Source organism: Stigmatopora argus, chromosome 9 (assembly GCF_051989625.1).
Source record: "Stigmatopora argus isolate UIUO_Sarg chromosome 9, RoL_Sarg_1.0, whole genome shotgun sequence".
Taxonomy (NCBI): Eukaryota; Metazoa; Chordata; class Actinopteri; order Syngnathiformes; family Syngnathidae; genus Stigmatopora; species Stigmatopora argus.
Window position 1 is genome coordinate 6339118 of NC_135395.1, and position 221896 is coordinate 6561013.

General features: G+C 39.9%; 2 protein-coding genes and 1 long non-coding RNA gene across 7 annotated transcripts; 1 reads left to right on the forward strand and 2 right to left on the reverse strand.

Annotated features, from left to right (window-relative positions):
• Window positions 1-26868: 26868 nt before the first annotated feature.
• zic6 (zic family member 6) lies at window positions 26869-137321 on the forward strand. 4 transcript variants are annotated; one of them, XM_077609068.1, is made up of 6 exons: window positions 26870-27214; window positions 46398-46467; window positions 47476-47569; window positions 68029-68155; window positions 90864-91687; window positions 93670-95432. In XM_077609068.1, exons 5-6 carry the CDS (start codon window positions 91078-91080, stop codon window positions 94230-94232), a joined length of 1173 nt encoding a protein of 390 aa, XP_077465194.1. In that variant the 5' UTR covers window positions 26870-27214; window positions 46398-46467; window positions 47476-47569; window positions 68029-68155; window positions 90864-91077; the 3' UTR covers window positions 94233-95432. The 4 variants fall into 4 exon arrangements, 3 of the variants coding, with proteins under 3 accessions (XP_077465194.1, XP_077465195.1, XP_077465193.1); XR_013303177.1 differs by lacking the exons at window positions 47476-47569; window positions 90864-91687; window positions 93670-95432 and adding an exon at window positions 131455-137321 and having other exon boundaries at window positions 26869-27214; XM_077609069.1 differs by lacking the exons at window positions 46398-46467; window positions 47476-47569.
• Window positions 80619-84391, reverse strand: zic3 (zic family member 3 heterotaxy 1 (odd-paired homolog, Drosophila)). Its single transcript, XM_077609579.1, has 3 exons — window positions 83088-84391; window positions 82410-82573; window positions 80619-82253 (listed from the first exon to the last, which is right to left on the reverse strand). Exons 1-3 carry the CDS (start codon window positions 84085-84087, stop codon window positions 82071-82073), a joined length of 1347 nt encoding a protein of 448 aa, XP_077465705.1. The 5' UTR covers window positions 84088-84391; the 3' UTR covers window positions 80619-82070.
• Window positions 129841-167028, reverse strand: LOC144082161 (uncharacterized). Of its 2 annotated transcripts, none has more exons than XR_013303179.1 (4): window positions 166724-167028; window positions 157442-157501; window positions 130241-130381; window positions 129841-130156 (listed from the first exon to the last, which is right to left on the reverse strand). It is a non-coding gene; the product is annotated as an uncharacterized LOC144082161 (long non-coding RNA). The 2 variants fall into 2 exon arrangements; XR_013303178.1 differs by lacking the exons at window positions 129841-130156; window positions 130241-130381 and adding exons at window positions 137369-141486; window positions 150050-150145.
• Window positions 167029-221896: the final 54868 nt, after the last annotated feature.

Genomic DNA, 221896 nt, shown 5'->3' on the forward strand with positions numbered 1-221896 from the left:
TTTGAATAATCCAAATACAAAATTGAAAGTCAGTCACAGGAGGAGGTTAGTCCTACAGAACACAATTCCACTGAAGCTTTAGCATACAAGTCCAAAATCACCATAATACGGCGCAAAATTTTTTGTTTTATTGTGATGACAATTTTTGTCATATCACCCAGGCCTGTGTTCAAGGGTATTAAGACACGCTCAACAGTTTGGGGAATCGGATCTATACTCTACCACTGATCTGTGTCGCCACCTTACATTAATGGGATCCATGATGCTTCCGTGTCAGGCACTATCTACTTTTTTCACTCTCCCACTTGTCCCGTGTCATGGTGATTCTGCCTCAGGTTTAAACTTGTACGGTGAAATCTCTTTGCGAGCTACTTCTTCTTCTTGCTAACTTTCAATGTCGTATCACTGTCGCACGATAAGGACAAGCTGCTGTTTTCCATTGAGTCATACGCCCCCTCCCAGAATCCTTAACTCCGATTATGTCATCGGTTTCAACTATGCAGAGGTAAACGGTTACATAATTTTTTTTATTGTGCAATTTCAATTCATCTGTCTGAGTCCAGATAAAAAAATTATACTCATTGAGAAGGGGGTTAAAACTTGTTGTGGTAGTGGGACTTTATAGGGATTTTAATTTGTGTACAGATTTTCAACCAAACATCTACAAAACGGTGTGAAATTGTCAAGGTTTTTCACAGCTTTGGACACAACCATCTGCGTGACTTAACACAGAGTTTATTGGTGAATTGTGGAGCCCAAAGCATTCACCATCAAAGGCAGATTAGACTGCAGAACCAGCCCCCTCCCAATCTGATTTCATTCATTATGCCCACAGAGAGAGAAACTGCATGTGTCCTCGCTCGCCTAATGTGAAATTGCTCATTCCTTTATTTCAGATGGGAAAGTGGAAGATGAATGGATTTGCTTTAATATAGCAGACATGGGATACCACATACAGAGCGAGAGAGTGTGTAAAGGGGGGTCTTAGACTTCTTTGCTTTTTGCTCACACTGTGGAAAGACCCTAACAGGTGTGCTTTTGTATGCGTTATATATCTATGAGAGTATTTGTATGCTTGCAGATGTGAATTAACACAGATATGAATGAACATGTTAAACCGTCACTCCCGAGTCGAAGCCAATGACCACATCACTTGTGCCTGCTGTGGTTTTTAGGGCAGGCCGAGGTTTAAGGCTGACTAACTGAAAGTGAGAGCTCATAATCAAAACTGTACGCACTTGGGCGCTCACATTTATCCGAGTGGCACCAGATTGAGCAGGAAAATGCATCAAATTCACTGCCGGTGCGGTAAGTCAAGTTTGCATTGACTTGCTTGGTTTAATTGTGGCATGTTTTGTTTGCATATATGTGTGTTTGATAGTTTGGTGGTAGGCGTGGTGGGTGGGGGCGTTGCCTAAGGAAAAGGTGAAAGGTCAGCCATATGCGTTATTTTTGCTTTTTTACAGTAAATATTTCTTTTTTTTAGTTTTACCTTTGGTATTTTTGGACGATTGGAATTTATGTAAACTGTATGTTGCCAGCTGTTTTTTTGTTTTAAATATAATGAAACTCATTCATTCATTCATTTATTTTCTGAACCGCTTAACCTCAGAAGGGTCATATGGGGTGCTGGAGCCTATTCCAGCCAACTACGGGCACCAGTCGGGGCCACCCTGAATGCGCTGGGCACAAGGAGATGGGCAGCCATTCATTCTCACACTCATACCTATTGGCAATAAAAAACTATGCATATTTCGAGGATGTGGGAGGAAACCAGATTTTTTAAATATTTTAATTTGTTGTATGTATATCAATATACATATATAAATATTCACCATTCACAGTATTGTAGTATATGTAATTTATTTATTTCAACATATTTATAGCTCTGGTTTCCTTCCACATCCCCAAAACATGCATGCTAGACTGGTTGAACACTCTAAACCAGGGATATAGTTTGGTGGTACCGTATTTTGTTGTTTAATATACCCCCCCGATTCAATATACGGCAGGGGTACTATATTAAATGGCGCACAAACGGGAAGGTACGATCCACTACGCACTCTATATGCCGTGACGGGGTAAGAGAAAGTCTGTTGCTGACAGCGATTCAGAGTCTTTGTCCGACTAGTAACTACTACTTACTGCTAAATAAAGTCTGACTGGGAATTTTAATGAACTTAAGTATCTCTAATTATGCCCCCATGAACACCATACAAATCTTGCCAAAAAAGCTGAGTTGCCATTTAATATACCCGGGTATATTAAACGGCAGGGGTATATTAAATGGCGCACAAACGAGAGGCTCAAAAAAGCAAAAATCATTTAACATACCCGGGTATATTAAACGGCAAAATACATCGTGGGTGACATTGCCAGCCCTCGCTACCTCAGCAGAGCCGGGAACATTGTCAGGGACCAATACCACCCTGGTCACAACCTGTTCCAGCTGCTGCCCTCTGGCAGACGCTACAGGTCTCACAAAGCATGGACAAATAGACTTAAGGACAGTTTTTCCCCACAGCCATCAGAACCCTGAACTTGCGTTAGCACGACACACAATCCCTTCTGTGCAATAACTTTGGGGGGGTTCAATAACAATGTGCAATATCTTAGATTGTGCAATATTTTAGAATTTACCTAGCCGGGATGTGACTTTTTATACTTTCATATTACTATTTATGTTTTTTTTACTGGGAAAACGCACTTTGTGGAATAGCACCACCAATTTCGTTATACGCAGCTGTGTATGATGACAATAAAGGCTTTTGATTTGATGCATATTTTGGGGATGTGGGAGGAAACAGGATGTTTATTTTTATTTTTTGTATATATATTTTAGCTTGTTGTATGTATGTATGTGTATTTACATATACAACTATTCACCATTCACAGTATTGTAATATGTGTAATTTATTTATAGTTATTGCCGCATCGTGGTGTAGAGGTTCGCTCGCCTGACTTCAATGGGGGCAGGTGTGGGCACGATTCCTGCTCGTGGCGGTATGATTGTGATCACAAATGGTTGTCTCTCTGTGTGCCCAACGACTGACTGGCGACCAGTCTAGTCTGCCTTGCGACCGAAGTCAGCTGGGATAGGCTCTGGCAAACCCCCGCAACCCTTGCAAGGATGGGTGGTACGGAAGATGAATGAATGAATGATATTTCTAGCTCTGGTTTCACATCCCAAAAACATGAATGCTGGGCTGATTGAACACTATAAATAAGGGGTAGGGAACCTATGGCTCGGGAGCCACATGTGGCTCTTTTGATGGGTGCATATGGCTCTCCGGTGAGCTAAAAGATGGAAACCGCTGGTGAAAGAGCTGAGTCCCTGATGCACCAATAAAAGCGTCATGTCGGGACTGCGCCCTTGACACTGCCTCTAGCGTCGCTTTAATCATTTTTTTTCCATTAGACTCGTCTGCATCCATTCTATAATTGATACTCATTGATTAGCAACAGCGTAACAATGTTGTCAAAATAATTCAGAGAGTTTTGGACTTTAAAAGTGATGAAATGACTAAAGAAGTCACACATTTTCATGTATTTTGACTTTTAAATTCTGGGTATGGCTCTCAATGACTAACATGTGGAAATATTTAACTGTTTATGGCTCTCTCCATCAGGAAGGTTCCTGACCCCTGCTCAAAATTGTCCCGAGGTTTGAGTGTGTGCGTGAATGGTTGTCTCTCTCCTTGTGCCCTGCGATTGGCTGGCCACCAATTCCAGGTATACCCCGCCTGGTGCCCATATTTGGCTAGTTGGGGACCCTTGTGGTATGGAAAATGAATGAACGAAGATATTTATATGTTATATATTTAATATTAAACTACCATTTCAAAGCTGCCTCATGATGTAGAGGTTCACTCACTTGACTTTGGCGCGGGCAGGCGTGGGCTCGATTCCTGCTGGTGGTGGTATGATTGTGAAATGCGTATGGTCGTTTGTCTCTCTGTGTGCCCTACGGCTGACTGGCGACCAGTCTAGGGTGTAGTCTGCCTTTCGCCCGAAGTAAGCTGGGTTAGGCTTTCGAGGATGCGCTTTATAGAAGATGAATGAATGAATGAACTTCTATTTCAATAAGTTTTTTTGGGGGGGGGTTATGTGTTTTATGTTGACATAATCATTAAGAAGTTTACCAAAAATATTAAAACAATATTTAACACATTGTTCGAATAAATTGTTTTGTTTGTAGATTTGCATGAATGGAATTTTAGGTTAATTTTGTTTTAATTTTTTTATTTCATGAAATGTAAAAAAAAACTGCATTAGTCAATGCACGTGAAAAATGTTCATTCAACTGGTGCCAGCCTCCCCTCGTTCGTGTATGCAGCTCATGAGTTAATATATGGAAGTTTAATCAATTTTAAAATCAATGAATTGATTGCTAATACTTAGCCACTAGATGTCAGACTGTGCCTTGGCTTCTTAGCTGTACCCCTCCCCTCCTCAGCGTGTACCTGGGGCGGGGGGCCTGTGCAAGGCTTCCACACGCTATGACAGCTTCCCAGGAAGCTCCACTGACATTTGCCTCACTTAATGACACAAGCTAATTAATCATTAGCTGTCCCCGAGGTATTGCAGTTAGAGGGGCTTTGTCGTGCCCGCGCCCAGCAGGGGGGCACCCGGCCTGCGCATGTTGTGTATGCATAACTGCCTCGTTTCCACGCCACAACATCTTAATTCTCCGCCGTTTAGCTGCTTTGACTGAAGCTCCTTCTTCCTCTTTCAGCCCTTCATCGCGGATAAAATGTAATCTGCTCACAGATAGCGCCGCCAACTTAAGTTCCATGTCAGCTTTCTTGTGTAATACCACGCCGACTGTCGGTACACTCGAAACGCGCAGGGGAACGCTCTGTCTGACATTGAGGCCAGTTGGGGGGCCTCCAGTTGACACACTCCATTTTCAGGTTTGGGATGTTAATGGCCTGAAATTTTATTGTTTCAAGTCTTTTTCATACAAATGTATGTTTACCATAACAATGATATTTTAAGGGTAAAAATGCATGACAATAAACTAGCTCTGGCAATGGTAATTTTTCTGAAATTTGTAGCATTTTCACATTGCATTCACTTTGGTAACTGTGTTATCTGACTTGTCCTAGGGGTGTATCGATAAATCTCTTGGTGAAGCAACAATTTTAATCAAATTTAGTGCAAAATCGAATAACATAATTACTTTCGAATAGTTTTCATTCCAGTTTTAACTGATTTGGCAACCAAATTGTCAAAAATATCGTTTGCGTTTGCAGTCAGTAAAATGGAATTGAATTGATTAAGCGTGGAATTTCTGGATGATCAACCTTTTTCCATTGTTTGCCAAAGCCTTCAACTTTTATCCTTCGTGTGACTTAATTAATAGGTTTTCCAGTGACAGTTGCAAGATTTTTAATGTTGTGTTCTTTAGGGTATATTCATTCATTTTCTGAACCGCTTCACAAGGGTCACGGGGGTGCTGAAGCCTATCCCAGCCAACTACGGGCATCAGGCAGGGGACACCCAATCGCAGGGCACAAGGAGACAGACAACCATTCACGCTCACGCTCACAGTCATATCTAGCTGCAATTTCGAGTGTTCAACTAGCCTACCCAGCATTTTTGGGGATGAGGGAGGAAACTGGAGTACCCTCAGAAAAACCACACAAGCCCAGGGAGAACATGCAAACTCCACACGTGACCCCAGTACTGGGAGGCTGACACACTAACAACTCGTCCGCCTTTCTTCAGGCTGGAGTTTTCCAAAAAAACTGTTAATATGTTGAATTAACAGATGCCTATTTTGTGAGTTCTCTATTTCACTATTGCAGGGAGTGCAGAATTATTGGGCAACTTGTATGTTTGAGGATTATTTTTTTAATTGAACAGCTACCATGTTCTTAATGAACCCAAAAGCTGAATATTTTAGGGAGTTAAACTGGCCTTTTTTGTTGTTGTCATAGCTATTTTCTATTATCTGTGTGCAGATGACTATTACTGTGCAATGTGTATTATTATTTGGCAACTTAACAAAGACAAATATATAGCCATTTCCATTTCGATTGTAATTATTTTCACCAATATAACAACACAATTATACATTTCTGACATTTAAAAACGAATCAGTGATCAATATAGCCATCTTTCTTTGCCAGGACATTCAAAAGACTGGCATTCATGGATTCTGTTAGTGTTTTGATCTTTTAACGATCAACATTGCGTGCAGCAGCAACCACAGTCTCCCAGACACTATTCAGAGGGGTGTACTGTTTTCCCTCCTTCTATCACATTGGATGAGGGACCACAGGCGTTCAGATCTAATGAACATCTAACTCACTCTCATTTCATCACCCCATAAAACCTTAGAAAAATCTGTCTTGACATATTTCTTGGCCCAGTTTTGACATTTCAGCTTATGTGTTCAGTGGTGTTTTTTATTTTTTTAGCCTATCTTACCTTGACCATGTCTCTGAGTGTTACATACCTTGTGCTTTTGGGCACTCCAGTGTTGCAGTTCTGAAATATGGCAAAATGGGTGGCAAGTGACGTCTTAGCAGCTGCACACATGACTTTTCTCAGTTCATGGGCAGTTATTTTGCACTTTGGTTTTTCAACACGCTTCTAGCGGCCCTGTTGCCTGTTTTAAATGAAAGGCTTGATTGTTCGATGATCACGCTTCAGAAGCTTGGCAATTGTAAGAGTGCCGCATCCCTCTGCAAAATATCTCGCCATTATTTTTTTTTACTTTTTGGAGCATGTCTAGTCCCTATTCTGACCCATTTTGTCAAAAGAAAGGAAGTTGCCAAATAATTATGCACACCTGATACCCCTTCTCATTACAGCGATGCAGATAGCCTGATATGCGTAATTGGTTGTGGGCTTTCGAGCCTATACAGCTTGGAATAAGAAAACGTGCATAAAGAGGATGTGGTGGTCAAAATACTCATTTGCCTAATAATTCTTCACTCCTTGTATGATGGTGGTGGGCCTTCAGCTTATCCCAACAGGGGATACGCATGATGTTTATTGTTGATTTCCGATTAATTAAAATTGCCCCCTCGAAGTGCAATTTATATATTTCAGTGCAACTTCTATTTGATTTCTTTTCTCTTTATTTTGCATTTTTGACTGATTTGGTTTATACTAAGTTGCAACTTATAGTCATTTACATATATTGATGAAAGGCACTTGAAATAAATCTGGGCAAACGTAATCTCGGCAAAAAAACATATCGCCCTTTAAAGAATGGATTTTTTCAGGAAAGTGGTTAGCACGTCGGCCTCACAGCTCTGGGGTCCCGGGTTCAAATCCAGATAACGTCCACCTGTGTGGGGTTTGCATGTTCTCCTTGGGCCTGCGTGGGTGTCCTCCGGGTACTCTGGTCTCCTCCCACATTCTAAAACATGCATGGTAGGATGATTGGACACTCTAAATTGCCCCTGGGTATGGGTGTGAGTGTGAATGGTTGTCCGTCTGCTTGTTCCCTGCGATCAGCTGGGCACCGATTCAGGGTGTCCCCCACCTCTGGCCCGAAGTCAGCTGGGATAGGCTCCAGCACCGCCCGTGACCCTAGCTAGGATAGAGCGGTTCAGTGATGAGATGAGAGACTTTCATCATGAAGACAACATGATAAAATAGAATCCATAAAAGGATTTGTCCACTAAGAAACGCTCATTATTTCGATGTAATAGTTTGATGTTGTTTGTTGCGGCAGCGCCTGAATACAGTTAGTTGAATATTTGAAATCTGCGGAAGTGCGTTCATGACCTAAGCTAACAAGGCTGCGGAGGTCGTGAGTAATGATCTCTCATGGGGCGCAACCTTCTCCGGCTTCACTTTGACTTCAGGTGGGTGGAAAAAAAACCTTTGTGAAATCCGCAAAGGAAAGGCCCGCTCGTCATGTACTGCGGGCATGAGTGCTGGGTAGTTGTGTCTGTGTGTGTGTGGATGAGAATGGGGGGTGGTTCTGATGAGTAGCACAGCAGGGGGGCTTTGAAAACTCTTCAAGGTTTTGGGATGAGGTTCAAGGTGCCCTTGAGATCTTGTGACCTTTGACACCCATACCCTTGCCCTACTCTTTGTGGTGTGATATGAAATCTCATTCCAGTTCACATACAGTTTGAGCCGGAAGTGGCCGACTAGGGGGTCCATACGTCCAACAGGGTTGTTCTTCCTGACGGGTACTTTGTCACTCATTCATACTCATCTCATTTTCTGAAGCGCTTCATCCTTACTAGAGTCGTGGGGGTTGCTGGAGCCTATCCCAGCTGACATGCAAACTCCACACAGGTGGACGTGACCTGGATGTGAACCCAGGACCCTAGAGGTGTGAGGGCAATGCGCTAACCACTCGTGCAATCGGGCCGCCCCTCATTCATACATAATTAAATGCTTTCATTTTTTCAACAAGGGGGCTGCAAAACCAGAGGTTTGTGAGTTGTGTGATGAAGTACGTGCACGACTACACTTTGCTCACTTTCATATCCGCAATTCACACTTCATTCATAGACCCCCTGGAGCAAATGAACAAACGTGCATTCGCCCCTCCCAGTCAAAAATGGATTGGACGTCTAGTGCCGTCAATGGCGGCAAGTAAGTTAACTTTTTGGGCCGAAAATGAACTTGTCTGGCCCACATGAGATCTAGATGGTATTAATGTCACTCGCGAACAAAACTGTGTTTGTCACCCTTGGTCTATGTGTTTTCTATCAAAATCAACACAAAGCCTTCACTAAGAGTGTTATTCAGATAACTTCTGCTGTGCTTTTAATTATTTTCTTTTATTCAACTATGATGAGTAACCTATGTTTGATTCATCCAAAATAATATCTATAATCTAAGACAGGTTTTTGAATTATTCCATGTCTCACATAGCTCACATAGGCCTAATTATTGATATGCAAAGAGTCATTTTCGAGGCTTTGGTGGCCCTGCTGTGAAAGGTATAATTTTATATCGCTTGGACACACAGAAGATTTTTTCTTTCAACTTTAATCATGGCTCTGGTTTCTCTTGGACATGACCGGCCATTAGAAGTGGAGAACAAATAGAGACAATACTGAGACAATTGAGATTTGAGACAGTGATCAAAATTAAATATGCAACAACACAACTCTGGAAGCGACTCACACAATCATATTGTGAATATTTTGTGTTTTTTAGCTTTTATTTTACACAAAACAAAGTAATTTCTTGGATAACGCTCCCATTTCAATAAACCTATTAATTAAAACACACTTTTGGCTTTAAAAAATACATACAGAGTTTACTAATTTGGGGTCTCCCCTGCTTACTGCCCATAATTGGCTAGAGTAGGCTCCAGCACCCCCCACGCTAGTTGCGAGGATAAGCGGTATGGAAAATGAATGAAAAAGGAACATTTTAACTGACATACTATAAAGAGGGACAGCAAAAATACACAAATCAAAGCATTAGTAGGATATTTGATGTCATAAGTAGCAAAATAAACTAGTGTACTATTGTTAGTTTCATTTGGTTTAATTTTTGTTTTAATAAAAACTGCAACAACAAAGTACAGAAACCACAAATAAACACATATAGTGCGTAAATAGTTCTGTATTTAAACATTTTATTGTAAATACATATTTTTCCACATATGCCATGAGTACAGAGAATACCAATGTGGATTAAGCTACTCTATCATTTTTTGGAGTATTTGTGCCTTAATTTTGGTGCCATCCCATTATAGGAAAATCACAGTTGCATATATATTACAACGTGCAATGAAAAATATTGTTGTTTCTGTAGAAAAAAAAATGAAAAAAAATATTTCAAAGAGCTTTCATCACCATCAAGATGCTCCTGCATAACTGGCCCTGTCTTGTACATGTGATCTTCTATCTACGGGGTTGCTCATAATCAAACCAACGCTTTGAGATGCAACCGTAAACCAAATTTGCCCCAATCTCTGTCCCGTGGCATGTCGGGGCACGCCCCGCCAGCGGGGACCCCATCTGTGGGCCCCAAAGTGCCAGCCCCGCCCCTTCAACTTCTTCCGCCCTTCTTTGAGGCAAACACGGGCCCACGCTGGGAATAGGAGTCGGCTGAGCAAATGTACCTGACAGAGGAAGCGCTTGCGCCTGGAGAACATATTTAACAATGCACACTCAACACCTGTCCCATCTCGGCGGGGGGTGCCGGGAACAGGCGAGGCCGAGTCGGGTCAATGACAAGAGATGAGAGGATAGCGGCGAAGCCGCTTCAACATTTATTCCGTATCCTATTATTGTACTGAATTTTCCACTGATTAGACCTCACTTGTAAGACATGTAATGATGTTTTTCCACTCTACTTTATGACTTTTCCGTGGACTAGTTTAACAAATATTATGCACAAGAAGTTAAACCAAATGTTGATTGTTGGGCAAAACTTAGTATGCTAGTACTACTATATAATTGTACTAATCAGAACTGAATGCTTCACAAGTTGTCCTGCTGATTTACAGAAATGCCACGCAGCAGTAGAAAAATATCATCATGGCCCCCTAAACTTAATCAATAATCAGTGATTTCCCGGTCTAATACTCAGGGACTCAAAATGTCTATTTTGTGAGTATCGGACAGTATCCAATTTTGTCACGAGATCTGACCTGGTAGTCCTATTTTCAGTACCATGGTGCTTTTTGGCTCCTCTAATTCTAACTCTAATCTAATATTATCTAAACCACTTGGCAAACATGTCTGCTGAGTGGGACTGCTTTTGTTTAATAATATATAATAGCCTTGTCTTTTTAAAGAATCAAAATATTATATTTGCAAACATCTGTTTCTATTCTAAAAAACATTGATATAGTTACACAGTCCAACTTTTCTCAGCTCAGATTTTGATTGCAATGCACTTTTCCTGCTAAAAGGTAAAACTCAATCTGTAAATGAGTAAATTTAACAAGATTCATATAAGAGCTGATTACTTGACTAAAACACTGGACGGCAAAAACAAAAACATTATGTTACGGAATATCAGTTTTCTTCTATCACATCATGTTTTTTGAGGTAACCATATGTCGCAATGGGCGGCCTGGTGGTGCGAGTGATTAGCACATCAGCCTCACAGCTCTATGGTCCTGGGTTCAAATTCAGGTCACGTTCACATGTGTGGAGTTTTCATGTTCTCCCCGGGCCTGTGTGGGTTTCCTCTGGGTACTCCGGTTTCCTCCCACATTCCAAAAAAATGCATGGTAGGCTGATTGGACACTCTAAATTGCCCCTAAACTGTCCATCTCCTTGTGCCCTGATTCAGGGTGTCCCCCGCCTCTGTCCCGGAGACAGCTGGCATTGGCTCCAGCACCCCCTGCAACCCTAATGAGGATAAAGCGGTTCAGAAAATAAGATGAGATATGTCGCAATTTCCTCTGATTCTATGCACCACACCGAGTCACAGTCTCTACCGTTTTGCAGTACCTTTCACATAAAGCATTTGCTTCCTTTACCATCCATCCAAAGAGGAAGACTTGTTCTGCAACCATTGCAGCAAATATGGGATGGCCATTTTTTTGTTAATCTTGGCTGCCTACTTGACATGCACAATAGTGCTTGTAAGCATATCTTGTTCTGCTGTTCAGCAAGAGGAGTACACTCGCCGCAGACAAAAGTTGTTAAGTGACATTTAAACACTTTCTCTCAAATAAAAGCGGGTTAGAGGGACCTTGCTAAATTAACAACACTATTGACTAGAATGCTAGTTATGAAGCATTACATTTATTGTTGCATCACAAATAGAGCATCATGAAGTAATAACTTCCAATTGTTTATAAATAACAGACGTCATGGTTGCAACTGTATTTCAAAGTAGATCTGGATTGGAATGGAAGTAACTGGAATACAAATGCAGATATCTCCATTTGTAGACATGAGAGAAAAAAATCTGACACACCTGAGAAATTATTGTTTTTCTCTGGCGTAATACTTTATTGTTGACCAGTGTAATCAGTTTTGGCACCCCTAATGTACACAATATGTTACTTTGACTTCAAAGCACTTTCTTATGGATTGTACGTGATGGCCATTTAGTTTGACAATACAAGGCGATGTTGTTTGTTTATGAAAGGAAACTTTCCCGTCCTCCTTCCTCGGCCTGGTCCCTATCGCGGTGTCCAAGGGTGGAGCACTCTCTCGGAATCACGCAATTACATCTGGCACAACTCCGCATGAAGTAACGCTTTTAGAGCCTTTGTGCATCCCGCCTTTGAAGATGGGCCGCCTTCTTTCTTCAAGTTTCCCCTTTTGTCCGCCCTCTGTTGTACAAGCCTCACAGTCTCATACCCCCGCCCCTCGCCATCCCTCACTCAAGACACAAGACAGAATGCGATGTGTCGTCTCCTCGTCCGCACAAAGCCCCAGCGCATTGGACACACCTTGGCGAGCACAAAGGCTTGACAATCTTGAGTGGGCTTGGACACGCAGAGACCGTGCTGCCGAGCCCGATAAAGACGCTTCAAAAGTCAGGCTAGCGGACGGTGCCGGCCCTTTCTTCTCGTTCTGTGCGTAAACAGCATAGATTAACATTTGGACAAACATTTGATTGCTATGACCTGAAATACCCACTGCTAATGTGGTAAACTCAATGTATTTTTACTTTTAGAAAGACCTACTCCCTTTTAACACGTTTAAAGCCCCTGTTAAGTGAATGGATGTCTGGTAAATTTGACACAGCAAATTTGATCGATCCAAAAAATGGCCGTGAATATAAAACAAAGCTTCTCAATCAGGTAAAATCAAATTATACTTTCTGTTGTCGAAGGCAATAGACAAACTCTCAACCTTTCAATTATGCCATTCCTTTTCAAAAGCATGAATTCACATTTCAAGTATTATCATCAGTATTATCATTTATTTTCAGTAATAAACACTGAAATTCTTTGGTATAAGGGCCACAGAAAAAAAAGGGGGCCAACCTTCTCACTTCAAAGTTACATTCAGAAAAAAACTGCCTATTTTACATGTTGTTCCAATGTGGGAGGGAGCCAACCTGGGGGAAAACATGCAAACTCCACGCAGGAAATGAACCCTTGGTCTCCTAACAGTGAGGCAGACATGCTAACCACTCGTCCACCATGCCTCTTTGTAATAATAGACGTCCAAATCATGTTGACTGGGAGGTTGGACAGCTATTCCCTATCAATACTACTATCTGTAATCTTTTACTAGCATGATACATCGTTTAAAAATGTTGATTCCAATTATGCAAATTCTTGGCCACCCTTGATTTAGCGGTTGAAAAAATCAGTCATCATAAAACATGACTCTTCATTGGAAGCGCCCTCCCGCTAACTCACTTTCTCTCGCTGCTGCTCATTGAAACAGATGGCGTTTTATGCTGGGCACATTCAGGACTATTCAGCATCAGGCTGAACGGTCCCTCTCCATCTGCGCTCTGTCCAATCAGAACCTAATGAACACATTGAGAGCAGTTGGGAGCAGTCTGTTCCAAATTACTTGCATTTGCAGCCGGAGCTACAGGTAACTTTGCCCTCATTTTTCCCCCCGTCAAACTTTACACCTTCTAGCCCACCCACCTCATCTGCGGTGGAGAGTCAGGCTTCCAATCTCATTTAAATTATGGTTGATATTCAGGGGCACCATCAGCATTCTGACACAGCTTGAAAACTATATTATACAGCTGATGTTCATTTACTGTCCAATTTTGAATATACATGTACTCATGACATTGAAGTGCCCCCAGATAGTTTTTGTCGAAAAAAAGTTTAAAAAGTTAAAGAGCTTATTAAACAATATAAACAGTCAAATAAGTACAAAAGGAGTGGTAATGGTTCAATGGTAATTCCTAACTAGAACATACACACTACTAGTGTGCCCTTCAATTGACTGTTTACGGAGTTGTTTGCCTTTTGTCCAATGGCTTCTGGGATTGGCTCCAGCACCCCACGACCCTGACAAGGTTAAACAGTGTTGAAAATGAATGAATGAATAGATGGGGTGTTGCCTGCACGTGGGAGGCACTCAGACTTGAGTAGAGTAGCCAAAATATGTACTTAAGTAAGAGTAGCATTACTTCAAAGTAATATGTTGTGACAACATCTCATTGGTGAAATTGGCAGAGCCACTGTGGGCATCTATGGTAAAAATAAAGTAAAATCTAATACGAAGAGTGAAAGAAGAAAAAAAATAATGAGTGTAGTAAAGTAAGAATAACGTGGCTTCACAATTCTAATTATTCTTTCATTCATTTTCTGAACCGCTTTATCCTCACTCGGGTCGCGGGGGTGCTAGAGCCTATCCCAGCTGACTTCGCACCAGAGGTGGTGGACACCCTGAATCGATGGCCGGTCGGTCACAGGGCACGAGAAGACAGACAACCATTTACACTCGCACTCATACCAAGGGGCAATTTAAAGTGTCCAATTTGCTTACCATGCATGATTTTTAGATTGTTGGAGGAAACCGGAGAACCCGGAGTAAACCAACGCAGGTCCGGGAGAACATGCAAACTCCACACATTTGAACCCAGGACACAATTCTAATTCGGTGAAAGTAAAATGTATGGTATGTTAAAACTACTCTTAGAAGTACATTTTTCTCAAAACGTTAAACAAGTCAATGTAAGGGGTACAAATGCAACACCTAACAACCCACCTCTGCTGGCAGTTGACACATGAAGTGTGCTAAAACCAAAGCACCTCTGACATAGTGATACAGGCTCTCCTGGGACAAAAGCGCGCAAACCTTGTTCCAACCAAAAGCTCAGTCTGCGCCCCCCCTGTGTGGATGTCCGTCACGGGATTCGACAGGAGCGCTGCCCCTTCCCACTGAGCCATCCCCCGGTCAATCTGCACCTCAATTGGGCTGGTACCAGTGGGTGAGGCCTGCTCCTTCTGCCGCATGTCAAAAACAAAACAAAAAAAGAGTCAGGAGACACAGAGGAAGTGCAAATATCCTCTAATGGTTTTGATCCAGATGGATGCGCCCATGACAAAAGGCCGCCATGCCTGCGGTTCGCCTGGTTTTGTCAGTGAAAACGCGGTGGCCACCACAATAAAACTGCAAAATTATGCATGCGGCCCGAGCTCCATTGACATGTTAAGGAGTGCCTATTCTAATGAAGTTAGCTCATTCCAAAGCAAAGCGCGTGTCTTTTTAAAGACAATGCACAGCGGTTGAAGAGGTAATGGATTCACTAGGTAACCATTTCTCTGCCCATTTGCTTAACATTGGCCCTCTGTGAATGCAGCTTGATTGGATCGCCCGGAGGGGGTGTCTTGTAGGTTTTGTATTGTATCGCCAAAGATTGATGAGTGAAATGACAGGGCTTCTCAATTTGTGTGGTCAACCAAAGTTCTCTTTCGGGGCGAGTGTTGGTGTCCAGAGGGGTCAAATGCATGTTTGGCTTTGCCAGAGGGGGCCTGCTCTACTTTGTGCCTCTGTGTGTGTGCTGTGTTTGGCCAGTAATGTAAAACCAGGAAGCCTTTGAAAAGCAAGAAAAAGGTCTACATGTCAAAGTTATGGAGTTGACTCACGTTGTGAGATGAAGTTACTTTTTTTGAGCACAGAGTGGAGTGTAACCTGAAAATATGGCCTGATTCAATCATAATTTTCATTGTAATAGCAATAATCGTGTGTATGAGTCTGATTTTCTTTTTTAGTCGTGTATAGTAGAGTCGGTTGATTTGCTGGTTTTGCTTGAAAATTATATCATTATCTTCAAACACTTTACCATATCATTATCTACAAAAACTGAGATGTCTTGTGTTTGTTTACCCTTTGTAGGTTAAGTGACCTTTGCTAAAAAAGCTAGCGTAACTTGGTTCATGTAGGCCGGACTCATTATTATAATTTCATTTTATTTTTAAGTCATTTTTTATCCCCAAATTTTTGTAAATAAGATGTTAATAAATACACAATGTATTAAAAATATACAATAATAAAAAACAAAAATGTTCATTGCCACCAATAACAACTTCAGATTGGCATGACTAATGTTCATGTTTCAGTGTTGTATTTGTACTAACAGTTGTAGTCGTAGTAGTTCAAACTATGGCACGCACACTTGTATCATTTCATAAAATTGACAATGATAGATGTCAAATTCATTTGGGAGGATGACTGTGGATTCTCATGTTTAAGAGCCATTGCCAGTTTGTCGCTGCTAGATGTCCAATCAAAATGCACTGGACATCTAGTTGCATCAATGGCAGCCAATAAGCTAAAACAAATCTTTTTTCATCAACCTCTCATGGTAAAATAACTCAATGCTTATGCAAACATGATGTTCTTTGTGTGTTTATTTACGCAAGAATAAACATACGAGAGTGGTGAACCTTGCCTGGAGTGGCAGCATTTTACTCATTGGCTGCCATTGACAGCACTAAACGTACCATCTATTTTAACTGGGAGTGCTGGCAACAGTTATTCAAACATAGGTTTTCTCCCACTGTTAAACCTAAATTAGAAGTGTGAACTATTTAAAAAAAAAGTTTGCCATAGTATTTCATTACCATTTTTTTTCATGTGTGCCTAAAGCAATTTGTAAAAATATTTTTCTTAGTGTCTCATTTCTTTTTACTTGCTTTTAACATAGCTGCAAAGAGGTCTGGTAATTACAGTGCCTTACTGTTAACCATGTTACTTTATTTTGGGTAATGTTGCTAATGTGCCACATCAGACAAGTGCTAAGTGAAAGCGTTTTTGTCAAAATGCTTTCAAAGCAGCTCTCTTGCATTAACAAAATTCTTGTGAATGCTCCCACTTTTATTGAGGTGGTCGCTTGTATAATTAAGATACTCTATTTTTCATAAAATGACACATTGAAATAAACGTTTCTGCAAAAAAATGCATATTCACATGGTGGCAAATGGTAATGGATGGTGTTTTGACATGGGTATTAAAAGTAAACAAGCAAAGTGATTTTATTTGCTGGGGGTCACTATGTTTGCACAAAATAAAAATGCTTTGTTGGATGTGCCTTCAGGGAGGTCTGACATGTTGAGGAACGAATTCAAGGCAGGGAGGGGGCTAGACTTTTACCTGCAGCCCACTAGCCCATGTAACAATATGTGATCCACTCACAGTCCCATCATATTAGGGGATTTATTTTACAGCATAGCGCTTTAAAAGAGGCGGGCAATCCCAGTCCAACTGGTTTTTGCAAAGCCACACTGATAATCTCTTAGCCCAGATATTATCCACATTGCAGACAGATGTGGATTCATGCACGCGAGGAGCAAACAATAGCACGTAAGTAGCCGGGCAGGATTAGCTACAATTATGATGATGTTACAACTGTTTGAGGAATATTTTTAGACAAGAATATTATAAATGTATAGGTAAAGAGGGGAAATTTGGCCTGACATTGAATTTTTTTTTGATTTCACCCAAAAATGATTCCCCAAAAAGAGAAAGACAAAAGCCAGCTCACTTGAGTACATAGATTTTGAAATAATTTGATTTATAAAATCAAAGTAGCAGACAGGACTCTTTTTTTTTTTTTAGGAAATATGTACCTAAATTAAACATAACTACTATATGTACCCCAAAATGCCACATGTATTTCATAAGTGGAAAGACAAAAAACATCTTACTTTTGTGCATAGGTTCATAAATAAATGTATTCATAAAATCAAAGTATTGCACAGGACTACTTTTAAGGAAATATGCACCCAATTATACAAAACTACTACATGTACCCCAAAATGCCCTACAAATTGAAGATGCCCATTTTGTAGAACAAAATCAAAATATTGCGATCACAAATAAAGTTGTACTGTTATTACAATTTAAATAAGACATTTTGTTGCAGCAAAAACGTATAATATAGAGTCACATAAACAAAATTTGATTTTCGTGATATTATTCCTCTACAAAATGTTGTGCCTTTTGTCTATTTTTTTGTCTCATTTGTTTACGCTGGATTATTTTGGATGTATTTCCGGTGTTGATCACATGATTACCGCCAACCAATATTATATGACAGTGTGAATTTTACTGCAGGAGAAGAATGACGATAAAAAGATTCTTGATCCTAGTTTTTAACATATTAGTAAGGTTCGGTTTTGCGACGTGAAGTGCATTTTGATATTTTCCAATATGGCAAAAGCATATTGCATTACGCTTTGCAATATATTTGACAATGCATAGCAAACTGTAACCTGATGATTTTACAAATGAATGAAAAACATAAACCAATGTTTGTGGTGTGTATTAATTTCACCCTTCTGCAAGTAGGTACCATAGTGAGCCAAATACTGCTATTTAGCTAGTTTTAACAAAACATATGACTTTATGTCAGTTTTCATTGTATTTGGCATGCCCAATTCAATGAGGTATCTAGTATCCATGTATAACGATTGCATCTCGTTTCCTCAAGAACCAATCATGCACGTGACCTTGACCTGCGATTAAAAATGATGGTTTCAGTGGGAAAAATTGAAGATATAAATGGATTATGAAGTATATTTTTCCATGCAGGGTGTAGGACAAACGTCTCCTACACCCTGCACTAGTTGTAAAGTGTCTTTTCAAAAAAATATTCTCGCAATATATAGGAAACTGAATATTTGCTGCAAAATGCAAATTGTTTGACTTCAAATCACCGGTAATATTGCTCAGCTCTATTACTGTAATTATTGGGCGGACCCTCGTGTGCTAATTTAGTTGTCGTGACCCTAGTTTGAGAAGTGCTGCTGCATAGGCCCGACCCCAGTCATATCTATGGAGATGAGGCAGCACACTGATGACTCTGTATCTATGCAAATACGGGATCAGTCGGCTGGAAAAGTCGCGTGGCTCATGGCGCGTCTTTATCTTATCAGCTGGCACGCCCCAACGCCGCCTGGCCTGTCACACACCTGCCGTGCCGCGCACATGAAAAGAAGGCGCCACTGCCTCCGTCCTTTTACCTCTGCATGCCACGTTTGTGTGTCGGAGGTGCGAAGATATCTTATTTTTTCTCTAAATAGTGAGTTAACATAAGAACTACTCAGTGAAGTTGTCCCGTTTGAGTTTCCTTAAAGTTTTGAATACCCGTAGAATTGAAGTCAACCTAGGAAATGTTGCGAGTAGGATTGACAAGTGAAGAGGATTTGCCTTTTTTTGTTTTGTTTTCTTCTTGTTTTCTATTTTGAATGTGAGTTTCTGAGATTAGAGACATACTTTTGCTTTAGGCGTTGGCTTTCGTGCCATCTTTCGCTCTCTCTGACTTACAACTAAAAATCTGTACTAGATCGAGCGCATGTTGCTGATCAACACTCAGCATTGAAGTTTATTTTCAAAGTAGCCAATATTTTGGATTTGAAAACTGCATGTACCACACAAAGTATATTTTTAGCATGCGCTACAATAATTCAGGAATTTTTGCCCATGTTTTCCCCAAAAATGATTTTTTTTGGAATTCAATCCCAAGCCCTTTTTATACTTAATATATATCCAATGCTAACCGTCATATCACCACAAGTTGTAAAACGTCACAAGCATGTATCTGCAAACCTGCTTTAGGACGGATAAAAATATAGCAATGGCATGTCATTTCAAGCACAATTGCGTCAACAAATATATTGCTTACGCATTTTTTGAATGTCAACTACTTCATAAAAAGATAGGATTTCCAGAGTGTTGGTGTTTATAAATAACATCTTGTAAAAATGCCTTGAGTCTCATAAAGGTCCGAAAATTGCTCTTCGGTACATTCGGTCTTACACGGATCATCTTACTATATTTCTGACTGTAGCCCTTCCCACATCGGAAAGTTTTGCATTTTTTTTATCAAGAAGAGGCCGATCCAGACATTAAATCCTGATTTACTGTAACCCTTTGAGCTCCTCTTCTATCCCGTGCCCCCCTTTATGCTCTTTGTCTCCACTGTACTCCCTGGCATGATTATTTCTTATCATGTATTTATTTGTTTAATCCGCCCGTCCCCCCACCGCACTACTCCTGGTGCATGAGCTGCCTGTCTGGCAAAGAACCCCCCGACCCCCGGCCTCTCGGTGTACCCCGGTCCCTCCACCCCCACCAGCATACTGCCCTGACCAAGCTGCGGCGGTGCCACAATGATACCGAGGCCTCGGAGAAACATCCGCACTACCCCCCACTTGCATGTGGCCACAACTACGCACACTATAAATAATGGATGCATTAGCATGCATGAATATCTTTTTTTTAGGGAGGGGTTCATGTGCTTTTGTATGTGTGTGTATACGCCTTAATTCATTATTAATCCCCTCCAAGGCAAAATGGGCTGTGGCTCTTATAGAGCCAGTGGGCCTCAGCTAAAATCTGCTCCCAAAATTTGGTGCAAGATCACCCCCCTAAAACACCAGCCCCACCTCTTTATCAGCTCTTAAGCACTTGCAATCTACTCTTTGATATACATCTAGAAGGGAGGTAATCTGCCTTTTTGGGGGGTTGGGGGTTGATGCCTTTTTCATCAGACAGATGACCATTGCCCCCAAAAATTAGGACCGCCTGATAATTGAAATATGATGTCGAACTACTATATATATATATATATATATATATATATATATATATATATATATATATATATATATATATATATATATGTATATATATGAATATATATGAATATATGTGAATATATATATATATATATATATATATATATATATATATATATATATATATATATATATATATATATATTCACTTTGTGGTTCATTGTATGATTTGCCTGATATTACCATGTGGAAGGTAACTAAAAATTGGTGAACAGGGCTTAAGAGTGATTTCATAAATGATATATCAGTTGTCTAGTTGTTAGCACGTCTGCCTGACAGTTCTGAGATCAACAGTTTAATCCCTGGTGGGTTTTGACTGTGTGGACTTTGCATGTTCTCTCTGTGCCTATGTAACGTGTCTCCCACGTCCAAAAAACATGCATGGGAGGATGGTTAAACACTTGAAATTGTGCCTAGGTGTAAGTGCATTGAAGCTTTCCTCACATTGTGCCCTGTGATTGGGTGAAAACCAATTCTCATATGAACTGCTTATAGTTGGCCGGGTTAGGCTCCAGCACTCCTGCGACCCTTGAAGGATTTAAATTAAAAAAAAAAACATCAATAAATAAATAGAAATACAGAAATACACTCTGCATTTGGCCCCAATAACTCTAACTATATATTTTAAAATTTCATAATTTTTGAATATGTAACATGCATTTCATTTTAATTTTTAATTGTTATTTTTACAGGTATTTTTTTTAAATTGTTAATCGCACTTTTGGTCTTAATAAATAATTATTATAATTAAAATTATTAATAATTTTAACATCTTTTTGTTTTGTTTTTGAAGAATATCTAGATCTTTTTGATGGTTTAAGACCCAATAAATTCTTGAAAATATAGCAACATAATCTGGCACTGAACCACATAGCGGTTGAACATAACTATAGCTATTGCATTCAAAGTTACAATTTATTTTTATAATTATTATTATTAATATCTTTTAAATATATTTATTTTGCATATATGTAGTATGTATTCATTCATTTATTTTGGGGTGCTAGAGCCTATCCCCGCCAACTATGGGCACGAGGCATGGGATACCCTGAACCAGTGGCCAGCCAATTTCAGGGCTATTTATTTACTTTTGTTTTTATTTTTTATTTTCTTATTTAGAAACAAAATCATCTTAGTCTATTTTTCATGCCAGCTGTGGCCTGTGACCAAAGGTGTACATGTCTGATTCCGCTGCTGTGCGCCTGTGCTTTTGATGTATGAACAAATGCCTGCACGCCAATTTAGTACACTAACACATGTGGGCGTCTTATTACCAAGGACAAGTTTATTTGGGGTTCATTTTCCTCTCTGAAAAAAACTCATCACGCTGTGAGGATGCGAGATTTAATGGCTCGAGTTAGAAGTTGCAAAGCATGTGCATGTTTGTGTGTTTGACATAGATAAATTTCCATGCGTGTCATTGTGATTCACAGTATGCGTTTGTGAAGATTACGAAAGAAGGTGTGCTTACTTATACGCGGTATGTGTGGCTTTCCTCCTGCCAGAGACATTCAAGCATTCATTAATTTATTAAAATGAATAGCAAGCATGCAAAGACATATTCTATTCGTGGAGTAGTACAGTATGGAGGAAGCTAACGTTAGCACATGAACACATGCACATAAACACAAATCTAAACAACTTTTTCATTCATTCATTCATTTTCTGAAGCGCTTTATCCTCATTAGGTTCGCGGGGGGTGCTATCACAGATGACTTCGGGCCAGTGGCGGGGGACACACTATAACGGTGACCAGCTGATCGCAGGGCATGAGGAGATGGACAACCATTCTCTCACACCCCTACATAGGGGCTATTTAGAGTGTCCAATCATGCATGTTTTTGGGATGTGGGAGAAAACCCACACAGGCCAGGGAAGAACATGCAAACAACACACAGGTGGAAGGACCTGGGTTTGAACCAAGGACCCCATAGCTGTGAGGCTGGCGTGCTAACCACTCAAGCCGCCAGGCTGGCATCTAAAGAACTTCAAATTATGAATTCAAAACAAATTAGCATTAAATAGAACTCCAAAGGAATAAAAGTCTCTCCATCTCGTCCTTCAGTACCAAGAGGCCAAACCAAGAAGTAGTCGCTTTTAAATTAAATTATATTAGATTAAACTTTATTCATTCCATACTCGGAAATTCAATATGTTGCAATGGCAAGAAGGTGAGAGCACAGGCACAGGAAAATACATTGTAAACTTAAATAAAATATATAATAAATAAATGAGTAAATAAATAAATAAATAGATAGCAAAACTGAGATAAAAAACTAATATTGTCAATATACATATATTTATATATACATATACAGTAAACATTGCAGTGCATAATGACAGAGGTGAAATGGACACAATGGTAGTTTTATTACTTCCTTATGCTTCAATAACGTAGCGATGCTAATAGGTGGTAATTACGGCCGGCCATATTGCCTTGCAATATTAGTCAACTCCACACCACTTTCTTATCTTCTGTTTTTTGATGAATATCAGGGCCCACTTATTCATGTCATTCGCACCAATAATTTTAAATAAAAAAACTCTGTGACGACAAACGACGGTCAAAAGAGGGTTGTTGTTGTGGGAGGCTCCGAGTGGATGTCAAGCAGGCTGCAATGTTACGGGGACAATTTCAAAATAAAATCACGGATACAGGAAATGTATTTATGTTTTAGGGGATTTTGTAACTTGGATCTTCTTTTTGGATGTTAGGACCGTCATTTGCATATCAAAGGTTTTCGCAACCTCAAAATTTTGTACATAAAGGCATTCGGAAGTAAAGGTGCGACTGTGTTACAGTTTATAGGTAGTTTTCATCACAGCCGCTAGATGTCGGAGTTAAGTAGCACCTGCCAAACTCAGAAAAAATATTCAATTTCTTTGCCTGACTCAATGTCTACATTTATTTCCTAGCAAACAACAGCTATGTTTATAAAACAAGTAGATAATAGAAACTCAGCTTTAATTGCTTCGTTTAATGCAATGTTCTACACTTGTTGATTTCCAGTTTGTTTCAATCTTTTTTTCAATAACCCTTATTTTAATGGCATGTTTTGACAAAAACAATATTGATCTTTGCTCATTGATAACCAGAATATTTTGCAGTGTAAAGTATTGCAAATATTTCACAACAGAATGTTGACAATATTATTACATTTTAAACAATTTACAATTTGGTTTAGCTTTAGATTTTTTTTAATGCCCATGAATTAAAAAAAAAACTTTTATCAGTGCCTTTTCACACCAATTCCTTGTATAAGTGTACAGTCAATATGTAGTGTATAGTGCTATTATGCATCATTGATTTTAGATTTATCAGCACTTAAGCATCAAGTACATTTTAGATTTATGGTATTCATGTATGACAATGACTATTGAAGGAAGTTAAGATGATACAGTCTCTTTTGAATGAATCAATGAATTGCTAATTGGTTAATACACAATGACATTATTTACTGTTACATTACTTTGAGTTTAAGATTTTATTTTTAAATGTCAATTGGTACTAAAACCTTCGCTCTTAGAACATTAGGACAATAAATATTATGTAACTACAGTATTACTGTTTTTGACTCACACCATACCACAAATAGACAAGAGACACTCCTACATTAAAATACACACAACCACACATACACTAGGCCTCAAGCTCTCTGCGTCCACTAGGTCGCAGTGCTCGCCTCACAGCCTCTTCTTTCAGGCTCTTAGTGCTACTCACTATTCTGGCCAATGGGAGTCTCCAAAGTAGAGCCAGAACCAATAGGAAACTACTACTACACATCACTACACTACATGCTCAGTGTTTCATCCTTTTGCACACACACTATTCAGTATTTTATGCATGCCTTAGTCACACACTTGCATATTACAATTATGTTTAACATTCATTTCTAGTCATTCATATTATTGTAGGCCTTTAGTAAAGATTTCACCACAACAAGGAGATAGCCCGGCTACCGTGAGCTCTAATCTGTTAAATAAATTAATTTAATGCGACAAAATATAAAAAACTTTTTTTTTAAATGCAAAGAAAATAACTAATCTGTGAATGAGACAGCTTTGATATACGAAATGAAGACAGAATATAAGGTGAATACAGACAAACCAACAAAAATTATTGCAAATTGTTAACCTAAATACTTAAGTTACTGTCATTGACTGCGACGGATGTCGCCAGTTGCAGCCCTTGGGTTGAAAAACATTGGGAAGTAGCAAAAAGCCGATTTTAGTAGTGCAAATTTAAAAATGTGTTGTGTATTTATGTGCATATCTACATCTAAGTGTAAACACATATTTAGACACACACATATTGTATAAATTTCCTCTTTGGGAAATCAATAAAGTATTTTCTTATCTTATATACATCTATTTACCATATGGACATATACTGTATAGACACAGTGGAAAAGTACACCAACAGAAAAAAAACCATGGTGTAATCAATGTAGAACTCTTCTACAGCCAATATAATACACTTTAGATTAAGGAGAATTTTTTATTTCAAAAGTGTTTCAAATTACCCACTTATGTTAAGAAAAATCGTATTCCGTTCTCTTTTTTATCTGACTCATATCAATTCCAAATCAAATCTGACCCCGAAAGCAACATCAGAAAAAAAAGTACAAGAGTTTCCTCAGTTGAAGCCGCTCCCCAAAGTCTTTGACGCTGCTGTCCATCATATTCAGCAGGAGTCTAACCTGCCACAGGGAGCTCCCAATTTTCTGGAATGTTCTCCATCTCAGTGTTTTGGTCTCGTGGTCTTCAGTCAATTGTCGCGCCAGCGGCTGGAACCACACTGTGCTGGTGAACTTCTCACAACCCCTCAAATTCCTTCTCTTTCTCAGAAAATTGAAATATTGTGCACGATCGACATGCTGATGGTCATCTATCACCAAGGCCCAAGCGGGATGCAAGAGGAGATCAGAGATGCTCTGCTGAGTGAGGGTTCAAAGGTAAAAGAGCAGAGGCCAGTGGCAAGGAACGCTTTCCAGACACTTGATCAGGTACACCGCATCTCATATCTGACATTTTGCATTCTCTTCAGCATGGCTTGTCTAGTATTGACGTCTTATCTAATGCAACTTTGGGTACATAAAATTCTTGAACAACACTGCTCTGATTCCCTTTAAATGGGCTATATTTGCATGTGGCATGGAAACATTGAAGACTTGGCAGTGAGTGATCCATGCGTCATTTAATTTGACGCACTTTGTTGTCTTATTTGTAAAAGAAATGCATCTAATATCCATGCATATGTTTCAAAATAGACATGATTTTGATGGCTTATCTTTGGGTAGAAATGATCAGGAAACACCCTTGCTTTGCTAGATCGCCCAGGTTAGCGCAGAGTTGTTCAAGAAAAATAATTTGTAATGATATTATGATATGTCAAGCAGCGGCCTGGCGGCCAAGTGGTTAGCATGTCAGCCTCATAGTTCTGGGGTTGAGGGTTGGATCCCTGGTCAGGTCCTCGCTGTGTGGAGTTTGCATGTTTTTCTCGGGTTTTCTCCGGGTAATCCGGTTTGCTCCCACATCCCCAAAACATGCAAGAAAGACTAGTTGAACACTCTAAATTGCTTTACGTAAATAGTTGTTTGTCTCCTTGTGTCCTACGATTGGCTGGTCACCGATTCAGACTGTCTCTCTTCTGGTGCGTGTAGTTAGCTGGGATAGGCTACAGCACCCCCCACGACCCTTGTGAGCAATGTTCCGTCTAAGCTGCGCGCGTGCGCAATTGCGCACTAGTCTCGTCTTCTCTGCGCACAGCAAATCATATGGAGCGCACAAAATAAAATCACTTTTTTTTTTTGCTGTGAGGCCGACACGCGAACCACTCATCCGCTGGGCCGCCCCATTCATAGATATTAATCATTACATTTTATTATTACTAAATAATTTGTGTGGTAGACATGCACCTGCTTATGTCAGGTGTGATACTGGTGTGTGCCCATAGCGAGCAATGATGATGTTGCTCACACCGGTACTCAGTGTGTCTTTCTGCCCAGACAAACAACAAATTAGAGGGAACATTGCTTGTGAGGCGAAGCAGTTCAGAAAATGAATGAATGCTATGTCAAATTACTGGATGTTGAAGCTAAATAAATCTTTCAACTTTATATCTTAATGCCATTATTGTTTAAAGTAAAATATTGGGCAGTGTTTAGTTAAAAACATACAAATATTGTCGTCTTTTGGGACTAGAATGGATTGAAGCTGTTTTAATTTATTTCACTGAGGAATGATGATTTTGGAATGCTTGCGTGTACTCCCGGTGATTGTCAACTTCCTGTGTCCAAAGTGATTTCCGGGCTTTGCGCAAGCGAATATCCACAACCAGGGATTGAAATTCGCAGGCGCGCCGGGGTTGAATAGGGGCGGTGAGAGTGGGATGATGTAAATGCGAAGGCTATATAAAATCTATAGCGCACAGTTGGAATGCGCCGGCATGGACGCAATTATCCTCTTCTTTCATTTTCCTTTTTTTCCCCCATGTATTTTATTCTCCACGTGCTCTGCTCGCTCCGCCATGAACTTGTGACCTCCGCCTCAACCGGATCCCCGGGCATCGTTCTCACAGGAAGTGACATCAACGGGACTAAAAAGTAAAAAAATAAATAAAAAATACATGTCGCAGGACGGAGTACGTGGGATGTCCAGCGCTGGATTGTCGTTGCCATTGTTTTGTGGCGGCTGAAGGACGTCGCTGACTGGACCAGTCAGACGGACACGTGCGCCTGAGGCTGAGTGAGTCGCTGACTGGATGCTTTTTTGGTCTCCTTCATTCATCCAACTTCCCACACGGCATGGCACATCTCTATTGCCGTGACGAGAACTCGCTCAATGTTGCCGTTCGCTGATTACAAGGAATTCTTGTTTGGACTGGGACTCGGATACTGAGGGATAATATCGGATAAGTGGTGCACGCTTTCCATTTGAACAATCTCTTACGTCTTGTCCTCAGAGGGTCCGAGTTGCATGAAAGTCCCATGTGCGCCTGGCCACGCGTGTGGATGGCGTGGTTTTATTCGCCTCATGTGTGCGTGCGCCTCCTCCTCCTCACCAGGGAGGAAGAGTCAGTCCGACCCTGACGTGCACCCAGACAGAAAGTGCTGCAGTCACGTGATGTCTGCTCTCTCACGTTAGGCTGTCTGCAGCCTGCTAAGCACGCAGCACTATCACTTTGCCAACTACATGGAATGTAGGAGAACAAAAATTGACAAAATTATGCAAATTTGTAGTTAGATTTGAAAAGGTTTGTGGATTTCAAGAACGTTTCCATGGAGTATTTGGGAAAGTATAACAATCCACATTTTGTTTGGTGGTAGAATGGCAACCATGTGATAATACTTCACACGTTTAAATGTACAAAGTAAAGTAATTCCTGTTCCCTTAGTGTGTTACGGGTTGGCTTTTTCACTTTTGTTAGTGTCTTTTTTTAAGTGTTTGGATGTAAAGCTGCTCGATGTAAAATTCTCTAAAGATGAATAATGAAAACAGGAAGAAGTTTGGTTCTTTCAATTTTTTGCTCAATATCTAATCCAGGCGGCCCGGCGGCTGAGTGGATAGCGTGCTGACCTCACAGTGGGGGACCTGGGTTCAAATCCAGGTCGGTCCACCTGTGTAATTTGCATGTTCTCCTCGGGCCTGTGTGGTTTTTCTCTGGGTACTCTGGTTTCCACCCACATTCCAAAGAGTGGTTAGCATGTCAGCCTCACAGCTCTGGGGTCCTGGGTTCAAACCCAGATCCTTCCACCTGTGCGTTGTTTGCATGTTCTCCCCGGGCCTGTGTGGGTTTTCTCCAAGTACTGCGGTTTCCTCCCACATCCCAAAAACATGCATGATTGGACACTCTAAATTCCCCCTCGGTATGGGTGTGAGTGCACATAGTTGTCCATCTGCTTGTGCCACTGATACAGGGTATCCCCCGCCTCTGGCCCAAAATCAGCTGGGATAGGCTCCAGCACCCCGTGCGACCCTAGTGAGGATAAACCGGTTCAGAAAATGAATGAATGAATAAATATTTCCTAATCGATTTTAGTCCTGTTTTTTTGGGCCCACATAAAGCAACAGGTCTAGCTTTATTCGAAAGGCAACTGTACCTTAAACTGGTCGCCAGGGTACTCGGTCGTTTGGTCGCGGGTCTTTTGGTCGCTGTTTTTTGGGTCGCCAGTCTTTTGGTCGGCGGTCTTTTGGTCACCGGTCTTTTGGTCGCCGTTCTTTTGGTCGCCCGGAAGGTTATTGATAATTACCATTTAAATCGTTGCTCAAATTCCCAAAATACGAACTGTGAATTATTATTTAGTCATACTTAATGCCCTATTAATTATTAGGCTAAAGAAAAGCTCCACATTTCCCGTACTTTTATTTTGTTTTGTTGGAGAACTTGTTAAGACCCTGACTGACGTAGCTTCTTAACGGGACAACGCATGTACATAAAAACTCTTATACACTCACACGTCCACTCAGTGAAACTGCTCAGGGCCATTGTTGGCTTTTATTGATGCGTAGACCGTGTTGTTTTACCTTGTTTTGTTGCCGGTCTTTTGGTCGCCGGTCTTTTGGTCGCCGGTCTTTTGGTCGCCGGTCTTTTGGTCGCCCGGACCCAAACAACGGGCGACCAAAAGACCGGCGACCAAAAGACCGGCGACCAAAAGACCGCACACGGGTCGCCAGTGAGTCGTAGGGAAACATAGTGAGACAGACAGTCATTTGAATCACAATCACACCACCGATCCCACGCAGCTTGCACCCAAGTAAATCGAAAAAACCTCTGGTGCCTTTCGGTGGCTTTATCTAATATGCATTCATTCATTTTCCATACTGCTCACACTCTCAAGGGTCCAGGGTCTCTATCCCAGCCAACTTTGGGTAGTAGGCAGGGGACACCTTGAGTTGGTTGCAAAAATATGCGCAATTAATTCTTTTCTTAAACAGTTAAATGCATGAACATCCCAACTAAGAACTAAGGCATCTAAGTTATCCTTTTTAGGAATAAAACAGTGGAATAAAAGTTCAACAGAATAATTCAGAAACTTTCAGTGGGTTAGAGACCCACCATGTTGAGTAACATCACCGAATTACCAGTCATTTTGAACAGTATTTTAACAGTTATTTGAACCAAGGAGGTCTTTCTCGGTCGATAGCACCGAAACATTAACATTCATTCCCAGTTCATTGGATTGGATCCTGTATTGTTTTTACCTTAGTATCACTTTACGGAAATAGTATTTACTCATACCATTCTGTTTTATTCAGTTTTAGTGCAAACTCTGGTCTAGTATCAGATGTCTTGAATTATAAGAGCCTACATAAAAAGATATTCATCTCTGAATAAATCTCAACTCAAATCGTTAAATGGGCTATTTAGAGTTAATAAAACAGTGGCCCCAAGTTGAACACACAAGCCCAAAATGGAAAGAACTTTGGAGGAATCTCAGCACCTGCTGTTCTGCGGCACTCGGGCCTCACTGGAGAGGTCATATTTAACTGGTCATAATTATTATTTATGGCTTTACAGAAGCGCGGCTTCGACTTTCAAATTGCTACCGTTATATCGCTCATGCACAGCTACTGGTAGTCAGTGCCTGGTAGTCTGTTGTCTTTTTTGACTAGCATTTGGGATGTGACTGATTTAATTAAAGGGGAACTTTTAAAAACACAAGACAAAGCGCCCTGTGACATTACAACACACCTTATTATGCAAGTGTAAAGAGTTAAAATGTACACATTAAGTATTTAAATTTATAAATAAGGAAAATCTTGTTTACCGAGGGAACCACAAAGAACCAATTAAAATACATAGAGAAAAAAAATCACAATCTAGGTATTTTCAACACAAACCTGATAACATGACATCCAAGGTAATAACAAAAACAATGTAAATGTATTACTACTGAATAACAGTATAGCTTAGTTTTGTGTATGTGATGTATGTATATTCTGCTGTCAAATATGCTGTCAAAGGTAACTTGAACTTCACAAGTAGAACTTTTATAAGCCCTTAAAGCTTTAAATCAAGTGCTTATATTTTACAGAATCCTAAATCATCAAAGTATCCCACAGTGCTTTAAAAAACAGTCTACATTAAAATCTTTATTATAGTTTTAATTAATATTTACTTATTGAAATAATAATGAAAGAGGGATCCTATGAATAAAACCATAAAATGAATGAGTAATTGGTATGGAAAATAATTTTTACTACGATAAAAAGATGAATGATTTAACCCTGAGTTAAACCTCCCCTCTGACAGCTATAACCTTTACAGAAGTAGTATATTTAAAGGTATACAAAACAATACTGTGATAATTTTCAACTTTGAGATTTGAGATCACATTCGCTGGATTAATACTTTTCGTAGTATAATATTTATTTAGACAATTTTATTGACAGTATAAATCATCAAAAGTACCACAGGGCTTCAAAGACACACAGATGACATTAAAATAGTCACCATGATGATGACAATCATTATTTTCATTTAACAAATCACAGGAAATGATTTCTACCAAAAGAAAAATCTAAACAAGGAGTTATAATATTAATGGAAATAAATAATCATAAAATGATTAAAGATGATACCCCCTGACCTAAACTCCTATTGTTTTAACTCTGTGAGTTCTAACATTATTGAAATGTAAAATTTAGACATAATTCCATTGGTAGACATTTTGCTGATTGTGAATGGGATCCACATCCGCAGTATGAAATAATGCATCAAGCACACAAGCCCAAATGTTCTTCTTTAGGTGTGCCACGCGTGTGTGTTGTCAGGTCACACGATTACGTGTGCACTCACACTCCTGTCAGGCGTCTGCCCGTCCGTACCGATGTCTTCATTATCCGAGGCTCGCGTGTAGACTTAATCTCTGTGGGCCAACGACTTACAGATACTCGTTCATGTCGGAGGTGAGCAACCCACGCGCGAGCCGAGCCTTAAGAGGCCAGTTTGAGAGCAATTTGTCAGACCGGACCAACGAAGTGAGGCCGTATATTCTCTGTGGTGACAGAATGCGGACGGGGGGTCTATTGGCACTCGACAGGTGCAAAGGGGACTGGGCGTCAGGGAATGGAAACCAGAGATGAGACCGTGCCACGTCATCTCCACATTCTATAGAATCACATGCTTGCCTTCTGCCTGTCCGTATGTTTGTGGGGGTTAGAGGATCAGCGCGTTTGAAACGGCACTGCACCCACTGGTCATCTGTCATTTCGTGTCTAGCGCCGCACAGACAAAGAGCGTATTTTTTCTTTTTTTTTCTTTTTTTGGTGTGTCCACTACTATTATACAGCACCCCCGTGAGGTGCTTTGATCAGTGACCTGGTAAAGCAGTACTGAAAAAATGCCGCTGTGATGGGTTTTGACATATTGGATGCTAAAAGTTGTCACGTTGATTCTTCTGTGCAATTACACGGAGAAATAATCCAGCCGCCATTGTAGTTTCCATTGTGGGAGGAGAATCAGCCACCGTGTGATGTTTTTCTTCTCTCGTTCTGTACTTCCTGGCGGTTCTGCTTGAACTCAATAATCCTGGTTACAGCCATTACAAATCCTGCTGTCTTGACGTGGGACCCCAGACAGGAGACAGGATCTGAAACGGGCTTTCATTTAGCCTTCCTCTGGGCTTTATGGGCAGGTGTTTAACATTACAGGCAGGGTATTTATTGGCCTTCCTTAAAGGCAACTTTTTGTGTTTTGCTTACCTTCCAATTAGGCCAAACACAATGCACGCACAACGGATGGTAAGTGCGTAAGAGCGTGCTCGTAAAAATGACAATGTGTTGCAGGTATGACGAAGTCTTGGATGCTCTGATTCCTTAAATGGAACTCACACCCACGACCATCTGTATGGCTGAGCAATGGCAGAGCGAGGTCTTTAGTAGAAGGATGTGACGTAGTAAAGACTACCACATGCTGGTATATTGGAAACAAAATTAGCTAGTAAGTTAGTTTAGCAGTCAAATGGGAAATTGGATGCAGAGAAAATGGCAAGTGGAATGACTTGAGTCCTGAGTTTGTTTTCCTCCTGTACTAAACGATTCCTTGTGGTTTATTCAACAACTATAAATCTATCAATGAAGAAATTACCAAAAAATAGTCACGTAGTTAAAATGAATATACTTTTCTCGCTACATTATGAACAGATTTGTTGGCTATCAGAATCTGCTCATTAATAGAAACCCAGAGCTGCCAACCTCCGTCGACCCCATTTAAAGAGTACCCTTGTCCCATTTCCGGACTTTATCCGGAGAGAATGCAATTCACACAAAATTGATTTGCGCTGATGTCGCACAAGACGAATCATTCGTCAGAACTTGTAACTCGGATGATTCACAATGCACTCTTGTAACCTAATTTTTCCGGTTTACAGTGCAGTTGAATCAAGATGGCGGAAGCCATAGCGATGGTGTGAATTTCGAGGCATTTAAACGGGAAATTTGGTACTTTTCTGAAATGGTTGCTTCGAAAAAAATTATGTGACATTTTTTTTATTTCGGGAGTTTAGGGAGGTTGTCCGGAGTCCCTGAGTTTGTGTTGCATTTCCATGTAAACTCCTGAAATTCCGGCAGCGTTGGAAACCGTTTTGACCTTTTTTTTTCTTTCAATCCCCATCATTCTGAAGGATTTCCGACTTTGCAACTACTAATTCTACTAACACTGACAACTTATGATGACAAATTGTTTTGAAAGACAGTTTGCATACTGCCTTGTAGTTAAGTGTTGGTCATGGAGAAAATGTTACAGGAAAGAAAATTGCTTGGAAAGGAGATGGAACACTGACCAAAATTCACACCCAATTGGTAATTTTAATAAAAAATAAAATAAATCACAACCGTACATTTTCTACTTGCACAAATGTAAAAAAATGGCTTCCTAAATTGTGTTGATGTAGGTTTGTTTCCTGGCAACCAGAAAGTCTTCCTAAATGCAACACATTTTTGTAATGTGTTTCAGTGAACGTCAGTGTTTAGTCAATCCCTTTTTATTTCCTACCATAGTTATTGAGGGGTCTTTCACATTTCCAATACAGGTTAAGATATAAAAAAAGAGTACGTGTGTACACCAGTTTACATTATATACACAAATGCAGCAAAAGAGGAGCTCTAGGAAACCTTGACCCTCTGGCTACAGTTTTTAGAAGAGCCTACTTTGCCATTCCAAATGCAATTTTCTTGCAGTTTCCCAGGCCGAATGCACTGAACATGTTTCATTTGTAAAATTATCCTCCCCCAAGATAGACGCGGCTTCTTCCAAGTTTGCCACCCGATTGCTGGCGGTTACAGCACGTAGCAAGTGCAACTGAAAAGAAGGCATGACGGAAAGTGATGAGGTTTGGTCTGTCCCGAGATCCGCCGACTGACTGATTGACGGTTTCCACACTGGTGCTTGTGTCAGGGTGGCAAGAGGTGAAGGTGTTTGTATATTTAACTTTTCTAATCCTGGATTTAGAAGGATCCACTCAAGTCCAACAATGCAGAACTGATGTGTGGGTCAGCGCGGCTCGAGCTGCTCCCCAGCCTAAATCTTCCCGGGTCAGGCTCAGACATATATCAGGAAACTACGATGCATCTTGCTTGTGTTCCTCTCATGTTTTACCATCTCGGAAAATCGCGCCAACGAGAAGATGATTCACGATATTGACCACGGTAGCCCGATTAAGATGCATTGCGTTGCCGTTGTGGCAGTTAAACACAATCGTTGTTATGTGGAGGCCATTAATTCCTCCCTCTTAATCATCCCCTTCCACTTTTATAACCTCTACAAGTCTTGGTGTGTGGCTGGGGGAGTGTAGAACCACATGTGGGCAAAAGACAAGGAAATAACCCACTGCCAGGACCGCCTCTTAAATAAACGAACCGGTGGTAACAATGCACATGATCCATCCACATGCTGTACTATTTAGCAAAATACACGCTGCACTTATTTTTACTGCTACTTTTAAAATAATAGTCTGAAGTTGCTGTTTTTTGGACCACAATACAGATTTTATGATGGTATTTGATGGTTCACAACATCATTTAAATGCAGCTTGGGTGGCTGCAGCTAGTTTTTTTTGTAATGCGAGCACATGAACAACACATGCAACTATAACGAGAAAATGTATTATGCAATGAAATGTTTTTTTCTACTTAATCATGTTGGGTAAGATGCTAAGTCAACATCAAGCATTGTTTTTTGACTGGGATCTTAGAATAATTAGGACAAAGGAATTCGTTAATTTCAAAGTGCAATGCAATGTAGAATTGAATTTAATTTTATATATATATATATATATATATATATATATATATATATATATATATATATATATATATATATGTGTGTGTGTGTGTATTGCTCAGAATTCATGTATCAAAGATGATATCTTTGGTCAAATCTTGCAAAAGCAGGATAAAAATGTTGACAATATTTGAGTACTTTTGTTTTGAATTCAGTTTTATTTCTATGACCACTTTTTCATTGCGAAAATTCTGTTTCGTGAATTTAGGCAGCTTGTGTTATTTTATAAAATATTAACAATTCATTCCAAATTGTGGCAAGCATAGCTTTAAGAAATTTTGTTATGACAGTTTGTGACCACATAATTAGTATACTAGTCAACTTTCAGGAAAAAAAGATTAGCAAGCCTTGAAAGTGAAAGACATGTAAATCCCCTTGTGTTTGTTGTACTCTGTCATTCTTTAAGTATAACTATTCATTTTATCAGCTATAGTCTGTAACACATTTTTCAATCTCCTCAAATGAGCTCTAAGAAGTTGGAAGACCCGTGAGAAACATTGGTCGCAGTAGCAAAGATGCAAAATGATGACTAAGTGGTTGTCATACTTTAATATTTGATTCAAATAAGCATATGATTGTGCTACTTTCAGCCATCTCGCACCCAAGGGTGAACCAAACTTTTGATTTGATTTGATCTGTGGTTGTGCTAAATTTTGGAAAACCATGAGCTGCCACCACTGGTGCATTGGGCTGGTCATGCAAGAGCAGTTTGAGAGTTTTAAACGGAGACACCTGGGAGTCCAGACGCCAAATTGTCACTAGAGTAGGTGACACTCTGTCACACTGGGCTTAATGGCATCATTTACGCAGGTCACAGAGGAGCTGTTGGTGTGATGCGAGGGACAGGCTCCCACTGCTTGTTTACTCTGTGCTCTATGCCCCCCAACCCCTGTCAACAGCTACAATAATTATCACCTCACAGGAATTTGGAACCCTCGTGTTAAATTCTCTTTGACAAGTCCACTGGAGGAGGTCAAGGAGGTGGGCACCATCTCTGGAGGGGGCGTGCTATCAGTGGGTGCAGGGTGCAGTGCCATGTTTCTGAGTGTGCGTGATGTCCAAGGGGCAAGACCACCACTACCACCACCACCCTGCCTTCACTCATGCAACCTTGGGACCCCTAATGCGGCAAACATGATTTGCATGCTGTTTACAATGGAAATTGGTTTTGGAAGGGCTGAATTTCACTTTGGAGTGCACCAAAGGGGGTCTTTTTTGTTTTTATTGGAAGGGGGGTTAATCTTCTTTAGGGGACCCATATGACTCATTGGATGCCATTGACGGCAGTAGATGTCCAATCCATTTTGACTGGGATAGGGTTTATGGATTGAACATTTACCAAGTAAAAACAAAAGTTGGCAGATCTTAGTCAACCCATTTCACTTGCATAATTCAAGTTACTATATTTAAGTAAGTAAGTAAGACGGATTGGTATTAACATTGTCAGGAATTAGTGACATTCCAGATAAAAGCAACATCAAAGCTTTTTTTTTTTACCATATTAGATTATTTTATTATTTATTAACTTTTTTTAACGAGTCCCACCCCAAACATGTCGACATTTGGGTCATGTTGGCCAAAATGTGTTGTGCATGCATGTGGATGCCAAATCATTATGAGATTCCGTTTTTTTTTGTAAATTACAAAAAAATAATACTAATTTGTCCTATAAATAGTTAATAATTGGAAAACAAAACCTAAAAATGTGACATTAAAAGGACTAAAATTGGGGTATCAATAGATATTGTACTCTGTATGAGAGCATTTGTTTATATATTCAAGAAAATGTGACATTAAAAGGACTAAAATTGGGGTATCAATAGATATTGTACTCTGTATGAGAGCATGTGTTTATATATTCAAACCTATATGTAAAAAGAGTGAAACATAAAAGTTGTACAGATAAAGACTTTCTGTAGTTAAATAATGAGATAAACATGTTTAAACCACAGCCTTAGGGCAAACATGTTCAAATTAATTTTCAAATGTGACAAGAAAATGCCCTTTTCAACAGATATAGTCAAAAGTGAAGAAAAAAAATCCTGTTTTGGAACCATTATCCAAATTACTAAATCATGTCCTATGCTCAAACCCCCCACAAAGTTGCAAATTGATCCCCTAGTTGGCGCATAATCCTGTTAATAACAAAACAAACAAATGGTGATTAAAGACTAACCTGTGAGTTTTGGTGGCCCCAGCAAATGAGCCCCGGGTGGCGTTTTTTCAACTTTGAACACCTCAGCATTTGTGATTTTAATATGTTTGTTTATCTCAACCTGTTTTTTAGTGCACATGCGTAACTCACTGTTTTACAAGAGAGGTGAGAGCGCCGTAAAATAGAAGGTGGCTTTTAAGGTGCGGGTGACTAGGCTTGTAAGCGGAAAAATAGAGTAAAGAAGGAGAAAAGGTCGACTTTAGAAAGACATCAAGAGCTCAGGTAACAAAAGAACTGCTACGGTGAAATGCAAATATTTTGTGAAAACTTTTAGGCAACCAATTCAACTATTTTACTGAACTACAACAATAGTAATTTGTCAGACAAACAAGTACGGAACCAAATACAAAATAAATAAGAAAAAAACACAATAAAGAGTCTCAAAAGAAGGATATGGATAGTTTTAAGGTCTACAAACATTTCATTACATAACTATCAAAATAGTTGTGGACTTGTTTGCTAATCCATTTGTTGTTGATTAGTCGTGGCAACCTTAGTCTCAATGCCATTGACGGCGGTAGGCGCCCATACCATTTTGACTGGGCTGGCAAACTTTCCCAGTCAAAATGGATTAGACATCTCGTACCGTCAATGGCAGCCAATAGGTCCAATATTTATGTTTGCTATTTTTCCCATGACAAAGATGAGTCTGACACCCCTGTTTTGAAGGAAGACCATTTAATTGTCTTGCCTATCATGATAAGTCACTGGCATATAATGCTGGACAAAAATAACTTATCTATAGTAAATCAGTTTTTGACCAAATCTGCGAAACTAAAATATTCCACGGAAAACTAATGCGCCATGGCATACTGTTTGTGATTCGTTGACCTATATAATGTTTGTCTGAGGATCGTTGTTGTGAAATAGCATAATCCACGCTGCCGCAGTGACAGTAAATGGATTGCATATGGAAAAACCATTTTCTGGATGCGATTGATGTCTTAAGATTATGCATTTTTATGTTCCCCTTTACAGTCGCGATACCACAATCAGTGGCGCGTCAGCTTTTCATGATGTCTTGCGTTGGTGTGGATTTCAGGGCGATGATTTCGTGGCGTTGTAGGTCTCGTTCAGCTATAGGGTAACTTCAAAGCGAGTGAGGAAAATGGGTGTTGACCTGAAACGTCTCGCTCATTTTAACCTTTGCCAGCCAGCGAACCGGCAACTGCGCTCCGCCCTGAGTAGTCTGCTCTAAACGTTGTGGTTCTAATCTTGACCTTTAGGGCAGCCACCCTTAAAATGAAGGGGGGTGGGGGGACGTTTTGGCTGGCTTTACACGATGTGACAAACCAAACTATCCCCACTGTCATCAAATCACCACTTGTGACTGGAAATGTGGTCCACGATGAAGTGGTTTCTATACGCGGATCGCTCTTTGGTTAAAGGATTTTAAAGCGGGTAACAAAATTAAAGAATACAATGATCTGATCCTCAGACTCAAGGTCAGGAGGACACATCCTTCCCGCCACATCATTTTGCGAAAAGTAAATCATTTGCATTGACCTTATTTTCTAGCTAAAATAAAATGGAATTCCTGTAGTCACAGCCTTGCGTCGGAGTGGTTAGTGCATCGGCCTAACAGTTCTGAAATCGAGGATTCAATCCTAGGTTCAGACCTTAGTGTGGAGTTTGCATCTTCTCCTTGTACTTGCATGGGTTCTCTCCAGATACTCCGGTTCCCTTTCCTAAAAACATGTATGGTAGGCTTGTTGGAACATTCTAAATTGCCACTAGGTATGAGTGTGAGTGTGAATGGTTGTTTGTCCCCTCATGCCCTGCAATTGGCTGGCCACCAATTCAGGGTGTCCCCTGCCTGGTGCCCAAAGTCAGCTGGTATAGGCTCCAGCACCCTTCTGATGATAAGCTGTTCAGGAGACGAGTTTTTCAAGCATTATGGGAAAAAGTCCACTGAATATGTATCCAGTGTAAACACGACATATATTTGCATGCAACTTGTAATTAAATACAGTAATCCCTCAAATATTGCGATTAATGAAGACCAGACATGGCAGCGATAAACGAAAAACCACGAAGTAGGATCGCCCCCATTATTACTACCAAAATACATGTTTTCGTGCCTATACAGAAATACAAGTATACACAAGTACAACGTGTGTGGTCGTTTGGTCGCCGGTCTTTTGGTCGCCGTCTTTTGGTCGCCGGTCTTTTGGTCGCCCGTTGTTTGGGTCCGGGTGACCAAAAGACCGGCAACAAAAGAAGGTAGAACAACACGGTCTACGCATCAATAAAAGCCAACAATGGCCCTGAGCAGTTTCACTGAGCGGACGTGTGAGTGTATAAGAGTTTGTATGTACATGAGTTGTCCCCTTAGGAAGGGACGTCAGTCAGGGTCTTAACAAGTTCTCCAACAAAACACAATAAAAGTACGGGAAATTTGGAGCTTTTCTTTAGCCTAATAATTAATAGGGCATTAAGTATGACTAAATACTAATTTGCAGTTTGTATTTAGGGAATGTGAGCAACGATTTAAATGGTAATTGTCAATAACCTTCTGGTCGACCAAAAGATCGTCGATCAAAAGACCGGCGACCAAAAGACCGGCGACCAAAAGACCGACGACCAAAAGACCGGCGACCAAACGACCGAGTACCCAAGTACAATGATCAAAAAGTGTCTATTTGTTAAATATTGCAGCTATAGGCATATAAAGAGACTGTAATGTATTAATATCTAAATATAATGTAAATATATTTATAAAATGTTAGTTTCAGTGTGGATTTTCACATCTTTATGAACTTTTCTTCTGGAAAAAAAATCTGCAATGCAGTGAAGCCGCTAAAGTTGAAGCCGCAAAGTGAAGAAGGATCACAGTATGAATGTTTTATTGGTCTACCTCTAGTGTTGACATTCCATAAACATTTGTGCATGTCCACTCAAAATCTCACAGGGCAAATTGAGATCAACTGAATTTTCACCCCACGTTCTAACAAATCTCACGTAACACTGACAAACTCTGACCGTAACCCTAAAAAAACCTAATCCCAGCATAATTTTTGTTTTCTGGTAAAGCGGTTGGCAATGTTGTTCAGTGACTTGTGATAAGGAAATCCTTGAGAACGAGGTGATTTCCACTTCTTTTGATGTGGATTTGTATGCAAATAAGGCAGGTTTTATGTATGCATTGCAAAGAAGCTGCGAGCCCTTGTTTGTTCACTTGCTTTCATGGTGGCGCCTTCATCCTCCAGATGCCACTTTGTCGTCCGCGTTAGCTACCTTCAGAGGATAATCGCAGCCCTTACTGTGTTTAGCCTGCATGTACATTGCTGCTAACGCTCCAATGCGCTCCGGTGTAACTTTCTTGTCAAGTTAGTCGGTGTCTCTTCGGCCTTTCGCAGACCTGCGCTTCCCTTGGCGGCTCTGGCAGTCAGGCACTTGTTCGCACGCGCTCTTGCACGAGCGAACAAATGCACAAACGGGACTTAAACTTGGAGTGGCTCACGCACAACCCTCGCTCACTGAGTTGGTAGTAGTAGAAGAAGAAAGAGCAGGATAGGGATGAGAGTCGACTGACTGCCCTGACAAGCACTTAATCCCCAAGACGTTTTTAAACGCTGTCATGTCTGTGACCCGATCTTGGAGGTCAAGCCCTCTTAAGCCCACTTTCCACCAAGGCACTGCACTTTGGTAATTACTTTTCACGCAGATCTATTGTCAATTTTTGTTAAGGGTGGAACACAAGCCCCATTCTGTACTGCAATTTACTTAGATTTCATCCAGTGGTTTGCAAACTTAAGTCACTGGACTTCCAAGCCATAGGTGAAGTTTGTTGATTGTTCCTTTTGAGTTTGTTTTCCTTGTTGCTTTGTTATTCATGTAGCTGGCACATTCACTGACTAAAACACAAGACAGTTATTATTAAGTAACTGTAGTACTTTTTGAATATCCAAGGATGTATCTGTTACATTGTTTTGAACCACATTTTTGGCGCTTCTGGCCTGACCGTTTATTTCCTACTGTGGTGATTTTGGTGGAAAATATATGAAACTTCATTATAAAGTAGTGCTTGAAGCTCAAATTAGTTTCAATTTCCACTTTAACTATTTATATAAGGTTGAAATGAAACTCATGAAAATAATATTTTGTAGCTCCATTTGGTGAAGGTGATAATAATAATGATAAAAACCTGACATTTGGCTGTACTTCAAATTGTGTTTCAAAAAGGAGTTTATAAGATGCCCACTGTAAAAATAAAAAAAACCTGCTGAAATTACAGGAAGATATTGGCAACATTGTTTGGCAGAATTACACTGTTAAAAAAACATAAAATTGTAATGCGTTCAACCACAACAAACTACAATGGAAATATCTATATTTCACTATATGTAAGTTTATATTTATACACTATGTAACTGTTACTTTATATCAAACAACTGTAAACAGTACTCATGTGTAATGTGTCACCATTGTGATGGTGGTGACATCACAGTTCTCTCTTTCCTGTACCTCTTTCCTGAGTTTGAACCCACTGTGTCTGCAGCCGTCAGGTGTGCTGATTACCGAATCTTCTCCTGTTTTCCTTATTTTCTACATGCACAGCACATCATTCAACTGGTCTGCAGTAGCTCAGTAGTTAGCATGTTTGACTACCAAAATAAGGATGAATCCCATCTAGAGAAGGGAGACAACAAGAAAAGGTCTGACAGGATGTCACCACAATCCAGACTGGTTACAAATCTATGGTAACCCTAACCCTAACCCCAGTACAGAATGTAACAATATCTAGTTTTTACTACCATGATTTTCAGTCTAAAAAATGTATTTCACAGGATTCCTCCTTTTTTTGTTAAACGCAGCTCCAGCCTTTTCCCCCCAGTGCAAATATATTCTTATCCTTTATAGCTCCAAATTCTTTTATTTCAATATCGGTGAATGTACTAGAATCTGATTTCATTTTGGGTATTGCCAATATTTTAGTTTTGAATTAATGGCTGTGTAAATTACTGATTTTTGACAAAACATGGAAAGAAAAAAATTGATTCAGTGGCTGTACAAATACATTATAGTTGAATGTTAACACTATATTTGTCCGGCAACCAGTTCAGGGTGTACCCCACCTCCCTGTTTGGCACCCCACTGACCATTACGTAGATGAAGCGGTTCAGAAGTGGCAAACATGGCTATGGCACACATCGTTTCTCATCTCATCTCATTTTCTGAACCACTTTATCCTCATTAGGGTTGCGGGGGTCCTGCAGCCTATCCTAGCTGACTCCGGGCCAGAGACAGGGGACACCCTTAATCGGTGGCCAGCCAATCGCAGGGCACAAGGAGATGGACAACCATGCACACTCACACCTATATCCATACCTAGGGGCAATTTAGAGTGTCCAATCAGCCTACCATGCATGTTTTTGGAATGTGGGAAGAAATCGGAGTACCCAGAGGAAACCCACGCAGGCCCGAGGAGAACATGCAAACTCCACACAGATGAACATGATCTGGATTTGAACCCAGGGTCCCAGAGTTGTGAGGTCGATGCGCTAACCACTCGCACCACCGGGCCGCTCCCTACACATTGTTTCTGTATTTCCTATAGTTATTGAGATACAGTAGTAGCTGTAATATTGATTTTGTATTTATAGACAACTCAAGTCTAGTTAGGGGTTAAAAACAAAATATTAAAATTAGATCTGGGAAATTGTGGGTCTGCAATCTTTTAATTTTTGTTTAACTCATTGGCTGCCATTAAGAGCCACAGATGTCTAATTCATTGGAACTTTGTATTCAGAGAGGAAACCAGCATCCTTTTTTTTAAAGAGCCAAATTGGAAGACAATTGCCTTGCCTGCATGGATCACCGTTTGAATGATTTAGTGCTGCACTAGTTTCTTGCTTCTGCTGCTCTGGTTGTGAGCACGCGTGTGTGTGTGCATGTATGTGTGCTGTATTATTGCCACTGCTTTGGCTAAATAAAGAAGTCCAGACTGTCTTTTGTTTGCTGGTGCTTATGTTAGGCTGCAAACAGTGAGTTGTGTCTGTGTGAGGTGTTGCTCCGATAAAGTCCAAAGTAAATCATCTGGACCACATTGTCCTGGCGTGAATGTACGCCCAACAGAGGTCTCGGAATCATCCGTGCAGTTATTCACGAATAGTCATAATTGAAAATGGGAAAAAAATGGGAGTGCCTACTTGATTTTCCAGAGGTTGCCACATCCTAGATCTTCAATGTGACATGCTCGTCAAAGTGATCAGAGAAGGGCATGTGCGCGAGGGCAGATTGAAGTGCGTGCAGGAAGTCATTTGACTTCAGTTCATTCATCCAGCACCTGCACTCACTACTTAGACTGCATCTGTCACAAAATAGGCAATCATTTTCTGGGAGATTGTGCATTTTGAGCAAAGTGAGAGGCAGTTAAGTCAGGGTAGAAACATGTTAAAGGCAGGGAAGCGGTGCCATGTTTTACATTACTTCAACAATATGCTATTTGGGTTGTGGAATTGTACTGTAGAAACTGTTCTTTAAAAGATGAGAGTTGGGGGATCCTGTGTCTTTCTTAACCCTTAAAGGCACTCCTTTCACTCATTGATGACTTGACTTCCAATCCAATACAAGCGAATGGTCGCTGCCTGCCTTCCCAGGCAAAATGGATTGGCGACAATGGCATGCAGTGAGTTACTAATAGGAAATATTATTATTAGCATTTATTTATTGTATTTAATTGATTAATTTATTTTAACATATATATGTAATGCAATGTAGTTCTCTTTGCTTAAATAATTTTGTAAATTATAAGAAATCAAAGAATCAATTATTCCTGGTTACAGATATTTAAAAGACTTAACAGGAAACTCTGAAGCTTAGTATTTCTTTGTAAAACCAGAATTCTGGGTATAGCAACTGCATAAGCGCAGGTGGAACTAATGTCGAGGCCAGTTAGTGGCAGATGATCTGAGAATACGAGTGAAGAAGCGTGGCCTGGGGGCAAAGGGGGGTTCATGGGCCCTGATGGTACAAAGCCCCCATTCCCTGCTCTTCCATGTGGAAAATGTCAGAAGAGCCCAAGGAGGACTTGAGGCAAAGCAAGAATGAAGAGAAGGAGGAGGTGGAGGGAGACTACAATTAGTGGAATCTTCTAATCACCGGGGCAACACTCATTTAAATGACATGTGAAATGTGAATTTGTCCAACAAGTGGATATGACAAAAGAGCGGTGGTCCAAGGTCTGCTCGTGGAAGCGGCAGCTGAGGGTTGAGGCCAAAGCCTTTGTTCGAAGTTTCACTGTTGTAGGGCTGCAAGGTTGCTCTGGAGGAGATTATAACCCATTATGTCTTTGACCTCTTCCAGATCGGTAACATCATGGCATGAAGACACTCCATGTCCTTGTTCCTCTTTGGGCGTGTTTACACAACAATAAATTGACTAAAAGTGGAACGTTTGTTTTCGGTGTCTTCTGCCTGAACTGAAACGGTACCTTGTAAATACACGGACGTGTTCCCAAAAAGGTAGCATTGTCTCACCGGGCATCCAGACTGCTGCGATAAAAGGAGAATTACAAGTATTAGTAGAAGAAAAAATAGTTGGGTAAAAAAAAAAACTGCCAGATTGAAGGGCTTCCTCCTTTGAAGAAATCTTATCTGCACCCAGGAAAATGGACAAGCCTTTTATAACTCGCAGCTAATTTCACCAGGATATTAGAACACAAGAATGTGGAATTGTTTATTTTATAACCCATAAAAAGCAGCACATGCCATCAAAAATCTCTGCAACAGCAACAGACACTAAACTTGAAGGGAAGTCGTTTGAATTCACTTCACATAGTTGATATGTTTTCTTCTTTATTGCCACCATACTTAGATTATATTTGGTAGAAACCAGTAGCTGCATTAACATAGGTAGTGCAAATTTTGTGGCTCAGGTTTGCTACACCCTGGCTTAGATCACGGAAAAGAATGTTACCAAAAAAACATGGTACAAGCGATCAACTGACACAGCAACAGAATCATTTAAAGCGGTGGTCCCCAACCACCGGTCCGAGGACTGGTACCGGTCCGCGAGCTACCTAGTCCCGGTTCGTCAGAGTAAAAAAATATTAACGTTTTCAATCTCACCCTCCTACTTGACATGAGAAAAGTTGTTATAATGATAATAATAAATAATTGCTATTATGCTTGGGACTTATTTTTTTGGCGTCGTGGGTGTGGTTTGTGCACTGACCCCACCCTCACACAATTTTGTCTTAAATTGTTGCCCTCCCCGTTAGCTGGTCCGTGAGAAAATAGAAAGAGCTTTACCTTTCATACAAAATTGGGACACTTTGACCAATTTTAAAAGGTTTAGTTGGCAGTGGTGTGAGGACCGTGGAAGAAATTAGAGAATTTACATATAAAGCACACCTCTACTTTATCAAGTTACGAAAAAAGTTCTGGAATCAATTAATTTGTAAGTAGAGGTAGGACTGTGGTATATATTTACTGGCTTTCCATTTAAAATGTTAACCAAATGATTCAAAGATTTAAAAAAGTAATTTTTATGTTTTTCCTTTATAAGAAAAAAAAGTTCAAAGAAACATTTTTCCATTTTTTGTACCTATTTTGTTTTTAAATTTAAAAGATTGAGGGCGCCCCTGCGGCTTGAGTGGCTAGCACGTCAGCCTCCCAGCTCTGGGGTCCTGGGTTCAAATCCAGGTTAGTCAACCTGTGTGGAGTTTGCATGTTCTCCCTGGGCCTGCGTGGGTTTTCGCCGGCTACTCCAGTTTCATCCCACATTCAAAAAAAAAAACATGCATGGTAGGCTGATTGGACACTCTAAATTGCCCCTAGTTATGAGTGTGAGAGTGAATGGTTGTCCGTCTCCTCGTGCCTTGCGATCAGCTGGCTCACCGGTTTAGGGTGTTCCCCGCCTCTGGCCCAAAGTCATCTGGGATAGGGTCCAGCACCCCCCGCGACACTAGTGAGGATGAAGCGGTTCAGAAAATGAATGAATGATTGAATGAATAAATACAAAATACAAGAGGATATCTGCTTTTAAAAGGATCCAAACGAGGATTTGGACAGATTTTACTGTCTATTAAAGATAAACAATAAAAGTCTGGGAAATTTTGAGCTTTTCTTTAGCCTAATAATTAATAGGGCATTAAGTATGACTAAATAGTAATTTGCAGTTTGTATTTAGGGAATTTGAGCAACGATTTCAATGGTAACTATCAATAACCTTCCGGGCGACCAAAAGACCGGTGACCAATCGACCGTGTAGCCAATTCTCTAATCGATTAATTGTGGCAGCGTAGCTAGTAGCCATAATGGCTCTCCGAATAAAATGGTAAATACAATGTAGTCCACAACGAAAATTAGTTAGACACCCCTGATTCAAACAGAGGCTCTGGAAACGTTGAAATTGTTTGTTACTCAATCGTAAGTGCTGTGTGGCTTACATTGTTTTGTTCAAACTGGTTTTTCTTCTCCTTCCAGCCCAAATGACCTCCATTTTGTGATTGGAGTGGCACCATCGCCAGAAAGCTCTCAAAATCATACAGCTTTGGTGAGTCCTGTCTACTTAAAGCATGTGTAGTGTAGCCTAACTATACTGCGGATTTATTCTTTTTAGTGCGTTTTTTTATTGTTTATTTGGAAGTGTGGCATCCGGTGGACGAGTGGTTACCGCGTCGGCCTCACAATTCTGGGATCGAGGGCTTTATCCCAGGTCAGTCCTCAGAGGGGTGGAGTTTGCTTATTCTCCCTGAGCTTGCATAGGTTTTCCTATACATCCCAAAAATATGCAGGGTACCCTGGTTGAACACTGTAAATTGCCCCTAGGTATGAATGTGAGCATGATTGGTTGTCCAACAATTTGGGGTTTCCACCACTTCATGCCCATATATGCAGCATCCCCCAGGGCCTTTTTGAGGATAAGTGGTTTGGAAAACGAATGAATGAATTTGGAAGTCTGTCTCTCATCTCATCTCATTTTCTGAACCGCTTTATCCTCATTAGGGTCATGGGGGGTGCTGGAGCCTATCCCAGCTGTCTCCTGGCCAGAGGCGAGGACACCCTGAATCGGTGGCCAGCTGATTGCAGGGCACAAGGAGACGGACAACCATGCACACTCACACCCATACCTAGGGGCAACTTTGAGTGTACAATCAGCCTACCATGCATGTTTTTGGAATGTGGGAGGAAACCAGAGTACCCGAAGGAAACCCACTTAGGCCTGGGGAGAACATGCAAACTCCACACAGGTGGACCGACCTCTATTTGAACCCAGGACTTTGGAAGTCTGTATTTAATACAATTTAACTCATTGCTGCAATTGATGGTAACAGGCATCTAATCCATTTGAATTGGGAGGGAGTGTGCATCTATTCTATAGTGTCGTGAATAGCTGTGAATAACTTATTTTGTCTGGCATATAAAAACAATCAGCCACCTGATGGCGTTCACAGAGGTTCACTCGCCTAAATTCGGTGCTGACAGGTGCGGGCTCGAATCCCGTTGGTGGCGGTATGATTCTGAATGCGTAAGGTTGTTGGTCTCTCGGTGTGCTCCACAGCTGACTGGCTACCAGTCTTGGGTGTAGTCTGCCTTTCGCTCGAAGTCAGCTGGGTTAGGCTGCGGCACCCCTGCAACCTTTATGAAGATGCACGGTAAGGAAGATGAATGAATTAATATAACAACATCTCTAAATTGCCCCTGAGTATGAATGCTTTCGTGAATGGTTCTCTGTCTTCTTGTGCCCTGCGATTGGCTGGCTACCAAATCCGGTGTCCCCTGGTGCCTGTAGTTGGCTGGCATAGGCTGCAGCATCCCTTGCAACCCTTGTGAGCATTAGCGGTACAGAAAATGAATTGATGAATGAAAAAAAAATCATCACAAACTCAATTTATGGTCTCAGTATCACAGGTATTAACTGACAACACCATGCTAAATATTACAGATATTAACTGCTAAATATAGGTTTGCTCGACTTTGCTGTACATTCACAGTGATTTTGCCACACTTTCCATGAATGAAACAAGCACAACTCAATCAGTCAAAATAAATGCCGAGGCGTGGCACGTTTCCCAAATACGGTCGTGTTTTTTTCTTTTTTTGAGTGGTTTTGATGTGTCAGCATAGGAGCAGATGGTTTCATTGTCGGAGGTGACTTTGTAGAAGTGGCAGAGAGTCAGAGGAGACTTTCAAGTGATTCTGCCAGTGTAATCCCCTTCTTTTTATCTCTGGCTGATCTGGGCCAAATCTCTGCGTGATAGTGGTTCTGTTACTTTGGCTGCTGCTACTCTCACTCCAGTGTGTGGCTTCTTGTACTGTCTTAGTACAAAGTTGTGTTGTCTTTCAAATTTTATAATGAAGCCAGTTCAGCCATGATACATCTCGGTCACATTTATATACAGCCAATATTTGAGTTAAGGTCAATTTTCTAATTCTCAAGACCGCCCCAGGGGAGGTCTCAGATCTAATGCGTTGTTATGGGAATATTTTCAGGTGTCGGAACATATTTACATCAAAAGTATTTGCTTCGTGTAAATGCGTTCATTTTTTATAATACTTGTTATTTGTAGGTCCTGTAAGTGGTAGTATTTTAAGATAAACTCAGAATTTTCCATCCACATTTATTTATTTTATTTTTCAACTGCTGGCTTTGTGAAAAATATTTTCAAATGTGAAATCTCAATATTGGCGCTATAACGTTTGAGCAACAGAAAGAGCCCTACTTAACTTTTGACAGTGTAAATTCCAGACCACATCAAACAGCTTTAGCGACTGAAGAGACATCATGCCTGTTCTCACATGTTTCCACCAAGCCACCAACTGTTCATGTCAGCTATGTAAATAGTGTTACATCATAACAGCGGCAGTGCCAATGAATTCTACGAGGAACGTGAGATGGTAAACAAAGAACAACAATGGAGGACATTGAGCATGTTGAATTGTTTTTTTTCCCTCAGGCAAAGTTTGTGTGGGCTCTCCTGTTTGTAGAGTACAGTAAACTGAAAGAGTCCTGGCGATGATCATTAGCCGGGTGACGCGACTTGATTGAACATTTTATCATACTATTTTGAGCCAACACCACCTTGCTCTTCATTTTTAGTTCTGACATGATACTTGGATAAGTTCCAAGAATCGCCACTGGATTGTTTTGTGCGTCCTGTTAAGGGGGGTCCTAACGTTTGATTGGCCCTGCCGATACGCGAGATGGCGATTGGTTATCTGGAAGAAGACTAACATGCGGGTGCGTGTGTTTGCCATGTAGACCGACTTCCCCTTAGGGCTGGCCTGCCGCCTCACACATCAGCTGTGTTTCAGATTGCAGCCAATGTGACCGCGTGTACTGATAATATATGGGTGCGCGAGGTCGGCCTTGTATGGCGGCGTTTATCCGCTGTGAACAAATGTGCATGGTCTCCACTCACCATTGTCATCACGGAATGGATTTTCCTCTCCCAGACTAATAAAGAATAAGTAACGGCAGATTTGAGTCCAGCATCCCGGGTCAATGTAGTAGGCTGGCCCACTGTTAGATGATTAAGATTGTGTTCTAATAAGTAGGCTTTAATGGGAAAATGGGCATATTAAGCTTTAAAACTGTGATTCATTTGAGTTATGATGCGAGACTGAGAGTGAATAGTCATATTTCAATGCCATTGACGGCGATAGACTTCCAATAGAGAGAAAGATGGCCAGCAGTGAATGATTATCGCCAACACTCCCGTTTCAAATTGATTGGATGTCTATCGCTGTCAGCAGCAGCCAATGTGTTAAATTAGAATTAATGAGGAAGTTGTTATTGGAATATTATTATTTATTCATTCATTCATTTTCTGAACCACTTATCCCCACAGAGGGGTGCTGGAGCCTATCCCAGCTAACAACTGGCAGGAGGCTGAATACACCCAAACAGGTTGCTAGCCAATTGCAGGGCACGTATAGGCAAACAAGCATTCGTGCAGACACTTGCACCAATTGAGAATTTGGAGTAGTGATGATAAAGTTTACAATCTGTGTAAATACACAAAATACATGTAAATAAACACATATTACCTCAATCTTTTCATATTTTTAAGGGGGGTCAACCCTACTTGTTTTTTTTCCACTTTTCTCAGCGGGTTGTGATCCCCATAAAAACGAGGCATGACTGATGTTTATAAATTTATTACCACAATATTTTGCATTAATATTGTATTGCAAATAATTTCAAAGCAGGAGTCTTACATCATTACTGCATTAATCTTTCCTTTTAGGTTGTTTTTTTTTACTATAACTACCCACGGAAAAAACATTTTTCAAGCTGCGGAATCAAGAATTGCTACATGCAAAATGCTGATGATTCTTCGTGGAATCAACACTGTTTTTGATGCTTGTTCCTGGGGGGACTAATAAACATGCTTTGTAAACCTAAAATTGGATCATAGCTACTTTGTAAATTCTTAAATCTGTGTTGTAAGTGACACCTCATTGTGTAGAGGTTCCCTCGCCTGACTTCGGTGCAGGCAGGCGCGGGCTCGATCGCGGGCAGGATGATTGTGAGTCCGGATGGTCGTTTGACTCTCTGTGTGCCCTATGGCTGACTGGCGACCAGTCCAGGGTGTAGTCTGCCCTCGCCCGAAGTCAGTTAGGATAGGCTTCGGCAATCCCCACAACCTTTACGAGGATGCGTGGTATAGAGAATGAATGAATGTATTATAAGAAAATCCAATTTCTAGATGATTTACAAAATATTCATTTGCTTTCATTGAGGACTACACACAGAAATCTGATAATATTAACTGGCAAAAGAAGAACATTTACATTAGTACTACAGAAAAAGCTTTTTACAAACCCTCCAAATTCCCCGTAAAGCTTACCAATAAATAAAATCTATGATGCATAAAATTAATTTAGAGTTACAGACACTTTGGTTTATAAGTGCTGTGCACACAAACCCACAAAAAATGTTTATTTTGTCTTATCGTTGACCGAGTGGTCAGTGGTCCGGCCTCACAGTCCCAGGTGGGTTTCGACCTTTCTGTGTGGAGTTTGCAAGCTCTCCCCCGGGCTTGCGTGGGTTTTCTCCAGATACTCCGGTTTCCTCCCACTTTCCAAAGATATGCATGCTAAGCTGATTGGATGCTCCAAATTGTCCCTAGGTATGAGTGTGAGTGTGAATGGTTGTTTGTCTCCTTGTGCCCTGCGATTAGCTGGCCGCCTCTGGCCTGAAGTCAGCTGGGATAGGCTCCAGCACCCCCCACGACCCTTGTGAGGATAAAGCGGTTCCGAAAATGAGATGAGATGAGATGAGTTAGTAATATTCTTCTCCTCCAAAAGCCATGAGCAGATTCACAAACATATTTACGCAAATAAAAAACACTACCACCCTCAGTTTGTAGATATGTTCACCCTGTACAATGGCACACAGCTCTTACTTACCCCAACCATGTCAGACAGCTTTCTGCTCCTCACCTGTCAAAAAACATCACCGAGCAGTACGTCTCAATCTTCTTCTTAACTTAGCTGAGCTTGGGAACCTTCGGGCTCAGCAGTTCGGCTTCCCTCTTCACCAAACTCACGTTGCTTTCAAAGCAGGTCAGCGCTTACCTGGCACGGTGGTCTTAGTGATTCTTTATGTCTGTGTAAGCGCCTCACAGATGGCCACAGGAGGAGAGATCGCCTGAGGTTCCAGCAGCTTTACTGACTGTCGGGCGAGCCGGTCTGCGTGCATCTGTACTGGCTTAGCAACGTTCGACGATGATGCACTGATGAGGTGCTTGGACTTTCATGTGTCACCATCCCCATTCGCTTCAGAAAATTATTATTTTGCTTAATGATAGGTGTGATATAATAAGAAGAGGGAACAAGGGCAACGGAATGTTCGCATCCTTGGGAACACAGTTGTCACAGTCTTTGGTTAATGTCAGGGTTTTTGTGGCCTGTAAAGGGCTCCTCGATTGCGATGCAGCTGCTATTTTATTTAGGGTTTGTGTATAGTCTTTATTTGCATCTCAGTGTATATCAATTTTCCCAATTGAACTGTAAAGTATACAATATGATTGCTAACGTGTAGAAGTACAAATAATTGACCAATTAAGGTAAACTCATTAATTTTACATAAACATCTGAACATCACAAGTTTGTCCAGAAATGAAAAGCGAAAGCCTTTGAACTGGGCAAAGTCATTAAACAGGCCTTTCTTTAAATTGAGGCTTATTCCAATAAATTGGCTGAGTGTTTGAATTTCAAAATCCAAGCTGTATGACATTTATATTCCAGGCTTTTGTCGGCTTTGTCTTTTAACTTATTGAGAAAAGCATGCTAAAACTCTAGACTCGCGGATTTTGCTTACTTAGTCACCTGCGTACAATCTTCATTGTGTCGGAGAGTTGACGGGTTTATCTTGCTTACAGACTGTTGGCTATATCTGTAGGCGTTGATAGTTCAGCAAGCCGTTTATTTCAAATCTTTGCACCTCTCTTAACAGGAAGCCGTGTACTCTCAATTGGATTACTGCTAATTAAATACTCCACAGTCAACAGACAGAGGTGTTGAACTCCCTTTCCCCCTGTCTTTGTCCTCACCACTCCTTATCTGGGACATTAGGGGTTAAAGCTTAATTTTTTTTTTTAATCTTTCGCCGCGGACAGAACAATGATGTGTTACTGAGATACAAATGCTGGGTTTGAGTTTTAAATGCAACAACTGTCTGTTTTGGACCAAATCCGCAATGTTGTCAAGCAACTTTGAGTCAACACATCTGTTCCTAAGCAACATTAAAGAGGTTTTAGCTCTAAAAGTGTTGGTATGCAGTGATTAGTGCAAGGTCTCTGTTTCAAAATTTCCAGATGCCCTACTCAGCTTTCAGAAACCGTTGACTCAGGCGTCTGTCGCCATGGTTCTCAGCCATTTTACATTTGGGCTTGTTTTAAAAATCTTCGATTTTTTTTTTGCCTTCTGCATCAACCAAATGTTGCCCAACTGTGTCCTTCAAACTGACTGTGCTAAATAACCACTTGAATACAATTAAATTGCTCTGCAACAGGATGGTCTGTCTGTTTGTCTGGATGCCTCTGAGGCCGAGAGCAAGCTGACACCTTTGGCAGGTGGTTGCATTAATGTGAGAAAATGCTGAAATGCATCACAATCTTAAGTCAATCATTTGCTTTGTAAAATCGGAGTTCATCTTCCACCTGGGCAGTACACTGATGTTCATCGCATCAGCGAGATCAGCGGTTCATCTTCTTTGGAGGGTGTTGGCTATATCTGTCGGCTTTAATAGTACCATAAGCTCTTTATTTCGAACCTTTGCACCTCTCTTAACAGGAAGCCGTGTGCCTCAATTGGATTACAGCTAATTAAATACTCCAAAGAGTCAACAGACAGTGGTGTCACACTCCCCTTTGCCCCTGCCTTTGTATTCTTACCACTCCTCCATTGGGACACCCAAACCGAGTGAACTTCTCTCCTGGCAGATGCTTCATTGGCCAGTTTGTCTGTTTTGCAAAATAACGCGTGAGAGCTGCGGGAGAATTAATGGGGACCAAAAGGAACCAGTTAGGGACGTGTGATACCTGCCTGGGTGGGATTCAAGGCAGATGACCTGGAAAGTTAGGGGCAATTAAAACAAATGCAAAAATCATACAAGCTAAAATACCCGTCTCGGTTAGTAATTGTCAGTCATTTTATTTTGGTACAATAATCAAGGGGCTGCCTTCAAAATGGATTTTAACTTTTTTTTAAAATCGCTGCGCCCATTTGTATACTACTAATAATACACAAAACATTGATCATTATCTTTTAGGTGGGTCGTTGTGTAGAAAACATTGTTTTTATGCTTTAGGTGAAATGTAACGGATGTTGTTAAATACCCATTTTCATGTACTTTGTGACATAATACCGTATTAAATCGAAGCTATTTGAATCTAATGAAATTGGGGCTCCTTTTGTAATATCACTAAATATAGTTTCAAAAAACCCAATATCGTTTTGTGATGAAATTGGTGAATAACAAAACTACCAAAACCCTTGCAACATTTAAAAAGACATTACAAAAAGGGTGGTTTTTGTGAAAGTATGTGAGATTATGAAAAACGGGAAAAATGACAGCCAATCGTCCAGTTATTTTTTAGAATTGTTAGTTCAAATTAATACTAAGTTACAAAGAACTGCCAGTTGAAAGAGCAAGAAAGTAGTTTTATATTAAAAAAAGTAAGTCACATTTGGATTTTCTTCAAGATAAAATGGATGAGAAGATGTAACTCATCTATCCATAAAATGTTTGCATTCATTCAAGCTACCACTTTTTATTCTTTGATCATAGAACACCCATTTTTAGACTCCTATCTTTAATACTGAATAAAAATATGCTGATTTTGTGCCTTGGTTTGAATTAACAGATAAAGAAAACTGTTACAATTTATGTATTGGCTCATTAGTACACTTGCGGTCAAAATATCTGAGACACTTCACCATACAATAGGACGGCAAAGTGTCTCAGAACTTTTTTTCAGCAGGTATACCTAATAATAAATACTCTTTAAGACCCCATGCTTGTTATTGTCACTTTTGGCGTGGGTTTTCCAGAAAGTGTTCTAACCGCTTAATAGCACACCTCTACCTCCACCACTGATTGACAGTGAGATAAAGTGAGAGGAAAAGCACCTTGAATACGGAAACATCAAGCATGGTGGAAGCTTAAAAAACCGTGCTCGTCTTTGTTAAACCCCTCTAAGGGTTCAAGAGCTGCCGAAAACACTTTCCTCACATGCACAATGCCAGTAGCGCATGTGTGATTTCCTAAAATCCTTCACGCACTCTCCCAGGCGAAAGCCTTTGAAGGACTCGTGAGAGTTGTTGATTTCTTTTTTATTTTCATTGTGTTTTCCGCAAGTGTTGTTTCTGCACGCGTATACACAAGTGTGCAATCAAAGCCGTGTTTCCTCTTTGTTTTGACTACCTTACATTGAGGAGGTGAAAGCGTACGCATTAAGGTAGTGCTATTCCTAATGATAATGTGAATTAATTGGTGCCCATCCTTGTGACGGTGATAGACATCCAATCCATATGAACTGACGGAGTTCAAATGGATTGAATGGCTATCACTAATAATGGCAGCCAATGTGTTGTTTAGTGATTATAATTGCCTCCCTTTTTGGCTGGTATGGTATTCTTCATCACAAACTTGACCCTTTATGAAACAAATAAAAAGCTTCAACATGATCAATTATTGTATAAAAATGTATTACTGCTGTATTTTAAAAATATATATATATTTTAATACATATATACATTAAAAAAGTTAATTAAAGCAAAATGTATTTCTTTTTTTAAGACCAAAACAGGAACGGCCTGGCGGCCGAGTGGTTAGCGTGTTGGCATCAGACTTCTGGGGTCCTGGGTTCAAATCCAGGTTGGTCCACCTGTGTGGAGTTTGCATGTTCTCTCCGGCCCACACTTGACCCTTGTGTGGGTTTTCTCCTGGTACTCCGGTTTCCTCCCACATTTCAAAAGCATGCAGGGTAGGCTGATTGGACACTCTAAATTGCCAATAGGTATGAGTGAGTGTGAATGGTTGTCCATCTCCTAGTACCCTGCGATCGGCTGGCCACTGATTCAGTGTGTCCCCCGCCTCTGGCCCGGTCAGCTGGGATAGGCTCCAGCACCCTCCATGACCCTATTGAGGATAAAGCGGTTCAGAAAATGAATGAATGAATGAATCAAAAGAGATTTGAATTCTGTTATGTGTCCCAATAACACTCTAAAGTTGAATTTTATTTTATTTTATTTTTATAGTATTTGCACCCAATGCCTCCGATTGAAAGTGGTAGACTTCCACTTTATTTAAACTGGGAGAATGCTGTAAATTCTCATAAAATCATTTTCTGCACACCTCTTTTCATGAAAATGATTTGGATCCATAGCAGCGAATGAGTTAAATGAATACACTAAAAGGGTTAAGAAATTTAAATAATTTTTATACATGCAAAGATGGTCATTTGAGTGTACATTATTAGTTTTGAGTGATTTTGTTTCAAGGTTTAGGTTACATAACATGACATAATTTAAGTGAGTTTTGTAAATGAATACAGCCTGGTTTGCTAGGAAAGGGTTATTTCCGCATTTAGAAAATGAAGTAGATATCATTGCTGTAGATTTCAGTACAGTGTTTTTATATTATATTATATATTATATTTTCAAACTAAAGTCAGCGCCAATTAGGATTCTTGTCCTGCAAAGATTGCAGAAGTAAAGAAATAAGAGGTGGCAGCGACCCTGTTAATAATACTTGAAGGATGCTCACAGGTTGATGCCTTGCTTGCCATCTTGTGGTTTTTATGACTTAAATATGTTATAACAGCTGCACATTTCACTCAGCGGTGACAGTCAAAGTGCTTAAAAAAAGAAATCTCATCACACGCCTTTGAGAGGCTCTCAAAGAACATGTGACACTTTTCAAAAAAGTGTTTTTTGTGTTAACAAAATGGAAATCTTGATTTTTGCTTAACTAATTATAGCTTGCAGCGGGTTGCTACGCAACTTAATGACGGCTGACAGCGGGGAGTAAAGAATTTAACCTTTGGCTGGATAGAGCCAGGAGGTGACGTTAGATTTTCGTTTTCTTATCATTTTGCTCATTATGATTTGATATGTGGAATTTTAAGATATGTAAGTAGATCTGTGTTACAAAATAAAAGCTTTTTGAAGCTTTATTTGATAACAACACAAGACGGCATGGTAAACACTTTTCCGGTGTCTGAATTTCATTTTCCTATAAACGCAAAAATGTACTGGGTTGCCGCCAAGTTTTAAAGTATCTGTGAAAAGCCTCGTCTTAATCCATTTTATTTGCTCTGCTACCTCCAGCCATTTGTCCAGCTTACCCCCCTTCCAAAAAAAACCCCACTTAGCTTCACCCAGCTATCGTAGGGATTTAGTTTGGTAGACCAGAGGTGCAAGAAGAGAGAAGCAGTTACAAACAAAAAAAAAGCCATCTGGTCGAGGATGTGAGTAGAAAAGTGGGGGTGTTTTAGGTTGGGGGGGGGGTTCTCGGTTGAGGCAATCAAAATGACGGACAGGGGTGAGCTGTGTTTTGTGGGGCTCCCACGTACATGCAAAGTAGTCCAACCTGTGAGCTTTCGCGGCTCCCACTGGGTCTCAGGTAAACACTGAGAAGTGGAGGTATGCAAAAGAAGCCCCTCCCCCTTTCCCATCCCCACCATCTCGGTGTGTTTTCTCTGTTTATTTACGTTAACGGCGGCCTATCGGGTGAGAAAACCTGTTGTGCCTCTACAAAGTTTGTTTCTGCTGATCAGAGAAATAGAGGTTAGTAGGTGAAGCAAACAGAATCCATTTTTCATGAAATGACCCCCACTCCTCACCCCCCACCCCCCACACACACCCAAAAAGAAGAAAAATCCCTTCTTTGATTCGACACAGGCGTCAGTTGTAAAGATACTGTGAAATGGGCGCACAATTGTTTTTCTTTGCGCTGAGCAAATATTATAATCCTATTCTCTTATGCTTTTCCATCTCGCCCTCTCCCAAATGTTGGCCCCAATGGCGGCCCCCTTCCCCGAGTGAAAACCCCCTTAGTGTGTGCGTAGGCTTCATTTTTTACTCTCCCTTTGGGGCTCTGTTGTCAGCGTGCAGGCCTTAGGAAGTCTTTATTTCTGCCAGGCTGGGCCTCTTGCGTTCCTCCACCCTCTCCTCCCACCGTTCTCATGGAAGCCCCCGCCCACCCCAGCCCCACCTGCTGGGATCCTGATCCCGGGCAGGGGCAGAGCTTCGGCAGGGGGACAATTACCGCTGCTACCCCCCGCCGCCCCCCTTCTCCGGCTTTGATCATCTGACCACATGGAAGCATAACAGCTGACCACATGTTTCAACAGACAAGACCAAGAAGAAGAAGAGAGAAAGGAGGAAGAAAGAAACGAAGAAAAGACGCCCCCTCCCTCGCACACCGCCGCCACCTTTTTTCATTAGAGATGAGCCCAAAGTTCTATGGCACTCTGGATGGAGGCTTTTCATCCGCTTAGTACTGAAGTTTCCTTTTGATGGCGACCATTTATTTGGATCAAGCGTTCCTAACGCCTGTAAAGTTGGGCATCAATTTGCCAACACTTTTTTTTTGGGTAGTGCCACAGAGAAAAGCAGTTTGAGGTTTTTTTTTTTTTTTTTTTAAAGTGAGTGAGTGCTAAGTCTGCTGGAGCCGGCGGCCAAATTGTCCCGCGGCCAGCTGGGCTCTGCCGCTGCCGTCGTGTTCTGGATTGGCACTGTCTGGCATTTTCTAAACCTTGGGCCCCTACTGCTTTATTCACACGGCTCCCCTTCGCAAAGTCACAGTCTTTTCATGTCAACCTCGCCTGATGTTCCCCAGGCAAACTGGCCCGGTCGCTGTGTCGGATCGCGTCCCAGTTGCAAACGAGAAACAACACAGGCACATTAAAAGTGGCTCTGTATCATGGACTTTTTTATTTCCAAAACTTGCGTCTCTTTGCCGAGGTTACATGTCCTATGTTTTGGGTATCGTTTAGCCGGATCTGTTCCAGGAGCTTGTGATGGAAGCTGACAAAGCCCGGGGGGGGAGGAGGGAATTTGCTTTGGTCGTCTTGTCAGGGATGGCCTCTTGGAGTGTCCCAATTGTGGAGGAGATCACTTTACAACATTAAGGAGCGGCTCTAAAGAACCTCTTCAAGCGCCACTTTGCAGGAACGGGGCTTGTTTTGACTGCGCTGCCACCTCGCATTGTCGCCGTCACGGGACCTCTTGCCGCATACAGCACCGGCAAATGCTTGTGCGCATGCGTTATGACAGTACGTTTAACTGGATGGCAAATATTGTGCTTTCAGAGTGTTACACTTGTGCACTGACAACTCTGGTAGCATTAGCTCGCTTTTTAGCGGCGTAACGATACATTGATGGGGATCGATATCCTTTTTTTCCCGATAGATTTTTGATAGGCTCCCCCAAGAATTGATGTATTGTTTTAAAAGGTGTTACCATTTAACCCTATGTGGCCAAATTTAACATATTTGGTGCATGAATTTTGAGCAATATGATATTTTTTCCCCTGATAAAAACTAAAGTTATGTTTGAATTTTTTTGTAGTCTTTTTGATCCTAGGGACCATTGAAGTCTCAGTTTAAATATTTTTATTTTGCTGTCTATTATTTAGTGGTTTGGGCTTTTTAAAGGGTTAATCAACCAAAAAGGTTGCTGGTGACACTTTCCACTGCAAAAGTGTCTATGGAAAAGAAAATATTTGTTTTGTAAACATATAGCAAATCATTACGGAACTGTTGCACTGAAATATTCTCATAGACTGTCATTAAGTTAGCCTGTTTTTGGCCGATTGTAATAGAATTAGCTTGGTTTTCCTGTTAGTAGTTTCATTTTAGATTGTATTGTGAGATAATCCTCATTGTAAGCCTTGTATAACAAATGATATGGTGAACTACCTAGGAGTTCCTGCTTCTAATTGATATATTGATTGGTTAAGAAACTGTCCAATCAAAGTGATCAATCCACAACATCTTTTAGATAGGCTGTTTTGCTAAAAATATAATTTTCATTCAAATGTCTGAAATGTTTCCGCAACAACATGATAAATGTTTGTTTGTATTTTTCATTGCAATTAGCGAAAATGTATCTGGCTGTATTAAATAGGAACATTGTAGTTTATTACATTTTTCAAAGGCCCATGAATGAAAACAAATTGTGCCAGACTGTGATGGCGGCAATTACCTTATCATCAAAACAATACAATATCAGAACAATTTTGTGATTCACATTGCTAGTAATTTCTCGTGGAAATGATGCATTTTCATCCAAAAATAAAGACATCAAAAATTGAGGGTGCATTTTATACAAGTTCAAAGTTAGGAAAATGTGTCTTTATGTATTACCATTTAACAGTATCTTGCTGTTTTTGACAGTTTTTTTAATTCCAATTTGAGATTCTCCAAAGTACCAGTACTATCTCCTGTTATGAATTGATATATAGTATATCATGTTATTGCTCTCACCATTCTATAAACATTGGTTAACAAACTTTAAAAGACTTGATCTAGAACGGTTTGGTTTTGGTGGTCTACAAACTAACCCTAATCCCCATTCAAATTTGGAGTCCTGCTATTTGAAAGGGATTGGACATCTATGGCCGTCATTGGCAAGCATAAGATTTCAATTATTAACATAACCTTGATTTTTTTTTTTACCATCTGTTGTACTCCCCAAATTACAACTTTTTCAAAAAGGTAAAAAGTCACGTCATGGTCACATCACTGGGTTAATTCCACAATTTTTAAACAATTACTACTTTTTTAAACTGCTGTATGCATAACTTAAACCTGATTAACGACCTGTAACACATCACTCGTTTTGATGTATTAATTTGCCTTTCCACAGCAGTTATTTTTATCTTATTAAAACACTATGTAGGACAGGTGCAGTTTATAGGATTACACAAAATAGAAGACAAATATATGTTCACCATTTGAGTCACTCTGTGGTGCGAGATGTTTAATATTAGTCAATTAAAACAAACAGGGTAATCATCTATTTAGAATGGCATTAGATATGAAGAATGCCAATATTTTACAATGCAAAAATAGCCGTTTTTCTTTCTTTTTGATTTTGTCTTGTAATTTAACCAACTCACACAATGCTGGCTTGTGCAGTCATTTATTAAACTCACTTAAATTTAAATGAACATGAAATAGCATCCCCACCTGCCCCTGCCCTTATTAAACCATGTTAAACAAAACTAATCACTGCGATTACCAACACAGCATTGTGGTTTGATCTATGTAGTTTCATTTGTTTATTATATTTTATGATCTGTTGATAAGACACACTTTGGAAGCCATAACACCTTAATGTTTGTACTTAAACAGAGCTGTATAATGTAGTTGAGTTGGGCAGACTAAAGTGGATGTTAGGGGAGGTCAGTCTGTTTGAGTACAAGTTCACATTTGCCACTTAAAGTCAAGTTACAGCATTTAATCGACATTTACACAATTCCTTTTACAACCTTTGCTCCATTTGTGATCCATCTATTTTTACATCATAATCTTTTTTTTTATCCAGCAGTTAAAGGCAATAAACGAACAGCGCAATGTCAGCGTCGGGTGTTTTCGGGCCCTCTATGCGGCACTGAAAGGCCTCGCTACGTAATAGTGTCAGGATGCATTTTAAAGTGCCGTTATTCAGCGCTTTACGAGGCCGTGTAAAGCGTCGACAAGGCCCGATAATGAAAAGCATGAATGGAAACTTGCAGTTGCCTCTGGCCCTGTGTGTCCGTGTGTGTGCCTGTACAAATGTGTGTTTGCGTGTGAGCATGGACGTGTAGTGAAGGGGAAGAAAGGAAGCGAGCACGAAAGAAACACAGCTGCTTCACAGTTAACCCGACAATGACCAAAACATAACAGGAGATGACTGCATTTCAAGCAGTAAAAAGTACAAACAAGTTTTTGTTTTACAATAAATTTAAGACTAATCCCTCACTAGAAAAAAATGTAGTCGTTGGCTGCCATTGACGACAATTCGCTAAAACTTTCTGTACTGTTTATTAAACGTAACCATGTTTGGTCGCTAGGATTGGATGTTTTTCTTCTAGTATTACATCAAGGTGCTTGAACTCTATTTAGTTCTTGAACAACCTAAAACATACATACAAAATGCAAAAAAATGTTATTTTGCAGTACTTTAAAGGAGCAGTTAAAAAATGACTAGTGTTGTCTCCCTCAAAACAATTATTGGTCTGAAAACCTGTTACGGGATTACATTTTGGGGGTCTTGGTCTTCTTTCGGTTGGGATTTTCATCAACTTCAACTCATGCAATTTTAAGGGAATCACTTACAAGAGTCACGGGGGTGCTGGAGCCCAGCTAGATACGGACATGAATTTAAAAAATAGATATATTTTTTTCATTCTTAATATATTTGTATGCTCTTAGTCTCGTTTTGATCTCTGGTTGTCTCAGATTCGACATCCAAAAGTCTTGGCCCTCTTTTGGTCTCGATGAGTTCCGATCTCAGGTAAGGCTGCCACCTTTAATCCACAACTAATCTACTACTATCACATTGATTGGCCACTATTTTGATCATCGTCTAATTTATTATAGACTTTTTTCCTAACATAAAAATATCCTAAATCCTCTTTTTGAGGCTCATAAATTATTGGCTGTCATTAATGGCTATAAACGTACAATCTATTTGAAATGGGAAAGGCTGACAGTGTCTAATTGGTGTGCGCTATAACAAATGAGTAGCTATCTACTGTAGTTTCTTCTGATTATCTTCATTTTGGGGTGAAAGTAATTTTCAACTCTGTAGTTTATAGATTTTAGTCACGTTTTTCATAGACACGTGAGTACGAATGTAACAATGGAATGTGACAATGTAGGACTTCAGAATTTCGGCTTGTACCATCTATCCCCAGCTTTCCCATGTAGGTGAAGAAATTATGGCATCAAAGAGGTATCTGGGGGAAAATAACTTACTGTTGCGCTCGAATTTAAAGATTATTTGACTCTTTGAAGAAGTCACAGCACAAAAATATCCATAGAATCTTATAACTTGGCTGCTTGAGGCAGATATAGTGACGACATCAACAAGTTGGCTTGGTTCAGTACAAACTAATTCTGCACCCCAAAAGTGTTCTTAATATTCATACTGTACTAGAGCACAGTCCTTTTGGTGTATATTTATTTCATTCGCCTGACTACACATGGAAGCCTTACCAACTGACCAGTCTGAAGCTTAAGAAAACTTTCCTCCCTTGAAAGAACACAACTGAGTAAACAGACTCGGTAATGGCATATTACGACCCGTCTTCTGAAAAGTGTCTGTTTTCTGACATCTTCCTTCTTCTGGCGGCGTGTAAATCAGTCTTCCCGTGCGGGTAGGCAGTTGCTGGGTCCCGCGCCAATGAGTGTGTGAATTACACCCGTGCATAAAGCTGTCCTTGTGTCCCGCTGGCCAAGTGCTTCAGGGAAGCTGGAAATGATCGTAAATTAACCAGCACTTGGCTGAGCAAATCATACAAAATCTGGAAGGGTGGGCGGGGGAATTGGGGAACCATTTGGGAGCAGTGACCACCGAGCCGGCAGAGGCGGTCCCATAGAGCGGCTAGCGTTGCAACGTTCCCAATCCGGGCGCGAGACGATATAACGTAATTCTGAGCGTGGTTGGGCTTGACCGTTCCAACCTAGCTGATGCCTTGCACCAGAAATAAATTATTCACTCGCTTGTCAAATCAATAATGACCTGGTCTTTAGTGGCCTACTCTCTGCATGGCCTACTTATTGGTTTTGGGGGAGTGGGTGGGTGGGTGGATGCTGCTTTGTAGTATATGGGGGCGAACACCATTTTTGACAAAAGCTGGTTACGTGCAGGGAAGATATTTTAGCAGTTTGCATCCATTGAGGTGGACACTCGGCCCCCTCGCTGCGATAAATTGGCTGTGATTTGTTGCCATTTTGAGAATTGTTTCTGGGAAAATTGGAACTTTGAATGGACCCCCCAATTCCCCACAGCAGCCACACACATCCCCCATCACACACATATGAGTGCATTATTAATATGACGGTTTTGTTCAAATGGAATGTGGTGGGGGTGGGCGATGTTGCCATGGCTTTAAAAAGGGGGCATGGGCATGTTTGGATGGCACGCCCAACACCCCCATGCCTACTGACTTTAAACCCCCCTGCCCACACGACTCTGCCTCCGTTCACGTGTCACTCACTGTCTCCCGCTCTGTAATTTTCCGTCTGCTGTAACATTCGCGGAGCACGTCCCCACCCGGGGGGAACTTTTAAACTAAATAAAGAATTAATTAATTAGCCCCCCTCACACACATACACGCACACCACAATCTCCCTTTGTTGTGATCCCGTCAATCTTCTGGTGCGCTGAGAGATGGCGATAGGGCGGAAATAGGAGTGAGCAAATCAATGTGATAAAAATTAAAAAGCATTGAATGTGTGTCTCTTCCTGAAACACTTTTTACTTCTCCACCATTGATCAGGTCTAATTGGACATTCTTTCCTGAATATCAAGCATGTGTGCATATGTGTGACATTTCCTAATGGTCGGGTGCATACATGATAACCACTTAGCTTCAAGACAGAACGCTATGAAAGGCCGTCACTCGGAACCTAGACAGCTATAATGGGCTCATGATTGTGTGCGTACGTGTTATGTACATGTGTGCATTCATGAAAGGGGTGATGATAGGGACTCCTCCCCAAAGTATGGAGGGGAAGGGGGGGTTATGTACCCCTTAATTCAAAGCTGTGGCCTTGTTGGATTGCTCGTGCATCCCATGTTTCTGCTGGTATGATGTTTACATCGGAATAGCTGGAGCAGAACGACTTCTTTGTCCTCTTTGGACACTTGACATCGCCCTCCTCAACCCCCCAAGCCCCCCTCGACGATTCCCACCCCGCCACATGCGGGGTTACTAGCCCGGAACGCCCTTGTGATCATTAGCATTGTGTACACTCAATCACATTTAGGCACTCGTTGAAAAAGTTGTCCTAGAACAGACAGTGGAATCGGAGCTGGTTAATTTCTTCCAAACAGAAAGTTAGGGTTTTATTATTATTAATTTTACATAAAAAGAATATTTTAGATATATTTTGTTTTTAATTCAGGTCTTTGTCAGTATTGTGTTTCATGATTTTATGTACACTGAATCTACAAAATGCAAGAATGGAATAGAATACAATAGTTCTTTATTCATCCCCCATGGGGGAAATTCACTTGCCACATGCAGCATAGACGAAAGAGAGACAAATATAGCAATGTAAAAATAGCAGTCTATATAATGGCAGAATGTAGGCAGAGTGGTAGAGAGCGATATATGAGCATTCATACATTCTTTTTCCATTCCGCTTATCCACAAAAGGATCAGGGGGTGCTGGAGCCTTTCCCAGCTGACCATGGGCAGTAGGTGAGGGACACCCTCAATTGATTGTCAGCCATTCACAAAGCACAAGGAGACAGGCAACCATTCACGCTCACACTCATAAGTAGGGGCAATTTAGAGTGTTCAACCAGCTTGCCATGCATGTTTTTGGGATGTGGGAAGAAACCCACACAGGCACAGGAAAAACATGCACACACACAAAGGTTGGAACCCACTGGGAATTGAACCCTCGACAACAGAACTTTAAGGTGGACGTTCTAACCACTCTAACGTGCCCCAGATACTATATATAATTACAGAATAGATTATATAAGATAGCGGCTTGAGTGGTTAGCACGTCGTCTTCACAGCTCTGGGGTCATGGGTTCAAATCCAGGTCGGTCCACCTGTGCGGAGTTTGCATGTTTTCCCTGGGCCTGTGTGGGTTTTCTCTAGGTACTCCAGTTTCCTTCCACATTCTAAAAAACATGCTTGGTAGGCTGATTAGACACTCTAAATTGCCCCTAGGTATGAGTGTGAGAGTGAATGGTTGTCCGCCTTCTCGTGCCCTGCGATCGGCTGGCCACCGATTCAGGGTGTCTCCTGCCTCTGGCCCGAAGTCAGCTGCTATAGGCTCCAGCACCCCTGCCACCCTAGTAAGGATAAAGCGGTTCAGAAAATGAATGTATGAATAAAGAAAGATATTACAAGATTTCCATTTCAACTCCAATTGAGTACAATTGGGAGGACCGACTATAAAGACACTGACAATACATTTTGATTGGGTGTCACACCGTGGTGAGGTTTGTCTTGTTGTGACATCATTTCCTGCTTTGTCTTGAAAGTCATAGCCTTATTATCTTAGAGCACTTGTTTTTCCTCATGTCATCCCTAATCAGCATTTTTTTCCACCTGTGTACCATTACCTTTTGTGTATATAGATAGTCAGTGTCTCCGTTGCCTTCTGGAAGTGTTATCATCAGCATTCTTCCACAGCAGAAGACTTCTTGTTCAAGAAGTTCAGTTTGTAAAAAAGTAAGAGAACATTGGTAAGCCAACTGAATTTCTTTGCTATTTTGGCTTTTTGGCATTGTTTTTGTGGTTTTTTGAGAAGGAGTGAATTTTAGTATTTTTCCATCTGCCTCCTTTGAAAGACTGTATTTAAAAATGCCTTGTTTGTGGCAGCCTGATGACAGAGTGGTTAACACAGTTCTGGGTTGAGGGTTCAATCCCAGGTGGGTCCTCACTATGTGGAGTTTGCATATTCTTCCCTAGCCTGCGTGGGTGTTCTTTGAGTACTCAGATTTCCCCCCACATCCCAAAAATGTGCAGGATAAGTTTGTTAAACGCTCCAAATTGCACCTAGGTTTGAATGTGAGAGTGAATGGTTGTCTTTCTCCTTGTGTCCTGCGAATGACTGGCCACCGATTCAAGGTGTCCCCTGCCTGGTAACCATAGTTAGCAGGGATAGACTCCAGGACTCCTGGGACCCTTGTGAGGATAATCGGTTCGAAAAATGAATGAATGAAAGAATGCAGTGTTTGTTTATCCCTCTTGAGTGAAGGCCTGGAAATTGAAGTCATTTTGATTGACTCATGAAAGTTCTGCATCTGAGTCCTTTCCTTCCAACCCATGTAATTTTTGCTCAAAGCTTTGAGAAACATCCAAAATAACAAGCATTGCGGAACAGATACCTTTCTCAAAGTGATAATCAAATAACCTAATATGAGCTCATTTCTATGTGACTATAAATCAGATGTCCAGATTTCGATAAAACAAACAATGGCGGGTCAGACCACACAAAATTTTTACTTTTTCCTTCTTGATACCATGTGAATTTATCAGGTTAAATCCTCAAATTTTAACACAAAAGCATGATGCAAAGACATCCGGAAGAGACCATATTTACTTCTGTAAACACTACAACACGTGATGGTGTGTCACAAGTCTCGCTGTTTACAAGAAATGTCACTTTGTGGCTGCATCCTGCTCAAACAGTGAGTCACAGGTTTTTGAAATATGAGCTCCTACACCAAAACTCGGAATTAACAACAACAATATTCCAAATTATACAACACGCCCTCAGGTGTGTGTAGCCTTAGATATTCCTTGGTGTTTGCAGAGTGGCGATAGCAAAACGGCTGCATGTTTTATTTGTGTATTTACTTTTTCTTGTTCGTCAGCTTCATTTACAGTGGAAGGTTTTGTTTTTAGTATTTGTTCTTTTTTTTTACTCTGCCAGAAGGCACGGGGAAACATTGTATACATGAATCCAAATGAGGATGCCTTGGTTTTAGTTAGTCTGGTTATTTTTTTATGCCTTATATCATACAATAGGCATGTATACTGCATACTGCTGTTATCAATTGAACCCTCTTGTATATTTAGGTTGTCCCCTTCTCTAAACTGTACTATTATTTTACATTTTTGCACGATTTAGATTCATCAATGTTATGTCTTAACACTATTGCAGCCATCAAAAGCACTTGTCGCTTCCCCTTTTCCCTTAAGTCTAAAGCACTACATCGTGTCAACATTAGGGGCCCGCAGCCCCCCCGAAATTAATGGGGAATTAATGATTCCGTTATCCCCCTGCTGTGCGAGGGTGTTTTTGGGGATTCTTTTTTTTTAAATCGCCCAACCTCTAGAAACTGATTGGAGCAGAAAAAATACGCCCAGTCCCCCTTCTGCCAGGCTTCACAATGGAGGCGCTGATTTTTTTGATAGGGGCCTACACCATCAGGGGGCCAGCTGGAATTAGAAGTGGATTAATAATTTTAAACAAGGCTAAACCGGCTTGGACTGTCTGTCTGTCTGCTCTTTCCAATGCTTAGCCAATAGTCCGTCTGCTGCTTGGACACATCAAAACAATCTAAAAAACACTATATGTTCCTAATGAAGCGCTCGGATTTTAGTTTACAGGCTTGCCAGAGCATGAAAACATACTTATGGAGGGTGATTTCACAAGGTTCTATGACTGAGAACAAGCCGGGATTATTGCTGACATTTCTTTTTACATCTCCGCGATAACACGGGCTTTACAAATTACCGACTTTCCATTGAGTGTTCTACTAACCCCATAGTTGGCAGGCTTTTAAAAAGTAATTTAATATGTTTGGTCAAGGTCAGACACTCTTTTGGAATCCTGTGTCAAAACCTGTTAAAATAATATATTTCTGAAGTGCAAAAAACTTTGTCCGACTTTGTCTAATGTCGTGTTTGCAGGACCTTGACCTCCTGCGATTGGAGCGAAAATTTCGTCTGGGATGTCAAACTTGGACTTTCCTGTCGCAGAATGTTGGCCCGGTTCAGAGTAAAGCTAAGATTTTGGTGCCAGTGGGAGTGTTAACTGGTGAGTTTCTGGGATTTTCAGGGGGCGGGTGAGGGAGGGGATGATCTAAAAGCAGACGTATTATCACTCGAATTTGGGTTCAAAACCAGACTTCGGTAATCTCCATGTAATTTAAATGTTTGTGTACATGTGTGTGCTGCAATGAATTTTGTCCAAACCGAGCAAGATGCTCCACACATGAAAGCCAATGGTGCCTTTTCCCCCTGTCTACAAAATACACCTGTACAGCAGAATAGTCAGTGCTACATTCATAAAACTGACAATAACAGAAATGCATCATTTTCCCCTCGTAATACAGTCATTAGAAAAATGTCCTGTGAACATAGCAAGGGACATTAGCCCCCTTCTGAGCTATTATCCCAGCTGTCTGGTGTTGCAATTTTACACTCCTCTGATTCTGACAAGCAGAAGAGAATGTGCGTGCCCCAGATTTCACCTTATTGAGGAAAAACGGAAAAATCAACCCAAAGACAAGCTAATTCCAAGACTGGGATCACCGGAGCGCTCAGACTGCTCTTTCAAAAGCAAACAGTTAAAGGAGAACTGTGTGAAGTTGCTCGGCAGGTCAACTTTCGTTTTGTTCCCATGAGATGAACTTTGATGTTGTTCTGCGTCGGAACCAATTGACGGTGTTGCGTCTTATATGATATTTTGCATCAGCTTTCTTCATGGTGAATGTATGAAGAACGTCATGTTTTATGCAGCTGACAGACAAGGCTGCGCCAATGCATAATTTAAGCCCGGCAAGAGTGAAAACAAAGTGCCTGCATGGGAGCATTTCACTGTATTAAACTGTTATTAGCCTCGCCACTTATTGCTCTTATGTAATATAGGATCTATTGATGGAAATAAATTCACCAATAGTTTTTTTTTCAGGGAATAAAGGTGACATTTTAGTAAATTACCCACACATGGGGATTTACAGGTTAATGGTAGTTAGAAAAAGATGATTGTTTTAAAACCGATTAAACAGTTTTGTTTTTAAATAATTGTATAAAATTATAAAAAACATGGAATATTTTTCATTAGTTGGTTTGGCGTGTGACTTGAGAAAACTGGGAAGAGTTATTGTTTTTCAAAGTAAAAGCTGACGCTGTCAAATGTGTTATTTTGACGGGATCAGTCTATTGTCATTGTAGAATGAATAAATTGGAGAATGTGAAGGAACTGATTTACTTTGTAGTTAACAAGGTCTCAAAATGATTCATCTAATTTCAAAATAGTTTGATTTCAATTAGCATGGTTTTCATTAGTGATTACTTGTCAATTTATCAATTATTGTCACACCAATAGTTTACATTTTAAAAATCTGAATGTTTGACTTTGTGTGGAAAGGGACACTTTGAAAATCATTGCTCGTTTTTAATGACTAGGATTGACTTTTGTTTTTCTAACAGAAGGATGTCTTATTAAGGCTCTTCTTGTAACTTAATGACTTTTTTCATTATTTTTATCAAGTAAGACCCATAGTCACTTTTATACAGTTTTTTTGTATGCATAATTTGACTCTGGGAAAAATGATGACTGTTTTTATTCTCGCCAAAATTTAATATTTTCCTTGTGACATTTTTCCCCTCTTAATTGTATTCTCTCTGTTTTAGAACTTTTCTTGTACATTAATTAGCACCTCATACTTGTAATCGTTATTTCTCAATTTATTTGAACGCCCCGAGACTCCTTTTTATTTCACCCACCTGAAGGGATAAGCCGAAAGTCCACCACCACACAATGCTTTTCAAGAAGTTTTATGCGAAACATACTTTTTTTCCAGTTTTTAAAATGTCAGGTCACTGCAGAACCAATCAGGTCTTCGCATTTTTTAAGGTAGCTCATTAATTGAATTTAGACCCCAAAATAATGATTTGACAAGGCATGAGGGGCTATTTCCTCATTTAACGTGACCCACTATTGTTTATTGGAGTAATAAGTAAGATTTTCCATCAAAGGGAGGTTTTAGGTTTCTCTGCGTGTCCCCCCGGTGAGGCCCATCAAGAGGAAAGAGGTGTCACGGGTCATCATAGCAGGGGACGGATCGAGTGTCTGGGCAGATGCAGATGAAAATATTTGACTTTGATACGTTTTAGCAAAGCAGCTTAGTTACAGCCGCCTCTGGAAAATGTGCAATGTATTAAGCGTGGACCTGCCAATCACACTCGTGTGCACTTTAACACCAGCCGCCATTGATTTATTTTTCTTATTACCAAATAAGCCTATCTGGGGCCGTCGAATCGGGAGCGACATTGTCGTTTGTGTTGTTCTCGTCCCCAAAATGCTTTAAAAGGCAATTATTGTGGCGATTGTCCCATTCTGGCATTGAAAAGCTGTCAGTGTGAAAGGCCCGCGATTGGTTTGGTGGACACCCCTGGCCCCATACATTATCCTGGCATGAGGTCGCCCTGCACCTGGCTTTTCCATCCCCCTCTCCTTTGCATCCAGCCCTCCTACCTGTCCTCTCCAACAATACCTCTCTGTCATTGATTAAAAAACAATAACAAGTTGAAATCGACTGTCCATCCCTTATAATGCAACAATTTTTTCATGGCTTTTTGGAGGGTAAGGATCTGTGTTCGTAAATATAAATTCCAGGCGATAAACTGGCTTTGTTTGAAGCCGTCACCCGGCAACTGGCTTGCCGCGATGGCTTCTTTTCCAGGCAAAACGCACATCATTACAGTCCAAATCACCTCTGATCATGCAGCTTTTAACAGACAACATATAGAAAAACGATTCCCCTATTGTTGCTGTGCTTGCATGGCTTTTGATTAGACCTCATGCGCCAATCTTTTATCCCCTTGCCCCCAAGTGCCAATATTTGCACGCAGGTTAACACACATGCTTTCAAGACAGGCAGCTATAGCTTGGTTGTGTATTGTATTTCCCCCCACTCTTTCTCTTAAAATATCAAGGGATACATTTGTGTTTTATAATTGTGGCACCGTGACATTAGGGTTTCAATCTTTGGCTGACATTGATGGTGGTAGACACCCACTTTTAATGTAAAGTGAAAATTGATAATGCATATCTATTGCGTGCCCGGCCGTTTCGTCGAAAGACGTTTGGTCCCCGGACGTTTGGTCGACCAGACGTTTGGTCGCCCGGACGTTTGGTAGAACGGACGTTTGGTCGCCGGGTTCGCTCGCTGTCAAATTATGACAGGGAGTTTACTGTTGATATTTTGATTAGATATTTAGATATCAAACTCTCTCTCTCTCATGATTATAATTTTGAGAGCTGGTTTCAACAGTAACAACCCGGCGACCAAACGTCTGTTCGACCAAACGTCCGGTCGACCAAACGTCCGGTCGACCAAATGTCCGGTCGACCAAACGTCCGGTCGACCAAATGTCCGGTCGACCAAACGTCCGGTCGACCAAACGTCCGGTCGACCAAACGTCCGGTCGACCAAACGTCCGGTCGACCAAACGTCCGGTCGACCAAACGTCCGGTCGACCAAACGTCCGGTCGACCAAACGTCCGGTCGACCAAACGTCCGGTCGACCAAACGTCCGGTCGACCAAACGTCCGGTCGACCAAACGTCCGGTCGACCAAACGTCCGGTCGACCAAACGTCCGGTCGACCAAACGTCCGGTCGACCAAACGTCCGGTCGACCAAACGTCCGGTCGACCAAACGACCAGGGACCAAAAGTCTTTCGACGAAAAGTCAGAGTACCCTCTACTGCCGTCAATGGCAGAGAATGGTCAAAATGTGAGCAAAATGTCGTCAAAATACGTTTTACCCTCTTGCGTGTTTCCTTTTGTGAATATATATTTATTCAATAAAAGTACTTTGACATTAATTTAAAAAAAATACCTCAGTAAAAATAAAAATCTGTGTTTGGCTTGCAACCAATTCAGGGTGTTCCTCTACCTTCTGCCCATAGTTTGCTGGGTAGGCTGCAGCACACCCCTTATGAGGTGTTTCAGAAAATGAATGAAAAAGTACTGGTGTAAAAATAATGCTAAAAGTAAGAATTAAAAGTTGTTCATTTGAAGTATACTTAAAGTAAAAGTTACTTGGTTGTGTGTCTGTTTAGAGCACATGTGTCAAAGTGGCGGCCCGGGGGCCAAATCTGGCCCGCCGCATCATTTTATGTGGCCCGGGAAAGTAAATCATGAGTGCCGACTTTCTGTTTCAGGATCAAATTAAAATGAAGAATATAGATGTATATTAAATTTCCTGATTTCCCCCCTTTTAAATCATTAATTGCAATTTTTTCTGTGTTTTTAGTTTTGTAAAATCTAAAAATATATTTAAAAAAGCTAAAATAAACATTGTTTTAGATCTATAAAAACAGAATATTCAGGGCTTTTAATCCAGTTTTTTAAATCCATTTTTAAAAAAATATATATAAATATTATATCTTTAATGGTCCGGCCCACATGAAATCAAGTTGACGTCAATGCGGCCCGCGAACCAACCCGAGTCTGACACCCCTGGTTTAGAGGGTTGGCTGGGGTAAAACAACACTTTGAACAGTTCTACAAAATTGGAAATAAATAAAGCAACAAGAAAGCACATTCGAGACAGTACCCATTTTTTTGCACAAATTGATTGTCTAGTGTGATGTAAATTACTATGTTTGGTATGCTAATTAGCAGGGTAATGTTCTTTGGTAGCTGCCACAGCATTTCTTGTGTTATGTTAGTATTGTAACATACATTGACTTTGTTAAACAGTAATGATTGGTGGTCTCCTCAATGTTAAGTCATATTGGAAATATAGCTTCTCATCATCGGCTTCCTTCAGCCCATGGCCGTTTTTGCTTTTTACACACCTGAAACATTTCCGTACATCTTCGTATATTTAGACGTAGGCGGAGTGATACTGTTTCATGTCCTTCAAACCTGGTTTGAAGCTTGGGTGTTAATGCAAATACTTTCAAGTGGTAAGCGGCTACAACTGTTGCCGAAGTCTGCTATGATTGGCTATCGTGGCTTGTGCAGGTTTGAAGCATTGGAAGCTGGGATTTTGTATGACGAAGCCCATCTAATATGGGGGTAATGTAAAATGTCTTTTTTGACATGATATGGTGTCAACCAAACCATAGTGTTAGGTGCTTTGGTCGTTGTTCAGGTGGATGTTCTGTACTAACCCAGCTGTCGTCGGATAAAAGGAATACTACACCCTAGATTCGTCGCCAGTCAATGTAGGGCACACAGAGAGACAAATGACCATTGGCACTCCCAATCATACCGCCACCAGTGGGAATTTAGCCCGCGCCTGCCCACACCGAAGTGAGGCGAGTGGGCCGCTACACCACATTGCTCAAGAGGTTATCACATATATTCATCTACAATAAATAGAGCAAATGTAATTTGTTTTGTCCACTCCTGATTCTAAGTAACACCTTTACAATGAGAGGTTAATGAATATGTAGCACGCAGTTGATTCTTTGGGTCGGAATGAGGCTCTTACAGTGTTAACTAGTGATAATTTGAACACTATTTACACAAGAACTACTTTAATTCCCTTGATCACTGAATCGTTGGCCATTTAAAAGTAAACAAAGACTAGTCAATTAACTATATTGTATCTCTCTTTTCCTCCCTTGCTCCATTTTTGTCTTTTCTTCTCTCTCTCTCGGACACACTTACTAAATCTTGACTCTTTCATTCTCTCCTCGATCATTTCCCCTTTCTCTTTTTCTCCAGAGTGCCTCTTCCGCAGACATTCAGTTTTATCTGGACTGCTTTAAGTGTCTTTTTCACACATAAAGGCTGACCTGAACACAATTTTTGTTTCAATCTCTCATTTTTCTGCTCTCGTTCATTCCCTCTTTAATTTTACTCTTCTCCATCTCTCTCTCCCTCTTTATGACACACACACATCCCACGGCCAGTTTATTTGCCATCTATTGCTCTCTCTCACGGACACAATCAAAGACACATATACACACAGGCAGCAGTTTCATTCTCTTTCTCTCTTTCTCTCTCTCTCTCTCTCTCTCTCTCTCTCTCTCTCTCTCTCTCTCTCTCTCTCTCGCGCTCTCTCTCGCGCTCTCTCTCGCGCTCTCTCTCGCGCTCTCTCTCGCGCTCTCTCTCTCTCTTTCTCACTGTCACTTTGAGAATATGTCAACACAAGTGAAGACGAACTACAATCAGAGAACATCTGCTTGGTTGTCTTCCCCCCCTTAACACAGCATCCACTCTGGGGGCCCATTAGCGTGGGTGCGTGGGTTTAGAAATTCATCAGGTTTGTTCAAACATTCCCTCCCTTGCCAGATGTTGAAGAATTAACGCGCTGCCTCGAGATATGAGCTTATCTATCAGCTGATGACATCATTTCCATAGTTGCGCTTGAAGTCGGAAGAGGACGAATGCTCTTCATTGGTTTTTTTTCTTACAGGTGACAAAAGTAGGTTACTCAAAATTTCACAATGAATGGAATTGTCTTGAAAATGTTGGCAAAATCTCCGACAATCAAAATCTCAAATGTAAGTTTTTCAGTGCAATAGTGATTTATTTTCAATTTGTGGTAATAGTTGAGCAGTACTTTGTTCTTTTTTTTACTCATTTTGGTTTATGTACTGGTTCAATTATTCAAGCTGATGTGAAATTTGGCTTCAGCTTTACTGACGTCATTTGTTAAAATTAGGACACTTTCACTCACTTTCCTCAAAGTACTCATACCTGCAGGCTATGTGCTGTATAAGTGATAGTATAAAATGAGATTCCTCTTAATAGGAGGTGCAATAGAGGAATAATTGACCTTGCAAGACAAAGCCATTGTGCTAATAGCTTTACATGACAAAAAAGAAAGCCACATTGTGGATTGCATGTATTTTGCTTAGTGCATATTCAACACCCTGCTGGAGGTGAAATAAGCAAAGCTAATTGGCTGAGCGCACTGTTAACTCTTCCTGTGCCATTAGGTCTGTTTCCATTATAATTGTTCCTCCACCTATAAATGGTTTTAGCTAAGTATGGTTGTGACATAGGTGCTGTTTTTCTAGAAAGCGTCTGGAATCTTCCCAGGAGATTTTTACTGAAGACTGGGCACCTAAAACCAGTGGCGTATAGAGGGGAGGCAATCGTGTGACTGGGAAGCTCATACCCAGTTCTCATGTATTATATTTTAATATTAAAATATATAAAAAATAAACAAGAAAACTATTGGTTTTTGCTTTTTTTATTTTTATGTGTGTCTATTACCAGTTTTTCACAGAAAAATATAGTTTTTTTCAGATTAGTAGGGTTAATGGGAACACAGTTATTAAGGCTAGAGATTTCCAATCCATTTGAACTGGGAGTTTTGGTAGGATGTGATAAGGTTTAACTGCTACTGACAGCAAAAATATCCAGTCACTTTTCAACTAGGAAGGTTTGGCAGCAAGTCATCTTTTTATTTTTGTGTGATTTTTTTATTTTTATTTTTTCAATCTAAAATAATTTCTTGTTACTCAGTTAAAGCTTTAATGTGCAAATGTTCTATTTGTTGAAGGCTCATGTTCATTCCAAGTTATCTCATGTTCATCAATCATATATTATATTTCATACATGGATCTTGAAGTATTGCAGCTGGGCGGCTGAATGTTTAACACGTTGGCCTCACAGCTCTGAGGTGCTGGGTTCAAATCCAGGCCAGGCCACCTTGGTTTGCGTGTTCTCCCTGGACCTGTGTGGGTTTTTTTCTGGGGAGTCCGGTTTCCTCCCACATTCCAAAAACATGCATGGTAGGCTGATTGGACACTCCAAATTGGTAAGGGTGTGAGTGTGAAGGGTTGTCTGTCTCCTTGTACCCTGTGATTGGCTGGCCACCGATTCAGGGAGTCCCCCGCCTCTGGCCCGGAGTCAGCTGGGATAGGCTCCAGCCCCCCTACGACCCTTGTGAGGATAAATTAGTTCAGAAATTGAGTGAAAACATATTACATTACGATTAGTATAGGCGACTTGGAGGAGGAGTGGTTAGGAGCTTCACACTTATGGGGAAGATGGTTTGATTTCAGGTCGGTCTTCACTGTGTGGTGTTTATGCTTTCTCCCCGGGCATGCTTAGGTTTTCTCTGGGTACTCTGGTTTCCTCCCATATTCCAAAAGCATGCAGGGTAGGCTGGTTGAACTTTCTGAATTGCCCCTGGTATGAGCGTGAATGGTTGTACGTCTGTCTCCCTGTGCTCTGCGTTGGACGGGCCACCGATTTGGGGTCTCACCTGCCGGGTGCTCATAGTTGGCTGGGATAGGCTCCAGCACCCTCAGCAACCCTTGTTCGAAAAGAGCTTTGTAAAATGAATGAATGAATGAAATTCTGGTCTGTTATTGCTCACTGAACATTTTGTAAAATGCACTACTTTGTCATGTATGTGTGTAAAAAGGCTGCTGAGTGTGAAGGAATCAACTTGACCAGAGGTGGCCAACACGCAACTCTCGAGCCGCATGTGGCTCCCAGCCAAAATGAATACGGCTCTTTGCTTTTCATCATATTTTCTATATACTGTGACTCTATGCTTCGTTTCAAGTTTCTCTTATTTTTATTCTCTCTAAAACACACACACTTTCATCATGGCCCATTAAAAACAAATAATAAGGGGAAGAAAGTGTTATGGTAAATAATATAGTTTTACTTGTGCCTTTTTCTGTGTGTATCTCTGTTTTGGCAGGTCACTGCGTGATGTGCTCGTTGACTCTCACAGTTTAAAATTGTTGCTCTTTGTGTCTAACTTGCTTGTCACCCCTGAACAAGACCATGATTTTAATTGTATAATTTCAACATTATTACTGAGTTACTGAATTGACACTAGAAGAGATAGAAATGGTCCTCCTGATGATTGTTCCTTGTGTCCTGCAATTGGCTGGCCACGGACTCGGGGTATCTCCAGATTGATGCCCATACTTAACTCGGATAGGCTGCAGCACCCCCCACGAAGCTTGTGAGGATAAGCGGTTTGGAAAATGAATGAATGATAGGATTAATAGAGAACTTTTCATGAGTGGGCGAAGAATTTAACTTTTTTGTTTAGATTAGCAACATTAAGCCACAATACAAAACTAACTAAATAAACTATAATATATTATATTCATTTTCTACTATAATTTGTATATTTTACTGTATCATTTTTACAATTACAACCTTGTATACCTTTTATGCTGTAAATAAGATGTAAGCAGGCTTGATGGTGGCATCATCATGTCACATCCTTTCTCATTGGCCCTCGTCTTCAATCTGGATTTGGAGGTGCTTTCTGCATAGAAGGATAGGAAATCAATCAATAAACTTTATTTGTGAAGCACATTTACATGATTTACGAGGGAAGCCAAAGTGCTTTATATTCAAAACAGGAAAATAAGCTAAAAGATGTAGGAAAACACACAAAAGTAATAATGAAAAGTTTCTGCTTAAATGTGGGTCCAGGCAATTGAAGTGAGAATGTGCTACTGGCTAGGTTCAAACTCCAGTTGAAAAAGTGGGAGAACAAGAAAAAGAGAACTATGAAGAAAACAGTTATACATAGCATAGGCATAGGTATATAAAATATAATTCTTTTTATGGTAGGATTTTTTGTTATTTAGACAATGAAAATTGTATGGTTTTACAATGTTTTAATGGTAGAATTCTGGCAGCCTCAGTTGACAGTATATTACCATAAATCCAACATTTTTTTCTGCATTTATCTTTTCACAACAGTGAAGTACATTTTGTCACAATGCACCCACCTAAGACCAGACAAGATGTTCAATCCATTTCAATGGCAGGGTTGTTGCCATCCACTTATAGTTAAAATAGATTGGACGTCTATTGCCGTCAATGGCAGCCAACATGAATTCACCTATTTTAAAGCCCACTTATTTATTTATTATCTTGTTAATCCATTACAAGTTTTAATACCATCTTGCAAAACTTAAAACCCTTACGGAATTGGCTGATTAATTATTTATATCAACCGATTTACATAACAATGTTGATAGGTAGGCGCCCATTCCTGGTGGTGAGCCACACAAGCGTTTTTGGCTACACGTCAGGCAGTCACAGACCAGTTGATTAGCTTTTAAAGTGCCCTTGAGCTCATCGCGCATATGTCATGTCATGCAATCACAACAAATACTCCCCCCAGAATCGGATGCAGGCATTCTTATATATTTTTGAATTGAATTGAATTAAATATTTTTATTGTCATTATACAAGTATAATGAGATTTAAAGCTTCACCACGGAGTTCACAAATAACAATAACAACAAATAGACATAAATAATCAATAAATATTCATTCATTCATTTTCTGAACCACTTTATCGACACTAGAGTCGTGGGGGGTGCACGAGGAGACGGACAACCATTCACACTTACACTCATGCCCAGGAGCAATATAGAGTGTCCAATCAGCCTACCACCTCATGTTTTTTGGAATGTGGGAGGAAACCGGAATACCCGGAGAAAACGCACACAGGACCAGGAGAACATGCAAATGCCACACAGGTGGACTCACTTGAATTCGAACTATGAACTCCAGAGCTGTGAGGCCGACGCGCTAAATCATAACAATAAATAATAAAAAATAATCAATGAATAAGTAATAAATAATAAATAAATATGTAGTCAACAAAACAACACTCAAACAATCAGTTGATTACTCAATAATAATAATAATAATAATAATAATAATAATTATAACAATAAATAATAAATAAGTAGTCCGCATAATAAATAAGTAATAAATACGTTGTCAGCATAATAAATAAGTAATAAATAAGTAGTCAGCATAATAAATAAGTAGTAGTAAACATAATAAATAAGTCGTAATCGACATGAATAAGTAGTCAATATGAATAAGTGGTCACATAATATGGAGTCTTTGTACTCATTGATTTAATCGTAGTTTGTATGATTTTTTTTATGTATGGGGCGGGGTGTTGCAGCCTCGATTGCGTGACAAAGGGCGATGCGGACCTGCTTGGGTCGGGTTATCCTCTTATAGATCGGACTCCTCTTCCACTTAGCCAGCGAATACTCTTCATTGGGCGGAAGGTGGGTGGCATATGGAGGGAAGCGGGGCAGTGACTAATCAATCCGATATCAAACTTCAGCCCAAGCCGCTGAAACAGTCTGCACTCGCTCGCTTTCTCCCCCGGATGGTGATGAGGAGGTGGTGCCATCATCCGGGTACTTACTGTAGCGCCCCCCCTGATCCCCCCGTCAAAATATACATTAAAACAAAAATGATGTATAGCCGTCTTTTGCCTTTGAAATGAACGCGCGTTAGTGGCATTTGGTTTTCTGACCCTTCGACGGGGGTCTCTGTTTATTAGGAAGTTGAATTGTGCTTTTTGACGAGCTGAGGAGGGAATGTGGGGTAAAAGAACACATATCAAAGGAATAATCGCGCTTGCGCAAAAGTGGGAGAAAAATGGGAGTCTGACTCAAAGACAAGCTGAGGATACTGCTCGCCATATTTAAGGGAGGTGGTCTGAATATCATCTTACAACTTTGCGTTTTTGTTTTTGTCTGTCATTCACGGCGATAGGCGCGATCGCTGTCAACCCTCCCAGTCAAAGTGGATTGGACGGCCATCGCCGTCAATGGTATAGAAACATAACGTCAAAGGTGGCCACTGAGTTAAAATGCGCACAGATGATGTGTCACGTCGCAAGGCAAGATACTAAAATGGCGCCTCTCTAGGTGTCAAGTTCAAGTGACTCCTTGCAGTCTGAGGCATGCACATAACATCCAGAGCATAATAATAACAATAATAAATATTCACCTGGACGACGCTTTTGGTGAATGTTTTGCTTTTAATTCCACCCACCCCCTCCCCCAAAAATACAAAAAAAATCACATTTGCTGTGTGAAAAGAAAGCAAAAATACACAATAAGCCCAATTATGCCTGGTGTTTTTTTTATACAGGCGATAAGGCATGAACGTGGGCTTAACATTTGCCTCAATGTGGCACAGTGACACAAAATTTTTTTTTCCTCCTCCTCGGAATATGACCCATATCTCCCAGAAAGTGTTACAACATCACATTCTCGCTGGGTTTTTTGTTTTTTTTGTTTTATACAGACGATATTTTCACATTTTTGCTCTGCAGATGAGGGACGGGCATAAGAAAAAGTAGTTTGTCTTTAAATTAAAGTATATAAAATAGCATATAAAACATATACTCCTTAAATTATTTAATTAAATAAACGTTTTTTCCTTATCTCACTATCATGAGATACCGTTTTTTTGTACATTTTATTTTTAAAGTTGGTGCTGGTGGTCTGATATTGTTCTCACAATATACTTTGTGTCTGCATAATATTGGATTCTTGAGAATAGGTTACAATGCAATGCTGTAACTCTTTTTAAACCCCTCCAAAATAAAAGTTCCACATAGATCGAAAATTTCTTTCACTATTTTTTACAACACACACGAAAAACTCAAGTTAGTCCCACATAAAAAACAAGCATCATTAAACTGCTCTAAATGCAAACACCACAACAGAGAACAGGCTTATTTGCCACACAGTTACGTCGAAAACAATGCAGGCTCATAGACAAAAACTTTTTTTTTATTTTTCTTGTGACAGTTCCATTGTTGCCGATGCACACATTTAAAAACATACTTGCACAAAGACATTGTTGGAACTATGGTTTAAAAAAAATCATAATTGTTGCTCTAATTTGAGTGCATGACTCCCAATTTTAAATTTCTGTCACCTTGATTTGGAAATACACACTCCTTTTTTGTAACAAAGAGTGCAATAGGCTGAGTTCTTTTTTAATGCTACAGATTTGACATCTATATGTCTGATTCTATAAAAGTAAAATATACAAAACCAATGTTAAAAATTTGCCCTCTCACATAAAGATATCCACAGAACCGTTTTATAGCTTCTCAACCCTCCTCCAAGGTCACACATGTACATGTCAATGGTCTCATAAAGAAAATATGGGGAATAGCTTGCATCATATTTAAACAAATCCATCATATCCATATATAGAATATTTATTTTTCGATGCAAATAAGACACGTATAGGCCTACCGGTTAAAAAAAGAAAGCAAAGGAAAAGACAAAAGGATACAATCACTATGTTGGAGCTTGTTGTTTTGTTGTTGTTTTAAGTGAAGAAGAGCCCAAACTGTACACTTGTTGTTAGAAAAAACATTTCCATAAATATTTTTAACGTTTCAGAACTTATACCCATAATTAAATTACAAATTGATAAATATGGCATCATGGATATGTATTTACAACGGCATATTAACAAAAGGCAACGTTATTATTATATTCAACGGCAACAATCGTAACCTAATACCACATGATTTCTTTTTTTTCTCCACCCAAAAAACGGACGTTGACAACAGATTCGACCCCATCAAACAAGGAAATACATTCACGAGTATAATATTTATTTCTGTTTTTCTTTTTTTTGTAATCTTTTAAACTGTGTTCAAGTTCATGACAAAAAAGACTTTGGCACGTTTTCTTAAGACTGAAGTTCCAACAATCAATTGAAGGGGCGAAATAACACCCTTTAATATTATAAAACAGTGAAATAACCCTCCCTTTTTATTCTTTTTATTTTTAAATAACATTTTGAGAAAATACATGAAATGAAAAATAAATCATTTTTCTCCTGTAGTTTTTTTTCCAACTCAAAAGGGAAAATAACAATGAAATAATGTGTGTTCTGCTTTTTCTTCTTCCTTTTTTTCATTTGAATTCCTCCAAACTGTGGAATAAAAAGTCCAATTTGGGTAAATCCTGAGTTCGGACGCTTTCTTGCTTGTCCCATTTTGTGGGAGTGTGTTAGAGTGAAAGTGTTTGTATGTGTGTGTGTGCGTGTATGTGTGCGCGTGTATGTGTGCGCGTGTATGCGTGTGTGTGTGTGTGTGTGTGTGTGTGTGTTGGGAAAAAGTCTCATTTGTTGTTGTTGTTTTTATATCCATATCCTCGCGCTCCCTCCACGTCAGGCTTTCTTTCATCTGCTTGTCGTCCTCAAACGTACCATTCGTTAAAGTTAGGCGCCAGCCCTTCGCTGTGTCCCGACGTGTTTTGCACCCCCGACGGGGGCGTTTTTGTCGGGTCCTCACTGGAGGCCGAGCCCAGAACCGGGGGTGTGGACGACTCATATCCAGAACTTGCAGCCGGGGACGATTCGGACCCTTGCGACTCATGAACCTGCCATAAAGAAGATTAGATTTAAAATAAAAATAAACAAAACATGAAAATGATTGTTTTGAATGAACAAAAAGGCAGACGAGGAGGGAGGGGCTATTTAACAAGTGTTAAATCGTAGCTAATGTGTTTAAGGCGTCTAATGAAGACGTTAATTACCTTCATGTGTTTCCTGAGAGAGCTGGGGTGCGTGTAGGACTTGTCGCACACTTTGCAGATGTACGGCTTGTCCGACGTGTGCACGTGCATGTGCTTCTTCCGGTCGCTGCTGTTGGCAAAGCGTCTGTCGCAGCCGTCGAATTCACACTTGAACGGCTTCTCACCTGGAGGCAGGGGGACGGGCAAAATCATCACAAAACGCACAAGAAATGTGAAAACGTGCAGATCAGAAAACACAGTGACCTGCGTTTTGTTTTCACCCGTGCAAGTCCACGCTAAACGCCACGTTCGTCAGCTTTTATTTATTCATCGCGACTACTCTCACTTTAGTAAACACTGAAGCAACAGATTACGAGTGGAGCACCGTACACACACTTATGCAGACACGCTGTGGGAACGTCATCAGAACGTCCCTCATATATATGTTTATATATACAAACTCACACACACACACACACACACACTTTGTTACATATACAAAAACAATATTTAAAAAATTATATATATATATACACACATATATATATATATATATATATATATATATATATATATATATATATATATATATATATATATATATATATATATATATATATATATATATAAATATATACCAATTTATTTATATATATTTATATATATGTATTGATATATAGTATAGGTATGGGGACTTACCCGTGTGCGTTCTTTTGTGGATTTTTAAATTTTCTGAGCGGGCGAATATTTTCCCGCAGCCCGGAAAGGGACACGGGAAGGGCTTCTCGCCCGTGTGCACCCGGATGTGGTTGACGAGTTTGTACTTGGCCTTAAAGGACTTTCCCTCCCGGGGGCAGTCCTCCCAGAAGCAGATGTGGTTACTCTGCTCGGGTCCGCCGACGTGCTCCATGGATACGTGCGTGACCATTTCGTGCATGGTGCTGAACGTCCTGTCGCACGTCTTTTTGGGTCTGTTCATCTGGTGCTCGTCTATCCACTTACACGACAGTTCTTGCTTGATGGGCTGCCGCATGTAGCGGAAGAAGGCCCCCGGGCCGTGGTGGCTGGGCACGTTCATGCCCATGTTCATGTTGATGGGGTGGTTGTAGTTGTGCAGCTGCGCCGCCGCCGCCGCCGCCCCGTACGGGTCCGTGCGCGGACTGGCCACCGGCCGGTACGGGTCGCCCCGCCCGAAAAGGTCCCCGCGCAAACCCAGGTGCATTTGGCTGTTGACGACGTGGCCCCCGGGCGACGGGTGGCTGACGCCCTGCTCGTGGAGTCCGGGGAAGAGCAGATGTCCCGGGTTCTCGGCGATGCCCGGCGGCCCGTGCAGGCTCCCCGCCGAGGCGGCGAAGAGCCCGTGCTGCGCGCTCGGACCGCCGGACTCGGCCACGCTCCGGTTCCGGAAGAGAAAGTCCCGCGTGGAATTGAACGCCCCCCCGCCGTACGAGCCCACCTGGCCGCCGTGCGCGTGTCCCAGGGCGGCCGCATAGCCGCCGGCTTGTGGGGTGAAGGCGGACGTCTGACCGGAGGCGATGTCGTGGCCCACGGGGCTGATTTTGAACGCCGCCGAGTGCGACGACTCGCTGAACGGGTTGAGTCCCAGGCTCGCGTCCCTGTTGCCGATGTCGGGGTGCCTTGGCGCCCCGAAGCCGCCCACTCCTAGCGACGCGAACTGTGGACCGCTATCGAGAAGCATAGTCAGAGCGTGGGAGGGGGGGGGCAAAAAAAAACTTAGGAGAAAAGAAATTTAAAATCCAGTTTAGCGGAGCGCGCACGCTGCAGCCGCTGCGCCGTGATTTGCCGCACCGCCGGTCGGGAATAAAAAAACCAAAGCCCCGAAACGAGCCCCCCGAAAACGGGGACGAATCCTCTGCGAGACTTAGGAGGAAACTCCCGTCGAGCACGCTCCGTGAGAACCAGGCTCAAACTTCCCCCCCTTTCCACGCGGATGATGTCCTTGGACTGATAAAGTCAATCACTCACTCCCAGAACATAAATGAACTCGGGAGGCAGAGCTACACTAGCCAATCGCGGGTCGACTCCCCGACTCACACGTGACCCGCAACCAGGCCGCTAATTGGCCGGATTTCCAGTGATTGGCACCGATGTCGATTGAAGATGGCAGCTCGTCTCGCCCGCCGCCTTCTCATTGGCTCTCGTCGGGATTAGTTTGCAGGTAAATACGAGCCGGTGGAGCTCCGAGCGCCAGTGGGTGCACCGGCAGCCAGCGCGGGACCCCACCGGCTCCCTCCCCCTAACTCACACTCTGTGTACGAATGTTGCGTAACAGGGGGTCCAAACAAATGAATGGAGAGTGAATATCTGTCTGTCTGTCTGCATGCCTGCTTGTTTGTCTGTCTGTCTGTCTGTCTTTTTGTCAGTCAGTCTGTCTTTCTGTCTGTCCACCCGCCTGCCCACCCCCCTGCCCGCGCGTCCGTCCGTCCGTCTGTCTATCTGTCTCTCTGTCTCTCTGTCTCTCTGTCTCTCTGTCTCTCTGTCTCTCTGTCTCTCTGTCTCTCTGTCTCTCTGTCTCTCTGTCTCTCTGTCTCTCTGTCTCTCTGTCTCTCTGTCTCTCTGTCTCTCTGTCTCTCTGTCTCTCTGTCTCTCTGTCTCTCTGTCTCTCTGTCTCTCTGTCTCTCTGTCTCTCTGTCTCTCTGTCTCTCTGTCTCTCTGTCTCTCTGTCTCTCTGTCTCTCTGTCTCTCTGTCTCTCTGTCTCTCTGTCTCTGTCTCTCTGTCTCTCTGTCTCTCTGTCTCTCTGTCTCTCTGTCTCTCTGTCTCTCTGTCTCTCTGTCTCTCTGTCTCTCTGTCTCTCTGTCTCTCTGTCTCTCTGTCTCTCTGTCTCTCTGTCTCTCTGTCTCTCTGTCTCTCTGTCTCTCTGTCTCTCTGTCTCTCTGTCTCTCTTGTCTCTCTTGTCTCTCTTGTCTCTCTTGTCTCTCTTGTCTCTCTTGTCTCTCTTGTCTATCTGTCTTTCTATCTCTCTTTCTCTCTGTCTGTCTGTCTGTCTTTTTGTCTGTCAGTCTGTCGCTATCTGTCTGTCTGTCTGTCTATCTGCCTGTCTGTCTATCTGCCTATGTATCTGTAGGAATATATCCAGGAAGGGCTTTCTTGAAGCAGCTTTAAATACTTTTTTTTGTTTTGTTTTGGGGGAGGGAGGGGGTTTTCGAGCAAATCTCAATAGGGTGTAAGACTGAGGGGTGGGGAGTGAGGAAGAGGAGGGTGAAGGCTGGCTTGTGGTGGTGGGGGATAAAAGACAGACAGAAAGATGGCAGTAATTGTAATATCCTAAGATTTTTTTGTGCTTAGCCCCCCAAAAGAAGGAAAGGAGGGGGGCCTGCATTGAGCGAGTTTCAGAGGGATACCGCTGACTCTCTGCAGGACACATACAATCTGATCAAGTTCACAGACGCGTTGAGTGCTTCAAGCGGCGCTTTTTAACCGAGAGCCTTTCACATAACCCCCCTTACTCACACTCCATCCACACACACACACCCTCAATCTGTCCAAGGAAGGAGTTGCTCACATTCTTTATTTTTGAAGGGCCTCCCCATAAAAAGTCTCCAAAATCAGCCCCTTCATTTCATTTCCCACCTTCATCACCGTTCGACCATACACCGGCTCCAACTTTTTCCCATTCAGTCCCCTCCACACCCAATCCACTCTCATCACTCGGAGAGGTGAGTTGTCTGACTTTTCTGCATGACAGTGAAGGCAGCATGCGCGATAGATGGGTAGTTCTTTTGCCCCAAGGGGGCGGGGCTGCATGGCTGATTTTGGAAAATATGTGTGCGTGTGCGCGTGTGTGAACATGACCTGTTTACATGCGACAAATTGGCAGTTGGTAGCATTTTACCGTAAAACCTGTCAAGGTTTGTCGATGTGAGATAATTCAATTTCATATTAGCCCACATATTTGAATTCCGGAATGAAAGCATTTCCCTAAAATGTCCTGTAGCACCGAACGCACTAATTACACTATGTGTAATATTATATAACATTGTGTGCCGTGTGTAATTCGATTATTTTGTTATCTCGGGCTGGGATTACCGCACCGGGCAGTTTTTGGGGGGGTACCCCATTGGATCCAATGTAATCTGGTTGTGAGTGAGCATGCGCGCCAAGCTAAACTATGACAATATTGCAGGGGTGCTATAATGTAGTGCACACCTCATGTGAATGGGCAGGCCTATCCATACATGCATGCATGCTGCTGGAGTTCAATGGTAAAGCCACATTTTGTTTTGCATTTCCAATAGACTGGGATGTTGTCACATCACCATTTGATGTTTTGTTGATGCATTTATGATTTTTCTGTATTATTTTTTATTTTTGAGCTGCTTTTTCCTAAGGGTGCAATTTACAAAGGTTAATTAAAAAGTGGAAAGTGTCTCAATGAAGACACTTTATTATTAATGAAAAGTGACTTTATATATTTTGTCTTTGCTGTCCTAATGAAATGTCCAGTGAGTGAATTTGCTTATGCTTTCAAATAGATCTGCTACAAATACATAGAGTAAAGCTGAATGGATGCAATTTTAGGTTACTTCATTGTTGTGAAGCATTTCCACACATTTTTGTTGTTGTAATCCGACTCCAAGGCTGGCTGTGTTCGAATATTTCCAAAATAGAAATTCTCCTCTCATTTGTCTTCTCGCTCTTTGAGAGCAATCTGGATATTTGACAATATCCCAATAAAAATACATTGGCTGACTTTAATTTCCTCATACAGTAATTAGCACGCAACATTTGCATTCTGTCTTTCTTTTCTCCCCCCTGGAGGTTTGAAGTTATTTGGCAAAATGCACCATTCTTTTATCAGCTTGTTGTCCACCATGCACATATCGGGTATATGTCTTTATCCTGTATTTTTAAAAACAAGCTGATAGGGAAAGTTTGCTGTGCATATTACGACTGACTAGCTTACCGTGTGGACTTTTCTTCTTTGAGTCCAGCATATGTACATCATGATATGGTTTGTCACCGCTCTGTCTCAGTGGACACTGCAATACTGGATAAACTCGTGTTAATACACACTTGTGCCATGGTATCATAGGGGTGCAGCTGTCGACATAGACATTATGTGCTGGTTTGTTTGACTATGTTTACCTTCAATGGTGTGTAAATGATAGTAGTGTTGTGAAAAGCGAAATAATCTGAAACTAAAGATTGCGGTCATGATGGAGTTACATTTTGTCATTTTTTACATGTAAACCCTCTTTGTGTATGTACTTTTGGGTACTCTTGTGTTCTCCTTGAAGTTTATGTAATGTGGTGTATGGTTTCTCCAAGTGAAATATATGCAGACTTGGACAATTCAGTAGTATTTAACTTTAAAGTTGAAAACATTAGCTTTCATGATGGAAAAATGTTTGGGTAGATGCAATTTTGGGGGAAATTTGCTAAAATAATTTTTAAATGTTTTACACACAAAATTAAAGCGTAACTATTGCTGTTTTCTGATTTTCATGAGCAGGATTATGCATATTCCATACAAAACACTTTTTATAAAATGTACTGAAATTTAAGAATATATAGTTTGATGGTCTCACAATTTAAAGGTAATGAGTTTTATTATAGTTTTCCCACAGATCACAGCAAAGAAACATCAATTGTGACAACTATTTTCCACTTGTATTAAACCCTTACCCAATGATAAAAGTCAATGCAACTCATGAAACTTTTTGACCACAGTCTGCTAACATTCGTGCCTTAGATATCAAAATGTAAGATCTTTATGCTTTTGCAGCGTAAAATACAGTTGATATTTGTCTTTTTTTAAAATTGGAAAGCAAGTACATTTGTATTTTCAGTTGATAATGTGACAGCAAGTTACCTCAGACATTTATACAACAATCGAGCAAAATTGAAACACACCCACATTTTTGAAAAAGCGCCATCTTGCTTTGGTGATCATTAGGGCCTACTCTACTCTATTCTTTGTTTTTCTTGCACCGCTAAGCATTGTTTTGGTGATACAAAGGATTATAGGGATGTAGGCATCTAATGATTTTGTTTATTTTATAAATTGTCTGTCTACAAGTGGACACTTACACACATACATGCGTTTACACTAATATGAAAACACACCCCCACACGCTCGCCCACACACACTCGTATGATGAGAACCAGTGTGACGCAAATATGCAAGTCAAGACCATATGTGTTAAAAAAACCACAAGTATATATTTTGTATAATTGTATATGCAATGCATGCCGGTCCATTTCACGGTGGCAAACCTGCAACCCGTGGGCCACATACGGCCCGCATGAGTATAAGTATTGGCCCATCACTCATTTTGAAACACATACAAATAAGAAGAAAATGATAAAATCTCCAAACATTATGAACTAAAGTGTTCCTACAATTTAATAATGTGTTCATATCTACATAAACAAACATGAGCCTGAATAAAAATATCCTGAACCATGAATTAGTTTTTACATATTCAAAATAATTAATTCAGGCATGTTTTCATCACATGGTATGAGTTTGCAGTTCAGTCTGAGTATCTCCAATGGCTTTTTGTGCCATGGATGTGACCCCGTTAATGACTGAATCGATGAGAAACATATTTACATTGTACTGGTCACAACGGATTTTGAACGGCCTGTCACACTATTAACAGGAAGTGCCACCATGTACAGACAGCCTCCAAAAAAATAAAAATAAATAAATAAACAAAAAAAACCATGCTGCTTAAAAATCTTTATGCAACTTATTGCAATGGTTGTTAATACATTGAATGTATGTAGCTTTGCCATTGAACTATATTATAGAAATAATAAAATAGAAAGTTATACACAGTTATTTACGTTAGCTTTTTATTATTTTAGTATCTATAAACTGTGTGTATTTATGTTTATATATAAATCCATGGATATGCATGTGTATACACAGGGTAAATGTGATGATAATTAAATTATAACATGAAGTAATTATGGATCTGAGATCACGTTTGGTTTAATTTATTGAGGTAAAGGTGAATAGTAACATTTTTTTCTTCATTTTTTTTGTTAATGCATGTCTAAATGGTGCCCTCGGTTTATTTATTTACCTTCTGTTCTTTTGTGCACAGAGAATGCCCAATTGAAACCTTTGGTTTTTATTACCCTTTAATGACCTTCAACCTCGACTCATTTTCGGAAATTCTCCGGGTCAGAGGTTGACGAACACTGGCGGTGCATTACAATCACTTTTATGTTGGGGGCCCTTGTGAGTCATCTTTTTTTATTGTTGCTTTGTCACTGTCGAGGAACCTCTGCCGGTGACGTCAGCATTGCAATGTAAATGCTCTCGTATATCAAAATGTGAATACTGATACACGTAAATTCAATTTTTCCCCTCTGTGAGGTGAACTTAATTGGAGATTGATGATTAAAATGCACTAAGAAATCTATATTTATGTACCTATTCCTCCATCACTGAAGCTGGAAAGTTAGTTTGTGGCATTTCCTCATTTGCATTTTTACATAACTCAGCTGTGCTGCTGCTGCAAGAAGGAGGGCGCACCTTTCATGACTATTAATTTTAATGATCGTGCAGCACATAGCGCCAACGTGTTGCACTACTACACACAAATGTTTTCCATATCTGACACTCTTGTTCCGCTACTGTTAAAACCAAACAGGAGTGTAGGAAACATAAAACAGATGATTTTCACAACTTTTGAAAACCAGGAAATCCAATTGGGATTTGACAATAATCGTCCTGGGCACACAGAGCGTTATTTTCTTTCCCAAACAGACAAATCATGCTCGGGGCGGCTATTGTCTTGTGTTTTATTTTTTTTGCTGCAGTCATATTCAATCCACTGGACTTGGCCCGCAATAAACGTTTTTCTTCTTGCGCCGTTGCCGGTTTGTCTTGGTGGGCCAAGAAAAGCGCCCCGAGCAATATTTGGGAGTATTGCTGGCACTTTTCAAAGCATTTTCTCTGCTCGATTTGAAAAGGGCGTCGTGCAGGGAGCGACCGCGCTGTGCAGCCCACCCCTCATAAAACAGACCCCAAGCGCCTGTCAATCACGCCGCATTCCAGCCAATCCCAAAGCTCCCATTCAAACAAGCCGCTGTGCCTGCTGTGCTTTTATATTTTGCGCCGCGGCCTGTTTGCGGGGGCACTTTTACTACCACGGTTATTGCCGCAAAATCAAGAGGGCAAAAGGGAAAAGTGCGGGCGGGATGGCACTCGCGGCAACTCTCAGCCCTCCGGTGCGCCTTTCCGCCGCCAAGTTCACGGCCAACAATTTCACATGCAGATGATAAATGGCCAATTGGGATCAGACATTTCCACCGTTCTGTCCCGTCGCCTTTTTTCTTTTTTTCCTCTTCTTTCTTTTTCTTTTTTAAAATTCATTTTGAATTTTTTTTTTCAACGAAAAGCCAAATTTTCCCCAGTTTGCCGTCCGCCACTTTTGCACCTAAAACATGACAAGCCTGCAGGCGAGGTTCAATGCAGGCTTCCCTCTCCCGTGCAGCGTCAACCCGGGGGAGAGGAGCAGTGAACCCAGCGTGGTGCTGCCACCTTTGGCAGGGGAGCACACGGGACTCCCCACTGGCACTTCCTTAAAACTCTGCCCCTCGCGCTCTCTGCGCGACTACCCCGAGACGAGATCCAGTGCGTACGTTGACCACTCGCTCCCCCACTACTTGGAGCAGCCCGGCCCCAGGGGCTTCCTCCTCGGAGGCGGCATGCCACCGGGCACCGAACAGCTGGCGCCGTCACGGGGGAACCACCAGGCGCGTTACCACCGCGACTTCCCCGGCTGCAGGGACGCCCGAACCGGCGCCCTTTTCGCCGGCTACCAGGAGCAGGCCTCCAGCGGCGAGCCCGGCCAGATGATGCTGGGGTTGCCCGGCGACCTCCTCACCCGGGGCCACCCGTACGGGGGAGCACCCACTACCAAGGGAGGCGTCACACCCTTCCTGGGGCTCTACAAACCCTTCGTGCAGCACCGCGGTGGCGGAAGCGACGCGCTCCTCAGGTGCGGGGCCAAAGTGAAGAGCGAGCTGGTGTGCAAGTGGAGTCCCGACGGGCCGCCGTGCTCCAGAGCTTTCGGGACCATGTACGAGCTCGTCAGCCACGTGACTGTCGAGCACGTCGGCTCGGCGGAGCAGCCCGAGTACGTGTGCCGGTGGGAGAGGTGCGCCCGCAACAGCAAGCCCTTCAAAGCCAAATACAAGCTGGTCAATCACGTCAGGGTCCACACTGGGGAGAAACCCTTCCCGTGCCCCTTCCACGGCTGCCAGAAGGTCTTCGCCAGGTCGGAGAACCTCAAAATCCACAAGAGGACGCACACAGGTTCGTTCCTTGACTCAATTTTGAAATGGCAAGTAGTTTGGCAATAGTTTACTATTTAGACAGTTTTCCGGCTCTTGATGATATAGCAAATATCTTTATTCATCCATAACTCATATTTTTAATGCACTCAAGATGTACAATTGAGTGAACATTTTAAAGAGGAAAATGATGAGGAAGCTTTCATTCCGTGGGCGCCCAGATGTAGACGTCCAATCCAATTGGACTGGGAGAGGTCAGCATTGATTATTCACTGCCAGCGCCAGTCAAAATGGTTTGAGCGTCTATCGGGTTAAGAGCAATAAAATATGATCATTCATTTAAAATAATGTGAATATTAATATATAATTATTATCATGACTGGCGTTTTCCCCCAAGCGTGACTCGTTTTATAGGACAAATGCAAGAAATGAGTCAAGCAGTGCAGCGCCCCTACTGTATATATAGGCAGCACTGCCAGGGGGCCGCTCCCACTTCATTCCAGTGAAATTATTAAATAAATCTTGGGACACCGGAGAGCTCGTGACGTGGTGGTTACGCGCCTGGTGCGTACATGCAGGGACCACCTTCCCTATCCAAAAAGACCCCCCCCATCCCCCCAAATGTATCTTCTATCCTCTTTTTAGTCGCTTTGTTTTACTCAAATATTTATGCTGCTTATGTCCCCCTCCTTTTAAATGAAGTACCATGATTTATCAACTCTTTATTACCCCGTAATTCGTTATCATGTCTTAAAAATAATGTGCTTTCAAAGATGAGACTGCTAATCTAATTTCCAAATAGGGCTGAATCAGATACACACCATAGTAATTAAAATGACTTACGTACATAATATTGACGAAAGAATAGCATTTTATTTGAAAGCAAAAATTAAATTTAAGTTTACGTTTAAAATAAATGCACAGATATGCACAATTATAATAGTATACTAATCTTATGCTTATGAAAATGGTTTGGGGCCTGAACCTTAAAATAATCAATTATCATTTCTGGTAATGTTTTATATTGACACAACAAAGCAAGCAATTCATTTCTTACAGAAAATTTTCATGGCATGTTTGCTTTAATATTTGAATTACTATCATGAAGTTGTGGTTCAAAACAAGAAACAACAGTTGTGTAAACTCCTATTTCGTTGATTGGAAATGCGAGGCCAACTTAAAAAAACAAACCAAAAAACTTTACACACATCTATTATTATTTCCCAACTTCAAAATTGATCATTTGAGATTGTTGTAACTGAAAATCCAATACAATGTTACAATTAGCACTAAATAATACAACACGTTTCGTTCTAATCATGGTTTGTATTAATAAAAAAATAGGAACGAAGCTACTCCTGCAAGTGTGAACTAAGCAAAAACATACATTGATACCATGACTTACATTGTAAATTGTTTGCATAATGAAAGCAGGAATTAACGATTCGCCCCATGCTGTGAGTACATCCACCGTCTCATTTTTTATGATTACAATAAAAGTCATTCACTTACTGGGCTCTACGAAACCGAATGTGTATTTATGATTATCTGGCCCATGTGTGCAGTGTCTGCAATGGGGAGGGGGATAAAAGGGGCTGGGGGGCGCTTTTCCTTTACCACGATTCTGCTAAGCAACTGAGGCAAAAGCAGGAAAGCAACTTGACCTACATTTGGCAGCGAAAGTCACTCCATCACTTGTTGAGAACATCTTCTGAGAGTAAAATATCCAAAGTAAAAGAAAAAAGAAAAAAAGAGGAGGGGACGTGAGGAAACCTGCCAAAACATTAAGTACAATACACCTGCACCATCCTATCAGAGCCATCTGCAAAGATAATACCTCCGGATGAAAATTGAAAAAAAAAATACAGCAATCGGAGAAACGGGTAAGAGTAGTAGATTTCCAGCCCATTATCTAATTACGACCTCTGTTAGGGGCTTTCAAAGCTGGCGTGTAAGTGGGCCTAACCTCGCCGCCCTCCACTTTGTCTCCATGTGCACGTGCAGGTGAAAAGCCTTTCAAATGCGAATTCGTGGGTTGTCACCGGAGGTTCGCCAACAGCAGCGACCGCAAGAAGCACTCGCACGTGCACTCCAGCGACAAGCCGTACACGTGCAAAGTAAGAGGCTGCGACAAGTGCTACACGCACCCGAGCTCGCTCCGCAAACACATGAAGCTCCACGGCTCCAAGGAGACCCAGAGCAGCGGTGGCGTGGTGCCCGCGGGAGGTGACGCCCAGCCCGGTGACCGCGGCGCCGAGTCCCCTCCGCTTCTCAGCTCCATCCACGAAGTGGGCTCCTTGATCTCGGTTAGTCCGGACGATTCGAGGTCACGGCTCCCGCCCGGGTTCGACAACAGGTCGCAGCCCCTCCTGGACACGCGATTGCTCCAGAGAGCCTCTTACAGCGGCACCGGAGGCGGCACCGCCGCGAGGGCTCAGGCCGCCCAGTATCACTGCACCCAGGCCGGCCACACTTTCGCGCAGCAAAGCAGGACTTTTGCCTCGGCCCACTTCCAGAAAGGCTACGTCAACGGGTGGTATACTTGTCACAATGGTGTCGACTCGTAATCGGACGAGTGGTTGGCATTTCATTAGGTACACCCGCAGAATATTGCGCAATTATTATAGGACTCCACTATGAAAAAAAAAGAAAAAAAATCAAAGAGACTTGGGAAGACGCAAAATCCTGAGTCGAGTTTATCTTTTTTTCACCCCCCAAAATCCAACATTTTAAGCCACTTCAGGCTGTGATGGCATTAAGCCAAGTAATGTGACTTTAATTGTGTATAAAACACACTATACACATTTATACACGATGATATACTGTATATATCATTTATCTGTGATAAGCAGGAAGCTATTTTCATGCAGATTTAAACAAATAAAAAAATCCTTCTTTGGACATATTTAACCTGTACCCACTGATTAAAATATTCTCCATTCACTTCTAACTGACTTCAATTTTATCCCCACATAAAAAAATCTCTGTTCCACTCAACCCATAAAAATGTCTGACCAATATAATTTAAAGTCATCCGCTCATCACTAAAAATTCACCTGGACATCAATTTTCAGCATTTTCTATTTTTTATGTTTTATAAATGAATGATCAACACATCTAAACAAAAAAAACAATCCTCTTTTCAGCAATGCAATGTAACTCATGATATTGACGGCAATAGACGTCCAATCTATTTCGACTGGGAGGGGCGATCATTGCCGTCAATGGCAGCCAGTGAGTCAAACCCCTTGATGGTGTTTCATTTAACGAATCTCAAAGGTGTCCAACAGACCGCCCATTATTTTTCCCAGCATGCCACTCTGATGAATGCAGGTGTACCTAATGATGTGTCCATTCAGTGTTTCACAGCTCGGAGCAGCACGTGTCCCTTTTTGTGCTCGTCGTGTTACATATTTAGTGATAAGTTGTGAACTGTGTTCTAATAAAGGCCCATTTTTGTTGTTTGTTTGACACACCCACTGCCACAGTGGGTGACAGCATTTTTTTTCTCTCCACCATTGTGCACGTCTATTTGTGGGCTGTGGTTACTTTTCTGATGATCAAAGAACCTAAATCTGCCTTTTTCTGAATGTAAACTCTTCCATCGAAGGGATTTTTTTGAATGTAAATGAGATGTAATCGTCAAAAAGTATTGCTCTATTGTAGGCCCAAAGCTAATAAAAACTGATAGTGCCGGAAATAACACGCATGTTCTTTTATTTGTTCTATGTACATTTCCACGTGTGCAACGTGAGCAGTCATTCAAAGCTGCCTTAATTAACATTCACTTTTACTGTACTGTACAGAAGTGTGTTGTATCATTATGTATGTATTCTATATTTTATTAAAGTCTCTCTATATTCTCTTTGAACAGATTCGCAGTTGTGGTCAAGTTGATGAGTTGATCTGGTTATTTACTTCCCACGGGATGATAAGAAAAATGCAGAATTTCTGACGAATTTCTTGCGAGAGAATGTGGTGTTGGATTGAAGAAATTAGGAGGATGGGATTATCACGAGGCGCCTTTAATGAGCCGTGCGGGAGTGTTGACAAGTGCTGTGCACTGACGTCAGTAGCAGTAGGAGGAGACACGTGCTGGATGTTGGATTATTTATGATTTGTAATTGGTGAAGAAATGCACACTTTTATTGAAAGGGATGGCTGGCAGTGACTGGACAAGTTTCAGATTGGTCATTTGCGTCCAATCCATTTGAACCATGAGAGGTGATCATTCGATTCAATGAGTATTTTTTTTGGCAGTTGCAGTTTATTAGCTGCAGTGATAAATTTCAGCATGTTAGTGGCTACAAGATCATATCCTTTGGGAAATTTGAACATATTTGTGAGAATATGAACATTTAAAGTTGTACTTAATTGAAAAAAAGTATGTATCTAAATGGTGGCTTCTCTATAATCGATCACATATTTTGTATGTTTTCCAAAATGATAAGAACCTTTTGTGCTTTTGTTGGGAAAATTTGAATATCGCCTAGTATTTGCATTTCATAGTTTGATTAAATAAATTGTATATATACACAATAAAACATGCAGTAACACCCTACATTAATTTGTAATTTAACCCCCCTTCTCAGCACATGTATTATTTTCAGAATTCTTCAACAACATCTCTGGAAAAGTCTTCTCTTTGTCCTTTTACATCAAAAGGATCCATGATGTCAGTCATTTTTTAGAAAATATTTGATCTATTTCCAAACAGCTAAAATATAACTTCAACCTCAACACACCTCATTTCGGTTCGCAGTTCATCATTTCACTGGGAAAACAATATTTCGCCTAATTTGGTCCGACAGCGGAATATAAACTCATTTTTGAGTGAGGAATCCAAAATCTAATCGTAACTCACATAAGCTATGCTACACATATTCTTTAAAAAAGAAAAAAATAGTGAACTTTTTTCCTTTTTATGAAAAAAGCCAATGAAATATGAAAGAAACAGGCATAACTACAATGTTTATTAACTCTTCCACTACCAAGGAGAATGATAAATGTCCACCCGTATGGCTATTTTTAACCTTCTGCTGTTAATTTATACTAAATTTATAACTAGTAGATCTCCAATACATATAAAATTGGAGTGTGGCATTGAATGAAGGTTTCTTTATCAAATGGATTAGATGTCTATCACTGTCAATGGGAGACAATGATTAACACTGTTACATTTTTCCAATGATTTGGACACTGTAATCTTATTTGTGCGCAAAGGGTTACAAGCTGTGGAGAAAAATATTGACATATTAAAAAAAGACTTTACAAATTTAGTCTTAATCATAAAAATCTAACTCAAAATAATTTTAAACAATGGTTCCCAACTGTTATCAACCTGAAAATAGCAAAGGTGTGCGTGACACAGGCCTCGTTTTGCCAACAGCCAAATTTTGTATCCGCTTTACGTCAGCATTTTTCCTCATGTGGATGCCGTCCGTGTCATTATATGAACGTCCATCAAAAAGACGTTGGGTCAAAAGTGTCCTCATTTAACATATCTTTGAAGCAGTTGCTTGCAACTGGCCTGACAAAATGTGCAAGCAAGAAATGTTAAGTGTTCCCCCTGCTGTTAACTTCCCATTCATTTCACCATTAAAATGTCTTGACAGCCATAACGTACACACCTCTATTTTATGAATATATGCTGATTCCAAGACACTTTATCTTCCCAAAATGCAGCTTGGGTGTCTAATTTCTGCTTTCTATGAATCCAAATGTATGATATGTGAAACAAGGGAGGTGTTATGGAATTGTTTATGCATCCGATGCTTTGGTGAAGAACTCTGCAGGGATGTTGCATATTGTTGTGACACGACTTGAGTTCTGGGAGCAGTTTCACTTTCTTGGAAATCTGTAATAGGTTAACTGGAAAAAGGAGGTCAACCATCTTTGACTGCATTTTACAAGAATCAGGTTTTAACATGATAAGATTCACGTTTTAACTCGTTGAAAGATGTCCATTTCAACTGAATGGCGCTGGCAGTGAACAATCGATCGCAAGAAAAAGTTCAAATTTGACATGAAAAACTTGTCAAGTCATAATATTGCATTGGGGTGAAATATTATACAAAGGTGTGAAAATCACGTAGGATTTAAAGAAATAGAGTAAAAGTATGACAAAAAAAATGTCCAACTAGAAGTGCAATATGACAAATGAAAATGGTAACTGTACAGGAATAAAGCAAAAATGACAGAGTAAAAAAATAATCAAAATGCACCAACCTGTGCATAACAAAAACATAAAAATTTGATCGAAGATAAAGTTTAAGAACCAAGCAGTTCAAATGTAAGTTAAATACAACTGAATTCTTAGGAAACATGTCTTTGTAATTTAGTACTTTTTTTTCTCAACATTGTTACTTTTATACTGCACCTTTGTGAGGATAAACGGTTCAGAAAATGAATAAATGAATGTTATGTCCTGTACCAGTTAGATTTTTTGAAGTTCAAATCTGACTCACACCTTGTTTGTATAAAGTGACTAAACTAAAGTGACTGCAATGTTAAGGCCCTCATTTGTCCTGTATGTCATCAAAAGGTGAAAATTAAGGACACTTGATACTGCATAAAAAATAATTTCTACATATTTGAATTTTATTTTTTAGTATTTTTCAATGCAATAACTGAAAGTGATTAAGTGAATGTCGTATTGTGAATTTTGATTTCCTTTGAGGTGTCATAAACGAACAGCAAGCTCACATCCTTTGGTCTGATATTCACTGAACTAAAAGACACAATTGAGGGGCGATTTGATGTACTTTATGCACAAAAAGTCCAAAGATAACCCCTACCTCGCCACTTCGCGTTGATACTCTTCAGTCGTCAACCTTGGCAAGCGTGTGAAAAATTTGGCTTCCCCACGCCGAGTCGGTCGCGTGGATTCCCTCCGAGTCAGCGATTCGGGCCACGCCCTCCTCCTCAGCAGGCGCCATCTTTACTCTGCGGGTTCGCCAGTTTGCTTTGGGCCGGCCATCTTTTCACGCTCTGCCTAGCGACAGGCAGCCATTTTGGGCTTGACGTCAATTTCATGTAAATAAAGCCATTTCATCTCGGGCGCTGATGAATCATCTTCCTTGCGACCCGTGACGTGCCCAGCTGTGCCTCGAGAGGGGGGGAGGTGGATTCGTCACAGCAGATCTTTGGATTTTCTGCATCATCATAACGGCGCGTGACATCTTGCGTAATGTACGCTGGGCGGTCTCTCCTGGCAATGGAGGTATGCTCATCGCATTTGATGGTATTGGCCGGGAATGAGTATCATTTTGTCCGACTGTTTGTACCCCCTGAGTGCTGTGGTGACACCTTCTACATCCTCAGGTCAAACAGACCTTCTTCGCCTTTCATCAGCTCGCCCTTTTTTTGTCTTGGATCTTATCCATCTCCATTCATCTGGTGAAGCTTCCTCTACTGGATCTTTCCCGTCTTTATGCATCACAAAGATTCGCCTGTAAAATAATGATCAAGCCATTAATAATCCCTGAAAGGCTGAAACAATGGAATAAAGGAGCGACGTGCGTATATCTAAAGTCGGCTTTTTAGGTAATCTGCTTGGTGTCTAAGCCGCTGTGTGTGTGACAGCTGAACAATTAAGGCGCTTGTGTGAAAAAGTGAATGCCGACGATGTAATTGCAGAATGTGGCCACGCCTCGAGCTCGTGGCGCAAAATATAATGCGGTTATGGTAGATCGAGGATATCAGGCCTTCACTGCTGGGTTACCAGTGATAGGGATAGACGTCCATTTCTTTTAAACTGTGAGGGCTTGTAACGATCATTCATTTAATGGCACCGAAACGTTAAAACTAACAAACTGGCAATGGGACTTTCTTGTACCAATCAAATTTCAAATTTGCTGCCCAAGTGCTTTTCCTTGGTGGGTTTATGCCAGGGGTCGGGAACCTTTTTGACGGAAAGAGCCATAAACAATTCATATTTTCAAATGTTATTCCTTGAGAGCCATACTCAAAATTTAAAAGTAAAAATACACTAAAATGTGTGCCTTTTGTGGTAATGTCACCACTTTTAAAGTACAAAGGTTCTCTGAGATCTTTTGACAACATTGTCGCGCTGTTGCTAATCAATGATAATCAATGGGAGTATGCATGCAGAAGAATCTAATGCAAAGAAAAAACATGTAAAGCCGCACTGGAGGTAGTGTCGGCGCCACAATGATCACGTAACGCTCCTATTGATGCATTCAGGACTGAGCTCTCTCAACAGCGGATCCCATATATGACCTCACCGTTTAGCGAAGAGACATATGTACCTATCAAAAGAGCCACATTTGGCTCCCGAGCCATAGGTTCCCTACCCCTGGTTTAAGCTAAACTCGACTCCTGTTTTTTTCTCTTTTTCAATACTTTCTATTTTTTCGTACTGATATTTTCTATATTGCTCCTTTCATCCATTTGTTGTTGGTCTGACCCGTCTTTGACCTTAATAACAATTTTTGGACGGATGAATGAAAATGAAGTGGCTGGCTACTGATTCAGGATGTCCCCTGACTGGTGCTCATAGTTTGCTGGGATAGGCTCCAGCACCCTTGTGAGGATAAGCGGCTCAGAAAATGAATAAATGAAAAACTGATGTCTCATGTTTTGATGTTTTCTTCTGATGTATAGTATTTATGTTTAGGCCTTGAACTATCAGCGTAAAAATCCCAGGCCACATCTATATGAAGACCTCCAAACCTTGTGAACTCCCATGTTGAGTGTTGTCATTTTCTCACCAATCTGAGCAACCATTGAGAGTTGGACTCTAAGGCATAGAACTCGCCCTCCTCATATCTAATGCATGTTTGTCTTTTTGAAGCATGGCAGTTTGCCTCTGTGGATGCTTCATAAAAAGATTTTCTTTTCCCTTCCTCCTCTCTATCATCACTCTGGTTTTCACCCAGTTTTTGACAGTAGTTGATGAGGCACACTTTCCCAGAAATCTTACTCTGGCCATAATTCAAGAGTCTCACCACCAGCCCCATGAACCTTAATGACTTCCCTTCCCCAGCAAAGGCATCTTGTAAATTTCATGAAGATATTCCGTTTCCCTTATGCGCAAAGAATTATACTGTGATTTGGAAAAGTGAATCATTATAGCATGCGATTGGCTGGCCGCCAATTTAGGGTGTTAAGAATCTTTTTCTTAATTGTCTTGCTTTGATGATTAGAAAAAGAGATCGACTGCTGACATGATATGTCAAAAATTTCCCGCCTTCAACCTCCTAAGCTGCGTCCTCGAGGACACAATTAGACATAATTGATGGAGTATCTTTCACCACTGGAAACCAATTGGGATGGTTTACATTTTACTGGATTTACTGGTTGCGACAAGTAAAAACTACATGAATTTTCTGAAAATGACAATACATACAGACAGATCTATGACTTTACGTTTAAGTTTTAGTTGAATAAATAAAGTTGAACGTGTATACAAATAAAAATCCTACAAAGTGCAAACGAGAGAAATTTGAATATTTTACACACATGATGATTCATGTTGCAAGTAGATGCCGCCATTTCAGATAAGACCTGCTATGGCAGAAGCCCCAAAAAATATTCTGGAATATGGCAGAGTGAAGTAGTGTTAAGTCCTCCAAAATGGGATCAAATTGGCTTACAAGGACGACGCATTATGAGTATGTGTTTCAATGGCTTGAGACAGGCCTTTGCACAGTGTTGTGATGTAACTGGCCTTTAGTAAATACAGGCTTGGAGTGTTCAGACCCTGAAATGACACAGCTTATGTCTCAGCTCCTTGTTTATAGTTAGTGTAAAGTACGCCAATATGACATTTTAGAGAAAAGAAGTCATTGCAGATGTAAGTTTGAAGAAATTTACTTTTTTTGGCAAGGAATTTGTATTTTATCTTTGTTGAAGCAGAAGTTTGAAAGGTTTGACACCATAGGTGGCTGAAGGGGCTCTGACATTGTTTCCTTCTATTTCAGGTTTACTTGCATGACAATTTCCAATAGCAAGGACACGATCGATTACCTTTGAGCTCTACCAATGGATCTTAATCGACGTATTGGGTACCTACGGTCCTGAGCAACAACTCATTGTTTTGAAAATGTCAGTTCCAATTCAATGTGGGGGGCCTAATTATTCTCGTATTACCAGAGACCTTTTAAAGCGTTTGTTCGACAATGTTGTCCGCTTTGATCGTCACGCCTAAAGAGTACCGCGCCGCTGAATGAATACATTGCAGAAAAAGCCTGTTGTCTTTTCTTTCTCAAAACCATCACGTTTCATTAAGCGGCAGTTTAGTCGCACGCCACTTTTTGCGCACTTTATCAAATCTCTGCCGTTTGAGGTTGGACTTGAAAAAAAATGAAGAAAAAAGGAAATTACTGATGCTGATCCAGGAGGTTTCAAAGCGGCACGTAATGGCGAATGTTTAATTTTATCAGTTGCAGTATGCATGGCAAGGCGGCTGTGTAATCAAGCCTGTGAAGCCCACATCAAAAGGAAGGATTCTGTTTGTGATCCTGGCCTCTCTTGAAGTCGCTCCATTTGTCCGGTATGCTCGAATCAGACTCCTTCCACATTTAGGTCTACCTGCTACCTGACGTGATTCTGTGTTATTTTCCATAGACCCCCAAGGGTCCAACTCAACATTGATGGATGTTGAGTGGCGTGGGTGAGGGGGATATCCCCCTTTGGAGCCCCTTCTCCTCCCATGGTACAAAACCTTAGGAATTCCCCTTGGGCCTTTTCAATTACAGTTTGACCAAGCTTTGCACTGTGATGATGTGTTGCTTTAGGGAAGTGACATTAATGAAGAGGACAAATGTGGTGTTGTCCCTAAAGAGCAGGGCGCTGACACAAAGGGACTTTAATGGGGAGAAATTCACGCTCACCTATTTTTATTGATAGCGTAAGCCGTGGTGACTGCTGCGTCTTAAGGATTGCACTCAAGTTAAAGAACTATTGATGCAAATAGTCTGGGCGCTCGCCAAGGGCGAAAAAGAGTAATTAGCGACTGGTGCTGCTTTGAGGAGCCCAGGTAACGGATTGCAGAGTACTTGAGAGGAAGCGCTGGACTGGGTTGTGATCATTGGGGTTTTTTGACCTATTATTGGTGAATGCTAATGGTATGTTTAGTAGAGTGGCATGCTGATGGTGCGTGGGAGAGATGGATGACTTGAGTCATGTGATTTGACAAGTCACAATTAAATGGCACGTTTTACTATTTGGGATCAAATTTAAAAAACACATCACTTATCAAAAATCTTGCAGAGGCTGGAAATGTACATCGCTGTCAATGACATTTAATGAGTTTAAAACGATAGGCATCACCTTGATTATGTGCATCCCAGGGTAAATATTCATGTTTAATAAAGTGAAGACTCGCAATTTAATTTATCTAGTTCCTCTATAACATCGTCTAGGTATCTTGCATGGTATATTTCTTCTCAGGAGAAAGAGTCCAGTGAGGTGGTAACCAAAACACACACACAAAAATAATACCGGATATAGGAAGGGCATTTGCGCCTTGGGGGATGTTTGATTTCGTTTGATGTTTCATGAATTGTATGTGTCTATATAATATATGGAATCATTCATTGCCGTCTTTGTGCAGTAGCTACTTTTGGGAAAAGCGCACTTTGTGGAGAAGCACTATCAATTTCGTCATATGCAGCTGGGTATGATGACAATTAGGCTTTTGTCTAGTCAATGATGATGACAAGCCTATGTCTGATTTTTTATTTTATTTATTTATATATATATATATATATATATATATATATATATATATATATATATATATATATATATATATATCAGTGGCGGGCGGTGCATTTTCTGGTAGCGCCTTCAACGTATCAATCCAACCCTCAAAAACTATTTTATTGCTATAAAACTTCTACTGCAGCTACAGCTGCGACACATAAAAAATAATCAATAAATTAATGCACAAAAATGGGGTAAAATCCACTTCCTAGCAGCATTTCATGATTAAATACAAATACTGGGGCTTTTCAGACATTAAAATCAGGCCAGGGGGTGATTTTCCCGGGAAAAGACAGCGATGAACGTCGATACGTCCATACGTGAAATGACAAAAAATGCACTAAAATACTAAAATTAGGTAAAATCCACTTCCTAGCATCATTTATTGATTCAATACAAATACTGGAGCTTTTGAGACATTACAACCAGGCCAGGGGGGTGATTTTTCCCGGGAAAAGACAGCGATGGACGTCAATGGTGAAAAAATTGAAAAAATTAAAGTGGGGTAAAATCCACTTCCTAGCAGCATTTTGTGATTAAATACAAACACTGGAGCTTTTCAGATATCAGAACTTGGCCCACAATTGAAATATTATTTAGGAATATAGCCAGATTTGTAATTTTACTCACCAAAAATCCTTTTTACACAATATCCATCTTCCTTTCTTTCTTCCTTCTTTCCTATCGCCATCGAAGCTAATGATGAAAGTCGAGCCTGTCCTGTCATATTTCCGGCATAGTCCGTTTTGAAAATGGCATTAAATCAACACAACAATATACTATTTGCTTGTGGAGCTAAGTTAGCGCGCTGAAAGTGCCCCACACACCATTTTCCCGGCTGTAACAGGCTTGCTAGCTTCGGAGTTGACCGCCCTTTCTTAATGATGTCAATTTTTTTCCTGAAAAAGTCCGTCTAGAAAATACCTTTGTGAGCAAACAGAATCTATTTGTTTTTGCTTCTGTCGGCCATAGTGGGTAGAGTTTGCGATCTCGGCTGCCTCGGTACTGCTTTGGCCCACCTACTAGCCAATCATAGTTTGTGAAAGCAATGACATGTCCCAGCCAGCACAATGCTAACGCCTATGAAAAATCATTGTGGGGTTGCCAACTCGAAATCTGATTGGTTAAAAGCAACAGTCTAGTTTAATGCAGCAGAGCCCGCAAGAACTGATTGTGCAGGCTTTGAGGCAGATCTGATCTGGCAACAAATAATGGCTGAAATGTGATTGGTTAAATGCTTCAATATGAAAACACTCATCTGGAAGCAGTGCAACCAGGGGGAAAAGCAATGAAAGGAAGCTAACAGACCATTTGGAATAATAAGTACGTATTGATGGACAAAATATAATATAATTCAGATATTTCTTAGGCCAGCAGAGAAGGCCTTGAAGGCCCTGACGGCCCGCCACTGATATATATATATATTTATATATATATATATCAGTGGCCGTCCGTGCATTTACTAGTGATGCCTTCAGCACAAACAATTTTTAACTATTTTTAATGCACAAAAATGGGGTAAAATCCACTTCCTAGCAGTATTTAATGATTAAATACAAATACTGGAGCTTTTCAGACATTACAACCGGGCCAGGGGGGTGATTTTCCCGGGAAAAGACAGCGATTAACGTCAATGGCGTACCGGCAAACATTGCCCCAAAATGGGGTAAAATCCAGCCGTAAACAGCATTTATTGATTAAATACAAATACTGGAACTTTTTAGACATCAGAACCGGGCCCGGAGTATCCCAGGGAAAAAGACAGCGATGAACGTTGATACGTCCATATACGTCCATACCCGAAACGGCAAAAATGGCACTAAAATGGGGTAAAATCCACTTCCTAGCAGCATTTATTAATTAAATACAAATACTGGAGCTTTTCAGACATTACAACCAGGTCACACATATCTTGGAACAAAGGTTTCTGATAGAGGCTTTTTGTGATCTGAATATTACGCATGTGCAAGCATTTTTAAGTAGAGATACCACTTTATTATAATAAATGATACCAATGATTTGTGTATGAATTAGTTGGAACATTCACTCATTCATTTTCCATACCATCCATGATTACTAAAATAATTACATTAAACATTTATGGTACTTACATATTTGGTGCTCCATTACCTTGTGAGTTACACAAATGTCAAATTTTGACTGTTACAAATTTACTCCTGGTCATTCAATGGTTGAGCACTTGTTTCTTTCTAGTTGCTAGTATAAATCATAATACTTTTTTAATAGGTGTGACTGTATCTTAGCTGAATTCCTGGGACATTTCCTGTAACTATAGATTATTGTGCTTCATTTTCACAAAATTTTCTGAACTGCAATACAAGTTCCACAAATAATGCCAAGTATGTAAGTTACAAAACCCGCAGAGGCAGCAAATTACATGTTTTATGAGTTGTAAGCATTAATTTGAGTTTCAAGTTGGGGAAGACACCAGAGGCCACACGAGACATAATCATTTTTAAAAAATTTATAAAAAAAAGAGTAAAGCACTAATCATGTGATTCACTGAGGCCCAATTTGGAATGAAGCTTCTGTATGACCTCTCATTATATAATGCAGGTGTCTCTAATGCAGTGGCGGTCCGTGAATTTCCTAGCGACGCATTCAGCTGTCGGAATGAATCCTACCCTCAAAAACTATTTTATGGCTATAAAACCTCTACTGCAGCTACAGCTGCGACACATAAAAAATCATCAATAATAACCTCATACAATTGAAATATTATTTAGGAATATAGCCATATTTTACTCACCAAAAATCCTTTAACTGTACACAATATCCATCCTCCTTTCTTTCCTCCTTTTCTATTGCCATCGAAGCTAATGCTGAAAATCAAGCCTGTCCCGTCGTATTTCTGGCATACGTTTTTATTCGATTTAGTGCTGAAAATGTTCGTTCCTGGTTGTGACAGGCTTGCTTGCTTCAGAGTTGTCCGACCTTTCTTAATGATGTCCGGCTTTTCTTGAAAAGTCCGTCTTGAAAATGGATTTGACAGTAAATCTGCAAACAAATTCCTTTTTCTCCTCCTTCAGCCAATGCGGGTTGACAAAACCACTATTAAATCAACACAACAATATATTTGCTTGTACAGCTCGCTCCAGATACAGTTTGGTAGCTCTGGCTAGTCCACTCTATCACTAGCCAATCATAGTTGGTGAAAGCGATGACGTATCCCTACGCCTGCGAGAAGGCAATGATGTATCCCTACGCCTGCGAGAAGGCCTTTGGTGTCGCCAAATCGAATTCTGATTGGTTAAAGCAACAGTTTTATCGGCGCTTGTTTTATGCAGCAGAGCCCGCAGAACTGACTGTGAAGGCCTCAAGGCAGATTTCTGACCCTGCCAGCAAATAGCTGAAATGTGATTGGTTAGATGCTTAAATATGAAAACACACATCTGGAAGCAGCACAACCAGAGGAAAAGCAATGAAAGAAAGCTGACAGACAATTTGGAATTATTAATAAGTATTCATGGACAAAACATAATTAACATCAGTCTGTGATTCAGATATTTTTTAGGCCAGCAGAGAAGGCCTTGCAGGCCCTGACGGTCCACCACTGCTCTAATGTGATAATCATATCTCATTTGATCATATCTCATGACAACCACTGCTGTTCAGTTTTTTTCCCCTGCTGCTAATAACTGCAGTCATTTGCGGGCAGTGAGAAGGTGAATCTGTTTCTGTGGCGCCCTCGAGCACTAGACAGATGTTAAGGGTGGAGTCGCTGTTTACTTGTCTGAGTGTGCGCCAGCTCCAAATGAATCCCAGTGTGTCAGGATTGAAGTCCCAGTGAATCGGGCCCTAGCGGACCAACGAGGTTACGAGGGACTCTTTGATCATTTTCAGCATTCCCAAATAAATGTTGTCTTTGAACATTCCCACTAACTCGTGCTTTTATTCATACGATGAAGCCTATTTAGACAATCAAGGAGTCGGGTGGGCGAATAATGAGGCTTGCCATCTCCTCACTTGTTTCAGTGTGTACACGCACTCCCTTTCAATCAGTTAAAACCAGCTCCGTTAATTAAAGCACTACCCAAATCATTTTCATAAAACTTGCTCAATTCCTTCAGATCTGTTGTCAGCAAGCAGCCCAGTTTCTTCTAGTCCGTCTTCCCTCTCGGAGAAATCCCACTGACCCATATAGTTGATCTCCTTTTTCAATAGCAAAAAAAAATAGATTGCAAGTTAAGAGAGCGGAGGCGCTATTAATAGTCGCGTTTGAGGTGCACATCCTCCTACGCTTTCTCCTCGGTGCTGCTGCTGAATCCCCCGAGTAGGAGCTTGTGATTGGAGGAAGGCCGTGATGATTACCTCACGCCGTTTCATCATCCGTGCAGCTGCTGACTATTTACAGGCGCCCCTTTAGCGCAAGCGTGACAACCTGCGATGCCACCTCAACACGTGCTGCTAACAACAACATTATATATTGATCCTTTGCACCATTTTAACCTTAGCAACTGCATATGGGATTTTTTCACTCCAATTTTTCATTCATTTTCCGTACCATTTATCCTCATGAGGTTCGCTAGGGGTGTTGGAACCTATCCCAGCTAACTATGGGTGCCAGGCAGTGCACACCCTGAATTGCTTGCCACCCAATTGGAGGGAAACAAGAAGACAAACAACCTCACACTCATACCTAGGTGCAATGTTGAGTGTTCAACCAGACTACCATGCATGTTTTTTGGATGTGGGAGAAAACAGGAGTACCTGGAAAAAAGACACACAAGCCAGGGGAGAACATCCAATCTCCACATAGAAAGGTCCGGACCTGGAATCAAACCTTCGATCCCAGAACTGTGAGGTGGAAGCGCCAGCCACTCAAGCACCGAGACGCCTCGAATCCAATTTTTCACGTTACAAAGAATTATTTGGAAAATTAGGTTGTTGTTTGCAATTGACGGTTGATTTTGAGTCGGATTGGGTACCAGTGCGATAAACTATTTGTTCTTAATCCTCTGCAAACCACATTCTACTTTAGGAAATAAAGTTAAACCTTCCAGGGTAATTGTTTATTCATAAAAATGTTTTGAGAAAATACCATTGTTTTTCATTGGTGGTTACATTGTCCAATCCATTTTCACTGAGAGGCCTGGCAGTGATCATCCGTCAAAGTAAATATAAATTATTTTATATTATTTATATCACTGAAGATGGTTATTATTAGAGTAGCATTATAAGCATGTGTGGGATTTTGTGGGAGGGATGCATTTCTATTAATTCCATTAGTGGATTAGAAACAAGTGTATTTGTGTAAAATAAAACCACATGTAAGTCAGTGGTCCACAACCATCTGTGAGCCAGAAAAAAAAAATATTCAGAAAAAAGAATAAACATTTTCAACCTTGCTCTCCTACTTGAAATGAGAAAGTTTTTATAATATTAATAAATAATTGCTGTTATGCTTGGGACTTGTTTTTTTTTGCTGTCATGGACGTCATCGCTGTAGAGATCTTTCACACATTATTTATTTTTAAATACCACTACATGAGTGACCCCAAAAAGTTCACATGACCAAATGATAAAAATTTGCATGCATGACAGTTTTTGGGATTTGAACACCGTAGAGCAGCCGCGATACAGATGAAAAGAACAAAAGAGGCAAGTTTTTCTTTCACCTGTCGCTGGGAAAGAGGCAACAGGAGGCTGATTATCATCATGCAAAGTTCACTTGCTGACATTTAGTCATGCTGTGATCTTTTCCCACATGTTTCTACTGCATTGTGCACAACACAGTGGATTTGATTAGCACACATATACGAATGTGAGGTGAATATTGGCGAGAATAATTTTGCTGTCGTTATTCCAAAGCACACTACCTGCTCTCCCCAGAATGTAATATTAATTGTGCTGAAAAAGGTAAAACCACCATGAAATGAATTCAGAGTTTTGTTACTGAAAGCATTGTATGTTTGAACATAACATGAGTGTATATAGACTTGCTGATATTTTGGTGCATCGGCTTAGGGAAAATAAATAAAAGCAAAGTGGGTGTCACTTTTAAGGAGTCGTGTTTGATTCCACTTTGTTTAGAAGTTGTTTTTCCCCCTCCTTTCGCATCTCGCCTTCGTGAACAAGCAGCCGCGCTTTGTGTTTTGCCTTCCAATCAATGAATCATCCCCAACTGCTTCTGATCTGCTTTTAATCACCTAAAGGCAAACACATTGACTTCATTGTCATGAAATGTCGTTTTAATTGTGCGCTGCTAATCCACAAAGACATGAAACTATGTATTTAATAACGGTTATGTTGGTGATATAGCATCTTGTTTAAACTAAGCACGCATATGAACTGTTTTACAGAGCGAAGCACTGCTTCAGTCGTGCTTTCGGGTTTCTCAGTCACACGTCAAATGACGGTAAGACCAACACAACATGCTTGTGTCAGTGTCAGGACATTCTGAGCTTAAAAGCGTGTTTTGTTTCGCCTTCAGATTCGGCTCAGTTGTTTAGCACAGACTGTGATTTTGCCTCTTTTTGTGTGTGCTACGACATGTTTATGGGCTAATAGGCCTTTGTTAGTGCTTCTCTATTTATTTAATACAATTGTAGTGTGAACAGAAGGAATAATAAACAGGCTGACTAGACATACGATTCATCTTCAGGCCTGATAAACCCCTGTGTAAGGACACAAAAGGGGGACGTTTCCACTGCGGAAAGTAAATTCTTTTGAAGTGGAACTAATCATCTGAGGGATGGTTGTCGTTGTCCTAACAACGCAGCTGAATTGGAATGAGCCTCCTTTTTTGTGGCAGATATGTTTTCTTTTCGGCATTCAGAGCTGATGATGATAGTACTTTCACGCCCTGTCCGCACGCATTGTGCGTCCCGACTCCTTCGCGGATAAGTCTTTACTTGGGGACGCCGAACGCACGGTGGGTGACACTGGGCCAGTGACGTCAGCCTCGCCGCCCCACCGCTCCTAACCCACGCTTCTTTATGCTTTTTAATACTGTCAACATGAAAAGGGCCGGGCAAATCCTCGCTTACAAGACTGTGAAAAGATCAAGACTTTTAAACTTGTCATGTAGTATAATGCACTGATCATGCTTAAGATGGCTCATATGTTGAAAAAAAATGAGTTTATATGTGAGAATAGGATCACAAGATGGTTTAAAGTAGAGTTGGGGCAGTCTAATAACATGCCTTGTATTATGATTGACTTTAGCCTGGCAAAATTAAATAATGAAGGGAAAAACTAATCTCTGGATTAAAAATTGGCAATAAAAATCTTATTGCTATGACAAATTTATTGGAAAATTGTTGAATCATGTTTTTTGTTACAAATTGAAGTGACATTTTCACATTTCAATGTAAGCAGTAACAATAAAGTGCCCGTTCTTGGCAGAAAATTGAAAAATAAAGAAAAACGACCATAAGGAATGCCAAAACTGTTTGTCATCAAAAAAGTTGTCATAAACGTACACTTTAGTAAAAAAAATCTATGAATAATTTTTAAAATGAATTTATATTCGGAAGTGTACACATGGCAAAATAATTGCAAAAATAAATGATTAATCAGTAAAAATAAGCAATCTTTAAACACACTTCCAAACAGTATACAGAACCCATTCCAAAAGAAAAGAAAAAAGAAAATGAACATCAGATCGTACTTAAATTTTTGAAAAAAATAAATACTAACAACTAACAAATCAAAATTAGGAACATAAACACATTAGAAATCAACAGTCAGAAAGCATAACCTAATGCATATAAAACTCAATACCGTATTTTCCGGACTATGAGTTGCACTTTTGTTCGTAGTTTGGCTGAAAAAAACTGTTAATATCTTACAATAACAGGTGCCGATTTTGTCCATTTTTTGTTCCCTATTTTAATAATAATCGAGTGAAGACTGTACTCTTTTTTTTCTTTCCCTTTCATTGTGCATTATTTGGCTAAAGCAAGTTAAACTCATATATGACTTATAACCTGAAAAATATGATGAACCAAAGAATATAAACGCATATCATCAACCTATTTACTCATCAATAAACATATACAAAATTAAATAAAAACAAACAACGAGAATATTACAACAGTATTTGAAATTTAACAAGCAGATACATACGTAAATAACAATACATCTGAAGAAAAAAACTGAACAAATACAAGTAACCAGCAGCTTGAATATCTAAAATAGTATCTAAAAACAAACAAGGAACTCTTACAAAAGTGTAAAAACAAATGGAAAACAAAAACTAAATTTAACATAACTAAATAATTAAAAAGTCAACACACCCCTGCATTTTTCTATTTATTTCTTGTGTAGTGCAAAATGAATGAATTGATTCTAATGTTTTTTATTTTTTTCCTTCCCAACTGGAAACATTCCTAGCATAAATCACGTTAGTAATTATTGTCCAATCCTGACCCACCATGACGGTGCTTTTGTTTTAACCTGAAGGGACACAACTGTGCTGATGCAGCTTGGGGTCTCCCCCTGCGGGCGCCCTCAGGGGATTCGAGGGGGAGGACCCGGAAAGGTAACCTGCCTGCTTGACCTCAGGCCGAGAGAATTCCAATGTTTACAGTTGCTAAATCTTCATTTTCACACCGGGTCAGCAATAAAGGGTCTGCCTTCCTGCTTGTTGCGTTCAATAGCCACTCGGCCGTTTTATTGTCTCCGAGGGGCTGTTGAGGGTTCAGTCGGCAGTCAAGAGGTGACATCTTGCTCTCTTCTTTAAACTAAATCGTCCCACTCTTAAATTGCACAACCATCACAGCAAAGCAGATAATAATGTGTAATGGCTGATACATTATTAAGCAAGTGTATGTATGTCCCATGTATACTGCAGAATTGCTATACATGCCTCTCTGTGCCCCTTCTCAAAGCTCTTGTACTGTGAATTTATTGCAAATTATACAGGATACTTTATATACACTTAGTGTTGGCACTGCATTATTCATGAATTCTATTCTTGATGATTTATTAAATATGATCTTACACTACAGGGAAAGGGAATGAAGGAACAATATATTTCCCCCTTTTTTGATCTATTTAATACAGAGTTCTTTAAGAAAAAAATGTCAAATTGCTGGTGAGGAGACAAAGATATCTACGCCTAGTGGTCAAAATAAAAGGTACACGGTTGAGGTGATAAAAAAGACAGAAATTTCTTTGAAAGGATTAACATTTTGTGGAAAATAATAGTCACCAACCTTTTAAAAACTGAAAACAGTTTCATACACATTTCCTAAAATGACAGGTTAACTCCAATTGCCTTTCAATTAAATCTTGTTTCTAAAAATGAATGATATTTCCCGAAATTTCCCGAATACGGGATGAATAAAGTTATCCAATCCAATTTATCATCTTGAAGATTAGGTTAGAGTACCAAAACCGTCTTCCGAAGCACCAAATGGAGTGAATAAAAACATCATGATGAAATCATAATGAAACTGATTTTCTCACCAATAATATAATAGCTGTGAACTCAGTTGGTAGACTTGATTCAAAACTGAAATCAGTGCTCTATTTCATTTTGTGGGAGGCAGCACTCTCCTTTAGATGCGACATAAGTGGGTGGGACCAAAGACATTTTTCTTTCCCGCCACTCAACACCAAATCAACCAAAAGCCGAGATGTTGACTCACACATTTTTTTTGACTCATCAATGTGTGCAACACACATTTTTTGCTGACGTTACACACAATAGCATGCACACACACAGACACTGACTATTAATGAAGCGAACAGATTAAATGAGGACACAGCGGAGTGGCTGGTGGCAAACTAAGATGTATGCCATTTTTGCTTGTCAAAACTTAGAACGCTTCCAATACTTGAGAGGGTAGAGATGTGGAAGCCTCAGAAGTACACTTTCATTCTAAATAGATTCTGATCTTGTCTCACTGCCATTGACTGCAATCCATGTCAACTTGTTTTGAACTGGGGACTTCAAGCCTCTGCCAGTTTAAAAAGATTGCATGTCTATTGTAGCCAATGAGTAAAATGCTTGACTTAACATTATTCATTCATTCATTTTCCATAAAGCTAGTCCTCACAAGGGCTGCAGGGGTGCTGGAGCCTATCCAAGCCCAGAACATGCTAGATCCACACAGGTTTGAACCCTTGTGAGGCCGACACGCTAACCACTCAACACCGGGCTGGCTTATTATTTTTACTCTATTTCACATGTGTCAAAGTGGCGGCCCGGGGGCCAATTCTGGCCCGCCGCATCATTTTGTGTGGCCCGGGAATGTAAATCATGAGTGCTGACTTTCTGTTTTAGGATCAAATTAAAATGAAGAGTATAAATGTATATTAAATTTCCTGATTTTCCCCCTTTTAAATAAATAGTTGTAATTTTTTAATAATTTTTTTCTGTGTTTTTAGTTCAAAAATCATTTTGTAAAATCAAAAAAATATATAAAAAAGGCTAAAATAAACATTGTTTTAGATCTATAAAAAACTGAATATTCAGGGCTTTTAATCCAGTTCTTTTAATCCATTTATAAAAAGAAAATCTAAATATTATATCTAAAATGGTCTGGCCCACGTGAAATCAAGTTGACATTAAAGCGGCCCGCGAACCAACCCGAGTCTGACACCTGCTCTATTTGTATATGACCACTCAAATTACGGAAGAGAACCTTGATTTGTAATAAATAAATAATAAACTACAAGTGAAGAAGTACCGGAAGTAAAACTTCTTATAGTTTAATTTGATAGCGTGGAACATGAAACTCATAATTAGGAAAATACATTATTCATCTAGGTGAAATGTAAAAATTGTCAACCTGAAAAAGTGTGAAAATTATCACGATAAAACATTAACAATATCATGTCAACAGTTTAAAATTGGTATAAATACGAAATCTTTGCTAAAATATTAACCTTATCATATTCAATCCATCACTGTAAAATTTGAATGTTTAAATGTGAACCTCATAATGTTAAAATATGTTAATTTTTATGTTAAAATATAACATTTAACACATTAAAATGTGAGTCTTGTTATATTACATCAAATTGTTTCCTTTATGTTGCTGTGAAACATGTTCAAATGGCTAAAACATCACATTTTTAATGTTTTAAAGTTTAACTCACCTGACTTCGGTGCGTACAGACGTTGGCTCGATTCCTGCTGGTGGTGATATGATGAGTGCGGATGGTTGTTCTTATCTCTGTGTGCCCTACGACTGATGAGCAACCAGTCTAGGGTGTATTCTGTCTTTTGCCCAAAATCAGCTGGGATAGGCACCAGCAACCTCCGAAACCCTTACGAAGAGTGTGTGGTTGGAAGATGAATGATGAATAATGACATCAAAATGCGCACCTTAGTATGTTAAAATGCAAACCTTATTGCACGATCATACTAACGTAGAAGTGTGCAACTGATCACATTGAAAATTAAATCTCATATGACCTTAAAATATGAATCTTTTCATATTAAAGTATGATTCTTGTTAAAACTTATATTAAAAATCAAATGTGAACTTCATATTTTTGTGAAATATATCCCATTAAATATAAAAATGTAAAACAAGTAAAATTTAGCATGTTAAATTGGCACACAACACAATTTTTACATTTGAAATTTAAATTTAATTTCAAAGTTTTCACATTAAAATGTGAATCATATCATTTGCAAATGTTAAATGTATTGTGACAACATTGGTTATACATACTGCATTAAATTTGCAAAAATATCGCAAATTTAACATTTTAGAGTTACATTTCAAACATACGATAATCAAATGCAACAAAAACGTGAAACTTAAGATATTTAAACCAGAATCTTGTTAAAACAACACCTTGGAATATGAGCCATATCACAATAAAATGTGATCACTATCATGTTAAAATGTGAATAATTTTGAAAATATAAAACATTCATTCATTCACACACCACATATCCTGGTCACTTCAGGGAAATGGCCTCGTGGTGTAGAGGTTTACTCCCCTTGACATTGGTGTGGGCAGTCACGGGCTCAATTCCCGCTGCTGGCGGTATGATTGTGAGTGCGAATGGTCACTTGTCTCTCTGTGTACCCTATGGCTGACTGGTGTAGTCTGCCCTTTGCCTGATTTCAGCTAGGTTAGGGTCCAGCAACCTCTGCGACCCTTTCGAGGATGCGCAGTATGGAAATGAATAAATGGACTTCGGGCAGAAGGCGGACTACACCATAGACTGGTCACCAGTCAATCGTAGGGCACTCATAGAGACAGGCAACCATTCATACTCATAATCACACTGCCACCGAGCAGGATTCAATCCTAGGCTGTCCCACCGAAATCAAGCGAGTGACCCACTATACCATCAGGTGGCTAAAACATTCAAATGTCAATTTTATCACATTAAGACATTTATTTTTTCTTCTTCTTCTTTTTCCCCTCCTGTTGTGAACGCAAAACACTTCCAAAATAACAGAAAAGTCAGCGTGCAGCCAAAGGATGAAATGCCGGTGTCAGAAATGATTTTTGCTTAGACCAGTTGTGTTGTTTGCTGCACTAAATTCTTGGTGGCGAGTGCTTTTTAGTCTTTTTCACGTGCCACGCGTAGTGTCCTCCATTTTCATGATGGCAGACTGGGAGCTGTGGGGCGAGGACTCCTGCGCCATGCCAGTTGGCTCCAGTAGTGAAAACACAAGGCAGGCACAGCACCATTCTAATCTTTGCCGTTCCAGACACAAAGGTCACCCTGAGGCACTTGCACATGGAGTGTTCCAACAGCTCGCCGCCATATTCACCGCCTAATGTATAGAAATGTACACATTGTACACATGCTGTTGGCTGCCAGCATGTCGACATTCTGCCTCTGTGCCATGTGCTTCATTCTAAAAATGACTGCTATTTAAATCAAGCACTCTCCCGAGGGGGCACTAGAATGCCAACAACATTCAAATATCCCAAAATGTCAATGATAAATAAATGATTTCACTCAAAAAATGTTAGGAGATAAACATTGTTTAATTTTTAAATCGGCAATTTGTCGGCCGGCGTTCATTAAAAAAACATTTCAACATGCGGGTAATGTTTACTTGAATATGAGCCACCATTCAGCTGCAGGCTTCCTACTCAAAAGAAATAAATAACACAAGTTAGCTCACTGGTTGCTGTTGACGGCAATAGATGCCTAATCCGCAGAAACTGGGGGAGACTGGCAGTGAATGGTTGCAAATTGATTGAACATCTATTGTTGTTCACGACAGGCAATGAGTAAGGGGAAAGCTTGTGGCTTACGATCTTAAACGCACATGTTTAAATAAGATGGCATTTTTGTATTTTATCGCATATTCTTAACTCATTGCCTGACATTGACCACAATAGATGTCCAATTCACTTAAACTGGGAGGAGCAGATGTGAATGCTTTATTGCTCATTTGTCCTACCCATTAAAATTGATTGTAGGCCTAAAGCTGGCAATGGCAGCCAATGAGTTCATATTTAGGAATAAACCCTCATATCCGAAACTTTCACTACACGGTTTACACCCGAGAGCTTTGTTTTATATTTGCTTTTGTTATGATTGAGAAAAAAGCAAGAAAATAACCTCAAGGCAGATGTTTTCACCATCCTACCGAGATCAGCTGCTACTTGCAATATCTCACGTGGCAGTGTGGTGGTGCCAATTTTCCACAAAGGATAAATACGATAGTCAGTTTATTTACATGAATAGATGATGGTTGACAAGGACCTTTTTAAACATATCTCATGGCTTATAATGAAGGCCATATGTTGTTCAAACATAAAAGAAAAACATGTTTATTATTTTAAACTCCAATTAAAATACAAATAACAATGCAAATAAGGCTTGAATTTGGCAAAATAGAGGAGCGATAATGCACGATTACAGAGAAAAAAAACAGCTTTACACGACCATTTTGCACTGGAGAAATGACTACTGGTTTACAGGCGCTTACAGTGATTATTCCATGATTTAGGCAACGGCAAACAAGCTGACAGGAATAGCAGGACTATTGTCGGAACGTAAGCTAGCGTCAATAATGGCTACTTCTTCTCCCATGTCCCGTACGACGCCACCGACTGAAGATAGCGAGTGTGGCTTGTAATACAGCTTTATTGAATGAATTGCGGCGACCGAAGTGGGCCAAAACGCTGCTTTGTGAGTTGCAGCAAATAGAAGGTGGCATCTTTCATATTGTGGAGCTTTATCCATTTTCACGCAGCTCTCCGCCCTCCTGGTGGTGCTTGGCTTGCGAGACAATCGTCCTGCAAATATCAGGGGGCGCCAAGTCATTATCTTATGCTCAGCAGGTGTAGACATTATTGGAGTGTTGAACTAATGATATGTAATGAGCTCTCCGTGACACATGTCTAGCCACCGTTACTATCATGAGGCCCATTAATAGATAACAGCATCCTAATTAGCTTCACCAGGAAGCCACAAGCGTAGCTTATAAATATATCAAGCTATATTTAAGTTTTTTTTTCTTTCTGTCCTCTTCTCTCACTGTTGCTGCGTGAAGACTGAAAAAGTGCTAATCTCATTTCACGATGCTCCTATTTAGTTTTCTCAAGGTGGTGTATTTTGTAAGCGCTCTGGTTGGACTGTGTTGGAGGCTATTCCAAAAAGATCGGCGACGTTTGACAGGCTAAATTGAGAGCGTGGACACGAATAAGCGGCTGTCTCCAAAATTTATATTGGAAATGGTTTTGATGTTGGTACCCCACCGCAAACACTTTCAGCCTGGCGCCGGTCGCCTAGCAACAGCAAACAAAGACAGGACCCATCTCAAGTTTCCCGTGGAGCGGCCGGTCCAGCACGCCTTTGATCTTGACTGGGAAAATAGCTGAGTGGGCACTACTCGCATTTGTCTTTCATTTAGTCCGGCCCCCCACCAACTCGTACCCAATGCAGCACCCCCAAACCTATCCTACCCTGAAATGGACAAATCTTCATCTGTCCATAGCAAACAACGCCATCACTCTTAAATATTCAACAATAGCCTGGCAAGACTTTGGATGCCTTTTAAAAAGATTGAAGTCTATATCCTCCTTATTTCAGAGGATTTGTACGGGTTTGCTTGACATTTTCTGGCTCTTTGTTTGGCGATCTGTTTGGAACAGCTTGCAATAACTTATGTTTTACCTATGACACATTTTCAAAGCTGGCATCTTAAAAATATACACAGTAATCTAGAAAATGAACCTGCACATGGCATAATTCAGTCAGAAAAAAAGAAAATTAAATCCCCATGTGTAAATTGATGATAACTCCTAATCTTCTTCCTCCCCTCCTCTGATTGCACTTACTATGTTTAATTTTCAATTAAACTGATAAAAATGTATAACAATTTGTTAACTTGAACACACAAGAGGGAGCAGATAAATCATATTCTGGCTTCCCAGAGAGAAAGAGTTCCTTTCGATATGCTTCTGTTTGTCTCAGGTTTTTGGGTGCAATGACTTCAGTTACAATGTTTTCATTAGTAAAAACATATCTATTTTCTTTGCTGTTGTCACACCACTATTCCCCAAGGACCCCATGATTCCATTTTCAAGTAATGTGGTATCTCTACTTATGAAATTAATTTGCTAAACAATTGGTTTTGTAGCTTGGATTTTTCATAAGTAGATAAATATTTGACATTGAATAACCTAATTTGTTCCATGGTTTTTAATAATATCCCTAAACTCTTTAAAAATGATACAAGTATTCATTTTTTTGTGAGTAAGATGTATGAAAATGTATGGAAAATAAAGAAAAAAATAAGATAAAAAGGATTTATTAAGTTGTTGAAATTATTAAGAAATGCAAAAACACGTTCCAATGGGTTGGAATTGCGAGAAAACATAGTTACACACACATGTGAACACACAATTAGACAACTTAAAATTTGTTATGGACACTCAGAAAATCTCAAGAAACAACTCGGTGACAAACGAGGGTCGAAGGGACACAAATCAAGAACTCACTGCTGGCTCCGCCATGGATCCAGAATAATGGGCTTTTGGTGAGACGGTCACGTTCAAATTCTAAAGGTGGCTGATACCCCATTTCCAGCTGGCCCTCGCAACTCCCTACAGTGTGCTATTCTCAGTTGCAGCATCATGGAGATGCATCTCCCTCCAAGCAATGGGAGGCATACAAGGTGTTGCGAGATAGAAAATGGGTAACCAACTCTGCCATGACAAGTGAAAAAATTACATACTGGATACAGAAAGTGAATTTACGTTTTGGGAGATATTTGATTTTGTTTGACGTTTTGTAACTTGGATGTTTTCATATCAAGTTTTTTCAAATCAAGGCTTTTTGTAACCTGAATATTTCACATGTAGAAACATTCGTAAGTAGAGGCACCACTGTATATGAAATAAGAATTATAATGAGTGCAAACCCCTAAACTACCAATAATGTGGAAATTGTGAAACACCCATAAGCAACACACATAAGCTGTCTTTTCACACTTTACACGCTATCATTATTCAAAACCGAGTGAGTGTACACTGCATTTTCCACTTGGCAATGCTATTGCATCACGAGCGTTTTCAGAGTGACGCTGATGTGGCATTTGGCTGGTAATGTGGCTATTGCGTTAAACGTAAGCTGTGCTTAAGGGGAAAAACATTTTAAAGTCATATTTCTGAGTCTTTAATAACAATTTCCAAGTAAACCAAGCCAGAAATAACCCCCTTCCTTTCCCTCTGTGAATGAACACAAGCGAGAAGTGATATCTTAGGGCTATTGAATGTTATCTTGCGCCACTGCTCCTCTTGCCTTACATCCGAAGCAGTTTAGACAGCTAGCTACAGAGATTAAACAAATTGAAGTGTTACACACTGTTTTGGTGTAATTTACTGTAATTGATGTTTCTATTTGCCGCTATAGCCCCGTCGAAGCAACTTCTTCCAGTTTGAGGCACAGTGGGAATTATTGACTCAGACAGTTTGAAAGCTCCCCATTGTTTGGCTAACATGCTCACTGACTTCCTCGAATGCACCTAGCACAGGCGAGGACATCATTTTCCTTCCAGACTTTGACCTAGAGGTCAAACAACAAGATCAACTTATAAGACAAACTGCCCTTTTGGCCCTCGTGATGAGCATATTCCCTCATTGGCTGCCGGTGATGGCGATACAAAAGCAATCCAATTGAACGTGAAGTTTAGGGAGAAAATATTCTGTACAACGGGCAACTTCTGTTTATTTGTTTTTTCTTCTGTTTTTTTAGCCCTTTGCTCAATCATTACAATTATACGTAGTAAAGCTTGAAGTGAAATTTTCTAAAGTTGGTAGTTGTGTGAGGACCGTGTAACGATATTAGAGAATTTACATATAAAGTACTGCTCTACTTACGAAATTTTCAAGTTACGAAAATGTTCTGGAACCAATTAATTTCGTAAGTAGAGGTACAACTGTACATTTAAATGTTTTTTTATTTTTTTTACATTGTTTAAAAAAGGGGCGTGCTGTAAATATTCCTAGTCTTCGATCTTTTTTTGAGGATTATAATTTTTTTCTTTAATTTTGTTGAGTGAATTGGAGTCGACACACACGATTTACATTTGTGAGCGGCACAAAATGATGGGTTTGACACCTGTGCACCAACGTTTGCAATGGAGCAGAACTATGAATTTAAAGCTGCTCCAACAGTAAAGCAGACTCTTTAGCTCAGAGGCAGCCTACTGAGGGTTCTCCTTTTACATCCATCTTCAAGAACACCCTTTTCTCTTCCAAAAAGGGTTCTTCTGGGAAGCACCAGGACTAAAAAAAAGAAGTCTCCTCAAGACATTCCTATTTTCTCCTCCCCCAAACCCGTTGCGCTCCCGCTTTGCATATTTATTCATAGCCTGTTTTTATTTGCAGTCAAATTAACAACAACAACAACACAAAAACGTGCATCTACTCTCCACTTTTAATTCATTGACGAGATTTTAAGAAGACAAGTTCCAGCGCAAAAGTCGACAAGTTCGTAGCTATGCTTTTAATTTTTTTTTTTGCCACAACTCCAAAAACTTTGCAAAACTTAAATGATGAAAACGCTTAGTGGTTGCATTTTGAGTCTGACATAGATTTGTAAAATTCAACCATATAGTTGACATGTAATATACCATTTATTTGATTTGTTATAGCCGGTATTTAAGTAGAAATTCCCATTGAAAATAAAAATATCTTCTTTCAAGCGAGACATGGCCAAAATGTTAATATGCATATCACTTCTTTTAAAATTTTGATTTATTGTTGTTTATTTGCTTGCATTTAATGTTAAAACTATAAAAATGCATTTTCTAGAGCAAATGTGTCAAAGTGGCGGCCCGGGGGCCAAATCTGGCCCGCCGCATCATTTTGTGTGGCCCGGGAAAGTAAATTATGAGTGCCGACTTTCTGTTTTAGGATCAAATTAAAATGAAGAGTATAGATGTATATTAAATTTCCTGATTTTCTCCCTTTTAAATCAATAAATGTAAATTTTTAATCATTTTTTCTGTGTTTTTAGTTCAATTTTTTTTGTAAAATCTAAAAATAGATATAAAAAAGCTACAATAAACATTGTTTTAGATCTATAAAAAACTGAATATTCAGGGCTTTTAATCCAGTTCTTTTAATCCATTTATAAAAAAATATCTAAATATTATATCTAAAATGGTCCGGCCCACGTGAAATCAAGTTGACGTTAAAGCGGTCCGCAAACCAACCCGAGTCTGACACCCTTGTTCTAGAGTATAAGTGCGTGAGCAATCTTTCATGCTAGTCCAGTGGTTCTTAACCTGGGTTCAATCAAACCCTAGGGGTTCGGTGAGTCAGACTCAGTGGTGGAGCCTCTGGAGAGGTCAAGACACATCAACTCATCATATCTATACACGATAGCATGCCCCGCTTGACCATCACTGGCTGCAGATGATCACGTGCCATTGCTTGGCCAATCAGTGCTGCGAGGAATTTATATATCTTGAATTTGAAGAAAAAAACATACCTCATTTCACACTAAAGTAGGGTTCGGTGAATGCGCATATGAAACTGGTGGGGTTCGGTAGCACCAGCAAGTTTAAGAACGACTGTGCTAGTCAGAACGCCTCAGTGAAATTTTGGGTAATTTCCTCTCGATTTCAGGTCACTTCCTGTTGATTTGGGAGCAATCACAGGTTGATTTAGGGTTTTCTCTGTGTCACTTAAATAATACTTAATAAACAAAAATATTTTGTCAATGCAGAGTAACTGGGGAATAATTCTTCTGTAATAAACTCTATTCCAAACCCAATCTTCATTCGATTATTCGGAATAAAAATTAATGCAATAATCGATTAAAAATAGTTTATAAGTACACTCAAAGAACATTAATTCTTTTGTATGATTGGAATCAAACCTCAGGTTTCAAATCACAATCTTTACAAAAATGAAAAACTCCGGAAAATCGTAGTATAAAATGTATCTTGTTTCGAAGAGTGATATATTTGATATTCTTATTCCATTTTAAAAGTGTTTGTTTTAGCTAGTTCCTATTATCTCATCAGGTAAAAACCTATAAACATAGCTACTGTGTCTATGCAATTATTCATATTTCATTACATAATGTGATATATATTAGAACTCTTACATGACATAAATCAGAAAATAACTTCTTAGTGTTGCAGGCAAAGCAGGATCACTTAATCGGACATCAATGAGCATGCTTTAAATATGCATTTAACGCACTCCGCTCCGTGGGCTGTTGCTTCCACCAAACTGAATCAGATAAGACTTGCTTCCCAGGGGCTTCTGTTTGCTGCATGTTCATACACTCCACAAGATTGCAAGGTTGCTTACACTACGCAAAATAAATGAAAGCAACTTTCAACCGGTTGGAATATGTTTGTCACCCTGAGGATATTTTGGGATTTCATTTTTTTTAACGGTCATTTTGTCGCTTCTGCTTGGTGAACTCTTTGACCCATAATAGCTTTTCGTTTGATATTTTGAAATGAAACTCTTCAGCTAATTGGATAAGTGGCAAACAAAATTACACTGTAAAAAGTAAAGCCTCTGATAAGTTATGCTAATGTTAAGATTTTATGTAAAAACAACCTAAATGTTCCCATTTTCTTCAGGAAAATGTTACTTTTGAGTCTTCCTGACTCGTTTAATATGTTAAGAATGATAAAACAAATTGTGTTAAATTATAAAGGCAAAACATATATAAATTGTGTGAACTTGAAATGTCAGGTTGTGTGAACTTAATCCTAGCCTACCTCCCAATGCCTGGCAACAGCTTAGTTAACCAGGCCGTTCAGCTCAATGTTCTATGCATCGCTCTTTCATTGAAGTAAGCCAGGTTTTAATTCCGTCTGTATCAACTTATTACGTATGTAATTAAACTATCCATTCAGACATTCATTCATTTTCCGTACTGCTTATCCCCACAAGGGACGCAGGGGGTGCTGGATCCTTTCCCAGTCGACTATGGGCAGCAGGTGTGGGAGACCCTGAATGGGTTGCTTCCCAAATAAAGTTTTCAGTTTATTTAAAATTTTCAATTAGGTTAACTTAACTTTAAGCCAGTTTATTTTATCATCTTTAGTTCCATTTACTTAACATACTCACAAACCCGCTTTACTAAAAAAGGGATTTTTCAGCTAAAACTTGACTTACTTTTTCCATCAAAACTTGAAATTTCAAAGTGACAGATTCATTTGCAATTCCAACTTCTCTTAATTTGAATTTTTGTTGTTGCTATTTATTTTACAGTGTTGATGTGCTGAGATTTTTTTTTATCAATTGGAGTATCAGATAAAAATACTTTCATCTTACTAGCTATTATAACAAATTGATTCCGCAGAAAATGCCCAAGCATGCAACATATTTTCATTCAATTAGTGATTTTATTCATATAAAAAAATCAAAAGATTTGATCATTTTCCAAAGCAAAAACATGAAGTAATTTTAACATCAAAATGATAAGCCTGCACTTAGGGGGGAACACTGAAATGGTTGAATTTTTACTATCGATGACAAAGAAACTTAAGTTAAACAAGGTCTCCAAATAATTAATCAATGAACATTCCAGTTGTCGATTACTATATTAATTAGTTGTGTGGAATATTACCAACAAAATAATCAAACTTCATATTGTGTAGTACTCAAGGTGAATTTGTAAACACTGGTCAGCTTTAACAAAAAAAATGACTGTGATAAGTACAAGACGCTCCCCTACTTACGAACATTCAACTTACGAACAACGGTACATACGAACATGTCTGCAAATTGCGTTTAAGTCGAAAAATGTTCGTAAGTCCAATTTTGTATTTTTTTCCGAGTAGTGCTTCTTTCGGCCGCTAATACCGACGCCTGGCGCTGTGAGGGCTCAGCTCACCCAGCATCTACCTTCTTCGTTGCAATGCGGAAATGCGTGAACGTATCTCCAGTGCGCAAAGAACCTTTTTCATTTGTATCATTAAATATCTCGTGCATCCATTATTGAATATGGTTGATAAAATGCAAAAGGCTTCTATTGAGGGAGTTGCAAGGAAGAGGAAAGCCATTTCATTTGAAACGAGTGGCAATAATAACGAAGCTTGATGCGCGTGAGAGTGGTGAGCGTTTCACGGGCATACAACTTGAATCGTTCGACCGTCAGTACCATTTATAAACAGAATGATCGAGCAGCAGGACCCAAATATTGAACGTTGCACAATGTTTGCAAATCAATTGAATGATGCCATACAGTGCTACCGCATCATTTATGATGAAAAAAAGAAGAAAACTGTGCAATCGTTTTTAGATCGCTTCTTTCGGCCAGTTTCTAATACATAAATCTCTCTCTCTCTCTATACAGTACTGTACATATTCTCTCCATTTTATTAAATGATTTTTTCAGTACAAACCAATGCGTGTTACTTATACAAGCCTTAAACATACAAATGCACTTATATAAACCTTCAATATACTTATATAGGCCTTAAACATAAATTATAATACAAAATATAGCACTGAATCAACTTACAAACAAATTCAACTTATGAACAATCGCTCGGAACCTAACTCGTTCGTAAGTAGGGGAGCATCTGTACTACCGTATGCATGCATGTACATCTATGTGTATGTATGTATATATGTGCTTATTTATATATGTATGTGTATGTATGTATATATGTGCTTATTTATATGTATGTGTATTTATGTATGTATATGTGCTTATATATGTATGTATATGTATGTATATATGTGCTTATATATGTATGTGTATATATGTATATATGTGCTTATTTATATATGTATGTGTATGTATGTATGTATATATGTGCTGTTGGGTTCATTCTGGGATGTTACTATATGTTCATTTGGAATTAATGGAATAAAGCTGAAAGGAAGTTTTATTAAGGGGATCATGTGCAAATTTATAATATAGGGGGGAATGTTGGAGTAATCATTATTATAAATGTGTTTGCAATGAATATAAAGCCTTATAATATACATGCTTACTATATTAATCAATATATTTGCTTATTAGGAATAGTAATGCTCATCCTAAATGTGTAACTATATTAAACAATATATATATATGTGTTGATCGCTTTCAACGAAGACAAACACTTACGCCAAGGTCGCTCTCCAGGACAGCTGGGTCCAGCGAGAGATACAAGTTCGCAAGGACATAAAACAATACATTAAGTTCTTGCTCCGAGGACTGAGTACTGGAAGATACACCTCAACCCTTTCCCCAGATGCGAGTTCGCAATGAAGATCGGTGAAGGACGCTTAAATTGTTGTTGGCTCAACGGATGGCTATCAATCAACTCGCATATTGTTTTTCCTTTGTGACGCTTGATATGGAATTGTTTTGTTTCTTGCTTACGCAATTGGATCGATTACTCGCATATTGTTTTAATTTGTGACGCTAGGTTGACGCTTGGGTTGCTTGATTATGGAATTGTTTTGTTTCTTGCTTACGCAAATGGAATCGATAACCTTGTAATTGTTTTGATTTGAAGCCTTAAATGGGCAGGACATAATGCCGCTCTTTAGAATAATCTTGGTCGGCCGAGCGGTCCGGATGTATTCTCTTCTTGCAAGAATTAAATGGTGAGATGTGACTACAGATGCCTTTTTTATTGAAAGCTGAATTGGAAAAACCTAAGGATAAACGTACAATTGGATGAACCTAACATGTGCTTATATATATGTGTGTATGTATGTATATATGTGCTTATTTATATATGTATGTGTATGTATGTATATATGTGCTTATATATATATGTATGTGTATGTATGTATATATGTGGTTATATATGTATGTGTATGTATGTATATATGTGCTTATATATATATGTATGTGTATGTATGTATATATGTGGTTATATATGTATGTGTATGTATATATATATATATATATATATATATATATATATATATATATATATATATATTTGTATGTACACGTATATATATATATATATATATATATATTTGTATGTACACATATATATATATATATATATATATATATATATATATATATATATATATATATATATATATATATATTTCAGCAACATGCTTATTTATTTATATATTTATTCATGTATTTATTTATTAACTTACTTATTACCTATCTATTTATGTCTAAAATGCCTTTTCCTATTTCTGCATCCTCACCCTCTTGCTACTGCGACAACGAAATTTCCCGAATACAGGATGAATAAAGTTATCCAATCCAATCCATTCATTTCTTTTCTAAACTGCTTATTCTTATGATATTCGTGAGGGTTCTGGAGCCTAGCTATGGGCAGGATGAGATAAACACCCTGAAGTGGTTGACATCTATGTAAAACTTTGTTCTCTATCCATTCATTCATTTTCTGTCCTGCTTATCCTCACAAGGGTCATGCGGAGTTCTGGAGCCTATCCCAACCAACTATGAGCACTTGAACTCTTTATATAAATAGTCATGCAGGTTACACAACACTAGGATGACGTGCATTCGTGCCGTATAGATTTATCACGACTTAACAAAATGACATTTCTCCAAAGAGGCCCAAAAAAACCAAAACAGTCATGTTATACAGACGGAGAGGGGGCGGGGTGATGGGGTGTCATTTATCAGTGCTTGCTTGCATCAGGGTTCAAAAGTAATCTCGTCTTTGTCTAATTCCACACGTTTTATTTCTGTAACTGAGAAATCTGTTCAGGGGCCCTAACATTTCTTTTCCAACTGTCAGGGTGTCATTTGTCAGGGGGAAAAAAGACGATGTGAAAGTGAATGCCCACCCCCAGTCCGTCTGTATGTTGTGAGGTTATTGCTGTAAACAGGCGAGGTGCGCATGTGCACGCCAAGCAGTCAACTTTTCAGTCAAACAGGCTTTCCGAAGACAGCTTTTACGACGGCACCTTGTTGTTTGTTCGCCTTTTTCAGTCACATCGAGTCAATCATTTGCTGCTTTGAAGCTGTTTTTTCCCCCATGCGAGTTTTCACAAGAATAGCAAAGCACATGCAGAAGCAGAGTCTCTTTTATTTTGCGTACCGCTACCAAAAACTAATGAAAGTTTCAATGATAAAAAAAACTCCTTATATTTCTTGAAAGAGAACTACTAAATCAGTGATTCATCACCTCATATTCACTCCTTTTCACTCCCAAGCTGCTGCACTGCCAATCTGAGGATTTTTATTCATATCATAAAAAATTCAACAGGAGAAAAGTTAGAAAAATGTTCGCAAAAAAATAATTTGGTAATAGAGATGTAACTAATACCTTTGGGAATGACTTCAAACTATTTCTATTTTATACAAGAGATACAGTAATGATGATTTTACAAAACCAAAAGTATTTTTTATTACTCTGAACCACAATGAAAAGAAAATGAATAACTATTAGTTTTACAACTTTGACAGCTCTTTTTATTTCCACACACAATCCATTCTTTTTCGTAAAGTACACACATAACACGGGGAACACAATTTTTGTTGAGTTAGTTTTCACAGTTGTTTGAAATAAGTTTGGGGTGCACAATCTACCATAATTTCCCCATAAAAATATCCCCTCAACACAAATTTAGGTTTAGCAGTTGTTTGGAGTGCACAATTTAAACTCTAGTCAGATTTTATAGCATAAAAGCCTATAAAAAATACCTTCTGCCCTAACTTCAGGGACTTTTCGGATTCCGAATGGATATCCGATTTTTCCCGTGTACTCCATGTTCTTTTTCCTCTTGCTCTTCTTTTTGGTCTCCCCCCAGTGTGTGTGTTGCCAGCAGTCTGGGCGGAGTTGCCGTTAAGTCATTAGCAAGCCCCGGTACTGATAATGAAAGCAGGGAGGTGGTCGGGCCTTCGGTGGCACACACTAGAGAAAGGCTAGTTTAGGATAATTACCTGGTGAAGGCGCCGAGATGGGAAAGATGCCTGGCTTTTTGGCAAGCTCTTGACGTTGAACTCTAGTATAACCGAGAAGCATACCTCTTTGGATATCGATTATGTAGGGTTGTCACATTTAATTGACATGTAGAATTGATTATCAATTAATCGACAGTTTTTTTGAGAGTTGATAAATAGTTTAAAGACAGTGTTGGCTTAAAAAAATGCAAAAACCTCTTCTCCTAATACTAATATAATTAGTTTTTAATAATCTCCATCAATAGGAGAGAATTACTAAATTTGAAGGTTATTGTAACTGTTTCCGTAAAATCTGGTGTTTGTGTCCAAGATAACTCAAAAATGAATAAAGGGATTATTATCAAAATTTGAGGACGTTTCTAATATAAAACAAAAGAAATAACTGCATTTGGACGTGATGAGGTTACAAAGGTCCGAAAATAATTTTGTGATAACGTCATGGATTAGGCTCAAATTTGTTGGGTAGGTAATCTGATAAAATTAAAAAAAATGGTAGACCTGGATCTAAAGGTAGAGTGGTAGTGTGTTCTATTTTTTAAAAATCTTTATTTTTTTAAATTTCATTGTCTCTAAATGACAACAATTGAAGTCCAATTCATTTTGACCGTGGGGTAATCATTCGCTGCCAGCTTTTCCCTGTCAAAAAGGATTAGACACCAAGCGTAATGTCTATAAAGGGTGACGTAAACTCTGTTTATTAAATTGTATTTGATCAAGATAAAATCACAATAAATGGACAATTTATGCAGAAATATAAGAAATTACAAATACCTCATACTCTCTCCACCTATTTTACATTATTTAAATAAATGGACATCTTTCAGCCCAATTATGTAAACACGGCTACATTTCCACATCACACCTGATGATCTCTCGCAGCACACAGGTTGGGAATCTCAGCTTTTTTCAGGTGGAGACTTTGAAGAGCCCATGAGGTCAGGTTTGAAATGGCGGCTCCAGTGCACACCACTGCGAGTTTCCTCTCCTCGCTTCTGCTAATCCATTTTCCACACAACGCATTCCAAATCAAAGCGGCGTCACCATAACACGCCTTAGGAAACATTAAGCCATAGTGCGCTACTTTCATGTGTGATAGCATGGCCCCCTGTCTGCTTTGATGTGCTTACTTTTTTATGCTTTATTAATAAAGCCACACCTTACTCTCCTAACACCACCACATCAGACTCTGCTGCTCCTTTTTTTCTTCTTTTTTTTTCAGAACTCGCTCCCTGCTTCCTAATCCCGCCCCACTCTGTGAAGGGGCTTTGGGGATTGGCCTGTTTATCTATGGAAGGGGGGGATTATTATAGGTAAGGGTAGGGAGAGGGGCTCACGGAGTAGAAAGGGCAGCAAAGGCCAATCAGAGGGCATTGAGAGGCAAGCGGTGCTTTGCTATTGGTTGCCGTGGAAATCTGAAATGTCTTCATCTCCTCTGGTCGCTTCCTTGCTTGAGTGGCTGGCTTTTATTTTCTGGATGGAGGAGCAAAAAATCATTTTAGTTTCCTGGGGTTTTGTGAAAAAAGTGGAAAAACACAAGGCCTGCTCAAAATTTACCTTATGGCAGTTTAGGAACTTCCTTTTTTTATTTATTGTTGTTGTAGATTGTCTTCTCTCGCTGGTATGTAGGAGTGTAGAAGCTCGTTTTTGCTTCTGACAATTTCTGCAAAACACTTTCGCAAGTCATTCACTTGCAATCTGTGGTTGTAGGTTGGGAAAGAGAATCATGTATTCATGTGTTATTTCCTTTCAAAATGTGCTCTATTCTCTGATAATGTTTTTTTTTAGCCCACATTGCTAAAAGCACAGCCTTAGTCTGAGCTTTGGTATAAGCAGTGAAAATATAGTTGACTTTCTTTGTTAACCCTTCATAGGGCATATGACTATTTTTTTATATACGTATTTTTCCACAATACTTTTAAAATAAATGAAGAAAAGTATGGATGAATGAATTGTAAAAAAGGTTAAAACAAACCTAAAGGATTAAAAACTAAATACCATCATAGTTGTGGCCCCCCAAAAATATTCTAACATTGATTTAAAAAAAATAATAATCACAGTATTTTATTTGTTGTCTGTCACTGACGGTGATCAAAGTCTAATTAGTTTAAACTCAGACAATTGGCTATGAATGTTCATGTTTGTGGAAATCGTGCACTTTTCCATGATTGTAATGACAGCTGCAATGATTTAAATATTTATTTATGTATTTTTATGTATTTATTTAAACATTTATCAAAGATCATAATAATATAATAATAATAATAATCGGACATAGGCCCTGTCGTCATTATCACAACACAAAAGCCTACTTGTCATCACACGCAGAAACTGCGTGTGACGAAATTGATGGTGCTTCTCCATAAGCTACGTTTAATCGGCAAAAGACCTAAATAAGTGTAAGTTACGGACTTGTAATTTGTCATTCCGCTGTTGTGGATACAGGTTGCTTACCTCTCGCTTACCTCTCACTGTCTTCCACTTACCTTACCTCAGTCAGCTAGTAGGAGGCAGATCACCAACCAAATCATGACCTCATTGCCTACCATTGATGATGATGGACCAACTGTTTTTTTTTTACCATACAGAAAATTGTTGGCCCCCATTGACAGTGTTAGACGTCCAATCCATTTTGCCTTGGAGGAGTTGACAACGATCATTTGCTGCCAAATGGACGTCCAGAGCAGTTTATGTCAGTGAATAAGTTACATGAGTGTCCTGCAAAGGGTTAAAAGATGTTTGTCGGGCACTTTTCTTGCTCCTCCCCTCAGGTAATCCACCGTCTACGTGATCTGCAGATCCGTCGAGGCCATCGTGGCTCAGAGGTCAACGGGTCGGCTTCAAAGTGTCTCCTCCCCACTTCCTGCCGCCCGGAGTTCCACTTCTCTGGACAGAGGCTCGCCTTCTGCTGCCTCCGCCTCCCGCTGCCCTTCCACCGAGCAGGTTAAGGACACTGAGTGAGTGAAGCCCCTGGCTGTGTGATCTCCTTGAGCACCCTCCCCAGACACCCACACTGGGAGAAGATACCTCCCGTGGAAGCATTTGATGTGAAAATCTGCTTTGGATTTTAACTACCGCCTTAGAATGCATATGCACCGGCAGGCGGTGTTACAAATCCTGTAGGTGGAACACGTTTAAGACGGTAATGAGTTGCTCTGATGTTAGCGCGATATGGCATGACATTATCACTTTTTCAATGCCAGTCATTTTTTTTATTCAGTCACTGGAATTGATAATGATGGATGTCCGAATTATTTTAACTGGGACGGAAAGTTCCGAGGATTGGACGGCTATCGATGATATACACGTTGTGAGTGACATTGTCTTAAGAAAATAGTGTCATGCCCAATGTTCCCTCTAATTATTTGTTTGTCTGGGCAGAATGACAACTTCCCTGAGCACACTGAGTACCGGTGTGAGCAACATCATCATTACTCGCTATGGGCACACACCAGTATCACACCTGCCATAAGCAGGTGCATGTCTACTACACATTAATAATTTAGTAATAATAAAATGTAATGATTAATATCTATGAATGGGCAGCCTGGCGGATGAGTGGTTCGCGCGTCGGTCTCACAGCTAAAAAAAATGGGGATTTTATTTTGTGCGCTCCATATGATTTGCTGTGTGCAGAGAAGACGAGAGTAGTGCGCAATTGCACACGCGCGCAGCTTAGAGGGAACATTGGTCATGCCACTGTTAATGTTTGATCATCAATATTCATTAAAGATTTTCATTATCACACTTTTTAGACTAACTAGCAGACAAGTGGTTTGCGCATCGGCCTCACAGTTCTTGGGTTGTGGTTTCGATCCCAGGTCGGTCCTGCATGTTCTCCCCAGGCTTGTTTGGGTTTTCTCCCACATTCCAAGAACATTTATCGTAGGCTGGTTGCATACTCTAAATTGCCCCTACGTATGAGTGTGTAGCGTGAATGTTTGTCCGTTTCCTCGTGCCCTGCGATTGGCTGGCCACCATTTTAGGGTGATCCCCGCCTGGTACCCAAAGTGGGTTGGGATAGGCTCCAGCACCATAAACCTTGGGAGGATAAGCGGTTCAGAAAATTAATGAATAAGATTATAATAATTAACCTTTTTTAAAATTCCTCTTTTTGCTTTCAATAGAAAAAAATAAACATTTTAAATAAATAAAACATGATTACAGTTTTATCTTTTTTTGAAATAAAAAATAAAGACAGAAAAATAATTTTCAAAATAATGACCGTGTTTTTCCTTTGTTCGTAGTTTTTCAGAAAAAAAATTGAAACTAAGTTTAAAAATACTACAAATATAAATAAAATAATATTTACAACAAATGGGTTCCCAATAAAAGGTTAAAGATGATCACATGTAGCTTCATACATTTTTAAAACTTGATATTGTAAAGTTTATCTGTAGTGACTCCGCATTCATTACTCTTTATTTGAATAACTACTTTTGACTTGAGTCATGTTTTTCTACCAAATGTTACTCAGGTACAATTTTGAGCTCCTCTAACAACCTGAGAATTTTCTCTTTTGTCCGTTTGGTGCATTGGATTAAATTTAGTTGGATGTACCTAATGATATATCCTTTGGGCGTATAGAACATAGCATCCTGTTCTCTGATGGCACTATACACATTTTGAAAGCTGTTATGGGCTGGTCCAAAGAAAAAACCCATATTAATCATTTCTTTTTTTTTAATAGTATTCTGTTCACCGAGCCCAGGCATCCCCCCACCCTCTCTCCATGCAGTATATTAGCAGATCTCAGTATGTCCGTTCTTCTTGTGAACAGGGATAAGAAGGAGCTTGAGGGAGAGGAAATAAAGGTCTGACGAGTTTTGGCAAGGAGACGATGGAGGCTGAGACAGATGGCATGAAGTCTGCGGCACTCTGGCGTTGCTCGCCTGGTGCTAAAATCCTCCTCTCCACAATCCAACAAATCCTACCAGGAGGCTGGGGAGTCTGTCACACCACTCCACAGCCCCCCCATCAGCACCCCACCTACATCCCACACGCCCCAGCCTGGGACCACATTTTTTTTACCCCCACATTAACAGATATAAAGATAAGGTTATTAATGAGATCCAGCAGGTGGGACATCTGCAAAAACTCACGTCAACTCTCACATCAACGCATTTACCACATTTGTTTTGACTATACATCGCACCTTAGTGTGTACGTCGCACCGGCCAAAAATGCCTAATGATATGAATGAAAACCATACTGTATTTTATGAAAGACCACGAAATAACTGTCTAAATAGTTGTCTGTCAAAGACATAATAACCAGTTAATTAGAAAACTATTGCCCTTACAACACAACATATTTTCCCAAACTCTCGAGTCCCCTCCAAAACCATTAGTCTTCCAATTAGGTATCTTTTCTAAAGACGCTCACCAGCTCTGGAAGTAGCCTTTCTCGTGGCTGTCAGTATTAAAAAAAAAAAGGAAAACATCAAGTCGAACCTGTGTTTCAGTTACAGCCCTCACCAAATGAAGAAAAAGAGTCTGATTTATTATACTCCATAAAATGCAGAAAATGTGTAATGACATGATATCATATAAATACATATACAGTAAACACAAATATGAACAAATGAAAATCAGAGTACCGATGTAACTTTTTTTCTTTTTTACAGGAGCACTGTTATACCTGTTAACTTACACATTTTTTCCATATTTTATAGGTTTTTTGATCATTTCAAATAGTGTTCGTCTTATAACAACTTTTGTACGGGTAAAACATGTTAGAAAAAAATGTACACTTTTTGTAAGACCGATCTCATCTTTCCATTTCGGCTATAATTCGGATTGTCTCGGACGCTGGTAGCAGATGAAAACGTCATCATCGATTGCTAATGTTGGCATGCTTTGACCATGATTTGCACATGCGCGTCAGTCACTTCCGCCTTTTCACTATATAAATATAGCGCCTCAGCAATCAATGTACTCAGACAGTCAAGCTGTGAGCGTCGTACAGCGACATCTACAGAATCTTGAATTTAGTGCATACAAAAGGCGCACCGACCTTGTTCACTTTTGGGGAAAATTTTAGACTTTTAAGTGTGCCTTATGTGACTAAATATGTGCCACGTTCCATTTGTACGGTTCATTATCAATTAATAAGGGGAAATGCAATCATAAATAAGGGCGATGAGCGATTGGCCGAGGTTGACAGGTATGCACTGTAGACCCAAACCTGAAATTTTTGTCCACATAAGTAGAATGATTAGGGCCACAAAATTTAACCCTTTTAAAAGCAAGTAGGCGGCCCTGCGGATGAGTGGTTAGCACATCGGCCTCACAGTGGGAGTCCTGGGTTCAAATCCAGGTCGGTCCACCTGTGTTGAGTTTGCATGTTCTCCTGCGTGGGTTTTCTCCGGGAACCCCGTTTTCCTCCCACGTTCCAAAGACATGCATGGTAGGCTGATTGGGCACTCTAATTGCCCCGAGGTATGAGTGTGAGTGTGAATGGTTGTCCGTTCGGCTGCCCACCGATACAGGGTGTCCCCTGCCTCTGGCCCAAAGTCAGCTGGGATAGGCTCCAGCACCCCCCGCCACCCTAATGAGGATAAAGCGGTTCAGAAAATGAGATGAGAGATGAGAGGAAAAGGCAATTGACTATTTTTATTAATTAAAAAACTATTTATTTTTCCAATTAATGAATGTAAATACATAAATAACGGATGTGCAAAGATTTTCTAGAATTTTACTAAAACTTGGTCCGAAAACCTTTTCACCCAAATTACATGAACAAAACGGAAGTTGCATTGGTGGGAAAAAAAATTGGTAAAAAAAAATTAAATGGAAAGGAACATTTTTCAACACTGCTGTCGCTACCAACCATTCAGTTGCACCTATCGCTTGCCATTGACAATGAAGGGGGCACATCCAATCATTTAAAATGTGAAGAGCAATCATGGGACACATGAAGTTTGCTTTTGCGGGCCACACGATAAGGAGGGGTGGACCTGATCTGGCCCCAGGGCCTTGAGTTTAAACCCTATGCTCTGGGAGGAAAAGCTTAGTGAAGCGAGATGACCTTTTGCATTTTGGAAAAAAAAGTGGGAAGAAAGGCATAAGAAGCTTTGTCTTGCATCAGATCCTCCCCAGCCCGTTCGGACAATCTCAATCCTGACAAAACAGAGCCATTTTCCAAGACTCCCCGTGGGCCTCGAAATCCAAAGTGGACAGTAAGTGTAACTGTGATTACACTCAGTAGCGCAAAACCAACAACTGGATCACGAGCTCGGCGTGACATCTCCAAATATCGCGCTCGTGTTTGGTCTATTTTTTGTCGCTCTCCACGCGAGCGCTTCTTCCAGTAAGAACAATCTCATTTGTTTTGTGCTCGCACATCTCCGTCTCACTCCCCGCGCCGTCTTTCCGCTGCCCGCCTTCTGTTTGTTTTAATGAATGACTTTGGAAATGAGGTGCCGCTGTGAGGAGGTCACATGGGGCCTCGGCATCGCATTACTGTTAATGATAATAAAAAGAACAATCTGTGCTAAAGCTTTCTGGTGATATATCTTTTTACTCTTTCCCACTTCACTTCACATATGGAGGAAATATTTTTATCCGCTCTGGTACTGAATTGATGTTGACGCAATTAAAATGCACCATAAATATGATGCTGCTGTAGTTGTTTTTGTGTGTGTTAGAAAAGGCTGCTGTGATGAAAGGTTTACAGCATCGTGCCATCTGGGTTGCAAAGTACCCCACCATTCCTCACATCAGGCATGCGGGGGAACACGATAGAACATATAGTGCATATACCCTGTGGTAATGTTTTAAGTGCATACTGAGAAGATTGACGGAAGTTTCAGGATATGTTGACGTGACTTTCTGAGAACACGAGCTCACATTGATGTTTTCACCATTGTTAACCGTCTCAATGGTGAGTAGCGGCCTCACACTGTTACATAAAGTGGTCTCGTTCAGATCTATTCTGACATTCACAACTAGACGATTAGTCGCAGAGATCCAATCTTCTGGCTGTCCTTTCCTTTGCGGCGTCCCCGTCGTCAACCTGCTGGACCAGAGGGAGTCCATTTGGATGGCTTGGCTTGGTAGCCAGGCTCCTGCCAGCAGTCGAAGCATCCTCGCTCGGTTCATTGATCGGGCGACAGGCTACCTTTGGATGCCGCCAAAGTTAAAGGTCAGCACAGGGCGATCTTGTTTGCTCATCCTGTAAAGAGACTCAGTGGTGTTACAGAGATTAGTACAGTGGTACCTCGAGATACGAGCTTAATCCGTTCCGGGACTGAGCTCGTATGACAAGTTACTCGTAACTCGAGGTAAAGTTTCCCATTGAAATGAATGGGAAACAAATTAATTCGTTCCAACTCTCTGAAAAAAAACACCAGAAACAGGATATTGGATTGAAAAAAAAGTTTTATTTCTTATAATTCGCCATATATTGACAAAGTAATAAATAACGAGTGGTTTAATAGAAATAAAGTGTTTAATCTAACTAAAATTGGCCGGATTTCGCCGAGGGGAGAGGGGCTTCGGTTTTTTTTTTCCTCCACACAACGCACTCGTAAACAGAACAAACACTCCACCCTCACGTTCGCTATCGATGGGCTGTTTGCTGTCGTACTATTCCCTTCAAAATATTCCGAAAATGATGCACACAAATGTCCTCACAATCAGAGAACGCACGACCACTTGCCAACTATCAGCAAGCAGTCTTATCAGCGATCGCACCGCTGCTCATGGGAGCTTCGGAGGCGCTGGCTAGCGGCTCATTTTAGCTTGTAGCATCTGTGTTCGCATCCCCTCGAACGGCGACTATGATAGAGTTGCTACCGGGGATGCTGTTGCGAGCCAGTGCCCCCGATGTTCTTATGAGCAGCCAACGAGCAGAGTCTTTTATCAGCGATCGCCCCGCTGCTCATGGGAGCTTCAGGGGCGCTGGCTAGCGGCTCCTTTTAGCTTGTAGCATCTGTGTTCGCATCCCTCGAACGGCGCCTATGATAGAGTTGCTACCGGGGATACTTTTGCGAGCACGAGTATACTTCATTACCCAGAAAGCCCTCTTTTCACCGCGCATGCGCGTTGTGCGTTTCCTGGTCTGAATAGCTCATCCGGTGCTCGTAAATATTGTTATACACGAAAGATATGCCAAAAAAAATGCCATGGCAACCTGGCTTGGTCGCATCACGAAACTTTGACCGCATCACGGGCGAATTATTCGATCGAAATTTCCCCCGTAAGACGAGCATTCCGTATGACGAACGGTCGTATGACGAGGTACCACTGTATTAGACTCTCAGGGCACAAAAAGTAATACTTTTGGGAGGTGAAATCTTGGTCTCAGCGCAAACTAATGTTCTGTTTTTGTTGAGGACAAGCAGTGGACAACCATGTTCCAGTGCCATTGATGGTGATAGATGTGCTATGTCAGCCATCACAATTGAAATACTGGGGATTTAACATTTACCACTGTGAAAGATATTGAATCAGTTTAAATTTGCTGTCATGGGGGTCAAAGGTCATAGAGGTCTGAAAAAGTGTTTTGCTGTAACTTGATAGCAGATTAGCATATTTAACTCAAATGTGTAGGGTAGGTTAAATGTTGGGAAGAGAAATGGCCAAAGAGATTAGAAATATCGGGACACTTTGAATTTGGCTGCCAAGGCTCTTTTAGGAGTGTTCTTCTAAAAAAATGGGGGAAGTCTGTAAATATTGTAGTTAAAAAGCTTTTATTGTTAAATAAATGATTGTTACAGTTGATTGATGTCGCCAAAAAGAGGTAAGATGACAAGGATCATTCATTCATTTTCTGAGCTGCTTATCCTCACAAGGGTCATGGGGGTGCTGGAGCCTATCCCAGCTGACTTCGGGTACATCCTGAAATGGAATTGGTGGCCAGCCAATCGCAGGGCACGAGCAGACAGACAACCATTCACACTCACACTCACACCTATGGGCAAATTTGAGTGTTCAATCAGCCTACCGGCATGTCATTTGGAATGTGGGAGGAAATCACAGGACCCAGAGAAAACCCACAGAGGCCCAGGGAGAACATGCAAACTCCCCACAGGAGGACCGACCCAGATTCAAACCCAGGACCCCATGAGTACGAGGCCAACATGCTAACCACTCATCCGCCGGGCCGCCCACTTGCTTTTTAAAGGGTTAAATTCTGTGGCCCTAATCATTCTACTTATGCTGACAAAAAAAATCAGGTTTGGGTCTACAGTGCATACCTGTCAACCTCAGCCAATCGCTCCCCTTATTAATGACTACAATTCCCCTTATTAATTGATAATGAACTGTACAAATGCAATGCACCACATATTTAATCACATAGGGCGCACTTAAAAACAGAGCGACATTTTCCCCAAAAGTGAACAAGGTCGTGCGCCTTTTGTATGCACTAAATTCAAGATTCTGTATGTCGCTGTATGTAGGTTCAAATGTAGAAGCGACTTTTTCATTTTGTCATTTAACATTCCAACACATTTGGTGTGCTTCATATCATCCTTGCCATGTAAATGTGAACATAACTCATTTTCGTCATTTGACCCATGTCATCACTTTTTGTTGGGGTTTTCAAGAGGGACAGAACTATTTATGTTTAGGTTTTTATAACAAAAAATAAATGAAACTCCTCAACAAGCAAGTAGTCATAGCATTAAACATGTTTTAGATTGCATGTATGTATGGAGTATAAACAAAGTACAGACGCTCCCCTACTTACGAACATTCAACTTACGAACAACGGTACATACGAACATGTCTGCAAATTGCATTTAAGTCCAAAAATGTTCGCAAGTCCAATTTTGTATTTTGCGCCCTTTTTTCGGAGTAGTACTTCTTTCCGCCGCTAATACCGACGCCTGGCGCTGTGAGAGCTCAGCTCACCCAGCATCTACCTTCTTCTTCGTTGCAATGCGGAAGTGCGTGAATGTATCTCCAGTGTGCAAAGAACCTTTTTCATTTGTATCATTAAATATCTCATGCATCCAATATTGAATATGGTTGGTAAAAAGCTAAAGGCTTCTATTGAGGGAGTTGCAAGGAAGAGGCAAGCCATTTCATTTCAAACGAGTGGCAATAATAACGAAGCTTGATGCGCATGAGAGTGGTGAGCGTTGCACATTCAGTACCATTTATAAACAGAAAGATCGAGCAGCAGGACCCAAATATTGAACGTTGCACAAAGTTTGCAAATCAATTGAATGATGCCATACAGTGCTACCTCATCATTTATGATGAAAAAAAGAAGAAAACTGTGCAATCGTCATTAGGTCGCTTCTTTTGGCCAGTTTCTAATACATAAATCTCTCTCTCTACAGTACTGTACATATTCTCTCCATTTTATTAAATGTTTTTTTTCAGTACAAACCAATGCGTGTTACTTATACAAGCCTTAAACATACAAATGCACTTGTATAAACCTTCAATATACTTATATCGGCCTTAAACATAAATTATAATACAAAACATAGCACTGAATCAACTTACAAACAAATTCAACTTATGAACAATCGCTCGGAACCAATTGCGTTCGTAAGTAGGGGAGCGTCTGTATGTAGGGTGTGTATATAAATATGCAAGATTTTTAAATAATATACAATACGGTATAGCTAAAAAATACCCAATGTAATTACAAATACCAAATATAAACTGAGATATATTTCCAGTTGTTTTTACTTACTTTATACAAGGAAACATTAATTCATTTTTTGAACCGCTAATCCTCACTAGGGTTTCAGGGGTTCACAAAAATAGCTCAAAACAAATACAAAAATGAACAAAGTTAATGTAAACATAGCATTAAAACCTTTCTATTTTTCTTACCCACTTGTCCTGTCAACCCCAAATGATAAAATAAACAAAAAAACAACAACAACAAAAACAATTACACCAAAAAGCAAACTATCATGCAATAACATTTTGAATGACTGGTTGCTAGGCTCCCAGTTTGGCAAAAAACAAAAACAAATGTGGTATTTTTTCAAATGTTTGCAAAAAAAAATTATTATTAGTGCCTAAAATCAATTTATCGCTCAAGCCTAATTAGTCATTCTATGTAATAGCAGTGTAGTCTAACTTTCCCATAAAAAAAACTCATTTTCTATGCTAATGTTAGGCCATTCTTGGTGTACAAATATTTTAAATGTGTAATGGGCAAGAAAATAGCCATCTATTAGCCATCTAAAAGGTAGCTTGTCTTTTATTTTTCATTTTTTTTATTTTTTTTATAATGGCTAGCTTTGATAGAGTTATAAATGTATTACATTTGTCTGCTTTCATCTCATACAAACTTGTGTTGGTCTGTGAATCCCCCTTCCGAGAGTCTTTGGGCCCAGATTTGTCCCCTGGGTTTTCATAAGTCAAACTTGTTCCTATTTTTGTGTCACGCGTGTTATAATTGCTGTTGGTTTTTCAAGATATTGCTGTCCCCTTGCAAATTAAAAGCGCCATCCTGCTACTTTCCTCGCAAGAAAATTGCTTAATAAATGAGGAGGCCCCTGCTTTGCGCTGATGATCACAATTGCAGCAAAATTGCTCACCTGAGGGATGAAGCGCCACATTGTGCTCTTCGCTTGCCGCGTAATACACGACCAGGTTTGAAAAGAGCAGGATAATTGTCATCGTTGACAGGAACTCTCACTTGACTGGAGGGGTGAGGGGACGCCAACCACGCATGGAGAGGGTCACACGGCGCAGGGTCCACGGGATGATTGTTTGTTCGCCAAATCAGGAATGTCGCACATGGAGATGATTGTCTCCTCCCTCTGTCAGGTTGGGTGTGTTTTTTTTTCCTATCCATTTTTTATATCCAGCCACGGAGACCTCATCCTGGGAAATTGAGCAATTTCTGATTGAAAACAGTGCTGGTAATTAGAGCACTTATTATTTGTAACCACTTGGCATTGCATTAGTATGCAAAGCTGGCAGTCAGCTTATCGTGGGGAAAACGTTTGTTTCCTTAATTGCCCTCTTAGGACAAAAGTGAAGGGGTGGGTGTCGGGAGAGGGGGGAATGCTGCAGGAAGAATGGTGCGTTCAGGGAAAAATGGGGGTTAAACTGCAGTAATGGGCCGCACACGCATGGACGCACACGCGGGCCCACATATGAGCAAACTGAAGGGCACAAAAGGCAAAACATTCCACGACACACACATTGGAGTTCAAATTGGAGTTGTTTAAATAGCTATTCATCACCGTCTGCTTTTAATGACTCCGTCTTGCGCTTGAAATGAAGAATTCATCACGCAATGATGCAATGTGTCCAATTTTTAAGGATTGCTAAGCATAAAAAAATGACCGTCTTGAAGTCTTTTTCCTAATCCTTCTGGAAAAATTGCTTATATTTCACATTTTTCTGAAGTGGAGTGATTTATTATGGAAGTGTATTGCTTTCACACCAGGAAAAAGTTCATCATAACATTACAGCATGATAAGTTTGGTTCATTAACTTAAGAATTTCCACGTTAAAACATGAGAGGTTGCACGTTTTAATGCCAGGTTTCATGTTATAAAGAAGAAATTCCTTCTGGTTCATTTTACTGAATTGGAGTCCTTTTTATCTGTAGTTTAAATTGCTAAGCTGTTGAGATACTATTTTCCAGACTCTCAAATTGCTCGCTCAAGAACTACGTGCCACTTCTATAAGACAGCAAAATAAATAAAACAAAACCATATTCATTCTTGTCCCTTTTTTTCTATAGTAATATTAGATTATTCTTAGATTAGATGTATATTTGATGTTTTATAGGCATTAAAAGAAAACAAAACAAAAAAAAACTCTTTATTGGTCCATATGTATGCATCAATTTTAAAATATTGCAAAAAAAATCTGAACTTCATCATGTTACAATTTAAAACTAATTATGCTTGCCCTAGCAATTAGCAAGTCAAATATAAAATTTGTCGTGGAAGAAAATATTGAAATTGCTGTTAGAAAATGACATTTCCTATTTTAAATTGTGAATTTAACCACCTTGATGTGAAACCCATCGTTAAAATGTCAAATGTGTTAGATTTTAACGAGCAAATGAGAATTTATTTTTTGCAGTGTCAAACTTGCAGCATATACAAAGCAAACATTAAACCAAAGACAAACACAAATATACCAAACTACAGCGTGACATTTTTTATTGTGCATGAAAATAATTAATAACATGGAAAAAAGGTGCAATGATCACATCTCACAACCCTCCCTATGATAGCCTATTGGAATCAATAATTGAGATTTTTGGCTCTTTTTTGGCTTTGTTCAATTCACCTGAGGCAGAAAAAAAGAGGGAGTAAGAGAGAAAGAAAGATTGGCCAAAAGTCGCAGAGACTTTGGAAATAATGAAGTAAACAAAACCGCTTGAACAGAGTGAGCGTCTTGGTGATATGTTTGATTAAACAGAGAGGTAGTATTCTCTTCTCAATCAATACAACATTGCTTTTGCGACCAGTCTGCTGTTTGCCAGGTAACAGGTTGTCAACAGGTGAGCGAGGTGACGAGAATCAAATGAACGACACCTGGTTAGTTCTGATTGATTGTTTTTCTTCTGGCACCATTGTTATGATTAAATTCCAGGTGGTAAATAAGTCCATATAAGTGTGATTTTCTCAATAAATAAATTTTCAAAAAGTGTAAAATGTTACATAGTTTTCATTCAAATTGAACAATAGGATACCTTGTTCAAGTGTAATCAGTTGATTGCAGTCAAGTGCTAGTTATTTTAGAAGACGCCTCATTGGTTAAACTGTCGACACCGGATCAGTTGGAACAAAGACCTTGACCCACTCCTTTCCGGAATTGGTTTAAGACCCCTGCTTTAAGCCCTATCAGTCCAGCCCATTTGAATTGGAGGTCAGAAGGTGATTGATCATGTTCATTGACGACCATAGACGTCAAATCCATTTTAAATGGGCTGGAACTGAATGATGAAAGTGTTTCCGTAACCATTGACAGCAATATGTGTATATATTATATATAGGCAGGACGGCAGCTGAGTGGTTAGCGCGTCGGCCTCACAGTGGGGGACCTGGGCTCAAATTCAGGTCGGTCTACCTGTGTGTAGTTTGCATGTTCTCCCCGGGCCTGCGTGAGTTTTCTCCGGGTACTCTGGTTTCCTCCCACATTCCAAAGACATGCATGGTAGGCGAATTGGACACTAAATTAACCGTATGTATGAGTGTGAGCATGAATGGTTGTTTATCTCCTTGTGCTCTGAGATTGGCTGGCCACCAATTCAGGGTGTTCCCCGCCTCTCGCCCAAAGTCAGCTGGGATAGGCTCCAGCACCCCCCGCGACCCTAATGAGGATAAAGCGGTTCAGAAGATGAGATATTCATTCATTCATCTTCCATACCTTGCATCTTCCTTAGCGCGTGACGGTTGCTCGAGCCTATCCCAGCTGATTTCAGGCGAAAGGCAGACTGCACCCTTGAATGGTCGCCAATCAGTCACAGGGCGCACAGAGAGACAAACGACCATTCACACTCACACAATCATTCCAGCAGTAGCAGGACTCGAGCCCCTGCTTGCCCGCACAGAAGTAAATAAATATAATTTAGTTTTACATTGTACATACAAATGATCATAATATCGCAATATAGAGCTTCTGCTTCTCAGCATGAATTAAAATGGCCTGCATTCAAAAGTCCAGACTGTACTGCTAAAGATGAAAACACACCCATGTGTTAGCTCTCTTTCACTCCCCAATAAATTAAGATTTAGCTTTGAAAATTGCAATTAGTTGAGTATTTTTATTTATTTTTGACTCAGGAGGCCGACGTGTACTTTGAAGTACCTTCTGAATTATTTCGACTCTTCCTGTATTTTTGGACAGGCGAGAGTAGCTCATCTCCGAGGACAGGTAGAAAAAGTGCCCGAGGGGATATTGTATAATTTCAGCTTTTTACTATATACAAAGCATTTTATCTGTGCATATAAAGCACAAAACTAGTCTGCTGCGCACCAGTCACACTTCCAAGCAAATGTTGGTTATGTACCAATCTTGTTTTCACACTTTGACAAAACCAACTTGTGTAGTGTCTGATGCTTTTTCTTTCTTGTTTGGCTGGTGGAACTCTCCATTAGAGACAATTAGCCCCCCGGCCCAGTTTGTGACCCCGTCGAGGTGAGATGTTATTTTTTCATGTGTCGATCTTGTTGAGAAGACTTAATGGGAAATGAGAACGCGGGATGACCCGGCGACATCTTCTCGTGTTTGAAGAGATTATCCCTGCGCGTGTTTGTTGAAATGACTCGTTCAAAGTGCTCACAATCAAAGTTAGGAGATAATAATATGAAATTTGATAGAGAAAGAAATATTTAGAACCCCCTCTAAGGTTTAATGTTTATTTTCATCGTAATTAAACTTGTGTGGACCAGCCTGCAGGCATTTAGTTATGCAAATGTTTCAAAGAAGATAACAATAGCACTTTTCATAATAGAGGGAAACAAATTGCCACCTGAGTGTTGCATGGCTATTAGCGTTTAGATGAAATAACATCATATTTATTAAAACCCTGGATATATTGAACAAAACTATAAATAAGAGACATAATATGAACATGCACTCTTACAAATACCATTTTCCAACGAATATAATGTTCACTTTGGAATACTTGCTATTCATTTCATATAGTGGTGTACAAAGAACTACATCATGCTCACGTATATATATATTTTTTCTCACCTGATTGAGGTTTGATCAAAAGCTTAATGACATGTTTTTATTCCATTAGATCTATCTTTAATAGTGTAAAACAGGCCTTTTAATCCAGCCGTGATATTTTTTTTCCTCTTGTAAAAGTGAACTCAAACCATGAAATATGCAATATGATGTGTATTTGATATTGCATCGGAGCCTTGTGGCTTGAATTGATCTTTTATCTGTTCACCTTTGTTTGGTGAGTGTACTGCCCCCTAAAAATACAATTTATGGCGTCAAAAACTCGTTTCACGACATTCACGGTCATGTATTAATGATGAATTAATTCGTTCAAGTTTTACACATTCGTTTAAATTTTGTACTTTCAAACGACTGATAATGCCGTATTTTTTTGCCATTCAAGACAGATTCAAATGACGTATTTACGTCACTCGCCCCCACCACTGAATTTAGACTTTTCCCATTTCATTTGAACGCGACAGTCAACTTATTTTGTTCATTAACGTACCAATAATTAATCTTTTTGTGATTATTAATGAACACTGTCATTGTCTCAACATGAATGTAAACTATTATGGCCTTGAAAATGAGATTTTTTTACTATTTAACTGATAATAATGTTTTATTTTAAACGCCGAGTAAACTCAATCTGCAAAATATGACGCACAAAATAATAATTGTCGTGTTTTCTGACTCGTGAGTCCATTATTTCCACATTACTCGTATTGATATATTATTACAAGGATTTAAAATGATTTTGGTTCGCCATTCAACCCTATACTGTTTGTCCCGATCGGTTTTATATTATTTTTCATATTCATGACTTTCTAAAGCCTTTTAACGAGCCTATTGTGTTTGCCAGTATATGCCTTTGAGAACAAATTAGAGATTATTTGATACTTAAAAAAACCTCACGTTGATTTATTCCCAGGCCATAAAATGTGGAAACTGCAACTATTTTCTTCTTTTTCTCTAATAATGACTTCCATTAAAGTCCCAGATTTGCGATTTATTTGCCATTGACGGAATGTGTGCTTCCCACCTTTCCATAATTGCATTTTTTTCTTTTTGTGGAGGGGGGCTAAGGTAATTACTTTGTCACTGGCAGGTAAATTGAAATCTAATATTTAATCCGTTTTAAATCCGGGATCATCAGGCAAAAGAGGGTTCAGATCTTCTCCAGGTGGGAAAAAAGAAGGGGGCGCATCTGTCTCCACCTTAAAACGAGATTACATGATTTTGATCCTACAGCGTTTCTTCAAAATGCAACGTCATGTTGTTTCATAATGTTCCTATGAAAGTGAAGCAGATATATTTTTTTAACCATTCATCGTTCTGCCCTTTTTTGCCATTGACGGCCAGCAATTGCCTTCTAATCCATTTTGACTGGGAGGAGCTGGCAAATGGATTAGACGTCTATATGCGTCAATGGCAGCAAAAAAAATCTATTATAAAAATTATAATAAAAATATGAAAATTCTATTTGCTCTATTATACAAACTCAACTTTGGCAAATTTACACTTTGATCATGTCCCAGTGTGCAGTGTATGTGCCGTTCCCCCTCTGAGAAATAGGGAATATTTCACAAATTCTATATGCAGAAAGTTACACAATTCAGAACTTTGCTGTCTTAAATTAACATCATTCCTTCAGGTTCTTCTACTTTGACTCTCATTATTGTTAGCAAAAGTATTATTAGGTGTGATATGTTTACTTGGAACTACAGTAGTATTTCAACATCAACTGCTATTTTCAATCTGTTATTCAAATAAGGAACGTCGGTACAATCAAACTATAGTAATATGAAAAAATTAAGTCACTTGAGATTTTCTCATACGCATTGTGTAATGCAGGGTTTCTGCCATAAAACCAACACTAATACAATAATAACAAACACTAATCACATGCAGAGCTTGGCAGTTGAGAAGCCCATCATGTTTCTTTTTTTAAACTATTATGTTATGCATAAGATATTGATTTACAATTACCATTAAACGTAGAGACACAGGCTTGAAATACAGTTTTACAACACAAACAAAAATACATTGCAACGGCAGAGAGCTGGGCCAGATTTGGTTGCATAGTGACCAGAAGATTTTGCTATTGTACTTTGAACGGTATCATCACCAAATATGGTTAAAATGGACACTGCAACATTTTTGTACTTTCTTTTGTAACACTGTTATAACCTGGCACCCCGCTATGTCTTTAGAAGTACTGGGTTAACCTCTAATGTGTTTGTGATTTTATTTTAAAAATTGAAGTTCACTGAGATAGATCTTTAGAAAAAGCAGATGACATGAATAGCCCAGATATCAGAAGTGTAAAAAACACATTTATCTGGATCTATACATTGATCGGTTAAGAAACAATCTAATGAACTGATCAAAGTTGAAACAATGATCAATGTGGTCATCTTTCAGATGTGGTTTTTCTTTTTTTTCTCGATTAAAGGCCCTTGAATTGTATGCAATTGTGACAGACAGCAAAGTATTGCATGTATTGCATCACTATCCAAAGAATTGATACTGTGCCATATCATGTTATTGGGGGTTTACAAGCTTTTTACATAGTTTTAGTTGAACCTACTTTATCCATTTATATTCTCCTTACTGCATGCCAATCTTGGCAAGACTCGTACCGACTGTGTACATATTGAGAGCCATGTTTCCATCGCTAGACTATTTAATGAATATTTCACTTTCGCGTTCGCCTTGTCACGTCGCCGCATGAATCCAGTGGCCTTGCGTCTTCCCGAAAAATTGCAGTCAGGGGCAATGAAAGGTGAGAGCGCACTAGGTGTCTATGCGTCTCATTCAGTTTTTTCATAGGTATGTGGTGGGTGTGTGACAGGAGAGAGCAGAGGCAGGTAGCGTACTAAAAATCACTTCACTGGAGACCTCACATCAAGGGGGAAGCAAACTTCATATTGATTGAACTTTCAAGCTCGGAATAGAAATAAGATGTGACATCAGAGCAGCTAAAATGTGACTGTCATGTTTTTTCAAACTTGGATGAGCAAGCGACTCAAAAGAACTATTGGGTGGTGAGCACACACGTCCCCGTCACCCACATGCAAACGACGAGCTGTCTTTGTCTTAGTGGAGCCTCAAAGTCAAATTAGATTGAGAGACAGGAGAGGAGTTTGTCAAAAATAAGATGACTGACAACACTTTGGTGGTGCGCGTACATGTGAGTGTGCACGGGATGACTCTGGAGCAATGTCAGAAAATTTGACGTCGACCTGCCACTTGACGGGGAGGCGACTGAGACTCAGCCTGATCAATTCCAACACCACATTCTGACGCAATGGCACAGCTTTACTTTTCGAAAGGAGACGGAAAATATCAGTTCTCGTTTCTTAAATTTGTCGGCTGATTTGCAGGAGCGGCTTAGTTTAACACACAAGTAGGCAGAAAAGTGTCCCAAAATGTGCAATCAAAATGAAAATATGTTCAAAAAGGCAATTGTGTTAAAATACTGTTCATAATTTTGTCAGAAAATGGTTGTCTGTCTCTCTGTGGAGCCTATAGCGGACTGGCGACCAATCTAGGGTGTTCCCGAAGTCAGCTGGGATAGGCTCCAAAAAAACCCAATCCTTGCAAGGATGTGTGGTATGGATGATGAATGAATTATGTCAGAAATTCACCTATTAATTATTGGCTGCCACCAGTCACCCAATCCATTTTGACTGTCACAATAGGTTGGTCGCTGTCAATGGCACTGAAAAATGAGCATTCATACTGATGCTAATCATCATTTCTAATTGAATTGGACACCTGTCGTTGTCAATGGCAGACAATAAGGCAATAATCACAAGTGTTTTAGGCTAACCACAATAAAATGTCACTCTAAAATGTTAATGAACATAGTGGCACTGAAGAAAAATATGTAAATGCATAACAGATTTGTTTATTATTCCATTTTTCATGAGCTGAAGTCAAACACAAAAAAATCTGCTGTAAACAACTTGTTTTTGGAAGAATTTGTTACTACTGCTTTGAGTTTGAAATGCGTTGAAGTCTGATGATGACAACATCTTTGCAAATGATTGCCAAAAAATTGGTGAGTGAATTATCAATTCCATGCCAACATCAGAACAATTTCTTGGAGAATGATATTTGCTGACATGACAACATCTACCACGATTCAATTCATTTCAAAAGCCTTCAATTGACTAAATACACTGCAGCCTATACCACACTTCAGGCGAAAGGCATACTAGTACACCCTAAACTGATTGCCGTAGCCACAGAAACAGATAATCATCTGAAATCACAATCATGACGCGAGCAAACAGGAATCAATGCCATGCTGCACACACTGAAGTTAGGCCAATGAACCACGCCACCATAAGGTGGCTTTTGAAGAAAACTGCACATCTTTTGCATTTTGATCAATTTCCATTCAATCGTTGCCTAACAAATCGATATTTTGATCAATATCAATATTTGGGTATTGAAACCTGAAGAAAATCATGGCTTTTTTTAATAGAATCCCTTTTGATAGATTGTGTGCTCAAAAATTATAATCTCATTTTCTGTGTTGGCAATGCATCTCAAGAGATTGGGAGATATTTACTAATTGATGTTTTTTGGCCAACCTGGGTTTGGACATCTGTTGTTAGGGCGATCGACGTCCATTCCATGTGTGTTTTCTGTTTGTAACGTGAAAGCTGACACTTTCCCCCTTCAAAGTTGCCTCCTGATGTGCATGTGATCACAATAGTGTCAATCTGCTTACTTCAAAGCGCTTTCTCCGTTTGCAGCTCCCACTGGCTGCCTTGCGTTCATCTTCCACTTGATGCTTTGATGGCAGTTCATAAAACAGCTGGGTGCACTGCAAAAAAAATAAACAATCGAAAGAAAGAAAAAACAAGTATCGATTGTGTTTTCGGTACACAAGAAACTTTAATTTTCCCAAATAGCTGTCAATAAAAGCAAAATGAGCGACTCAGGAAAGCAGTGAGACAGACTGACAGCTGATCTTTATAAACTCAATATTTGGGTTCTATCTGGGAAAATGACAACGTTCAGAATTCATTAATTAAAGCCAACACACAATTGCCGCCGTTTAAACTCTGTTTGACCGCAAATATATTTCAAATGTTCTAGAAAGCCTAATCTCATCTCTTCTCATTTTCTGAACCGCTTTATCCTCATTAGGGTCACGGGGGGTGCTAGAGCCAATCCCAGCTGTCTCCGGGCCAAAGGCGGGGGACACCCTGAATCGGTGGTCAGCTGATCGCAGGGCACAAGGAGACGGACAACCATGCACACTCACACCCGTACAAGGGGCAATTTAGAGTTTCCAATCAGTCTACAATGTATGTTTTTTGGAATGTGGGAGGAAACCGGAGTACCCGGAGAAAACTCACGCAGGCCCGGGGAGAACATGCAAACTCCACACAGGTGGACGTGCTCTGGATTTGAACCCAGGACCCCAGAGCTGTGAGGCCAATGCGCTAACCACTCTCTCCACCGGGCCGCCCCCATCCCTGATTTAGAGCATTAATTAAAAGTCCTTCCATTTAAAATGAATTGGATGCCTATCGTTGAAAATGGGAGGCGGGAAGTTAATCATGACAGGTGTTTTAGGCTACTCGCAATGAGACGGAGGGTTGGCAGTGATCATTCACTTCCAGGCTTTTCCAGTCAACTTGTATTAGACGCCCATTGCCATCAATGTCAGCGAATGACACCAAGGGTACGATTAGTATTTCAATCCAATCACGTAAAACTGAAACCTTAAAACCTTTGTCAAAAGGACTGAAACGTATTCTGCTATCTAAAGATATCTGAAGAGATCTGGTGTCAGGTCCGCCAAATTTTCTTTCTCTTTGATTTTCTTTAACGATGCTAGTTATATTTCCCCCTTCCAAAGTGATCTCATTTCCCTTTTTTCCATTGGAGAATTGCTGTCCCGCACGGTTTGTTCCATGAACAATCTGCACCACGGGCTTTTGTGGCGGTGTCGGAAAAGAAAAGCTCGGCGTGGTCTTTAACAAAGCGACGTTTGAAGCCGTGCCAAGTGATTGGAAATAATCAAGTGACAATAATCAGATGAAAAGAGAGGCAATCTCAATAAAGTTTGTCATTCAAGCATTCAAGGCTCAATCATATCAGAGGTGTTTTGCATAACTAAGAGACCCTGCTTCTAATCCTCAAAGGGTGTGGGGGCGACTTGGCTTTGCACTGTAGTCATTCAAGGTCACAACCCGGTAGGAAATATGGGCTGCCATAGCAACACAAAGATGGCCTCTGAAGGCTTAGCATAATTCTGCCCTAATAGAAAAATAACACCGGCAAATCCAGTCCTTAGCGAGCGCGCTTCTTTGACCCGGGCCGGCTCCCACCTGTGAAGCGCCTAGTCACCAAACTTGGTCGCGAAGATGAAAAAGAGCCCACCTCTGGTTGGGGATGGGCGCCCTAAGCCACCGCCAAATTCTTTCCCCTCTCTGAAGCCGGAATCAGCCCGCCAAGCGTCTCGCGGCGGGCTTTGGCTTTTTTGAAGGCGGACAACATGAGCTGCCAAATGAATCGTGCTCTCTGTATGGCTCTCCACTTTGAAGTGCTTGAGCCACACTCTGAGGAGGGGAACTTTGGTGGAGGAAATTGGCTTCTGTGGGATAAGATCTCAGCGAGCTTCCCCTCTTTTTTGGTCCGGTGTTGTGAAGACGAGTGCCGTGTCACAGTGGGGGCGGACGTGGCTCTAAACTTGCCTGGTAACCCTGGACCCTTTGCCTCTTGATTGTATCAAATCCTCCCCGCCCCCGCCCGGCCACCTCCTGCATTGTTGCCACGTACCACAGCGACCTACGGATCGTTTCGCATCCCGAGTGATGAGAATAAATTATGTCTCGGATTGAGAGGCACGTAAACGTGGCGGTTGCTTGTTAGCAGCGGCGAGGAGATGAAAACGTCGCCATGTTGCCGTCATGGTGATATCGGGCGGTGATCAAAGACTCGGAGGCATCATTACTGTCGGAGGCGGCTAGAAAATCCAGTCAGTTAAACCTGGGACTACTAGAAGGTTTCCAGGGTAAGAAGGATGTTTGTCACACTTGAATTTCGAGGAAATGTTTGCGCAACCTGAATGCAAATGACTGACTCAACCATTTTTTTCCCCTGAATTCGTGTTTATTCATAAAAAAATTAAACACTGCAAGCAAAATCACCCTCACAGTTTTTAGATAGCGGAACTTGTTTTTTGTAAAACCATAAGTCTGTTCTAATGGATCTAATACAAGTAGATTTAATCTTGAAACCTTGCATAACTGCTGGGCTCTTGCAGAAAAACTGTTTATGGCATAACTGTGACTATGACTTTACAATCATTTCATCATTAAACAATAGTTATTGGACTCGGTTTGGGGTTAGAAGAAAATGTTAGTGAAAATTTTGATAGCCTGCATATGTAATGTATTCGGACATAAACTAAGAAAATTGACACATTTTACACTGCCTGTTTGAGGTTTACATGCAATAATTTTCCAGAGCAGTTGGCTCTAAACCATTCTAGAAAAGGTCGCAGCAGGTGCAGGATTTCATTCTAACTGATTAAGGTTTTCAACACTGTGGTGTGTTACAAGTATAATCAGTTGATTACAGTCAGGTGCTACTTGTTCCAGCAAAAATCTCATTAGTTAAACTGTGTGTGCCCAATTGGTTGGAGAAAAAAAACCTTGAGGATCGATTTGGACACCCCTTGGACAATCAAGACTCACACAGATAATAAATATTGAATCACCATAACACAGCCCCTGTGAATAAGAGAAAAGTAGCGGCCAGCATGATAATCTTATACCCCATTAAAACCGTATTTATTCATTCCTTCATTTTCTGTACTGCTCATCCTCACTAGGGTTGCAGGAGGTTTGGGAGCCCATCCCAGCCAATTATGGGCACCAGGCAGGGGACAATAGAGCTAGACAACCATTCATGCTCACATTCAAATATAGGGGCAATTTAGAGCGGTCGACCAGCCTTCTATCTATGCATGTTTTAGGAAAGTGGGAGGAAACCCTGGAGAAAACCCACCCAGACACACAGGAGGACCTAGCTAAGATTTAACCTAGGACCCCAGAACTGTGAGGCTCATCCAACAGGCTGACCAATGAAAAATAGAATTCTCCTAATATTTTTATTTTTTAACTAATGATGTTTATCTTAATGTTTTGGATTACATCATTTTCATGCTGATGCATTCATGCCTATTTTTTTGTCATGATAATGTGAGATTCTTAGCTTTCATGTCTTACCAACTCATCTTACAGCTCTTGGGCAAATATGCAAAAGTCTTATTGATATTCTTTTCTTTGTGTTACAAAAACACCTATTTTCAAAACCGCTTTGTCTTTGCCCTTTACACCTAGGAATTCTGCTTTCGCCACCTTCGGCGATGAATCGTCAGCTTCTCGGCATACGCTCATCTTCATTATGGAATTACTCTCAGCATGCCTTCCCATTAGATGGACATAGACTTTCGTAATGACGCTATGAGGGACTCCCATTTATTTCACGGTGCTTATACACGCTGGCGTAATTAAATCAACAGCGTAAAGAATGGCCATCCGACAAGAAGCAGCACTCTCATCCCTCGAGGCAACCAAAAGTGTTAGGCTTCTTTGTCAGTCATCTATCGAGCACCTTTTCACATCAAAGCAGTTTTAGGCGCATGTCTTAAAGATTGACATCTCCATGAAAGAATGGCCTCTGCTCAGATATGGACACCTCTGGCCTCATTTACCGCGCTCGGTCCCCTTCCTGTCCCCGGGCTTCGATGCGAGCGCAGAGCGACGATGTGACGAGATCACACAGCGAGGTGCGAAGACTTGAAGGCAAAGAGTTAGCGCGCATCTTACCACAAGTCTCAAAAGGCTTCTATTAAAACACTCAATATGCCGGTCAGGGCTTTCAAAGTGCTGCTCAGCCTCTAGCCCCAGCAAACTCAAAGGGCAACGGTGCACATGGAGCATAAGGAGAATCAGGCTACCATTAATTTAATGAGCCCAGGGTATTAGTATGCTTCAGCCAGCTGTGAAGGCTCCCTTTTAAGGAGTTCTAAGTCAAGATCCACCAAGTTGGTGGGGACAAAGGAGGAGAGCGGATGACTCGCACTCGTCTAATCTGAGATCAATTTCACCATGCTACTCCTCACTGGGCGATACCCAGTGGTTACTTAACATGGCATCGAGAAGCGAAAACTCGACAGCGCCATCTTCACAAAACATTCGATTTTTTTTTACTTCATTGGGATGAAATTCAACAGAATTGCCCCAGTACAATAGGCACTCTAGTATAACATGCATTCCATTTCATTAGTATTGACAGCATTGAGATTTAAGAGATTGGAATTTCCAGTGTTCATATTCTTTTTTTGTGGAGAGAGTTATCTTATGTCCCTAAGTTTGATAACAAAATGGCGAGCTTCCAGTATTTGACAATTATTCGTAAGATTAGAAATATGCGGATTGGGAAATGCAATGTGATTTCCTATTGTGAGAATGCGCTTGGTGTTTTCCAAACAGTTCAGTGTTTTAGAGCACAGTTTCACAACCCCGAGTTTCCCGTATCAAGATAAGTTTTCTTCGTTGTATAAGTACTTATGCATAACACATACCCTCAATATATCTGACACATTGGAAATCATAGTATTTCTTCATTTTTTTTAATAAGTAGCCGGTTCTAATGAAACACCCTTCAGTCGCCACACAAGTATGTTGTAATGTACTGACATTTGCCATAGAGATGCAATTAGACAGCTAAGTTATGGCGGAAATTAACCGTAACTTTACTAGTGCGAGACCTAGTCATAAGTCCAGTACATAACTTGTAAGTGCTTCTGTCTGTCTGAATATGAGCCAGGTAATGTACTACTTTAGAGTGGAGAGGTTTATGATATAGCAATCTCACGACCATACAAATATTTTCCATTTATCTTGACTCTAAGACAAAATAATAAAATTTGACGAGCAGGGAACAAATAACTTCTTAATTGTGTAGATAGCAAACAAAATCCGACAATTGTTTGCAGATTTCAGGGCTTAGGAATAGACTGTTGACATTTGACACCACGGGATTCTGTTTCTGAGTGACGGCAAATGAACGTGCTAGAGGACATATCATTGTTTAATGTGGTCTCATAAATTAATTGGTCAGATCGGTACTGTAAATTATTTTTACAAGGCAATCTAAAAAAGTAAACAGACCATCGTGATGGTTGAAAAATATATTTGAAACCACAATAAATACTGTCCTAATTTCCTGATGTTTTCCATTAAATATAATACTTTAAATCCTTTAGAAATGTTAATACAGTAAATAAGTCTATTTTTCTCAACATTTTTATTTTAAAAATTATTGATTTTTATTATTATCCCAACTATCAGACATGATTTACTGTCAGCACTTCTAGTTCATATGGATTGATGTCTACCATCATCGTTAGTAACAAATGATTTATAATCTATAAACTATACTGTAACATAAAACAGAAATAAATTATTATGGTCAGTCTTAGAGGTTTTACTGTAAAATAAGAAAATCAATGTGATCCAAAATTTCAGGACTTTTTCCCCATCTGCCTCATAAAAAGGTTTTTGCCAGAATTAAAATGATGATAATTAATTTTGCTTAGTAGCACATTATTGAAATGAAACAATAGAATGACACTCAAAATGCTTTTTTGATTAATTGATGAATAAGCAAACCTTTGAAAAAAAATCTTACCCATAACCATTTTTGGAATTCTGTCTAGTTATTTTTGCATGTATACATGTAATATATATTTTTTAAACATGAAACATAATGCGTCTTCATGCGTGTCATTTTAACACTGTGAGCTGCTGTTCTCTTTTTCCTCATCTCTCATCCATGTTCCATGTCTTCAACACAGTGACTTCACAGTTAATTAACATGGCAGATAGACAGCGATGTTAACACCTGGCTGTTAAAAGAACACATGCACACACATGGGCTGACAGTAGTGGGAAACAAACAAATATTTGTTATTTTTCTGTGTTAGAAGTTTTACATTTGGAAAAACATCTCTTCATTTTTTACTTTAAAAAAGTCTTTCATTGTTCACTCATAATATGCAGACACTCATTCTGAAAACAATTTTTCTGCCTTTCTTTTGCTATGATTGTTTCCTCACAAAGTGAGTGTGACTCATTTTCAGGATTTATCTCATATTCTCTTTGGTGTTTACCTTCTATCTTTTTTTTACTTGGATTTCATCTTACCAACAAGTTGATTAAAATATGATTAGTCTGTGAAGAATAAAAACGTTCAATAATTACTAAAAAATAAACTGTTGTGCAAATATGTGAAATACTGACAAGCTTTTGGTCAACGCCTTAAAATTAGAAGATAAAATTACCGCAACTATGAGAGCATTTTCAATAAAATTTAAGGTAGAATAAACACTTTTGAAAGTAATTGTTATTTTGTTTAATTGTGAAAAGCTACCAGATCCAAGCATTGTGTCTAGTAGTAAAAAACATTTTTTTTTGCTTTTTAGTTTTTTTAGTTTATGCTAGGACTTTACTAATTAATTTAACTTGTACTTCAAAATAAATCTTGGATGAAAATGCCAATACTTATTGATGTTCTGTAACTCATTGTTTGCCATTAATAGTGATAGACGTCAATGCATAATTATGTTTACATGTCACTGACTTAGACGGATGTGCACTTTATTTTGACTGAAGGACGTTGGCAAAGAATGTTAGTATCTTAGCATACATGGAGAGGATAAAGAATACATGCCTATTTTCTTAACACAAGTCTCTGCATTTTTAAATCCAGAGCAAGAGCAATTTTCAAGCTCCGGCTGAGATGGTGCCAACCTGCAAGAGATTACAACGTGAGTATTTTCCTAACACCCGTCAGCCAGGAAGTAGTATCCGTTGGATCTAATTAAAGCCATAGCAACACGGTAACATAGTAGCCCAGTCTGGAGACACATCAAACACGGATCCTCACGCCGGTCTGCCATCTCATCTCCGGGCCGCCCGAGCCCTTGGTGACCCGCGTGCGCAGCCCTCACGGCCCTCGGACCTGACCCGAGCGCGATGGAACGGTGGGGGTCCCCTGCAGGAGGGAGAGCGGGGGGCACCTGGAGCGGACCTACCTGCGTTTGAGCCTCGGCATACCAAAGCGTGCGTCCGACAGCGTGTGTTTGGACTCTGACCTGCAGAACAAAGCAAAGGAGAGCGTCAGGGTGAGAGGTCATGGCAGAGAGGGCAGGCATAAGGAAAACACACGTAAGAGGTTGGTTGGCGTGATCAGAGAATTGCATGTGGCTCAGCTGAGAGAGAACCAGATGCCTGAAATGTCTTCATAAGATCTGTCAACATGACAACTTGCTATTAAAGGGGAAGACAACATCATCATACGCATCCCAGCGTAAAAAAATCGTGTTTAATATATTAAAAAGACAAAACAAAACAAAAACATTGAATTTAATTTATTGAACACAAAACAAGTACTTCCAGGAAGTGTCCACCCGACGTGGGGGAGACCATTTTTCAATGCTGCTATTTTAGCCAATCTAATGCAAGTATCCAAGATTACCTTCCCCATTCTTGGTGATGTCATAAACACCCATTAACACATGCATATTCACCATTTTCATACTGAAATACTTTGAGCATGTCATATTCTGCTGCTGGCCTGGTTGTGTTTTACATCACAGTGGGCTGACATACCTGCATCCCATCTCGTCAACAGAGTATTTAACCACATGCAATCTGTAAAAACGGTGCTGAAATGTTTCCTTGCTGGTCGCCATTGCCAATTTGTAATCTCATGCCCTTTACTGCTTGCTATTCTTTGCTTGATACGTGTTTGTCTTGTTTTTGGTTACTTGTTACTACTATACTTGTTGTGTATGCTCTTCCTTGTATAGGTATTGAGTGGCTTGTTTGTATTGGACTCGAACACTCAGCGCCTCAGTTACCCTTGGTTATTTTATTTCCCAGTTGACCTTTTTGTCACAGACTCTTTTTGTTACCTTCTTTTCATGTTTGGATTTTTTTTTAGTTTAATACATTTGTAACACTTTTCAGGGTCAAAAATTACTTAATTACTTAATACTTCTGCATCCACAGACCATAACAGAGCAATATCTTTTACCTGAAGTACATTCACACTACATGATGTCTTTCCCTTTCAATGAACGACAGAGAAAAAAAATATTGCTGATATGAAATGGAACCCAGCAGCGCAAGTGAATTTACGTCCGAAATATGAAGTTTACGTCTCAGTTTTAGTCTTTTGGACGGAAACACTCTTAGTCTTTAACTACATTTACAGCGCGAGGTGAGTTGTTGTAGAGCCGGTCATATTGCAAAAGCATATGCAACTTGCAATAATGAAAGTAAAGTGTCTGTGATCTCACAGGTATGCGCACTGCGACATGTGACGCATCTTCAAGTGTCGCAGTATTTATCTGGAGGTCTCAGGCTTTACGCTTTTGTGGATCCTTTGAAGATTTTATCCCACAGGAGCCAAGATTTTTTTTACCCCGATAGCGTCAAGTACGATATCAGAAAGTAAAAAGTACTGAGTGTCGCAAATAGGCATATAAATATGAATTGACCTGCTGGGTGAACGTACTCCTAATTATGTTTTCGTCCTTTGAATATGTGATTGTTTTGGTCCAGTTTTAGTCATGTCAAACTCAAAAAGGTTTTTGTCATTAAATATTGACAATAATCTTGACGGTGGAAAATCATACATGTATCATCATGAAAAAAAGTGTGTCAATTAGTAAAATTGTATTGTCATCGCCTAAAAAAGCCTTACTTAAATGGTATTCAGGTCACTTTCTGGTTCAACGACGAAATGTAACGCCATTAAAAATGAATCATTCATTGCAAATGTGAATGATCATTTTTAGTTTTCGAAGTCAAAATGGATTATAAGTGGGAGCTTATAAATTAATTGAGATTCCTTTGTAATGGGTAAAGAAAATTGACAAAAGAAGAATGAAAAGAGGAAGTGTAACCTTAGTTCTGGCAAGATTTTTGAAGCAAGAATACTGTAACACATTTCCTGACAATCCATTTTGTCAAACATAATAAGTCAACAACTATATGTAACACAGTTTTGACACAAACCATCTTATACTCACCCTGTTTGCTCGTTACCATTCATTAAGTCACATTGAACTACCTCAGACAAAGGAAGTGTTGTGTTTGGACAAGCCAACAATTTGGATTGAGCTCATGTTGGGTTGTGCCTAATGTTTTGTCCGGTGGGTGTACATACGTCCTCATGTTCAAGGTGACTGGCTGCAAGCATCTCTTGTTCCTGTCGTCTCTCTTTTGCACGTTTCCCTGCCAGGCTGGTCTCTGTAGCAGGCCTCTCCCCAAACTGTGCAATCAGCAGATGTCTTTATAGAGCAGCCCACTGCCACATGCACTCCTCGCATTCTTTGCCAGTTTGATTTTGGCCACGGATATTTTCCCCCCTCCCAAAGATTCTTCTTCTTCCAAGCCGAACAGACAAGCAGACAGGTTTATTTGCCGCTCCTTAACACGGCCTCAGGTTGCCGCTTAAGTCAGCGCTCGGAATCCAGGCGACTCAATAGATGCAGGTTGTCCGTCCCATTGTGCCGCAGAAGAGCTGATTTGAACAAACTCCAGCAAGTCAATGAAATCCTCAGCCTTTTGTGAAAGGGAAGTCAAACCAACTGATCCCATGCGAGTATCGCTTCAATTATATTGTCACAAAAGGAATGTAGAAAGACTCAACTAAGCAAAGTTGCATTGCACAAAAGGTGATATGAGATAGTCATGCAATTCACTAATCATTTGAAAGCGTAGATACTCTTTTGTGTTAAGAATTACAGTTAGTCTCAGTTCCTAAACTAAATACTTGAGAGAAAGAGAAAATATAAATGGACTATTCCTTTGAAAGATAGTGTAGTAGTTCAAGCGACAACACCCTTTTAAAATGTCAATTTTCTTACTAACTTATTCGGAAAATCGTGTTTGAAAGTTTGAGGCAACAAGTTGACAATGTCCTAAAATGGTGTTAAAGTTGGTTGAGAAGCCCAGTGAGGAGCCTCCCTCTTGATCCCAAATGGCACCTCCACCCCTTCTGAGCTACTGCCACAGCAGGTAGTTTGTCACACATGCGCTGAGAAATCCACCACATTTACTTCACTTCAAATATTCATTAAAGTCCCGCATTTGTGTTGTTGTGGTATGAGACTTTTTATTTATTTTAATGGAAAATGAACGTTTAAAAAAAAGATAGAGAGAGGGTGATAAGCTCAATTGATTAATTTTGACTGATTATAATTCAAATTTGATAAATTCAGTGTTGAGTACTATGGATTATAATTACAAATGAGGTGCAATACTTTCATAACCCCTTGTCACTTTTCAGAATTTCTTCAAAAGACAGAAAATACAAACGTAAGGTGTACCTTTATGCTACCCGACTCCGCACCCACCTGATATTTCAGACATGACTGGCAATCTCCAATTCTTAAAAGGGACGTTTAACTTGAAATTTGAATATACGGACTTAACATTGTAGATATTAAGGATGTTTTTTTGTAACAGGTGGACTTTATATTCAAGATTTCGTTGGCAAAAGTCTGGCAAATAAGGTCATGTAGTATATTATAAAAAATATGTGGTAATTATGGTATTAGATTAACCACAATAAGATCATGAGATCAAGATCATTTTAAATTATGAATACATTATTAGAATTTCACATCATTAAAAAACTAAAATAAACTTTAATTTTGTAACTGAAAATTAACTTTTGCAGAAGCACTAAATGACTGAACCCAAATTAAAATTATTTTCATGCTGGCCCCTCAATGATCCTTGGGAACAAAAAGACTTTCGAATTAATTTTAAGTATACTTGGTTATGAATTTGTTATACATTTTTATGATACATCAGTTTCATCACCTATAACATCAAACAGCTCAAAATATATATGAAATATGATACATTTTGCCTTATATAGTTAAAAATTACACAAAAAGGAAGACTTTTAAAATTCACAAATATATCTGATATATATATATATAAATATCATATATATATATATATATATATATATATATATATATATATATATATATATATATATATATATATATATATATATATATATATATATATAAATTTATTGCAAATGTGATGAAACTATCAAAATTAAATTGAGAAAATATTTGGTCTCCATATTTTCATAAAGTAAGAACACAATAAGAACAATTATTGTTAGTGCTAGGATTAATTAATTAGTCCATGTTGGCTAATAGAGCATAAAAGAGTGAGTTCATTTTTTTTGGAACCACCACTTTTTGAAGTATTATACCAATGATAGCATAAAAGTAAGGCAGTTTATTTACCTCCACTTCACCTTCCCCACTACAACCCTGCACACAGCAACATGTCAGCAACATATCAATAACATGTCAGCAACATATCAACAACATGTCAGCAACATGCTCGTGATGCCTCGTCTGTCAACGTTACTGTCAAAAGGGTGGCAGACGTGCGAAGGCCCAGGCCTTCGCCGTGAAAAGTGGCGGTCCAAAATAACCGCTGAGAGACAACGGTGCCCCTAAATTTCAAATAAAAGTTCTCCCAAGTGGAAAATAATACACCAGTTACCAGAAAAGCACTGACACTTTGCTTTAAAGAGCTTATTTGACCTTTTTCTAAGAGCCATTCTGTTAATGTGTTAAGAGAACTTCATGAATCTACTTTTTTTATGAGGCATTTTGTAAGTGTAATGAAAAGAGATAAGGAGGTGTGTGTGTGTTAGAGGGGATGTTAGACTTGCGCTCTTGGCACGCAATTTCTTTTTCACTCCATTTGGTGACAGATTGGGTTGAGCTAGCGTTCTAGCTTGGCAGTGGTGCTCGACTCGCGATCGTTACAAAGTCAGGGTGAGGTTTCGCACTTCACGTGACGACCCAGCGTGACCCTCCTCTATGGTGTCTGAGGCCCACTTTGGGAAGTACTAACACCGCGCCGGAATGATCATTTTTCAACGCCTGTGACGGCAATAGATGTCCAATGCATTTGAATTGGTAGGGCTGGCAACGAGCAGTTCAAATGGTCTATCTATCTAAAAAATGACTAATATTACCAAAGGTTTTTTTTTATCCCACCAGAAAATGTGGGTAATGTTATTTTTTTCAATATTCAATTTAATTTAATTTTTAAATTACCACATTTTTTTATGAACTATTATCATGTCTATCTTTAAATAAACTTTGCTTTGATTCCCACCCTTGTCCTTGAAACATCATCACTTACTGCTAGCCCTCCCAGTTGTAATTGCTTGGACGTCTATTTGAGTTAGCAATAACAGCATTAGCTGTACTGCTTTGACATTAATTAGAAAATGAGCAAATAAATACGAGCAGCCCTCCCAGGTCTAACCTTTAAAAAAATTAATAAAATGCTGTGCTTTACTCATTAATATAAATTGGACATCTATCACCGCCAATGGCATGATATAACAGAATAGCAATACTTAAGTAATACATACTTGAAAAAATCTAAATAAATGAGGAATAAAATTAGATTTATGAATACATGTTATGTTATTAATATATAAATGATACTATTTTAAAACATTTGAAAACAAAATATTTACTTCAACTATTTTAAAGGTAATGAGATTTTTAAGATTATCTTGATGATCTTATGAAACTATTTTTTCATCCAGAGATCAATTAATATTAAAAACAAAGGAATCAAGAAACTAATATCTATAAATATGCCTTTCATTAAGCCAGGAAGTGATAAAATGTTCAAAGTTTTCACCGCCCAAATATTTTTTTGTACTTATATTACGCCTCACAGGAGGTTCTTAATGATTTTCTTAGTTGCCGTCAATTTACCAAATCACCCTAATCCCTGTTAACATGCTGCTTAAATTGCACACATCATCCAGATCTCAGCTGTACTTTTCTGTGAAAGAGGAATTAAATGACAACTCAATTGCTCCTTCCGCAAACTTCTTTTTGAAAGCACCTGGGGTCGGGACATGTGCGTCCTGTTGTCACCCAGGCAAATGCTGAGTGACGTGTTGCAGACATTCTCGGAGCGAGCGGCGTGATGTGATGCGTGACAGCAAGCCGCGCTCAGACAAGTGTTGTGATGTGTTCAACAACGTTGACTTGACAAACACATTTTCATGCTCAACATACAAAGCCGAGTGAAAAAAGTAGAAGCAGCCCACACTCGCTCTCTTTTTAAACAAAGCCATAACAAAAGCCATAATGAGGAGTGGATTGGATATAGAAATGGTTTGAAATTACCTTGATGAAATTCAGGTAGCAAATAGAGATTACATAAATTAATAGAAGTATGTCCTAGAAAGCAGATCGGAGAGTAAATGGCAGCCTCATCAGCATAGGCCTGAAATATGAGAGGACTTTAATTTGACAGTGTGAAATTGGAGTACCTATAGAGGACATCTTTGCTAAGCTTGCACTTGTCTCGTGCATCTTTTCTCTCCTTCTTTCTATTAATATATCTTTTTTTAACGCCCCAAAGAATAGTGGAACATTGGTAGGCTCATTAAGGCAAAATGTGAAGCTTTTCAGGTGAAGCTGTTTTTTTTTTAAATTCCAAACATGGGTGTGCTCATTTTTCTTTTGGTACTTGGTTACTTAGTAGGCTTATTATCTTTTATTCCCTTCAAATATTTAAACTCCAACTCTTCATATTTGACAGGAAGCAGTTTGAGAGTTAAATTAAACATACAAAACCCCTCAAAAATCTTGATCACAATTTTTTTTAGTCCAAGACATGGTTATAAACTCAATCAAATTAATAGAGTGCAGAGAGAAATAATGTTTTTTTTTCTCCCCGCCACGTGAAAGGATTGGAATAACAAAAATATATTTTAATGCAATATACTCACATTTTGTGCCATGATAACTAATAATAATAATAATACACATCTCAACACTTCATGTTTATGTTTCATTGGAATTAAATTTTTTACTATGTGAAATTGTGTATATTTTACAATTCAAGATGAAATATAAATAATTTAGATAGGATGCTGCATTTTTTCTTTCATGCCCATATTTTAATGCTATCTGTATAATACAGTATTATTAATCTTTTAATTTAGATTACTTTCATTTGGTATATAAATACAGAGAAATGAATTCTCCTGTTTACACCAAAATATCATTTAATATTTAATGTGTGCAACAGCAGATGCCATCTGTTTTCAAGTTGAATTCCCTTCATAATTATGATTGTTATTATTCTTATTATTACTATTTTTTTGCAAAACATCAAAAGCAAAGAAATTCTTGAGCTTTCCAGTTTGGACCCTTCTTTCATTTACTTCTTCAAGCGACTTTGCCTGCCCACTGCCATCATCAGCAATAACCAAGCTGCAGCTGCTGATCAAAAACAAAAAGACAATTGCGAGTCAAATGAAACGTTTCACTTGGACTCATGTGTGAAAATCACTTTGCGACAATGAAAGTGCCATCTGTTCGACTGATGAGATATTCAAGTATCAGCACTTTATTTGCACCCAGTTGTTTATCACACTGCAAATCATGCATGTGCAACAAATGAAAAAAAAGTAGATTTGATTGAAAAAAGACCACATAGCTGAATTTTCAAATTCATCTCAAAAGCATCAAATAAATGAAAGTGACATCTGCCTTCTCTTTATTTCTTTCCAACTTAAAACAAAGTACGCACCTCCTTAAAATCTCTTTACCTTGCTTAGAAAATGAGAAAAGTTAAAGTATCGTGACGCAGAAAGTTGGCAGTTCTCTGCCTTTCCACGAGGCTTACAAAGAAAAACCGGCTCTCATATGATTACTCAAAGTTAACCTTATGCATGGGGAGGGAGGGGAAAAGGCGTTTGAAGACTTTCCTTGTGTCATACTACTAAGCGCTTTCAACTGCCACCACTCAAACAGACTTTCATATGAAGCTGTCACATCATAGTCATCTCTCAAGCTCAAGATTGTGCCTCCAAATATTTATGTAATCACTCAATCTACAAGAGAAGTTTGTCTTATTTTATTTACGTCGGCCTTCCAAATTGAAAAAAAAAAAAACCTAAAGTCCGCAGTTGTGAGATGAAAATGAGGGAGATTATTCATTTAACCGACGCAAACTTTTTGGAATATGCTAGTGAGTTTGAATGTATTTTATTTTGCGAAGGGCGGGGTGCTTTTGTTGTAAATTTTCAATGAGCATCAGCTCCATCTTTTTCCCTGTCTGCTTAGCAACAGCGGCCATTTTGTCTGCATTTGCATTGGTCCAAAATAGTGCTCGATGATCCTGCCTTGCTGCGCTTATTTTCTCCATCTTGTTTTAAGCCAAATATGTGTTAATATCCTTTTTATTTTTTTGTTTTTGTTTCTTTTCTTTTCAAGACAGAGTACAGTTGAATCCCAGTCCACTGTGGATCACCTTGTTTACCAGAGTTTGGCATCTCTTTCCAATTTCTAACGACTCCGAGGAGAAGGTTCAATCCTCTCCGCCTCTTTGAAATGTGATAAATTTACTCCGGCTCCATCAATTAGTCATAATTCCTCCAATTAGCGCTTTCCTTTTCCACATGGCTAGAATAATTTACTGGAAATCGATATATATTTAATCGCTCTCGCTCAGCTGGCATGGGATGCACAGTGCTTCCTTTTTTTCTATCTGTAAAGTACCGACTCACGTGACGGGACTCTGAGCAACATACGCCAGACTGACAGTGTGATTTGTCTCTGCAGTGTCTCACTAGCTGCCTGTCACTTCCCAGGTCTCTCCATGACAACAACTGTTGCAAGCCTTATCAACAGACTAAGTCAGGTTTGCTTTGTCCCTAAAGATATTTCAACAATATGAATTCATGAAACTGTAGATATCCACAATTGTGGTCAAAGATACTTGATTGTGGCTTTCAGAAGTTCAGTTCTTCGAATGCATTAAATGAAGCATAAACATTGCCAAATGATGAAAATTATTTCTAATCCAAATCACAATGGTGTTGTAAGTATCTCAAATTGATTCGTCATCATTTCAATTCGAGATCAAAATGATTGTCTCTATCTCAAAGTGGAGTTACTGATAGCTCCACTTTCGTACTAGAGATCCAAAATAAAATTTAACAGTCCTGAACGACAAACCGACTTAGGAATGACAAAAGTGATGTCAGTTTTCCGAGGCTTTTCAAAGTTACAGCTAGATGGAATTCAGATTTTATGAAAAATCTACTTGAATAAATGCTTTCAACTGGTTAGAAAGACTTTGGAGTCTACGATGTAAATTCCAGATGTTCAAAGTTCAAGTTAAATGTCAGATCCGGTTTCCAAAACGTAACCAGCTCCTTGCCCCCCACCTTGCTCCCACACACATGCACATAGGCACAAGTGAGCCCACAGACTCACCTCTCAAATTGAGGGACACGTCCACGGAAGGCCCGAGCGTCGCCTGAAATGTCCGTGTTCTTGACACACAAGGTCACCATTGCGGTGGTGGCTGATGAAACTAAGCTCCTAAACGAGAAGGAGCCCAAGATGGTGCTCAGGTTGCAAGGTGGCCAAAGGACTAAATCGTCGGAGCGGGCCTGGCCTGGCTCAGGCTCAGGGGCGCCACGGGAGCGGGAGGCGGCCCCACGGTTTGGATTTTGGGGAAGGATTATGGATTGAGACGTACAGCTGGGAGGCTAAAGTTACACTTTTCATTAGCACTACCGAGGGGGTCCTGCCTGCCTTTGGGAAACTGGTCCCATTTGTGCTACCCCCTCCGCTTTCACCCACCCGCCCATTCCCTCGGAATTGTCATCATTCTGCAGGCACATTCTTCACCTGAGGATAATTGTTTTTGATATGGCTGAAACCGGAAGGGACATGCTGCTATGCCTTTTTGTTTTTGTGCCAGGAATGAAGAAATATGTGGCAGGGGTGGGGGCCATTGTGAAAACTAGTCATTCACCCAAAAAGAGAGAGAGAAAGAGAGAGAGAGAGAGAGAGAGAGAGAGGGAGAGGTAGAGAGAGAGAGAGAGAGAGAGAGAGAGAGGGAGGGAGAGAGAGAGAGAGAGAGAGAGAGAGAGAGAGAGAGAGTGAGAGAGAGAGAGAGAGAGAGAGAGAGTGAGTGAGAGAGAGAGAGAGAGAGAGAGAGAGAGAGAGAGAGAGAGAGAGAGAGAGAGAGAGAGAGAGAGAGCAGTATGCCCCCTTCTGGCTCTTTTCTTCTCTAGCTCTTTTCTTCTCCTCTTTCCCCGCCATTTGGAGATGTGAAGAAATGTCTTTTGATCAGCTCTGACAGAGGCCGGGCCATGTGAAGAGGGTGGCTGGCGGGTGCTCTGCCAATCCGTGCGAGGCAAAAATGTCCCTAATAAGAGAGTAATAAGCTAACGAGTGGCGGGCGTCCGTCTGATCTGCGTTCTGGGAATGGGCTGTGCCAGGACACCCAGCGCCGTCTGACGTGTAGGCGCCTTTGGAGCTCTTTGCCAGGTCACTGGCTTTCACCTGCGTGGACGCTCCCATATGCTCCCTCACCGCTGGTGCGAGAAGCCCGCGCTAGATTTTAACAGCAATTGGAGACTTCAGTTTCATTCTGTTGGAAGTCTGAGTGGATTTTACCAGAGGTGGAAAATTATTGACACCCTGAATTTAAAGTCCCACTATTCACACGTTTTGTACAATAATTAAATGATAGCATCTCCTAGAACTGCATTGAAAAATAAATTAATAAGACTTACACAGATCCATAACTATTCATATTGTATCAAAAAAAGTATTTAATGAATTGCCTGTGCATAGTTGAAACTGATGAACTAGAAGATAAAGTTTTCCCCAGAGAGCGTATGAGTGCATAGAAAATATTAGTCGAGACTTGTTGTCTTTATTGTGCGATGAGTAGGAATACTAAATTGAAACTGGGTCAAAGGAGGAAGTAAGTCCGTAAGAACATGACTGAGATTTTGCTATACAAGTTCAAATCAAGGCTGGTTGAACCCTCTAAATTGCCGCTAGGCATGAGTGTGAAAATAGATGGTTGTATGTCTCCATTGTCCAGCACCCTCGCAATCCTTGTGAGGATAAATGTGTGAGGAAAAATTAATGGAAGAGTTCAAACTAGAGGCAAAATCATCATAAGAGAAAGAGCGAGAGACTGAGAGAGCAAGAGAGCGAGGGAGAGAGCTAGAGCAAGAGAGAGAGAGAGAGAGAGAGAGAGAGAGAGAGAGAGAGAGAGAGAGCAAAAGAGAGACTGTCAAGGAGGCCATTAAAATTGGATACATACTGAATGATAAATATCTTCCAGTTACGCCTTTTGACTCTACAAGCAAGATTGAAAAAATAATAACGTACCATTTGAAAATATTAAAACCAGAATGTCTTTACGGATGTAGTTTAGATCATAATTTTGATCAAAATTGATGGTGCTTCTCCATATGCCGATTAAACGTAGCTTATGGAGAAGCACCATCAATTTCGTCACACGCAGTTTCTGCGTGTGATGACAAGTAGGCTTTTGTGTTGTGATAATGACGACAGGGCCTATGTCCGATTATTATTATTATTATTATTATTATTATTATTATTATTATTAATGGTTCCCAATGGGCTAAAGCCTCATTGTTTTAAATCCAATGTCGTTGTTAACATGTCTTCATTTACAACATCTGATTTTACACTTGGTGTAAGTCTACAGAAAAAAAAAGATCAAAACAACAGAATACATTACTCACCAGTTGCTCCACTTCCTTCCATGTGCATAATGTTAGAGCTTCTGCCTCATCCTCCAAATAACTTGCTGACTTGAGGCAGGTGGAAGTGTTTCTTTTTCTTTTTTGATTGCACATCGAATGTCAGACAAGTGGAACGGCATCAGGTTACGGCAATCACCATTAGCCATCATTAACGGTCCAGTGGACACACCACCACCTCTCCCGATCAACTCGTCTGGTTTGTTACGTGATTTGCATCTTGTTTACAGTATACGATGAGTACTTATTGTTCTCTGGCCTATGACCCCTTGCTTTTGTCCCAGGAAACGTGTCTCTCTGTGTTCTCGCCAGTCCTGCCAACTTCTAAGCGACCTAAGCAACCCCTTGCCTCGATAATCAGCACCCACAAAATAAATGTTATTAGTCCTACTCAACTCACTACATTCCTTGTTGTCTGTTTTGGGGTCCCACCGTGATCATGAACCCTAACGCTCAAACCACTGAGCTCACTGCTTAGTCCGGTGGGAAAAAAAATAAGGCTTATATCAGCAGTGTTCATTCATTCATTCATTTTCTGAACCGCTCCTCCTCACAAGGGTCGCGGGCTGTGCTGGAGCCTATCCGAGCTGACTTTGGGCACCAGGCGAGGGACACCCTGACTTGGTGGCCAGCCAATGACAGAGCAGAAGGTGACAGACAACCATTCACACTCACACTCATACATAGGGGCAATTTAGAGTGTTCAACCAGCCTACATGCATGTTTTTTGAATGTGGGAGGAAACAAGCCCGGGGGAGAACATGCAAACTCCACACAGGGGTACCGACCTAGGATCGAACCCAGGACTCCATAAATGTGAGGCTGACACACTAAGCACTCATCCGCCGCGCCACTCCCCTGTGTTCATGTTGGCGTAATTTCTTACACATATTAACAATTTTTCCGATAAAACTGATCAATGCAATGAAACTAATTGGATGAAAGGACTGCATTTGCTTACATCATTTCCTGTACGTGACACAAAAGCAAAAACAGGATTAAAACTGTGCTTAGTGCCTCTGTGGTGATAATGACTGATGAGAGTAAGTTTTTAGGTAGAAATTGACTCAAGTGTTGACAGTGATAACACTCTGTACTTGACTTATTGGCTCCCATTGTCCTCAATAGACATCCCATCAATATGAAGTGGAAGGTCTGGCAGCAAATGCACATATGTACTGCTACCCTCCCACTTCAAATGGATTGGATGTCTACATGTGATAAACTAGAATAAAAATCTGTTTATTCATTTATTTTCTGTACGACTAATTCTCACAAGGGTGCTGAAGGCTATGCTGAAAGATTAAAAGCTCCACACGACTGGGAAACTATTATCGACAATGGTAGTGAAAGAGTTAAGTAGAAGTAATCATATTTCTCATAAAAGGACTCTTAAGAAGCAACCTTTTTCCTCAATCATTTGCTGTAAGCCCATCTCAATAATTGAATTGAATTATTGTCATTATAGAAGTACAATTTAAAGCTTCACCCTAGAGTGCACACAAATAATTAGTCATAAAAAGATTTATATACAATAAAAATAAGGTGATGTAAGTGAGGTGATAACAATAATGATAATAGAAATTGATTGCACGTCGAGTGTTGCAATGAGTTAAGAAAAAGCAGTGTGAGAGGGCAGAATGACCATTTTGGGCAGATGCTTCAAGGATTAAACTACAGTCAAGCTCAATTAGGCTTGGTTCATGCTTGATGTATCCGCGAAGTCTGTGAGGGTACGCGTGAAAAAAAATTATATAATTTAAGAAAACTGTGCCTCTATGCATGGTTTACGAATGCATCAGATTTCCGCATTGCGTCCCTGCTTAAATTTTTAAACCACTAGGACATTTTCGCACAAGAAAAAACATAGCGAACAATGTTTTATTAGTAGAGGTGGTCGAAGGCTCAACGCTTATTCATTTAAAGACATTGATTAATTGTCGAAATATTGATGCTGGAATTTAAAAAAAAACCTTTCCTTGATTTGTTCTATATGTATGTTACAATATCAGGTTAGGTTTTGTTCAGTTTTATGATTCCCTGTGTTTCTTGTTCTTGTCTTGTCTTTCTGATTGCACATTGATTTCAGCTAATCTTTAATGTCAATCATCCCTCGGATTCCCCTCTTGCCCAGGCATCTTCTTACTTTGTGTATATTATATATCAGTTACCGTGTCTTTTCTCTCCTTGTCAGCATATTTTTCATGTCATGTAGACTGCCATATTTTCCTTCTTCAATGGCTTGTCGTTTTCCCTCGCTTTTGTATGTTCATTTCTAATGCTTTTGCTTAACACTGGAATCTTTTTATTACCTAGTATTTCCTGATATAGTTAGCATAGTTGCGTTTGCAGCTGTTCCTCTGCCTTGTATCTTTGGCTCCCTGCATTTGGATCCACATGAATGTTTCACATGGTGAGAATATAGCTATAGCTTTGTTATATATTGACAGTGTTAAAAATATGCAGTGAAGTGCACAAGTCACTAAGGGCTTTTTTGTATTAATTACCATTTTCACAGCAGTCATTCAAGATAAATACAGATAATACCAAGTAATACTGTTGTTATTAGGACACATACAGGCATTAATTTGGGATAGGCTTTCATTCCATTAAAATACAAGTCTGCTATTGCCAGGGTTTTGAGGCAGCTCATTTGATAAAAATACAGTAACTAAATATAGTCTAAGTACAAATCTAATGCAAAAATGAATACTATGTTCATATATATATATGTATATATATATATATATATATATATATATATATATATATATATATATATATATATATATATATGTTGATTTCTTTAAATTTAAGTAGTCAGTGGAAAATACTTGTTTTATTGTGACTACCTAATGTGGCTATTTCTAAGATTTTTCATTGAAAAGTCTCTATAAAGGTAATCAAACAATTAAAATACTCTTTTATTAAGACAGGAGTGATTATATTTTATTGAGGTTGTGTGCTGTCCTGGTCTACTGAAATAAATGGACCTGTTATTTTGAAGTGAAAGTTTCTAAGGTGAGAGTTCATTCATTCATTTTCTGAAGCGCTTATTCTCACATGGGTCGTGGGGTGTTGCTGGAGCCTGTCACAGCTAACTATGGGCACAATTGGTGGCCAGCCAATCGCAGCCTACCATCATGTTTATGGGATGTGGGAGGAAACCAGAGTACGCAGAGAAAATCCACGGAACAGCTCAAAAATGTAACAAAAAAGTAAGTTCTGAAATGTAATAACCAAATTTAATCAATATCACAATTTAAATATGTTACAAATTGACTTTGAAAGCAAAGAAACATAGCCTGTTAGTTTGTGACCTGATGTCGCCTGTCTTACTGAACCCAAAACATTTGTCTTGAATCTTATTAGACTTGTGCACTTAGTATTCTGTCCAGTGTTGGAAAAATATGTTTGGTTTTGGACACTGCCAAGCAAATTGGTCTCACATTTCTTGCACAAGATCAACTTGGTGTTTTTTAACTGGCACACACACACAGACAGATCTTATTGTGAGTTTCAAATGGTCACATATCAAAGGCTGGTGTCCCTGCAGGGTGGATTCATTGGTGAAGCCCAACAAGAAGATAGTTACCGCTCACAGCTTCTTCCCATGGTGGCACCCAAATAAACACATCACCTCCCCGATGACACCACCGTTGCCTACCGTTCTGTACATCCATAGGTGTGTCACTAAGAAGCAGGTGCCTTAAAGCAGGCCTGCTTCTGAATGTGCGAGGCCCAGGCTGGCTCCGATTTTAATAGTGTGTTTACTCAAGTCCCAGGCTGAGTCGGCGCTGGTAATTATGGTGCGGGAGAAGCCGATTAGGCAGCCCCGGAGAGGGGGGCGGGCCCACACCCAGCAGGGAGGGGAGTTCTGCCACGGCAGGGACCAATCAAGTGTGAAGCCTGAACGCAAAGCCCGGACCGTCGGTTGAGTGGAAAAAAGGTTTGGCGGCCGGTTCAGAGCGCCGCAACTTTCACGGATTAGTAGAGACGCTATTCTGAAGACTGAAAGGGCGCACACAGCACGAAGGCGGCATCAATGCACGCGTGCGTGCGCGCCAACACGCGCGTCCAGGCCCGGCAGGGCCGCTTTCCACGCACACAAAACCTAGCAACAGCTGGGAGGAGGGCCGCGGCCCTTGCTACGTTACCATAGAGATGAAATATTTCACATTGGAGGCCAAATAGAGTTATTTGAGGATAAAAATTACTAAGACTAAAATCTCTGAAACACACAGATTGAAGGCGATACGGTCCATGTAACATATTCTTTATCCTCCGCCAAAAGGACTGACTACTGCAAATGAGTCATTTTGCCATAAAGCTTTTCTAATTAATTGAATCTTTATCTATAATACTGTCGACCAGGGCCCAGGTTGCGCACCTTTGTAGCAAAACAATGACTATGTCATAATGCACAAACAATTTTATCTTTACATTATTTTTAGGGAGGGAGAGAAGTTAGAATTAGACTCGATATAAAAACAAATTTGTGGTTAATTCATTTGGTAAATAATTTACAACAAACTTTTATTGGATCTTTTATAACTTTTTACCAATTAATGAGGATGAATAATGATTGTGGTGTGGTCGTGACTTCTTGGGGGTTGTTGGCAAGAGTGGAGTTGCCCACATTAAATGGAAATACATTTTCCACTCCAGCCAATTGAAGGGATTTCATTGCTCAGCGTCGTTGGCAGTGCCAAACGCTTTGAAGAATTTGGCTGTATGCTGACCATGTTATTCTTTTTAATGATGCAGTTGTTATTGAATTTGGGGAATTGGATAATAACTTGGATATTTGGTTTTTATTATAAGGATTTTTTAATACATATTATAAAAACATTATGGAGCTGCTCAAAGGATTAATTTTGTGGTTACACATTATTCTTATGATAGTGTCATAGTAATCATAACATTTCATTAATATGAATGAATGCTTACGACTGGTGTGATTTAGTAAATTGTCACTTTTTATGCAAATTGACATTTCAAATTATGTTTGGTTAGTTTTAGGATGTCTTCTATAAGGAATCATTCATTGTTCATAATGGATGTCAGGTCATGATTATGACACTCTTATAACTTACATAAAAGGCATTCAAATAAAGTGTAAACAATCAAGAAATTAATACAATTTTTTTTCCCACAAAATTGACTCTCGGTAATTATTTTCCATTTCTAATTCCTACAAAATGTAATGATAAATCAAGAAAACATCATAAAAGAGTGACTTTTTTCAACTCTATTTTTGTGTTAGTCTCTGCAGAACAGCATTAATCATGTTATCCTAAGGCATTACGAAGAAAAAATAATAATTGAAAAAAAAATACACTCAAAAAATAAAATGATACTTGATTTAAACCTTTATAGAGCAAGTGACTTTATTTTGGAATTTTAAAATAATAGTTTCATTATTAATCATTCCTATTTTAATTAAATAAACAAATGTTAATGTAAACAAAATGAATTCAATTATTCTTTATTATAGCAGCACGGTGGTCATGTGGTTAGCACATCCACCTTGTTCTCCCTGTGCCTCCGTGGATTCTTTAATGTTATTACATCACACCCACACAGCACACATATTTTTAAAATTATTTTTAAGAACAGAAGTAAATCCCGGTTATGATCCTTAATTATCCAATAATTTGACCTTGAATTTTTAGTTCAGAATTTGTTCTTTAGAACTTCTCTTGTAATTTGACTATGTTTGCAAAACAATTTGCATTTGAAACATTAAGTTGTTTGTCAACCTATATTATTTGAAATGGAAAAATGGAAAACTGTTCCCTGCATTTAATGTTTCAATTTTAACTTTTTGCTCTGATTGGTTGGTGGGTAGTGGTGTTATAACCGGCCAATTGTGGGTATTGGCGAGTGACATTGTTGGAAGTTTTGATAGGCGGAAATTCAAGCATATCCTAAAAAAAATTACAACGATCATATGTCAGTGCCATAGACGTCTTTTCCATTTCGACTTGGAGAGGTTGGCAGCGATCATTCGCTCCCAGTCAAAATGGAGTAGATGTCTATCACCGTCAATGGCGGGCAATGCATAAATGTCTACCAGATGTCCTTTTTTGGACATGAACATGCATGCCAGCGTGATCTAGCTAAATTAAGGAAGCATGGCCCTTCTCCTTGCCGCTTGCTTTGGGTAACATCATCCTGTAATGTTCTTTTTGCAACAGATACTATGCACACTTCCTGTCTCTCCACGTGTGTCGTTCATCCCAGTCCGACTTTGAAGTCGCTCACTTCTTCCATTTTGGCGTCTCCGGGTTGCTTTGATTCTGTAACATTCTGTGAATAGTTTCCTCTCATGCCCCGCATCCTTCCTTCTCGCCATAAATTACAACTTGTCAGGTGTCATTTTATTTCTGCTGCATTTAGACTTTTGAGCCATTTTGGGCCTCTGCTCCCTCCCTCCCACCTTCCTTGCTCACTCTTGTCATTTTCATCCATTTAATTGGACCAACAATGTTAGTCAGAAACCTCACATATGCTTGCAGTCTGCGTGTGTTCAGCGGAAACTATCAAAACATTTTTTGCAAGGTTTATGTGTTTAGTTTGTGTGGCTACATCCCACTGAGTTACCACCAACTAGGACAACAGGCAAAGATTGTGTTGCGGCTTGTGTTAAAATGACAGAAGCGAGAGAGAGAGAGTGAGAGAGAGAGAGAGGGAGAGAGAGAGAGAGAGAGAGAGAGAGAGAGAGAGAGAGAGAGAGAGAGAGAGAGAGAGAGAGAGAGAGAGAGATTAAGGAAAAGGGGGAGACGTAGGAGAGAAAGCAGTCTTTATAGGAAATCTCCACTAAGTGTTCCTAAAGAGCTGCTGTTGTTCCTCCCTTGTGCAAACTGCTTAATTTATTGCATGTCTGCTGAAGGCAAAAGCCCTTTACAACCCCACAATAATTTCCCATATGTTCCACATATCACTGCGGCGACAGGCCGGTTGGGGAAAGAAAGGAAGGGAGGGAAAAAAATACTGAGGCAGCAAGAACACTACCACACACATACACTGTACATGCTGTCGGTTTTGGCCAGTGGCGTCCCACGACTGTACCACCATGCCTATGTGTTAGTCCCCACGCACCTAAGCTCCCGTGAGAAGGCCAGGAAATATGGAACATTTGGTTCGGTGTTATTTACTTTCATCATCGAAGGACCGTCCTTGATAATAGAAAACTTCACCACCTTGGGGATGTGCAACAGGGGGGAAGTGGTAAAAGAAAAAAAAAAGGTCCTGCATATTTTTGTCTCATGTTGGGTAACAAAAAAAGCAAACAACTTGAGGGGGTTTAAAATAAGTAGATATCCTCAAATATTTTAAGATACTGTTAGGGAAGTAAGCCGCCTCGTGGTGTAGAGGTTCACTCGCCTGACTTCGATGCGGCCAGGCACAGGCTCAATTCCAGCCGGTGGCGGTATGACTGTGAGTGCGGATGGTAACAATGTAGGTAAGTAAGTAGGTAATTGGGTAAATAAGTAGTTTAGGGAAGGAGGTCAGCAACAAAGTAGATAAGAAAGTAACTATGTACCTAAGTAAGTAACTAAGTGGCATGTTTGGTCAGGATCAAACCTAAAAAGTCTGTGACCTACGACCTTTTGAGCTAGTGTGAATATAAACCAGCAAAGTTTGATGTGGACCAAACAATCAGTCCTCCTTGCCGGAGAGGTGGTCTCGGTTTACTTCCAAGCGGATCGTGGTGTGGTTCTCTTTATGTGTGAAAGTGACCGCACCATGTTTTCGACCAAAGCTGAGATCATACACCTTTTTGAATAATAACAGTAGCCACTGGTATTGTGGGAAATGTTGTCTGGTTAGCAGTACATTGGATAACATCAGTCGGGGTTCGGCATTGAGCCATGAAGAGACATAAGGTGGTTTAGAAATTTAAATATAAAATCAACGTTGCATCAGTACCCTATGGATCGCCAAATGTCCCGCAAATGCTTGCAATTGGATGAACCATAGCAACATGAGCACGATTGCCGCAAGCAGGAGCTCTTTGTTTGTTTACTTCTGTATTTTACCATGCCCAGACTGTTTTGTCCAATAGTTGAACAATGTTTGCACATGCATAGGTTTGTTTTCAAAGGATGTGTCACTTGCAAAAACTGCAGTGTGTGCACCAAAAAAAGTTTGGAACAAAGAACACAAACTATGTATGTTCCTTTTGAGAATATGCCTTAAGTAAGTAATCTCTGTAATTTATTTTCCCCCCATTTGTGTTTGTTCTGCAGTTGTGTATTCATATGATATGTTCGTAAACTAATTTAAAGCATGCGCTGAATTGAAAATCTGACTTCAGTCACAGTTGTAAGCCTACTATTAGAATAATTAGCAAATTTGTATTGGTGCTATGAGCAGGATTCTATATAGTCTCCTCTACCATGTTTGTATATTGTGGCGTTCGTGTCATTTGGAAAGAAACCCAAATTAGAGTGAGTCTGTAGGCACAGAAAATGTGAACATCAGGAATTAAGAAGCACGCAGCCTCTCGGTTGGGGTTCTCGATATATCCACTGATAGGAAGGCTACTCAGGGGATTGTTTGGGGGTTGGGAGGGGGTAGGGGTTTGTCCGCGTCGCTAATCTGGTGATGATGGGGAGTTGATCGATCCCGTTCAAAAGGGTACTAAGAAAAATGCAGGCACAGTCAAGTGACTGTAAACAATATCACATGGTAATATATATATATATATATATCCATCTAAATAGCTATATCTTTTACATGGTTTTATATGTTTCATACAAGACATGTCAATGTCAAGTTCCTCATTGTGCAGGTCCAAGAGGTTTAATTATTACAGGCGACTTAAGATAAACAACATACGTACGAGTTATTTCAGGAATGAATCATCAATTTATATGGCAAGTAGAGCCTCGGCATCCCCACGCAAGTCTTTCTTCATAAAGAAGTAGGTTAAGCCTTGATGTTTAAATCACACGCAGAGTATAAATCTCCTGGAATCCTTTCATGCTTGTTAGGACAAAAGGCGCTTGTTGAAGACGTGCCTTTAAGATGATGTTGGAATTAATGGACGGTGCGAAAAGGTGCGTGCTAACCGAGAGATGGTATTCGAATAAAGAGGAAATTTCCCTTTTTAAATAAGAGTATGCTTCAAAATGTTAGCAGAATAATGATTTAGTATGCCTGGTTAAGGAAGCCAGGTGGTCATAATAGCGGATCAATATCCATCCTCTATGAGAATGTGAACGCTGAATGGACTCACTTAGTATGATTGAAGAGATGACTTGATGATTACATCTATAATGGAAGTGGAACATAATCTTGTTTATTGTAAGTTCATTTTTGAAATTTCAAATGCGAAAAAGTCTCAACAAATTGAACCGCTCTAGCGTTTGAGCAATTTAGAGCCTTGCATGCATGTTGCACCTTATCGTGGTCTTGCGGTTTGTGTGTCTCAATAATCCTAGGAGCTATGTTGTCTGAGGCCGTATGCCCCTGGTAGGCCCACCCATGGCAAACTGGTCCAAGGTGAGGGACCAGACAAAGGATGACTCAGAAGACCTTTTATAAAGAACAACATTATTGAACGGAATTTTCTCTCGCCCGGGCCCCACTGTGGAGCCAGGCCTGGAGGTGGGCCACAATGGCGACCGCCTGCACCCATTGGGGCCAGGCATAGCCTGAAGAGGCTAAGTGGGTTCCCCTTTCCATGGGCTCACCAGCTGTGGGAGGGACCAAAGCGGTCGGGTGCGCAGAGAGTTGTGAGGCAGCCAAAGGAGGGGTCCCTGGTCGTCCAATCCCCGGCTGCAGCAACTGGCTCTTGGGACTAGAAACGTCCCCTATCGGGATGGAAAAGATCCTGAGCTAGTCTATGAGGTTGCGAAGTCCCGGCTCGATGTAGTCGGGCTCACCTCTACACACAGCTCGGGCTCTGGTAACAATTCTGTTCCTGGTTGGATATCCTTCAACACTGAAGCCACCCACAGTGTGAGGCGACGAGCAGGTGTGGGCATACTCGTTGCTCTCCGGGTCGGTGCCTGTACATTGGGTTCACCCCAGTTGAAATGAGTGTAGCATCCTCCGCCTTTAGGTGGGGGGACAGGACCTGACTGTTGTTTGTCCTTATGCACCAAGCAGCAGTTCAGAGTAACCACCCTTTTTGGGGTCCTTAGAAGGGGAGCTGGAGAGTGCCCATCCTCAGGACTCCATCGTTCTACTGGGTGACTTCAATGTTCACGTGGGGAATGACAGTGAGACCTGAGGGGGCGTGATTGGGAAGCCCCACTGATCAGAACCTGAGCGGTGTTCTATTGTTGGACTTCTGCGCTCGCTGTGGATTGTCAATAATGAACACCATGTTCAAGCATAAGAGTGTCTATATATGCACTTGACACCAGGACACCCTAGGCCAGGGGTGGCCAACCCGCGGCTCTAGAGCCGCATGCGGCTCTTTAAGCGATATTCTGGCGTAAGGCGTAAGTGTAAACCATGGTCAAACACACCGTAACAACCCCATTCAAGAGATTAATTTACCCGACCGCTAGATTCACGAGATCCACCAACTTCAGCAAATACCGCACTATCGCCACATACGGCGCTGTACGGAGCCACTGTCCGACCGCAAACGCCACTATTAGCCACAAATAATGCTCATAATGATGTTTGGGTCAACGTACGTCTGCGAGTCTGTGTTTTCCACCCTGAAACATGTGAAATCAAAGCATCGATCTGTTTTGACTGACACTCATGTGAAAGAGTTGCTTCGAGTGGCAACAACGGAATACAAGCCAGATTTGAGGAGGATTGTTCAGGACAAGGAATGCCAGAAGTCCCACTAAGCAGCATAGTAAGAGAAAAATGTCATTGAAAATTGTTATATTTTTGTTTGTGGACTTGCTTTAACTGAGAGTTTATGTGTGTGTGTGTGACAGTGCACACAATGTTAACTGTTGAAAAAAATAACTGTCATTATCTTGCTGTGGGTCATTTTCAATAAATCTGGCTGAGCAGAGGTCTGTGTGTGCCCATGTATGATGTGGCTCTTTGCAGTAACACAGTAAAAAAAGTGGCTCTTAGTCTCTGACTGGTTGGCCACCCCTGCCCTAGGCCATAGTTTAATGATAAACATTGAAGTCATGTCATCAGACTTGTGGCCACATGTCTTGGATTCTCGTTGGACACCAATGAGTCCAAGTAGACCATGCACATGAAACATAACCCCAAAAACACACAAGCTTACATTCAAACCTATGGGTTCTAGAATTTCTCTTATAGTGGTCCTGCAGTTTGCTTGTGTGATATTTTCTTTTTTCTTTTTATTGATTTATTTTTTGGGACAATTGTTTTGCATAGATTGGAGAGGAAATAAATGTTGTTTTTGAAAGAATAATTTGGCATAATTCATGATAAATTCTGACACGCCATCGTCTAAAAAACATATTTTTGGTTTCATAAAGATTACAATTCACTCAGTAATATAATGAGTTGTTTTCCATGAAAATAGACTTTTTTTATTTTCTCAGAAAATTCGGACTTTCTTTGTCCCTGACAAAATATATTTTTACTCATGTCATCTACATTAATATCTGTCTTTATTTTTAAATGGATTATGTTTGTTTTGCGAACATATGCCATTCCTTTTCAAGTAATAACTGAAGCTTTTTCACTTTTGAAAAACATCAATTTTCCTGAGTGACATGTGCAATTATATCCAGAACAAAAGGCCACTTAAATGTTCCCCTAAAAATCACTTAAATCTTGCCCATTTATTATTTTTGATTTTTAAAAATTATTCCTAGTTCCCTAATGAATGATCAGTTTCTGTAATTTGTCCATTTATAACACAATACATTTGTGCAAAAGTCTTTTTTTATGTTCGCGTGTTGTGTCTTAAGTGAAAAAACAATACAATACAAATGCTGCCATTTTTTGTTAGCAAATTAAAAGTGGTTAACTTGCAAACACACACACACACACACACACAAACAATTGCAATCCGAAATGTGATAAATAAGACAATTAGCCCGAACGGGGCCAAAATGTATGTCTAAAAAAGTATCTACAATATCCTGTTTTTATTTATTTGTTTATTATTGGGTGGCATTCGAGCTTTCATGTGTACTCTTTTCATTCACATTGGTCGTATTGCCGCACCTTAATTGAAGCCGATAATGGGCAGCCTTGACATCCCGAGCTTATTCCAGTGTATTCAAAGGCAGCACACTAATGGGAACAGTCAAAAGAAAAAGAGGAAAAAAAATCAGCAAATAGGCTTCATTTGTGCTTTGCTGCGAATGAGTGGGGAAGTCTTTACGGCAGACGTGAGATGTGATGTTTAGCCACTGATGAATCCGCTGTTACGCGACTGAGGCGAACAGTCAGGCTCATCACCACTTCTCGCTGATTTTTCGAGGAGAATGAAGAGAAAATTGGATACGAGATGAAATCCCTGACCACTGGCTGGATACATGATGAAAAGCCGCATTCTACCAAATGTGTATTAATGCCCCCCTGATAAGGACAGCCTGAAGATTAGGCGAAAATGGCGAACGCGGCGGTGTGGCTGAGCATTCTTCACAATCTTCTACCGCTGTCTGTCAGATGAGTGTTTTTTCCTATTTCCCCTCTGGAGTCGCTTGTAACATTTCGTGCACAAAGACGGAGAAATAGAAGGAAATCACAGAGTTGATTAGTGGAAAGCGGTGCATGTCAAGGGCTTCTCTTCATTAGCAGAAAGGCCTTCTCCAAACTCTTCCCGGTGAATGAGCCCGGGTGAATAGGGCTGTGGCATTCACTCGCCTTTCTATGCAAACAAGTTGTCCAAGTGGTCCATTGTTTCAAAAGACCTTTTGACACCCACAGAAAAAGTGGGCAACATCTCGGACACACAGGCAATCCCAGACTCTTTCACGGATGGGCTAAACGTTTAGCCACCCCAGTTAATTAAGCGCTTTGAAAGAGCGAGCATCAAAAGCGGGTAGGCGGGATTTGTGGTCGATCTGACCAAGCCATAGGTCCAGAGGTCAGCCCAACTCTGAGACACAAGTGGCGACGTCCACGGACCCTGGACCTTTAGATGCTAACCCTTAACCCCCGCCGCAGCGAATCAAAGTGCCGAGAGCGAGAAGGCCATGCAGACGGGCCTTACAATAACAGAAGGGCATCAAAGATTGGCCTCAAATCAGGATGAGAGCAAAGGAGGACAACCACTAGCCAATAACCAAGTCTGTATTTCTGCAATAGAAATAATGGAAAGTTGTAGCATCTTTCAGACACTTGAGAAGAATTTGTTCGGCAGTTGAAATATTTTTTTCTCAGGTCTTCGTCTCACATTGAAATACGGACATTTGTAGTGGATTTTGATGGATCAGTATTTTTTTTGGTTTCATGTGAAAATGTGCAGCCAATGGAGAAAATGAAAGAATAAACTTGATTTTCCACCAGGAAAAATATTTAGCATCTCACCTTTTCTGTTCTTTAGTAATGAGCAATAAGAAAATAGATATTTTTTTAGACAATCGCTACATTTCTACCAAAATATGAAGAACATCACCCACATTACACAGAATAGAGTTTGATGCCGATAATTTTTGAGAAAGTGACACCTATTATACGGAAGGCTGCTTTTTCAGTGCGCATCGCCGGTCCTTGGAACCGGCTTCCGCAGGGGGTGGTCGAGAAGCCGACGGTCGCCCAGTTCAAGCGGGCTCTGGATGACTTTTTGGCCGTGAACCAGTGACTACACCGCGTTTTGTGCACATTTCTTGTATCTTGTTACATGGCCCTTAGCCTGGTGCTTTTTCTTGCCAAATAAATTGAATTGAATTGAATTGAATAACTAATGGTTACGTTCAGAATAATCAGCAAAAACATCATTGGCGAAACTTTTTATGGGCAAAATGTTTTCCCTAATTACCACAAGACATGCTCAGTGTTTTAATGAATCAAAATTCCTCCTTTTTGACGTCACCATTTTCACTTTTTTATTGTTTAAACTGGTAGCTAACTGGAATGATGTTAATCTTGCTCTGTGTAATCTTTCACCTCCAACTCCCATTTCAAATGATGAGACATATATTGCCATTGTCAGCCAATGAGCTAACTCTGTCCATAAACTTTGACTTCACAGAGATGCTTCAGATAATCTCTTCAATAAAACATTCGTATAAAAGATGAAAAATGTCTTTGGCATTACATGCTTTAACTTATTCTCACTCTCTTCTGTTTTCCTGTCAAAATGCAACTATTCCCCCCCCCCAAAAAAAAAACCTCTCATGTGAACTAACAACTAGAGCTGACCTCTTGTTAAGTGGCACATCCCTGCCATCTACCGGTGGCTGTTCATTAGTGAAATGGTCAAAATCCACCCACATCCCTTCGCCATTGGAAAATGTCATTGACACTTGCCAATCTAGCGGCCATTTATCTTCTGATTGACGAGAAAATTCATAATCAAACAGATGCGAATATTCTGGAAGGGTTTTTACATAGAGCCCCATAATGAAGTGTCTGGTGGCTCCATCCACCCTGGCCGGGGCCTCGCGCAGCCTGTTCACAATCTGTCTAACGACAGAACGGGGGCCGCTGAGCGCACCAGTGCTTCCCAATGAGCCACAAATGGAGATCACAGGCTCTATTGTGGCTCCATGCAGAAGCTTAACACTCATCAGGCCCAATAAACCTGTCTCCAGTCTGGGAGGGACACACCCCCTTGGCCGCAGCCCCCCTTCCAGACCCATCCTTGTAGTGTCGCACTGTCATTATGACATCAGTCTGACACGACTATTTGTTTCCACCTCATTTTAGCTATGAAAATGCTAAGTTTTCAGCTAGAAATGGTTAGTGTCCAAATTTGATAGTTTTTACCATCAGCTCTAAAAATGTACCAGCGATATTTTGAGTAATCCCAATTGTAGATTTTTCGTCACATATTTTGGGAGAACTATTTAAACCCCTGATGCCTAAATTTACATTTAGAAAAATATAAATAAGCACTGGAGGAATACATAGGTACAAAAATAGAACTATTAATAAACAAAATAATAACTATAGGAAATTAAATTTAAAATACATTGGACACATTTGAAACTAACATTTTTAAAAATCATAAACATGTATTAAAATATTGAGAAATTAAAGCAACTAGAGAAAATTATTCAAAACATAAAATCCATATTTTTAATTGCTGTAATTTACTGGCAACCAATTCAGGGTGTACCACACCTTCTGCCCATAGTTCCCTGGGATGGGTTCCAGTACCACAACAATCGTGAGGATGAGCGGAATAGAAGTTGAATGAATATGTTTAACTCATTGGCTGAAGAATTCAGGATGAAATGATAAAAACATTTCTTTTTTATTATTATTATAGAGTTGTTTTTTTTCCTTTTGTTTTTTTTTATTGCTGCCAGCCACCATATCAGACCAAATAGATTGCAAGACGGTTATTGTCAATGGCTAGGAAACATGATGGCAGTGATGCAATAGTGGAAAACTTCTGTATTACAATGAAATGATTCATACATGTCAGAAATTCTAGACTATCTTGCTACAAAACTAGATCAAAAGTCAATAAAGTTGACGAAATCCTGAACAAACTTCTCAACACCGCTGTTTCTATTTACACTTGCCTCCAAAAACACCACCCTTTTCATTTGGTCTCTTGGCCAACTTCTGTGTGTTGAGTGCAGATAATGCGTGACTATGTATCTGCGTGCGCTGGTTGTTTACTTGCCCGCCCTTTTGCCTCCATTTTATAAAGCGGAGCTGCTCATTCTTGGCCCCCTGCGCCGCCTTCCGGAGCTCCTGCCAAACGTATGCAAATTAGCCCGTCCTCAATGGCGCCCACAGCTGCACGCAGGCGGCCAAAGACAGAAGACGAGGCGGTCGTGCCTTTCATCTTTAACCCCTGATCCCCTGGCGGTGACACGTCATGTTCACCCCAAACGTGCGTCCCCGCCCCAAAAAGCCCGCCCTCCTCAAACATGATCTTTTGGCTGTCCACAACGTTCTCCATCACAGTGCTGATTGCTCTTGAAGCTTTGTTAAGATCAAGAAAAGTAAACAACTTGTGCCTTTTTCCACCCTCCTCCCACTTTATTCTGTAGGTTTAAATGACTGTGTGGGACACAGGGTGGAAGAGGTTGGGGCGGGATCGTCCCCCAAAAATGAGCGGGGGTAAAGAACCTGATTGCTTTAATCTCTGTGCTCACAGTGCACCCCTTTTCATAAAGCTCTTTGGCCGTGTGATTCAGACCCAGGCCCCAGTGTTCTGTGCCCTGCCATTGTTCTCACATGAAAATCAATTCCCTTGAAGACCCTCTTTAATCCTGTTTTTGGCGTCAACAATGGCCACTTGTGCACAGCCCCGATATACTAAGAGTTGGGATGATGCGGCTGTCTGCTCGGATTCGGGCCCATTCAGGTAACGGCGGCCCGCGTCACTTCGTAGTGCCGAGCGTGGGACTCGACAGGAAGACGTTTGCGATCATAATTTCCTGCCGAGCGGAGGCCCGGCCGCCCTGCGTACCCGCGAGACTTTTAATTAGGACAGACAACCACAGAGATTAGAGATCAGCTCGGAACAATGAACCATCCCTTTGAACGCGCCACAGCCGCTGTCCCCACTGAGCCCATATGGAGGGCCCGCTGCCATGATCGCACTAATAACTAGCACCTCCACGTGCACCGCCCTTCTGACTGGACGCCATCCTGCACGAGCCTCGAAAAAAGGGAGAAAATATGTGTAAAGGCGCTAGAAATAGAAGCTAATTGAAATTCCCAACTGCATTTTGTTTATCTAACTCATTCATGGCAGTTTCTTTTTGTTAACTGGAAACAAATCCATTCATCACCACTGAAAATTCTATTCGTACTGTATTTTTACTTGTCAAGATGATCTGTTATATTCAGCTTTTTAAGGCAATGGAATAACTGAAATTCCTACATACGTAGAAGCGTTAAATCGCTTAAAATTTCTAATCAGAACAGCTTTTAAATAGAGGATAAATATCATCAATTATGAGGGAGAGAAAAGCCCATAGCTTCCTAGCTTGTATGATGTCATCGGGTTCGAAATGATTTTTTAGTTGACAAAAAGCGTTGTACATATACATTTTTATTATTCTTTCAGAATCAATTCCCTAGTCTAATGAGCCTACTTACTTGAGCAAAGCATACGAATTCTAAGAAGTGTATTCCAGCATCTTACTTTAGTTGCTCTGTATGAAACACATCTAAAGAAAGAAAAGAACTCTGTCATCTTAGGAGGCACTAACCCTCACAAGCCCTAAAACACAAGTCTGTTATTTTTGTTTTTCATATTTTCATCTTACAAGTGAGAAAAGATTTTTTTAGGCCTGGGATAGAGTTGTTTACGATGATTTTTCGTCCAAGGTTCTGTGAGCTCCTTTGTGCCAAGATGTCAAAACAATTCTTTCCCTGCTTTGTCAGGCTTCATTTTTTTTCATGGGGCAGTTTGTGTTGTATTCGAACTTGAAAACATGAAAACATTGTGAAAATAAAGTAGTCACAAAGACTGAATCACGCTCAACAAAAATAATTGGTGATGCCTGATAAAAATGGGAAAGTTACAGTTATCAGCCACAGGATTGTAAAGATTTGACAAATCATTATTTATTAATTCATTTTCTGACCCGCTTATCCTAACAAGGGTCGCGGGGGTGCTGGAGCCTATCCCAGTTGAATTCAGGCACAAGGCGTGGGAAACCCTAACTTGGTGGCCTGTCAATTGCAGGGCACGAGAAGACGGACAACCATTCACACTCATACCTAGGGGCAATATAGAGTCTTCAACCACCCTACCATGCATGTTTTTTTGGAATGTGGGTGGGAAACGGAGTACCCAAAGAAAACCCACACAAGCCCGGGAGAACATGCTAACTCGACACATTAGGACCAACCTGAGTTAGAACCCAGAACCCTAGAACTATGAGGTCGACGCGCTACCACTCACCCGCCAGGCCGCCCTTTGACTGATCATTATTCCAATCAAAAGTCCTAATTGTCGAAAGTCTCGAAAATACTATAATTCCTAGATCTTGATCATATTGTAACTGACTACATATGACAGTCATGACCAAAGGCTGTCACTCGTGACCTCCAGTGATTTACAAACATACCTCTTCCAAACTTCTGGAACTACTTTGTGCATAGATGTCAAAACAGCCCAGTCCGGCCGGCCCTGTTGTGCCTGGTTTTGCGGTTACTTTCCTTTGGACCTGGACATGAAAACAAGCACCGCTTCCGCTAGCGCCGGGCTTCAGATATGCCAGATATGAGCTTTTGATGCCGCCTTCCTGGAAGTCTCCGAAGGGCAACAGGAAAGGAAGCCGAGAGCTGCATCACAGCAACAATCCGCCTTAATTAAAGTCAAAGTTACATCTGAAAATCATGATGAAGGGGACACAAAAGCCTATGCCTACAGAGGAGATTTCATTACTCGTTCCTCTCCTTACCTTTTCTGTGTCTGGCAAAGAAAAGGAACAAAGGAGGAACCCTACTGATAGAAAACTAGCAGAACAGTGAAACAACAGGACACAACTGATCGCTCATGCATGGCTGGGATTAGGCTGGAACTAGAAAGAGCATGGAGAAGAAAGCGCACAACTAAAGAAACAGGGGAGTGACAAACTTTTTTTTCTTCTTCTTTTGTGCTGAAAGGATGGAAAGAAAGGTCTGCTCATATGAAAAGATAGAGAGAGAACGTTTACCAAACAGAGGCGGTCCTTTTCAGCATGCCTCCAATCTCGTCGCGTTTAAAGGAGCGACATGAAAAATGGATGTGATCGCTCAAGTGACAAAAAAAAGAATTGCTTATCATCTTAATCAACTCATGTATGTACTTGCCAGCAATCTTCAATGTGAATTGATCAAATGCCTAATGAACAAGGCCGTGCTTCCACCAAGTTCTTTTGAGGACGTTCCCTGGCTTTGACCTAAGATCTTATTGTTTTTTATTTATTTATTGGCAACTCGAGTGCAGGCCGTGATTAGATATCCTGTTTTTGACGTTCACATTTTGTGTGACTTTGGGGTGGCAATGGTGACGCCCCTGTTTTGCGATGGCTCATTTTAAGCGTTGCATCTTTCAGTCTCCCTCCCTTTGCTCAGTTGGGTCCCAGGCTGACCCTCTGAACTTGTCTGGGGATGAATTAGTTCATTGTAGCAGTGGGACTCCCTCCCACAAAAAAATAAATAAATAAATACATTTTTTGATGTCAATAGGGTTTAGGTCTGGAGACATGTTTGTTCTGTTAATCACCTTTACTCTAGGTTTCTTCAGCAAGGCGGTGGATGTCTTAGAGGTGTTTTGGGCGGTGGGGGTGTCATTATTATGTTAGAATGCATTCCAAGGCAAGGGACCAGGCTGTGCTTCAGTATGTCACCTTATATCAGCATTAATGCTCCTTTCACTAACACCAGCTCCCCCCATGCGGCATGTCAGACATGACTCCATGCTTAACTGTAAGGAGAGTCATTTCTTCTCCGCTGTCCCAAAGCATTTAAATATGAGGAGAGTTTAATAGAAACAATACAGCACAGTGAAATTCTGGTTTTGTGAATGACTCCAACCGAAGCATATTTTTCCATAGCGCATAATGTTCATTTTGTAAATCCAATATAAGCAAAGAAAATGTTTACAATTATGCAGTCAAATAATTATAAATCATTAATGAAATGGATCATTAAACATTCTTTTGACCTTAACGAAAATATATTCTGGTGTCTCATTAGAGATGGCAAAGTTTTATATGGAGGAGGAATTCATCATTTTTGTGGTTTATTATTAAACAGTAGGTACAGAAAATCTTTCAAAATGCTTTTTGAGAGTGCATATGTACGTCAACAGGGAAACAACATTATGCAAGCAGAATTATAGAGAGGAAGAACAAGTACTGAAAACATACAAAACTAAGTTCTACTACTGCATGAAAAATGTCACTCTAGTATGATTGTAAATGTTAACAGAGTATAATTTATGTAGGATCTATGGAAAACTGCTGCCATAATGATTTTGAATGATTGACTGTTCCATAAATGTCATAGTGATTCAAAATAGCTGTAACTAGTTTCATTTCATCTTAACTCTGAGCTTTTTCTTTTATATTTCGATCTTTAACTTACTTCCATTAACGGCTGTGAATAAAAAATGGCGGTGGGTTCAAACTTTAGAGCTGTCTTGTACTCAAGATCGTTTGGATGAAATCTCACAGGAGAATTTAGTCAAATGAAAGACAAGCAGAATGATGGATTCTTTATAAAGCTTTTTAATTATTTGCAAAGATATCAAGTTTTTAAAATAATACGTAAATACGATTATCCAATAGTTATTCAACTTAAAGAAATAAAAATAACATGAGTAGTTGAGTAAACAATAAGTGGTCTTTTTGAGGGTAGCAGCATTGATCACACTTCAGTGTTGTTGGCAAGAATTGCATGTGTGCCGCTACCCTTATTAAAAGGAATTAGTGATGAATCATCCACATGCATGAATCATTCATCAATAACAACCTCATTTTCCACACGGCCCATTGCTATTGTGAAAAATACCCCCCCACTCCAAAATCATGGCATATATGATCAAAATGCACTGCCCCTCCCCCCTACATGTAGTTCATTGTTATATAAAACACCCAACGCTTTAACACGTGTGCAAGAAAGTAGTGGGAAATACAAAAACATAATTACAATACTTCAGTAGATTTTTGTTCTCGCTATTTTTGTTGTTGTGCAGAATCATCTGGCCTCGTTTGGGGAGTTTTTCCAGCTACTCCCAGTTGAAGACTCTAAATTAAATAGGTGAAAATAATTGTCTCCTTTCAATCTGCCCTTGAGCTAAAAATTAGCTGCATTAGGGACAAGCTAAACCTGTTACCCTAACCAGTGAAATTTGGGTAATCTCAGAGGCATCTGACTGATATAGATATTATTTTTCATTCTGCCTCATTTGCAGTTCTCAATCCAGACTTTGCATGTTTGTTTTCCTCTTCTGAGGAAGTTCTCTCCATTAGGTGGAAATATACAAGTAGTGTCATCAAAAGTGGCATTTGCCAAAACAATGGCTCGCCGCCTCTGCATGGGGGACTCTTTTGTGCTTTGCGTCCTCTTGCGCATCTTGTCGATAGCTCTTCTAATCGCCATGACTAGCTGACCTTTAGGCCGGTCTCCTTTTCTGGGATTTACAGCTTTCACTGGATTGACCCTTGCCCCCTTGCCCGGCCCCCGACACTCCTACAGACACTCCCTTCACGTGAATGCCGGACGAGAATCCACCGCGTCAAGGCGCCGCTGCTCGGGGCGGCCACCTCAGCATGTCAAAACCTCCCTAGGTGGTATGATTCAGTCGCTGGTTCATTAAAGTCCCACCTCCGACCGCCCCCTTACCTCACACCACCAAAAAGAAAGCCCCCCTTTCTTGGGCCTGGAGCATAGTAGAGGTGCTTAAAGCTGGGCCTAATGATGTGTGCCATGGTAGAGGAGCTAAATGCCACCGCCACATGTGGGGATGATTACAGGAAGTAGTGCAGAGTAGCAGGGGATCCCAGGACTGATGGGGGGTGGGTTGAGGGGTGTGTGCCGTGTGATGGGCAGCCCCAGTTGTGTACAAAGAATTCCCAACGGGTGTTGTGGAACGACTCAGCGAAATCGCCATTCTGGCTAGATTGGCAAATTTAGGAGCCAGCAAGATATAGGTAGAGCAACGGTAACCCTTGTCTCTTAATCTTTAACTTTTAGATACCGTTAATTTTACTTGCATATAGATTGAATTCTCAGGGCGACATTCTTGGTCACGCGCCCAGCGGACGAGTGATTAGAACGTCAGCCTCACAGTCCTGGGGTAGAGGGTTTGATCCCAGGTCCCACCTCATTGTATGGAGTTTGCATGTTCTCCCTTGCTTGCGTGGATGTTCCCCGGGTACCTCTCCGATCCCATAAACATGCATGTAGGCTGGTTGAATACTCTAAATTGCCCCTATGTAGGAGTGTGAGCATGAATGCTTGTCTGTCTCCAGTGGCTGTCCTCCAATTTAGAGAAGTTATGGCTCTGCTTCTTCTTCGGAGCTGAACTGGGTGGCACTCAGCACCGATGAGGAAGTGATATTTCACCATAGAAGAAAAATGACGTGCCGAATAATATAAAATTTTCTTTTTTCAAAGTCAAGTCTGGTTGCCATCGCAGTGCACAAGGAGACAAAGGACAACCATTCATGCTCGCACTCATACCTAGGTTCAACCGACCTACTGTGCATGTTTTGGGAAATGTGAAATGCGAGTAACCACTCGGCCGCTATAAATATATATATATATATATATATATATATATATATATATATATATATATATATATATATATATATATATATATATACACATTTGGATGATACATGAATGGACAGTAAATTACAGTATTACCGCTTATCCACACAAGTGCCACAGGGGTGCCGAAGCCTATTGCCCTTGGTTGCAAGAAAATTGCAGGGCACAAAAAAAACGACCATTTACCCTCAAACTCATCCCTAGGGACAATTTTGCCTTTTCAGGAGGTGGGAGAAAACCGGTGGTACCTGAAGAAAACCTGGAAGAACATTCAAACTACACTCAGGAAGGTCGGAATCCACGATGGATAGAATCTTCAATCTCAGAACTTTAAGGTGGATGTGCTAATGATTCGGCCACTGTGCTACCTGAATATTAATATCAAATCAATGTAATTTCATGAAGAAATTTGCGATTTTCTATCACTGCATGTCACTTAAATTTTTGGGACATTTAAAAATCTTTCTCAATCTTGTTTCTATTCCAATTCAATATTTTCTTCTTTCTTACCACCTGATGTCGAAAGTAAGTGCATAGCATAATACCTGCAAAAGCTACAGGATATGTCAGTTGTCAATTTTTCCAAATGCCACTGTGTGTTAAATTAAAACACAAATGACCCCTGAGCTGAAGATTGGACACCCCTTCGCTCTTCATTAACAAGTGAACTCTTCGCACTTTTCAGCCCCTAGGGGTCACAAGTTATTATTTATTGCCGTGTTTGACTCCTGCCTAATGAAATCCCCCCCGAATGTTTCAACAGAGCAAGTTGGTAACCTCCTACCCAATGAAGGGCTCCTTTTCGCTCCTTTCCTCCCAGACACACAAAAAAACAAAAACAACAAAGAGAGGCGGTACATAAAGGGGCTTCGGTCAGATGGGTCACATGCTGACCATTGAGTCTCGGGTCCATCAAGACCATTGAAGGAACTCCATAAAACCGGCAGGCCGCTTAAATACCTGACAGTACGAAAGGAAACAAAAACAAAGAGAAAGAGGGGGGAACAACAGATAAAATAAATAAGACAGCCCCTGACTGATGTGTATAGATGGTGCCGGAGAGTAGGTGACAATTTAAGAAATGTGGCCGAGGCCACAAAAGGCAGCTGCAAAAAAAGCGAAGGAGTTTGCTGGGCACATTTTTTCAGGCAGCTTTCCAATTGGACCCCCTTTTGAGTCTTTGTCTCTGCTCTGGCTCCATGAGAAAAGTCAATCACAGACACACACACACACACACACACACACACACACACACACACACACGCATGTGCACACAAACACACACACACTTGTTTGTAGGTTCTCCCCATTCATTTTAATCTAAAGCTGCCAGTGTAAATCAGTGTGTACCGTAATAATGCAACATAAGAAGAAAAAGTTCAATAGCACAATATGACAAAATTCTTAAATATGATAAGCTTGAACATTGTTTTTTTAATTTACTTGGCCCTAAGATTTTTAATAATATTTGGGAGTATTATGGAAGAGTGTGTCATGGCTACTTTGATTAAAAGACTCAAAAATGACTGGAAAAAGGGGCTGAACCAAACAAATTTGAATGTGATGATTTATCATGTTTATTGCGATACATATATAATGTTAAAATGTGGAACTGGACATTTTAAAATGTAATGTCACACAGTTTGATTTAAAAAAAAACAGTATAGGTTTTAAATTTCTGTATGAAACTTTTTGTGTCATTATAAGTTTCACAGTATTAAGTGATAAATCAATCAAATTTAGTCACAGTGCTATTGTATTACATAAAAAAAGATCATGTATTAAATGAATACTGAATTTAATTAATTTGTCAAAATTTCAGTCCCTAACCCCTGTCAACCGGAGTACCAGGAGAAAACCCACGTAAACGCGGGGAGAATATGCAGACTCTACAAAAGGTGGACCCACCTGGGATCGAACCCTTGACCCCACAACTGTGAGGCTGACATGCCAAACACTCGCCGTTACGCCAACCACTCGCCCACAGCGTCACCACATTTTAACATATTTGTAATATTTTGAATTTCACATAATCGTGGCGCGAGTGGTTAGCGTGTCAGCCTCACATTGGGGGTCCTGGTTTTAAATCCAGGTTGGTCTACCTGTGTGGAGTTTGCATGTTCTCCTCGGGCCTGCATGGGTTTCCTCCCGGGTACTCTGGTTTCCTCCCACATCCCCAAAAACATCCATGGTAGGCTGATTGGACCCTCTAAATTGCCCCTATGTAAGGGTGTGAGTGTGCATGGTTGTCCATCTCCTTGTACTCTGTGATCGGCTGCCCACCGATTTAGGGTGTCCCCTGCCTCTGGCCCGGAGTCAGCTGGGATAGGCTCCAACACCCCCCGCGACAATAATGAGGATAAAGCGGTTCAGAAAATGAATGAATGAATGAATGAATGAATACCTCAAATGTACCAGGTTATAAACCATTGAAATTAGACATAATAACATCACATTCTAAAAGATGACATGTTCATGTATTATTTCAAACCTGTGTTCTAGTAAAATTCAATTTCTTATTAATCTTCCATTCTCACGTGTAATTTCTGTGATGGTGGTGAGGCACAAATTTAAGAAACTACAGTTTCTGCCTTATTTAGACAATCCACTACCTGATAAAATTTCATGCCGGAAAACACATTAAAAAATATTGCTCAGGGAAAAAGACATAACCGACCAGCAATTGTAATTTGTATTCATGTGGACCAATTTTCTTTATGAGGAAATGCAAGATTTTAGTCATCTGCTTCCATTTGATCCATGATCTATTTCAGGGGTGTCTTGCTCGGGTTGGTTCGCGCGCCGCGTTAAAGTCAACTCGATTTCATGTGGGCCGGACCATTTTAGATTTTTTCAATTCAATTCAATTTATTTGGCAAGAAAAAGCACTAGGCTAAGGGCCATGTAGATAAACTTAGATAGACTTTTTTATAAATGGTTTAAAATAACTGGATTAAAAACCCTGAATATTCAGTTTTTATAGATCTAAAACAATGTTTATTTTAGCTTTTTTATATATTTTTAGATTTTACAAAATGATTTTTGAACTAAAAACACAGAAAAAATGGATTAAAAATTTACAATTATTGATTTAAAAGGGGGAAAATCAGGAAATTTAATATACATCTATACTCTTCATTTTAATTTGATCCTAAAACAGAAAGTCGGCACTCATGATTTACTTTCCCGGGCCACACAAAATGATGCGGCGGGCCAGATTTGGCCCCCAGGCCGCCACTTTGACACAGGTGATCTATTTGATCACCACCTAATGCTATAGTGAAAACAGTCAATTATTTTGCCCAATATGTAGGGGATTGGATGTCCTAATTACTGAACATTGCCGTGGTAACATAAAAACATAGAAGTAAACTTTTTTAATCACTGCAAAAGAAATGCAAATTGTGCAAATAATCTATCTATGACAGATTGCAATTCACCGCCCAATTTTTTTAGTACCACCTACACTTAACAGGGTTAGGACAACGCATATATAGAAACGGATACTCTATATTCATACTAACAAGCATTAAAATGCATTAGCACAATAGGTCCAGATGTTCACCAGAAACATAAAGCTTAAGGTTTGAAGCCCTGCTAAGGAAGATGAGTAAGCAACACACTATCCATCAGAGTGACCTTTATTGGGGTGTTCACTTGTAGGAAAGTTTTACCATCTTTCCTCGATGTTTGCTTTCCATCAAACTGAACGTGCCTCATGGCCTCATTCACAGCATTTAAACGGATTGAGAATACTGCACAACTGATCTTAAATTCTATCTATCTGACCTTGTATTTTCCAACCCCCAAAATCTAAACGGAACTAATAAATGTGATGTCATCGTTCAAGTGTAAACGGTGATTTGCCATTTTAATGGTTATTTTCTAAAACACAGCCAGAGTTCCAATCTTGAGGCAATATAAATTTGAACAACTCCCGCACAGTAAATTGTACAGCTTTTTTTCTTTCTTCTTCTTCTGGAAAACAGGAATTTTACTACATTTAGACACACATAGTTTCTGCTGATCTGATCTGAGTATCAATGATATGTTGTTTATCCCAGTTATCATTGTTGTTTATCATTATGATTACATTTCCCTGTTCCAATGCCTTAGGGTCTTCATCCTTGTGCTATAAAATTAATTAAAAAAATAAAAATTGCTTGTTTATTAAAGCTTTTAAATTTGAAAAGCCTGACTGGCATATCTTGCTAGATTTTTTTCACTTTTACCCATTTCCTGACCAATTGGCAGGAGCAAATATGAGTTAATTTGGCGCTTGGAAAGCATGCATACATGACTAATCATATGTCATTATATTTCAGTAATGAAATAGATAGTCGGTATTCCCGCCGTGACGAGATGTGGTCGGCTCTCACTTTGATCTCGCTCCCTTGCCAGGATGAGGAAAAATAAATATTTGAATGGTTTTATACATATAGAGTGCAGCACAACATCAGGGGTGATAACACGTGTGCACCACCTCCTGTACTGGCCTCGACCCCGGTTTGAAAGGCATACACGTGGCCCGAGAAATCCACACTTTTAAGTTCCGTTCAAAGATGACAGTCTATAAAATAATAAGCATGTTGCTGTGTGGTCAGAGGCAAGAAGAGGGCTCCTTTCAGTGATATGGAGGAGGGCACACATGGGTGGGGGCTATTTGAAGTGAGCACAGAGAAGCTCATTGGCCAAATCTGGGACTTCACAGAGGAGCTGCCCCATACTACAGGAGGGAGATTTTGTTTCATTTTTTATCTTCTATGCTCCTGTGGAAAAAGAAGCTGGGCACTGGGGCCTGACTGGAACATGATCATAGGGCCGTAGAGATCCCCATTAAAGTTTGGGGTTAAAAACAGCATCTGTTTCAAGTGTGGGTGTTTTTTTTCTCAAGTCAAAATCTGGCACTGACGAACTACTATGTCATCTCATTGTGTCTTTAGTTTTCCTCCAACATCACAAGATTTCCTGGTTGCCCATTATGGCTCTAAAAAGAAAATTATTATTTAGCACAATAAAAAGTTAAGCAGATTCATCTCTGCTAGTTTTGAGACCTACATCCACAAAGGTGAGATGTAAACAACTTGCGGCCCACACACTCAAAAGACAAGCAGAACAAACACAACGCGTGACTTGGAAAATAAAGGTTTTTTTTTTCTTTTAGGGGGAGAATTAGGACTTATTTTGCATTGAGATTCTCACAGAGGCTCTATGCTGTCCTCTGCTGGCTAGCATCCAAACAGCCAGCTTAAAAAATATATTTTATTTAGTTTTCCAAACACATAAACTTACATAATAGCGTGCCATTTCAAAAAATCTTGTTTCATTGGTGCATGTGTTTGAAAAGATTACTTAAAAAAAAAAACACCTGAACATACTGCATATCATTACTGCGTCTTCCTACTCAAAATCAGCAATAAAACCATAATTACAAAAGAAAACTTTCAAAGAATGAATGAAAAAGTGCCTAAAATCACAATAGAAGCATCATTTTTCAGATTCAGATCCAAGCAGGGTGAACCCTGAATTGTAGAGCACAAGATATAAAAAACAACAGACAAACAACCATCTACGCACATGCTCAGACGTAAGGAAGATTTGTGCGTGGAATCAGCCTCACCTTGCATGTTTTGGGATGTGGGAGGAAACCTGAAGAGAAACCAACACAGGCATGGGGAGAACATGCAAACCACACACAGGAAGGCCAGTGCATGGACTTCAACCCTTCATCTCAGAATAGTAAGTGCTAACCACTAACCTCGGTACTGTCATATTATTACTGAAATTAATATGTAAAAAATCCTAGGGTGGGGAGTAAAAAGAAAGTGAACATAATAAAACGTTTTGGAAAATTAACGAATAAATTACAAACACTGACACCACTCTCCGCTCATTTTAGTCACTTTTGTTAGTATATAAGGATAATCACATACCAATATTTGGCCCCAAAAAGCTCAAAGGTTTACCAATTATTAAGATGTGAGGTTAAAAATTTCACTGTCAATATTTACCCCTGAAAAAGTCAAATTAGATACAAATATTGGTATGTGAGTGTATACTGATAATTGGCCCTTCTCTATTAAATTCAGAAATATTCTTCTTAAAAACAAATTAAATTGAGGACAGATGTGACAGTGAATTAAAAAAAGTTCCAGGTAATACGCATCTAACTCATTTTGACATTCAAAAAGTTATCTAATGTTTCGAAATATCTTGTTGGATTTAGAATACACTCACCACATCCCCCATAAAAATGAACTAAAATAATTATTCTGCCTATTCAGACAAGGCAGCATAAAAATGTGCTGCTTTGTTCGTCCTCTTTCCAGTGTGACAAGGAGTGCATATGTACACTAAGCTGCTCCCATTTTTTTGACATCTCTGTGAAAAGAAGCCCTCAGCGGCCCCGCCCATCCCGCTATCCCACTACAGTTGATTCAGTTGAGCCAGTAAAACAAAAAGACGATGCAACTATACCATTGAATGAGTAGGCCTTACAAGGTTGTCAGTGATGCTTGGCACGAAAGCGATGGCCTGCCGTATCACAGCTCGCACTGTCTGGACTGTGACTGGCCAACAGATGGTCACCTGGATTAATAGAGTCAATTAATTCATCTCATTATGTAATTAAGGATGGAGCCTGATGAGCAGTGTGGGCCAGACTCGCCCGCCTAAGATGCTAAGCGCTTGATTTATCTCCCCTAAAGCGGAGGGCAGTTATCTGTCAAACAGCGCAGGGGTGGCGTGCAAAACATTTGTTTACAACATTTGTTTGCACTTTGGATGCATCTAAAGTTTACCAAAGGCATTACTGGGCTTCAAGGGAGGCTCAATGAGTCTGGTTTGGTCGACAAAACTAAACACACTTGAGACAGACTGACTGTATGCGTCACCTTACTTGCTTTAATCCTCACTCATTCCTCAGGCGCTATACTGACGTCTCCCTTTGTTCGCTGAATTAATTTCTATTATTGAGACACACGTGCGGTGATGCCCAGCTTGCAGTCTCTTGTGGGCTAACATACGTTTGTAAATATTTGAATTGAAACGGAAAACAAATGTAAATGCCATTTACATCCCTTTGTTTGTGGAAACATTATTAAATTGTTAACAAAACCTTTGAATGTAGGGGAGAAATAGAGTTACGTACGTTTGGGAGTTCTTGATATAGCTGTAACTAATAAGTCAGGAGAACCAATTGGCTCTTTGTACAAAAACTCCCAAATTGTATGAATGCTGCTCGGTCAAAAAAAAAGTTTAAAGTGACCACTTAGCATCTCATCAGCCCAGAGACAGAGAGATAATAATCTTACCTAAAGAGTGCACATGCCTTCTACTAGCTAACTTGGAAGATACTGGCAATAATAAGTCTGAAATTAATAATCTATATAATCGATGTGTCCCTCACATGAGTGTGTGGTTTTAGCTCGCAAACGTTTGCCTCCTCCTCCCTCCCTCACCACCAAATTCTCTTTGCCATGCACTTTTGCCCCTCCATCTCAATGAAAAATGTCTTATTCATTTCATTGTTTTGTCTTTTTGACATTTTTATTATTATAATAAATACAAGACATAAAACAATAACAATTTTACTATCATACAAGTAGGTACGTTTTTTTCATTATAAATAACAAATTCTAGGATTGAGGGTTCAATCTCCGGTGAGTTCCGACTTTTCTATGTGCAGTTTGTTTGTTCTCCCCATGCCTGTGTGGTTTTTCTCCAGGTTTTGCAGTTTGCTCCCACATCCCAATAACTGTAAGTTAAAATGTATTTTTTTTTTTCAAAAGTGATTTTTTCATGGGTCATTTTGGCGTACGTATAATGCAGGAGTATGTACTAAACACTAGAAAAAAATTGTTTGCATCACATAAAATGGAAAGTGTTCACTGCATGATGTGGACACAACATGTCTGCAGGTTTTTGTAAACGTGTACACATTGAAATAGTGGTGGTAATAATAGCCAAGGGATGTCTAAGACGGAGCGAGACGTATCCCAGCAGGGGTGCCTTCAGCAGGGGGTAGGGAGGTTTACAGTATGTCTAGTAAGAGACCTCCTGCCACGTCCCATAAACCAAGATTGATAATCTGGGCTCGTTCTATTAATTACCACTGTGTAATCTTCCAGGGTTTTCTCACGGCACACGTCAGGACTCAGGCCGCTCCTGCGCGCGTGCCCTAATTTAATGGTGGTTGGTAAGAGCGGATAAATGGTCTTCGCCGGATAAGCCGATATCTTTTTCCCCTCCTCAAGTCCTATCCTATCTTCGCCGTCCTCCGGCCAGGGCGTTCTTATGATGAGCCAGGAAAGTGGATGATGTCTGAGACCTGATCATCTTTCAGCAATTCTCAGTCTAGCCATATACACATTGGATTTTCTTTGATTTTGCCTTCTGCTAGACAAGAATGTCCTCATTATGTTTTGACCAAATCTAATTTTGAACGGATTATCTCTAGATTTAAGAATTGACTCTCTAACATCAATAAATTGATCGTGAGATTTTGTATATCAGAGAAAGGGGAAAGTGTCAGTTCTGTTCTTCAATTGTTTCAAACTCTTAAGACCAACAGATCAAATGTGGTGGCGACAAAGAAAGATGTGAATTCTTAGTGTAGCTTAGTGGATTTAATAAATGTATTTGTTTGGGAGGGGGGACCCTTGTAGCTTAACCACTGCTAACTATGGGCACCAGGCGGGGGAGACCCTCAATCATCCCTAGGTGTGAGTGTGAGCATGAATGGTTGTCCATTTCCTCGTGCCCTGCGATCAGCTGGCCACCAATTCAGGGTGTCCGCCCCCTCTGGCCTGAAGTCAGTGGGATAGGCTCCAGCACCCCCCACGACCCTAATGAGGAGAAAGCTCTTCAGAAAACGAACGAATGAATAGATAAGATGTCCTTAAATCTTTAAAATAACCAACTACAATTAATACATGTAAATAAAGTAAACAAGTACTAAATGCACCTAAAAATATTTTCTTCACTTTAGGAAACATCATCAACTATCCTATAATTGTCCACCTCACAACACTACGCCTGGGAGGGGTCGCCACACCGAATCAATAATTCCCCCATTTCACCCCGTCCTTTGCATAATTCTCCTGTAAACCAGACACTTTTATGTCCTCCCACACTACATCCATACATCTTTGTCTTGGTCGACCTCTTACCCTCTTTCTTCCCTTGCAGTTCGACCTTCAACATCCTCCTAGTGATAAGACCCTATGTCCTCTATCTCCTCTCAGGATATGCTAAAACCATCGAAGTTTGGTCTCTCTGACCTTGTCTCTAAAACGTCTAACCTTCCCTGTCCCCCTCATTTCTCATCCCGAACATCATTAATTAACCACTTTCTTCTTTTCTACAGCAGATGGCAGCATAGCACAAGCTGAAGTGAGCTGAATTCCTTCAAAAACAGTCTTCAATTAAGCTCATTAGTTTAGGTATTTATATCCCGAGTTCTATTCAATTTACCACCACATGAATCTCTGGGGACACATTCACTGCTGAAAGTGACAAGAGTGTGACTTTTCTATTTTAACTCCTACCTACTGAAGAAAAAGAAAAAAAATATAGAAGTGATTGGTGACCTTTGAGTCTAGAATAGGTTATAACTCTACAGGGGGTAATCCTAGATGGGAGATGGCATGGGTAGCCATCTACTCCTCTAGAAATGCTTCATGAGAGGACTAATGCAGGCAGTGGTTGGCTACATGGCGGCTCCTAATTGACCAGACAAATCAAGGAAGTTGGGACTAAAGTGGCTTCAGAGGAAGTGGTTGGAAGGATGTCCATTATATGGCACAGTCAACCTGTTTCCAAAATGAAAAAAAGAAAGAAGAAAAGCCAATGAATGATCGTACCATTGATAGAGTTATTAGTCAAGTAATTGACAACTAATTGATTATCAAATGAATTGTCTATTTTGAAAAGAAACTCATTAAACTCACTGGATGCTAGGCACAAGACGTGTAATCTGTTTTCACTGGGAGAGACTGGGGGGCAATAGATGTTGCCAGGATTCCAGTCAAAACTGAATGGACTTCTATGACATCAATGGGACTGAGGAATGGGTATATATATATATATATATATATATATATATATATATATATATATATATATATATATATATATATATATATATATATATATATATATATATATATATATATATATATATATATATATATATATATATATATATATATATATATATATATATATATATATATATATATATATAAATATATATATATAATCGCTGTCTTTTTGCCGGGGAAATGATACTCCGGGCCCAGTTCTGATGTCTAAAAAGCTCCAGTATTTGTATTTAATCAATAAATGCTGTTTTCGGCTGGATTTTACCATTTTTCGGGCAATGTTTGCCCGTGCGCCATTGACGTTCAATGCTGTCTTTTCCCGGGAAAATCAACCCCTGGCCTGGTTTTAATGTCTGAAAAGCTCTAGTATTTGTATTTAATCATGAAATGCTGCTGGGAAGTGGATTTTACCCAATTTTTGTGCATTAATGTATTGATTATTTTTTATGTGTCGCAGTTGTAGCTGCAGTAGAGGTTTTATAGCCATAAAATAGTTTTTGAGGGTTGGATTGATACGTTGAAGGCGCTACCAGAAAATGCACCGCCTGCCACTGATATATATATATATATATATATATATATATATATATATATATATATATATATATATATATATATATATATATATATATATATATATATATATATATATATACACACACATACACACTTGTACGCTTTATTTACATTCAATGCTGATTTAAAAAAAACTTCTATATTCTCCGATTTCTCCATTACTTAATGAAAGCAAATGATTGCCTTTGCAATTATCAGAATTATACATTTGCAATGATCTACTTTTGCTAAGGAAAACAATTATACATATTTAAAAGTGCAAAATATAATAGTTCATTAAAAGTGATATTCATCTCAGCTTATTAGACAACTAATCGCAAAAATACTCAGTCAAAATGGATTGGATGCCTATCAACTGTCAATGGCGGCCAGTACGTTCACAGGGAGCATAATTATGCTTTACCTCACATCTGTATCATTATGCCGCTGTCAGTGCTATTGCACGTCCTCTATAGCCACCCACCAAGTCAGAATCAAAGATATATTTCTTCCTACATCTTCTTTTCAACACTTGTAGGCGCGGGGACAAAAGCCGAGAGCGAGCAAGGCGGCGGTGCCGACTTCTTTTTCACAACGTTCACTTTTCCAATTCATCCTCGTGTTAAGTGCCGCAGCCTTATATGCGCTCATATGTTCGAGATTGATCCGGATGACCCCAGCGCAGCGTTTTCTTATTTGATATTTTTTTTACTGTAGAGATCCAAATCTGCTGGCTGACATCCAATGCCGTCAGCCTCCACAGAGCTGCTTTGCCCCCATTACATAAGTACACGCTGAAAAAGGGAAAAGAAGATAGGAAGAAGACCTAACATCACACGTGGTCGTTATCAAGCACTCCATGATGGTACTTTTAGCCGTTTCAGATAATGCAGACTCTACTGGTAAAGATCAGAAGCCCAGAGACTCATGTTTCCTACAAATTGTTTTAACCATTCATTCCTCAAATCAAATATTCTCAATTTACTGGTCTGTAATTTAAAACAAAACGTATCATATATTAAAGTTTTTTTCATAGTTTGCTGGGCCTACGACTTGTACTTGAGTGCGTCATTAATGTTCCTTCATTTTCTTTCACTCTAACTGCCAACATCTTGTATGTTATGTTTTTTGTGCTCTAGATCTAAAAAAAATGTGAATGTGTACAGTAACAGGTGATTATTGTGTCTGTTGTTCCCTATTTTACAAATATTTTAATGTGTAATTTCTGTTCTTGGTTTCTGATAAATTGAAAAACTATCCTCCAATAATGCAACTTATACTCTTTGGTCGCCGGACGTTTGGTCGCCGGACGTTTGGTCGCCCGGACGTTTGGTCGCCCGGGTGAATATAATTTTGGGAGCAGGTTTCAACAGTAGATATTTAGATATTAAACTCTCTCATGAATATAATTTTGAGAGCTGGTTTCAAAAGTAAACTCTCTGTCATGTTGTCGAACGTCCGGCGACCAAACGTCCGGGCGACCAAACGTCTGGGCGACCAAACGGCCGGTGACCAAACGTCCAGCGACCAAACGTCCGGCGACCAAACGTCCGAGTACCCATTCTTTGGCTAATGCCATTTATACTGAAGTATGATTTATAGTCTGAAAAATATGGCAATTACAGTTTTTATTCATTCATTTTGTGAACTGCTTATCCTCACATGGGCCATGAGTGTTACTGGAGCCTATCCCTGCTGACTTCAGGCACCAGGGGGGGGACACCCTGAATTGGTGGCCAGCCAATCGCGGGGCACGAGGAGACGGACAATCATTCATGCTTCCACTTATACCTAGGGTCAATTTAGAGTGTCCGCCAGCCTACATACCATGCATGTTTTTGGAATGTGGGAGGAAACCGGAGTACCCGGAGAAAACCCATACTGGCCCGGGGAGAACATGTAAACTCCACACAAGTGGAGTTACCTGGATTCGAACCCAGGACTCCAGAACTGCGCTAACTCCACTAGTTACCGCTAGTTTGCCAGAAGATCGTTTCTTGTTCTTTAAAAGAATAAAAATAAAAAAGAAAGTTCAGACTGATAAAAAGGAATCCACCTTTATATGAAATAAAAGGGAAGCTACAAAAATGTATGCTCGGCTTCGATTGTACATATTTTCATATATATGTTCATTAACATGATTATGAATATGTTCATTATTATGTGCTGTCCCTTATTAAATAAATCAAACTATAAACTATAAGCTACTTAATAATTCAACCACTTGAAATTTTTTTTTACACAGAAAATTTATGGTACATTTGCTCATCCGGTTGTTGTTTTTAAGAGCCCGGCTGTGTCTGATTACGAGCTCATAAATGTAGAGTGGGTGGGGTTAAGTGCTGTCAAAAGGTCAAGAAAGGGTTTTAGGACCCCAAATGATGCCGCTGAAGGTTTAAATCAAATGAAGTAAGCGTGGAGACAGCAGGAAAGTGAATACTGTGCAGAGAGCAAATGGAGCATTTAATGCGCCCTCTGCTACTATGTGTAAGAAGGTTGTAGAAAAGCTGGGCAATAGGAGGGGAACCGGCAGACAACACTGAAATGGATCTCAGTGCCTGTCTCCCAGCTGTGCCACATAAAAGGCAACTACATTCATCTCTAGACAGAAGGTGACAACTGCTTTTCTTTTATTGGAAAACAAACAAAATTTCTAGCAATAGCTGACTTTACTCCTGAGCGAACTTATTTTTAACTCTGAACGACTACAGTATGTTGGATTAAAGATGATTATGATGCTAACGGTTAGAATTATCATTGTTGATAGTTAAAAGAGATTACAATTAAATTGAGCATAATTTTATTAACTAGTCTAGATGAGAATGTAATTGAACTAAATTAAATAAACAGTCAGAGTAAGTAACGAGTTGGATATTTTTTACACTAATGTGTGTCATTTGCAATGTCTTCCTGGTCGCCATCGAGTCTGCCGCCTGATCCTCCCCCTGTGGCTCTTTAGCCCTTGTGAAAGTTTTTTTGGCTGACATGCATTAATCATACAAACCATGACTACTTGAACTATCAAGTAAGCAAGGCGGCACCTGTCTGCCGCCGCCAAACCACCATTGCCAACTTGTCTCAGGGGCACACAAAGGTAGTATTACTCCACAGCATTATACATTTTCAAAATAAAAAATATATACAATTTAATCAGGTCAATCATCATGTTTCTCATGCTTTTGCGTTATTCTGGCAAATTTCTCATTTCCTTTCCGGCATCTGAAGTACTTTTTTAAAATTCAAATTCACCAAATTTGCATTTTCCCCCCATATTGCATACTCTTCGGGAAATAGTAGTGCAAGGGTGTCAGACTCGGGTTGGTTCGCGGGCCGCGTTAACGTCAACTCGATTTCATGTGGGCCGGACCATTTTAGATATAATATTTAGATTTTTTTTAAATAAATGGATTAAAAGACTGGATTAAAAGCCCCAAATATTCAGTTTTTTACAGATCTAAAATAATGTTTATTTTAGCTTTTTTTATATATTTTTATATTTTACAAAATGATTTTTGAACTAAAAACAGAAAAAAATATTAAAAAAATACAATTATTGATTTAAAAGGGGGAAAATCAGTAAATTCAATTTACATCTATACTCTTCATTTTAATTTGATCCTAAAACAGAAAGTCGGCACTCATGATTTACTTTCCCGGGCCACACAAAATGATGCGGCAGGCCAGATTTGGCCCCCGGGCCGCCAATTTGACACATGTGTGCATTCATCAATTCATCTTCCATACCGCACATCCTCGAAATGGTTGCGGGTTTTGCAAAAGTAGCAAGCAACTCGTGACCATACTGTAAGTGTCATAAATAGTTTATTGCAATTTTCCAGCTGCGAGAAGCTCACCTCTGAAGCTCAGAATTGCTTTGCCTTGTGGTGGCAATTTTTCCAAGGTTAAATAATTAACCACAGAGGTCCAATATGGGAGCACAAAAAAATTGTTCAAATTGCATGACGTTAGTAGAATGTATCGGGAGGGGTGCTGGAAGGGTCTGGCCTACGAACAAACTAAATTAAAGTTCTCAATTTTACTAGTAACTATAAATTTGAATAAAATAATTGCATTTTAAAAAAGAGCCAGCTTTTCTGGTGCTCTCTTTAACAAATCAAAATGAAATGATTTCAAGTTGGCCCACGCATTCTTTGATTTTTCTGAAAGCAACCCCCAGAGGAAATTTTTTGGAGACCCCTGTTGTATTCATTACAGATGCTATAAAAGTAATATTATTCTGAGTGACATGCAGTGTTTACCATGGAAACAACAATTTCCACATTGAGTAGAACCTATCTAACCGCAATATTCCTGCTTACAGGGCGTATTGATTGCAGTGGGCAGACGCAGATGGAGATGGATCGTCCATCATCAGCAGTTCAACTGTAATGTGTCTTTTCAATAGATACCGTTCTAATACAGCACTTACCAGAGCCTGAGAGTGAAAAATGAGTGTTTTCGGTGTCGAGTAATGTCCAGAGACAGAAATCGATGAGGGAAGTAGATAGACACGCATCATCAGGATGCTGTAGTAGTACCGTTAAACAATAAATTTCAACCTATTTCAACTTGTGGTCTAAACTAGGTGTGAAGACTAAAAAGGAACTTAGTGATGTTTCACTGTCTTTTACCAACACTCACTTAGCAAAATAAAGAATTTGAGGAAGATTTAAAGATCTAACAACTAACAATATTGTCAATTTTACAGTAAGCCATACTTCCAGAGGCTAACGTTTATTAGAAAATTTAATGAGAACTCTACTCTGTGCTGCACAGATGTTGTTAATTTGCTCATCAGCTAGAGCCACAACAAGGAATGATGGGAAATGAATTATTCCAAAATCAGTTTATGATATTAATAACTATAAATGTGTGTATGTATATATATATATAATTAATATCATAAAATCTAGGCTATGATTATTCATTTCCCATCATTCCTTTTTGTGGCTCTAGCTGATGAGCAAATGTGGTGTATCAGTTTTCCATCTCTTTCTTGTCACTCTATTTGCTGTATGAGTCTCAGAGCTACTGTAGATCTCAAAGGGGGTCCAAGAAGTGCCGCGGGGGAGCTATATAAAGGTGAGGTTCTGGGTGACAGGACCCACAAAGCGGACCCCCCTGAGAGCGTAATCACCATGAGGCCAGCCCCCAGTTAGCACAGCAGTGCCCCTGAGTCCCATAAAGACGTTCCTCTCAAGAGACATGCCTGTGCCTTTGTGCGCCTCTCAACTCAGAGTGTGTCCCTCTCCGGGGGGCTCGAGAGGCTCAATGGGGTGCCCATTAAGCCATTAGGAGTGAAGGCCAACTTGGGGGGGCACTCACAGCCTGATATACAAATAGACAAACAGACACAAAGGGACACACACTGTAAATACTGGGATGACAAAATATTGTAACCCTGCTGGCAGTTTTGTATTTTTAGCCTTCAATCACTAAACTAATGAGGTCACAATGTGAACATAAGTTAAAGTTATGTTTTGTCAACAGAACATTTGGCAGGAAACTTTGAAGTACTGGAAAAACTGGAGAAGGACTCTAAAAGAGAACAGGTCCTGACCCAAGCAGCCAAACTCAAAGCATCTTCATACTTGGCAAAGACAGCATTCTATTTAGCATAAAAAAATCCTGTGATCAATATATCACCAACTTTGCACGTTTGATTCAAATAAATGAATCTGTAATTAAGTTGTAGCAAAATTTATTTTATAAGCTCTGTGAGCTTTGACCCCGTTACCTCAAAGTCAATTACCTCTTCCATTTAATATTGCAAACAAATTCTGCAAATTTGATAAAAAAATCCTTTAATTCATGTTTGAGTTGATTAAAAAAACATATAGACGAACAAACAGCAACACTTATAGCTGTCTTCCATGGTAAAATTGGCTTCGGAAAAAGAACACTTTTCTCTGGCACCACTAGGGGTGTGTGTGTGCTCATGCCTGATGTTTTCTCAAGTACAGACGCTCCCCTACTTACGAACATTCAACTTACGAACAACGGTACATACGAACATGTCTGCAAATTGCGTTTAAGTCCAAAAATGTTCGCAAGTCCAATTTTGTATTTCGCGCCTTTTTCGGAGTAGTACTTCTTTCCGCCGCTAATACCGACGCCTGGCGCTGTGAGAGCTCAGCTCACCCAGCATCTACCTTCTTCTTCGTTGCAATGCGGAAGTGCGTGAATGTATCTCCAGTGTGCAAAGAACCTTTTTCATTTGTATCATTAAATATCTCATGCATCCAATATTGAATATGGTTGGTAAAAAGCTAAATGCTTCTATTGAGGGAGTTGCAAGGAAGAGGCAAGCCATTTCATTTGAAACGAGTGGCAATAATAAACGAAGCTTGATGCGCGTGAGAGTGGTGAGCGTTTCACGGGCATTGAATCATTCGACCGTCAGTACCATTTCTAAATAGAAAGATCGAGCAGCAGGACCCAAATATTGAACGTTGCACAAAGTTTGCAAATCAATTGAATGATGCCATACAGTGCTACCGCATCATTTATGATGAAAAAAAGAAGAAAATTGTGCAATCGTCATTAGGTTGCTTCTTTTGGCCAGTTTCTAATACATAAATCTCTCTCTCTCTCTACAGTACTGTACATATTCTCTCCATTTTATTAAATGTTTTTTTTTCAGTACAAACCAATGCGTGTTACTTATACAAGCCTTAAACATACAAATGCACTTATATAAACCTTCAATATACTTATATCGGCCTTAAACATAAATTATAATACAAAATATAGCACTGAATCAACTTACAAACAAATTCAACTTATGAACAATCGCTCGGAACCAATTGCGTTCGTAAGTAGGGGAGCGTCTGTACAGTAAATTCTAATTGAATACTTTTTTCTGGTCAATAACATATTCTTGGTATACATGGGGCTCAGCTGCAAATGATATAATCTATTGATTTATGTTCTGAATCGCACGTTTAGAAAAGTATGAAAAAACATCCTTCCATGGCCAATAATGAAAGATGATTCATAGCATTTTACGAAAGCTTTATAGTGCTGGAATGCCTGCTCTATCCTTCAGACTGTCTCAATGCATTCATCAAAATTATTGTTATGGTAGTGCAAGAGACATGCTTGGAACAAGCGAGTAGGGTTAATAAAAGCTTTTATTCGCATCATGATCTTGTCTTAATATACAATTTTGAAGGTATTGTGCCAATGTTTTTTTTTAAAAACAGCATCTGACATTAAAAACATGAATTGAATTTAGAAAATGGGTAAAGGTAGTATCCTAAAATTAGTTATATTTCATGACGATAATACAATTTTCTTTGATTGTTCTAATGTCATTAACGTTTATTATTCATTCATTTTTTTGACCGCTTTATCCTCACTAAGGTTGTGGGGGGATACTGGACCCTATCACTGCTGACTTCGGGCCAAAGGCAGGGGGCACCCTGAATCGGTCGGTGGCCAGCCGATTGAAGGGCACGGTGAGATAGACAACCATTCACACTCACACTCAAACCTAGGGGCAATTTAGAGTGGCCAATCAGCCTACCATGCATGTTTTTGGAATGTGGGAGGAAACTGGAGTACTCAGAGAAAACCACCGCAGGCCCGGGGAAACATGAAGATTTCCCACAGGTGGACCAACCTGGATTCAAACCCAGGACCTGAGAGCTGTGAGACGTGCTAACCACAGAGACACGGGGCCGGATTAAATTTGTTAGTATTTACCCCCCCCCCAAAAAAAAACCTACTAATTCCACTTTTCTTTATATATTTGATTTATACATTCCTCAGGTTGCCAATATGCAAATTAGAATAAGAAAAGTGCTATTATTATTTCTTTACATTTTATTGTCATTATTGTTTTAGATTATTTTATTGAATTCTTTTGTATTTAATTTAAAATCTTTCTAAAAATGTTTTTGGCAATTTTTTTGTTATTACATCATGTAAGCATGCTTGCAGATTTATGTTTTTATATACAAGCTCGTCATTGAGCAATGTAATTTTGTATCTCAAGGCACTACTGTACATTACGTTTTTGTTTTTTGTTCTTTTTAATCAAAGTACTAGCCAACAGGGTTAAGGTTAGTCAATCTAAAATGTAGACTTCTGTTGTACCAAGTTGTGTTGCGTATATTGACAATAAAAGCTATAATTTCTACATTTTATTTTATATATTGGCCAGCTTGGGTTGGTTCGTGGGCCGCTTTTACGTCAACTTGATTTCACGTGGGCCGGACCATTTTAGATATAATATTTAGATTTTTTTTAAATACATGGATTAAAAGAACTGGATTAAAAGCCCTGAATATTCAGTTTTTTATAGAGCTAAAACAATGTTTATTTTAGCTATTTTTTTTTTTTTTAGATTTTACAAAATTATTTTTGAACTAAAAACACAGAGAAAATTGATTTAAAAATTACAATTATTGATGTAAAAGGGGGGAAATCAGGAAATTTAATATACATCTATACTCTTCATTTTAATTTGATCCTAAAACAGAAAGTTGGCACTCATGATTTACTTTCCCGGGCCACACAAAATGATGCGGCGGGCCAGATTTGGCCCCCGGGCCGCCACTTTGACACATGTGGTTTAGGGGATGGCAGCAACTGGACGCACCTAGGCACCCAGTCAAAGTGAATTAAATGTCCATCGCCGTCAGTTCAGCCTAAGAGTTACAGGGCAGACAATACAACTTTGATCATGTGAATTTCAGTAGGAATAATCTCGTTGGATAATATGAAAAGGCACGTCATTTCACTTTACAATATTTAATAGTGAAGATAAAAGGTAAATACTATAATAGCCAGGATTTATAAGTAGGGAGAATAGCCATTGTCATACATTTTTAAATGCCAGTACTATACAGAATTCGAAAAAGGGACAGATAGCAAAGGTACAGAAACTCCAATGAATCTGTCCATTTTCTTAGCCACTTTTACACGTTTTTTATATCATATTTTAAGTGTTGTACACTCATGGCATGTTCTCCCCAGGCCTGCGTGGGTTTTCTCTGGGTACTCTAGTTTCCTGCCACATTCCAAAGACAAGCATGGTAGGCTGATTGGACACTCTAAATTGCCCTTAGGTACGAGTGTTAGTGTGAATGGTTGTTTGTCTAATTGTGCCCTGCGATTGGCTGGCCACCAATTCAGGGTGTCCCCTACCTTCTTTCTTATTTTTGTGCTTTTTTTCACATGAAGGTCACTTGGTGATGTCTATGGGTTTAAGTACATCGCGTGATTTCGTGTATCATTGCTGACGACTGCTCCATTTGTGACTGCGTATCACATTCATTCACACAGTTCATCTGTCTTCTCGCTCGCCCTACCGTTTATAGCGTGATCCCCCAACACGGTGCAATATAGGCGCAAGAACCAGTGGCGCAGGCCTGGCCTCTAATTGGAAACAGTGCCATCTTGTTGGACCTTAATTACAGTTTCCCTGGTAACCTCACAAAGAGGAATGATTCCACGGTGAACTCGTGATGTTTTTGCGGAATATTTATGAGCAGGAAAAAAAAACATGAATATTATCTGTGTGACCTGTTTTAACACAAAAGCTGATTTTTGTGTGGAAGCAATCTGGAACCAAGTTTTGTATTTCTTATTGCCAACCTAAGTTTAGATTGGTCTTGGATAGGGTGAGAGCAGGTCTGCCGAGTTGCAGTTCACAGTCGTGGGTTCTGTGATTCGCTGGTTATTGCTTTCAGCTGCCTCCTCTACTTGGCAACTTGGTGTTTACTGCAGAAGAATGTCAAGTAATGCACACGTGCAGGAACTTGTGCACATGCAGCAAAAGCACCGAGCATGAATTGGAAGCTAATTTTTGATAAAGGAAATCAGTTGAATTCATTAGATGCAAGCTGGTAGTATTGTGACTGATTTATATTGTGACTAGTCTCCTTGCATCCATCCATCTCTCTCTCTCTCTCTCGCTCTCTCTCACTCTCTGTATATATATATATATATATATATATATATATATATATATATTTATATATATATATATATATATATATATATATATATATATATATATATATATATATATATATATATATATATTCGGCTCCTTGAACTTTTCAACCATTTAGGTTTCAAACATAAATCATCGACTATCGTGAAGTAGAAGGAAATTTATTGGATATTTTAAACTTTTTTTAACAAATAAAAAACTGAAAAGTGGGACGTGCAATATTATTTGTCACCCTTGCATTAATACTTTGTAGCGCCAAGTCAATTGGGGTATGTTTCTATCAGTTTTGCACATCGGGAGACTGAAATTCTTGCCCATTCTTTCTTGCAAAAACAGGTCCAGCTCAGCGAGGTTGGATGGAGAGCATTTGTGAAGAGCAGTCTTCAGCTCTGCCCACCGATTCTCTTGGATTCAGGTCTGGTCTTAGACTTGGCCATTCTAACACTTGGATATGTTTAGTTGTGAACCATTCAATTGTAGATTTGGCTTTACGTTTCGGATTATTGTCCTATTGGACGATAGATTTCCGTTCCAGTCTCAGGTCTTTTGCAGACTCCAATAGGTTTTCACCAGAATGGTCCCGTATTTGGCCCCATTCATCTTTCCATCACATTTAACCATTTTCCCTGTCTCTGCTGAAGAAAATCAGGCCTAAACCATGAGGCTGCCATCACTATGTTTGACAGATGGAGTGTTCAGGGTGATGAGCTGTGTTGCTTTCACGCCAAACATATAATTTTGAATTGTGGCCAAAGAGTTCAACTTTGGTTTCATCTGACCAGAGCACCATCTTCCACATGTTTGATGTGTCGCCCAGGTGGCTTGTGGAAAACTTTAAACTAGACTCTTCGTGGATATCCGAGAAATGACTTTCTTTTTGCTAAGTGGCTCCAACCGCAATGAATAGTTTTCACCCTCTTGCAGGTGACCATACCTTCAGCCTCTTGATAGGCATATTTCCCGGTTAAAATGCTAGTCCTCTTTGTTCATTGTAATTTTCCACAAAGTAGGGTGAAAAGCATGATAAAGCCCACCTAACTTCCCACAGAGCAGCCTGTTGTCTCTTGGAGAGCACGTCCTTGCCACCGCGTGGAGAACCACTACGAAAGATGTGACACATGTAGGCGAAGTACAGCGTCTGTGTGTTCTTGGAAACCTGCGATGCTCCATCTGCTGCTGTTCGCCAACCAGCTGCCAGCCCCCGCCGACCCAGCAACACCGGCCATGACTGCTCTGCTGTCATGGCAACCGGCTGCCTGGTACGGGCCGCCCAGAGTGACCCACCTCGTTCCTCTGTATCTTATTAGCCGCCTGCGGAATTACATCAGATTACGTGAAAGTAAATCATCTACATCGACTACATTTCTTATTAAAATAAATGAAAATAAAGTTTCTGTCTTTGTATTTTGTTTGTTTACTGTAGTCTTTTTTAAAAATCTTAAATCATATTAAAATATAGTAATTATTTAAAATTATTATTTTACTATTTATATATCCAAATATATATATATATATATATATATATATATATATATATATATATACGAATAAATAAAAGTAATGTTTACCTTTTATTACGCTCCATATAGATAAATGTAATAAAAATGTCATAATTATATTTTAAGCAAATAAAAAATTGAATAGTTCCTGAATTTCAAGAGAAAAAGAAAATGAAACTGTTTAGTTTTCTTTTCTTCAAATCAACTCAATCAAAAATAAGAGAATACCGTGGTACCTATACTTACCAAATGTATTTTTTTCCAGAAATGGTTTTAAAACTTAGATTTCTTATAAGTAGAGACTTAGTATTTGATATGTAAATTCTCTCATTCTTTTCACGGTCCTTAATAAACTACCAACTAAATCCTTAAAAAAATGATCAAATGGTGCGAATGTTTTTTCCAAGAAAGTGGTTGGCGTCCTTTTTATTCTTTTTGTATTGTACATCTGTCTCTACACTAGTTAGAGACACCATTTACCTAACAGGAAGAAGCAGTATAAAATTGATTGATGAATATATACACTACATGTATTTGAATTTAATGAGGCGCATTTGAAAACATGAGTAGCGCAATTGGAGCTTTCAAAGGTTGCTATGATTTATGGCATCTGTTAAGTGGGCAGTCACTTGATATCAGTCATCACAGAGAATAGCAATTAGCGAGCAAAAAAAAATCACCAACAACAACACATTACAAGCACTCACATCTTAAAAAGAACGTCAGCGATGTCTCACAACAGATGCGAGCACTGCTGTTACTTTGCTGGCTCCAACCAACATTTAAAACATAATCACACTAGCAATCATCAGGCATCAGCGGCATTTATCTGTCATAAGTGTGACTCATTTCTTCTCGTAAAACAGGAGAGTGCCAAATAAACTTGGATCAAAAAGTCAAGTAAATGTTTTCAAAACAAGCTCATTCATCAAAACTAGAATACCTAATTTATTTCATTTACTGGATTAGGGTATATTAAGAAAATATGTGGTTTAAATTAATTTGCTTTAAGAAATGTTGCCAATTATTGTTGTATTTATGTATTATTGATTGGACGTCAATGGCACCAAAACAGTTACCTAAAAATACTTCTTGTAGAGGTTTTGGAAAAAATAACAGGAATGTTAAATTATTGTTGACTTTTACATTAGCGTGGCTGTTTTGACAATCATCTTTTAAAAAGGGTTTAGTTGGTCCTTTTCCATACCAATTTACCTTATATCTGATGTAATATTTTCTCATTTTATTTTAATTTTTATTTATACATTCATTCTCTGTACCGCTTATCCTCACAAAGGTTGTTGGGGGTGCTGGAGCCTATCACAGTCAACTATAGGCACCTGGTAGAGGACACCCTGAACTGGTGGTCTGCCACTTGCAGTGCATAATTATTTGGACAACCATTCATACTCAAACATATGGGTAGATGCAATTTGGAGTGTTCAACCCGCCTAAACTGCAGAGTTTTGGGATGTGGAAATAAACTCATAATTTCACAATGAATCAATGTGCCAAAATATTTCTTTAAAGGAAAATATGTCAACTTACACACATTGTAGTTCAGACGTCAACACTTACTGGAGAGCTAATGAACATGAGGTGTTATGGCTTGTCCCGTTAACCATCATTAAATAAAATGAGACGCCCTGTTGCCACTGCTTCAAGTATAAAAAACTATCCTTTGTAAAAAATTCACTCACTGCAGTGATGGCTTTGGTTGGGGATTTATACCATTCGAAAAGTTGCTATGCGTCCTTTTGCAGTTAAGAACATGTCTTCATTTCACTTCTGACACTATGTTGTTATTATTTTTAGGGGTTCCTAGAGGAGTATATTAGTGCATCACTTTCACAGAGGGAGCATAGCAACAGTTTCAGTACGTGAGGGAAGTTCTATAAAAAAGATCCCCATTTATGTGGCTCTTACTGAAGTATTTTTTTATCTCCTAGTTTTTTGATTATTTAAAAAAAATCTAACCATGTTGTTTAGTCTATTGTGGAATGCAGGGATTTTTTCGAAATATAACCTATAACTCGTCTCGTGCCCTTTCATGTATTTAATAGTCATCAAAATAACTTTACAGCACCTATAAGTTCTCTCCAACCACAAGTATTTCACATCACTTTTTAATTCAAGAATGTGATCATCCCCTCTTGTATTATGACAACTGTGAAAGTTTCTTTGAATGTTACTTTACGAGATAGATTTCACATCTCTTACAGAGCTGACAGATAGCTGGGAATTATGTTGAAATATTTGTTTACCCGAACCTTAGTATTTTCTATCACTAGTGCACTAGCCACTATCCCCATGATGGAATGGATTAGACCGTGAAGTGAAGGTAGTCTGAAGCCAAAGCAATTTCTACAACAGCATAGGTCCCAATTCATTGCTAAGAGAATAAAAGCAGAGAACACAGGGAGTGTTGTAGCTACAGGCAGAGAAAACACCAACCATGGGAAGTGAGCTCTCGATGAGAATGGGAGATACCAGAGAGCCACAGGGGAAGTGAGAAGCAGTGTGTAATTGTGTGGAAGAGCAAGGCAGGAGAGTTCTGTAATCGAGGAATGAGGAGAGTTGCTTGCTAAAACAACAACAAAAGAAAAAAAAAGAGGGCTCACTCAATAGGAAGAAATTAAAGCCACGAGACAAAGCGGCGTTTCAATATGAAAACAAAAGAATCCTGGTTGTGTTGTACGAAATAATTTATTAAAAACAAACTATCATTTTAACGAGATAGTGGAAGTAGTCTTATATTCATCCAAAACCCAACAATAAACAAAGCAAACTGTGCATTTTTAAAATAATACCAAAATAGGAATAATAGATTTTAAGTTAAACCTAAATAGCCAAAAACAAAACATCCCCATATTCCTGACCACCCTGACATTTGCCCTCATGCCCTCAACATTTTTATCACGTTTTCTGTGTTATTTTAATAACATCATGCAAAGTTTGATCCTAATCCCATGATTCGTTCTTGAGTTATCTTGAACCAAAAAAACCAAAAACCAAAAACACTGCTGCCTTCCGTAGGTTTCTTCTATTGGATAAGGTATTTTAAAAAACACAATAATGCATTAAGAGACTAAGAGAAAAAATTAGTACTGCTTTCATTTCTTTTAAATTAGGAAATGGTCTGATCAGCCAAATGAAAATGACTGAAAAGTACTGAAATTTATAGAGAAAATAAATAAGAGAGAGAGAAAAAAGAGGAAAAATAGTATTTATTGCCGGCTCAATCGAATTATGAAAAAAGTGCAACATAGTCCGAAAAATTTGGCTCTAATCATTCCCATTGCAGGCATAACTCGAGTTGTTATTTTTGCCCATGTGGATTATGAAATATGTTCTACTTCCTGTTTTCCCCACGTCGAAGTTCACCTTAAAGCTGTCTGCTGCTGTGGCACAGCAGGGGGATGCATTCACGCCGCATAGGCCTACCTAATAAATAATTGATCTGGCTGCTGCTTGCCTGTCTTCTTGCTTCCCTGCAAACTGACATGAGGTGAGTGCTGCTTGTCTGTTGCCTTCTCCCCCACTTACGTAAGTGCCAGACCTCATCCGCAGCAGAGAGGCAAGAGTTGGGATTCCCTCCCAGGCATAGAGAACAGTTGGAAGAGAACTGCAATGGGAGCAGCGTGCAGCTTAAAGTGGGAAAGCAGGTGAAGAAACGTGAACCCTCTAACTCGCTTCTAAAAATTTGCTAATAGCAAAAAACAGGAGTTTGAGTGTGTGTTGACGTCGCAGTCTGCTAGGAGGTTGAGATGAAATAATAGGCTCGAGGAATGAGTGGTTCCACCAGCCCGAGGGAGCCACTTGGCTGTGCAACAGCATTGACTGCATGAAACAATTCCAGTTGGATGCGACAAAACAGAAGTGTATTGAAGTGCAATTCTGTTGCATAATGATGGCTGCTTCGATGCATCAACGTTTTCTTTTGCTGTTTTTTTAATTGTCATGTAACAATGTGTATTGTTTTAAATTACAATTCACTTTTGCTTGACATTGTTGGGAAAGAGTTTTCAAAGAAAAGTAAAACAAACTCAATCTAGTGTAAGACCATGCAAGTTTGTTAATTTAGTTCTAAATAATAGAAGGGTACTCACTCATTTGTTCCCAGTATATTACTAGATTATAGCTCTGTGCATCACCATGTGTGATATTTAGTCCCTCCCCTTGCTCAATGGGTTCCCTTTTGAATTGGATTGGATAACGTTATTCATCCCGTATTCGTGAAATTTCATTGTGGCAGTAGCAAGAGGGTGATTAGACAGAACAACAAAGCAAAAGCACAGAGTACAAAGCAAATCAAAGTAAATGGCATCACACAATCCAGACTCTCTAGATACCAAAGTACTGTCTTCCATCTTCCACGATGACCAAGCTGTGAAAGAATTCAATCCTGCAACATTTATAACATGAGGATTATGCAAATGCAAAGTGAGTTTAAATTAGCATGTAATAGAGCAGAATTGGCATGCATTTTGTTGTTAAAAGGAAATATTGAGGCAAGTCAAACATGTGCATATAGTATCATAACATTCTGATTTCATTGAAATGATGCAATCGTGTAAAATTACTTTTGAGGGATGGCAACCCGTTCTAGAAACGCATGGATCCAAACTTAGTGTGCACGTGAAATCAAAGTAGACAATTTGTGATCCTGATGTTTTTTTAGTCTTTGAAATGCACCTGACCATATGATGCACACCTCAAAAAGGAAGTATACAAAATAAGTCAACAACAGCCAGGTTACAATACAGTATTTTGCTATCAAATTTAAATAGGCAGGATTAAAAACTGACATATAATGGAATATTGACTTCTAATTGAATATAATAGGTAGTAGGTCTTAGGAATGTCTTGTCACCCATAGCTGATTCCAATTCAGGGAGCCAATCAGTCAAACTAAAGAAGAATAGCTTTCAACCGTTAACAATGCTCCAGGGATACAAGCATCAATAATGGAGTAGGCATACTCTTGCTCTGCAGACTTTAAAATCAGTTGGCCACAGTAGGACAGGTTCATATATAGTTTTTGCTCTGTTTAATCATTTCATGTAAAAATAAGTAAACCATAATTAAAATTAAAAGTATGTATGATATAAAGTTGCTCTCATCAATATGGAACATTGCTTCCATCATTAATTCTCATCCATCATTGATACCCCCTACCTTAAATTAACTAATACATATCACACAGGCCAATAACTCATGAGGCTGATAATAGTAGCCATTAATAATTGAGGCCACTGTTCCCTCTAAGCTGCGCACGTGCGCAATTGCGCACTACTCTCGTCTTCTCTGCGCAGCAGCAATCCTATGGCGCGCAGTAAAAAAAAAAAAACGGATTTTTTTTTTTTTTTTTTTTTTTTTTTTTTTTTTTTTTTTTTTTTACCCCTTTCTTCATGATGGCGCCGGTTGAGCGGCAGCCAGTGGCAGTAGCTCTGTCCACTTATGTTTTTCGTGTTTTACAGCATGTTTTACATGAAAAATTAGAGGGAACATTGACATGCACCTGCTTGTGGCAGGTGTGATACTGGTGTGCCCATAGCGAGCAATGATGATGTCGTGACCGGATGATTCGCCTAAAGACGTTTCGCCGACAGACGTTTGACAGACGGACAGGTCGCCGAATGAACGTTCGTTCAAACAGCGTTTAATGATTAAATACAAATACTAGTATTTGTTAGTTTAATGATTAAATACAAATACTAGTATTTGATAGTTTAATGATTAAATACAAATACTAGTATTTGATAGTTTAATGATTAAATACAAATACTAGTATTTGTATTTAATCATTAAACGCTGTTTTCAGCTGGATTTGACCGAATTTGAGAGCATTTTGAGCCGTTTGGCGAATGGACGTATATGGACATTTTTTTGCCTCCATCGCGACTTTTTACCGAGGAATTCACTTCCCTGGGCTCGGTTCTAATGTCCAAAGAGCTCCAGTATTTGTATTTAATCATTAAATGCTGTTTTAGGATGGATTTGACCCGATTGCTGTCATTTTACGGCTCGGTTCTGCTACATCTGCCCGCCCAAGAGTGCTTATTCCCGGGCTGCCATTGATGGTAGACGAACATTGATTTTTACTATAATTTGGACAACACCGGCGGCGGGCCGGATTAAAAATCCTAACGGGCCGTATATGGCCCGCGGGCCGAGGTTGAAAAACTTGTACACACACGATCCGGGGGCGGGGCAAGCGCGCGAATCCCGTTTCGGCGAAACCTCCGTTCGGCCGAATGAACGTTCGGCGGAACGTCCATTCGGCGACCTGCCCGTCTGTCAAACGTCCGTCGGCGAAACGTCTTTAGGCGAATCATCCGAGTACCGATGATGTCGCTCACACTGGTACTCAGTGCGCTCAGGGAGGTTGACTTTCTGCTCAGACCAACGAAAAATTAGAGGGAACATTGATTGAGGCTAAGTGACCGCAGCTTATAAACCTGTGATATTTCTAGATGAAGACTATTGGGAAAGGCCGGGTGAGCTAATGACAATGTTGCCAATGAGGAGGCTTTTTGAGTAACACCATGTTATTACCTCAAAAGGTATACCGTGCTCTTTGATTTGATTCATGACACAAAGTTAACTGAATATCGACAGCAGAAAATGTCACCTTAATGTTGGATCACCTTTCACACCCGGTGTGATGAGAAAAGACTTCCCATTTTAATTAATAGACATGGTTTTGTTCACTAGTGTTCTTGTTTTCTTCATACAAGCTCTATTATTTTTTCTGGTCCAATTTTTTAATAATTGTTTGCATCTGCCAAAACTCCTTGGTGGATGCCAACATCTCTGTTGGAAAACTAGCATAGAGCAAGCAATAAATAAGAATGGTTTTGTTGGAAGAACACCAAAGAGGAAGTTTTTTTATTTATTTATTTAAATCAGTTTCTGCACGTTTAAAAAATGTTTTGTAACACTGCTAGCAAAATATTCTGTGGATAGATGAAAACAAAGTTTTGCTTTGGGAAAGGACACAAATTGTATTGTGATTTGGCCTTGCTTATTTTGGTACTTGGACGTTTCGTCGAAAGACATTTGGTCCCCGGACGTTTGGTCCCCGGACGTTTGGTCCCCGGACGTTTGGTCGACCGGACGTTTGGTCGACCGGACGTTTGGTAGACCGGACGTTTGGTAGAACGGACGTTTGGTAGAACGGGCGTTTGGTAGAACGGACATTTGGTCGCCGGGTTGTTACTGTTGAAACCAGCTCTCAAAATTATAATCATGAGAGAGAGAGAGAGAGAGTTTAATATCTAAATATAAAATATCAACAGTAAACTCTGTCATAATTTGAGAGCGAGCGAACCCGGCGACCAAACGTCCGTTCTACCAAACGTCTGTTCTACCAAACGTCCGTTCTACCAAACCTCCGGTCGACCAAACGTCCGGGGACCAAACGTCTTTCTACGAAACGTCCGGTCACGCTTATTTCATTAGGACCTGGATAGTTTGCTATTATGAAATCGATTCACAAATATTATTTAGATATGTTGCAGGGAAAATTATCGATCATTGATTTAGCCAGTGTGTTTTGTTGTTGCAGCCATTTTATTTGTAGTTGCTCGTATTTCTTTGTTGGTTGGGGTTTAGGTGTAGTATATTAAATGGAGAAAACATCAGTTTGGGGATAGAGATGCCACATAGGAGAGAAGGCACATGTTTAGATACCCATGTTTGAACCAGACAGACTGTGTAATGAATGGAGTCTCGAAATGGGCGAAAGGAAATGAAGGAAGCAGGGAGATGTCAAACGACATGAACGATGAAGAAGCTCATATCAGGGCCAATTTTACAGCAGCCTATTAGTTCTCCTGTCTCTGCTGGCGATGGGCGTAATGAGGCAGTCTCCAAAGATCAAATTGATGCCTCCACTGTCTCCAACCCACTAACTAAGGGGAAGGGCAAGGGGCCACATATGTACCAGCTTTCTTTTTACTCCTTTATTATCACCTCTGGTACAGAGTTGATATTGCCACCACTGTTTGTTTGTCTCGGTGAAATTGCAATAATTATACCATAACACTTTGTACAGAAGAATGATCTTGTACCACAGAAAATCCTTTAGCATTTTGTTCTGGGACCTTAATTTTTGTTAAAGCAAAACTGAAGAATAAGTGGTACTTAAATGTTAAATGTACTAAAATAAAAGAATAAATGTTAGACAGATTTTTATCATTGCAGTCATCCATTTTTTTTCTCCGTTCACTGTAAGTTTTAGAGTCTTTGTAGAATTCAGTTGTTATATGGCACATTTGTGACATGCTTCTATCCACTTTAGTGCACTTGGTTGTTGTGGATGTACTCATGACATGGAGTAGAAATGTACCTCATAAAAACAGTAATAGAAATGAGGTGACTTTGGATGAAATGACATACACAGA

Bases quoted from the DNA above. Each gene is read 5' to 3' on its own strand.
- zic3 (XM_077609579.1), bottom strand. From the start codon at position 84,087: ATGCTTCTCGATAGCGGTCCACAGTTCGCGTCGCTAGGAGTGGGCGGC. The intron at 82,574-83,087 runs GTAAGTCCCCAT...CCCTGCCTCCAG, and splicing joins CCACAAAAGAACGCACACGG to GTGAGAAGCCGTTCAAGTGT. The intron at 82,254-82,409 runs GTAATTAACGTC...TCTTTATGGCAG, and splicing joins CTCTCAGGAAACACATGAAG to GTTCATGAGTCGCAAGGGTC.
- zic6 (XM_077609067.1), top strand. From the start codon at position 90,814: ATGACAAGCCTGCAGGCGAGGTTCAATGCAGGCTTCCCTCTCCCGTGC. The intron at 91,688-93,669 runs GTTCGTTCCTTG...GTGCACGTGCAG, and splicing joins CCACAAGAGGACGCACACAG to GTGAAAAGCCTTTCAAATGC.